Source organism: Stegodyphus dumicola, chromosome X2 (genome assembly GCF_044657685.1).
Source record: "Stegodyphus dumicola isolate Sdum_Otavi_A_Nest chromosome X2, ASM4465768v1".
In the NCBI taxonomy this organism is placed as follows: Eukaryota; Metazoa; Arthropoda; class Arachnida; order Araneae; family Eresidae; genus Stegodyphus; species Stegodyphus dumicola.
In genome coordinates, this window is record NC_140781.1 from 68,304,094 (window position 1) to 68,590,069 (window position 285,976).

At 34.3% G+C, this 285,976-nt stretch overlaps 1 protein-coding gene, 1 long non-coding RNA gene and 1 other non-coding gene across 4 annotated transcripts; 2 read left to right on the plus strand and 1 right to left on the minus strand.

Annotated features, from left to right (window-relative positions):
• The first annotated feature begins 2,335 nt into the window (after positions 1 to 2,335).
• LOC118180983 (protein Wnt-2b-like) lies at positions 2,336 to 202,633 on the plus strand. Of its 2 annotated transcripts, none has more exons than XM_035350061.2 (5): positions 2,336 to 2,566; positions 92,351 to 92,607; positions 192,981 to 193,249; positions 193,361 to 193,626; positions 196,333 to 202,633. In XM_035350061.2, the coding sequence occupies exons 1-5, from the start codon at positions 2,499 to 2,501 to the stop codon at positions 196,532 to 196,534; spliced, it is 1,062 nt and encodes a 353-aa protein (XP_035205952.1). In that variant the 5' UTR covers positions 2,336 to 2,498; the 3' UTR covers positions 196,535 to 202,633. The 2 variants fall into 2 exon arrangements, with proteins under 2 accessions (XP_035205952.1, XP_085666120.1); XM_085809994.1 differs by lacking the exon at positions 2,336 to 2,566 and adding an exon at positions 3,538 to 3,656.
• Positions 161,003 to 161,075, plus strand: TRNAS-CGA (transfer RNA serine (anticodon CGA)). The gene has a single exon. It is a non-coding gene; the product is annotated as a tRNA-Ser (tRNA).
• A 68,837-nt stretch (positions 202,634 to 271,470) lies between the features above and the next one.
• Positions 271,471 to 276,712, minus strand: LOC146992773 (uncharacterized). The gene is made up of 3 exons (XR_015039195.1): positions 276,602 to 276,712; positions 274,471 to 274,554; positions 271,471 to 271,619 (listed from the first exon to the last, which is right to left on the minus strand). It is a non-coding gene; the product is annotated as an uncharacterized LOC146992773 (long non-coding RNA).
• Between the last annotated feature and the right edge of the window lie 9,264 nt (positions 276,713 to 285,976).

Sequence of the window (285,976 nt, forward strand, 5' to 3'; positions counted from 1 at the left end):
TTTTGCTTGATATAAACTGATTAAAAAGTCCTTAAGACCTAAAAATAAGTATCTTGTTTTCAATAACAGTGTACTTGTCTAGAGAACAGCAACTAGATTAGAGAAGTAAATTTAGAGAATGTCATCGACGATTTTGCAAACGGTAAAACAAGCTCTTTAAATTATTGGAATTAAAGTTTTATATTCAAAAATTAACAAATAGCTTTTATTTACTTCCCTAGATGTCGTTATAATATTTTATAGATTTGAAATTATAGTCACTGTCTAACAGATTAATACATGAACCTTTTAATATAAAACCATCTAACAGCTCAAAATCGTAAAAACAACTTTGTATTTAGCGTAAGTATAATGAAACATTCAATCGATTTCGAGGGCAGCTAAAGGTCCCTCTTCTAACAGCTATTTAATATCTGAAAGTTTCTAGTATTAACTTACTATAACGCCTTTGTTAACGGACCTACATTTCTGATCAGAATGAAAATTAATAACGTTTTTATCTTAGATGATTATGTAATAAAACTCTAACATAACCGAAACTAGTCTGAATTGAAACGACGAAGAAAAATAATTTTGAATCAGATTCCTAAAAGTAGGTTATGATAAAAACAAATGATTTCAGTACAGTACATGCGGAAATGATGAACGGCGAAATTTCTGTTCAAAAGACGACTTTCATATTGCTTGTTCGTTTAATGGTTTACGACAAAAAACATAAGGATAATCAAACGACTTTCACGTCTGCTACTCATTAGATAGTGGAACGCTTTAGTTTTACTCGTAAAATGTGAGGGAAGGAAAAAAAGTATCTTTAAATAATATACGTTTGTTTAACTGACAATATGACAATAACTGCTAATATATATCATTGATAAAAGTTGCACACATTTTAACTGCCAAAAATTCTTAGAAGTGATACGAGACAAAGCGTTATCTAACATGGCTACATTCCCCTTAATTCTGATTAATGATAATCTACATTATAGTTAAATGTTAATGATTTAAGGGTAATCAGCAGTATGGTTAAATGCATATTTTGTTAGTGTAACCTAAAATGGTGTTAGTGCCATTTTTTTTACAACGATTCGTAATGGTAACGTATAAAATATTTTCTATTTCTAGAGTCGTTTATTGTTATTTTAATGTTAGATAGTAACATTAAATATAAATATTTAAAATTAACATAGATATGGCTTCTAAAGGTACCAGATTTCTTCGAAAGGGTAGTATGCAAAAAGTACCCCCGTCTAGGTCTAACCGTTTAATCTGTAGCAAACTTTAACTTCTGCCTCTCGAAGGCATATTGCATCCTTTTTTTTTATGCAAAGTTCGGTTTACAAAATTAGAAACCTAGGATTAAAAACCTGTTGAAGAAGCTCTCCTTCCATTTTTTGTCATTGTAACAGGGTTGGTCATTTACACATTGTTGGTGGAATGTGTAATTATATAAAGTGCTGCGCGAATTATATAAAGAACTGATAGGATGCTTATTGAATTACAAATCCTAATTAATTAAAATACGGATATAAGAACAAATTAATGCAATAAATTTATTTATCAATTTAATGAGATATATGAATAAAATGTAGAATTAAAAATTTTAGTTTCTTTCCATCAGTATATCACGAAATGATGCTTTATTAAAAGGCACGAAAAACTTAAATACGAAGTCTTAAACTTTGTTCCTGCCCCTAATTACATAATTCTAAAGCCAAGGACTGAAAAATTACTCCTCCCCTCCCCAACCAAGAAAAGCGTATATACTTTAAATACACTATAGAAGGACTTGAAGGGCCTCATGAAAGTGGAGGTCAGGGCCCGTTTGCCTCTGCGTAAAGGTTGTGTTTTGACATAATGGATTTGAATTAAAGATGATTTTTAACTAATCTTTCATCTAATTCGGCAGCTTTTAGAAAGCTTAAAAAAGATCTGTCAATGCTTTAAATAATTAATTGTATGTGTTAAAACACTTGTTTTGTTTTATCTCTCAGATTCTCTTTTTTATACTGAATAAAACAGAATTGTACAAATTACGACATTAAAATGATAAATAAATAACAAATAAAAGAACTCAATTTGATATTTAGTGCAGGAGCCAGAACTATGTGAACATTGTTTAATGACAGATTTTAATTGTAGTTTGCGCAGAAAGCGTCCATTATTTCTCCTTCGTGGAAACCGTTCCCTCCAAAACTACATATCTTTGATATGCCACCTACTTTGGCGGCTTGCGGGCATAAATGTGCTTAGTTTATCCGGCTGAAAGATTAAGGAGCCGCACATCCGGCCGCATGACTCTCTTGTAAAGACGTTAAGATCCGACGGCAGAAAGCCCGCGCGCCCCAATCGGCGAGTGGTCAGACAGGTGAAGTGGCGACGGAGCTACCCACTAGAGGGCCGGGCGCTGCTGAAGAGGCTGATTGGCGCATCCTGGGCGCATCCCTCAGACGATAGGCGGGATTCCGGTGGAGAAGCCGGATGAGAAGCTGAAGCCGAGGATGACGAAAGGACACACGGCCAGAGGCGGCTTTCTCTTGCTCTTGCCTCTGGTCCGAGCGAGCTGGTGGTGAGTACATATTTTGTTTCCCTTGAAGAGAAAAAACAACAAAAAAAATTAGTTTTGCTTGACAAGACCAGACTGTAAAATTTTCACTCCAGAAACAGACAAGCAAGGTATTCTTTCGAAAACAAAATAGTGTGGTAAGATTTTTGATCGAAAGAACATTTTCGAAGGATCAAAAATCATAAACATGTTTTAAGAATTTGGTGGCCTTTCCAGTAATAAATGTAATTTTATTTCATAAAAATTATTGTTAAAAGCATGTTTCTTAATAACATACAATTTTCTATGATATTATGATAGCAAACATCGTTTAGAAATGCTTTTTAACAATGATTACCAATATGTCACGTATATATTTTGATCCAGAGTGTGAGAAAAGCGATAAAATTCGATCGTTATGTAAGGTAATGACGTAATAGGCCCTCGAGCAAAGCGAATCGCAACGGCAGTTTGGCAGCGTAATAATTGACGCGAGACTTGAGTTTGAATTTCAGTTTGTAAGTGATCGAAACTGGGCTCGAGTGGTCATTTACATGGTTACTTGCAGTTCCCTGATCCCATGAGGACCCTCGTGTAGGGAGACGTGACCGAGTGGCCCTCTTAGAGTTACGATCAGGCCCTCTTGACCATAATTAACTCATTGAAAACTTTTTGTTGTTGTTACCCTACTCGACTCGTTTATGATACGTTCGAGCAGATAGAACCGCTGATAGAGCTCTGATACGAAGGAAAGTGTATTTTCGTTTTGCTACGGAACGTAAATAATTTTGCATCGCTCAAATGAAGACACTTGACCGAGAACGAACGTGTCACAGATGACTCAACGCGCTCGCCGCGGATTCTCCTACTCGTCATTGGTTGGCGCGGTTCTACGCTCGGATTCCCTTCAATATTGGATTCTGCTTGTCAACAGCTGAAACATCTGAAATCGTTCCTCTTATTATTTCCCTGATAAAACAAGTGATGAAACAAATATCTGAGAATTGTTGAGCCGTGGTTGTTGAGTTATTCATACGCTGCAATGTGGCTGTTTTTAAGATACCATTATTTCGCTTCAGAGATTACTCTGTTTCCTCCACAAATGCATACACGGGTGAGTATTAATAATCATGAAATATTTCGACAAGTACATTTTATCAACATCGGACTACCATATTTGTGATTCGAATAATGCTGAAAAACTTAGCCTGATAAGTTTGTCCTACGTTTAGCAATCTTTGTAGGTGGAGTAGGAATTTCATTTCACTTTGCTTTAATTCAATACTTTTTTATCAAAATTCATTGCAGTACACATGCGAAATAAATTTTTAATCTGAGCGAAAGTCCAAAATGATCTTACTCAAACTATTAAAAGAAATAGACAACTGAAGTTTCAACTTCAGGAATCCTAAATTTCAGCATTACAAAATTTAATTGACATTACCCGTGCGAATGTATTTAAAATTGGAATTAAAAAAAATATACTTATTATATAATTATTAGTTTTATATATTTCTAAAATGGATTTCACATATATTTTACTTAGCAGTAAACCTGATGTCAGTGGTAAAACCAACGTTGGCATGGAGTTTTCGTTCTAAAGTCACAAAATTTCTTCAAAAATACATTTAACTTTTAATTCTGTTCTTTGGTGCATTAATGTAAAATTTTAAACTGCAACATTGTTTAAAATCATAATGAGTAATGCCTTTCTGCCTTCTGGTGATAACTGATTTGTTGTAGATTTAAAATGTTAATTTAAGTATTCATATTATTTTTACATTGAATTATTTAGATACAGTAGCCACTCAAATTATTTTTATTGCATGACAGTGTAAGATATGTGGTTCTTTAAATGTAAATAAACGATTAAGGCATATGCTTACTGAGACTGATTATGAGTATTTCAGTTACATAAATCAAGTAAATTAGATCTACAAATTCATCGATTGCTATAATCAAAGCGTAGAACAACTGAAAATCAGCAGAAAATTACTAACACCCGCATTTTATGTATCTTTTTTAACTGTTTGTTAGTTTATATTTTGCCCTCCTGACGTGCCTGTTATCAACATCAATAGTTTTTTTTTTTTTTTTTTTTTAAAGCAAAAGCGTTTTCATTTCGTCTATCTGTGTTTGCTGCTCGTTTTTGCTTCATATGTTTCATTTCTTATGACTAAAAACCGCTGCTAGAAACACTATTCATGATCAATTCAGTTGTCATTGATTTCGCTAACCATTTTGGGTCAGAATTCGTGATTTAGAATAACATATATTTATAACGAAATTGCCTCTTTTATTCTACATCATTTTTATGTGTTTTGTCCATTAAAACAACGCAGGCCTTAGAATTTTATTAACTCATTCAGTTTTGCTACGGAAGATTTAAATTAATGTTTAGTAAGACTTAATATGATAGCTGCCAAGTTAAGCTAATGTAGCATTGCATTCAGCTGAATTCTGCAGCCATTTTTATACATTTGTCTCAAATTTGTAATTTAAATTTTGAATTCTACTCGATCATTGTATCAACTGAGGAACAAACCTCACTTTTTACATTTAAATATTTTAATGGACAACTTATTTATTAATGTTATCTAAAACTAACTTAATAGCATTTAAATTTCACAATTCTATGCCATCATCATTTCTTCATTAAAATATGAGAATTCTCTGGAAGTTAAAATAATAGAGTTACTAGTACATATATTTTAATTCTTTCCATTCTGATTTTCCTGGTTTCGAACCTCTTAGCTGTTACAGTCTTTCAATCAGATACTAAGTTCAATCTCCAGCTAGTGCTTATATCTTTATCAGTGTAAAGAATGCAGTGCATACTGTTCAGCTTTGGTTTTCTTCAAATATAATTTAGTAGATGATAACGCAAAATTGCTCTAATTCTCTGGAGGCTGAGTAGCTAAAGACATAAAACCACCTCAGGGTCTGTTCTCGGTTAGAATGGATTTGCTACATGAAGGTTTCATGAATATTTAAACCTGGAAGAGTTTCTTTTAGGAAATCTTCAACGAAGGCATCACGTCCCGTAGCAGCATTGTGCTTTGTTATAATCAAATCGTCCAATCTATTCAGAGTTTTCTGAGAAGTGAAGCATAGTCCAAAATGACTAACACTGTTTAAAATGACTTCATTTCTAAACTTTATGAATACATAAGATCGAGAAATACACAAAATGAAAGTAAAAGTGCCTGAACTTTACATTCAGTTATTTGACGAATAGCGAAAAGACGTTAATCATTCTGGAATGTGTAAAAGGATTGACCGTATTGAATGTGTAAAAGGATAAGCATAATTCGTTGCTTATTAACCGTGTATTAATTTGATGTATGTCAGATGATAAGGGAAATTTCACTTTTAGAAAATTAACAAAATCTTGAATACACTTTCGTAACGAAGTGCTCCTGCTGCGTTGAATCAATTGCGTGAAACCCAATAACTTGAATTTTTGCGCTTCTAGGTCTAGATTCATCATGTCATTCGCTCGTTAAAGTGTGTGTGTGATTATGGCAAAGCCTCGAGGGCTATCTGCCTAAGGGGAGGGATGCCTTCGTGGAGGACTTTGTAAGGGAAACTGGCTCGTATACACGTTACACATGGGGAAAACCACGAAAACGCCCATGCAGCCAGCCCGTCCGCGGGATTCGAACCTCGGACCGAACTACCAGTGTTCAGCGACTTTACCGCTCGGCCGCTGGTTGGCCCCATTCGCTCGTTAAAGAGCATGTTTCATGTGCTTTTTGCTCTCTGCTGCAACTGTTGATGAACGAAACTCCCATTACATTTTCTAAGGGCACAAGTATATAGGATGGGCTGGAGTACGGCAGAATCACAACTGTCGTTTTTTTGCTGTTCGCGCAATTAAAAGAATATCATACGAAAGGCTTGTAGTGTTTATTTTGGAGCAGAAGACGTAAAAATTGTGTAGTGTCCTAGCCAGGATTTGATCTCCTGACCTTCCGACTGCTAGCCGGACGTGCTTTCTAGTTATACCACGAAGACATATGGTAAGAAGGGAGAAAAACCTTATATTTTTTAAAGTTAAAATAGCTTTTTTATTAAATCTTTAAATTATACATACGACATCACTTTGCGTACAAATAACCTCCCCTTGAGGCATTTAAACCAACACAAGTTAAAATTCAAGTAATGTAGTCGGAGGCTACACAAAGTAGTCTACTTTAGTTGGCTCAAATATTTTAATGGCGGATTTTAACATCGGCTAGCGAAATGGCTAAAACCAAAATAATCACTGGCAGAGCTGGCGATAAGATGTAAACTGCAGGCGAGGCTGCCAAAAGCTCTAACACTAAATCATACAAAGCCCTCTACGTAAATACTCAAGCAACTAATTTGCAATCTAGAGAGGACTACGGAAAGAAGAAATTTTACTAAAGGTTTGAATCATAATAACTGATTAACATAAAATACCTTATACCCTTGTTCGTAAAAATTGGATAGGTTTCGGAAATAAAATCATCTGACAGTCATTTCGAAGAACCCTGTGCATTAGAACTTTTCTGTTATTAACAATGTATGCGAAAAAATTCAGATTATTTTTAGAAATAAGGATATTTAGATGCAATTTATCAATAAAACAGATATGAATTTTATCAGCTAAAGCAGGTTTAGCTTATTTTTTAAAAGAGAGGTGTTGTTAAAAATGGGCAGAATTAATCCATTAAAAGTCACCCTCATTTAAAAATTTTCAAAGGAATTCTTCAAAAGCTATTAGGTTGAGTGCAGGAATGCTTTATTTAATAGGTATTACTCATGATCGCATTACCTCAGTTTCACAATTAGTGGGGGTATCTGAGTTACCCATTTAATAATGACATCGTTAAAGACTTACAGCCATTTGATATATGTAGCGTGCAGATTTAAAACATTAGATAAAAGCTGTAAACACGCTGTCACTCGTTTTTCAGCCTTTCTTAAACAAACAGAAATAAAGAACATCGAGGTTAAATTTTAGCCCAAAACAGAGAACTTTTAATATTAAATTTAAAATCCGAAGTTTCACTGCCTATAAATTACAATATTTAGAGAACATTATTTTTTTTATAATTTTAACAAACATGTATATACGTAAAAAGCAAATTTAAAGTTAAAATAATTAAAAAATGTGCAAACATATAAAAGATTTAATTTTCGAACTAATCTACAATAACATTTAAATTCAGATAGAATAAGTAAATCAAAAGCAAAACCAAACCATGAAAATAAATTCACCAATTTATCAAATTAAAATTAATCTAAAATTAAAAAAAAAAAAAAAAAAAATGCATAAGTGAATGACTGTTGAGCAGGCAGGAGACAGATTTATCAAGGGGAAGTTGCCTCCAAACCTAACTCCACAATCATTCAATTCGTGTTTCGTCATTCATGCAGGCAAGGGTAAAAGTCAAAACCAAAAGTAAATACATAGTGAAGAATGTCCAAAAAAGAAATACCAATAAAGTGGTACCTTGAGAAATTAGCAATTAAAATAAAGGTCTAAATAATGAAGTATTTTGAGACTTAAGCAATGTAAAGTCTAGTATTAAATTAAATTAAAAAAAATTTAAATTAAATTTTTCAGAAAAATTAATTTAGAAACCAATGCATTTTAGAAACCCTTGTCTACAGAAACCTCTCCGACACGAATATGCATATCAATCAAAAAGAAACTATACATAATTTATATAAACCAATAAGAAACTAAAAAGAACTAATTCATAATTTATAAAAAAAAACAAATAAATACTTTAAAATATAATTACATATCTAGAAAATACTTAAATACTACATAAAATATACTTAAAAGCAAGTAAATAGTAAATTTTAATTCTAACTAACCCACCATATAGCGTTGGGGTCTGTAAAAGTATTTCCTAAGTGATGTAAGTGTGTTCTGCAAATTATATAGATGGCGCTTATGTAAGTAAAGTTGAGTGCCAAGCGGCTATCTTTGTTTTATTAAAAATTTTGTAAACTTTAATATTAAAAATTTAAATAATATAAATCTAGAAAAAATCAAAGAATATCCTAAAAGTATGTAATTCAAGTTTTAATTTTAACTGACCAACTATTTATGGTAGGGAGTTGAGTAGAGATGTAAGTTTGCTCTGCAAATATCATAAAAAGAGTACTCTAATTGAAGTAAAGTAGAGTTAAGTGGTTATTGTGTATTAATAAATGTAAACTGTTTGTAATGTTAAATGTGAGTTGCAAAATTGTGTAAATAATGCAAATAAAAACGTTAAGTGAAAAAATTATTTTTTAGTGAAAATTGCAAATTAAAAAGTAATAATTAAAAAGTAATTAAGTAAAACTGAAATGTTTAAAATTTAAAAATGTTTTAAAGTAAGTTATTTTTTCTGGAGTCATAGTCTCTCAACATTTACGACGGTGACGCAGCTCACAACGATGCAGTTATGGGGCAAGGAAAATTCTGTAGCATCTCCTATGCCTCCGAGCATCATGCCTGAATGTATTTGCGGTGGGGTTAGAATACGTGCTGAAGGTTATCTTTTTAATTATACTTACATATTTAACTATTCGAATTTCTAAGACCCTACAAAAAGCGATGGCTTGGTTTTTGTTAGATTTTAGTTGTGCTACACCTTTTGGTTAAACTTTTCAGTTAAAGGCTGCTTCTTCGCATGAAAAGATGCCTTTTGCCCCCTCTGCCATTTATAAATTCTGCCATCCTGTACTCATAAAGTTTTGCGGCCCAATGTGAGAGAAGACGTATAGAGTTTTGAAGCCCAAAGTGTGCCTAAAACGCTGATGCCGGAAACTGGATGCATCAGTATATCTGAAAGAATTTTTTTTTGTTTTGTTTTGTTGAAAAACCGCAATGAACTATTTATTTTTTAATTTAAGAGGGGTTCAGTCCCTTAAATTCATTCCAAGTACGTCTTCCCTGCATCATTCCAAGTACGTCTTTTTCTTTTTATGAGAAAATTACTGTGATGGAAACCTATGTCAGCGGTTTCACACTGGCGACTCTCGAAGCAATTTTACGCGAATCCATTTCCCATAAATTGATTAACGTTACTATGAGAAGAATTTAAAGGAAAAGTTTTATATTTTAATTATTTGGAGTCCAGTTTTACATTATTTTCATTATCTATTAAAAACAAACACGAGTAAATTGTACAAAATTACACTGTGCTATAAATCTTATTCAAAGATTTTAAATACAAATTTCATGAAATTTTTCCTTATTTATCAAAAGATAAATACCCTCAGTTACGAATAAGCTCTTTGTTTAGGAGTACATTTATATGTGAATAGTTTTTTTCGTAGCTGAAAATTGAAATTTCCCAGAAAAGAACAAGATAAACCGACGAGCATCTGCAATTTCGTGATGAAGATAATATCTATTAATTTTTGTCCAAGGTTATCAGATTTATCAAAATCGAAACTCCATAAGGAGCTAAAAGTTGTATTACGAAATCGAAAAATATTATATAATTATTTACGCACAAATATATGTACTTTTTCTGTTTGCACGAAAAAAGAACTTAAATACATAAAAGAATGAGAGTAGGTTTATGTTTAGTTTAAGTAAGTTACTTAGTAGTTAATTCAATTAAGTTTTAAAATTATTTGAACTAAATATCAGTCTGAAAACCTAATATTTAGCTGGAAATACGTTTGAATTACAAAGTGCAACCAACAGAAATTTCTTGCAGATGCCAACCTTTAGATTTCAGTGAGAAAATTGGAATTGCAATATTTTTCCTTTACACCATTATTATGCCGTTTATGTATGCTCTGATGAAAATTTAGTAAGTAAAATTTAAAATTTAATTAGAAATGTCTGTTTGGTTTAAACAAAGCATTCATTTTGTGGGAAAAAATTCGGCTGCTTTCAGATTGTACATTTGGCCCTTATGCAATTTGAGTTTGAAACCACTAATTTATATTATTACTCGTTCAAGTGCCATTAATTGCTTATTACATAATTTATCATGCATTAGGCAATTACCATTAATAAAAAGTTATATGTAACAGTTAATCAATGTTAATTTTTTTCAGTGCAATTTAAAATTAGCCTACACATTAAACTTTTAAGCATAAAGAGAAGAAATTGACACTTAATGTACTCAGATTGAATGTGTACAAACACAAAGATTAACTTAAAATAAAAAAAAAATATTAGAACGTAATATGTTCAAATTCAAAGCGTCCAAATCATTATATTAGGAGAAAGAGACAGAATAATCGGTTACAATTTACGATATGTTAGTATGGTTAACCTGTAAAAAATTTTTCTACTAGTCATATCAGTGTCCCTGAGTTTACATTCGCAGAGGAATCTCTCATTCAATTATATAATATGTTCAAAATGTTTTCTGTTGTGTAATATATATATATATATATGGTTAAAGATGAAATTCCACCTCTCTAGCACTTTATGAATTCCATTTGCAGAAATTTGCTAAAACGTTTACAAGATTCATTCTTTGAAATGGAAATATTCTGTCAGAATATTAAATTAATCTTTGTGATTTTATTTTACACTTCAAGTTAAACAAAAAAACTAAAGCATGTTGAACCAAAGCATTCGAGTGCAACTTTAATGCCCTTCTTCTCCTTTTTCCTACTTCAACACTAATAATAAACATATTTATTTTGTGAAGCATGAAACAAATTGGCCTGTTCTTGTTTCTTTTGAGTAAGGAAGAGAATGAAGTACTTTCTGGCAAAAACTGATGCTTAAGAAACTTGTTAAATAAAAAATATTGAAAATATTCATATGACGCAAATAAAATATATAAATTAGGGTAATTAACCAAGATTGCAGGCGTAGTTGATGTGCTTAAATGTTTTATTGCTGTAGTAGTTTTTAAGACCGTTATTTGTTGTAATATGAGGTGAATAAAAAATCGAATTAGAATGTTCTCAGTTTACCCCAGAATATGAACCCTTTCGCATTTCCGATGAAAAAAAAAAAGTTTGCTTGCTTTTAAATGTACTAATTTTCCTCAACTTACTTCTTATTAAAAGAATTAACTTCAATTAATAATGGAAAAATGCCCTAAAGGCTAAGAAGTGTCTGTTTCATTATTTTTTTATGAGTGAATTTTTCTATGTGAAATCGCATATTTAATTAAAACCAGTGCGTTGCTCATTTGACGTTCAAAGTTTTACTTAAAGAACCAATCAATTAATTCAATTGTAGCTTCTAGTTACACCTAAATTATCTTAAGACTTTTGCTCATAAAATAAAGAATAAAAATTACAAATGCAATTAATGCATCAGATAAATTTCAAAAGTATGTGAACACTGAAATTTTATGGAGTACTTTGCCTTTTATATTTGAGTTCAAAATGAATCTGAATAATAAAAAATACAATTATAATACAATTTGAGGACTTTAAATGAAGTGTAAGGAAAAACACAATCTAACCGACTTAATTTTATTGCATTAATCTATAATAACCAAGCTTTTATTCAAAATTTCTTATAGGTCTTTGTATAACAATTCCAACGCAAAACTCTGGCTAGGAAGTTTGAAATCATTTAAACGTTTAAAGATTGATGTGATAGTTACCAAAATTCATTTTTCCTTTAGTATTACGTTTCAGTAAAAAAAAAGGCATGCGGATGTCAAATGAGAGTGAGTTCTCCTAGTCTAGATACAGACATATTTTAAGATTTTTAATTTCTTTCAAGTAAGTAATTTTTAACACCTAAAGAAAATACTGCTGTTTCCGTTTCTAGAAGAGTGTGTGTGATAAGCCTCGAGGGCTATCTGCCTAAGGTGAGAGATACCTTTGTAGAGGACCTTTCTAAGGGAACTTGGCCCGTATACACGTTACACATGGGGAAAACCACGAAAACGCCCATGCAGCCAGCCCGTTCGCGGGATTCGAACCTCGGACCGAACTACCAGTGTTCAGCGACTTTACCGCTCGGCCGTTTCGAGAATAAAAGCGTGTCATTACGAAATAGAAAGTTATTATCAGTCGACTCGGAGTAAAACGAAAATTTAAAGTAATAGCAATAAAACTGGATCTTCATAATCTGGCTAAACTCTTGAAATAATGTTCACGTTTCAGGAAACAGATGCATAAAAATTCATATAACCTATTTCATGATTACTTTTGGCGGAAACCTAATAGTTCTGTATACTTTGAACAGGCTTTACCATTCGAAAACTTCTTGTTGTCATCGATGGAATCTTTTCGCTATTAAGATCTTGAGGCAAGTCATTACGAATATCAGGATCGCAGTAAGTCTCTGGTTCATCAGAAGAGCTGTTTGCCACATTTCTAAATCTAGTCTATTCATCTGATGATTTTATCTCCAAAGGATACAAACGCTTGGTTGGTCGCAAAACTTCTCTAAGCTTAGTCTTGACCTTAACTAAACGCACATGTCCATCCCGAGATTTGAAAATCTCGGTTACTTTCGCCAATAACTAGTCTGTTCGCTTCTTATTATCATCGGACACTAAAACAAGATCTCCTATTTTCAAAGGTTGTGAAGCTTTTACGTGTTCATAATTTTGACGTAACTGTCCGAGATATTCGATTCGAAATCTTTTACGTAGATCTTGTAAAAGTTTTTGTCGATAAATAAGCCTTTTGTTTAAAGATTTCGCATCTATATTATCCAGATCAGGAACTCCAATTTGTCGAATCTCATGGAGAAACATGGAAGGTGTGATCGGAGATAAATCTTCAACAAGTTCCGTCTTTGAAATGGTACATTAATCTTTTCTCTCTTGTTTGGCAAATATGTTGAGATATGTAAATATTTCAGTGATGAGACAACCTTTTAGTAAAGGGTTCCTGAAACTTTTCTCAGCAGAAGACCACATATTTAAATTTCAATATTTTGAGGTCCACCTTACTTTTATCCGCTTAAAAAGCAAGATCTTTAGCATATATTGCTATTAATATACATATATTTTTAAAATACCATTAATTAAACTTAATTAAATTTTATATTGATATTAAGTAATTAAGTAAATGGAAGCAAATTTACATTCTTTTTAATAATTCTAGGCTATTAGCATTTGGGTAATGTTTATCTTACTAACTAAAATAAATATTGGTATTAACATCTGCCCATTCTTGCATAATTGTTCTATGGTAGCATGTGTTCCGGTAAGAAGTAGCATCTCATTCATAGTGCTTTTTTTTGCTTAGACTTGAGTGGAAAGCCCGTAGGTAGGATAACTAGTAATAAATTTCATAAAATATCAATCTTGAGAGGAGAAGGTAGTGGATTATTGTTATGTGTAATTTTCTCTGAGATGTTTAGCTTCTCAAGCTAGCTATAATAGAAATTTCCTCTGGCTCTCTAACCACAACTTTATCGTTTGCATCAAAGATAAAAATTTAATGTTAGTCAAGAAATTTTCTAGCTACATACGACAATTAAAGTGATATGAAAGACACTTTTCCGAGATGATATATCCCATACAGAATTTACGATGAAAGCTATTTCTCAGATTTAACTTTTTCATTTGTTTTCGAAAGGAATTGGAACATACTGATAAGAAGTAAAGAACCTTGTTAGGGTTATATGAGTTTTTTGCATGTGTCAAATCTCATATTATTATATTGAGTACACATAAACAACATTATTGCTATTCAATTTATTTTGCCAGAAGCGCTTTCAGTGAATGTACACTATCGCCTTCTTCCTGAGACAAATGAAAGCTATAGATAGAAAGAGAGACCGACGAATTTTCGAGAACTTACTAATTAAACAAGAATGTCCTTTGCTTTGTTTCCTTCTGTTATTTTTATGTTTCCCTTCATTAGACAGGCCACCGTTGAACTACTAGTAAGTTCTCGAAAACTGCTTTGTTCCTTTTCGTTATTTTTCTCTATAAGAGGGAGTCAATTTCAGTTGCTTTTCTTCTCTTCATTATAGAGCATGTCTCTCTTTTTGTTTGTGTTACGTGTCTTTCCTTCAGTTGCAACCGAGAAAGATGATAGTGCTCAATTTCTGTAAGCGCTAATGCTAAGAGAAATCGGACGCCAACTAGCTATAATTATCTATACTCGGTTTTTGAAGTTTTGTGAAATTAGAGAAGAAATGGCATGGTAGAATAAGTAATAAAAAGAACACTGACTTCGAAAATGTGTGAGAAATACAAGATCTGAGGGTATAATGATCAGAAAATTTTAAAGAATTTCCTTCAACCGTATCTGTATTTTATTTCCCGACTTTTCCTAAAATCTTCATTGTTATCTGTCCAAATAAGTTTAGAATTATGATAATGGATCAATCAGATGATTTTTGTTAGGATTATCGACGTTTTACTGTACTTTCGTTTCATTATCTTACGGTGTTCTTATTCGATACAAGAAATAAACGCTGAAACAAATAATAGAATAATGTATCAGTAGCATATTTCAAAAGATAATTCTTGCTTATAATTTATGTAAGAAATGTATTAAAATTCTATAACAGGGTTTGCAATATAATAATTACAGCGAAAGGCACTGGAATCTTGCTTTAAGACATTAGCATTCGAAGACCATTGAATTGCCACCCCTGAATCTTATTCTTTCATGGTGCTATATTTTCAAATTTGTACTTTATTACAATGAACCTTTTGTAGTTAGGAGAAAAGATATAAGTTTTATAGCACAAATCTTATCCCTAAATCTAGATTATGAGCATTGTATTGTAAATTTCAGTTGCCTTATATTGTGTGTTGTGATTTATCTCACTTGTCTGAGTGTATCATCAGAACAAGCCCACGATTGCGCCTTTCGGTAGCAAGAGCCTTGAGCACTATACAGGTGACGTTACGACTTCGCTCAGATTCGCCTCCAATTTTGATGAAGAGCACACTAGGGGGGGCAGATTCGAGGGTCTCCCACTGTTCTTCCCTACCACCAACTTCTCAAGAGAACTTTCGGCTCGCCATATAGTTAGAGTGCCCCCATGCCGCAAAGACACTATACATTTACAAACATCCATGCCTTCTCCGGGAGTCGTACCTGACCCTTAGGTATCGCAGTTGGCTCCCCTAGCCATTATACCGTTTGAGCGGTAGATTTCAGCTGTGATATTTTTTACAAAAAACATTTTTCCAAAATTTTAATCATTGTATTTCTCTCATCATTGCTTTCAAAGTTCAGTAGCGTTTGAGTATAGTCTAGTACAGCCATATACAGCCTAGTGAAAGTTTCGAAAACGAGGAGCTTATTAAATAGGGAGCAAAGAAATTACGCGATATTATACCTACAACTGTAGAGATTTATTAGACGTTTCGCTGTAGAAAATGTAAGAAAGTCTACTCAACAACATTTGAACTCCTGATTTTCAATTGCCAACTGGACGTGACAACCACGTACTTCATAAGAGATACCCCTAACCTTAATACTCATAGGGCATTCCTTCTCTCAGTGTTTGTAGGGAAATTCACCGATTTCGTCATCATCTTCTTCAGAAAGTTTATCATATGATGTGGTTGTTACAGAAAGCAAGAAACAGATATCTTTTTCTGTCAAAGGGATGATGACCGCCGTGTTTCACCTTGATCTTCTGTCACTGAATCTGAAGCTTCAGGGTTTTCATCAATAACCCTTCAAGTGACAAATTCCTCTCAATTTATGTCAGTTGGAGACGTTTTTCATTCTTCACCTTCTTTTATTTTATCACTTATTAAAAGATTTGCAAGCTTAAAACAGTTCTTTATTGCGTTTTATGAGACTAGGTTTCATTACTTTGATGTTGTCTTAAATCAAAATCAAAATGCTTGATGGTTTAATCCCTTAATTGGCGACATACCTCTGTCATTTGGTGATTTTTTTTTTCTCTATTTTAACCTTATCTGGCTGCATTACTTTAGTTTAGAAACTTCATTTTAATATAGTATTTTGATAATATTAACCATCTTTTTGATATAATAATCACAATAAATGATGCATTTTCTATTTTATCGTATATAAGTGTGTGGGGTTTAGGCAATTAGATAGCAATATTCGGTGGTAACATTAACCTCGATCATAATAAACGGCGCCTACTATGCATTACTTAATAAAGAATAAATAGCATGTAGCTATCTACAGAATCTCATGATCATGCAATTTTACCTAATATATGTATGTTCATAGGTTCATAGTTTTCAGTTCCATTTTTTCCTTTCTCTCATTCTCTTTTTTTTTCTTCTTATTCCTCCTGGGATACCAAGTATAATAAAATGGTTGTACTGATATAAAGATACATCAGTACTTTACGACGATTAAGCTTCAAACCATGAGAATGCAGATCACTGTAAGTCAGTTTGTAGAGACATTAGGTATTTCTGGATGCGGGAGATGTGAAAATGAACAATGTCCTCGCCTATCAAACCTCGGACCTATCGAATACGCGACGAGCGGGCTGACCACTACACCACGTAGGCATGCTAAGAAGGCGGGAGAAATACCTTATATACTCCACCTTTTAAAAGGCCCCCAATCGTCAAATTCTGGTGGTGGAGAATTATCATTCACCACCTTTTTTAGTTTGGGCGCCACTGTAGAGACATTAGGTACTTCTGGATGCGGGAGATGTGAAAAATGAGCAATGCCCTCACCGGCACTCGAACCTCGGACCTCTCGAATACGCGCGAGCGTGCTGACCACTACACCACGAAGGCATGCTAAGAAGGCGAGACAAATACCTTATAAGTTAGTAATCGGAAATGGTCTACGCTTTCATGACAATCCAGAAAACTACTGTTTTAAAAAAGTTTCAAAAAGTTTACAAGTTTTCACAAAACGCCAGCCTACTTATGACAGGGCACTTAGTGTTCTTTTCACCTATGAAATTTATTGCAAACCTTGCATCCTAATCTGAGCTCGGAAAAAAATTATGTTGCATTATTACAAATTTTAACTGCAGTTAAAAAATACTGAAAAAATCTTTTTCTTGGTTAACTTGGCTACAGTAACATTCTCCTTAATATTGATGCGAGAAGTAAATCATTTTTCTCCCTCCTCCTCCGAGCTTACTTTTTTAGAGCTTTTCTCCCTGAAAAATTCACAAAATATGATTGAGTGGTTGTTACTATCAACCTACCACTGGTGTCTGGGTAGTAGGCTGTGAAGGACTTTAACCCTTACATGTGACTAGAGGCTCTCGAACTGTACTTTCACGACTAGCAAATGGACACATCAAATGCCTCTCTTTCTATGGAAGCAGGAAAGTCTTTGACACCTTCATCAAGTGCCACGAACATCAGGCTTCGGCCGAACACATGTTGGATTGTTTTAGGTCTTTCAAGAAAGGACCTGTTTTCCAATTCCTTTTTTGTTCTCGATTTTCTTAGGGTAAGCAGACTTTCGGATCTTGAAGGATAAGCAACAACAACAACAGCGACGCTGGCTGCCGTACCGAAAGCGCCGAGTTCGAATCCTGGACAAGCTATAGATGTTTGTAAATGTACAAGGGGTGATCAAAAGAAAAGGTACGAAACGACGTAAAAAGGTAACAGTTAAATATTTTCATATTCTGCCATGGGAGAACGTAGCGAGACATCTTGGGATGCGATTGGAATCTCTGACTGGGATCGGAGCATGCGCGGGCGCCCGCATGCGCAGGAGAGAGCAGAGTTCTTAACAAAAGCGGCGTCCAAATGATGCGGCAGTTCGTATGAGGCCAGGATGGCGTTCGCGTTGCAAAATTCAATGACTGAGGAGCAGCGAGGTGTTATCCGATTTATGACAGCGGAAGGTGAGAAACCGGCAGCTATTCATCGCCGGATGGTGACAGTTTACAGGGAGAAATGAGTCTCTGACAAGTCCGTCAGAAAATGGAGTGCCCGTTTTCGTGCAGGCCGTGAAAGTGTGGGTGATGACGCGAGACCAGCCAGGCAAACACTGTCATCACGAGCGATCCCGACAAGGTGGACGACCTAGTGAGAAGTGATCGGCGTGTCACATTGCGAATGTGACAAATGTGACATTGTGAATATGAAGGTGGATGTCAGGTATGGAACCGTGTGGACAATTGTTCACGACAGGTTGCGATATCGGAAGGTGTGTGCCGTTTGGGTTCCGAAGCAGCTCACCGACCAGCAAAAGGAACTGCGTATGGGGCTAGCACTGGAACATTTGTTTCGGTATCAGGAAGACCCTGCTTTCATGGAGCGGATCGTCACAGGTGATGAGACCTGGTGCCATCACTACGAACCAGAGACAAAGCGAGACAGCATGCAGTGGAAGCATGCGTCGTCACCTCCCCCTAAAAAGTTCAAAGAGGTGCCGACAGTAGGTAAGTTGTTGCTCACCGTCTTTTCCGACTTTCAAGGTCCGCTACTTGTGAAATTCCTCGAGCACAGAAAAGCCATTAACTCCGATGTGTACTGTGAGATACTTCGATGCCTACGCAGGTCCATCAAGAACAAAAGACCGGGGCTGCTCACGGAGGGTGTGGTTCTGCTCCGTGATAACGCGCGTTCCCACGTCTCCAGAGTCACACACATGGAACTGGCCATGTTCAAGTGGGAGATTTTGGACCATCCGCCCTACAGTCCGGACATGTCGCCCTGCGATTTCCATGTGTTTGGTCCACTGAAGAAACACCTGAAAGGGAAATGCTTCAACTCGGACGACGTATTCAAGGACGCTGTGAAGGACTGGGTCTCGTCACGGCCACAGGAATTTTGGGAACAAGGAATCCTGCGGCTTGTTCATCAGTGGGATCGTTGTGCTCAGGCTTATGGTGTATATTTCGAATAAAGTCTACATTTGTACCCACCGTGTCGTTTCGTACCTTTTCATTTGATCACCCCTTGTACAGTGTCTGTGCGAACTGGGGGAACTCTAAATATACTGTGAGCGGAAAGTCCTCTCGAGAGGCTGATGGTAGGGGAAGATGGATGGGAGATCCTCGGACTCGTCCCTCCGGGTAGCTGTCCATCAAAATTGGGAGGGGGAACTGAGAACTGAGCAAAGTCGTAGTTTCACCTATATACTGCTTAAGACTCTTGCCAACGACAGGCGCAATCTTGCATTACTTGCCACGATGGAATTTGTGGCTTTGTTCTGATGTTACTGCCAGACGATGGTGATAAGTCACAACAACAACGATAAAGATTTTATAGCTTATCCTAAGTATAATACTTCGGAAAAGTTTTCGAATGTTGAACCGTGTTCCTTCTATCTGTTAAGATCCTGTTATTAATCTTTACATCTAAAAATAAATTAGATAGTCAAAAGTGTCCTGAATAGTTAACAATTCAGATCTAAATGCCAAGCAGACTTCAGAGTTTATTCTTTTAAACGGAGCGAAATCGTTTGAAGTGATTTTCACCAACATACCGATATTCATGAAAACTATGTACAAAGATTCATTTATTTATTTTGCAATGTTTATTCTGGTTAGAAACGTATATAAATATTGCGCATTAATTTTAATTGATAATTGTTTGAAATGACTTGAGTTGAAATGAATCGAAGAACAGAACAACTAGAGAACCTGAGTCACCAAAAATAATTTTACTAAGAGTAAATTTTCGATCGTGTTCCGACTTATTGTCACTACACGTCCTAGACGCCTGTGAAAGACCTCCTTAATAGTAGGAGGCAGAATTCTGGCAGAAAAATCCACCTCAGAGATTGTACTTAGACTGCAGCCTCATTTGAAGCCTAGTCCTTCACATACCGGGCAACAGGCTTAGCAATCTCCTAAACCCACCTCCGGTCCAGGCCCGTGGGGTTACCACTCCCGGTTCTAGGACATCGTGGTGGGGTGCATCCTACCAGTACTACGCGGTCTAGGACTCAGCCCTGGGAGCCAGCCACATAAGACAGAGTACTTCTCTCCTCACCAAAGGTTCCACCGAGCCTCTGATGGGCCAACCGTCTGATGGAGTACATAATTATTACCTTTTCCTCATATTATTACCTTTCATAATTATAATTATTATCTTTCATAATTATTAGTTCGAGTCTTTGCCAATTTCCGTTGGTCCAAACGCATTAAAAGATCTTCCCATGGGGTTCTGGTACCTCCAGGTTCGTGTTTTTGTCCCCTAGAGTGCTACTGTCTTACTGGCAGTAAGCCATTTTAAATTACCCTTTCTTGCAACTGAATGCAACTAAGGAGACAATTCGTGATAATCCTCCGTATTAGGCAGGAGGGCAGGACTTTGTCCATAGATATCTCAAAATTATTAACCACGCGCTTGCTACGTCAGGAGCCCTCAAACCTACGGCGCAGAATTTTTAAATAAGCTCTCTCTTAAGCCCCCAAAGCTGAACCGGGTCACCTGGCGTTCTTTTCTCCTTGAGTTTCGGAGACTATCCCAGTGGGAGGCAAACTACAGACATCGTTGTTGACCTGGAGATTTGACTGGTCGTCAAAGTGCCCCATGCAGTACTACGCGGGCTGTCCGTGACCTAGGCCATTACACTCGAACGAGCCGAGCTACTAGTACCATCGGCTGTAGGACCTACGCTCATCCCTCTCATTCCGAGAGTACAGACGATTTTCCCTCAGGTTATCGAACCGACAGGCTCGTGTTTTTGTTCCCCCAGATTGCCACTGAAATAGTAAAATACTAAGTTAGTGTAGGGGTTGGTGCCTCCACCTATCAGTGTAAGATTGATGCCGTCCAACTATCATTGTAGGATGGTGCCCGCCTAATATCTAAACCTAGGGATTTACTGGAAATAAGAGAAACTAGAAATTCTAATATATATATAATTGTGGATAAAATGAAATCTTAGTGCACACAGAAACAAATTTTAAAGTAATTATGCAAAGCATTTTTCTGCCAAAACATGAAGTATACAACATCGCAGGCTATAGTTATATATCCATCCACTTAGAAATAGCAAAATTTCATTAAGGGGGCTCATACACCTTAAACCCCTTATGATCTTCTAATATGTGACTGTTGCAAGAATTGGGATAATTCATTTATTTTAAAAGCAATTACTTCCAACCTTTTACAGCTAACTACATAATATAGCTGCTTTAGAAACTAGTAACCAGAAAGTTTGTGTTGCCGCAAATATTTTTGTAATTTAATCCGCTTTGGGACAAAAGTTTTCGTCATGTTTCCAGCTTGCGCGCATGATATTTTAAAAATGGCTAATGGTACATACTTAAAATTCAATGGAAGTCTTTATATGGGCACTATTTTCTAACTGAACCAAAAATTTGTTGAATATCGTAGTATTAAAAAATTGTATGCACGAAAACATTACAGATTTTTTTAATAAAATACATTTTATAAACTCAACTCCAAATAAAATAAAAAATTAACATGAAATTCTTAGAATTTTAGGTTCACAGTAGTTTCCAAATGTTATAAAAGCTATATATTAAATATGAAATTAAATTATGCAACAGAATGTTTTAAACTGTGCGCGCAAGGTGGAAACTTGACGAAAAATTTTGTCACATAGCGGATTAAATTATAAAAATATTTGTGGCAACACAAACTTTCAGATTACTATTTCAGAAAGCAGCTATATTATGTAGTCAGCTGTAAAAATTTGGAAGTAATTGCTTTTAAAATAAATAAGTTAGCCCAATTCTTGCAACAGTCACCTATTCGAAGATCTTATGGATTTTAAGGTGTATGAGTCCCTTTAAAGTTAAAATTTTAACTCACTTCAGAGTGATTGTGGATAAAATAAAATCTTGCGTATAGAGAAACAAATTTTTAAATTAATTATGCAAAGCGTTTTTTTGCCCAAATCTATGAATTATAGAGTATTGCATGATACCGTTATATTTCCATAAAGTCCACAAGCGTATTCATCCCTTCTAGTGATACACTGCTACATCGAAACCGATTTTATTCAAAATAAGTTTCTAGATATACAAGTTAAATTTTCATTAGAAATAGGAAAATTTCATTTACGTTTCAGAATTTTAACTCACTTCAGAACAATAATAGTCTATGGAAGTGTGTCACTGGCGTAGTACAAAGTACTAGTTGGAAAATTGAACAACTGTACTTTCAGTGAAATGAGATATTCTGAACATTTTGCTCTCTCCTAAACCAAATTATAGTTACGATCATCATCAGCAATACATGAACAAGTTCTCGAGGGAAAATTGTCGAAATTGGCTAGGCAAAAAGGTGGCTGAGAGAAATTGCCTCCTTTGATAGAATTTTCCACCTGTGCTGTCAAACTCTTATTTCTCTTAAATGTATTCTTAGTTATAATTAATTTATTTAAGCTTAATACTTTAGAAATTGCGAAATAATACTATTACAATTTATTTTACCTCAATTAAGACAAAATGACTAAATGCATGAGAAATACCCTATAAACTTATGAATTTAATATTAAATAGAATGAAATAAAATAAAAAGAGCAGTTGAAATTAAAACATTCCTGCGCTTCAACTGCAAAGGATTGAATTTTAAGTAATTAATGAACTACTTTTAACAATTTTTTTAATATTACCCTATCGTAGGAAAAAAATTGAAGGGAATCAAAAGTGCTACTAGGCAAAGGCAATGAGAATGCGTATTATTTTATATTATTATTACAGCTGGAAACAAATTTTGCAAACTTTATTACAAAAATGGAGTGGGAAAAAGCACTTTTCAAATAGTACAGTAGGAGAAACATGAAAAATGATTAATTATCCTCTGCTTAATATTTCAAATAGAACTTTTCAGGGGGGAATTATATAAAACATTAAACCTGGATAATTAATGAGTGTCGAATACAGGTTTCGTTCTTCCTGCCACTTTGAGATCCAAACTGCTAGTAACTAATTGCTCAAAAATGTTACATAATATTCTCTATATCTCTAAATGACAATAAACCACCCCGATGTGTCTTCGGCTCTCGACTAGTCAAGTGCAAATATTTAAAAAATAATACAAAAAACAATCTCAATGGAAAGTAAAATTATACAAAAACACTCATACAAAGATAAAAACTTAAAAAAAAAATATTCAAAAGTGTTATTCAAATAAATAATTTATGAAAAACGTGCGAATTAGTCCTATAAACACATTGTCATTTATTACGTGCAGCTAAACTATAAGCATCATCAAATTCTCAGCTTGCTGTGAACACGTTCGCTGCCAACCACGAGTTATCTGGTAGGTCGCTTGGCAGCGAAAGTGTTAACGGAATAATAATATTTCGAAAACGATTACACACACACGCGCAGGTTGATTCAGAATTCATCATCAGTATTTGCTGGGGAGGTAGGGAATAGGAAAAGAATGGAGATTTTACATAGGAAAGAATGGGTGCAGACGAACGTATGGTGGTGTAGAGGACGCTGTGTGTACACAACTTCCATACATAAGCACAGCTGTTTGACGTGTGCAACCAGTAGTCATTCGAGTAGGTGACTTTGCAGAAGTAACATGAACCGGTATACGTGGAATGAACTTGCAGATATGCATGTGAATGCCAGGCATATTCCAGAAGGTGCGGTTGTCCATGCAACGCCGTTTTGAGTCATGCATTCTAGCACATGGTCAGCACTTCTTGTAAGTCTGCAAAACCGATGCAAAGAAATGTTACATGTAAGATAATAAATGTTTTTTTCCTTACTACTTTCTTTTTATGTGTTCTTTCCATCATTGAACTGGGGTCATTTTGCCCTACTACATGGCATATGCGCCTACGCATTCCTATGTGAAATCTCCTTCTTTTCCTATTCCCTGCCTCCCCAACCAATTATTGATGATGAATTCTGAATCACTCTTTATATATATATATATATATATATATATAATGCGCTGAAACAAGCATGATTAGTGCGCCAAGTTACTTGTGACCCCTAATGTCAATACAAATAAAAATGAATATTTAAAATCTGCCATAATTGCAATCTTCTACCATTTTATGCTTCAATTATTATCCACGAGAATTCGTAAATTATCACATATGTTTATTATTTACACAGTTTAAACAGCTTTATTTTGTGAATAAAACATTCAACAATCCTTATAGGAATATAAATTATTAAAACAAGAAAATATATAAAAGAACATAAAAACAACTTGAAATAACGCTTTCAAAAAAAAAAAAAAATGTTTTGTGGCAGTAACTATGATCAGTGTAGTGGTGTAATTAGTAGTGGAACTGGATGTCTGTTCTCCGGCAACTTTTGTCTCTCTGGATGGGTGGTTGTGGGTCATTTGAATTATCTTCTTGTTCTTGTTGTCAGCGGCATCTTACAAATATGTGTAGAGCAGATTGTATAGTCACATTTTGTCACCGTAGATGACCTTGTATTATAGTTAGGCATAACAGAATATATATGCAGCATTATTTTTAACATGTTAGCGTCATTCACATATCTCGTTCTATCACATACTGGCATTTCTATCACGTTGTATCATATTTAGTTATGGCTATCACTATCTTCTAATTAGTAGGTTTCATTTGAATGTTACCTCTTTAAAGTACTTATATAACACGAATTTTTTATAAATCGCGCATTACGTAAAGGACTTACCGGATGTATCCCTTTTCCAGGTGTTAGAGCTCACACATTCGAATTTTCAAATATTAATTCGAGTGACAAGACTCAATGTTATATTTTTCTTTTCTTTATAAAACGGTTTTGAATTAATCGTCTCTATTAAAGTTATCTAATTACTTGAATTTGACCGATTTATGTTTGCAAAATTCTTTCAATGGCAGTACTTCGATTTAAAAGCAAATTATTGCAAGTGATCGGCAACGTATTGTTCTCTGAATTAATGAATTATAAATGCAGTCTTAAGCAACCTAGAAATATTTTATAATTTTTACAGCGATTGAAATGTAAATAGATTGGGCGAAATTAATGTATGAAATTAATGTATGACTTCGATTTAAAAGCAAATTATTGCAAGTGATCGGCAACGTATTGTTCTCTGAATTAATGAATTATAAATGAGAAAAGTTTAAGAATTAAAGTGGCAGATGACAAAAAAAATAATCCCTCATCTACCCTCTTCCTCGAAAAATGAGGTCTTTAAATTAGTATACCCTTGCCAAACATCAAAAGCATTCTGAAAATAAAAAAAGGCCTAACAACATGCAGTCTTAAGCAACCTAGAAATATTTTATAATTTTTACAGCGATTGAAATGTAAATAGATTGGGCGAAATTAATGTATGAAATTAATGCAGCACATATAAGGAATTTGTCTCGTTTGATCATTACAAGTTAATTACTATTTATGACTGCCTGAAAAGTTTAAGGTTAAACGCTTTGAAGGTTAAATGTAAAATGGAAAAAAAAGTCCTGCTTGTTTAATATTTGCATGTAATTTGAATCTTACATTATCAACGCTGCAAATTTTAAATCAAATATTAAATGCGTCTGATCATTCTATATCACCTTTTTGTTTCCTGCCCATATACAACAAAAATTTCCTGGACTATGTCTTTCTAAATATTTCTTCCTGATGAACATAGATCCTCCTCTTCAGGACAAAAATGTAAAATGTGAGCAAAAGACCTAACATATTCTAGGAAGTTTTTATGAACGAATGCCCACAAGGTCAAAAATAAGAAAAGCAAAATGTAGGAACTCGGAGTGCAAATTCGTGTGTGGAAAAGCCATAACAACTTCACTTTACAATTCCTAGAACTAGCTGGGAGAATAATAGCTTAATGTGCAGCAGGTTCAAGGTTGCCCTTGTAAAGTAAAATATGACCATTTTAAATGGTACTCGTAAGGTTCAGGTTTACCAGGATCAGTTGGGAAGTAGTAGAAATGGTTACATTACTGCTTTGATTCCACTTATTTTGCTGCCTGAATTCTAAGTTTACGATGGTTGTGCCATAAAGTTCTTCACTGAGCGAACCCTCAGAAATTTTATTGCACTAGTCTTGGAAAAATTTGAGTTCTATGGTTAGCGTTTTGGATTAATTCTTATTTTTATATGAAAGTCCAGATGCTTTTCATTTTTGAAATATTTTCATATACATGTTGGAGTTTCTACTTCTTTCTACTCAGCAAGGTTTTTTAGTATTAGCATTTGTAAGTTTAGCCAAAGGAATACTGAAATACCGATTGTTTCTAAAAAAAAAAAACGTAACAATAAATTTTACTTTAAAGATTAAGTCTTAGAAATATAGCAAACAAAGGAAAGTTAAGGAGGAGAACAGAAATAATTTGATTATAGAAGAAAATGAAATTTGGATGGAATCTATTGTGGAATGTCTGGATGAACAAAACATTCGCGACTGGGCAATTTAGATCTTAATATGTCCGTATGCGTGCGTTTTGACGTATTTTCTCGGTTAACTGAAGCAGTAGAGTGCGATTCTGATCAACTTACTGGGAAGAGAAAGGGATATCGTTTAGTGCTGATGTGGTCTAAATTAAATTGCATTCATTTGAGAAAAGAAATGATGTAATGTGGACGTAGTATCTGAAAGTTTATGCAGTATTCCTTTTAAGTATTTCAGATACATTTGTAAGGAATTGCTGCATCCCACTCAAGCGTACTGTCGTAGGTTAAGTGTCCAATTAACTATTGGAACATCCGCGGTTAAAAGCCAGGTAAGGGTATAGCTAATTTTTTTATGTCTAAGGAAAAATGAAAAATTACCCGAACGTCCGAAATGTCTAATACTTTTCACAGGGGCATCCGACTTAAAATGCGGTGGTCAGTAAGTCTTCACCACCAGAATTTGGTCGACTAGGTCTTGTGTCGCTCCCCAGTCGAACTCTAAATAGGGTTGATTCTAAAGAACTTCCGCATCAATCTTTGCGTGCTGTCATAGTGTAACTGGTTAGCGCATCAACATAGGAATGCACGGCTCGGATCTCAGCTATGGCGCAAATGGATTTTTATGTTTCCTAATTCTGAAAAACATAAAATTCTCTACAAACTGATGGTGAGGTTGTTATTATGTTCAATGATAAAATTATGTGTTAAATTTTAGACTACTTTTGTATGCAAACCATGTTCCTGGAGCATGTTACAAAGTTTTAAGCATTTATACGACGAGTACTCTTAAAAGCCCAAATAAATATTCATTAAGAAACTGTTAATTTTGAGAGATTATTTTTGTATTTTTATACTTTTAGCTGGCCTAATATCTTATTTTCTTGCTAGATTAATTTATATTAATCTTTTACAAAGACAATTCTAATTACGGAAGCGCTGTGTCGCCAGATTTTACCACTTGAGTAAAACCTCAAAATTATGCATCCCAAATACATTTTCCCAATATTTTAAATTTCTGCTTTCTATCATTTAATCCCCCTCCGAAAATGTCTTTCGGCATGGTTTCCTTCAGCATACATTCGCAAAAAACGTAAATTTTAGACTTCAGATTTTGAACTGAGGTTTTTAACAGGAAAGTACCAATATAAATAAGCGAGCTGTGTTGCAAGACGAAGTAAAATCGCTTTGTAATAAAATTAAAGTAAGGCAATAAAAATACTTTGTTGATTAGTATTGAAATTCTGTTTATTGATTATGTCTTTTCTTAAACTTTTTTCAGTCGTGACCTCTTTTTATCATTGAGAATTTTTTTCGCGACCCCAGGACCTCATAATATTTACAAAAATTTTGCGGGACCCCATAAGTATTGAGCAAATCCGACACACGCGTGAGTGAAACTCATTTTTTTCATTTGTACTGTAATATACTATTGCAGTTTTAAGTCATTAACTTTAATTTCTAATTTTAAGACATAGAACAATGTGAAAATTTCAAATAAGTAACAGATGAAATGACAGCGTCACATGTAAAGCAAGGAAAATAGTTACAGCCGAAAACATCGCGGCAATAATATCGCGGACGAAAACGTCGCGGAGAAAACAACGCAAGGCGAAAACGTAGTGGCACAAAACATCGTCGGAGAAAGTAAAGCAAAGAAAAAACATCGCAGTTCTAAAATATCGTGGTACAAAATATCGTTGTCGAAAATAAAGCGGTTCAAAACCTCGCAGTGTAAAAACATCGTCGTCGAAAATATGGTGCTAAAAAATAAAGTACCTACAAATCACTGCAGGACGATAACATCGCAGACATGCGTTTTTCAGGCTTTAATAATTGTAAATGGATATTCGCATTATGATTTGTGAACACAAGATGGAAAGAAGGCTAACGTTTACTTTCATTTTTTTATTAACTAATAAATTTTAAAAGACAGAAAAAGAAATTTAAACAAAATAAGAAATAATTTTCACTATAAGAATATCGGATTAACAAAAGTAAAGAAAATATTCTCATAATTAACTTAGCAATTTCTTTTGTAGATAAAGGCATGTGGTTATTTATCTTCCTTTTTTTATTCTTTTTCAGATTATACTTTTCATGAAAAATTACCAGTAAAATTTTATAAAAATATAATTCATTAATGACCTTTGTTAGTTAAAAATGTCAGTTTAAAGTTCTATTAAGTGCTATAAGTTGCATTAATTTTCTAGGCTTAAGTTTCCATTTTATATTTTCAGCAAATATTTATTAATTAATAGAAAAACCATGAAAGTAAAAATTATCCTTATTTCCATCTTGCGCTCTCAAATCATTATGCGAGTATCCTTTTACAATTATTAAAACTTGAAAAATGCATGTCTGCGATGTTATCGGCATGCGGTGATTTGAAGTAACTTTATTTTTTACCATGACATTTACGACGACGATGTTTTCAAACTGCGAAGTTTTTTAACCGCTTTATTTTCGACGACAATGTTTTGTACCACAATGTTTTAGAACTGTAATATTTTCTCTTTGCTTTATTTTCTCCGGCGATGATTTGTTCCACGACGTTTCCGCCTTGCGTTGTTTTCTCCGACGTTTTTTGTCTGCGATGTTTCGACGGACACCAGGAAAATGAAAGTTTATATTATAAAAAGAATGCGTCGAAACGTTTTCTTTTTTCTTGTCTATATTATCTTCTTATCTTTAGCTATTTTCAGATACATTGTGTATTGGTAATAGTAAAATTATTATAATAACTTAAAGAAATATCAAAACTGCTAAAATTTTTGGCGAACCCTGCTGCAGGTCCCGCAATCCCCTTGGGGGTCGTGACCCACAGTTTAAGAAACCTTGCTTTAGAACTGTCAATTATCTTGTTCCCATTAGAATTCGAGTAATATATATTTTTTTAAAAAATCAAAGTAATTTTCAGCTAAATCGGGTTCTGCTGTGTGTATGTCTTCTTTGTCAAAGGTTACCCAAAAGTGCCCACCAGCGGGAGAGCGGTAAAGTCGCTGAACACTGGTATTTCCGACCTGGTTTCGATTCCAGGCAAACGAGCTGGCTGCATAGGCATGTTCGTGGATTTTTCAATGTGTAACATGTACACGAGCCAGTTTCCCTTAGAAAGGCCTCCCCGAAAGCATCCCTCTTCTTAGGCAGATAGCCCTCGCGTGCTTTGCCATAATTAAATAAGCCAAACCAAAATCAACTACCCAAAAGTTTGTGAAGTCAGAGGAAATATAGCATTGTCTACATCCTTTCTGAAAACATAATGCCAAAATATCCATCTTGCTTTCAAGAAAAGTGTTCTTGTGTTTTACACTTTTTAGTATTGGCGTCTTTTTGCTTTGTAATTTTACAAATGATAAAAATGGATGATTTGAGTGAGCAGTGAGTGTGCATTCAAATTTTTTTATGATCATAGAAGAAGTACTGCAAAAGCACGTAAGGTAATTGAAAAAGTTTGAACGTACAAATGGTTTTATTACTTCAAAAATGGTACCAAAAGACTTAAAATCTACGTCATGAAATAATGCAAACTTTTAAACTTCTCGCATACAGCAATTTTAAGCATCTAAAATATCGCAGTTCTCAATCATCTGTCATAGGAACCTAAACTTGGCAACATTACTGGCTAGTTTAACTCCCTGCGATTTCTTTTCCTTCCTTCTTATGAAAATGAAGCCAAAAGAAGCTTTAATGAAACCTATAAAAATTCGCGGGCATTACTAAGTGCTGTTGCAATAGATAGCTTAGTCAAGCGTTTCAAGTCGTCGATTTCGCGAGCTAGAATAAGTGCATGCTATTCAAGGGAATAATTAATCATTTCTAAACGGGAAGAGACAAAGAGTGAGGTGCACTAATCAATTTTTCTAAAATGATTTCGTTAACTTTTGTACAGCCCCTTCGCCAACGTTCAATAGCTGAAACAATATCTAAAGCTATTTTTAATCCTACTTAAGAGTAATTACTAGTTTTAAAGCAGGTTTAACCTTAGGCCTTAGCATTGTATTTAAATTTTTTATATACTAATCAATTTGCATACCTAACTATTTAAGTTTATGCTTTCAATTATTTATAAATTTCTCATTGCCTTTATAGCATTCATTTTGCGTGAGACAATTGTTTATACATTGATCGACATATATCGGAACATTTTGCAGAAAACATAATTCATTTCTTGAGAAGGAAGAAAACCTCTTGCCACCTGATCTGTCAAATTCTATCTGAGTACATTACCTCCTTTTAGTCTGACTTCCTTTTAGTATTCTTTTAGTCTCCCTTTAGGCCTCGTTTTAGTATTAGAAATGAGAGTCCGTCAAAAAATCGAAATAATCAATTGTTTCCTTTGTAGAGTCATTAGGTATTTTTTGGAAGCAGGAGTGATGAAAAAAGAGCAACGCCCTGGCCGGGGATCGAACCACGGACCTCTCAAATACGCGCTCAGCGTGCAGACCACTACACTACGAAGGCATGCTAAGAATGTGGGAGAAATATCTTATATACTCCCCTTTTTAAAGGACGACTGGGATTTTTAGGGGACCTCCATCGCCAAATCCTGGGTGTGGAGAATCATCATCCACCAACCTTTTAGTTCAGGCGCCACTGTAGAGACATTTGGTTAATTGGGAGCAGAAGTCGTGAAAAATGAGCAACACCCTCGCCGGAAATCAAACCACGGCCCACTGGAATACGCACCCAGCGTGCTGACCACTACACTACGAAGGCATGCTAAGAAGGCGGGAGAAATACCTTATACCTTAATGCGAAATATTTATTTATGCATATGTATGACATGTAATTTAAATCGGTAAAGTAAAAATTTCAGATTATATGCAAAAAATTGCTGAACCATGAAGCAGAGATAAATCATAAACATAATTCGCTTTTTTAAATAAAAAAAAATTACCCGGTGGTGCCATTTTATAAAAGTTACTGTTTTACTATTCAAATGAAACTGGCAAAAAAAAAAAAAAGAAACAAGTAGATAACAGCGACATATACGTTGATACAGAATTTTGTTTTTATGATTAGGCTTTATATTTCATACAGACAACACAGTATTAATATGATTGGTTTGGTTTGGTTTATTGAGATTACGGCAAAGCGCACTAGGGCTATCTGCCTAAGGGGAGTGATGCCTTTTTGGAAAACTTTCTAAGGGAAATTGGCTCCTATACATGTTACACATGGAGAAAACCACGAAAACGCCCATGCAGCCAGCCCGTTCGCGGGATTCGAACCTCGGACCGAACTACCAGTGTTCAGCGACTTTACCGCTCGGGCGTTGATGGGCGCCAGTATTAATATGGAAATTAAATACAAATTTTCAAGCAAGACACATAATATACTAACATTATAAATGTTAACAAAATGATTAACCTTAAAAAACGTAAACATGCTATTGGAAAAAACAATAAAATCAGTGTATGGAAGCTACGACACGTAACAGCAAGTAAAGTGTCATACTACATTTTCTGCAAGCTTCCGTTTTACGAAACTTCGGAACTGTGAATTCACCTTTTCAAATGTACATTTAAGCTAACAAAAGACCTGCTTTTTTTTTTTTTTTCCTTTTATAAAACCAATTTATTACTATCATTTCATAAGGCATTGTTGTCACTCCTACCAAGAAGGCAAAATTCAAATTAATACTTAATTTTACGAGCTTCCGCTGTGTGAACATCGAATCCAATCACACACGTAAACAAAACTTATCAGATTCACAATGCAGCGAACTGTATCAGCTTTAATACTATTACTTCTCTTAACAGAAATTACACATACAAATGAGAACCTATACATATCTTAGTTGGATGGACAATCTTGCCATATACACCTTAAAAAGTACTCAGTATAATTTCATTAGAATAGGACAACGAGAATATAAACACACACACGGAGGAAAAAATTGCGGCTAGCTTCCTCTCTCTTTTTTTTTAACTAGAAGCTGCCAGATTCTTCAAGTTAAACAAAACTTAAACATTAGATCTTGACTTACTTCTCTTCGGCGTTAACAAACCGCCCGTGTTGGGCATTTGTTACTTAGCTAACAAATGACCAAAATTAAACAAATTTAAAGCACCATATAGGTCAAATCATATATAATCATCATATAAAGCGGTCAAATCATATATAATCAATTATATATAATATCACAATAATTTAAACTGATACAAATTAATGAAATCAATAAGTACAATTAAACACACAAGCTGAGATCTACGAAAGAAAGTATAGATTCAGAAATAATACACAGCATTTTTAAAAATAAACTTAGCAAAATATGCATTAAACTTATGGAACATCATTGGGTAGTGCAGCTACTTTGGGGCCTTTTCAAAAGTTTAGGGGCCTTGGTTTTTCACAATACAAAATCTAACCGTTTTATCCCTACCATAAATTAGTTCTTCGATTTTTCCCAGCAACCAAATTGAAATGGGCATATTGTCCTCCTTTACTACAACTATAGTGTCCTTTTTTAATTTATCCTTAGCAAAATATCATTAAACCCTTTAACTGCTATGGGCATATATAAGCGTCCAGCAAAAAACATCGGTGTGGTCTATGGGCGCATTTGTACTTTCCGGCACAAGCTGTCGCTGTACACTATGGACACAAATGCGCGCTTGGAAAAAGTTTTGGCTGTTTTCTGCTGTCTCCTGTTCGGAAATTATTTCAATCGTATATGTCTAATACTCGCAGAAACATCATACCTCACTCGTAGCTTAGCGACGAGAAAAAATGATATCTACTTTAACTGGTCATCCATCGGCCGCACACCGCTTACGCGAAGCGCCTCGGCTTAGAGCAGTTAGCAGTCAAAGTGTTAAATCTTTGCTCTAAATAACTAATATAATGATTTTGCACTTTTTACAGTTGGGTTACTTTAGTAGTGTGCTGTCAGGGTTTCAAAGAGTTATCCAAAAAAATCAGTAAGATCAGACTCAGTTATAAACCTAAAGGGTCGTCCACCTAGAAAGTATGCAGGTATAAGTGCTTCTAAATCATTGGTCTAAATCATTCTTCGTTTGCTTCTAAATCATTGGTGTCATTGGACAAAGGAGATACTGGGCGCCAATTTAAAATTCTCTCAGTCTGGCTCAAAATTCTAAGAAAATCCTCAAATGTAAAAGTCAACTTCTAATCTGCACATTTAAGATAAAACTTAAACGACTTAAACCTGCCTCCCATATTCCTCCGATGTGAGAAGCTCTAGAAGGGATAAACTTCCAATGAATCCTTTCAGATATGAGATATTTAGTTATTTCATCTGAATATTTTCACCAAATTATATAGTCATTTCAGTTCATTGTTAGCCATAACGAAATTCGAACGTTATCGATAAATAAAGAAGCATATTATCCTCTTGAAGGATCTTGGCTCATACCACGACGTAGACTAACCGACAATTAAGTGTGCGGCCGTAAAGTAGCAAGCTTAACTAGTAGAGAGACAATGTGGCCGAAAGGCAGACACGATTTGCCTGAAGTAACTCAGACACTGGCTTAAATAGTAGCTTTCTACCCTTTTTGCATAATGCACGAAATTAAAATCTTATTCTGGAAAGAAAGCGTGGGCTGAAAAATGAGAGATATGGGAAAAGTTGCTTATGAAATAAAATTAACTGTAAATAAAATTAAATAAAACCCGACAACCTATGCATCATATATCAATCACCAAAATATTTCCTCTCATCCGCAATTTATATCCAAAATTGTAATATAACCTAATTGTTTCAAGCAATGTAATTAAACGAGTCAATTTATGATGTTTTCATAACATTGCAGGATGCTTTCTGTTAAAAGACAAGTTTGATTCCTATACCTACTACTTATTCTAATAACTTTGATTCATCTAAAAAAGGACGTAAAATTTTAACTGGCTATGTTTAAACGCTTCCCTTTCTAGGCTTAGCATCTTGATCTCCCAAGGAAAGTATTGTTGTTGCACTAAGGGAAGCAATTTCTTTTCATTTGACGAGATCTCATCAACCGTCAGATGACATAGCTGTTTCTCCTTGGATCTACAGTTCCTTATAAATCTTAAAATAAACAAAATTAACAAAACATCAATTAACATAAAATAAGAATTAGTAATATTGAAAAGAGAGTTCAAAAAAGAGCTGTTGACACTTACTGTTAAAGTTACACTAGATATATTTTTAACTTCGAGGTCATAAAATCTTCATTTGATCTTTCTAAGCTGTTGTTAACACTGTTTTAATTAATTACCTGTTGATGGAGGAAATTTGGTCATTGATACCATAAAGAGTTATTAACGATATGTCCCTGGCTCAGTATCGTATTTTTTCAAAGGATGCATTGAAGTTTGCGCTGTTCGGGACTTAAAAAAAAACCTGCCGATACATTTTGCATATATCAGCAGTAAAAGCCACCTTGTGATTTCTGAATCGTAGCAGAACATAGAACAGGTAATCTTGCACCACACTTCCATTCATCAAACAGTCATTTAATGAAAAACTAGCTTATGAAGGAGCCGAAGTGTTGAATACCACGCTTAACATAGTTGTACTGTTCTTTGCTCTATTAACACCACGGCTGAGCATTATATATATTGAGGAATTTCAGGCACAGTCTGCATTTTTTGCATATGCCCTAAGGTTTCATATTCATTCATGAATTTACAGTATATCTTAGATATGTCAGGAGTTTTGTCTAATCTCTTCCATAAATCATTTGACCCTTGTGTGGGTAATTGTAAAACCAATCACCCAGTTATACATTTAGCTTTATTGGAGAGTCACTACACATCTACTCTCGATATCCCGACGATGAGTTTTCACAAAATGGCGCTCACATTCTTCTAATTCTTTAAATTTTTTGAGAGATTCTGTAACAGCCTCAATTTTTAAAAAAGACTTCATTTAAAAAAGACTCTTTATGGTATCAATGACCAAATTTCCTCCATCAACAGGTCATTAATTAAAACAGTGTTAACAACAGCTTAGAAAGATCAAATGAAGATTTTATGACCTCGAAGTTAAAAATATATCTAGTGTAACTTTAACAGTAAGTGTCAACAGCTCTTTTTTGGACTCTCTTTTCAATATTACTAATTCTTATTTTATGTTAATTGATGTTTTGTCAATTTTGTTTATTTTAAGATTCGGCTTTCATAAATCCGCACTGAATCGTATTTTCTGAAACATAACAAAAATTTATGCCGCTCGCGGCTCCAGATGCGGAATTTTGGAAAGTTAAAATCGAATTTCGTAAATGAATGTGACCAGCTTACAACAGCTCATTAAAGAACTTGGCACCTAATAGGGCACCTACATTCTGTGGCTTATTGAAATGAAGACCAGCTAGGTTAATGTTTTGAGGAAGCTGTGAAAATGAAAAACTAAAATAATTCACTGGTATTAAATAATTGATTTTAGTTACAACAAAAAATTCAAGTCCACTTTTGTAATCACGCTTGTTTGATATCAAAGCAGAAGTCATTCCGCTTAAACATGAAACTGATATGTTAATTTTATTCTTTTTTACTTCAAGTTTATTAGTGAACTCACAGGTAAATATACAACACTGACTCCAGTGTCTAATAATGTTCTGCAAGCGATAAAATTCCCATAAGGATCACTTAGCATAAATAATGAGACTAGATAATAACACTTTCCTTGAAATGACATATGAACCAGTTACAGACGAACCAACGAATTCTGATCTGTTTATTTGGTTGCAGATACATAATACTTCAAAACATGTAGCATCTGCGTTTAGCTTCGAATTCTCAATTGAATTGGGAGTCAGAATTATCCACTGATATTTCTTCCCTCCTCACACAACTCACAAAGGCGACAGAAGAGGGCGAAATTTCTTATCTGAGAAAATATATCAAATTGCGTTGCTTTTCACACATTTTGAACAGCTAAATTTAGAACGAACATGTTTTGCAGAATGATCTGGATTAAAATCCAAGCAATTAAATATAATTTATGAAATTCAAGATGTTCACTTACAGTCATTTTAGCAGACAATTACATTTATATACAGATGGAGGACAAAATAATACGAAAACCTGTAAAATAATGGAAAATCTTATTAATAAGTGGTTGGACCACATTTTGATTGAAGTCCAGATTGAATGCGACGTGGAATAGATACATAAAGGTCATGGACAATATTTAAAGGAATATTAAGCCATTCCTCCTGCAGAGCGGTCTCCAATTCCGAAAATCGGGAACGAAGTTTGGACTCCAAATATGCCCATAAATGTTCAATAATATTAAAGTCCGGAGACTCAGGGGGCCAAGCGAGTTGTTCAATTGCATCGTCATGCTCTTCGAACCATTCTTGAATACACATAGCAGTGGGGCTAGAGGCGTTGTCGTCTTGAAAAAGCGGTCGCTCTTAGGGAATACAGTCTGGACAAAAGGATGGACATGATACCCTAAAATGCTTAGATAGCGATTGGATGTGATCCTCCCATGTAGAATAACAAGTGGCTCCAAAATATCGCACCACATACCATAATGGCGCCACCCCCATGCTTCACAGTCGGCAAGAGGCAGTCGGGATGAAACGCTTCTTTAGCGTTCTCCAGACATAAACGCGTCCAGTCGTCTGAAATAGGGTGAATGACGATTCACCTGACTATATTACCCGTTGCCACTGCTGAGGGGGGGGCAGCTTTTGTGATCTATGCACTATTGGCGTCGCTTAAAAGCATTAGTTGCAGTCACCAAGGGTTTACGAATTGCCTTACTGCCATAAATGTTCCCTTTTGACAGTTTTTGTTGAAACGGGGTCCTGGAGATGACTGTTCATTTCGGATGTTATCTCGGATAACGATTGCTTGTGCTTTCGGGCTACTATGCGCTTCAAGACCCGTCTATCCCTATCAGCCAGCTTTGACTTTCAGCCACTGTTGTGCTTTGAAGACGTCGTTTTACCCTCTTTCGTGTACACTGTCATAACGGCTGATATCATACTTGTTGCACACCCCACAAAGTTTGCTGTTTCCGTAACCGATGCTCCACTTAAACGCGCTCCAACTATCATTCCTCTTTGGAACTCTTATAAGGTATTTCTCCCACTTCCCTAGCGTGCCTTCGTCGTGTAACGGTAGCACGCTGGGCCGGTATTTCAGAGGTCCGTGGTTCGATTCCCGGCGAAGGCGGTTGCATATTTTTCATCTTTTCTGCTTCCAATTAACCTAATGACTCTACAAGTGGCGCCCGAACTAAAAAGGGTTGTGGGTGATGATTCTCCGCACCCAGGATTTGGCGACTAGGTAACACACTTATAAATACATATTGTGCTCAAGACGACTGCTGGGGGCAGTGCAAACAAATGCTGGACGAAGACGATAGTGCAGTAATGGAAGAAGGGTGCATTGCGGGTGAGAAGAACAATTTCAGTTACATATTTACAGAGTTATGGATAGGTGTTTACAAATACTAAAAGTAATAAGAAGTAAAATACTAGGATTTGGCGACTAGGTCCCCTAAAACCCTAGTCGCCCTTTAAAAAGGGAAGTATATAAGGTATTTCTCCCACTTCCCTAGCGTGCCTTCGGGGTGTAACTGTAGCACGCTGGGCCGGTATTCCAGAGGTCCGTGGTTCGACTCCCGGCGAAGGTGGTTGCATATTTTTCATCTTTTCTGCTTCCAATTAACCTAATGACTCTACACCCTGACAGGCCTGACATTTCAACTTCTCATAGACAGTTCGATCGAAGCATGCAACGCAGGTGACTGCTGTTAAGACACTGATACCTTCCTCTTCACGTTCACTAGGTGGCAGACTTCTGTTGCAGATGGCGCGGCTGTACTGCAGGTGTGAAATACGTCATACTTTTTCACAGGGGTTCGCATTTTTTTGTCCTCCATCTGTAAGTTTGGAAAATTGTTACTTTTACAACAAATTCATTTTAAGTCTTGATTTTTAACACGTGACACCAAAGGAGATACCCTTTGACTAGGTTGACCATTTTTGGCAACTAAACACATTAGATTACTTTGATGACTGCTAAGTTCGAGTATGATTTTTTTTAGATATAATAATCTCAGATAATCTAGGTAGTTCATTTGTTTTAGAATTTCTCTCCCACCAAACACAAGTGCAAACATCTTATTTTTATTGCAAAATATATGCAAGAAAGGTTTCTTAGAATCCATCCACTTTTTCTAGTAAAATTTCTAGAGACCATAACCTCTCATTCACTGCATTTACTAGCTTTAAAACAGAAGATACGCTTTCATTTTTTAGAGGAGAAAATGACATGAAACGCTTTATTTGAGAAAAGACCTGATCCCGTTTATTGTAATGTCTTTATTCTAAAAGATCCCAAGCAGCTTTATAGTTGCTGTCATATATTATGATTAACTGAATAATTTATAGCTGGTTCCCCATGAAGGGATAATTTCAAATAAGACAGCTTTTGTGAATGCGATAATGAAGCATTAGTATGAATAATTTGTAGAGACATTAGGTATTTTTGGAAGCAGGCAGGATGAAAAATTAGCAAATGCCTTCGCCGGGAATCGAACCACGGACCGCTGGAATACCGGCCCAGCGTGTAGAACCACTACACCACGAAGGCACGCTAGGAAGGTGGGAGAAATACCTTATAACTTGAAAGGAAAAGATCTCGAAACGCCTAACCAATCCTGCATGTTTCCATTAAACAATGAGAAGTTTAATTTAGGTAACTCTATAACTTCTGCTCTAATATTTTCAATCTCTAAATTTCTTGCATCTTTAACATTATGTTTCGACATTTAGCTGTTGTTTAACAGTTAATCAATAAAGCATCAATGTTCTTTTGAACGGTTTGCTGTTCAGTCACGTATTTATCACAGTCCTTCTCATCAATTAATTCAAATATTTTATTAAAAATATCGGAACACTCATTGCTAGTTTTTGTGCATTTATTTTCAAAAACCTCTAGCTGAAATACATAACAAATTATTAAAGTTAATTAATAATACAGGAAAGTATATAAGAAAAAACATTTGCCTCTTTAATGAGGTAATCCAAATGGAAAACGAAAATAACGATTTCAATCAATTCACAAATTTTCTATACATTAGTACAAGTCCGTAATAATCTGGCGCACTTTATCTTTTTTTTAAACGCTTCAAATTTAGCTCTTTTAAACAGTCATTTATCCACGCTACAAATTTTTCTCCTGGTCGCTCGGACCACAAATGTACGAATATCAAATCAAATCACACAGGTTAATCAATATCGTGAGAATCACAATGTAGCGGAATGCGTCATCTTTAACGTTACTGCTAACACACCCAAATGGGAACCTATATATATTTCACTCGGATGGATGCTTTTGCCATCTGCACCTTAAAATGTATAATTTTATTATAATAGCACAGAAAGAACACAAACACATACACACACACACACACACTCCAAATGGCGGATGGCTTCCTCCTTTTTTAAACTGGAAGTTGACAGTTTCCTCAAGTTAAACAAAATTCATGCATTAGATCTTGGCTTCACTTCTTTTCGGTGTTAACACCTACTTTACGAGTTACTTTCAGAAAAGGATTTATTCGTAAGACAAAGTATTCCTGTATGCTACTGATAACATACTTGCCATCTAAAGATAATAAGTATTGCTAAATGCATAGTGTTTCTAAATTCCTTATCAGTGTAACGAAGTGAGCTGTGTATTTCTACTTGGAAATGTATAAACTTCCTTATCCCTCATGGCTTTGCAATATTTTTCCTTTTGCCAACACGTGAGTTTTTTTTTTCAAAGCAAAAGTACTTAAAACATTTCGTTACATTTAAAGCAGCATTATGAAAAAGTAAAAAAATCTTCTGTTTTAAATACTCAATGATCATTTACCATATTAGTCAACGTTAATATATTTCTAAGCCACTTTTCCTTTATTCCTTTTCACTTACCTGTCGAAGTTGAAGAATATCAATAAAGCTGTTCTACTCTCAATAACTAACTGCAAATATGACAGAATATCTCGATCTCAAGAGTTAAAATTTTGCACCATCATTTTATATGTTACATTGAAAAGATATGTGTTACATCACCTGCATTAATGCCACTGAAAGAAAAGTCTTAGGAATAGCTAGTCAGGAGCCGTCTTTCTCGAACTGAAACAAAGCGCATACCGAATGCTTCAAATAGCTTGAATAAAGGAATTCGGATTGTTCAATAAAAAGGAGTTACTTATTTACTAGGAGGCGTGTCTAGAAGGGTTAAGCCCCGCCTCTACATGGTAGCGTCTGTGGAAAAGTATCGAAGATTTCGAAGAGAAAGAAAAATCCCCAATACTGTCAGTAATTTTTGCAACTTGTAATTAATTTTTTAGAAGGGAGGCCAAAAAAGGAAATTTTCACTAAAAGATGGTTTTATATGCTTTGATAAGAATAATTGCATCTTCCGCACTTCTTTGAAATTTCATGGATAGGCGCAGTCTATGAATTAAATGAAGCTTTCTTAACATTAACAAAATTTATTATTACAACAGATAGGATAATTTAATTCGTATTAAACATCAAGCTGTATTTATGATTTGAAAAAAGTGTGCTATGGTACACTTGTGTGAACTCAAGTACCTGTAAGGGATGCAAGGGATACGAGAGGTAGAAGTGAAACTATTCTGCTTTAAATGTTAGATCAGAAAGAAAACAGTAACAATTTAAACTACTTAAGAATCCCTAATATTTATAAAAATAAAGAAAAAGCACCCATAATATATGATTGTTAAGGAAATATAAAAGTTAATAATTTCCTAAATGAAAAATATACTATTATTTGTAGCTTTAGGGTGAAAAGTAAGCGGAAAAAGAGAGCTATTAAGTTTCACAAAAAAGCCGACATTCAGGGATGTCACATTAGGGGTGACATCCAAAAACATTCCCTAATTTATTAATATTTTTAATTCGGATTAATATATAAATGATATTGAATTAAACTATTTTTTTGATTTTGATTAAGCAGTTTCTGCAGTAAAGATAGCAATATATCACTACATGTTATGCAAAATAGCGTACATTTACATGCCCAGATAACAATGCGGCTGCAATTGCATTTATTACGTTGCCATCAGATTCATTACCTGTGTGTTTCGCGAAGCTGAGCCAGCTTCCGGTAGAACGCTCTCGATGATATCCTACCTCCCTTAAAAAGATAGTTTTTTCGTGTTTGCCACATACTGCTAAACAAACATTATTCTGTTTTATCAAAATTTCCACTTATTTCAGAGCCGTTATCGAATACATTATAATAATCTATCTCAAGTTTCCATCATCTGATTTTATAACGAGCACAAGAAGTGTAAACAACAATTTTTTTCTATGAATCGTACAGCTATTTCGCAAATATATCTTCGTGTCGCAGACAATAAGCTAAGATTTACTGTAATGATTATAAATAATATAGCCTCTGCCTTTTGCCTTTTTTTTATTATGGCGTCGCACACAATGGTATTCGCCAGATGGAGAAATGTCCCGTAAAGGGCTTTTAAGGGAAACTGGCTCGTACCCACGTTACCCATGGGAAAAATCACGAAAACGCTCATGCAGCCAGCTAATTCGCCGGGATTCGAATCCCGAACAGAACTACTCCTGCTCGGCCGCTGGTGGATCCCTTCTCGCTTTTTAAAAAATTTCACTAATTTTGCCATCTAATTTCTTAAAATATAAGAAATTCTCTGGTATCTAAATAAAATATATTCGTACTAACTCTATAAGTGATATCGCATTATGATTCAATGCTTCAGTGAAATAATATCACTGACGCAGGAAATATGAACCGGCATTAGCACTCATCGATACTAAAGAGAAAAAAATTCGCATGCTTTTTTAGAAGACGAAAGATATCTTTTGTACTGATTTTGATTTTCCAGGATGTACCTAATTATCATGGTGATTACGAACTAAGAAAATTATTATTGATCTGATATTACGTGTGTGCCATCGTTATTTACATATTCTCCAAGGTAATCGAGTCTTGCAAGAAGACGGTAAAACAATGAAGGCAGAGATAACAAGCGAAAAATATATATTTCCGTTGTCAGTTCATAGTAATTGGAAATGAAAAGCTAAGCAGAACTGATGAAACTTTGGTACTTGAAAAACTAAGTCAGAATACAAGAAATTGTGGAAATCATTCTTCCGCGGAAAGATGCATTCATACTTTAGATATTTTAGCGCGATATAGACAATGCACTCTTTAAATGATAATAAATATCCTGAATGCGGAGGAAATGTACTATACAGATGAGATGCAGTAGACATTGATCACATTATCATATATTTTACTCCAGTTTCACCTAGCGAAATAAATCGAATATTATAAATTTCAGCACTGTAGGCCGACCGGTGGCCGAGCTTTAAAAGTCGTGACCACGGACAGTTCGACGAATGGGTTCAAATCACGATGATTGGAGTGCCAGAAGAAAACATTTTCGTGTTTTTATGCATGGGTAACGTAAATGCAGTTTACCTTGAAAGGTTTATTTTTTTTAGTTTAATTTTAATTTTTTTATTTTTTAAAAGGTTAATTTTTGCTGGCATCTTTTGTGACTTTTTTCCCCGAATAAAAAATGTTGCAAATTTTTCACCTACCTAACTTTATTTTTGGCATATTTACAAGTTACAATTTTCTTTTTCGTCTTATACTGCACCAGAATTTTACCCCTTTTTTTCTCTTATTAATCCCGATCCCGTAATATATGATTAAAGCTTTGGTTTCTTTCCCCCAGATTCAATATTTGATTATACATTTTTCAATTTACTTTCAGATATGTTATCTATTTCATTTTTAAAATTCATGAGGCGAGGATTTTTGTCTGTTAATTTGTCATCAGTAATTTCCCTTGGACTTTTAAATTTCAGGAACAGATTTATCAGTTAAATATCTTCTGGTGTAAAATCTATTATTTCAGATGCTTAGCTGTATAATTTGTAAAATATCCAAAGTACAATGTATTATTTATACCTTCAAATGAAAGCATAGTTTAGGATTGACAATCTAATTCAATGTCTCCTTAATTTTTAGATGATAGTAATAAACTCGATTGGAAATACACTAGTAAATATTTATAAAATATTGACAGTTAATAAAAAACAGCTATCTGTAATGTTTTTCTTTTTTACAAATGGCGGTCACTTGCCTATAACGGCATTGGCCACTACCATGGCCAGAAGCGATGACCATTTTATTATGGAGGCACCTAATAGGCGGCCATCGTTACTTCCTATGAAGGGACAGACAATTCTACATCCATGCCTTCTCCAGGATTCGAACCCGGGCCCGTTGGTATCGCAGTCAGACTTCCCTAACCACTACACAGTCTGGGCGGCTAGTATCTGTAATGTAAAACAAATCAATCGTAAAGAGCTTGATTATTTAGATTTAATTTAGTCAACACTTTATGATTTGACTATAAAAACTTTGCTTCAAAGGATAGATTGCAATGTTCGCAAGGCGAAACTTGGGGCAAATATTATCCAAACCTATCGGTTTATTTGACTATGGCAAAGCACTCAAGGGTTATTTGCCTACGAAGCCTATCAAATGAAAATAATTCATAAAGCTGGAAACATTTCTAAAAAATGTTTGCTACTGGGCGACTAAAAACGTTTTGTTTATTTTATTTCATTTACAGAAATTTAGTTACTAACGTGAAAGCAACAGCTTTTTATCTGAACGCGTGAAGTCCATCGTATTTCTTTTCCCAACTCCGTTTAAAACTTCACTTTAAAAACAGAGTTTACAATTTTACTGGAAAACTAAGGAAGCGTTTTCGATAAAAACAACTAAATAATTGAATGAGTGGTTAGAAATAAAGCAATACACAAAATAGCTCCAAATGCTTTTCCTTATTTAGAAGTAATTTATTAAAGAATTTGACTGCTAAAGTAATGTGAATGGGAGAAAATGTACGAGGTCTAACTATATTTGGCAATGCAATGCTGTTTATGATATTTCCTGAAATTTTAAACTTTCGTTGGAAATTTCGCTGTTGGTGATCAGATTTGTCAGAAAGTTTGCCAATCGTGATCAAAAATCCCCCATTAAACAATCTATTTTGGACTTTTTATAGAATATTAGCAGCTAATTCTTTTACACATACATATATACATATGTATATATCTACTATATATAAATATGTGTGTGGGATAACTGCTCCATTATTGTAATAACATGACTTGGTGAAAGAAAGTTGCAACGGATTGACGATGATTCTCTGCATTATAAACTGTGTAGTTAGCAAGATGACACTCGAAAAACACACATAACGATACCACACGTAATTTTATTCTTTGATAATGCACGTCATCACTGTGGGTGCGCTGTGCACGCCCTCCCGCCCCAATTTTATACAGATTACATCTTAAACAATGGACGAAATTAGAGAAGTAAACTCTGCATGACTAGCGGCAAGGCGACACAAGCTTCTAGAAGTAGAAGGGAAGCAAAAGAAGGAGGAGTTGCGACGCAATTAACATTTTTATATCAGATCGCATGACAGATTAATGTCCAGAATGTCCAAATGTCGGGTTCAGATTTCATCGATAAGTGAGTAATACAGATTAGATGAGGGATCTTTTTCATTTAGTTCGAAAAAAATTATTGCTCGGTTATTTTTAGAATGAAAACAAGAGTTAAAGGGCCATTATTAATTTATTATTTAAAAGATTTTGAAAGATATATATTTGATATTTTACATATATATATATAAAAATTGAGAGTTCAGGGGTGGAAGACCTGTCTTGCAAGTAAAGATTTTTATTTCCATTCACTCTCTCCATTTTTTAAACTCTCTTTTATTTATACCCCATCACCTTTTTCTTTCATTTTATCTATCGTAAACTGACACAGGTTTGTAAGTTTCAGTGATAGACCCTTACATTTAAAATAAGACTTCCTTTATTTCATATTTTCATTATTTTTATGGGAGTAAAGATTTCTTTTTTTTATTTTTATGTAAATATTTTTTCCCTCATTTTCTTTACACATTTCCCCTTCTCTCTTCCTTGTTTATGTTGCAAAGAGAAAATTATGATAGAACTGCAACTATCAGTAACACATTCTTATGTTTAAAATCGAGTTCTTTTTTATTTCGTTATACAAAGATTGAAAAAGGAGAGGCAGAGGAAAATAGGGGTGAGGGGGAGTTTTAAAATTAATGAAATCCATCATAAGATTTTTTATATTAGTGAGTTTTTCCAAAGTTATCTTTTTTCATTCCTGGGTGTTTAATTTATAATTTACAAATAAATTTAAAGCAGATCAATCGAAATAAAAGATCAACATAATTCCGATGATGGACATGTTTCAATAGATGATAAAAATGTTCTTTTCATTACGTTACGCTACCCTACCAGCAGATTTTACTATCTAAGCGGCCTAGCAAGTTATGAGCTGTGGGAGGTGTTGATATTCTACCTTTCAGAAGATCTTTTATTAATTTTTGAATTAAAAATATTCATTGCTTGATAAGCTATGCGCTGTCAAAGTAATACATGAGCTTCTAAGAAAGTCATATATTTATTTTCATTGAGATGTCTAACTGATATTATTTGTACTGCATCTAACTGATGTAACCTTTGACATATAATAACGTTTGATAATATTTATAAGTAATATTTGTATCGTTACTGTAATTAATTAAAAAGCATCTAGCGCTACATATTATGTATCTTAGTGAATAATAATAATTTGGGCAGTTGGATAGAGGTTTTTTTTCTTTAATTTTGCTTTATTTACAATCTATTGGTTGACACTAACGGACTGCAGATTATAGTGCACACACGGTTAAGTTTGTTACTGATGTTACGAAGGTCCTTAGTAAGGAATGCAAATTTTTTGGAGCGCTCTGTTTCGTTACACTATCATACACTTACTTCCACCTTCACTGGCATATGTTGCCACTTTAAAAACCAGTGCAATGTCATGCTCCACAACGTTGTGACGCATAGCTATAGCATAGTTAATTTAGGTATATTTTAATATTTAAATTGAATCGCATGGGCTTGTGTCTGTGCTTCATAGCGGTGTCAAATGTTTTACCAACAACGACAGTCAAAATGTAAGTCACCAAGGGCAAGTTGTTACATTTGGCACCAATTCCTTTTGATTTGATTGCATTTTAAAAATGTATCTAAATTAAAATCTCTATCCATTACCACCAACGATCGACAGTCTTAACAGGCACTAGTGTACTTATAAATTTTATATATTTGTATTTAAAATTTATAACTTACAAATTTTAATATATAAATGTTATTTTAACTCATAAAAGATCCTGATTATTGATGCGGCCTCTAAAATAGCCATTCGGAAAATTATAAGATTTATAATTTACCTTCAACGATTTATAATTTAGCTTTGAAATTCTTTCATATAGTGGTCAGTAGTGCCGCCTGTATAATCTTTTACTTCATTTCGAATCCAGGAAGAAATACTGTAGTCCTCTAACCCCCTTCTTCACGAGTGTAATATCGGTCTACTTCCTGAGGTATATTTTGCATGACGTTGTCGGTGACAAGAAAGCTAAAAGGCCGGTGGGGTTCGGCCATTCTTGTCAAATGCTTAATGAATAAGTGTCTGGCTTTTGAGGGGAAAAATTATCTTCGAAATTCAGTCGCTGGCAAAGATGTACCGGGAGATAAAAAAATCAATGTCCCTGTATTATTTCTTTCTCTCTTTTTGAATTTTTGTGATGTTTTACGAGTTTTGGCTTTGCATAATGTTGGTTTCTCCAGAGATTTTGGAATAGTTTCCATTTTCTGGTTTGTTTTTTCCACTTGCAAAAAGAAACTATGTTTCAACTCTTTACTGCAGAACTGAATATGATATTTTAATCTGCCAAATTTATATTTTGAATTCAATAAGTATTGTCACTGAATTAATGCAGTGAACAATTTAGGTTTTAGTTTTGAACTTCATTTGGCCTTCTATTGAATTATTTAATTTATACATATATAAAAAAGTAATCAAACAAAAACTGTCTTTTTTTAAGTTGAGAACTTTGAGAAAGTTATGAAGTGTTGTACTAAAGGGGAGAGAACTGGAGTGTGAACCTGTAATTTATGACAGATAGAATAGAATGTTAAGAAAAGCATTCAGAAGCGCATTGCTCTCAAATGTATCTTGGTTATGCCACTGACAAAGGAGTCTTGTGCTGTTCTGTCGATATCAAATTTCCAGCGTGGGTTTTCAAGTTTAACTCTGTTCTAAATTACTGAAGTACATCGTCCTGGCGAAATCTTCTATCCTCGAGTGGGCTGTAAAGAAATTACTGCCTTGAACATTTCAGGAATTCTAGATGGCGTCTGTCTTAAAATACGAGTTTAATAACAGAGCATTTTTAGTAACGTATTCTATATTACAGTCTCAAACACCAAGACAAAATTAATTGCTCTCTTTCCTTTAAGACGGCTGCGCAGAAATAGCAGTTTGGTTTTCCATATTTAGAGTTTTATGAATAAAAGGTTTTTGCAATAAAAATGCTTGAAAATGAAAATAATTTAAAATTTGTATGTTACTTCTTATTTCCTTAAATAAACCCAGTTGAAGCAATTTATTGACCACTGGTTTAGACTAATGTAAACTGATGAAACAACTTCCAGTGATCAATATCTTTTTATACGTTACTTAACTAGCTTTTCATTCATAATGAGCCCGCCAGCGTCAGAGCGGTAAAATCGCTGAACACCGATAGTTCCGACCTGGGTTAGATTCCATGCGAACGGGCTGGCTGCACGGGCGTTTTCTTGGTTTTTCCCTATGTGTAAGGTATATACGAGCCAGTTTACCTTAGAAAGTCCTCCACGAAGGCGTTCCTACTCTTAGACAAGTAGCCCTAGAGTGCTTTGCCATAATCAACTAAACAAAAAAAAAAAACAAAAAACAAAAAAAAAAAAACATTCATAATGATAAGTAGAATTTAAAGCTTTAACCGAATACCATCGTTACGTAATTTTACAGACAAAAGTCTCAAATTAATTTAAAAGAACGACCAAATTGTGATATTAAAGGCATTTTACTTCTTTAAAATAATTTACTGAAATCACTTTACATAGTTAATCTTTGTCATAGAAGCTCGTTGAAAGAAAGCAATAAGTTTGTTGTTGTCTGTCATTTGTCTGACATAGTCAGCCCAAGCTTACAAAATTCCTCGTGGCAAGGTGCGCAAGATTACGCCTGTCGTTGGCAACAGCCTTGAGCACCTAACAGATGACAGTGCGATTTTGCTCAGTTCCGCCCCCAATTTTGATGGACAGCATCTTGGGAGAACGGTTTCGAGGATCTCCCACCCCTTTCCCCTTCTACCAAACCACACGAGAGGACTTTCGGCTGGGCACATATTTAGAGCGCCGCCATACTGCACCGACACTATGCATTTAAAAGCATCCATGCCTTCTCCAGAATTCGGATCCGGGCCCTTCTGCACTGCAGTTAGCGAAGCTAACCAATATACCGGTAGCGCGGCGCAATAAGTTTATTTGCTGCTAATGAGAAATCTTTGGCTATTAGTATTTGGTAAAAAAAATATTCGAAGCACCACATCGTGGTACTTAATATTCAACACTGTGTAACATACTTAAGTAGTTAATATTCTACGTCAATGTGCAACATAAAATTCTGATTTTAATTTGGGATAACCCCCTAAGTCTCTATTAATTTGGTTATTTCTTCTTTCTATCCTGAAAATTGTAAAACGTTTATAATAAATATTTTCGAAATGCGCCATTTCAAAATTAATCTCTGTCTCCGTCAAATTCCTCGCCATCACTATACCCACTGTTTCAGATTAATCTTAAAATTACCATTATGTATGGTTCATATAAAATGCTAATGACATGTACATCAGTATAATCGAAAAAGTGATAGTAAAATATTTTACCCAGTCCGAAACTTTAACTAAACCAGTAACAATAATGCGATTTTACTTACCTCCGTTGAGAAATTAACTAACTTCACCGTTCTTAATGTAATGCCTACAGCATAATATTCCCTGTCATTCCTACTTGCATTTATCTTGATAAGATTTTGTCTACTCTTTTCTGTCTCCGAATATAATGGAGTGAACAGGAGACTTGCAATTATCGAGCACCGGGGAAGGGGGGGTGTACACCGTTTTCTAAGTTTGCGCATTGCTCTACAGTGTTTTATTCAGCGAATTATGCAAAAAACAAAGAGGATTTGTAAATAACCATGACTATTGGAAAAAATAATCAACAAAAAAGCATAATCATCATAATATATGGGTTATAGCAATTCCATCTGTACATATGTATTTACAGAACCCAACCAAGTTACTTTGAGGAAGCTGCCTTTTCTGCATATTTTGTCTGTAATGAAATACAAATTTTATCTTTATGTGCAAAAAGTGAAGTATTTGTCGAGGGAAACGCCAGAGAAGTTGAGAAATTTGACGTGAGATTTTTATTTACCGGATCCTTTCGTTTCGCCTCTCTGAATAAGGAAAATGCCTTAAAAATTACTTGATTTTTGTGGTCATGTTTTCAAATCCCCTGTGCTCACATATGAATATACAACTAATATGCATTTTGCGACATTGACATGCATTTTGCATTTGTTTCTGAGTTAAAAATTCTTTACCTCGAAAATTAAGCCTAACGTATTAAAACTGCAGGTATGTGGTAAAAGTGAGAGTAGAATTTTACGGAGAACTGCACTAAGTAAATCATTTAGCGACTATGTCCTGCAGCCGTAAAGTGGCGTATATGGTTGGCGAGGCAGCAGGAGTATCTTAATAATTCAACATAAAAGGGGCGATACACTTGCCAAACTAAGATATAAATACTTGCCAAACTGGTACCAAACTAAGATTTTTTTTCCACTATCAAATATTCTGTTAAATGTGTTTAGCAGTGAAACATATTTATATTAACCACACGTGTAAAATTCTTAAGACTTTGAATCCAACTTTCCAACAAATCAGAAAACAGTCAGAAAAATGCGTCAAACTGAAAAACTGGTTTTAAAATGGGAAGGTGTAAGGAATTTAATGCTCTGAAGCTTCCTGTTAATTACTCTGACTTTTCTTAGTGAGTGATGAGAAGAAATTTTAAATATATTTCGAATATTTTAAAATTAGTTTTCACTGATATTTTGATTATTAGTTTTTAATAAATAGCGATTGAAATAAGATTAGCATGCGATACTCACATGATTTTTCCTTTTTAAGGCGAAAAAAGCGATGTATCACATATTATCCAGATTACTTAGCTCAGTAATTTAAAAGGTACAGTTTCCTGGCACACATAACTGATAGCAGAAAAACGAATTTTTAATCTGTACCTATAAGATCTTTACTAAACTATATTTAACTCACTATTTCACCTGGTGAACAAGTTGCATTCCATCGCTTTGGAACAAAAAACAACTTACGCAGCATGCTAATTTTATTACTTGGTTGTTAAAGTTTGCGAAATAACGAAGCAAACAACGTCATTTCGCAAACTTTAACAACCAAATTCTTTTACAACTTAAAATTTCCCCAACAGTTGCAAGACGCAAACTCGAAGTTGGAATGCCTTTGTTATCAACTCAAACTAGTAAAGTTTAAGACAATTCAGCACTAATTGTACTGTGTCACACTGCTCGATGTGAAATTCACTGGCAGACAGGTGCAAGCTCAGAACTAGTAAACCCTTCAATCGTCAGAATACTTGATTGCTAGCTTTTGTAAATCTTTATCTGTCGGCATCTCCTGCAATATTCGTCTCTTAAAAAAAATGAAGCTGAAAATGAGGAACAAAAGACTGCGAAAATTAAACTGGATTTAAGCTTAAATGATGGATCAAATTAAAGCAATATAAATACGAAACCTTCTCTAAAAATCAGAAGACAAGAATAGTAGGAATTTATTGGGTGAAAGATTAATTAATTAATCAGTACAATAGATAATACTGATCATATGACGACACTGATTATATACGGATCATATGGAGTGAATACTGATCACATAAAAGGCTAGGCAAAAGCCGGTCCTCGGGCGCGATCATTCTAAGTGCTTAATCCGACCCGTTATGCAACATTTTCATCTCTTTCCTATCTGATTCTGTACGCAAACTACCGAAGTCAGCAGCACGAATGCGTATCTATTTTTATACTTTACATGCGCATACATACGCATATATATATAATGGAATCACTGATGTAAGACCATTGAGACGCAGAAGAGTAGCAATGTTATTTAGCGCAGATACTTGATGCATAAATCCATTTTGAAGAAGAATAAGTTGAGCCGGATTAATTTCCTTTTTTATTTAGATTCGCATTTGTGGCCACAATTCACTTGGCACTCTACTCGTGCCTATTAAAGAACATTTACATTTTTTTATTACTGTTGCGATAGGAAGCAAGCAGAGCGAAATTACGTCCAAACAGTGCACAGAGAGAAGATGAAGTGAAAAGTGACGAACCAGTTTAGAGGAAGAAGGGAGGGAGTCAAAAGTTTCAGTTTTAAGTTTTGGTTTACAATTTGGTGATTGGTCAATAGGTATCTGCATTAAACGTTACGTAAGATCACATGATTAATTTGAATGACGCAGTTTAGACTTATAGTGCTATTTTTAAGATAGAGAGAGGAAGTCTCCAAATTGAATAGAAAATAAAAGAGGTTATAACCAATTAAAATTAGAAGTTTGCTTATATATTTTTATATATGTGTGTAATTTATTAAAAATTTCTACTTGGGAGGGACGTTTTTGTCCCTTCTCTCCCCAAATCGTATCCCGCAAACAGTAGGAACACTTCAAAAGATCGTCACGACCTTGCCCGAATGATACACAAGTCACGCGTTTAAAATTATCTGCCTACTTCTGTTATATGACCTAATGTTTAGGGAAAACAGGTAATGTTTAGTTCATCTCGATTTAATACCTCTAGTTGCTTTTGGTTTTATATTATACTTGACTGTATAAATATATGCACTCTATTCGAAATGTAATTTCTAATTTAAATATATTTTCTTAATTATATTATTAATTTCTTGCACTTTATTCCAAATATTACTTAAAACAGAATATCATATAAATTATATTACATAAATATATTATATTAAAGCAGAAAATCCAGATTTTTAGATAAATTTTTAAATTGTTTTCTCTTTGGCTCTAATGTTCTAGTTCCTCACTTTAAACTTTAAATAAAATCTCATTTAATTGACTGAATTAATTTATTTCATCTCAGATTAGTTTTTCCAGTCGACGGAGCTGTGCTATAATTTACTTTGAAGTAAAATCATCTTTCCTTTTTATCTTACGCTCTGATACTAATTTTTGGACAGAACTTATAATACAAGACTGTTTACTGCTAATCATTAAATTCTTTAAAAGAGAAAGTCAAATAATTACATTCCTTATATTGTCTTTTAACAAGATACTAGATTAATCGCAAAGTTGTCAAGAGTTGGAGATGATAAATATCAATGCAATAACATACTGTCACTTCTACTAATAATCAGAAAAAAAAACTGAATACTTTTAAATTAAAGATAAGAATTTCTTTAAACTCAAGTGGAAGAATAGGCTTCGTATCTGAAGCGTCAAACTCTGCGGCCTTTTGAAGAGGAGAGCGATATACATATGCGCGTATACTAGAAACCTTAACAAGAATTTAAGACGAAAATCTGCTCTGTTATTACATAAGACCATGTTTAAAAGTTATGCATTTTCTCTCGTTCCTCCATATTGCACATTTACGTATGCTCAGAAGCTTTTAGAAATAACAAAAATTTTTAAATGCGTCAGATTCATATAAAAACAGATGCTTTACGCTGAATATCATGCAACAGATATGATATACTAAAAAATACACCTTTTTTCAGATTGAATAGCATTAAATAAAGGAATTTGCAATTTTTGAAGTTTTTATGCCTTTCCTACTAATTATAATTACACAAAACTTGTACACAATTTATTTTTATACCACATTTAGAGTTATTTAAGCTTAGTTACTTAGTTTGGTTACGTTTAGAGTTTTTTTGTCTACTAAATAAAGTGCTTACAGTTTCGTATCTCTTTAATCGCCAACCTTTTTTGCAGTAACAGTTCCAGTATCAGAGTATTCAGTCTGTTTATAAACTCTTTTGGATAAAATGCATAATCATGCACATAGACAAAATGTACTTTTAACCAACTTCGCCTTTATTTGCCCGGGATTGTCAGTATCAAAGGAACTGAAACAGCAGATATTGTCGTTAATTCAGCTAAACTTATTTCCCATAATGATGTCTCCTTTTACAGACATCGACAAGGTCATCGAAAGGAAATTTCTAACAAAATAGCAGCAGTTTCGAGGATATGAAACTCAGGATATAAAATTTAGAGTTAAGTAGAATTTGGGTATTCTATTGACACTCCTGTGCATTTTTCACTCCCAGAGTCATTCATCAACATTTTATAAAAGGCAACAATAAGACCACCGTATATAAAACATGTCGCTATACTATCTGTTTATTATGTTATGTATTATAGTGATATATAGGAATCAAATATTTTAATAATCATACAACTTTACTGATTTAATAGGGAAATAAATCTCATGCGAATAATTATTTTAAGATATGCGAACATTAGTCAGTTTTATGAATTACTTCTACATATGTATATGATAACGCAACTTTTAATATGCTAATGTTGAAAACACGGTGAAAAAAATTATTTTCTAAAACCAAAGGATAAGAAGTAAATTAAAAGAGTTTTTTTCATAAACCGTTATCATACCCCACCTGTCAAAATATCTTCAGGAAGTTTCTTTGTCTCTTGCAAAATACGGAAATTATATCAACTGATAATTTTTATTTGATATAGGTTTTTAAATGTATATTTACAATTTAGTACTTCAGAAAACTACGTGACTTGACTAATGACTTTCCGTGAAGCACGATTTATAAATTAGTAATCAAACTTTAGGCTTCGCTTACTTTAATCATTGGTATTTGGGTCCATGTTTGAAGAGCACTCATACTAAGTGCTCTTTATATTGATGGATCAATTGTATCTCTTTCAGTTACACGATAGTCCTTCAAAAGTGATCAGTATCTGAGACTTCAATCAGTATGATTTTTTCCGAGCCATAAAATGCAGCCAGCGTTTTTTTTATGGCGGTAATTACCTCAAAATTCTTTCCAAACATTTCCTATCGAAGTATTATCATCCCCATTGTTTTGGTTACTGAACATAGTCATTAATTTTAACATTTCCTGCTTTATCATGAGGAATAAGGTTTTCAGTTGTAGCTGTCTTATTTTTGCACAAATTCGAAGATTATTATTCTGTATTTGAAATAAAACTACGTTGTGCATACAATTGTTCCATTTGTACAAAGCGGAAGTATTCGAATACAGTATATCCGTTTGCAAAACCTCTATTTAATGCTTAAAAGTAGAGCGGAGCTATGGCTTTAAAAACAATTAAAATAATTTTTAACTCTTCAGACACAGATATATTTAGCTAGTTGTTAAAAAAAGTGCGCCAAAATTTATTTTCAAAAATAATTTAATTTCACCTTAAATTAATTTTTAATGACTAATGTTTAGAAATAAACATTTTCATCCATATTATGCTCAGTCCTTATGTATTTATTCTTTAACATCATATCAAACAAATGCATCTGCTTTCACATTTTTAGGCCATAGAAATTTTGGATCGAACCATACCTTATAAATTTTGATTATGCATCAAATTTTACATAATTTCAGCTGAAGATCAAAGGAAGGAAAAGCAAGATTTTAAATAGTTTTATGTTTATTTTCCGAAAAAGAAAGATTTCCGTCTTTGCCTCCTTTAGTATTTTGATATTTAATCGATATTATTGGCAAAGGAAGGTTGTGACTTTATCAGGTTCAATGTTCCGTCTTACTTTCTTTGGGAACATGCAAGGACCTGACTCGGAACAGGGAGCTTACTAAAGCTATGTTCAATAACTGTAGGAAGTAGACAAGATACACAAGAAGGGTATACAAAACCCTTTATTTTTCACTCTTTACAATAATTTCCGTACTTCGGAATACAGAGACCAACTACTTGTGGTCTGAACGTAAGAATATAAAAAATATAACTAAACTCTAACTTAAATTTGGAATAATAAACGTGGAAGATTGGCCTTATATTAACAGGAAGCCGTATGTAGTACAGAGAACTGTTAACACTACAATACGTTTAAAATTATCAAGAGGATTAAACCTCTGGCCTGGAAGGCAACCAGCAACCGAGTAAAACTTCTAAGGCAAGCGGCCTGCTTCGACTAACTCCTTCCTCTCTCTCGCTTGGCAAAAAGCCACAACTTAAGTACTTGGCGTTCGCCAGACAAATTTTGTATAAATAAGTTAACGCTTTTAATTCTGGCCGGAAGTAGAAAATAAGAAGTGATAGTAAAGATTTAAAATAAAATAAACGTTAGTAAAACTTAAGATCCTTACATACTTCCCGCCAGAGTTAATTAGTTTGAAACTGAGGTCAAAACGACCTTGTTGAAAACTTTTAGCTCTAGAATCTAACGCGAGGCCAATCTTTTACAAACATTTCTTACTAGAAACTAGAAATTTAAAAAAAAAATTTGTTTTTACAATAGCAGCTCCATGGACACCCAATTTTTCATCTGTACTGCATCTAAACAGGAGCTTTTATTCAAATCTGGTTCCTTCCAGAGATCTGGAAGGAAAACTAGTTTAATGAAATGTTACACAATGAAATGGGAAGTAACATGCATATTTATATTTCTCCTAACATTCTTATTTCATTCATGACTTTTATTTAATTATCTCTCCCCGTGCTCTCTGACACGTGTTGTAAAAGAAAACACCGAACACGAATGTGTTTATGTACAAGTGTTCAACACTGCCTCCTACAATCAAAACACTAACGTGTTAAAATTCAACATAACAAGACCTCGTAACACACCCTATCTTCATCTCTAAACCCTGAGGTACTATTCTGAAAGTGGCTAACTCTGAAGTGTAGCGTCAGAGAGCCTAACTACATTCATTCAACCTTTAACACATATTCACAATACTTTTCTCTTTTTTTCAGTCACACGAATAAGTTTAAAATTTTTGGCATTACTTTCACTTTTACCATATCACAGTATTTCTTAACATTTAACATAACAGTTCACATTGTATATAAGGACATATTAACATGCCGTTAATTTCACGCAATTTAAAACATACATTAGTAGTACATTGTTAACTTCTATTCTTTTCCAAGCAAGTGCCAATTCTTCTACATTGAAATACTACATTTCAAAAGTCTTTCCGACTAAAACTTCTTTCTTGCCAGAATGTTTTAAATAAAATTTATACAATAACTTTTACAATATTCAAGTATTTACACATTCCTATTATACATCAACTTTAGTTTTACTCGCGAGTAATTGAAAAACATAATACCAAAATAGGTAACTACTCATTGCTCGCCCTTTTTGGCGATAAAGGTAGACCTCACATGAGGTAAAACGTCTTGAAATCTGCCACTTGCAGTAAGAATGAAAGATTAACTTAAGTTTGCAAAGTAACATAAAATTTTACTTATCTTTGTGATATTCGGACATTCTTTTCTCTGCCCAGTCCTGGAAGGTAGCGAAGATTCTTGTTTGATTTATCCTCCTTCTTGTGCGGGCTCGCCCTTCAGTGCCTTCCTCTAGGAGCTTTCTTTTCCCTCCAGTTCGGTCACCCTTGAATACCTTCTTTTTCGCCTCTGCCTGTGGTCTTGGCCGTTTGATGGCAGCTGGTCTTGGCGGAACCGGGACACTTCTTTCGCGTTCCTGCTTGGACCTCGTTGCTGGCCGTTCAAATTTTCCTTGTAACTTTTCCTCCGCCACGGGTGGCCCTTCCGCAGTTCGGCGACATTTGCTGCGAAGAGTCCTGTCCGATGAGTTGATCTTCCGTTTGGGAGCCGGGTTATAGTTGCCGTTATTTCTCCTAGCTTTCTTTGGATTCGTCGTACTTCTCCCTTCTTCATTCTGGGGGAGTTCGTGAGCTCTCTTTTCTGGACGGTGGAACGGCTTCTTTTTCTTGTTACCTTCAATTTTTCCGCGGGGCAATTTTCTTTTCACTTGCTTCTGTCTCTCATTGGCTTGCCCTTGTACTTGTCGTTTTTCCACCTCTGAAGCTTGTACCTGCGGTGTCTGCCGTGCCGGATCCTGCAAAAGATCTGAAAAGATTTGCATTTTATTACGATCGAATTGATTTGATCAATGTTTGCGGAACAGGTTTCACCATTTGTGGCTTTTAACACTACAACAGCGTGAGTTATTTTTTCTATAACATATGGTCCTTCAAATCGTGGAAAAAATTTGGCAGTTTTATCTTCTGGTGCTGAAGAAAGTGAATGCTTAATTTTTAAAACTTCATCCCCTACTTTATAAGTTACTCCCCGTCGTTTCAAATCATAATATAGCTTCTGTTTTCTCTGTGCTACTTAAGTATTCTTTTTTGCTTCTTTAATTAATTTTTCTATATCACCCATTTTAAATTCCGGGGCTCTTTGTTGCACATAAAGTAATTTATCTAACGGCGTTATAATCTTTCTGCCTAAAAATAACTCAGCAGGAGTTTTGCCCGTTGTATCATGTTTTGCGGTCCTAAGGGCGAAAGCAAATTCATTGACATAGTTATCCCAGCTTTTATGAAAATTTTTAACATAACTACGGATAATTTTCACTATATTTCTATTGACCCGTTCCGCTATATTTGATTGCGGCCGATACGGGACCATTTTTAAATGACGTATGCGCAGTTTTTGGCACATGTCTTCAAATACATTACTTACAAATTGAGGACCATTATCCGATATAACTTTTAGGGGCGCCCCGTATTTTAAAATATATTTATTTAAAATAGAATCAGTAACTACTTTCGCGGAGGCTCGTTTTAAGGGAACAATTTCGGTCCACTTACTAAAATGATCAACCATAACAAGGAGATAGCGACTTTTATTTAACTGACTTTTTGGGAAAGGGCCCAATAAATCGATGCCAATTATTTCATTTGGAAATTCGGATTTAATACTATTTAGAAACCCGGCCGGGCGGAAATTAATATAATTAACTGCTTGACATGTTGGGCAGGACTGGACATACGCCCTTGTTAACTTTTGCAGTTCAGGAAAATAGACTGCCTCGCGTACGCGTTGTATAGTTTTTCGAATACCAGCATGAGAATCTAAAGGGCTGTCATGCAACTCCTGCAGGATATTTAATCTAAGACTAGCTGGGATAACAGGTCGAAATTCGTTGTTGGAATTCGTAGTTTTTGTATAAAATAATAGACCATCTATTAGTTCGTAATGGGCCGCCTTATTCCTTATCGCCACAATATCTTGGTGGCTAAAATTTTCAGGATCCTTTAAATACTCATAAATGCTTCCAAACTCAGGATCCTTACCCAGTTCGGTTATTGCAGTTTCTCGGGAATTTATTGTACATGCTGTGAGCATTGCCACCTTTACAGTATTACCTTCTTCATCTATTTTAATTCTGGATTGGGCATCTGCTACGATATTTTCCTTTCCGGGGGTATGCTTGATTACCAGATTATATTCTTGTAGCTTGAGTGCCCATCTTATTAACCTTGGGGATAAGTTTTTCCCTGAGTACAATCTAGTTACCGCCGCATGGTCAGAGTACACTGTTATTGGCGCCTCTCCAAAATAGACTCGGAATTTTTGCACTGCTAACAGAACTGCAAGTGCCTCTCTCTCGGTCGCGGAATAATTTCTTTGTGTTTGATTTAAAGTTCGGCTAAAAAATGCCACGGGCTGCTGATTTTATGAAAGTACCGCTCCTACCGCATAATCCGAAGCATCCGCTGAAATTTCTAAATTCTCATCTTTTTCAGGAAATTTCAACACAGGGGCTTGCGCTAATGCTTGCTTTAATTTTTCGAACGCACTATTGGCTTCGGCCGTCCACGAGAATCTTGCCTTTTTCCTTTTCAATTTTAACAATGGTTCAGCAATAGCTGCAAAATCTTTTATAAAGGACCTATAATATGAACAAAGTCCTAGAAAAGAAGAGAGCTTCTTCGCCGTGTTTGGAGTCGGATACTTTTGTACAGCAATTATTTTTGATTCGTCTGTCTCGATTCCTTTCTGAGATATTTTGTAACCTAAATATTTTAATTCAGGGGCTGCAAATTTGCACTTTTCGACATTAACTTTTAGACCGGCCTCATTTAATAAAGAAAACACCTGTCTTAAATCCTGTATATATTGGTCGAGATTATCACTAGTAATAATGATATCATCTAAATAGATAAATGTGGACTTTCCAAGAACAGGCCTTAACACAATGTCCATACATCGCTGAAATGTTGCCGGTGCCCCTGAAAGGCCAAACGGCATACGCAGAAATGCATAAGTGCCAGACTTGGTTATAAAAGCAGTCTTAGGCACGTCCTCAGGCCTAAGCCCTATTTGAAAATAACCAGTCGTTAAGTCTAAAGTCGTCATATATTTGGTCGATGTTATGTTCCTTAGAATTTCTTCAATAATAGGTAACGGATATACCGGATATTTAGTTATGGAGTTTAATTTACGGTAGTCAATCGCAAATCTCCACCTTTTTGGATGTGTCAATGGATAGTCATTATTTTTCTTACATAAAACCACTGGGCTAGCATAACTACTTGAGATGGGCGTTATGATCTTTTTACGTAGCATATCGGTGATATGCCGTTCTCTAATTTTTTCCTTATTCTTATCATACTGGTATGCTTTGTGGCGAACTGGCATTGAATCTCCGGTGTCAATACTATGGTTAGTAACTTGAGTAAATCCTGGAATATCGCTAAATAATGAAGCGAATTCACTTACCACTTGTCGGATTCTTCGTTGGTCTTCATTAGGCAGGTGGTCAAGGTTTAACATCGGCGGTTCAGCCTTTTCTTCTCGAACTGGTTTCATCGTCAGCTTAAGGGACGCTTCATTAAAATCCAGCGTTGCTTGTGCCTCTGAAAGAAAATCTATTCCTAAGATAATATGTGCTTGCAAATTCTTTACTATAAAAAACATAACCTTTACTTGTTCGTCCTTGATACGGATGTATAGTGGTAATTTACCTATGCACTTACATCTTTCTCCTTGCGCCGCTAACACTGACGTATTATCCGAATTATATATGCGATATTTACGAAAATACTTCCTAAAAAAATCTTCTGCCACACAGGAACACTGCGCGCCTGTATCCAGGAGTGCGGTGGCTGGGATATTATTCACCAACACTTCAATCTTCGGAAGAGTCAAATTTTTCACCATTACTGTATTTAACTTGTAGGAAGAAGGGTTTTCTTGGCCTTCGGATTTCCGCACCCTCCCGTCAGCAGAAATCCGTTTTAGTTTAAATCCTTTTTTGTTTCCATGCTTTCCTTCTTTTTCCACTGGCCTTGAGACTTTTTTCCTGGGTTGCTATTGAACTGTCGACGTTCGCCGGCTGTTTTTGAATGCTCGGGTTTCCTTGCCCACTGATTTGCTTTGCTTCCGTAGCCGTGTGCTTGACTTTGCTGTGGTCTTAGCGCACCAAATAGGTTTCGTTGTTGATATTGGCGTCTTCTTTTAATGTCTGCCGTTATTCTACTTTCAAACTGGATTGCTAGCTCAAATAACGTTTCCAGTGTAGTCGGATTTCTTAATTCAATAAAGTCTTGCACTTGGGGAAGTAACCTCGGCAAAATCACTTGAATTATCTCAGGATCCGGACGGTTTCCATACAAGAGTTTGAAGACGTGAATTTTTCTTAAAATAAAGCTTGAGAGATTTTCGATTCTTTGCTGATATATGCTGAAAAGTTCCGTTTCTAATTTCGCACGATCCCTTACGACAGGGAAGGCTTTTACTAGGGCAGTCTTGAAATTCTCGTAAGTATAGGTGGGACTTCCTGCTTGACCCAAGAGACTTCTGCCTATACATTTGAACCAGTTAAGCGCTTGGCCCCTCAAAGCGCTGGTAGCTAAGGTAACTTTTTAAAACTCGTGCACGGGGTAGAGCATGAAGTGGTCATCCAATTTTTCCAAAAAACTGGTTACTGGTGAGTTTCCATTAAATGTTGCTTCTGGTTTCATCGAAGCGCGTATGGTCTGGACGATGTAACCAATCCTTCCAGGGCGGCAGCTGGCATTTCTGGATTCTGAGCCGCTTCTGCAGGCAGCACAGGTTCTTCTTGAAACTCGGCCATGGTTATTCTTCTTCGTTGGGCGCCACTATCAGGTTCAATGTTCCGTCTTACTTTCTTTGGGAACATGCAAGGACCTGACTCGGAACAGGGAGCTTACTAAAGCTATGTTCAATAACTGTGGGAAGTAGACAAGATACACAAGAAGGGTATACAAAACCCTTTATTTTTCACTCTTTACAATAATTTCCGTACTTCGGAATACAGAGACCAACTACTTGTGGTCTGAACGTAAGAATATAAAAAATATAACTAAACTCTAACTTAAATTTGGAATAATAAACGTGGAAGATTGGCCTTATATTAACAGGAAGCCGTATGTAGTACAGAGAACTGTTAACACTACAATACGTTTAAAATTATCAAGAGGATAAACTTCTGGCCTGGAAGGCAACCAGCAACCGAGTAAAACTTCTAAGGCAAGCGGCCTGCTTCGACTAACTCCTTCCTCTCTCTCGCTTGGCAAAAAGCCACAACTTAAGTACTTGGCTTTCGCCAGACAAATTTTGCATAAATAAGTTAACGCTTTTAATTCTGGCCGGCAGTAGAAAATAAGAAGTGATAGTAAAGATTTAAAATAAAATAAACGTTAGTAAAACTTAAGATCCTTACAACTTTGCTAATGATGGACGTTGCTAAGGAGGGCTGTGACTTCGCTAAGATTTAAATAAACTTTTACATCCTTACTTTTTTTTATACTACTTATTTAAATTTGAATTCTTGTGCTGCCTGGATGAGCCTTTTGGAATTAAACTAATGGCTTTTCAAATAAACAATTGGTGCAAGTAATTAATAACGACTATGCCATGTCAATTTTTTTTCTCTGAGTGGCACGCATGAACGGCAACTCATTGATTTTTCGGTAATTCGCAACTTTAATAAAAAAATAAGGAGCGTTATACTGACCTGTTTGGAATGTCAAGATTTTATCTTCTAGAATAAAAGAATTAAAAGGTTTAAATTAAAAATTATGTATATACATCTGTATTTGTGAGAGGTAGAGAGAGAGGAAAAGTTAACTACTGGCTTTATTCCCTTAAATATTGATCTTAAGCATGTATGTTTCTAAATAAAATCTCTCAAATAATTTTTTTGAGAACTGTTTCAGAACTAGGTATTGGATACTTTGGCATATTCAAAACTTATTTTTCATACGGTATACTGAGCAGAAAAAGCAGCTAGTAAAGTATTTCTTACGCTTTACTGAATTAAGTGCAAATGTTCTGCATTTGTACGTGTAAATTTCTCGGCTATTAGAAGTTCATATTTCTTCGTTACTAATTGCGAATATAACAACTGGTGCTGGTTTACACAATATGAGCTTGAAATCATTAAAATGAACATCTTCCGTTTTGTGGTCAAATTTTTAAAATTGTTCTTTATCACATTTTTGTGAACATTTCATTTTGCTGGAAAATATGCACTGAGAAGTGATCTAAATTAACAAATTCATTCTCTAATTATCTTCGTGAATTCTGCACGTAATGGAATAGAAAGTTTCATATATAACTTCTTAAAGCAAAATGATTACTTTACTAGGCAGAATTTCTGCTCTATAGCCACATATAGGAATTTATTTTGTTTCGTGAAAACTTCCCATGCACGGGGTGAAACTATTCTCATAAAGCGTTCTACCTTATTTTAAGAAACTTTGTAATTAGAAATACATGTGTAGTATCACCCATTATGGAACTACTTTTATGTTCATGAAGTTAGAGGAAAATTATGGATTATTAGAATACCTAGGTGCTGTCTGGGCACGACAGCACATTTCCATAGCGTTTGATTATATTTTGATTTCAGAACTAAAACACAATTTCAGCATTAAAAATTCGATTACTACTTATAAAGTACATAATATGTGCGTTACTAGGAGATCGTATTTTTTTCTGTACTAAGTTTATGAACTATGCCATGCATTTGGAAGGAGGTGATTATAATTGCTTTGTGTAAGCTAATTCCATAAATATATATTAATGATAAGTTAGTTGGCGATTATAATTGCTTTGTGTAGGCTAATTCCATAAATATACAATATATTAATGATAAGTTAGTGGAAGCTCATAGTAACAAAAAGTTTTCAATAAAAGAATTCTTACGGAATTAAAACCTTTCACATTAGAGGTTACGTCATTGTTCTTATATTATTTCATGCGCGTTGCTTAACTGCATATGTAATCAGACGATTAAAAGTTTATGATATACATAGTAAATTTATGATATGGGTTACTGAATGAATCTGCGTGCATTATTTATAGTCAGACCCCCCAAAATTAAATTTGATTTTAAAATTAAACTACTGCAAAATTGAGAGAGAAATAAACTTATATATGAATTAATTTTTTTTTATTTACTGTACCTATTTTGTTAATATGTAAGCTGCTTTCTACTTCTTACCCTGTGCTTTCGTGGTTTAATTGGAAGGTTTAATAACCCAACAACCGGCTGGCAATCGAAGGGTCCGGACTTCAAATCATGGCGAGGGCACAGCTCATTAAAAAAAATATTTCTAGAAATGGCACCCGAACTAAAATGGGGTGGACGATAGTTCGTAACAACTAGAATTTCGTGACTGTATCTCCGTTCCCCAGTTACCCTTTAAGTGGGGGGGGCATGTAAGGTATTTTCTCCCTTCCTGCCGCGTGTCTTAGTGGTCTAACTGGAAACACGTCCGTCTAGCGGTCGGGAGGTCCAGAGTTCGAATCTTCAAAGGACATTGGACATTTTTCACGTTTCTTGCTTCAATAAATCTAATGACACAACAAATATATGACGTGTCTCGTACAAAAATAGCAACTTTTTATCCGGGAAGAAAAACCTCTTTTTTGATACATTTGTATTAAATTCAGGAAACTATACTGATATGATGAGAACATTGAACACTTCCTTTTTCTTAAGATAGCTTAGTATTGGGAAGAATGGGCAAAGAGAACACACAATTAATGAATTTATTTTTAAATGTTTTAATGTTTGCTGATCTCGTTACAATCTACAAATGCAAATTTTTATATAAATCATTTATATATAAATAGAAATGAAAAATATGTAAATATGCAGTAGAGTTTGGAAAATTAAAGTACGCTATTAATATTTAATGAAAAAGTCATTTCACTGACAGATGTCACCTGTGTCTCAAGTGGATTTATTTGAGGAATTTTAATTATTACAATGAGCAATGTTTTGTAGAATAATAACTACTAATATTCAGTCACTTTTCATGTAAGCCATTAGTGAGTAATTACATGGAATAGTTATTGTTAGAGTCTGCGTGTCAGGTAACTCATGAAAGATGATAGTTGTTGCCTATTGTTTCTTTCTTTCTATTCTTCATCTTTCCCAGTTACCCGAGCTTTATTCTTCTGCACTAAATGTAATTGAGGGTAATTTGTCGTGACGTTTAGCAAGATATTTTGGGGGTAATATTCACTGCCTAAAGATAGACGTTTTTACACAGTAGAAACAAAACAACATTGGTAAGAAATTGCTTCAATTAAACTATGTTATAAATAGTGCAATTATGAGGCGGGAACTCCATGCATGTGTATTTTGCTTCTTACCCTAACTTAGCTTTCAGGCAAACAAAAAACTAGAAACAGGAAATAATAAGTACTGTAATAAACACATTAATGAAGTTAGAAAAAGTATCTATGCTACTTTAGTAACTGACATAATTATAGCATTAATCGAGAGTTAAAGGTATAGCATAAGAAAAGAACCCCATTCGCAGTTAAGTTTTTTCCAGGCTAAAAAAGACAAGAGATTATTTCTGAAAATAAAGCCAAACCATTCATAAATCTACTAAAGAAGATTTTTCATGTCAATCCACTGAACTACATTTTCTTTCTTTTGCGTTTAGAACCATGCGATGTATACATTGAGTTGCATTATTTGAATAACGTTTGTAAATTGATTACTTTACTTTAGTATACTTCAGGTATATTTTACCAAAGCCGTCCTGAGAGTGTAAAGCACTTCAGCATTCAAGGACAAGTTTTGAAATTTGTCTCAAATGTTAAAATCTGCCAACTCAGATATCTCATTTATGCCCTAACGTTATAAAGCAAGAGAAACAGTGTGCTGAACTGGGCCAGATTAATATATAAGCTGATTAAGCTGTAGTTTAGAGAACTGGATATCTAAATGACATTTTAAAATTTATGAAATGTAATCCTTAACATCAACATTTATCAACTTATATACGTGTATTTTATTTATTTTAAATAAATTAATTAAGTTCATGTACAGAAATAAATTACTCGATTCAAATGGAGTAAAACTTCAAATATTTCGAATATCTGAACTAAATAGGACTACAACCCATTGGACTACAACCAACTGAATAATTTAGTTGATTCTTTTCTGTAGCCCATACAAAGGGTTAGTCATAATTAAACGAAGTATTTTAAAAGTGTAGCATATAAAGTATGCAACCGATACCACATTTTATTATATTAGAGTGGAGGGGAAAAACTCTACGGTTTTTAAAATCATTTTTATTTTATTTTACTTAATTTTTACATATTATACAAAAGCACAGTATATCCATATTTGCTAATACGCCATGCATCTATGAGACAATCCATTTCATTCCACTGGAGCTTCATCAGAAGCAAATTAGTTAAGACTACTGAATGCTAGTAGTTCCATTAGGTTTGGGTTCGAGCTCAAGCGAGTGGGCTTCTTCAGTGGTTGGCTTCTGTGCTTTTCCCCATATATAACATGAATATTAGCCAGTTTCCTTTCAGAAAGCCTTTCTAAGGAGCATTTCTCCTATTAGACAAATAGAGTTTGTGGAAAAATTTAGAGTTTGTGGTATATGTTATCAGGTTCAATGTTCCTTCTAACCTTCTTCGGGAACATACAAGGACCTGACTCGGAACAGAAAGCTTACTAAAGCTATGTTCACTAATTGTGGTAAGTAGACAGGATACAGACGAAGGGTATACAAAACCCTTTATTTTTCTATATATATACAATAACTTCCGTACTTCGGAATACACGGACCCGCCACTCGGGGTCTAACGTAAAAGTATAAAAATAAAACTAAACTCTAATTTAACTTTAGAATAATACACGTGGGAGATTGGCCTTATAATAACAGGAAGCGTATGTAGCACAGAGACTGTGAACACTACAATACGTTTAATTTATCAAGAGGATTAAAATCTCTGGCCTGGAAGGCAAACAGCAACTGCGTAACTTCTAAGGTAAGCGGCCTGCTTCGACTAACTCCTTCCTCTCTCTCGCTTGGCAAAAAGCCACACTTAAATACTTGGCGTTCGCCAGACAAACTTTGCATAAAAACCTTCACGCTTATAATTCTGGCCGGAAGTAGAAAATAAGAAGTGATAGTAAAGATTTAAAATAAAATAAACGTTAGTAAAACTTAAGATCCTTACATACTTCCCGCCAGAGTTAATTAGTTTGAAACTGAGGTCTAAAACGACCTTGTTGAAAACTTTTAGCTCTAGAATCTAACGCGAGGCCAATCTTTTACAAACATAACTTCGCTAGAAACTAGAAATTTAAAAGAAAGAAATTTGTTACAATAGCAGCTCCCAGGATACAAAATTTTTTTTTTCATCTGTACTGCATCTAAACAGGAGCTTTTATTCAATTCTGGTTCCTTCCAGAGATCTGGAAGGAAAACTAGTTTAATGAAATGTTACACAATGAAATGGCAAGTAACATATACAATTATACTGCTCTTAACATTCTTATTTCATTCATGACTATTTTAATTATCTCTCCCCGTGCTCTCTGACATGTGTTGTAAAAGAACACCAAACACGAATGTGTTTCTGTCTACGTGTGCCACACTTCCTCCTACAATCAAAACACTAACGTGTTAAAATTCAACATAACGATACCTCTTAACACACCCTAATTTCAACTCTAAACCCTGAGGTACTATTCTAAAAGTGGCTAACTCTAAAGTGTAGCGTTAGAGAGCCTAACTACATCATTCAACCTTTAACACATATTCGCCATGATTTAGTCTTTACAGTCACACGAATAACAAATTTTTAACATTACTTTCACTTTTACCATATCACGGTATTTCTTAACATTTAAAATAACAGTTCACATTGTATATAAGAACATATCAACATGCTGTTAATTTTACACATTTGAAAACATACATTAGTAGTACATTGTTAACTTCTATTCTTTTCAAAGCAAGTGCCAATTCTTTCTACATTGAAATACTACATTTCAAAAAAAGTCTTTCAGACTAAAACTTCTCTCTTGCTAGAATGTTTTAAATAAAATTTATACAATAACTTTTTACAATATTTAAGTCTTTACACAACGCTATTATACATCAACTTTAGTTTTACGCGCGAGTAATTGAAAACATAATAAGAAAATCGGTCACAACTCATTTCTCGCCCTTTTGGCGATAAAGGTAGACCTCGCATGAGGTAAAACTTCTTGAAATCTGCCACTTGCAGTAAGAATGAAAGATTAACTTAAGTTTGCAAAGTAACATAAAATTTTACTTATCTTTGTAATATTCGGACATCCTTTTCTGGGCCCAGTCTTTAAAGGTACTGCAGATAGTAGTTTGATTTATCCTCCTTCTTGTACGGGCTCGCCCTTCAGTGCTTTCCTCTGGAAGCTTCCTTTTTTCGCCAGTTCGGCCACCCTTGAATACTTTCCTTTTCTCCTCTGCTTGTGGTCTTGGCCGTTTGATGGCAGCTGGTCTTGGCGGAACCGGGAAATTTCTTCCGTGTTCTTGCTTGGACCTCGTTGCTGGCCGTTCAAATTTTCCTTGTAACTTTTCCTCCGCCGCTGATGGCCCTTCCGCAGTTCGGCGACTTTTGCTGCGGAGAGTTCTGTCGGATGAGTAGACCTTCCGTTTTAAAGCCGGGTTATAGTTGCCGTCACTTCTCCTGGTTCTCTTCACATACGTCGCCCTTCTCCCTTCTTCATTCTGGAGGTGTTCATGAACTCTCTTTTCTGGACGGTGGAACGGCTTCTTTTTCTTGTTACCTTCAAATTTTCCGCGGGCCAATTTTCTTTTCACTTGCTTCTGTCTCTCATTGGCTTGCCCTTGTACTTGTCGTTTTTCCACCTCTGAAGCTTGTACCTGCGGTGTCTGCCGTGCCGGATCCTGCAAAAGATCTGAAAAGATTTGCATTTTATTACGATCGAATTGATTTGATCAATGTTTGCGGAACAGGTTTCACCATTTGTGGCTTTTAACACTACAACAGCGTGAGTTATTTTTTCTATAACATATGGTCCTTCAAATCGTGGAAAAAATTTGGCAGTTTTATCTTCTGGTGCTGAAGAAAGTGAATGCTTAATTTTTAAAACTTCATCCCCTACTTTATAAGTTACTCCCCGTCGTTTCAAATCATAATATAGCTTCTGTTTTCTTTGTGCTACTTCCGTATTCTTTTTTGCTTCTTTTATTAGTTTTTCTATATCACCCATTTTAAATTCTGGGGCTCTTTGTTGCACATAAAATAATTTATCTAACGGTGTTATAATCTTTCTGCCTAGAAATAACTCAGCAGGAGTTTTGTCCGTTGTATCATGTTTTGCGGTCCTAAGGGCGAAAGCAAATTCATTGACATAGTTATCCCAGCTTTTATGAAAATTTTTAACATAACTACGGATAATTTTCACTATATTTCTATTGACCCGTTCCGCTATATTTGATTGCGGCCGATACGGGACCATTTTTAAATGACGTATGCCCAGTTTTTGGCACATGTCTTCAAATATATTACTTACAAATTGAGGACCATTATCCGATATAACTTTTAGGGGCGCCCCGTATTTTAAAATATATTTATTTAAAATAGAATCAGTAGCTAATTTCGCGGAGGCTCGTTTTAAGGGAACAATTTCGGTCCATTTACTAAAATGATCAACCATAACAAGGAGATAGCGACTTTTATTTAACTGACTTTTTGGGAAAGGGCCCAATAAATCGATGCCAATTATTTCATTTGGAAATTCGGATTTAATACTATTTAGAAACCCGGCCGGGCGGAAATTAATATAATTAACTGCTTGACATGTTGGGCAGGACTGGACATACGCCCTTGTTAACTTTTGCAGTTCAGGAAAGTAGACTGCCTCGCGTACGCGTTGGATAGTTTTTCGAATACCAGCATGAGAAGCTAAAGGGCTGTCATGGAGCTCCTGCAGGATATTTAATCTAAGACTAGCTGGGATAACAGGTCGAAATTCGTTGTTGGAATTCGTAGTTTTTGTATAGAATAATAGACCATCTATTAGTTCGTAATGGGCCGCCCTATTTCTTATCGCCACAATATCTTGGTGGCTAAAATTTTCAGGATCCTTTAAATACTCATAAATACTTCCAATCTCAGGATCCTTACCCAGTTCGGTTATTACAGTTTCTCGGGAATTTATTGTACATGCTGTAAGCATTGCCATCTTTACGGTATTGCCTTGTTCGTCTATTTTAATCCTTGATAGGGCATCTGCTACAATATTTTCCTTTCCAGTGGTATGCTTGATTACCAGATTATATTCTTGCAGCTTGAGTGCCCGTCTTATTAACCTTGGGGATAAATTTTTCCTTGAGTACAATCTAGTTACCGCCGCATGATCAGAGTATATTGTTATCGGCGCCTTTCCAAAATAGACTCGGAACTTTTGCACTGCTAACAGAACTGCAAGTGCTTCTCTCTCGGTCGCGGAATAGTTTCTTTGTGTTTGATTTAAAGTTCGGCTAAAAAATGCCACGGGCTGCTGATTTTGCGAAAGTACCGCTCCTACCGCATAATCCGAAGCATCCGCTGAAATTTCTAAATTTTCATCCTTTTCAGGAAATTTCAACACAGGGGCTTGCGTTAATGCTTGTTTTAATTTTTCGAAAGCACTATTGGCTTCGGCCGTCCTCGAGAATCTTGCCTTTTTCCTTTTTAATTTTAACAATGGCTCAGCGATAGCCGCAAAATCTTTTATAAAGGACCTATAATATGAACAAAGTCCTAGAAAAGAAGAGAGCTTCTTTGCCGTGTTTGGAGTCGGATACTTTTGTACAGCGATTATTTTTGATTCATCTGTCTCGATCCCTTTTTGAGATATTTTGTAACCTAAATATTTTAATTCAGGGGCTGCAAATTTGCACTTTTCGACATTAACTTTTAGACCGGCCTCATTTAATAAAGAAAACACCTGTCTTAAATCCTGTACATGTTGGTCGAGATTATCACTAGTAATAATGATATCGTCTAAATAGATAAATGTGGACTTTCCAAGAACAGGTCTTAACACAATGTCCATGCATCGCTGAAATGTTGCTGGGGCACCTGAAAGGCCAAACGGCATACGCAAAAATGCATAAGTGCCAGACTTGGTCATAAAAGCAGTCTTAGGCACGTCCTCAGGCCTCACCCCTATTTGAAAATAACCAGTCGTTAATTCTAAAGTCGTCATAAATTTGGTTGATTTTATGTTCCTTAAAATTTCTTCTATGATCGGTAACGGATATACCGGATATTTCGTTATGGAATTTAATTTACGGTAATGAATAGCGAATCTCCACCTTTTTGGATGCTCCAAAGGATAATCATTATTTTTCTTACATAAAACCACCGGGCTAGCATAACTACTTGAGATGGGCGTTATGATTTTTTTACGTAGCATATCGGTAATATGCCATTCTATAATTTTTTCCTTATTCTTATCATACCGGTATGGTTTTTGACGAACTGGCAATGCATCTCCGGTGTCAATACTATGGTTAGTAACCTGAGTAAATCCTGGAATATCACTAAATAACGAAGCAAATTCACTTACCACTTGTCGGATTCTATCTTGCTCGTCATTAGGCAGGTGGTCAAGATTTACCATCGGCGGTTCAGCCTTTTCAGTACGAACTGCTCTCATTGTCAGCTTAAGGGACGCTTCATTAAAATCCAGTGTTGCTTGTCCGTCTGAAAGAAAATCTATCCCTAAGATTAAATGTGCTTGCAGATTCTTTACTATAAAAAACATCACCTTTATTTGTTCGTCCTCGATACGGATATACAAAGGTACTTTACCTACGCACTTACATTTTTCTCCTTGCGCCGCTAACACTGTTGTATTATCCGCATTATATATGCGGTATTTGCGAAAATACTTTCTAAAAAACTCTTCTGCCACACAGGAACACTGCGCGCCGGTATCCAGGAGTGCGGTGGCTGGGATATTATTCACCAAGGCTTCAATCTTCGGAAGAGTCAAATTTTTCACCATTACTGTATTTAACTTGTAGGAAGAGGGATTTTCGTGGCCTTCGGATTTCCGCACCCTCTCGTCAGCAGAAATCCGTTTTAGTTTAAATTATTTTTCCTTTCCGTGCTTTCCTTCTTTTTCCACTGACCTTGAGACTTTTTTCCTGGGTTGCTATTGAACTGTCGACGTTCACCGGCTGTTTTTGAATGCTTGGGTTTCCTTGCCCACTGATTCGCTTTTTCTCCGTAGTCATGTGCTTGAGTTTGCTGTAGTCTTGGCGTACCAAATTGGTTTCGCTGTTGATATTGGCGTCTTCTTTCGACGTCCGCCGTTCTTCTACTTTCAAACTGGATTGCTAGCTCAAATAACTTTTCCAGTGTAGTCGGATTTCTTAATTCAATAAAGTCTTGCACTTGGGGCAGTAACCTCGGCAAAATCACTTGAATTATTTCAGGATCCGGACGGTTTCCATACAAGAGCTTGAAAACGTGAATTTTTCTTAAAATAAAGCTCGAGAGGTTTTCGATTCTTTGTTGATATATACTGAAAAGTTCCGTTTCTAATTTCGCACGATCCCTTACAACAGGGAAGGCTTTTAGTAGGGCAGTCTTGAAATTTTCGTAAGTATAGGTGGGACTTCCTGCTTGACCCAAGAGACTTCTGCCTATACATTTGAACCAGTTAAGCGCTTGGCCCCTCAAAGCGCTGGTAGCTAAGGTAACTTTTTGAAACTCGTGCACGGGGTAGAGCATGAAGTGGTCATCCAATTTTTCCAAAAAACTGGTTACCGGTGAGTTTTCGTTAAACGTTGTTTCTGGTTTCATCGAAGCGCGCATGGTCTGGACGATGTAACCGAATCCTTCCAGGGCGGCAGCTGGCATTTTTGGATTCTGAGCCGTTTCTGCAGGCAGCATAGGTTCTTCTTGAAACTCGGCCATGGTTATTCTTCTTCGTTGGGCGCCACTATCAGGTTCAATGTTCCTTCTAACCTTCTTCGGGAACATACAAGGACCTGACTCGGAACAGAGAGCTTACTAAAGCTATGTTCACTAATTGTGGTAAGTAGACAGGATACAGACGAAGGGTATACAAAACCCTTTATTTTTCTATATATATACAATAACTTCCGTACTTCGGAATACACGGACCCGCCACTCGGGGTCTAACGTAAAAGTATAAAAATAAAACTAAACTCTAATTTAACTTTAGAATAATACACGTGGGAGATTGGCCTTATAATAACAGGAAGCGTATGTAGCACAGAGACTGTGAACACTACAATACGTTTAATTTATCAAGAGGATTAAAATCTCTGGCCTGAAGGCAAACAGCAACTGCGTAACTTCTAAGGTAAGCGGCCTGCTTCGACTAACTCCTTCCTCTCTCTCGCTTGGCAAAAAGCCACACTTAAATACTTGGCGTTCGCCAGACAAACTTTGCATAAAAACCTTCACGCTTATAATTCTGGCCGGAAGTAGAAAATAAGAAGTGATAGTAAAGATTTAAAATAAAATAAACGTTAGTAAAACTTAAGATCCTTACAATGTAAAAATAAAAAAGAATCACTGCAATAAAATTTGGTGTCGGTTGCAAAATTTATTTGTTATGATAAGCTTTTTTAATGGTTATAAAGTTTCACTGAATTGAGAACAGTAATAGTACCTCTAAGCAACTATAAAAAATCAAATTTAGTGATAAAATCCAAACTTTCTTAAAATGCGAGCGGTCTATTAAAATATAATGCAAGGATGAAACAACAGTATACTTTGAAAAAGTGGTTTTCTCTCAGTTTTTATGACATTCGATTCTAAGGCAATCTAAGAAAACTTTTTCTTCCCTTTTTTAATTGCCTCCCAGTATTCCATTACAGGTTTTACGCTTTTATGCTTTTTATTGACCTGGAAATCCCGCAGCAGCTATCCCTTGCTCAAGGTTATCTCCTTGATGAACTTATGAATATCACTAAATGAAATGAGAAGACTGCACAAATCACAGATGGATCTAGCTGTGATATCTGCTAGCTCATTTCCTTTTATTCATACATATCTAGGAACCAAGCAGTTCAAAATATGATATCCTCGCTTCTTTAAGTTCACATTTAGCTTATGTAACAACTACGGAAATATGGGTTCCGGGAAATGTTCCTAAAGCTTTCAACGCACTATATAAAGTTTGTACAGATTATAAACATTTTCGGCATGGCTTATATACGAACGATGTGCACAAAATATAGCAGTTAGTTTAGAGGACTGAGCTAGCATCGAGCAAATGTCTGCTTTCCGTGTGCTAATCAATTTCAAAAGCTGTCCAAACATTAGTAGTTGTTTTATATCCGTCTCTTTATATGGACAAGTAACTGTTATATTTATATGCATACATGAAAACGCTGTTTTATAATATTTCGCTATTGTTTCTTTTCTCGTGATGGTGGAAAATATTAAGAAGTTGGATATGTGACACTCCATTTGGCATTTCAAAATATTGTATTGCTTGGGTGGATACATCAAAGGCGGCGTGTTCTTCAGTCAAAGAGCGAACCCTTACAGAAAAAGGCGATGAACAAGATGGTCGTTCTTCACACAGAAGGTCACACGTATCATCAACGGAAAACATCTTACTAGAATAGTCAGATTGTGATAACATACTGAAGTAATGCAGGAGAGACAACTGCTCACATCTCAACTATAGTACGAGTCAACATACAGACTCGGTAGAGGAGACACTTTGAAGGTTTCAGAACGAATTCGCTGAGCCTGATGATGAACAGTATCTAGTTTTAACAACACTGAAGACTGCGTTGGATCCATAAATAACTGATCTACAATCCAGTCTAAAGTGGACAAATGCTCTGTAAATGAGAAGCAAAAACAACGTTTCGCACCAAAGGAGGTGTTGACCAACACTTTTAAAATATTTAATAATTTGGAACATTTTTTCCTAACACATAGAATATGAGGAAGGGCAGCTTTCGGTAGAACATCATCCCTAAAATATTTATTTCAGATTCAACTAGAATCAGTGATCCATGAAGATGTAACTCAGGCTCAGGATGGAATCTCTGCTTTCAACAAAAGTGCATGCAAGTAGCCTTCTGTCTCGAAAATATAAATCCTTGTTAATATTGTGATTTTTGAATCCAGTGAAGAGCAATCTGCATCTGCCTCTACACAAATCTCATTTCTGTACCTTCACATTTTATCCGGTGATCTTCAAAGTAGCAGGATCCTAAGACGATGGGGGGAAATTCTTCTAAAACAAAATTTATTTTTAAGCTGAGCAGTGTAAACTCCTGAACACAGCCCTGAGGCACAAGCGTGAACACAGACCTTTCTTGTTCAAAGACATCTGAAAATACAAAGTCAGAGCTTATGCGAAAACTGCTTGCCTTCAAAGCAATTTGTAAAAAATTTGGTAAGCCACTAGCGTGAAGGCCACACAAAATGCCTTATCTTGGTGATTTATCATATATCGTGTCAGAAAAAAAATGCAGATTAAATGGTTTTTCCCAACAAAGGCTTTGTAGTTGGAGGTTTCCAGAAACATGATATTATTCACTGCCGTTCTACCTTTATGGAAATCACACTGATGTGACGAATCTAACGAATTCGTTATTCGTTTCCAAGTGATAGCTAAGCGGCAATTTACCATTTTCTCACGAAACTTGCAGACTCAGATCTATAGTACAATGGACGATAGTTTAAGGGATTTTTCTGGTCTTTTACTGGTTTAGCTATAGGAATGACAACAGCTATCTTCCATGCACTGGGAAAGGTATTCTTTTTCCACTCTCAGTTTTAAATAGTGAGAAGGACACTCGATAACTTATAAGACAGATGTTTCAGCATTTCATAACTGAATCCATCTAGACCCAGGCTAGATTTATGTGCCTTTAATCAAGCTCTCCTTAGTTTATTCAAAGTGAATTTGCTGTTATAAGACTCTAAGTTGGCAGATTTGATTGCAATCAGAGCTTTCTCAGAGCATACCTTAACAGAAAGAACTGCCTGTGGGTTGTTGATGCCACTAGAAACAGCAATAAATATCTCACCAATTATATTCACAGTTTCTTCTGTTGTGTTAATCACTCGGCCATCTTTTTCCAGTAGGAAAGGTAGATGGTCTACATGCGTTCCGCATGCTTTCCTAACTATAGGATGTTTCATATTGAACGGGACGAAAGGAAAGCATACCTGTGAACGCTGCAATTATTTTAATTAGATAAATTAAAATTATAATGAAACTATAGTTATCTAAGTTTTTATAGATGTTCAATTTGTGCCCCTCCGGAGATAAGGCAAATATCTGTGTTGCTATTCCGTTTCCTTCCACACTCGCGATGGAATACCCTTTGTAAAGATTCGAGCACTTCAGTTACCGGCCGTTTCATTTGTTGTTAAATCCTGGGTAAATTAAGGCACGAAAACTTTGTCCTTAACAAAACCTTATAAGAAAAAATCCCAAGGAGTTATATCTGGGGATCTCAGTGGCCAACAAAGCAATGGTATATCGTTTGACTGAACACGGCCAATCCAGCAATGGGGTAGACTATCGTTCAGGTACTTGCGTACGTTTTTATGCCAATGTGGTGGAGCACCGTCTTGCTGCAGAATGAAGCCACTTCCTGCAACTGAGGGAACAACCACTGTGATAGCATATCTTGGAAATGCACCTGTTAATAGATTTTTCCATGAAGAAAAAGGGACCCAGAACACAACTCCTGGAAACAGCACAGAAAACTTTCACCTTTGGAGAATCACTGCTATGTTCCATTACAACATGTGGATTTTCTGTGCCCCCAAATCGTAAATTATAATGATTAATTTTGTCAGAAGCGTGAAAAATAGCTTCATGCATGAACACGAGTCTGTTTGCAAAACCATCCAGTTCATCTTGCACATTTTCACATAAAGCTTTACGCAACGGTTTGTTGGAAGGTTTTAACGCCTGCACCTGAAAGGTGTATGGCCGGAATTATAGACGTTTCCGTAACATGCGCCACACCGTTACATGAGGCACATTGAGTTCAGAACTCAGAAGACGCGTTAATTTAACGGAACGTTTCGTAAAAACGTTTCAAGTATTTTTTCAATCACTTCGACTTTGGCTGCTCTTCATCCTGGGCTGGTGTTCTTACATAAGCAGCTCGTGTCCTAAAACTGCTTTACCCACCGCTCGACGCTGTGACGATGGATGTTTATCAAATCTTTGAATGTCGATAAACGATGATGTTTTGGCGTAATAAAAACACAGAACGCTTTCTCCTGCATGAATGGCGCCATTTTGATAAAAAGTGCCTCTAGCTTCGATTTCTTAACCGGATGATTTTTCGCTGTTGCCAGATAAATCTTGTATAATTGCAGTTTCAGAATTAATTCGTTTCGGCTTAATAAGTCACTTATAGAGTTTGTACTATGCTATTCTTTTTGTTCTATTAAATATGAAACACTCTGTATTTCTCACACTCATTTGGCATAGGATGTCACATAGGATGCTTGTTGATACTATCAATTACCAGATTATCCTTCCAGATGAAAGAATGCATCTGAAGCTTATGCTGTTTTTCCGGTACAAACATAGTTTCCTGAGTTTCTAAGCTTACAGAACGATGTACATTGATCATATCTTTGGCATTCACGAGATTTTGCTTGAAGCCGCAGTGAATCCATGAAATGAGGGTGGGTATTCTATATTATGTTTGCTTTTCGGTGCTTTTTTCCTGTTGCGTGGAACTAGATGTTTCGAGATATCGAGTTTCTCACATCTATATCAGAAACTTGATGTTCTGAACCAAGTTCCCAAAAGAGCTTGCATTTGGATTTCTGAAAAATTTTGAAATTTTCTTTTGTTTCCTGTAATATTTTCAATTTTATTATCCTTTGTTTCTTTATTGGTATTTGGGTATAAATTTTGGATTGGTTGTTTACGTTGTTTGCATATTATTGTTTTGCGTGCCTATTGATTTGATAGATTTTACTGCATTGGCGTATGATAAATTTTTGCACGGCTGAGACTTTGCTACTAATCTTCTGGCCTTTGCGTTTTCGCAGAGGCGAGATGTTTCTTTAAACATATTCACAGAAGCAGCGTGCACATGTGAGCTTTCCACTATTAGGACATCTTCGAAAGGCCATCGCGCTTGTTCTGAAAGCATTCCAAAGTGTTTGGTATGTAAAACCTTACTTGGCAGTGTTAAGGGCCCTGCCTTGATACATTTCGGCAGGTCAGTCAACAAACCAAAAAAAAAAAAAAAAAACAGAATAACATGTTTTTTAACTTAAACTATTGTCTAACTCCAAACTCTAACTTAAATAAACTGAATAAAGCTCTAACTTGAATTTATAACCTAAGCTGCCATTTATAAACTGATAATACAATAAATAATTTACAGAAAATATTCACAAAATTAAAACCTGGGGAAATAACCTTCCAGGCTCTCAATCGTTTCTGCAAATGAAATTAATTTTTAAAACAAACTTATACTAGAAATATTTAATCCATCTGGGTAATTTAGCAACAACAACCAATCGCAAATCAAATAGTTTGGGGTGCAAATATCAGGAGTGCTTATAAGGTATTTCTCACACTTCCCTAGCGTCCTTCGGAGTGTAGTGTTTTTGCTCGCTGGGCCGGTATTCCAGAGGTCCGTGGTTCGATTCCCGGCGAAGGCGGTTGCTAATTTTTCATCTCTCTGGCTTCCAAAAAACCTAATGTCTCTAAAAGTGGTGCCCGAACTAAAAGGGTTGTGGATGATAATTCTCCGCACCCAGGATTTAGCGACTAGGTCCTCTAAAACCCTAATCGCCGTTTAAAAAGGGGGGTATATAAGGTATTTCTCCCACTTCCTTAGCGTCCTTCGTGGTGTAGTGGTTCTGCTCGCTGGGCCGGTAGTCCAGAGGTCCGTGGTTCGATTCCCGATGAAGGCGGTTGCTCATTTTTCATCTCTCTGGCTTCCAAAAAACCTAATGTCTCTACATGCTTTCGAGCAAACCAAGAATGTAAAAAATACTCTTTCTAGTCAACCCAATCCGAACTGCCTGCTTTCTTAAAGGATCTTATATTAATCTCTAAGTTTTATATTTGCTGACTGAATGAATGAAACAAACATGGAAAAGACAGAGCAGAAAAACAAGGGATTATATATAAACAAAAAAGTAACCCTTATAGAATAGTAAATCAAGAATTTACTAGGACAGTATACTCTCCCTATAGCAGCGGTTCTCAACCTTTTGACTAAGGCGTAGCATCTAAACAAAATTGAAAACCTATAGTAGCACCACTACAAAGTACTACTACCACCACCACTCTTGAACAAAGCTCAGATCGCATAAATTTACGAGTGTTAGAGAAAACCTCAATCAATATGTTAGGGTTTTAATTTTTGATTTTATTAGTTAAAAATACTTTGTTTCTTTGCGTACCACCTATTTTTCTCTTGCGTACCATCAGTGGTACGCGTACCACCGGTTGAGAATCCCTGCCCCATAGGAATCTTCAGTTATACTTGGTTTAATGCCAAGATGCTTTCAGCTGTTGATATTCATTCGTCGCTGGCATTAAACGCAACAAAGTTTTTCACATTTTGTATCCCCCAAAGCATTTTACATTACAATATTTAATACTGAGTTAATTTATATGCATATTTATTATAGTATATTTTATAAAACTGCATATTTCCTTAAGAATTGTTTCACTCTTTTTGTAGATTTCACTCAGTTTGCTTTCTCGTGTTACTTTAATACTGGATACAATTTATTCATCTAAACCTGACTGCAGTTCGTCAAAGTTTTTTTTTCTTTATTTAATCATCATACCAGATCGTTTTTTTCCTTTTGTAGCATTTATTAAAGATTAATATTTGATCTTAACATTGCATTAAATAATCGCTTCGACAACTGTCTCTGAATACTCAGTTTTATTACTTTATATATTACTTAGAATTCATTAGCTAAAACTGATATTATAGTACAAGCTTATCAGTATTGGATATGAACGATTTACAAAGCAACTTATTTAGTTCCTTAAACTTCTATTTTACAAGTATTGTAATCGTTTCTTACGTAATTTAAATTCCTTAAATAGCTTTTCAATAACTGTTGTAATGACGAGCTATGAATAACGTAGATAGGTACAACAAAAAGAACACTGAGAAAAATAAATTGATAATGAGTAACAATGATCAGCGTAACTTGGATAAATCAGCGTTATTTAACTTTTGTAACAGCAGTCCTGCGGACTTATTCTCTTACACCGAATCTTATTACTCATTATTAATTTCTTTAGCGTAGAATCATTCGTTTGTTTAATGTTTAAATTCACTTTTGAACAAGGCGAATTCGGTTGAGATGTAAATCAACAAAGAATCTAATAAGTATTTTGCTTTACCTTTTTTAATAAAAGCAAAGCCAAATGTTGACATCTAGTAAATTCGAGTCTTCGCCATTTGAATAACATAAAAAATAATAAAGATATAGACTATTGCAATGGGCAAGATGATGTGTACTTTTGTTTTATAACTAAGCGGGAACTAATCGAGCCCTGTTAAAAAAATCGATTTTGGTTATTGCCGAATGATGGAAAAGTTACTATCGCAAATCATTAGAGTAAAACAAAACTGTCCGTGGAAAGGAAACGAAAAATGTTTCTTACAAACAGCAGTGATTGCAGATGATGTCTTATTATATGTGAATTCTATTTGCAACTACATAAATTTAATTTTACGTAATCTGGGATACATTAACATTGCTAAATCATCAGTTAAAGATAAATTGCTTTAGTTACAGACACTTTGTTTCTCCATTTCTAATTATGTTTATTCTTCCCTTATTTACACTGTAAGCCTTTTGTTTTAAATTTAATTTGCAGTGACATTAGGTATTTTTTCGAAGCAGGCAAGATGAAAATAGGCAACGCCTTCGCCGGGAATCGAATCACGGACCTCTGGAATACGCGTCCAGCGTACAGACCACCACACCATGGAGGCATGCCAAAAACGCGGGAGAAATACTTTATATACTCCCCCTTCTTAAAGGGCGGCTGGGGTTTTTAGGGGATCTAATCGCAAATCCTGGGTGAGGAGAATCATCATCCAAAATTCTTTTAGTTTGGGCGCCACTGTAGAGACATTAGGTAAATTTTGGAAGCAGGCAAGATGGAAATATGCAACGCCGTCGCCGGGAATCGAACCACGGACCTCTGGAATACGCGCCCAGTGTGCAGACGACCACGCCACGAAGGTATGCCAAGAAGGCGGAAGAAATAAATTTACCAGGTCAAAAGAATTTACTCCAGATAAAAGTACTTGAAAATACAATTTTAAACTGTAGTAATGTTTTCCGGTTACTCATAATGTACCTTATTCGCTTTCCTGTACTTTTTTTAACTCTCTTCAGATAAACCGTGATCTAGAGGTAACCGAGAATGGTGTCCCAGATCTTACGCCCGTTTATCGAGAGTGATTGTACAGTATTGAGTGTGCGTGTGTGAGGGGGATAATGATGAATCAGCCGAGCTCTAACTCAGTTGCGTGGCACTATACAGTTTGAGTTTTATATTAAGATCTGTCAATATAATAGTGTCATTGAATGCTTCATCAGTCGAGAGGTATAGGAATAGTTGTCTTTATTTTGAGTTTATCGCATTTACTACCGCATTTTTCCTTTACGTATTATAAGCAAAGCACATTGTAGATCACCAGTGATTTTAATATACATTTGATTTGCAAAAGTACTGATGAATTTCCTTTTTAAATTTCTCATAAGATTTTTAAAGCAAAAAGAATATTAATAGTAATAGGACTGTTATTTTCCTTGGTTATTCCTTGGTTATCCCTTAAGGGTAAAGAAAGCCTTTTTCCTCGCTTACGCTTCTTTCATTTTATGGAGGAGGGGATAAATTGACACTTTGGTTCTGAACTACAGTTATAAAAGATACATGCGTTCTAATTACAAGGTTTTCATCCTTTTCGTTTCCTTTTTTTAACGTCAAAGTTTGGGACAGGACAGTTATGACATTTACCAAACTGAAGCAATTTGGCTGCAATAGGGGATAAAAGAAAGAGAGAGAGAGAGGGAGATGCGTATTTTCGGATCAGATATACATGTAAAGGTCAACTCCTTATTTACAGAAATAATGCACTGGGAGTAACGGTTATGATTAACTCAAAATTTCGGTTAATCAAAGGGCAATTAAAACACATGAAAAAGGTATTATATTTAAAAAGCACTATTAATGATTTACCTATATTTTCAACCAGTTTAATCTTGTTGATAGTTTTATTTAAAGCTGATTGTTTGCGAATTTTCCTCAGTCCAACATAAACAAAATTCATTTTTCTCAGACAAGCTCAAGTTAACTTGCTTCCGATTAATTGTATGTTGACTCTTATGTGCTATTAGTCTCTTAATTTATTTACATAAGTTAATTTTTTTTGCTGTGGTTGTATGTGTTTTAAATGATACAAGAAGTCATTATAAAACAGTACATATTTTAAAAAGCGTTGAAGTAATTTAGGGAATATATGCGGCATGTAAAATAGCTAATTTTTTGGTCAAATGTGTAAAAAATGAAAAAACAATCATGCAGACCTATAAGATATTTTCTCCCTCCTCCAGCATACCTTCATGGTGTGACGGTTAGCACACTTGGCACGTATTCGAGAGGTCCAGGTTCGAGACCCGTCGAGGGCATTGCTCATGTTTCACACTTCCTACTTCAAAATTACCTAATGTCTATACAGACCTTCTATCTCCGTTTGCTGTGTGAGTCATAGCATAAACATAACAATGGATCTTTGTCTAAAATGGACTAAACAAATGTGCTTACATAATTAATTCCTCTTCATAGGAGTAAGTGTTTTGCAATATTAATTTCACTGTTTTGTTTTAGATCCAATGGAAATGGGATGCGTGTTTCAGCACTTAGTCAAATAAAGGTGCATTTTGCTTAGTAAAATAAAGGTTAAGAAGCACTAATAATGGTTTGCTTTTTCAACTGCTTTGGAAATAAAATAAAATAAATTAAGTTCTCTCAAAAGCCTTACAATAAGCAAGTAATTTGGCCAACAGGAAGAAAGATAATATTGTTATATGGATTTTTTGAATATCTTCTTGTGATCTTACTTCGGATATTCGAATTTCTACAATACTAAAATGTAGCCACTCAGGCGGAAAAATGGTTAGTGACGCTGACTGTGCCGTACCGAAAGGCCCAGCTTCGAATTCCTGAGAAAGCATATATGTTTGTAAGCATATAGTGTCTGTGCGGGAAGCGGGTACTCAAAATACATGGTGAGCCGAAATCCTCTCGAGATGTTGTTGGTGAGGAAAGAGGAGTGGGAGACGCTCGGCTCGTATTCAGGTGTCATCCTCCGGAATTTCGGCCAGGACGAAAGCTTAGCGATAACCAATATGTTTGCTTCGACGCACACGGCTGTCGTCCTTGCAATGATGCCGTCCTTGGACGCACGGGTGCCATCCTAGTACAGGTACAGGTTTCACCCTGTACCTGCACTAAAATATAATATTATCTAAATATACACCATCACAGAATAAAGGAAACTCCTTAGCCTCAACATTGCTAATCATCTATTGTCGCACTAACACTTAGGTAGCACTTATGACAATAAAGAAATGAATTCCATTTATGCCGAAAGTCAAATGCTTTATGATTTTTTAAAAACAATTTAACTATTTCGATTTAAGCAATGTATGCAGTACATATTATGTTACGTTACCTTGCTCTACCATGATACTTTTTCATCCACGAGACTTGAAAATTGCCATTGGAATATCTTCAATTTATCTTGCACACGGCCTGGCAAATAGCCAGCTCTTAAAGAGCTGCAATTCATTCAGGCATTTCATCTGCAAGGTGTGGTGTGGTGTGGTGTATTTAATTATGACAAAGCACACTAGGGCTATCTGCCTAAGGTAAGGGATGTCTTCGTGGAGGACTTTCTAAGGGAAACTGGCTCGTGTACACGTAACACATGGGCAAAACCACGAAAACACCCATGCAGCCAGCCTGTTCGCGAGATTCGAACCTCGGACCGAACTACCAGTGTTCAGCGACTTTACCGCTCGGCCGCTGGTGGGCTTCATCTGCAAGGAATTATCACTTTTGTCTCCTACGTTGTTAGTGTACATTCAGCTGACAGAAGATTCGTGGTTCGAATCTCGGTGAGGGTTTTACGTTTCCCACTCCTCTAAAACTAATATTCTCTAAAGTCTTTCAAATTGTGACGATAATTGATTAAAAACTATTAGAATTAAAAACAAAGCAGGTATATTTTTAATAAATTTACCATGTTTGTTCATTTTAAATTGCGATCAAATGTTGAGTTCTTAAGTTTAATACTGGTTCGGTTTAGTTGATCATTTTTACAGCACGCGAGGGCTATATGTCTGAAAGGATGGATGACTTTGTGGAGGAGGTCTTAAAGGAAATTCGCTTCTATCCACATTACAATGCAAAAACCACAAAATCGCCCATCCAGCCAGCCCGTTTGCCTCGAATCGAACCCATAAATTCAGTAAACAGAAAAGAAAGATTCGGAATGTAAAGTAATAAATAAAATTTAAAAAATTAAATGCATCTAGTAAATATCTTTTGAATATGCGATTCATTTTAGGAAAATAATAGGAGTTAATTTTAAATTGATAACCCGGAAAAATTTATTGCAGAATAATTAGTAATTCTGAAAACACTGCAAGTCTGACGCCTTCCGTTTTTAGCGACACTTGCATACGAAAGGAGGCACGTCTTATAATCGAAAAAATATAGTATATCTTTATTTTATTTTTAACAATATATTTAATCGGTGTTATTTGATATAGTTGATTGCTACTTTTCCCTTTAACACATGTATTACGTATTTGGTGCTCAGTAATCGCTTGGTTTTCATTTCACATATTTTTCCGAAAATTATCCCTTCTAAAAATGCATTGGATTCAGCAACCAAATGAAGAAATATTTGCTTACTGAGCTAGGGATAGTAGTATGCGTTTGAATTCGCCACTACGTATAGTTTCGAAACATCTGCGTCAACTTAAAGCTATGTATGATTTATTGCTTCATATTTAGCTTGTTCTGATCATATAGTATTTTAGTTAAACCAGTTACTGAACACACAGTTTCCAGCGATTGGTGAAGAGGATTTCAGCACTGTGCTTATTAATAGTGAAAGGGATTAATAAGAAGGAATGACTTAGATTATTTGCAGTCATCTCCGAAAGCTGTCAACAAGTCTATCCAACATTTCAATGTCTAAAATTAGCAGCGCAATAGCAATGCGCGTCTGAAAGCTGCCATTCTGTTCGGTCTGTACTTACTTAACAATAGCATACTGCTCTGACTAAGTCAAATTAAGAAACTAATAATGTTTAAACTTTAGGACATTAGAAAATGCATAGGCAAACAGTTCTTTATCAAGTCAAATCAAGAAAAGAAAATCTTTAAATCTTTTAATCTGAAAATATACAAAAAAAAAAAAAAAAAAAAAAAAAAACTAAAGTTTTAAACGAAAGATAATTTCTTAACTCTCTGGCGTATAAAAATTAAAACAGTAATTTCATTACCAACAAATGAAAGCCGTACTGCACAACAAAAATAAAGAAATAAAAAAATACAAATTTTTAAAAAGAAAGACATAGTATGTATAAAAGTATACAGCCGAAATTCACTCTATTTTTATGTAACTGTGCTAAAAGAGGTTTCAGTAGGTTTTCAATTAAAAACAAATTAAGTTATGCTTACATGTTTTTGTAGCAATATAAAAAGTCATTGCCTCAAAATTTAGTCATTTTTTAAACTGCTTTTCACCGAAATACCTAAATCACGTGTGTAAATTAAATTAAAAAATTAGTCCCTTCTAGAGATAGCTTAAAGCAAGGAGTACAACAGGAACCATAAAAAAAGATAAAATAAAAAATATTATTAAAACAACAGTTTTTGATATGATCTACTGTTTAATAGCCATAGAATATATTAGAAGTGTTAAAGAAGATAAATGAATTATTGGATTTACTCCAACATTGACTACACTAGGTGGGGGAGGAAAATAACGAAAGATTTTGAGAAAATATAAAATTCTACATGATAGAAATAATCCTTATTTAGATTCAAATATCAGTAAGAACTTAGAAACTTTGAAAAGGTAGGCAATACGTCAGAAAGGGAAGTCCATTCTGTATGCCATTACTACAAAGAGTATTTGAGCTCTCTGATAAATAATCCATTCTCTTTGCCAGTTATGACTATTTAACTTTCCCTGGAAAACGAAATATTTCTCAGGCATAAGATGCAAAATTTTAAAATTATCTGCTAATTTTAGATAGTTGATGTGGTAGTTTATGTTGCTCGAAAAGTTGTAAAACGTTGTGACAGGATTTATTAATTGAACTTTATTTGCTAGTTTTAAGACAGTTAAAGTTTTAATACCTTCAAATTCTCTGTTTAAAATTTTAATGATATTATTATTATATACGAGCTTCAAAGTTATTTATGAATAAGAATCATCCTTTAATTTCAATGTGAGCAGTGCCCCAAAATTCACTACACAAGGTTTGAATGTTGCGTCATTTGTGCGATAAAATGTTGAGAAAAATAACAACTAAAAAAAAAAAAAAGACAGCTTCTTCACAGCTGACAGTTCAGGGTTACTGACAACGGAGCGCTACACGAAAGAACAGCACGTTTTCATTGTTGAGCAGTATTTAAAAAATAATGAAGGTTTGACAGCTACAGTTCGCAACTTTCCTACAAAATATGTAGTCGGAATAGTGATTTAACTTCATCAGTTGTGAAGAGATTAATTTTAAAAAGTAGGAAACTGGATTAATTATCTTAAACACTCTGGCCGTCCTTCAACAAATCGTTCAACACGAAACAGAGAAGCAGTTTGTGAAAGTGTTGATGAAAGTCCAAGAATATCAGTTCGGCACCGTGGTTAAGAATTGGACATTTATAGAACGAAGCGTATTCTCCCGAATGATTTGCTACTTCATTTTTACAAAGTTCAATTGACTCAAGAACTGAAGCCCACTGTTCACGCACAGCGAAGAGAATTTATTGAATGGATTGTAGAACAACAAGCGAATGCTGATTTTTCGAACAAAATCAAGTTCAGTAATGAGACTCATTTTTATATTGATGGTTTGGTTAATTGATAAATTTTTGACATTTGGGGTTCCAAAATTCCACACGGGATTGATAAATAAATGCATCCACAACGTGTCATCGTTTGGTGCAGATTTTGGACTGGATTTTGGGCATCGAACCATTCTTTTTCGAAAGTGCTACTGGTCAGGCAATAGCAGCTAATGGTGCCCGTTAACGAGACAATGGCAATCCAGTTTTGTGCGATTAAATTTCAAGATGGATGTGAAAGAGTTACAGCCGAAAACATCGCGGCATAAACATCACGGACGAAAACGTCGCGGAGAAAACAACGCAAGGGGAAAACGTCGGGGTACAAAACATCGTGGGAGAAAACATCGCAAACAGAAAAGATCGCAGTTCTAAAATATCGCGGTACAAAATATAGTGGTCGAAAACAAAGCGGTTCAAAAACTTCGCAGTTTAAAAACATCGTCGTCGAAAATATCGTGGTAAAAAATAAAGTACCTACAAATCATCGCATACATGCGTTCTTCAAATCGCATAGTGACATATTACGTAACTGACTTTCTAACTAACTAATCGATATCCAAACAATTGATTGCACGCTATACATGAAAATGTTAACGACACTTTACGAATAAACGGAAACAAAACAGTATGTAATTTTCATTAAAACAATATCAAATTAAGAAATGTCGAAGAAAATAATTTGATCATTAACTAAGCAATTTTTATACAGGTAACTTCATGCAGTTATTTATCTTCCTTTTTCTAAGCATTTTTAGACTGTATTTTTCATGAAAACTTATCAGTTAAACTTTAGAAAGCCTAGTTTATTAATGACCTTTGTTAATTAACTATATAAATGTAAGATTCTATTAAGCATTTTAAGTTGCATAAATTTTCCACTCATTTTCAATTTTTAAATGATTAATTTTCCTTCTTATTTTTTCAGCACAAATTTATTAGCTCAAATATTTCAAATATATCAAATATAGAAGTAAACGAATCCCTCTTTTCTTTTTGTGCTGTATGGTATTTATACGAACATGCATTTACAACTTTCAAAACCTGAAAACCACGTGTGCGATGTTATCGTCATGCGATGATTTGTAGGTTACTTTATTTTTTACCACAATATTTTTGACGATGATGTTTTTACACTGCAAAGTTTTTGAACCGCTTTATTTTTGACGACGATATTTTGTACCACGATGTTTTAGAACTGCGATATTTTCTCTTTGCGATGTTTTGTTCCACTACGTTTTTCTCCTTGCGTTGTTTTTTCCGCGACGTTTTCGTCCGCGATGTTTTCGGCGGACACCATGTGAAAGGCATGTAGTTTCAGCAAAACGGTGCCACATGCAATACAGTCCGAGAAACAATTCAATTACTGCATGAGTCATTTCCTGGTCGTGTAATTTCCTGTTCTGGTGATCAGAATTCGCAGTCCAGATCTGCGATTCAACGCCGCTGGACATTTTAGTTTGGTTTGTTTTAAAGTCTAAGGTTCATGCCAACAATCCCTTCAAGCCTTGGCTTGAAGGAGAAAATTCAACACTGAATAAAAGAAATTTTCGCATTCGAGTGTAATGGAACTAAAATGCATTCGTGAATTATTTTGAAAAGATCTTATAACTACTGTAGTGTCCTGAATTGTTGCAATTAAAGGCTTTAAAAACTAAGAGTTTCTGAAGAAATTGCAGCATTTATATCATTAAAATATTTAAGTTACGAGCTCCTTCAGTGGTAATCTAAATTTAATAGCATTATTTTTTTTCACTCAGTAGTTTAAAATGGGAAGTGCATACAGAAATTATTTGAGCACAGTAACTTATCAAATTAAGAAAAAAAAAAAGCACTGTGAAAAGAAATTGATAAAATGCAGAAATCGGAGAAAAAAATTTAGAATCAACCGTTTAATAATACTGTATAGTAGCTACATAAATACTATATAAAATTTAAAATTATGATATGATAAAGCACCTCTTGATTTAATTAATTTATTAATAGAAGTTTATTTGTTTTATCTGTTTTCTTGCTGCATCTAGTCGCAGAAGTTATGCAAAATGTTCGGCTCCGCAAGTATGAGACGTATTTTCGATTTAGTATTTAATACTCTGCAATTCGAACTATGAAAAAGAATTTCCATTTAGAACATTTATAAAATTGCGTTATTTGGTTGATTCGTGTAATGCAATGTGTTTTTAGTTTTCCTAAAATTATCCAAACATAGTTCTATTCGTTTGTTTAAATTCTGCAACAACAATGAATTTACACCTCCATAATTTTACAACTCTTCATTTCTAATATATATCAATAAATTAATTTTTTTTATCTTAGTGAAGGACCTTAGTTTCATCCAGTGGGAGTAGATGTCTCAAATGAATAGACTTCTTAATGGTAGATCGACAGAGTACATATCTCCATGAACGGGCTCGCTGCACACGCTTTTCGTGGCTTTATTCGTGTGCAGTGTAAATGAAAGGCAGGCGCCAGAGCCGGTGCAACCTGTGAAGATAGAATTTAAGAGCGGCAAATTTTTTATAAATTTGAAAAACACAGAGCAGATAAATTTAGAAATGGCATATTTCTTAAAATTTAGAGAAATAACAGCAGAATTTAGGAAGGGCAACATTTTTAGAATTTATAGAGGCAGCGGCAGCAGAGTATAGAGCCCATAAAGCCGCCCCGGGTGGCAAAATACTTAACATCTACTCTCCGTAAGTGTGAGTCAGTTTTCTTTTAAAGTTTTCCACAAAGATATCCCTCCTCTTAAGCAGATGTCATCTTCTGTTTTGTCATATTAAAAAAAAACGAAATTCCGAGATATATTTTTAATTTAGAAAGCAGTTCTTAGCAACTAGATATTCATTTCTATGATTCTGGTTTTACCGTTAATGTTTGTGATCTCTTATTACCGAGAAAGTCAGACCGGTCAGTAGCTTTTTCCACGTTCGAATTCCCATGACTGGGCTGGCTACATGTAGGTTTTCCCTATGCGTAACATGAATATGAGTCAGCATCTGTTAGAAATTTCTTCACGAATCGTCCTTCCTAAGTATTTGATCTTGAAGCAAATTTTGATCAGTGGAAGATATACTAACTAATATTTTCAACTACGGCTTTATTATTAATATGATATAATGTTGTCTTGTACTTTCTACCCACCACCCGTCATCGATTGCCTCATGTGTTTTAAAAAAATCAGATTATTTTAAAATATGTTATCTGTTTACTTTACAATCAGTGGAATGAAATTTTAAAATATGTTCTTTTGTATCAGTTACTTTAGAATTAGAGGAATCAAATTCAGCTTTTTAAAATATGATCTTTTATTATCATTTGACTTAGAATTAATGAGGACATTTTTCTATATTCTTCCACGACAAATTACAAAACTTGTTTTCTATTTTTCTTATGTTAAACATTTCTGTTGCTTTATATGAACAACAGAATAATTCAGAAAAAGGAAAAATCATGTCTTAACGTTGTTACTTCACATGTTAGTATTTAAATTGCTTCCATGCCAAGATATTTCTTTCTGCTATTTGTTGTTCTCCAGAAAACGTTTCTCGTAATTCTTCAAATGAAATTACCATTTACGTCAACCTTCACACATTTTTATTTTAAACTAACAAAAACAAAAATATTATTGGTTTGCAAAGCTCTATCTTAAAATTTAACTGTGTACATTCAAAAGATTGTCAATAGAACATCCTCTTCTGTCGCCATTCCGATGATGCAGAATATTTCCTTTATTCGTGAATCTGCGATTTATCGTCTGCATTTTAAAATCCATAAAACATTAATCTTTAGAGTAACTGAAACTAGATTGCGATTTGCTTAAAAATCAGCAATGATTTTCAATTTCCATAGTAACCATAATTGTGCAAGTTAAACAACGTTATTGGCATGTTCTGCTCTACATGACCTTTAATGGTCGGTAACTGTGCAAGTTAGAAAGCATATAAAGTACGGATGCAACAGGACAAAGACTCGAACCATGAGTCTCAATCAACAGCAAACATTATTCGAAAACAAGTCAGCGAGGAACTGATGAACGACACGTTTCGCCCTCAATCTTAAGCAGTCGTGCAAGATATTCATAAGATATTCATTATAAATTATCAGTCTATACCTAATTTTGCATTTATTTGATTAATTTAGGGCGATTAAAAGAAAAACTTAGAAATGGACTGAGAAGATGACTCGAAAAAATGATAAATAAAAGCTAAATTGTTGGTTGTATAACATTGGCAATGAAACGCAATGCCCAGCATATAGAGCGCTCGCAATTTATTGCTTGAATATATTTTAAATCCAAATGGTTTTATGGTCACTTTTTTGAAGTGCTTCAAGTTTAAAGTTGACGCTAATTTAACGTTTCTCGTACACCCTCACCTGAGGCCTTCCTTGCTTCACCCTTATCCCTGCGCTGTATATTAGCATTCAAGTAAAATATGCTGACTTTAATTTTTTTCAGTTATTCGATTAGAGACAAAAAGTGTTAGTTTTTGATTGAATCAAGTTTACACTCTGAGGTAATATAAAAATTAGGGGAAATAGCGCACTGTTTATTTTATATTTTACATTAGTATTTTCTCTTCTAACTCTGATGGAATTCTTGAAACAACAAAGGATTACTTGACATAACTGCTTTTAAATATTATGATCATTATTAAATTCTTCCTGTGTTAGACCGGTTTGCCAACTCGGAATATAGAAATATTATAAACGAACATTTAGTAATAAAACTTTTTATGAATAAAAACTCCTTTTCTAGGCCTTTTTCCCGCATAATGAAAATCGATTTTTTTCAAAGGCAGGCAGAGCTATTAAAATTTATTATATTTGATATCTGTTTTTCTTTTAAGCACTTTTTTTAAAAGAGATTTAATTTAAAGTATTATTTTGTAATTTTAAGCAAATTTCAAATATACAGCGCTATAATGATAGAGTAATGTTTGCAAGTGTCCGAGTTCAACAGATATGCTTATAGGATATATAGGTATCTTTACATCATATTTTGTATTGTTATTAAGCTTCTATCTGTGTAATCAGTTGCTACAAATGTCATACTTATTACTGTTACTATAAAAGTAAAATGATATTGCTTTAGGAAATATTATTCAAAGTCTGGTATAAAATATTCAGAATCTGGTATGACTGTTATTGCTCTTTTTCCTTTTTAGGCTTTTGGGTATGCCAGCAGCCTACCAAAGCAGCCTCGAATTAAAGCCAACGACCTATCAAAGCTATTGCAGAAAGTTGCAGTACTTAGTGGAGCGTCAGCGAGAACTGTGCGGTATGAATCCAAATGTCTTGCAGACAGTGGGCCGTGGGGCCAAGATGGGAATCGACGAATGCCAACATCAGTTCCGGATGAATCGGTGGAACTGCACAACGTTCAGCAATTCCAGTACCGTGTTTGGAGGAGTCATGGGAGTTCGTGAGTAATTAAAAATATCGATTAGCAGTTCACAAATTTCGTAATTTTTACGACTCGCTCTAGAAAAGCGTCGACTTAATTTTATACGTGGTGTAAAAGTTTTACGGCAGCACGCTCGACAGTTTATGCTCGCAGAGTGAGGTTTTTATCGCGTCGCATGAAGTCGTAAAAGATGGAGGGAAATGGCCATAAAGGCTGCGCGGAACGCTACACAAACAAAACGTTGTGACAATGGCAGATTATTTACAACCCTCTGACGAAGTCGGTAAAAGCTCTTTGCCATAAAACCCATCGAACGATATCAAATAGGTGTGCCGATAACGCCAAATGGTCTCTTCCACCCGCTACCCATCTCTCGTCCTCCCACAATATTGACCTTAATTGAGAAGTTTTCTTCCTCCTCCCGCTGCCTTCGACACTACGGAAAAGGCACATTTCTTCAGCGCTTAGGCCATTGTGTAATCCTGAGATGGCGACCCTTTTCAGTGGCTGTCATATTAATTCATGAGAGTTTTTAGAAGTACTTTGTGGGACAGACTGGGAAATTTCAGCTTTATTTTTCCCATTTCGATCTTCTCACACTAACTGTTACTGTTTGCTAATTGTTATGAGATATAACGCAAATTGTTTTCTTCCCCGAAGCCGTCGTTTCCTTAAATTCTGCTTTCTTTTTCTCTCTAAATATCATTTTTAGAGGGAAATTTAGAAACACATAAGGGATAATTATTGCTTAATAAAAATTGAATTTAACTGCCTTAAATGAAATTTTGATGATTAAAAATTATTTAAATGGAAATAATGTTTGCATAATAACTTATTAACACCGATGTAGAAGAAATCATATTTAAGTGCAATAATAATTATTTTAATTACTTTTTTTAACCTATTGCAAATAAACTTTAGCACTTTATATGCATAATAGTGTTTCCAAACATATGTGAATAAGAGTTACAATTAATTTCTTTGAGATTATTCAGATATATTTCTTTCATATCTAAACCAATTTATACTAAGCACTGAATGCAATGCATGCTAGACTATGAATTTTTAATGGAAATACATAACTGGAAAAAAAATTCTACTTGATAAATAAGCCTGAGACAAATGAATAAAGCAATATTCATATTGTATTTCAATTAAGATGTGATTTCAAAGTATTGGGCATTTTTAATCGATATATATGAGGAATGACTTCTAATTTGTTAGAAAATGTAAATATTTTTGTCAAAATGTATGAGGAATGCTTTGTGATTATGTTATCGATTTAAGATCAATATGCCACCCAGACGGTATAGTGGTTAGAGAAGCCTGACTGCGATACCGAAGGGCCTGGGTTCGAATCCCGAAGAAGGCATGGTTGTAACTGTCCGTCCCTTCATAGGAGGCGATGGTGGCTCGTCTATTAGGTGCCTCCATAATAAAGAGACATAATAAGAAACTGCAAAATTCATTAAAACAATAGGTATACTTTGATTATTTTGATATTTATTTAATATTACATAAATTTTTCAGAATATCTACTTAATTGAGTTGTCCAAACTGAAAAAAGTTACTTAAAGGATATTTCCTCCCCCCCCCGAATTATGTGAATAAAAAAAGGTGAGGCACGTTATAAAAGTTAGAAAAAGTTATAATGGTTCCCAGAGTGAGGTCCTTTAGTTTTCGTTAAGTTCCTTTAATGATGCACATTTTACGAGGTAAATGTAAGGAACTTTTATAATGATTCAACTGCATAAGGGATTTTAACTTTTACTAAGATTCTTTAAATATACTTGCATGCTCTTAAGTATGCAGTTCGACAATTTGTGATTTTTAGCACTAGTATTATCAAAAAAAAAAAATCACATAATAATTCTTTTGTGCAGTTTTATATCACCAGTGCTGCATCAGCCGCAGACAAAACAGTATACTGGCATTGTTGTATGTAAGTTTTGTGTATGTGCCTGTATAGTACATATGTCATCCTAACTTTTAATTTAGGAATTTAGTATATACAACATACATAAACTGGTATTCAATTCAAAAAAGTAAACAAGTTAGTAATCATCTAGCTAAGTGCCTGAACATAATAAGATAAATAAAACTACCGCTTTGTGAAAAAAGGTAAATGCTATAATTGAGTTATTAATCCACTGTAAGTAAATGGTTTGTGCAGAGTTAAACTACTAAATGAACAGTCTTGTATCCTTTTATTCGAGTTTCAGACTTGGTGCGTGAAGGTGCAGTTGCCTCTTGCTCCCTATTTTTTGACTTCGCTGATTTTCTTTGCGTTTTAGTCTATGTGTTAATTGTTTGATCAGATAGCCTGGCTCAGTAAAATTAGACGGCCAGTGCAACTCTGATTCAAAATCCGGTTACGACCACTGCATGACTGCCAACTGCATGACGGTGGATTGTACGCCCCATGATCTATGATTTGTGTTCCTTTGTTTCCATCACATGTCACAGCGGTGCTGAACTGGGCCTGTGAATATCGCAGTTGGACACTAGAACTGTGCGGCCACATACTCTCATCTGTAAGATGAGTATCTATTTAATATCCAGAAGAGTGCCCAAAGGAGAATGAAATGGCGAGAGCCAGGGATACGATATAGGGTGCCAAGCATCGTCGAAAGAGACCACTATAGAGAATGAGGTTTACTTATATGGGCTCTGATAGCAATGATCTTCTGCTCCCATCATTTCTAGTGGTTCCACGACAGCCGTCAGATATCACAACGAAATTCTACACCCTCCTATGCGTCTTTTTACCGCTGCAATGGATACGGACGCGATATTTATGGACGATAACGCCCGCCCGCAAAGAACTTGACTAGTATGGAGCTATCTGGAGAGTAAAACCATTCCACATCTGCCGTGGCCTGCTAGATCATCGGACCTGAGTCCCATATAGCATGTATGGGACATGTTGAAACGATGGATAGCAGGTCAGAGTGCGACGGCAGGAAATCTCCACGAACTCTGACATACATTATTACGGGAATGGGTATTACTGCCACCGCAAGCGATCAACGGCTTTATTATCAGCTTGCTTAGCCATTGTCAGGCATGCATTTCAGCTGTAGGGTATCATACCTATTACTAGTATGATTTTTCCATTATGTATTCTTCCGACCCATTTCTTTTTTCTCCAGGTGATGGTCGTATTACATGCGTTTTTCTATGTCTTTGCTTCATTGTTTGCTATGTTGTCACATCAACCTCTTGGATCAATTTCACGTATATCCATGAAACAGTTCTTATTTTGTTCCGTGTTTTGCCATTTTTTAGCAGCACTGTACATGTTTAGAGAAATGATGGGAAAATCTTTCCCTGGGCGACATACCTATAACAAAATCTACTTTGGGAAAACTCGAAAACTCAACTTTTTCCATCTGAAAGAAAGAAAGATGGAAAGCAGTTAATGCGTTCTAAAGTCGTTGGACACTCGAGGCCCGGATTCTCCGGTTGAACCATCCTAATTTTCCTTTTCATCATCACATTTCTACAGCACCAAAACTTCACAAAGTACCAGCACGACCGATGACCACGACTGCCGGTCGACGTCTGCCTCTTCTCTGGTGAGGGAAATCATCACTTTTCCTTCAAGTAAATCCAAAGGGCTCGTCGTCTTCACCAGTATATAAATAGTGCGATCTTAGTAAGAGGACCAGAAAGGAGGTGTCCCAGCGTTGGCAGAAATTGCTTCTTTTTCTTCTAAAACACCAAGTCTTTGAAAAATATCAAAACATCGGTGAATGCTCCGCACGTCACTTCAGCCCCAGGTTTTAGCCTAAACAATATGCTACACTTTAGCCTCGCCACCAGGCTCCCCTTTTCCATGATCACAACCTGGCATCCTCAAACGTCGGCTCCTATCCTTCAACAACTCTCAAGGTGACGCATTCTACTTGCTAGCCTCGCAGTCAGGTTTTTTTTTTTCAATAGTCATAAGATGTTCTAAATTCAGTTTTCTTGAAAATATCACCCAAGAAAAAAAGCCCCCCCCCACCGTAATGCCAAAACAAGAAATAGTGAAAATAGAGAAGTAAATTAGTTTCGAACAGATCAGATACAGCTTTCTATTAGCTACCAAATTACATAAAATTTTTATGAAGTTGTCGAAAATACCACAACGAGCCAGAAACTAAAAATCCATTAATTTTACGGGAAGGAGGAAGGAAAAATAAAGCAAATTAAAATTAACAAACAATTAAGCTTAAACATTATTAAGCGTAGCATAAAAATCTCAATTTAAAATTAGTAAACATTACGAGGAATAACCTCTTTTACCAAACTAATCAAACAAAAATTAATTTAAAAGAATAAATCGAACGAAACTTAATTTAAGAATTAAGTTTTAAAAAAGGAAATTAAATATAATAAGTTTTCCTCCTTGAAAGTTTTAAAAAGAATTAATCATTATCAATTACCAATTTAAGTAAAACAATTAGAAATTGTATCAATTAAATCCTTAGCTTAAAAATCATGAAAACAATCAATAAATTCGAAGTAATAAATTAATACCAATTTAAAATAGAAACCACGTTTAAATTAAAAGCTAATCAGTTAAAAAAATTAAATATCAGTTTAAATTAACTAACAAGTTGGACAACAGCGCGGGGAAGAAGATTAACAGAGCAATGATTTCTCTTCATTCTTCTTCTTCTTCTTAATGCTATCGTAATCGTTATTGTAACCAGAAGAGAGCACGATTGCTTTACTGCTGAATAAATGGGTGTTACCCTTCAACTGCAACTTTTTGTGAGTGTATTGATTTCTAGAGTGCAGTAGTTTATAGAATAAGTGCTTGAGAAAACTTTCAAGAACAAATAAGTTGTATATGTTGCATTCTGCCGCTGCAATGCTTATATTGAGTTACCTTGATGATTATAACGATTAACCAAAATATAGATTATAACGATTAACTAGTAGTATGGAATCTAATGACTTAATGCGGGTATTTGAGAGCAAAAAACTTGAAAAGAAGACAGGAAAGAAAACTATTGAGCGCATCTGAATTGAGTGTCGGATGAAGTTTTTTCATTAGGGATGACTGGTTTTCAGTCCCTTTGTGAGTGAAATACCACTAAAGAGCTGTTTTGTTATATAGAGGCAATTCTTCATCATGGTCTTTTGAAATGATATATTTATTTTTTTAGCAAATATTAATTATGAATAACATAATTACATGCAGCTAGAAATAGTTCGCAAGATTTATTAAGGAAAAGAAAACATTATCATTAAAATTAGAAAGTGCTCAAAACGTTTCATATTCCTAAATATAAAATTTAAACTTATATTTTGTTCCCGCATCTTTAATTTATACTATATTTTTCATACGTATATATGATCGTCACCCGAAGACCTTCTGATTTAGATCGCTTGCTGTGTTAGCTTAATGATGGTAAAATAAAGCAGATTCATGCTAGTAATACTGGTCGAAAAGAAAGTAAATTCGTGGGTATCCTAAACATATGCAATAATATTTATGCTAATATTTCATGAATCCAAAATGCGTAACAGAGGAAGTGGTATGCCTGTGTAGTTAGGTATTCCACGAAGAATAATATAAAGAAAACAAATAAATAGAATTTTATTATTAATTTATATTAATAACTTATATTATATTAATTTATATTAATAATTTATAATTATATTATATTAATAATTTTATTATTAATTTATATTAATAATAAAATTATTTAATTATAAATTTTCTATGAACATCAAACGTGAATTTAGGTCTTCCGAGGGGCTAGTGACTTATTTAAATTCATCTATACAGGAGCGTTATTAAAAGGTGTGATCACCTCTTAAGGCCATGCGAAGCTTTTTGGGCTTCAAAAGATTTTTTTTTATTTTCGCTGAAGTTAATCTTGAGTTGTGTGGACAAAATGACTCACTTCTGAAGTACAGCTGTTTTCAGTTTTGGAATAAGCCTTGGTGAATGCTGAAGGGATGCAGTTTTCCTATCGATTTTCTTTCCATGTGTCATGAACTGGTTTAATTGCGATCTTTATATCATTTGCCAGTTACAGAACATAGGTCGCGAGTGAAAAACTTTTGGTGCCTTTTCAACGTTACGTCCATCTATAATAACATATTACCATCTCCAAATTTCTCTCTTTAAGTGATAGGAAGAAGGTAGTAACGTATTTCTCTTCTTCTCCGTATACACTGATGCGATAAAAATAAGCTTACATTACCTCATAGATTCAGAGGGTTGTTTTCACGTTCCCAACTCCTTTGTAAATGTGCAAAATTGTGTATACAGTTCAATGGAAAACAAATTGCTGGACTTCTAGCACACAGTAAGTTTTCCTGAGCTTCCTGTAAAAAGTTTATCTGGAAACAGTTTATCATGTGACGTCTGTCAGCTCTCCAAGAGTTATTTTGCAGTGGCTTTCTGAGACGTAATGTAACCAAGTAATGTACCTGCTAAGTAAAGGTTTTGTTAAAAAGTTTCTGTTCTCCATATGACATACTAGTCGTCGTCTAATATCTGATATGTTTTAAAAATTCCCATGTTGCCTGGAGATTACACTGCAGAGTTATTCTCGGACAAGAGAACCTGTTACAGAAAGTAATTAAGAGAATACAAATAGTCGCAAGAAATTTCTCCAATTTATTTCCTGTTGCACCTCCGTCCAATACTGAAAAACTGCGGAAAGATATAAGGTGTAGAATGGGCGTAGTAAGAAAAATTCGCTTAAAAATTTTCACATTTTATTTGAACATATACCGTCCAATGATAAACTTTGAAAATGATAAGCACAGAAACTGATTTATAGATAATCAACGCATGTGGCCAAAACCCACTGGAGCCCAGCTCCTCTACTAAATGAGGGCCCACCAGCGGCAGAGCGGTAAGGTCGCTAAACACAGGTAGTTCGGCCTGAGGTTCGAATTCCGCGAACGTGCTGACAGCGTGGGCGCTTTCGCGGTTTCCCCCATGTGTGACGTATATACGAGCCAGTTTCCCATAAAAGTTTTTAACGAAGGCTTCCTTCCCCTTAGGCGGATAAGCCTAGAGGCTCTGCTGTAATCACATGAACCAACCAAACCTCTACTAAATCTTTACGTGGAAGTCCTAATTTCACGTGGAGTCCTTAACAGGATCAAGCTCCGATGCTTTAATTTATTATTTCACTATTTATTATTAGTTCAATTTATTACTTAATGATTTATTACTTTTTAACTTTATATAGTAAACTTTCTTAGCCTTTTTATATTTTAATTAATATTTAATTAGCTATCGTATATTATTCTTAACCTTATCTGACAGCCGTCCACTGAGCTCTGGTACTCCTAATTTTATAAATTAAGCCCTAAATCTCTATACATGTTACTGCGGTTATGTTTGCCCTAAACCTTGGCTTTGTAGGACTTAAAATGGTGCTTAATTTGGATACCAAAATATGCACGGGTACAGTTTGAAGCAAAGCCGGTACCTGTGCATCTAAATCGGCATATTACGTAACTCCTGATCTTGCTAAATGCTAAGTTTCCGGCCCGAATAGATTCCGAGGAAGGGCATGCGGAGTGTAGTCCGAGGGTCTCCCATCCCTCTTCAACAAACAACCAACTTCTCGAGAGGATTTCGGCTTACTGTGCATTTCGAATGCCCCTTTGCCGCACAGACTTACTATACGCTTACAAAAATCCATGCCCCATATATATATATAAATTATTTAATTAATTTCTCAGCTTACTGCGCGACTCTATTAATTAATAATAGTAATTTTGGAATTACTAAATGTTTATTTATATATATAATATATATCTTTACTCTGATGTCATTCTTGACAATAATGGATTTGCATTCTGCTTGGGCAGCCAGAATTCAGTCAATACTGTTATTCTTAAAATTTTCGCCTATTACGTACCTCAGCATTTCAGTTAATTCTCCCATTACTCTTCAGAATTAGTTCTGAGGTAGAATTAATTTTAATGTAAAAGTATAGGGTTTCACTCCTTAATTAACTTGATTTCATTAACCCTACTAAAACTATCGGGCGATGACTATCCCCGTCTGCGACAATAACAACTGAGTCCGAAGAAGGTTTAAACAACCAATTAATTTAAAACTTTAAACTCTTCGACTTTCTCTTGATTTCGGTTTAACAAATATTAAAGACCAATAACTAAAATTAGATCTGCTTTAGTGTGACTCTTAAGAACCGTAATAAATATTCACAACCTCATGGCTGTGTACCATTGCTCGAAATAAGTAGTAATTCGTACTAATTGAAATTATAATAACGAATTGACACAACAGAACCTTAATTTTATCTTACCTTATTTATATAGTGTAAGTTTCGCTTTCGGCATGACAATAATTTTTGGAAAGCAAATAATAAAAGAAGCGCCTATGAAATATTTTTCGTATAGCTAATATGCCATGCTACAAGCTTCATTAATAAGCCTGCCTAGTGAGCATTTATTTTATTTTATAATCAAACACATATATCCAAGTTTTCCATTAAAATATGCTAATGTAAGAAGAATGTCATCGTGTAAATAAATTTTTGGGGATAAAAAATGTGAAAAATGTACTGCAGCATTAGTTTGAGACCCGAACAACTATATCAATGCTTGAGCGAGAAGACAGCATAACTAGTTGGCCAAATTTTCGAGTACAGTTTGTCTTAGGAAGAAGTTATCGAAGATTTGGGTACACTTTATGGGGCTTTACATCCTGGTTTTCACAACCAAGGGGATAAACAAACCCTGTTCTTGATGAATATTCAAACTGACGTTTATCCAACTAAGCATTCCTCGATTCGTCGAAAAGTGTTTTGAAACTAATGTTAACATCGTAAACTATTTCCATTGCTTAACTATGCATTTTTGAGGCACTTCCCCAACAGTTAACGTTAGTTTTATGTAACAGGCGCACTTTTGCCCTCAGATTCAAACGATTATTTTTCGGCCAATCCAACATATTCGAAAAACGTTCCACTGGCAACATACTATGTAATAGGGTGGGTAGAAAATACTTTTTCTTATTTTTCTCTTGCTATACCTGTACCCAGGAAAAGTTGTATGTCGCCTAGCTATTCAAAATGGAATAAAAAGTTTTTCTATAAAAATATAGCATCGCATTCACACCTTTGAAAAATAGCGGAAATTTTCGTCAATTTTTATACATATTAAATTTACTACTAATCGAAAGGCAACTGCTCATAATATGAATTTGGGGACATGAGGAAGGCGAAAAAAGTTTAAAACCTACATTTTAAAAGTATTTTTTGTTTGTACAAAAGTTAAAAAAACACCTTTTTTTTTTTTTTTTTTTTTTTTTTTTTGTGTGTGTGTGTGTGTGTAAAAATAGCAATATTTCGAAATTTCTGATTATTTTACTACTTTTTAATTTTTAATAAAGAAATGGTGAAGATTGTTATCATTTTTATTTTATTATTCAGAAAAGTGCACTCTAAGGCTAGTAATTTTGGAAAAATTCTGGCACAATTCATCTGGATAGAAGGGTCGTCTCAATTAAGCTGTCTCTTGCGTCAGCGCCAGACACCTGTTTAGATGCTTCGGTCACACGTTTGACACACAGTCCTACAGCCTGGTTGACAACGGAAGTTCTGGTAATCCGGTTGCACCGATATGCCATTCTTTAGTAGATTTTTGATGTCCTCATCTGTTATGTTCTTTAATAGTGGAGGAGAAGAGATACTGCAGCTATCCTACCAAATCATGCTGACATATTCTGTTGCTTCGAAGTTGAGATTTGGCATAATGACGCTTCGCATAGTTTGTCCCTTAGAAAGTGGTCGAGCCTTCAACGATTAGAGCAGGCCTAGTTCTCTGATATGTCTTCCTTCATCCACAATCACTGCAAAGATAAAATTTTTGGGGATGAACAAAGAAAGAATAAATTACTGGGAAAGAAAGAATGAATTCCAAGGAATTACTGAGCTGATTACTTGCAGTAAATTTTGAGTTAGCTATCGTGATGTTCTAATGGTTTCAAAAATTATCTTTGGATAACCTTTTTGAAATTTTTGCTGGTTTTGATTTTGAACAATAGAAGCATGTAACAATTCAAAATAAAGTATACTAACTGCCTAATTTCATCAGTATGATTTTCTAAGCTCAAGTAAAGTCTAAACGTTCGATCTGCTGTCGTCTTGAGTGTTAAAGCGGACCGAGATCATGAGCTGCTAGATATTCTAAAATTGTACCTTATGAGAGTAGAAATATTAAGTAAGTTTAACTGATCCTTGTTCAACATCTTCCTATCAAATCTATGAAATAGCATATGAATCTATCACGTACGTAATACGCCCGAGCGTAGTGACAGCTTAGAGAGACGTAGCCCAAAGACAAACGCGCGCTACTCATGAAACCTTGTGGAAATATTATGTATTTTTTGGAAGCAGGCAAGATGAAAAATATGCAACGTCTCCGCCGGGAATCGAACCGCGGACCTCTGGAATACGCACCCAGCGTGGAGACCACCACACCACGTAGGCATGCCAAGAAGGCGAGTGAAGTACCTTATATACTCCCCCTTTTAAAAGGTGACTGGGGTTTCTAGGGGACCCCCATCGCCAAATCCTGGGTGAGGAGGATCATCATCCAACACCCTTTTAGTTCGTGAGCCACTGTAGAGACATTACGTATTTTTAAAGCAGGAGTGATGCAAAATGAGCAATGGCCTCGCCGGGAATCCAACCACAGACCTCTGGAATACGCACCAGCGTGCAGGCCCCCACACCACGAAGACATGCTAGAAAGGCGGGAGAAATACCTTATATACTCACTCTCTCTGTCGAAGTCAGTTGAATTTGAGTTAAATACTATTCTCCTTCGCATTTGCATTTAACGCAATTCTAAAACCTCATTCTGGTAGGAAGTTATAAGTTGAAGCTAGGTATGACAGGAAAGAAGCATTAACTTAAAATAACTGTAACAGAATTAAAATACACCTTACAAACTTGAGGATGAGAGAATTCAAAGCGTTCAGAGCGAACTAGAGGAAGTTTTTCATTCCCAGAGAGTCCTGATCGGTCTGTTGGAGGATTTGATCCTTGCAGTAACACCAAGTAATGAAAGGTGACGGAACTGCAGTTCACTGAAGTATAGGAACTATAGCCATTGCTGTGGTCTCGCGATGTGCCACTGGATTTGGCAGGTAACACCATTTTTCAAACCAGTATTAATTACTGTTCCGTTGTTCTCTGTTACATTAAATTCTTCAAAAGAGAATCTCGTGTAGAAATATGGGAAATTATGATAGAAGCCGTATCTTTAGCAAATCCATGTAGAGGGAGAAACGTAACCGATATACCTTGATTCTCGTTCTTATATTAGGAAGTAATGGCCCTGTTTTTCAATTCTTCGGAAACGCTTTGAATTAGGTTAAGTTACCATCAAGCCTTCTTTCTTTCTATCAAAGTACAGACCACTTAGTGTTTCCAAAATATATTGATTCTGCAAATCATTACTGTTACTACGAGATGATTTTCTTCTTATACTGTTTTTGTCAACGGCGTGAGAACTATCTGAAACAGTTATCACATACATAGTTACATACATTTATATATACACAAAATTTACAATTACATAACATAGTTACAAAATATTTGATAATTAATTACATAATATTTCACAGTCACCGTTTGAAAAGCTTTGTAGGGATAATTACGAAATATAGCTATTTTTCAAAAAAAAAAAAAAAAAGTTGTGTTTTTTGAACGTTTTGAGCAAATAATGAATAATTTAAAATTACTGACTTTAAACGTTTTTCGTGTTCCTCGTGCTCTTAAACTTCGTACTAGGACCTATAACATTTCGATCGAAGGGAGTTTAGTAACTATAAAAAATTGACGGAAAACGTCAAAATTTCGCCCTTTTTCAAAACTTTAAATGTAATGCGGAAATTAGAGATGTAATTAAATTTGAAAAATTTATTTTTCATTTTGCTTAGCTAAGCGGCAGTGAACTTTTCCTTAGTATAGATATAGAAAAACTAAGAAAAAATGTGTGTCTTCTACCCACCCTATAGTAAACGAGGTAATTTCATGGAGGTAATAGCGGCAAAACCTATGTCGAAAGTGGCAATTATTTTTCTTTTGGAAAATATAATCTAAAAAATGACAAAGGTTCGTATGACCTTTTTCAAAAAAAATTATTATCTTTTAGCTGTGTACATAGTGGTTAAAGTAAACGAGCTTTAGTGACTTTATCTGAAATTCGATTAGATTTCCATCGGAATGGAATGGTTGCTAAGAAGGGCACTTACATATTGTAGGAACCACCTTAGTAGAAGTCGCTAAACTCTGACAACTATACGCATAACAACTCTTTAGGTAACCGTATCCATTGTAAGTTGCAATCCGAAAATTCCCCAAATTTGTCGTTTTTCTGCCAAAAATTGAGAAATTGCGCCACGGTGGTTTGGGTAATATGTCAGTACTCGAAGAAGTTTTTATTTCATTCAATGAAACATTAATACGAGAAAATTTACCTTATTAAGTCCTTCAGAAAATCATTTCGTTCTTTAAGAAAGTAATTGTCGATAACAACATCTTAATTTAGAAGTCAAACAGCAAAAATCAGCGTTATATTTTCAAATTTTCACAGGACTAGTTTTGATGGTTTTACCGAACCATCATCCTCAGCTTCAAAAGCGCAAATGAACGAGATAAGAAAGCCTGGACAGGAGATAAGCCACTGACGCCATCTGTTGATGAAACCAGAAATAAAACATAATTTCTTTAAATGCTGAAAGCAAAGATGGATTGGAATTAAGAAATTATGTTTTAGTTCTGGTTTCATTAACAGATGGCGCTAGTGGCTTATCTCCTGGCCAGGCATTCTTATCTTATCTAATCATTATATCTTATCTCGCTCATTTGCGCTTTTGCAGCTGAGGATGATGGTTCGGTAAAACCATCGAAACTAGTCCTGTGAAAATTTGAAAATATAACGCTGATTTTTGTTGTTTGACTTCTAAATTAATATTTGTTCGGCGTGTTATTGTATCTTAATTAACAGAACGTCTGTTTTAATTATATATGGAATTACCTTATTCTCTTTTGCGTATGTGGTAAAATTGGAATAATTGGTAACATGTCCAGCTAGCAGCTAAAAATATGTGATTTGAATCCGGGAAAGGCATAGCTTAATTTTCGTTTCTCCTGCTCCGAAAAACCTAATGTGTTTAAAGCTGCGACCGAACTAAAATTTACTTGTCATCACCTATATTTGATTAGCCAGGACTTGTGCTTCTTCCTGATTGTTTTTTAATGGGGGAAAAGCTAAGCAATAATTACATGCCTCGGTTGTTGCTTTTGTAAACTGGAAGATCTATAATTTGAATACCCGCTAGGGAAGAGCTGAATTTTCGTATTTTCTTCTCCGAAAACCTAATATCTCTGCTTTCATATAAATCTTGGCCAAATTGATAATCTACTCAATGTTATCTCCAAAGTGTTCTGTTAGTGATTTTTGAGTCGTTTCCAAATCGCTAATGAAACTGAGGATTTTTGGATTTCTTTGACGATAGTCGTTTGAAGAAATATTCATGCATATTTACAAGTATTAAATCTGATGTTTATTTATTGTATGCGCGTACAAATTATAGCAATCAAAATTTCCTAAATTTCATTAAAATCTGCTCTTGAAAAATAAAAAAATTATCAATATTACAGCAAATGATCTTTATTATCTCCTTAAAAAAAGTTAATAAGGCGCAAAGAAAAATATTGCAAAAGAGTAATAAAGCAAATGAAAAACAACTTACAAAAGGTCAAAACTTTAAGTGCAACCAAAAGCAGAAAGAAACAATATTCAGTGAGAAAAGGGTATAAAATATACTGTATTTGTATTGAAATTAGTAAATAACGGAGCATAGAGCTAAGAAAAACTGTAGTAGAAAATTACTACTAATTTAATAAATTTGTAAAATATAGATGACTGATTTTTCGCGCTGCTTCAGGGAGTAGTCTCGAAGAAAAATGATAATAATAAAAGAATGGGGAACATTTTGCAAATAGAAGAGAAAGTAATGAAAGCCAGAATGTTTTAAAAATTAAGGATGACAAATTTTTTTCGCTGTAAAACTGTTTCATTGAACAATATATGAAAATGTTGTATATTATTCCGTAACATAAGAGTTTTTTTTTCAATAGGTGAGTCATAATAGAAATAAGCTTTAGGAATGGTAAACTCAAGCAACTTATTCGGAATGTTTTGATATCACTACATTCTTATTTCATTACAACAGCAACAGCATCGTGGGTATAAAGATTTATAATGTTGTAAATGTTCCGAGAAGACAGTTGAAATACTATAAAATTCGATACTATTTCAAAAATCAAATAATTTGAAGTGAATGAGCTGGCATTTTTAACTTCATATTAGAAAAACTAAAAATTTTACTGCTGCAGGTTACTGCAGATTTATAGGAAAGCGGCTGAAGATCTCTTAAAGATAATTTATGAAAAGAGGCATTCGAGTTACCGAATGACTACTTGAAATGGTGATCCAGGTCTTACGTCTGTTGACACAATTCACTCTTAATTATACGTCTTGAAGCAGCAAAAGCTAAAAATGGAAAATAGATCAGGTACCTTCCCTTTGACATAAAAATGTCCGTATACCTTTTCGATAATCTCTTGCAACGGTAAAGATGTAAATCTCTTTATCAACGATTAGCATTTGCTAACAGAAGGCAAAAAAAAAAAAAAAAAAAAAAAAAAAAAAAAAAAAATTCATGTTTCCTCGTCTGTTCATTGCTGTATTCTATAAATTGTACTGAGTAACGAGTAAAGGGTATAGGATGTTTTAAGACGTTTCCTCTCCGGTCAGACAGACTTATTTAAAGGGTGGTCTTGCAATGCCTCCGAATTTACCTGCGAAGTCAACCTTCTCCGAGTGAGTGAGTGAGAGACAGAAGAGAGTAATATGCGAAACCACGTGTGAGATGGGTGCAGGTGCCGCTCTTTTGTCACTCGGGAAGAAACAAAGGCGCTTTGAATGGCACTGTGCCAGGTGATAAGACTTCTTGTTTCTGAAGTAAACAGTTTAGTTTGCAGCAATGCTATAGCTGTCAGGACTCTTTAATATATGGTTCGCGCGGAGAAGCTGATGATCTTCCCCGAAAGCCAAATAAACAGCCGCGTTGGGAAAGTTTTTCTTCCTTTTTTTTCCCTTCTCTCTTTCTTCAAACCGTTTGACGTAAGACTGAATGTAAAGCTCATTCCAAATTTAGAGCTTCCTTATTAATTCCCAGTTTTCCGGTTCTCTTCCCCCATCGATTTGCTCCGATAAATCGTGAGTGTTTAACGACAGGCCCGGGCGTGGCTCTTTCGGGCCTTGCAATTAAGGAGCCAGTCTCGTTTACCGCAAATCGGTTATAATTACCCGGCGGCCTCGGCCGAAAAAATCAGCACCGGTAAATAGATGGCCAGGATGGGACATCTGGACTGTGCAACCTCTGCTCATCAAAAGGCGCGGGGTCATGCTGAAGAAATGGCACGTCAGCGCCACGTCAAATTAGCGTCGCCCTGTTTCATCACTGATTAATTCTTTTTATGAAATTTTAAGGACTGATTTATTTATTTGTCGACGGTGCCTGAACGTAAGACTCACAAATTACGACGCAGATATACTTTCTTTTCCTTGTATATTTCGATTCTTCATGCATAGTTAACGTAAACGGAATTGAGAACAAACGTAAGTAAGACTGATTTTCTTAGTTTGCCGAGATGTTAATAAGATTGAGATAAATATAATCGATTTAATTTAAAGAAAGGGATTTTTAGATAATGGTTTCTTCATTAAACAATTTATCAGTTGAAAAACAACTTCATTGGCACTTCATTATCTCATAAAACAGTTTCTGAAAATTGTAAATTCGAAAAATATTCTTTTAAACTTTCAATTTGGGAGTTACACTCTCTTTTTACAGGGTTATAGTTAGCGCGTCAGTGTTATTTTTTAAAGAAAAAGCATCTTTTGCGAAGAAATTTCTAGAGGAAATTAATTCGTATTTTTGTTGGACATTGAATTATATCTTTTATTATTCTTTTTTCTGAATTATCTGCTTTTACTCTGCATGCATTATCATTATAGCAAAATAGAATTATTTTCTTACTTTTTTACTCTTTTGCTGTTTATTTTTTAAGCCAAAAATATGATATAATAAATTCTTAACATGATGCCTGAAGAAATATGATGCCTAAAATTTACCTGCGGCAAATTAAAAAAATTTCTTATTTCCACTTTCCAATTTTTACAACTTCTTATTTTCTCAATAAAACTTTACTGATAAACTAAATTATTATAACATTTTACTATTGAGTAAATTTTGGTACTTAAGCATTATCCCGTCGACTAAGACAGCTCGACTCAACACCAGACAGCTCAAATCAACGCCAGTTATGGATAATCGCGACGACGTAACATATTCATAACATCTGCACTTTCATTTGATGTAATCCCGCGTGACTCTCAATAAGCCATCTTTGGCTTTTATGGCCAAGGCTATAAATTTATTGTTATTATTGTAATTTGCTCTTGTATTTTGAGAAAAATTTATTAAAAAGTTCTTTCTATAGAACAGGTTATTTTATGATGATATTATATTCATTTTAATTCGTTTCTTAGGTTTTAATTTTAATAAGCGGTTGGTTTTATAAAGCAGCGATTTTAATAAGCGGTAACCACTGTATTTGCAAGATAAAGATTGTTTACTTGAATTTTTCTCATTTGTATAATACATTCTTCTCAGGGGGAAAAAAATCTCGATTTGTTTACTGATAGAAAAAACATCCTAAAATTTCGTTTAATAAATAAATGCTTAAATTTTTGTTGTGAGAGCCATGCGTAATTCAGTCAATAAATGAAAGCGCACACCCGTAGAGTGAAGCATTAAAAGCACGGACAAAAAGGGTAAGAGCGGGGGGGGAATACCATTAAAACTTCGCGGTAAAATAAACTTACTATTGAGGTTTAAAACCCGTATCATTTCTCCATGCCAGTTTCTTATTCTACGCACACTTCCTTATCACTCTTACGAAATAGAATGAGTTTTTATCCTAGATCCAAAAGGTAACGCAAATGGCATATTAGGAAACCAGTAAAAGGGAAGGCATTTTTTTGGTGTGTGTGTGTATGTGCGTTACCCTTGAGCTAAAATATGCAAGTATCTTCGTGTGGATTGTGAATACGAGAGGGGGGAGGGCAGACGAGAATTCGTCCGTAACGTCCTTGTCTTTTGTTTCTAGCCGCTAGGCAAGCTGTGAAGGAAAGATCGAGAGAGGAAAGAAAATGTAAAAGAAATAGATAAAAAGATGAGGTTAAAAGTTTATTGATGTCACTCTAATGTTTCCACTTATTTGCTACACATGCTTATTTAACGTGGCCCGATGTTTCTTCTAGTAACCTCACATTCATATATAATCATCTGAACGGTTAGTATTTCCCAACTTTATTGCGAACTTCTTTCGACTTTCATAACACCAGTGGGGAATTTTAAATAGATATGGTGTGATACCAAATTATATGTCTATTTGCTAGAAAATAAAAAAATGAATGAACAAGCAAATAAAAAATACTAACAGAAATCTTTTACTTTGCAAAACACGTTGCAGTTTTTGAATAAATATAAAATTTGATATCTTTCTAATAAAAACGTTTTTTTCTTCTAAGAGATTTTTGATGAATTATTCAAATTTAGTTTTGTGTTGCGCAATTAAATTTGGTAATGTTTGATTTGAAAAGCTAAATTTATATAGAAAGAGTGACCTAACTGTTCGATTTCTGCATTTAGTTGATGTATCTGTGTAAGGAATATTCACTTCGGAATGAATATGCTTTTCTAGATAAATGAAAGCATCGACAATTAATCAGTTTATTCTTACCTAATCATCTATACTTATTTTTTTCTGTAACTGGAAACCCTAACTAAATTTACTAGGTTTTTCGTACAGTGCCTGAAACAATTCAGTTGATTTTTCTTTCATTAAGAATGGATTGCAAATCCTAAAGAAAATGCAGTCTGTTTTTGAGGTAATGCATTCATGAATATTCGCTGCTTAAATCTTGAAAAGAACTTAAACTTCATTGCGAATGTCGCCCAAACACAATGGAAGAAGTCCTTTAGAGCCGGGAGTGTGCCAAATTGATTTAGTCTCTTCACGAAATTCCAAATTAATAATGATGAGTACTGCTACATAAATGAATATAGTAATATGTAAAAAAAAAAGGTGTTTAAGTCTCACTTACAGAAAAATTATAAAATATTGTAGAGCTGGGTATCACTCTCACTCTAGCATAAAATGCAAATTTTAAAGAGTTTTAAGGCTCGAAAAATTTATATTAATACACATTTTGAGCCAAGCGAATGATGTTTTACATGTTTTATATCAAGATGGCTATTGATTTGCACTTTAATAATATTATTATTATTACTGTTATTAGTTTGCATTTCGATACTGCATGAGTTAATTTCGTCTCCGTGATCCGAGAGCTTCAAGAACGGGTTGACATGTTTGAGACTTTAAACTATTTATAAAAATGAATATTTTGCACGCATCAAAAAAGGCAGAAGAAATCTTATATTATAATATTTACAAAATTTACTTTATAAATCTTAATCCTTCCTTAATTACTTTCCGCAAACAGCGAGCTACTAGGTGGCATTGTAAATGGTATATAAAAAGAGTTGATCTTCGCACCCAACGGCATTTTCTACCGCAAATTGCTGAGACTGTGGCTGGTTATACGAACCACGAAATCTCCAAAGCCATGGACTGGTCGAGTTGGTTCCATAGCTTGGCCACCAAGATCACCGGATCTCTCGTGTTTGGACTTTTTCCTGTGGGGCGATATGAAAATCCTAATATACGAATGCACAGTTGAAACGAATATGGGTGTAGTCGTCAGGTTCGCCGTTCCTGCCGGCAATACTCGGGAAATGGTGTCTTCGAAAATGTGCGTCAATTCCTATCGGGCAAGTGTGAAGCCTGCATTACAGCTGGCAAAAGGTCTTTTGAGCCCTTTCTTTGAACATGCCCATCAATTACATTCCTTTTCATAAAATGTTTTCTAAAGTATCTACTTTCATTCTTGTGTTAATTATTTAAATGTTTCAGTAAAAATCTACCTTTAACTTCTCACAGTTTGCGTTCTGACCATACATTGCATGACGAATATTGCTCGTATAGCTGCGTTCTATCGCCTCGTAAAGTTTTGCCCTCTTGTTTAGATTCACCCTGTATATGTGACTTTTTTGAAGAGCAATTCCATTTATTAAGTATTTGTAGAATTACATAATAGATATTCGTCTTTTAAGACACGGGAATATTACTTCTAGAATCTAAAAGACACAAATCGAATAGCTTTGTCAAACGTATAAGCCATTATCTTTACAAACTTACCAAGACCACCCTCCATACACAATTTTATTATTCGGTGATGTAAAATAGCAGATGAATTTTGCAAAGACAATTATTTAATCTTTTGTTCCTAGAAAGAATTTTTTCCTTATCATTCATAAATTATTTAAAAATTTTGTATTTTTTATTAATAACGGAAATAAGAAAAGGTGCCTTTAATAAAATATTAATACTGGCAGTGAACGCTCATAACAACTAATGCGTTGCCAAGAGCATGTAGGTTATATACAAGATGAAAAATATTCAGAAAGATCAAAATCAATGAGCTAAGTGATATCATTCATTATAGTCGAAGTTTAAATGTATATTAATTCCTTTATATGTTTTCAAACAAACATGATAATATGGGACATAACGAGCTTATAATAACTGCCATGCGAAAGCACAGCAACAATTATTTTCCATTAGATCGTAAACCTGCAATAGGCATAGTTTCATAAAGCCAGTATAAAACGGACGGGAAACACACTAAAGTGAAACATAAAATTTTCAAAGCAAGAAGCTTGTGTTTGGCGTAGATTTAGTCAAATAGCTTGATGAAGACGGACTTGCACGTGTTTGCCTTCAAAATCGATTGAGTCCTTGACTAAATGTGCGCCGAAAACGAGGTTGTTGCTTTGATAATTTTAAGCTAATATAAGCATGTAATAATACTTTTGATACATAATGACACAAACAATCCTTCCCCATCTCTTGTTTCACAGAATTTTGATTTCACTGTATTTCTCTGCAGCCTTTGAAGTGCCTGTGTTCCTCTTTAGACTCAGATAAGAATTTGACATTTCGGTCATTCGCTATAATCTAGTTTTTCATTTCATCATTATTTTTTTCTTATAGATAACTACTGTCACTTTTTGTCCATATAGATAACTTCTGTCATTTTTTTCGCAGACATTTCTTCAGCGCTTCATGCACAGTTGGTCATTAATTTGTTTACTGCGGTGCATTAAAGACACTACTGATATCTGAGTAAAAGGTCTAATTTTCCAGATATATGCGACAACAGTTCAGAATCAATCATCATGTCGACAGTAGCGTAAAAAAAAGAGAAGTACATTTTTTAGAAGGATCTGTAATCTTTGGTTCATCGGTTTTATTTCAACAATATTAGTGTATCTTTTTACTTTCACTATCTGCCAGTCTTCTGATCATCTTTATTACAATTAACTCCGAGATTATCAAGAATACACAAATAAATATTTATTATTTTTTTTGATGTTATGTCATTATATCAGCTTTAAATTTACTTTCACTTGCTTATTTAAATTAAAACCCAAAATTTAATAAGTTGCTATAAAAGTTTGCATAGCAATTAATGAATTGTTTTTTACTCAGTCGTTTCTTTCTCACATATTTCCCACCTCTCATATTCCCCCGAGCTCTTTCAGCTTATGATTTGGGAACGTCTGATTTAATTGTAACAATGTGCATTGTGTGAATAAAACAAATGAAATTTATATTAATAACGTTAACAGAGGGCATTGAAATGGAGAATATAACAACATTAGTACGTCTCTTAATATGTGCTTTTTAAACTATGTGTTCTAGAATAACTTTTGTAGAGCCCTTAAATGAATACATGTAAAAGCATCTGGAAATATGTCTAACAATTAAGACAGTATATTAAAAAAAGACTCCACGTATAAAGTACGAGGGACACTTGGTATTGCATTCAAGAAGCTAACTACTTTATTGGGGGAAGGTTTTGGGAAATTTGGTGTTACAAAGTCAGATTCTTGACTGGTTGCAGGGTTTTAAAGTTATTCATTTAAGCTGTTCTCTCTGAAATGATACACGTTCCATCATTTTCCCATATCGATTTTCGAAAGATAAAATTATTTAAAAAAGAGGAGCATTCGCTTGTTTAAACTTAGAAATAAAGTAATCAAGGGAGCGGGAATCTATAACATAAACAGAACATTTGTTAAGCTTATCAATATAGTAATGTAAGGTAAAGCAAAAGAATCAAAAGGAGTGGTAGACCGCAGCTCTGTGCGACCTACAGTAAAGCCAGTACTAAGTTATCCGGAACTGTAGCAATACAGCCATAACAGCATAACTATTTGTAATAGCAGAAAGCCGCTTAACTATGCGGCCTGGAATTAGCTGCAACGAGAAATCCAGGCACCGCTTCTAGGAGGGATTCCACTATCAGGTGCAACTCTCATGAAGCGCTGTCCCATCAAGAACCTTCCCACCCTCAAAAATTGAATTTTCGACACTTAGGCAAGAAGACCAACTTGTTTATCAGCCGTTGGAACGCAATATGAAAAGTTCGAATTTTATCCTCACGGACAAATCCATCTGGTCCTGGATATACTTCTACTACTCTTTCGACACCCGGAGAAGTTTCACCGTTTGGCTGGGAAATGTCACCAGCTTCCAGATTCGGCCTATCCTTTGTCCATTTTGAACACGTCTGCAAGGTATATACATATTCACTCCACCACCTCTTCCAGAATCCCTCTTTATTTTTGTATCAGATTCCACCTGGAACGAAGGTCTTGAAAGCTGGTACAGCTGTATTCAGGAATAATTGTAATAGTTTCTTCTACAAGGAAATGAGAACTTAGTGCATCTAAACTTCATAGGCGAATTAATCATGGTCAAGAGGAGAAAATAAGCACTTCTGTCAGTACCTAGTACTCTGAGCACCCGACTGACTTTGCTCCAGTGCCTGCCTAGCATTAGCTGAGCATTAATTGAATGGCTTTCACGCCTAGTGTGGCCCTTCAACATCCTGATTACTTAAGACAAGTTACTCTCGAACTGATTAATAGAATACCTGTTGAGGCGGTTCCGATATATACAGGCGACAGTAAGAATGAATATAAACAGATTGGTAGTGGGACTTTTGTTAAATTTGGAGTGGAAGAAATATCTTTCAAGCGCAGAAATGCCGATTTCGGTTCCGTTTTAAGCTCTGAATTGATTGCTACTAATATGGCTTTGAACTTTGTTTCAGATCAATGTTTATACAAGAAAACCTAGATCTTTACGGACAGCCGAAGTATAGTTCAATACCTAGACAACTGAAAGGAATTAAAGTTATTGAAAAACTCAAGATCTTGTCCCATTCTTCTGTCCTCCCTCTATAATGGATACCGTCTCATATAAATCTAAAATATAGTAATATAGCTGATAGACTAGCAAAGGAGGATAACTTACATTCCTCTGGGTAATGCTGAACCTTAAGCTGTATTTGAGAAGAAATACTTTAATTAACAATTTTTGGAGGCAGTTACCGACGCACTCTACGAAGTCGTAGTACAGGTCCTGATACTGCTATTGCTTTTAAGGGTGATAGGAAGAACTTCGGAATATTTAAAGACCCTCAGATATTCCCGTAGTACTAAAAGTTTTCCCAGTTGCGCCAAATATAAAAATATGAAGCTACTTGGCAACATCTACTTAATTGTGTTGCCTTGGTGCGTGATGATCTGCTGAAGAGAACTAATCTCATGTTGGAATTTATGAAAGCAAATGAACTTATGGATCCGATCTGATATCAGAGGGATTAGTAAGGAGAAGAAGAAACTTGATATAACTGAAGTAACAGGAATTAGGTGACTAGAATTTAATGTAGTCTCTACTTCTGCAAGTAAAGTGACCAACTCTTTAATTATGAATACGTTCTCTCCTATCACTCTTTTAAGAAGAAACTTTATAGATTCAATTCTGCGAAGTGTGGAGAGATAGGAGAAATCGTATGCAATTAAGTGGAAAAGTGGCCCAAAACTCATTCAGTTCTTCGGAATTACTTAATTCCCTTAAAGCTTCATACAGCTTTCTCTTCGCTGTAATAAAATTAGTGGCATTATCACTGAAAATATGTTGCGGTACACCTCTGCGCGTAGCAAATCTCTGCAAAGCAGCAGTAAAAGAAGTGATCTGGTAAAGCTTCTTGGTGAATAGTTTTTGTTGCCATGAAAACGAGCAATGCAACAGAACCCTTAGTAGTTCTTGTGTAGAGACATTAGGATTTTTTTGCAAGCAGGCAAGATGAAAGATTAACAACCGCCTTTAGCCGGGAATCGAACCACGGATCTCTGGAATACAGGCCCAGCGTGCAGAACCATTACACCACGAAGGACGCTAGGAAAGTGGGAGAAATACCTTATATACTTCCCTTTTTAAAGGGCGACTAGGGTTTTAGGAGACCTAGTTGCCAAATCCTGGGTGTGGAGAATCATCATCCACAACCCTTTTAGTTCGGGCGCCACTGTAGAGACATTAGGATTTTTTTGGAAGCAGGCAAGATGAAAGATTAACAACCGCCTTTAGCCGGGAATCGAACCACGGACCTCTGGAATACCGGCCCAGCGTGCAGAACCACTACACCACGAAGGACGCTAGGAAAGTGGGAGAAATACCCTATACTTGTACCACGCCTTTTGGAAAATTTCGGAGGTATTGGTCCCGCTTAGTAATTATCACAGGTGAATAATTGTCTTTTTAATTGTATTCTGGAAAGTTACCCTTTATTTGAGAAGTCATCGTTTTATATCTAATACAAACTATAAAACTTTTAATGAGTACCTTTGCTCCGAAGATCCAATAATTTTGCTTTAAAATGTCATCAAACATTGTGGGTCGTGCATTAAGTGCGTAATATGATACTGCTTAATCAAACGTTCACTCTGCCTACTAGAAGATGGAAGAATGCTTAGCATTACAATTTAGCGCAGAAAGCTAAATATGACCTCTCACCGTGAGAGATCGTCTTCAGTGAAAGGCTTCAGTGTCGATAATGCACCATTTTTAAAAGGCTTCTTGAACTTTAATAAATATATGCCGTCTTTAAACTAACCATGTAATAAATTTCAACTAACCATGATATTAAACTAAGCATGATTGTGTGCTGAAACGTGTAAGCACGGACACTACATCACGCTGGATAGTTGAACCTACACGGAATTCAGAGACTTTTCGCTAGTAAACTTACAACGAAGCATCGAACACCAGGCACAATTTTGTCGTAGCGCTCTCCGGCTTAAATATGGAATGGTGTGGATGGTAATAGGTATTTTTAGCAAAAAACGGTTTGCGATGTAACTAGACTCTTATTACTCAACTCGTCATATTCAGCTACAAATTTCTTATAACCCTTTTCCAAGCTAGGTGTTTGCTTAAATTTGCGTTAGACTGCAAGTGCAAATAAACGTGAGATTACTGCCTCTCTTGTGTTTTCCAGTTTTTTAGCAGAATCTTGAAACGGAAGTGTGACGACAAATGACACTTCACATATGCTATGGTAATTATCTTGAAAATGCTTTTCCTCTTCAACAGTTAATCCAGTAAACTTTCGAAGCAATTCTTCAGTTTCACCAAACCGCTTCACGATTTCATCAGCACGAAAGCTATGTAATGCAACTACCGCTTGATTATCATGAACTGAATTTTCAATTTTTCCTGAGAGAATCCAGCTAAAATACGTATTTTGAGCTGTCACTGAATCTTGAATTATGCCTGGCAACAAAAGTGAAAAGAAATAATCACCTCCAACAATATAAGAATGTCAATTCATTTTCTCTTATAAAACTCAGGATCAGCTAACGTCTGTGGGAGGCACAGCTTACTTTAATACTGCTAGATGGAAGTGTGAAGGTTAACTTATTTAACACATACATTTCAGTTACAAATTATTTCTCAGAAATGGCCCACCAGAGACCGAACGGTAGAATCGCTGAATATTGGTAGTTTCGACGTGAGTTTGAATTCAGGCGAACGGGCTGGCTGCATGGGCGTTTTCATGGTTTTTCCCATATGTAATGTGCATACAAGCCAGTTTCTCTTAAAAAGTCCTCCACGAAGGCATCCCTTCCCTTAGGCAGACAGCCTGAGTGTGCTTTGCCATAATAAGTTAAATAAAACCAAACTAAACCTTAAAAAACTTAAATTTTGGAACTATGAACAGTTTGACCAACCATGCCTGGATGCTAAACACTTAACATGAAATTAAGATTTAGGTGCACAAGATTGATATGGAACTACATTTACTGCCGTTATGTAAAAGAATAGAACAACTATGTTGTTTGCCAAATGATTTGAGTACGGAATGTTTGCCGTAAGAAACAATACCACTTTCTGATTCTTTTCAGCAGAATAACATGTTATATAAGAATTTAAATTAATAGAATTCGATATCGCCACTGGATTATCTTTAGCTGCAGTAAAAATTGATTTGGTATTTTGTAAAGTAATGTATTAGGTTGTTGAGAGCAAATATCACACTTAAATTTAGAAAAACGTCTACCAATAAGATGAGTATCACTAAGGCAATTAAAGCAAAAATTATATTTTTTTACTAGATTTTTTCTTGATATTACGCCTAATTCTTTAAATTTTATACCCTTGTTTAAAGGATGGATACCGTTACAGCATTTGCACTTAATTTCTTTATATTGGTAAGAAATAATTTTAGCTCTTGCTTTCGTTATATTTGGATTAGAAACAGCTTTATAACTACTTTGGTCTTTCCATAAAGGTTTTCTTTCTCAGTCAGAATTAAAAATCTTCAATGAAGCACTATATTATTCAACAATCATAGAAAAGTATTTTATTTTAAGGTTTGGTATGGTATGGTTTGTTTGATTATGGCAAAGCACTGGAGGGTTATCTGCCAAAAGGAAAGGATGCCTTCATAGAGGACTTTCTAAGGGAACCCGGCTCATATACGCTACATATGGGACCACGAAAATCCTATTCAGCCAGACCGTTCGCGGGATTTGAACCTCGGACCGAACTATCAGTGTTTAGCGACTTTACCGCTCAGCCGCTGGTGAAAGCCTAAATTAGGAAAGTCACTGTTAATTAACTTTTGAGACCATTAGTAACGAATATCAGGATTAAGCCTTTGTAGTAACATAAATATTTAACCACTAATCTCTTTTTGAAGCGTTTGCATGCAGGGAATCTAAACCGCGAATTGCCTCGTCAGAAATGTCAGTCAACCGGCTTAAATGGTTAACATGCATTTTGGACGTTTGATTCAAGAAGGTTTCTGATAACGATTTGACTATTTGCTTTTTGTCATCGTATCGCTTACACAACTTAGTCCAAGCTTCCTCATAGGTTTTTTTTTGAAACAGGAATTATTTAATTGATCTCACTGCATCTTCAAGCAGCAAACGCTTAAGATAATGAAATTTCTGAATTTTATACAGTGGTTTATTATTATGAACTGTTGATAAAACCAAATCTTAAAACGAAAGCCATTCTTGAAAACGGAATTCTTGAAATTACGGAAGCTTTACATTAGTTAACAAGAACATTCTGCTAATTTATATAATGCGTTTTGGTAAAGCGCTTTAACTAGGTAACAGTTTTCTGCAAATGCCATTATCCCAGTGTTTTAACAGGTAATCATATTTTTCAAACTCAGTTAAACCATTATCAATTCTATGAACCCTAAGCATTAAACTATTTTTAGGCAAGTTTTCATTACATGCACTAGCGGGTCACGAAACCTTTTGACATTTGTTTCCTCCATTTTATTGTTGATGTTGGCGGCTCTTCCATTTTATACAAAAAGAAAATAATCACAAAACTGTAAAAAATGTTCAAACTTATCTGTAATCCTATTTGATATCATAACTGTGGCACTGCCTTATGTTCGTATGCTTGAACGAGACTCTAAAACATAAACAAAGCATATTTTAAATTTAATAGCAGAGTAATGTAACGTTATGTAAACAAAAGAAAAAAAATATGATGTGTACACCACATGACTTCCTTGTACGGAATATTAAATTATACGCATTTTTTCTGGCATTTTATTTAAACTTATTAGATTGAATTAAACCTACTTCGCCGACAGCGCATAAACCACAATAGAATAAATGCATTCTTTAAAATTCATTTTGTTTACCATAGCGACACTCTGGCGCTAGGTTTACTTAACAGTATTATATTTCATGCATATTATAACTCAGAATGCACAAAATGTATATCATTTAAAGAATTATCTAATCGTTGCCACATGTTTTATTCAAATACTGTAATAAAGCTAGAACTATGTATAAAAGAAATTAAGCAAACAAAACAAAACAGAAACAGTTTTTCATAGACGATTGAGTATTTCTCATTTAATTAATTCAGTTCTCACTTCGCGAGAAGGCAAAAATACATAAAAACTCAAAATATCTATATTAAAAATTACGAAGTAAATCTCAAACGCTTATTTCCTCGAAAAAATTCCAGAAAGAATTAAGCATGATTTAATTGGCAATAATAAATGAATGCGTTATCTTTGTTATTGCGAAGCTAAGTTTCTCTAGATTGGCAACAAATCCACTAGTCTCCTGTTTCAAATGTAAACATCAATGGCCGCCATTAAAAACAGGCTTAGCGGAAATTAAACAACTTTAAAATTGCTGATAATTCTAAAAATATTGCACACAGATTTACTAAAGGCATAAAATCCTTAAACAGAAGATAAAAACAACAAAATTCAATCATTTTTAAAGCAAAAAATGGGCAATTTACAAACATATAAGAGTAAAGAAACTGAGATCACTGAGCCGGATAATAGAGTGGATATATATATAAATATATTTATATACGTTTAGTTCTGCCGATTGCAACCAAAATACGAGGTGCACATCTACATGTTATAGCAGTCCTATATACAAAATTTCAACGTTCTGAGGCTACTCGTTTTTGAGTTATGCGAGATACGTACGTACATACGTTCGTACAGACGCCACGAAAAATTCTCTTCAGAATTAATTTAAAGCAGTTTTATAATTTTTTTTTTTTTTGAAGGAAAAGAGTATTTTATTCTGTCCTTACTTACAGATATGACGCAAAAACATCGTTAAATTGCATTCGATAGCGGTCAAAATGGACATTTTCGTTGAAATATGCTGCCTGAAACTTTTCGCGATTACAATACTTCCTTTTTACTTCGTACAAGGAAGTAAAGAGGGGCGGTGATCCGCAGCTCTAATACGACTTACAGTAAAGCCAGTACTGAACTTTCTGGAACCGTAGTAATGAAACCATCACAGGAGTGGTTATTTGTAATAACAGCAAGCAGCCTGGAATTAGCTGGAACGAGAAATCCAAGCACCATTCTCAAGTGGTATTTCACTATCAAGTGCGACTCCCATGCGGCTTTCCACCAGGAAGGAAAACAGGCGAATACATGTAGTATCTTGTTATATGGAACTACCCTGTGAAGGAAAAAGTGTTTTTTTTATTAATTTTATTCTATAGAGTAGACCGAGAATATTTATGTTGTTTCGTAACAGCCTAATTTGAAAACTAATTATAAATGGCTATCATTTTCGCAGATTCATTGGTTATTTATGTTATGTTTATTTACGTGTATCAGCATGTTTTTACTTAATAAATAAAGCCAGACTTTACTTTAACCTGCTTTTGTTTTCCAACAATGGGGTGATAAACTGAATCACGTAAAGGGATTCTTCTTGCAATGTGGATAAGAGAATTCTTTACAGATGCCCCAAATGTATTGTATTATGTAATTAAACCATGTTATTAGCATTTATTTAATTAATCCATGTTGATATAATATTTTTAAGACGAAAATTAATGTAAAATTATGTTTGCTTTTCTGAAACGGATATAAACCTGTAAATATAACTAAATTATTAATAACATTCGTATTCGAAGGAGGACATAGTTTAAAGTGCCCCATTGCGTGGGTGATATTCAAAAGAACAGGTGAATTTGATTTTGCTGGGATCACTATGGATTACTGAGAGTCATTTTAGGAAGAAGCTTAGACTTGACCATGTTTTGATTAAATGATATCTTATGATAAGAGACTGTAAATCGGAGACTGACTGCATATGTTAAAACTGCAGAACGCAGCGCTAGCAGTTTGAATGAATAGAATTCATATTCATAGTAAATCAAAACTAAATTATGAAGAGGGATATGAGTCTAACGTCAACTCTATTGATTATTTTCTCAAACATTCGTCTGAACATCGGTAGACGACGGAGTATTCGCTGAAAGCGTTCAACATCGGTTACAACAAGTACCAGACAGAAAAAAATTCTTTATTATAACCAGTCTGTATGCGAAATATGAATACTTTAAAATTCTCATCGGTTTCTGTTCCTTTTAACTGTGTTCTTGTTTGAACTAGATTAGGGACGAACTTCGATATTTCCTTTTCAAGATAATGAATAATGAATACATAGAAAATGATCGGACAATTATTTTCTGTGTACTCTGTTTTGCAATGCATCGTGTTTTATTAATTTAGTTTTTCATTTATTATGAAATACTGTTATTTAAACTAATTTTATTATTAAGAGCTAATTTTATTATTAAAAATGCTTTATGCGGTTTTTAAAATATTTAAAAAGTGAGCTAGCTTAAAAGAAACTCGTTAATGTATCAGTAAAGGAGATTTTATGTAACCTTTCAGGAGTTATTTAAACCTACCTAAAATTTACTCTACGGTGAAAAGTAGTCCTTAGATTCCTAAATAGTTACTAGTTTTCATTGTAAGTAAATATTTCGGGTTCCGATAATGTCCATACTTTAAGTATTTTAGTTGTAATTCCTTTAACTTGCGTGAATGTGGGTTTTAGTTTCCAGTGATATTTTTGATTCTGCCAGTATTCTGGCTATAGCGAAAACTCTTCCTAAACTGCGAAGTCTAGCAGCATAATGTAGCTAGCACTAACAGAAGTAAAGTTTTGTTTAGATTTGGAAAGGTTTGTAAATAGTCTTCAAAAATAAGGATTAGAGTTAAAATTACTTGCTAAAACTGGCAGGTTCTCTTATTGTTTGAATGAAAAGTGATTCGCAACTGAAGAAGAATTTTAGATAATTTTCTGAGAAAAATAAATAAGCCCAAGTTTTGTGTAGGTTTGGTTTATTTAATTATGATAAGACCCTCAAGAGCTATCTGTCTAAGGGGACGGTTGTGTTCGGGGAGGAATTTCTAAGGGAAACTGGCTCGTATACACGTTACCAGAGCTTAAATTGCGCGGGAGCCCAACGGAGACAGCTCTGGTACTTCTCACTTTCTGAGGTAAATCGTCATTCTAGCTGGAGCACTAAAAAGGGCTACGGCACTTCTTTTATGTAAATGAAACACAGTTTCAGCGGACAAATTTTATTTATAAAATAAATATGCTTTAAAAATAAATTTAATCACAACTTCCTGCATGCCTGTCTTTCTCCATCACTTTGACGGAGTTTAAAGACTTTTAAGGAAAGAAAAGTTCTTAATCCACATGTGAAAGGCTTATTCTTCAGGAAGTGCAATAAATTTGTAAGACCGGGTAAAATGTTTTGTTTTCGAAAGTACTAAAAGTGATTACTTTGGTCATTCACATTCAGCGCTAATGATCTTTCACTGCAGAGCTTCTGCAGACTTCAACTATGTAACCAAATACGGGGGGACAAAAATTTTCACGTAAGCAGACCTTTCGTTTATTCTCCTGTTGTTATAGAATAGAATTCGGGAGAAATTTTTCGCTCAATCGCTTTCTGCTTGACAGCTAGAATTATATCGGCAGGGCATCGCGATCAGAAAGCGTTGGACTCTTCTCTTCTTGTTTTCGAAGCTACACTTCTCCATTAAAATTTCTTTCAATACTCTCACAGTTTTTCTAGCATTTTCTCTATTCTCATTAGTGACGGTTTTTTCGTTTTACTTTTTTCCGGTTTTGTGTTTGAAAAAGAATGGTTTGGCTTAAATTCAGCCTTAGGCCAGCTGAGCTATTCCTTAATTTTGAATGAAATTGCAAGTCTAGCCGGAACCCCAAATAAGACGAGGTCTCATATTTTACTTTTTTTTTATTTAACTATTTATAATGAATTTAATTAATTTATCAAATGTTTATTTAAGTCTTTACGTTTTATCTAATTTAAATTTAAATTTAACTATTTAAATTCATAGTTATTTTCTTAGTTATTAATCCAAAGGCATTTGAGTTCCCGAAGGACTGTTACTTTCGTTTTGGCATTTTGCGTCGGACTCCTATAAATGTTCGTTCACTTTTCAAACTGTTGCCAAAAAATGTTAGAGTTGCATTATATTTGAAGAATTTAATTTATGAAAAATCTGCATAAATGTATTTATATTTCTCGCAATGTGATAAAACAACGGTATCTAGAGCCATCCAATTTTGAATGACGTAATCTTACTGCGAATATGGGTATCTGAAATCCCAAATTTGAAATTTGGAATTTTTTTATTAACAATTTCATATTTTGTAAAACTTTAACGAATTTTTGAGTAACAAACTCAACGATTTAAAAGCGAGCAGTGGCAACACTCTACGGGGAGGGGAACATCTTTTCATCTCCAGCGCGTCGAACTGTGTATCGGAAATTCTCAAGATATGCTCATTTTAAAATTATTTTGTGACATTTCCATTGAACTAAATTTTATGGCTTAAGTGCAAAGAACAGGATATTTAATAAATAAAGGTAACACGCAAAACGTTAAAAAACGAACCTCTAGACGTAATTTAAAATCTGAAACATTTCAGATTTTTTTTTTAAATTTTATTTATTTGTTTCTCCCTTTTTCCTGATGACTTTCCATATTACTCCGGCATTTCTGATTTTAGAAATTAATCCCTGCACGTTACATATGAGGAAAGCCACGGAAATGTCGCCCTTCTGCCTAGTATCGAACCCAGGTCGGAACTACCAGCGTTTAGCGACTTCACCGCTCGGCCGCTGGTGAGCCCAAATACTTGTGCAAAGTTTATTTAAGTTAACACATTATTTCTTACATTAAATGTTTTCTATAGTTATACAGTTTCGTCTATTCCGCTAGAACCTGTAAATGAGATGAGTTTTAAAGTTTTAAATAGGAGCAAGTTTAAGTGGGAGAGCCCGCAGTGGTCAATTCATCTGTTACGTTCTGCCCTTAATGGTGTTACTAACAGCTGGTTTAGTTTGTCTGTGACTCAAAATTAAGTTAGTAGTTGTTTAATAGAGAAGCCGGGCTGTTAGGCTTTAAATTTGAACTTGTAAATACTTCATTGCGCCTGTCTAGCCGCAAACAGCAGTAGTAAATTTTATTAATTATTTTAGGTCTGTATCTTCAAGTCGACGTTCAAATAAATCCCTAAGTTTCTTTCCCCTTCTGTTATATTTATTTAGTATTATGGTATTGAAAGGTAAAGCTAGGATGAAATTCATGAGCCAATCTAGAAGATATGAATAGTGTTTACATTAAGCTAAACTTTTTTTGAAACTGTTAGAAAATCGAAAATAATTAGCAGTAGACGATTTACTAATTTCTTCGCCTCTTAATTGTTTTAGACTTGTAACTTCAGGTCGAAGTAGGAAAGATCGACAATGACTAGGAACGGAAAATTTGCTAATTTAATTCTCTTCTGGCATGAGACAAGACTTTCCAATACGACTTCATTAAGAAGCACAAATTTTTCGTGACAAAAAGGAAATTAATAATATTCTCAATACATGTCATTGTTGCGTTTTTGCTCAGTTTTCCTCCTAAAATTTTTCGAAGAGCTAAGTTCAGACCTGTGAATATATTATTTGAAATTCTCAACAGTCATCTGACTTTATGTATGATTAATACTTACATTTCAAGCTAGTTTACAAACCTGATTTTAAATACCCCTTTTGCTAATTGGTCTTTGTTTTGTTAACTTAGGAGAGCAGTAACTTGAAGAAAGAACTCGTCAAAGAACTTTTTTTATTTTTGAAGTTAAGTTTTGGTTTGGTTTGGCTTATTTGATTTCGGTAAAGCACTCAAGGGCTATCTGCCTATAAGGAAGCCTTCGTGGAAAAGTTTCTAGGTAAACTGACTCTTATACGTGTTACACTTGGAGAAAACCACGAAAACGCCGATGCAATCAGCCCGTTTATGGGATTCAAACCTCGGACCGAACTACCAGTGATCAGAAACTTTAAAGCTCTGCCGGTGGTGGACTCGAAATATAAGGAGTCATTTCATTTCTATCAAACTAGACAGAAACTTTATTTTCCTTTAAAACTTGAGTTAATGTATTTTTTTAGAAATATTTTTATAATGGTGATGTACATAATTAAATGTTCCTTATTAAATAAAATTAATTCAATATCTCAGATTCTTTTGTATCTTGGCTTTCGCGCACAGCATTTCGCCACGCGCTATGTTTCTCATTTTCATTGCTACCATTGTTGCACCATAGGCAAAAACGCATGCGCAAATTCTAGATTTCAGATGTTTCTTTTTTCTATCAGTTTTTTTCAATGATTAATCACAAAATTTGTAGATTTTATAAGCTCCACGAAGCATTAAGATAAACTGTCATTACCAGATATGGAGAGAAGAATTCTTATTAAATATTAAAAGAAAAAATCTAAGACGAATTAGACTTGAGTCTTCAAAAATATTATAAGAAGTAGTCTTTTACTTACAAAAAGACTCTTTAGGAGAAGGTTACTTAAAAAAAGAAGCTTACTTAGAGAATATATGACATTTTACATAATGAAATGTGAAAGCTCTTTCCACAACCATTTGAGAAAACTTCCGGTTTTCAAAGGGATTATTCTGTCATAATAGTTTCTAAGTAATATATTTTTAGTATTATTGCGTAAAGGAGCTTGAAATCCTCATTTGAACATTAATTGTTGCATAAATCGTTGAGAAAACAAAAGAAACAAATAAACAATAGAAAATTAATTCAGCTTACTATATTCAAGGCAACTGAATGCAAATGAAATTCAATGTTTAGATTGGCGTTTGATTTATAGAAAAGTTTTACAAATTTTGGGGACGACAGATCGGGTTTGTCGTCTTCAAGGAGCTAAAATAAGCTAGCCAAGCCTAATCGTCTTGTCCATTCAATCGCGGAATGTCTAGAATTCAATCAGTCATTAAATAACTTAATTAATATCTGTTTCTTTTTATCCAAAGCAACTTGAAAGCGAGAGTGATGTTTGTGTCATCGATTAAGGACACGCTTCAGGAAAACATCACAATATTTTTAAAGCGTTTATGTTTTAATATCATATTTAATCGATACAGGCACCATAAGAATTTGCTTTTCATTTCTTATCATTATTTACATGCAAGATTTTACAACAGCTTTATTAGCCTGGAAAATATCGCTTCAGAATTTCGATTTTAGAAAAGTCTGAAACCAATGTCGTTATGTCTAAGCGAATGATAATCCCACTCTCCGGCCAATTAAAAAAGCACTTGAATTGTGCTCAAATATTTAACAGGTCAAGTAGGTTTTAAAATTCTTGAACTTCCGATTATGACACTTCACAAAAAAGGGATATATAACAATTTCATTGCCTTTTCTATCACAATAATTAGTTTAAAATTTTAAAAGTCAAGTAAGTATAAAAAGATTTAATTCACAAATAAAGTAGTAATAAGGTATTTAATTTTTGCTTCCGAACTACAGAAAAATTATACGTAAAGTCAGTAACTTACGTTATTTTCTTTACGTTAAACAGCATTTTCAAACCCTCTTTTACGTTTGGGTCTCTAGGTGAAAAATAATGAAAATCCGCACACTACATTGTCAATATTACAATCATTTACAAAGCATTAACAACTCAATAAAACTGTCACACTCCATAAAACATGCATTAATAACTAACAAACTTTTGGCAGAATTTCCTACTTCGTCCGTTTCCAAAAACATCCATTTAGCAATACATATACTAAGCTGAAAATTAGGTCGTAATTTACAGACGAAAACCATTTAGTGCACTGAATTTATTGATAAAATCACAAATGACAAAATGATTTTGGGTCGATTGTGAGAGCGGCAGTATTTTTCAGAAATTAGTATGAAATGTTAGATTTGGAAAGATGTTTACAGAATGTGTTTCATTTTGAAAAGTATTTGTCTGCCACTTTATTGAATTTTTCTAAACTTTTAAAAATAATTTGCTAAAAAGAAACCTTTAGCTGTGCAAAACAATGAATACAGAGGAATAGACATTTCTAACGAAAATAATTGTATCATGCATAACTGAATGATAACTGATTCTTCAAAGTAAATTGGCTTGCGGTTAAGCAACGAAAATGAAGGTATATGGGAAAAAATTCATATTTTTTAAATTTGTAAGCTGGAGTGACGTCATTATAATAACTTAACAGAATGAAATGCCAATTGGGAAGTATACAACTATTACTTAATCTGTTCTCTGTCGAAATCTTTGATATTCTCCTTTCCATAAATTAAAATTTTCTCGTTTTTTTAGAGCCACTGAACACATAATTTTTTTTCTGAGTTCTATATATGTGGTCTAAATTTCATGAAAAGTATTCTTTGATTTAGAACGATCCATCAGTGGCCAAGCGGTAAAATAACTGAATACTAATAGCTCAAAGAACAAGTTGGCTGCATGGGAGTTTTCGTAGTTTGCGTCGCGTGTACCGTGAATATGAGCCAGTTCCCTTGAAATGTTCTTATTTCGTTCTTGTTATTGTTCTTCGCAAAAGAAATATTTCGGTTTCCAAATCGATACGGACTTATGGTTTATCTCATTCGCTTTCTTACAATATCGGCGTTCCCTCTTGTATTCTATCCTCTAGTGTATCGGTTCTCAAAGTGTGGTACACGTACCACTGCGGGTACATTACAATATTTTTAGTGGTACAATTTTTACAGAAAAAAAATTAAATGAATGCTCAAAATGAATGTAACATTGCGCCCCTTTTAACATTTTGTTTTAATCTTTATTATTCAGAAACACATATATTTTTTATAATTCTATTTTTTGGTTCGTTTAGGATTATGTTGCTTATACTTGTTAACAATACGAGTAGTTTTATAGTTAAATATCATTGTTAAGGTACGCTGTTGCATTTTATGTTCTTGACTTAATTAAATAATTTATTTTACTCCTTAACCACAAAACTTGGTAAGTACGTTTAATCACGTTCTTCAATTAAAAGGAAACTGACTAAATTTCACAACATTCACCATTTTTTTAAACCTTGTAGTATCTTAGATATCTTGCGTGCGTACTGGTTCGTTATGAATTGAATGCACAAGTCCGATGAAAAAGGAACAAAATTTATTATTATCACAACAAATAAAACAAAATGCTTAAATTTCCTCAGATATTCGTACAGTATTACTGTATCTCTCAGTAGTTATCTTTTAACTACTCAAACGTTCAACAGAACTTAAATCAAAACAGCTAGAGAAAGCTAATCCGCGAATTCGCTACAGTCAAGAAGAGCAGTTTTCTAAACAAACTCTTAAAACAACTAACTGAATTGAGAGGTTTTTCTCCTTTTTATAAGCTTTTTAAATCGCGCGCGAGATTGTTACAGCAGTTTCTCGAAATCAAAAAGAGATATTTATTTATTAAATGTTAAATGCCCGTGCTCTTGTAGTTTTAGTTTTCTGGTTTAGCTTTCTTTTAATATTATTCGTCACGCTCTGCACTGCACGGGGAATAAAACAATTTAATTTATAATTCTACTAACATTAGCTATTTAAATACGAATCCGTAACAGTATCTTGTCAATGCTAGCCTTGTGACTCAGGTGTCTTTTTTGCTTTTGTACAACTATATTATTTGCTTAATATATGTATTATTACTCACTATTTAACACAACCGTTTTGTATATATACTCGTAGTATACTTATTTATATTTTATTGTAATGTAAAAGTTCCATTTACCAATATAATAAAATAATATATATTTAAAGAGTTTTATTTTTTGATTATACACACTCCATTTAGGAAGCATTGGTTTTTAATGGCGAAATGCTTTTATGCTGGTACATATATTTTTGTTTCCTATTTATGTGGTACGAAATTTGAAAAGTTTGAGAACATCTGCTCTAGAGTGCTGTCGTTTGCAGATTACGTATTAACAGAGTACGGCCCTCCATGTATAAGTCCGAATTATGTACACAGCATTAACTGTTCCAGTGAACGGTATAACTGTTCCAGTATTGCTGACTAACTATTTAATCTCCACTGCACACGAAAACAACGTGCTACAAACTTATACTTGCAGATGTAGTGAAAGATAGCTCATCTTTTTTCCGGGCAGACAGCAAATACACCCCCCCCCCGCCTGAACTGTCATCCATGCTTTCGACTGGGGCTTGATAAAAGTTTTCTGTCGGTGGCATGTCCACCAATATGTTTAATCGCAAGTAAAAATAAGTTTCTAGGAAAAGTTGCTCAACATTTCGCCTCCTTCAATTTCAGAGCTTTCAGGTTTCAGGAGCAATGAAAGAAATTGATTACTTTCGCCTCTTCCATCGTCCCATTTCAGTTTTCCTAATTATTCTTTAAAGTTTTCCAAGTTATCAGGTTAAAAACGTATTTAAAATACATTTTTAACCTGATATAACAGTAAACAGTAGGAAGAAGGAAACTGAGAATACTTGTCTTGAAGAAAAAAAGAAACAATATGGCTTTAGATTGTAATCTGAAACTAATCGGTGGCTCACTCATTATTCCGATTATTATCTTTCTAGATAAGTGCTACTATAAAGTATTTGTTTTGAATATACATTGAACCCAGAAATTTTTAATCAAATTTTTTGAAATTTTTTTGAATTTTTAAAAGTAAAATAAAGTCATAATTATGGGCTCTCTTTTTGGAATGAACAAAACAAACTATTTTGAAATAAAGTAATGATTTTAAGGAGAACGGACGCTAACCACTGACATGGCGATAAAATACCTGAGCATTGGTAGTTGGACCCGATTTCAAATCCTGTCTGAACGGGCTGGCTGCATGAGAGTCTTAGTGGTTTTTCAGATGTGTTACATGAATAATACTCAGTTTTCCCTAGAACATCCTCAATGAAGTGTTCATCATTTTTCTTCGGTCATTAGCCCTCGAGGGCCTTGTCGTAATATAAATATCCCCAGAAAGACGGCCATATAGCTTTGTTTGTTGTAAGACTGACTTTTATTCAGTAATGTTGAATATCTTTTGAAATTAAACTTATTTAAGAAGTCGTGAGTATTATTCATGAGTCGTGAGTCGTGAGAATATATACATATATTGTTTAACTATACATAAATTAATTCATTTAATTTTTTAATGATGTTTAAATTAAAAATTCAGTTCGAAAACAAAAAAAATTATATTGTATTGCTTAATATGGTCTAAGGTACATTGAGATAAAACAAAAGCACTGTTCTGTATCTCTGAATCTTTCGTTCTACATGAACGATTGACGAAATCTTGCATTTTTCATGTCTTGAAAGTGTGACTTGGGATATATATTAGATTTATATACAACTTTGTTTTAATACATGTATTCTGACACAAAATCTGACTTTTTCTGAAATGCCATGTCAAGTTTTTTTTTCCGTACTTCAGTTTTACGACTCAAATTACGCCTAAAATCCAAATTATCTCAAATCTGATGAGGAACTTATCAAGTAATTCGAGATCGTAGTTTGACGTACTTTTTTCACTTTCCGCGAAGAGTAATTTACTTATCGAACATCTCAGTTTATGTTAACCTTTACACTTTCCCTTTCATTCAGGAACGTGCGAAAAATGTTAAAAATTCATTCCTTCTTAATTAAAAACATTTTTATTTTAAGTAATATCATTGAATTACAGTTGTTAATTTTAAATATTTTCTTTTTAGAATATTATTTTAATTATCTGAGTTGCGAGGTTGAATGATATTTCTTCAAATAATTATTTTAAGAATTTCTATTTATTATTCACATTGCATAACTTTAAAGCACCGTTAATACATCTTTCAATGGGCCGTTCAGAAAGGGTATACAAATAAAAAGAACGTATAATCTACATTTTTAATTTAGAATGTTATGCGTATACATAATTTTCCTTTCCTTTACGTAGTTTTACCATTATGCCATTTCTTTATACAATTTTATCGCGGAACGTTTAGTTATAAAAATATCATGAATATTTCTGAATAAGTTCAAGTTATTCATTTTTTAAGTCGCAAAAATCAAATTGCATAACCTTAAAATTTTATATCTTATTAATGCGTTGAATTCTCATTTTTAATGCCTCAACGAAATCTTAATGCTTTAATGAGTCTTCTTGAGGCATTCTGCAATTATTCTCCATTTTTTACTCTCTCTGTACTATAATAACTTTTGAAACAGCTTGATTTCTGTGACATACTTATGAGCAGAAGTATCGCTTTCAGCTTTATCAGTATTTGGTCTGAGTAAAATAATGAAGCGATTTTGTCCTTAAAACTGAAAGTCTTTAGAGTTGATTTGATTTAGTTTATTATGGAAAAGAACACTAGGGCTATCTGAATGAGGGGAGAGATGCTTTCGTGGAGGGCTCTCTAAGGGAAACTGGCTCGTATACACCTTACACATGGAGAAAACCACGAAAACGCCTATGCAGTCAGCTCTTTCGCCTGGATTTCAACCCAGGTCGGAACTACTACGGTGTTCAGCGATTTTAGAGCTCGGCCGTTGGTGGACCCAAATGGTTTTAGAGGCTAGGCATTTTGAAGGCAGGAGATGAAAGAAAAATCTGGTTTCATGAAAACTGACAATCTTTTAAGCTAATATCCCTACACTTTGTTGAACAAATTCTTGATATTTTTTGGAAATTCGGTTGAAACATCTTTGAATCCTCTTTTTTATATGATATAACATTCTATGGAGTAGTTTAAATTTATTCGGCCATTCAATGGGGAAAAAAAAACAGTCGCCCTTCAAGATGTTATTTCCTATGTCTTTTCCGCTAGTATAGACTCATTCTCTGGAGTATTTGACGCGCTGTACTTTAGCGAAATATGGTTCGATCCTTCTGATATTTCACTTTGTACACGCAATTTCTTTGAAGATGGTTTCTGCTAACTGTTGACAAACTGTTTCAGGAATATGTAGTTTTTCAACAGTTCCTTAAATTTTGTATTTTTATCAAATTTTTTAAAACTTTAGTTGTGATAGATGGCTCATTTTCCAGACATTTAGCTGGAAATGAAGCTTAAAGTAAAATGTAGAGGACAAATCGTTGAGTTATTATGTGCTTAGAAAATGACAGAAGAATAAAGCATCTCCCAAACTTTTTTTGTCAACAGAATTTTCCGTTTATTCTGTTCCAGCTAGTGTTCACACCTTAATATGGGATGCAAATATTCTAAATCAGATAATTTTGGCAATTTAAAGATTAGTATCTGACATATTAGGAGCATTTTAAACCAATATCTGACACACAATTTTTTTTCAAATTATCTGTAATAGCATAAGGAAAAATTAGGTATTGGAAACATTTTTTGTAAGAGGATTAATATAAACTTTTATATTTTCTATATACTGTTAATAAAAAATGGAATATGGCAAAAACTGTCTGACTCTTAAAGCTAAGCTTTATATTGCTAAATTCTTAGTTTGAAACTACGCGCTACGATATTGTGCGCAGGATTTTCGCTTGTATGGAAAAAAGAGAAGAATCAGTTCAAAAATAGTCAAGTTTAAAAAATCAAAACTGAAGGGATACACCCCTTAGGAAACGAATATTAAAAGTTGGACTTAATATAATTTATTGTAGTATTAATATGGTATTAATTTCGAATTGTATGTTTCGATATTCACTTTGAATCATCTTAGAATTTCTAGTTCCGACAGTAAAAATTTCGACTGACTAAAATTCAAGTAATCTTAGTGTATATTAACAGTATAGCAATTAATTAATTTAGAATGAATTAAAAAATAAAAACGTTTTAGTATTTATATTTATGTAACTTCCTGCCTTAATACAAATACGATTTTTAATTAAAAAGAAGACACATAGAAGTCTGTTTTTGTTACGGCTATAAGACTAGAGTGCCGCATATGTTAGTAAATTTTCTTTCGAAAGAAGACTAGTTTTGGGGAATCGAAAATAACCGAAAGGAGACAAATCTGGTGAACTCGCTGAATGACTAAGTACACATACTTATTTTTAGGACAGAGTGGCTCTGCGAAGTGGTTACTGACCAGTGGGAAGATGCATTATCATGCCATGCAACACATTTGAAATAATGGCTGAATTAACGTAAGATTAAAAGTCGTCTGCTTAATTCTCAGCTATACGTAGCTAAACAATTAAAATTCGCAGCACTGTTTTGGCATCTCAGCTTGTAAGATGTTCTTGCTTGTAAGATTCGTGCTTTGTAAAATATTTACATCTGTTTAATCTTCTCACTGTGAATAATACCCAATCTTCAACTTAGATTTCAAGAACACTAAGAGAATAGCATATGTAACTGAAGATTCATTTGCGCTATGTCTTAAAACTAACACATTAACAAAACTCTGTTTTTTGTGCTTCAAAATAAAATAAAAATTTAAATATTTACCAATAATATAGTAAATTAAGAACTAATCGTTATCGTAATGATGTATTTGAACTCTAAAATAGAATTGTTTTCATCTTAATTCTTTACCAACAGCCCAAAGGATGTTGATTATTTTTACTTCGTTTGCAGAATATCGTTGCTATATTTTCTTTTTCTAGAAGTGGTTGAAAAATTTTGGAAAATCACATTCAAATATTAATCGTTCTTTATGATATAGATTTATCACATGATTAATTTTTTCCTGACCCCAGAAATTTATTACAATACAGCACTTCCATTACTGCCCATATTAAATAATAAATATCAAAAAATATTTTTACATGTATGTTGCGAAACTGCTTGGATTGCAAACGGAGAATCGGAGCTCTGACATTTGGTAGTGTTGTAAAGAGTCTCAGTTGCATGCATTAGGTATTCATTGTTAAAATCGCCCTTTATCAATTAATGACTACTAACTGAAACGCAATTAAAATGGTCAAACCTGAAAGACAGTCGAAACGCAATAATTCAAACAAATCAAAATTTTTTAAACGATTCGATTTTGCAGTATTAATTGATTGCAGATTGCTGTCTGAATCATTGAAGGCCAAAGAGAAATATCATTTATGCCATCCCTATGTATATTTTTTTCCCAGAGTAAATCTGCTTTTTCATATTGTAAAACATTGGAAGATCCCTTGTTCGAATGACGGAGAATGCACAGTTAATACTTCACATTTCCATGCTCTGAGAGATTTAAAATTCTCTGCCTGAACTAAAGAATATGGTTGACGATAACTCATCACTGTTTGGTCGACTGAATTTTCGTAGTTGTCCTTTGCAGTGGAGGAAGAATGTAAGAAATTATCTCACTCTCTGACGTGGTGTAAGTGGATAACATGTCCAACTATCATACTAAGATTCGTTATTCTAATCCTGGTGAGAACACGGTTGATTTTTCATGTTTCCTTGTTCCGAAAGACCTGCTAGTCTCTATAGGCTATGTAATGAACACAATTACTCACCCATTTCAGGACCTCTGAGTTCATATTAGCAGCAATAATATCTGTTCAAAGATCGGAACTTAACGCGTGTTAGTTGTTGTTGCAATCTATTTTGCTGTTTTCTGAGATGTAGAGTTTCACATATTCTTAACTTCGTCTAAATAACTTGAGCTGCCCGAAGAAATAGAGCACAGATGAAATGAGGTGCAAAACAAGTTTAACGGAAATATCTAATTGTTAGCAAAATAAAAATATACCTTACAATGTCAGAATTTTGGCCGTGAAGTAACTGAGATATCTTGGCTGTTGTTGCACAAAAGCAATTTTTATATTCAAATCCTATGTTACCACATCTGAAAAGAAGCACTATTCTTATTGACTTTTTTCTTTTTTCTCTTTTCTTCTCTGCATTTATAATTGTATTTTTATAAGGGATTAATCTGTGGCGCGAAGACTTCTATGCAGAACTAATACAAATCTGGTATGTCACTATCAGTAAGTACTTCAGGTCTTACCTGTTATTTGCATGGCTTACTGCTTCAGATCTTGAACTCAAAAAGGTCTGAAATATTCAAGCAGTAAATTATATTAGTAACGCAAAGATATATGGATATGATCCCTTAACATTTGTAAAGATAAAAGACGACGTTAACAGCAGGACGGCGTATTTACATCTGACTGATCCGACAAGATTATGAGTCGCCAAGACAGATGACTATCTTCCAACACTTTCAGATCGTTTCGTTTATTTTAGTAGTCAAAGGGAGGAAGAGATCTATTTGCAGAATATCTGACTTGTAAATCTCGTAGTTTCTGTTCATTTGGCTCATAAGGGAACACTTTATCTATGTATCTTTTGAAATAACTGTGAAGTATAGAGTGTGTAAAGATATAGATTTTCATTTCCTTTTCTTGGAAGATGCGCTCCCTGTTTTCTAGTTCTAAGAAATATCTGATCGTTTACAGTCACATTTGACATCGCTGAATCCGCCTTCTGAATTCTTTCTCTAGTTCTTAATTTTCAGCCTTAAATGAGGTAATAACTAAGGGGCTTTCAATATGGGGTTTATAGAAAAATATAAGATTAGCCATCCATTTATTTAATCTTCTTAATTACAGGCAATGAAATCCATCAAATATAAAAACTTCTTTTTTGGTGAGGCGAAAAATTTAGTTGGTTAATTTTAGGTCTTAGTCAATCTTAGGATAATAACTCTTAGTTAACCCATTATTAGTGTAATTTTAAAATATCCTTTTATAGCTATGTTAATTCATTTAAAAGAGAATAGCAACGATTAATAGTACTTTTATGAATATGGGGATGAACTGAATTCTTTTATGGCTATTAGCACTGAAATGTGTCAGATGCAGTTTTTTAAAATTCAATAGATATGCAAAGAATGATGGAATTTGATGAAATTTAATATATATTTAGTACTGACTGCGATTTAATCACGCAGAAATATCGATTTTATGATACTGATTTACATTTATGAAGAGTGAGTGAAACGGGTGTTTTTTTTTTTCAAAAAATTCCTGCTGTAGGTAACATATCGTCTACTTCTCATGTACCAAAATGTCAGTTACCTTTTAGGAGAAAATACTACGTGACTAAGAATTGAATTGCAAGTAAGTGACTGTAGCTTTCAATGCTAAAGCTGCTTTCTGGAAGTAGAGACTAGATTGTAATTTTGACTGAAAATTATGCACTTCTTACTGAAATTCAATATTTAAGAAAATAAGAATATAACAGTGCAATAAACTTGCTACTGGAGAGATTTCAAGTTCTCTCTTTAGAGTCTCAAAGTGGCTCTAAAGTGAAAGGAGATTGAAAATCTAAAGTGTGAAGATTTTAGTTGAACATGATGTGCTGGAAGTAAAATAATGTGATGTATTTTAAACATATAAATGGGGTATTAAGATTTTACGAGGAAAATATTGTCCTAGCAAAACAACGAATTGTTTCCTATTTTTATCCTCTAATTTTGCAATAAATTTGGTCCTAAAGAAAAAGGACTCTAACGAATGATCGCTGCAACGAAACCGGATTTAAAACACATTTCCATTAGTTAGGAGATTTTAGCATCGGTCACTGTAATGGAATGATCGCTATATTGAGCTGTCGTAATAATGAACATAGAATGTATAGTAATTTAAAATATAATGAAAGATCTTGGATACACTAATAAAAAGTTACACGTAAACTGCTTATGTAAAAGAGGACGCCACTTGAAATCGTCATGTTTCTGTTAATAATATTTTTATTCTCTTAATATTTTTTCTATGACAATAAAGAATATTTATTAATAGGAGATTTGGTATTCACGTGCTAGGTTTTCCATATGCTAACACCAAATTATACAATTAACTGGTTTTTTTTAAATTTAGAGCTAAGCTCTAGTAAAATGTGTGTACCGTTAAAAGTTGTGATCATGAGCTTTCATTTCATTAAGAGATCTTACTGGATAGAATAGAATTTAGGGATTCTGCTTTAATTTCTGATTTTTCGTTAATCTTAATAAACTCATACGCGTAACGCTGACAAATGCATTATTTTCTGTTACATTGCATCTAAGAACAGAGCAATGGTTTCGTAATTCTAAAATCATGCCGTTACTGTGCGTCGTGGGTGAAATTGGTGTGCAAATCATTTTCTTCTACCAAGGTTTTCCAGAAATTTAGGTTCATCTGAAGGTAATGTGACAGGAAAAACAAAGCAGCTCTGCTGGATCTGCATATGCGAGCAAGCACGATTGGCAAAGACTAAACCCAATTCAGGTCAGTTCAGAAACTGCAGTTGCTGTCAAATGTCTTTCTTAACTTAAGAATTATATTCTTACCATGTTGCAAATTTTCATTCTAGCGGGAGCCGACGAAAGTAGAAGTTATAGTACAGAAAAATAATAAGATAATAGCTTCATAAACATAAACCCAGCAAGATTTAAATTTCAGATTAACCTACACCAATAAACTGAGCTAGACTTGCTTTCTGTTTCATTGAAAATAAGTGAGTGACAAGGAAGTGAACAAATGAACAAGAGAACAATTGCATGGAAAACGGTGCAGTAAAAATGGAGTCTTAAATCCTGTTTGCATTCTTCTTGAAATATTTATTTTATTATGATTGGAAAAGTTGTCAGTCTATATATAAATATGTTTCTCAAACTCATTTTCTAATTCAATGCAATGGGGGATGAACGTTGTATTCATCTGAGAAAAATTCTGTTATCTTCATGTTGAAATAATAAGTAACTCTTAGTATAACCTTAAATAACTATAAGTGTAGGAAGATAGTAAATAATACGTATGATTAAACAGTAAATCGGAGGAAATCTCAGATTATATTACATACAGTTGCTAATTTTGGTACCAAAGCTGTAGGTATTTTTAATTTGCAAAAGAATGTAACATTGGGTTAGATTATTAAATCTAGGCAAAGCACACTATAGTTTTTGCATAAGTTCCAGTCCAGTTTACACAACGGCTACCAAATGACAGAGTATCATATCGCAGATTTATAGCTGCTTTATAGGGTATGGGGAAGTTAAGCTATTCACTTGTCCTCACTTAAATAAATAGGTTTTGTTTCTCCTTATTTATATGAATGGCAAATATATCTTATGTAGACGTGAGTTAGAAGTATTATGGTTTCCTTTTTCATTTTCTTAAAACAGTATAAAAATATTCTTTAAGAACGTGTAATTTTCTCGCAGTACTTCGACACAATAATAAGCACTCGACAGAAAACTAGGTTCATTTGATTCGGAAGTGAAATTAATGATTCATGTAGAGTTCCTTATGTTACGAAATTAAAGCACTTTGACAAGAATGACATCTCTGAATAAAAAGCATTTTGACAGAAATGCTGTCCTGAATATAAAGCACTTTTAAAGCGAAGAACGTAAGCGAGAGAGATCATCCTCCACGTTAAGCCATGACCGAACTGTCACACTTCCCGTTAAGTACTGCCGAGGACGTATTAGATTGCGTAACGATACGAAACAACGTGGAACCACTGAAAGGAAAAATTTCATAAATGAGCTTTCTGAAATGAAGTTTCATTTTGGAAAACATTTCTTTTAGCTTAATTAGTTACAATGTTTTAATTTTTCATGTCAAAATATTTTTGAGAAAGCTGCCTTCTTTAGAAGGCTAAGACTAGATATTTTCTTTTTTAAGATAGCTTTCCCTGAGGGGCAGGAAGAAAAAAAAAACAAAGTATTTATTTCCGAAGAAGAGGAAAATTATTGACTGTAATCATAATAAGTATTAATAAAGAACATTTAGTTTTTGCAATGGAAGCAAAATGGCTTCACAGTAACTTAGTTTAACCGATTCAAAGCCGATGACTTACTAGGTGCGTCATCCAAGTTTGTCTAAAACAACTCCGTGAACACACACACTAAATGTTAATGTTGGCTGGCACATTAGCTCTTCGTATCAAATATGCGCTGAGAAGCCAACGTTCATGCTGTGTTATGATATGTTTAAAATCCAAAAAAAATTTTTAGTATATTTCGCACTTTCCAAAAGCACTTTCTGGATTACTTAATATACCTATCACGTTTTCTAGTACAAAAATTTAAAAAATGCAGCTTCCATGTTTAATCTTATAAGACACTAGCTTAGTAAAGGCTAAAGTTTTCCGAATTTTACAGCAAGTACCATTTCATCTGTAACTAAAAATATCCTTTTAGTTACTTTTCAGTTCTCTTAATTTTATGCAAATAATTTAGTGCAATTCGATTTTTAAACTTCATAATTGCACTGAGTTACTTATTTACCATCCAATCAAAAAGTAATCGTTTGCTATCCTTTTGCAACAAACGGTAAATAGCTCAATTCGAAGCTTGAGTCGGATTTATCAAGGGAAAAGCAGCTCAAAACTCGAGTCAAGTTAATACCTATAGCGCATTTCAATCAAACGATAATAATTGAGACTATAAACGCAATTTCACTAATAGAAAATTCCAGTATTCTTTATATATAGTCAAATTATATGTAAAATTGTAGTATTGTAGTATCTATTGAATAGCGTAACAGGAAATGGTGTCCGCCGAAAACATCGCGGACGAAAATTTCGAGGAGAAAACGTCGCAGTTCTAAAACATCGTGGCACAAGACATCGTCGTCGAAAATAAAGCGGTTCAAATTTAATTCACAATTTAAAAACATCGTTGACGAAAATATCGTGGTAAAAATAAAGTACCTACAAATCATCGCATGACAATAGCATCCCAGACATGCGTTTTCAGGCTTTAATAATTGTAAAATTTAATAATTGTTTAATAATTATAAAAACTCGCATAATGATTTGTTAGCGCAAGATGTAAAGAAGGATAATTTTTACTTTCATATTTTTTATTAACTAAAAAATATTTGCTGAAAATGTAAAATGGAAATTTAAGCATTGAAAATTAATACAACTTATAGCTCTTAATAGAATTTTAAACTAACATAGTTAATTAACAAACGTCCTTAATAAATTATTTTTTATAAAGTTTTACTGGTCATTTTTCATGAAATGTATAATCTAAAAAAGAATAGAAAAAGAAAGATAAGTAACTACATGATCTTATTCTACAGAAAAATTGCTAATTATGAGATTATTTTCTTCACTTTTGTTAATCTGCTAATCTTATAGTGAACATTATTTCTTGTTTTTTTAAATTTTATTTTTTAAAAACAATTATTAGTTAATAAAAAATATGAATTTGAAAATTATCCTTCTTTCCATTCTACGCTCACAAATCATTATGCGAATATTCATTTACAGTTATTAAAGCCTTGAAAACGCATGTCTGCAATGATTTGTAGGTACTTTATTTTACCACGATATTTTCGACGACGATGTTTTTAAACTTGAACCGCTTTATTTTAGACGAGATATTCCTTACCACAATGTTTTAGAACTGCGGTGTTTTCTCTTTGCTTTATTTTCACGCACGATGTTTCGCACTACAACATTTTTTCCTTGCGTTGTTTTCTCCGGGAAGTTCTCGTCCGCGATATTTTTGCCGCGATGTTTTCGGCTCTAACACATGAAATGCCTCAACTGCAACCGTAGTCGGTCCTAATATGTAAATTTAATCGCATTCAAGTAATTTCGAGGAAGGGAAGATGCTGGTAATCTCTTATCAGCTGGAGGAACTATGTAAGGCAGGTGAGAGCATCAGCTCCCAGATTTTAGTTCATTGTTAGACCTCCGGGCAAGCTTTGCTCTTTACATGCGCTCACTGTTTTCTGTTTAACGCTATTACTAGTATAAAGTGGTAACTACTGATTGTGCTTTGCCATAATGAGAAGGGCTGTTCGAGTACTTTTGTAGAAATAAATTTTATTAAGCAATCATTTGTTCTATGTGCATGCAACCTATTACGAACCCATACACAAGCAACAAATTTTAGTGCTAGAAGTGGGACTGAATACCGGTCACAAGAGAGATTAATGAACAACTAAAAAAAAAAAAAAAAAAAAAAACGACAATTGTTAACAGCCTTTGCTGCATTTAAAGCAGAGATGAAAGTGGGCTAAGAATCCGTTAAAGAAGGTGTAAAAGCGATACAAGAACCGGTTAAAGAAGAGATGAACGCGTTCAAGAAAAGATGGCCGTCAAATCAATTTAAGAAACGATTGAAGCAGGTCAAGCGGAAATGAAAAGAGAAAGTACCTTCGTAACAGGAGGCAAATTCAAGGCTATGTAAGGTAGAACAGATACGATTGAAAGCCATGTTGGGGAAACTGAAGAAAGAGTTTATGCCGAAAAAGAAATCAAAGAAAGAGTTACTGATGTCAGACAGCAAATTGGAGAAAGAGTTGCTGCTGTAGAACAACAAATCGACGACATAGTATCTGCGGTCCCGAAGGAAGATGAGAGCTTAAGGAAATCCATAGCGAGAGTGGAAAGCAATTCTTATAGTTATAAATTTCTATTCATTCCTTCTCGACCTTCCCTAAAGCTATCCTTTTATCTCGCCGATTTTCTGAGAGCCGGCTCCGCCCGAAAAACCAGAGGCTAGACTTTGAAGATCTCTCCAGCGTATTGCAGCTGCGATTTGGAGATAAGTGGTTAAAGCAGGCTTCATTTAAAATCTCCTCAACACAAGCTCACGGAAACACTTCAGGAGCTCGCTTGTCTGATCTCGCCTTTTAGGACTGTCCAACAGAAACAAGGGAAATTTTGTCCCTGCAGTACTTCTTCGATGGCATCCACGATCCTGAGGTACAGAAAGCCCTGTCAATGGCGGTTGGATGTCAGGGTTGGATGTCAGGGATGTCAGGGATTTAGTGTATGCCATGAAATTCGAGGCAGCTCAGCAAGCAAGCCGTAGAGATCGGCAGCCAATCAGAGTTGCTGATGTCCAAATGCCAGTGAGTCGATCAACTGACTGCCCGTCTAGAAGATTTAAGCAGGTAAGTCAATGCCTTGGGGCTAATAGGAGTGGCAAGAAACCGACCCGAGAGTGTTGGGACTTCATTAGTGCAGGGCACGTGCGAAGAAAATACAGAACACCCTAACGCACGAAAGCTACGACAGCTCCCTAGTAAGGAGGTAGCAAACAAATTAGTGACCATCTCCGTACAGTGGAGGTTACCGGATAATGAAAAGCCCCATTCCAAAGCGCTACAGATTTCAGCAATGAGTGGTGCCAGTAACGGACATATAAATGAATATGTCATCATGTAACATGTAAATGGACTTCCTTGCAACACGACCATCAATACACGAGCCGATATTACAGTCATCCAAAAAGATCTTGTTCAACAATTGTAAGGCAAACTCATCTGAACGCCACCCTGCGTTACCCTTCAGACTGAATCTGATGATAAAATTAACATTGAAAGTAAGTTAAGTGTTAACATCACATTTGAAAATGTCGCCTACTAATGCACGGCTTGTGTGGAAGATATTACAGACCATGGCAAACTCGGATTAGACTTTTTAAAAAATTCATTTTTTTCTTTGGACTTTAAAAATAACAAACAGCATTCTTCCTCTCAGAGTATAATCCTGTTCGGAATTAAAGATGAAGGAGTTAAATCCGTTTACTGAACCGAAGCTCAAGACGATATCACAGTAGCAGCAAGAACATAATTTTCAATTGCTGGATTTATACCTCAAATAGAAGTTTTCGATATGGTATAATGGAGTATCTTAAGGTAACAGCCCAAAAGAAGTACTAACAGCTTCGGCACTCGTCGACCTATCGAGGACCGTCTTCCCGATCAAAGTTGCCAACGTAAGTGATAAAGAGAAAAATCTTAGTAAATCGAAATGGTTGCAGCACGTACTCCAGTGGCCTGCGTTAAATGAACTAGTAATCCTGTAAATTTTGTGTGTTCAGAAAGCCTGTCGTCAGAGTTATTACAGAATGCACACTTAAGCGATGAAGATAGGAGTGCTGCAGACCGTGCATTTCAAGAATTTCAAGATGGTTTCACCAGCTCATCTTCTGACGTAGGTCGAACCATTCTGTTACAGCATTAAATTGATAAGGGGAATTATCCACGAAACACGCAATATCCAAGATATCTATCTATTTTTAAACAGTAATAGGTTGGAAAACTTCTAAAGAACATGCAAGAAAGCGACATTATACAGCCTTCAGCAAGTCTTTGGGTCTCTCCCATTGTTCTGATGAGAAAGAAAGTTGGCTCGATTAGATTTTGCGCTGACTACCGACAAGCATGTGCTTTTCGATACTTGATTTAATGAGTGGATATTGGCAGGTAGAGATACTCATGATGACCGAGGAAAGTTGGCATTTTCTACTGATCAAGGACTTTGTTAGTTCAAGGTGATATCGCTTGGATTACGTAATACCTTGGTCCCATTCAAACGCTTCATGGGGACCGTGCTGAGAGGTCTTCTTTACGAAGCCTGTCTGATATACTTGGATGACATCATCATCGGAAAAAGATTTGAAGAGCATTTAGCAAGTATTTATACAGTTGCTTCTAAAATTGAAGGAAGCCAGTCTAAAGTTAAATCCTGCCAGATATAAATTGTTCAGGCAGGAAGTGACTTATTTCGGACATGTTATGTCGGCCAAAGGTTTCTGTACCTATCCAGAGGATTGGAGAAACCTCGAAAATGTCCTGCAGCTGAGAATTTTCCTGGGGCTTTGAAGCTACTATAGAAGATTTGTGAAGGAATTTTCTTCCATCGCAAGGTCCCTTCACAAACTGATAGAGAGAACAAAAGTTCTTATGGGCAAAAGAATGTGAGTATGCATTTGAAAACCTGAAGGATGCTTTTATATCTGCAACAATCCTGACGTACCCTTAGCTTGCCAAATTGTTTATTCTTGACACGGATGCAAGCAATGAGTGTGTTCGTGCTATTTTATCCTAAGAAAAAAAGGATCGTGTCGGTGTATACTGGAGCAATTGTCTATCTAAACCGAAGAGGAATTACTGTGCCACAAGAAAAGAGTTTCTTGGCATAATTAAAGCCTAAGAATATTACCACCATTACCTCTACGGCATAAAATTCCTATTACTCACAGATCATGCATCGTTCACCTGGCTCTTAAATTTTAAGAATATTGAAAGGCAAATAGCCATTTGATAGCGAGACTCCAGGAATGTGACATAACTATCCGTCATAGGAAAGGGTTATCACACGAAAACGCCGATTCCCTGATTAGAAGGCACAGCCCAGAAAGCTGCCATTATTTTTCCAGGTTCAAAGAGAAATATGAGCTGGTTTATCCGGTCACGCAATCAAGCTACAACTTCAACGTCGGCTGATCGACAGCTATGGAACGATAACGAAGTCAGGAGAAAAGGCGAGATTAAGTTTGAAGAAGGTGATGACAGCTGGAAGAAGGCGACATTAAACTCATAATTATCTTACTGGAGACTTCACATAGGATACTTGCCTGGCAGGATATCTCGACCTGTAGTCATAATACAAAACAATACTGAGCTGTGTTGGACTCATTCCATATTCGAAACGGCGTTTTTCTACCGGAAGTTCGCTGTAGTTCTCGTTTGCGCACGTGTGAACTGTTGCGTATGTACGGGTTAGTAATATATTGAACGCACACTAAATTCATGCTAGCTTGGTAAAATTTGTTTTACCAAGAAAAACACTTCACAGTTCTGGAACTTTCCACAACATTCATACAGATGATCACAATATCACAAATTACAGTCAGTTTAGATTTTTTATGGAGCTGGAGCTTTTACCTTGACGATCCCTTTCGTGATGGGCCAGTAACGAGATGAGTTATCTGGTTCAATTCCCTACTGTTCTGATTAATTGCCTGTCTCTGTTCTGATTAAATTTCTGCCCCTTTTCTAATCAGGTGCATTCTTCATAAATATTTGAATAAAGGAGATTATTACTATCTTTGCTGAATAAGAATTGGATTATGATTTTAGCGGTCACTAATTAATTACAAGTAAATTAGAGGAAAGAAAATCTTAAACGCATGTAATAAATATAATTCCTTTTCTCCATTAAGTAAAATGTAACAACATGACTATAAATGGGTTTTAGAAATTAAATTTCTTCTCCTCGTCAATGCAGTTTGTATTTATTATAGCATATCCAGTTCATACATTGAAATGGTTTTGTATATGATTTGATGTATGCGCGTTTTGGTAAATTTTATTTATTTAACACAATATTTGCCACTTAAATATCTTCAGACAAGCGTTTTAAGCACAATGAACTGATACATTGCTATTAATAATCTATTTTTGATTTTACCTTCACGATATTCTGAGACCCCAAACTTATGATTTCGTTGCTTAGTTAAGATTCATTAAAAGTTAGAATATATTTTGAAAGCAAAAATCATAAACTAAAACTTTAGCCTTGAATTTAACTTGCAGATTTGTCTAACTCATTTTACCAGAAGCTTTCAAACACCAATTTAAACTTCTTAGCATACACGTGGAAATTGTTTTTCTGATCCATAGTGATTTAACAAAATTAGCTACAACGAAAAAGCTTCATGGATAAACCCAGACAGTATAAAAAATTAGAAAGCAATTGCTGTTCAAAGAGGGCATTCTAACATTTGTCAAAAATAACGGATTCCTATCTGAGAAAATGTGAAAACGTCTATATCTGCTTTTCACTATTTGGAGAAAACAAATTGCATCTTTTATGTGCTTCTAAGTCTTTTTAAATATCTTCTTGCCTTATTCTTCATTCAACTTGTATAAACATTAAGTATTTGAGTGGAGATTTTGATGCAATTTTACTGGTACCCGGACAGATTTAAAACGCATTTTTAATTTAGAGATGGTTCTCTTTGTAGGTATTTCATACTCTTTATGTATTATTTCTGTACGTTAATTTTTAATATTCATTTATTTTTGCATATAAATATAAATGACTCTTCATATTTTATGCGTAGCAATTTTAGCCGTATTATGCTCTGTTAGGCGATGCTTTTAGGTGATGCTGGCTAAATTATTTCCTACGGCAGATTCTCAAAGACCTTTAAGAGAAGCTTCTTCGTAGAGGGTTCACGAAGAGCAACTGGGTGCCATGCACTTCATATTGGAGTTAACCCTGAAAATGCCATGCACTTACCTTTTTAGTTTTGCTCCTCCTATCTAGTCCCAGAGGCTAGTGAAAATTATTTAAGTTGGAAGAACAAGTTCAATTCATTATTTGCCATAGATTTTTTTTTAAAATAATGATATGGGATCTAGGGGCTAGTGCCTAAGATTCTAGTGCTCCCTCCCCCCGGTATATCATCCTCTTGGGATTGTTTATACCAATGGATTTTAAGTGGCTTTATTCTCCATAGAACGATAACAGCAAATATGTGAACCCTACTGATGATTTGAAACACAAAACATAGACATTGATTTTCTAAACATTATTTCAAAGGAGTAACCAGTCCATACTTTCAGCGATCAAATTCAAACCGACGGGGAACTACTTTTTGGAGTCTTCCCTGCTTCGCTACTAGTAACTTTCGTTTGTTTCATTACGGAAAAACATTCGAGGGCTATCTACCTAAAGGAAGGGATGCCTTCATGGAGATGTTTTTTAAGAAAAAAAATGGCTCTTATTCTCATATCCCCAAGGAAAATCACAAAAACGCCCATGCAGTCGGCTTGCACCCTGAAATTGCTCCTCTGGTGGGCTCGCAAATTTAGATAACGTATAACTTATTCTAAGTTCAATCCATTTTAAAATTCTTAATTTTATTTGGTTATTAAAACAAAGGGAAATGTAATTTTCAGACCAAGTCAATGCTTTGAATTAAATTTTGCTGAAAATTTTTATTCTTCAATATTTCGTTTTTATTATTATTAATTTATTTATAATGTGAGTAGTATAAGTATATTAATAAAAAAGTATATATCGGCTAAAGATAAATGCTAAGTTTTTTGTTTAATTATATTAAAGCACTCGAGAGCTATCTGTCTAAGGGGAGTGATGCCTTCATGGAAAACCTTTTAAGTGAACTGGCTCATATTCACGTTACACATGAGGAAAACCAGGAAAACGCGAAAGCAGCCAGCCCGTTTTTCCCGGCTCTTTAACCCCGGATCGAACAATCACTGCAACGTTACCGCTGGTGGGCGAATGCAAAGGATCAGATTAAAAATATTTGAATACTTCTCTCAGAGTCAGCTTGTCAAAGTATGATAGCTTTCCGTTAAACTGCATTAACTCTTCTGTCAGATGATGAAAACTGATTAAAAAGTGGACATTGGAAATTAAAGAATAATCCAAGACCTTTATTAGTTCAAATTTTCTACAATTTCTATAATAACTTCAGAAAAACCTGAATCTTCTTAAAGTCTGAACCCATTCCTTCCTGTTCTAATTTGTTTCATTCCTTAGAAATGCTTCAGCAGATGGGATTTGATTTGAGTAAGGACGGGAATGTGATCTTAGTTGTTTAATCTCTAATTAAATTAAAGATAAAGAAACTCTTAAAATGCATGTAATATAATACTTTTTTTATGTCTGTAAAATGTAACAATGGCAATGATTTAGAAACAGCTTATTTTTTCTGACCTTCAAAATCTTGTAATTTAAAGGACTTAACGTGATAGACTGGATTAAATGATTCGAAGATGGCAATTCTTTTTCTTTTCCTCTATGAACCAATTGTGCAGCTTTCCAAATATACGAGTAAAAGTCTGACATGATTAGTGAATTTTCTCTAAGTACTAGAAATCTCCTTTAACTTTGAAATATTATGAATTTCTGTAGTACCCAGAAATTTTAAATAGGAAATTAAACAAAGGGAAATTAAATTTTTTTTATTGGTGTATTGATTTTATGTTAGCCTTTAATTTATTTAAGATCTTTTTTCCGTTCACGAAGGTTAATCATTAAACACTACTCCTCAATAATAAGTCCATAGAGAAATGAATAATATCTAAACTGTAGACTTCGTTTGGTGTGAAATTCTTTGCAAATATTATTAAAGCATAAATTTAAAAGCTTGATTCAGTTGGGCTCTTAGTTTTTTAATCTCTTTAAACTACATTCCCATTATATTGTTCTTTAACAAAATAAGTGTTAAATATTTCAATGGTAATACATTTTTCTAAAACTAAGCAAACAAACAGATTTGAGAACTTGATGAAAACTCAATTAAATCAAAATCATTCTTTAAAATAAATGTGATGAGCTAGAGAAGATTTGCTGATTTCCTGATTTCATGCATCTTGCCTTGTGTACACATGCCTTTCACAGAAAACCTATAATCAAGTTCCTTTTGTCCACAGATTTATAATCATCATACCGCAAAATAATCATCTTCTAATGATCCCCTTTAGGGGCTTTTGTGAACAGGCCACCGGGAAAGCGGAAATACGCGCTGACTGCAAAAACTGACGGCAATCTTGGAGGACGATAGTAAGTGGCCTGGGACAGTAGCCATTGCGGCTGCTTTACTTTCTCGGAAGCCTTAATGAAAATTTCATACATTTCCTTTTGTTATAACTTAACATCAACTTCGTATTGCTTAGCCTGTGAGCAGTCAAACTAGTTTTATTACTAGTAGTACTTGACTACAGAAAGACTCATTTATTAGTGGGGAAAAGAATTGAGCAAAATTATGTTGATTCAAAAGTAAAGAAAAATAATAAAAAGGAATAACAGAGCCAGTAATTATGGGGTCATCAGCTAGAGATGGCTTGGAATTATCTTATCGCCTGCCAAGTACCTCTCGCATTTCCCGACAACACCTGGTAGTATCTGTGGTATGAGGTATCTAACATTGTCATTTCCTCATATAATAAAACTTGGGATAGAAGTCCATAATATCCTAAACGGAAAGAAAAAAGGAATCTGTACCGCTACTGAAAAAAATTCATTATAACTGGACTACTACGAATTTCTCAAATAAGACATACTCACGCTTAATGATTAAACTTAGTACAGTTTATAAACTTGCTTTAAATGCAGTATTTGTTTAGATCTGTTTTATTAGGGTAGTAATGCAACTATACAACTGAATAATTACTATAAGAGAAACAAATATCTGCAATTTTTTTCGACTATTACTGTGTATAATGGCTTGCATAAGTAAAAGTTATTGTCAGTAAGTCGATAGGAGCTGCTTTCATAAAGAAGACTAATTTTGACTAATTTAATTAATTTTATTTTTAATAGTACCTACATCACGAATGAAAGTGTTCACAGGTTTTCAGTGTTCAATAGTAGGTTATTTAAAAGGGCAATAAATTTAATTTTACTTTCTAGAACTACATATAAATGTAATACGGAGAATATAAATACAATTCAAAGCATTTTTTTGTAAAAAATTAAATTTAAATAATTATTAATAGTAATGAAGTGTTTTAAAGACGGTCAACTTCACTTTAAACTTGAGAAAGCTCACAAATTATCTCACATGCAAATACATGATACGTTTAGAGTGATGTTGCTTTCTCTGAAGTTAATCACTAATCCGATCTCAGGAGTGCAATATTACAAAATGATACTCTGTTGCAGGTGCAAGATTTCATGAGCAGCATAATCTACACTTATTTGATTTCACTTCAGCTAAAAAGCTCTTTCAGCAACTCATTTCCATTTTCCTTTTCCTTCGGATTTGCCTGTAAATTTCAACGTTTCTTTTCATTGTACATCTTAATCTGTTTCGGAAGAAAAATTTTAATACGTATTGACGAGATTTTGTTTAGCTTACAAATTATTTTAATTAAAGTGCCATTTCTAATGTCGAATTTATTTAATTTATCACATAGCATCTGATGTTGAATCTTTTCTAGTTAATGAAAAAAAAGCCGAAGAGTTGTCAAACCTACTCTTCTGCTTTTTCATCTACTCAACCAAACATGAAAATTAAGTGAGTTTAAATAGTGAAGGGGAATCGAAGTTAAAAGGCTTTGACAATTTGCTCTGGAAGTGCTTTAATAATGGTTCAACTTGCTGGAATACTGTACTGCTTGTTGGTAATACGTCAAAAGGCGTATTAGCATAGGAGCCAAATTCTTAGTTTTAATATCTGTATTATAATGTAATTGTTTAAAGTTATACATTCAGGTCGCAAGCAGCGGAAGCTCAACTTTTGCTGTCTCTTTAGCTGTCTAATTCTAAGCTGAAATGCTAATGAACGTTCAATTACTTTTATACGACTATTGTTAACACTTTCGTGTTTTTTAATTCTAGTTAGAGACAAGACAAACATTTGTTTGTGTATCCAGCAGGAATAACCAGAGCTTATATTTAGTTAAATTAGATTGTAACCTTATAATTCTTAACTCCATAAATACTTGCCTAAATTTATTCCATCTGAAAACCATCATTTTAGCGAGTTGATAATTCTATGGTATTAAAGAAGATACGTGTTGTTAAAATATATCAAATGAAGTAAATATGTTCTCGAAATCCATCTTTATCATAATGGTTAAATATTAATGATGAGGTAAAAATGAATGCCATGTGTTGCTTATAAATATCTGGGTATAAATTTCTGAACAAATTACGCTTGTTCGAAAGGAAGTTGCTTAATATCCGAAATTGAGCGACTACATTCATTTGCAGGTTGCTTCAGTATGAACTATGATTTATAAAGCGCAATGTTATTAAGAGTTTTCTTTTGTGCGAATGTAATTAAAGATATCTTAAATTCCAAGCATCACTTCACCGCTGTTTGGAAATTCCTTAGCCAGACACTCTCTGTCTCCAAATTTTTCATTTCATTGGAAATCCAAGTTTAAATTTAATTTTACAATAACATAGATGAAAATTAAAATATATCTTTTTCAGATTGTTGCCACAGAATATTATAACACAGTATAATATTTGAAGAAATTAAATAATTAGGAATCTGCATAAATATATATATGTTTCTCGCATTGCGATAAAACAACGGTACCTAGAGCCATCAAATTTTTAATAACATACGTCTCCATCCGAATAGGGGCATCTGGAAGCCAAATTTGGAATTTGGAATATGCTTTATTATCTATTTCATATTTTGTAAAGCATTTATGAGTTTTTGATTAAGATACTCAAAGATTTCAAAGCGAGAAATGGCAACACTGTACGTAAAAAAATATCTCCAGCACGAGAGACTGTCTATCGGAAATTCTAAAGATATCTCGTTTTAAATTATTTTGTGATGTTTCTCTTGAATTGAATTTTATAGTTTAAGTGCGAAAAAAATTATATTTAATAAATAAAGGTAACACACAAAACGCTAAAAAAAGCTTCTTTGGGTGTAATATAAAATCTGAAAATAAATAAAATTTGAAACTTTCAGATTTTATTTTTTTTTATTTATTTGCAACCAGCCTCGGGTTATACAAAAGAAAGTCGGGGTAAATAAAAAATTACCACAGAGGCTGCCGAAGTTACAACATTATACTTACACTACTATATTATATTATTATTACTATTCAGTAACTTTTACAGTTACAAAAATATTTCTTTTCTAGAACGATTTCTTTCCAACTCTTAGATTCTTAATCAAAAGCAGGTAACGTGATACTCACGAATCAGAAACTTCATAATTAGATAATGATAATTATCTAATCATGAAATTACTGATACTCTGTGTTTCTAATTCAAAAGTCAGTGACAGCAAGACAATAGACAATATTATATCTTCTTTTGAGAATTCTCGGTAACATAAGTAACGATTTTAATCAATTACTATCTCATCTAATGCGTTTCTTCTTCGTTTGTATTAAGTAGTGCACATCTTCGGACAGAAAAGAGGCGTATCTTTGAAAAATAGGAGAGAGGAGAACAACATAACTGAAATGTTAAATATTAATTATAAGTAAATATTGTAGTTGTTGAAAAATCGAATTTTTGTTCCTTTTCGTACATCACATGGATTGAATTTTTCTGCAAGATAGTAATAAAAACGTTTCAGTGTACGAAAGTTAAGAAAGTTATTACAAATTATTCTTGTATTTTAGTAAAGCTTTCTAAAGATCTATTTACTTATTCTTGATCTTCCGTATCAGACAAGATTTATTTGATATATTTCCTAGTTCGAAAAGCACTTTTGAGTCCGCCTCATTACTTTTAACAGAAGAACTAATTCAAAAAATGCCTCAAGTTCAAAGAAATCTTGAATATTTCCCGATTTAGGAAATAAAATAAGCAAACAATAGTTTCGGAGAGAAAGGTAACATTTCAGTGAACGTAAGTGAGTTTCATAGACTGCTTTTTCATGAATTAAAATCATCAAACACATTGAAATAAATGTACACTTTGACTAAAAAAGTTGAAATCTGAAATAAAAATAAAATTTTTAAATATTTTTCATGCTCCGAGGCGATAAGACTCGTAAAACTCTTCGCAAGAAAATATACTTTAGAATCCAAAAGTTGCTTTAGATGCCTATGATGGCTGATATATATATTAATAAAATCTTTTAACTTTATAATATAAGCAATATACATTTACGCTGTGCGTAAGTATGCTTTTCGTATTTACAACTCTAAAATTCTGCTATTCAGCTAGAATTTGAATCTAGGACTTCTTGCTCCACACCCAAAACTGCTCTTTATTTCTGCTTCACAACGAGATGCGAATGATTTCTATCTCGATCTTTAATAATCAGAAAAAGTTTTCCATTCATTTTTCTATTTTCAAAATTTAAATTATTCTTTTTTTCCTCAAAGAAAAACTTGTACTGAATCGTAAATGAAAGGTATTATTTCCTTACTCCAGGTTTGCAATTTCAGACCTAGGTTATCAGCCTAGTATATTTAGCTGCAGTAATGCAAACACAAAATGTGAATGAATTAGATTTTACTTGCTTTAGGTTCTTACTATAAGATATTTTTTACTATAAGATAGATTTTATGTAATTATGATAATGCATTAATTTATCTAAGGCTGGAATTCAGGACATCCATAACAAGATGGAAACTTGACAACCACCAACTAATCTAACAGATTTAAAGCTAGATTGCTCGCCATTTTATTTTACAGTATATTTCTTTTATTGTATTCTCGAAGCCAGTAAATAGTATAAATTAAATGTGTCCTCTACGGGATTCGAAACACGAATCTTCAGGTTATTAAGTGGACGTGCTAACCACGAGATCTTGCACGGCAAAATGAGATAATTCTCTACATTCTTCCCTATTTCAAACGACTGGGTGGAGACACGAAACCCAGCCGACCAAATCCAGATGGCGACGAATTGTCATCTAGCACATTTTAGTTCCAGTGTCGCAGTAGAGACTGCCGGGTTTAGAGGAGCCGAGAAACGAGGGAGTGGTGTAATTCCATTTCAAATTATCAACACATACACATACACATACTATGTCATAAAAACTTAGACTAAGCTGCAACTGATTGACGATGTTTCTCTGCATTATAACTTGCAGAGACTTACTACATTACTAGAAAGATAGCACTCGAAGGAGAGACTTGTAGACAGACGTAGCTGAAAAGAAGATACTCTTTATTGCTAGACACGAACTAATTATCGAAAACATATTTTGTATTATACATGATCATGAGCGTAATACGCACACCATAATTTTATACAGAGTATCACATTTTAAATAACAGCGTAGTTAGCAGCACGATAATGCTCAGCAATATGAAACAGCGTTCAAAAAACGGCAATAAAGCTGCAAGCTAATTGCGCATTTAAATCCAATATGGCAGTCTATTAAGAGAAAGGTTTTGGTTTGAATTAGAAAGATTTCAGTTCTCAGAGTTTAGATTCCCAATTACTACTTCAGCGTAATTATTACGTACTATCAGCGTTACCCAATTATTATCGTTTACCCAATTATTGAGTGCTATCAGCGTTACGCAATCTTCGTGGTGTAGATAAATCTAGAAATGACGCAGTCCAGAAATGTTATTATTATTTTTAGAATAGAGAGGGATAAGTAAGGGGTTACCGTTAGTTATAATTATTTTTGCGTAAGTTATAATTTTGATTTACATATTTTTTAATCTTACATATATATATGTTTTTGATTAAATTATTTATAACTTAGTGATTCGTCTTTAATATTCAAATACTATTTTTTTCAAAAATAAAACGAAAATAGTAACAGTGGGATGCATATTCGCAACAGTAGTAGTATATAGCTAAGATTAAGAATCACATATTCGTAAAATTTATCTTGTAACTCTGTTAAATAAATTTGTTCAAAATTATCTTCAAATAAGCATTTAAATCTTCTTTTACTATTCTAATTATCTGAAGGGTTAATTTTATTTCAGTTCCATACACTATTAAAGTAGGCTTCCTAAATATCAGTAAAGAAATTCCACTTACGCTAAACAGTAAAACAGTAAAACTCTGGAAACAGTAAACAGTAAAACTCTGGAATCATGTTTGAAGAATTATTTCAAAACATCTAAAATATTGTTAGTTAATTAGATCACTTCTATATAATTTGAATTTCCAGTTTATTTAATGTAAGATACAAAAACTTTATTTATTTATTTTTCCAGTTTCGACGTTATTTTTTTATTTCAATTTTTTCGCCGCGTAGTTGCGGTAATACATCTATTTTACAAATGATCGAAATAGAAATTAAAAAGCTAACAAGTAATGAGACGTAAGACCTATTTTATATAGAAAAACTTCCCATTTCTGCTTCATAACTACTGCTGTAAAATATTATTAATTAATAGCTACTGCCCAATGCAAATTTTTGTATAGCTTGTTAATACACTAATTTATTTTCAATAAGCTTGAAAGATAGTATCGTACAGACTTTTCAATACGGGTCTTATTTCCAGAAGGCTCAATTTTTTATGACTCATCATATACCTCTCTACCCTAAATGTTAAATCCAAGCCGAAGATTGGGTCCTATACCAAGCTATCTGCTGGCTCTTTTTTTTTTTTTTAATTTACCCTGTTTTTACTATGCTTTTAGCAATTACATTTTTTCTTAAGTAATCTTTGGAAAGCACAATGGCGAAGAGAAATTGTAAAGAAAGCGCCGGGAAAAGAATGATTACAAATCAAATACTCAGTCAGTCTACAAAGTTTTAGAACTGAATTTTTCAACAAATTCAGGTGAAATTGCAAAAGATAAGATAACTCATATGGATGGTTACTAACACATTTCAACTTGCATGCATTATAATATCGTCCGTTTACTGAAAGAAACCGGAATGCAATTATTTATTTGACCTACTATTATGGAATCAGCGACTGAACAGACGGAAACAAAATATTTTCTCTCATAATGCAAGTGTTGCTCAGCAATTTAATGTAAAAGGAAGCGTCGTCGTACACCTGCAGGCAATTTCCTGCTCTCTGAAATGTAATGTCACTTAATGGAATTTAAAAACTGTAATGTTGAGACTAAAGAAGGTTTCAAAAGTTGACTTTTATGAAGCAATCTAGAAGCTTTACGAACTTGCCAAGAGATGTATAACATAGAAGGAAGTTATGCAAAAGGTTTACTTGTTGCTTCACAACTGGTTTCTTCACATTAAGGTTTTTTAGAAATTCAAATCTAAAACGTTTTAGACGCACGTTTTAGACCAATTAGAAGAAGGTGTTAGGATAGATAGTCTGAACTTCGAATTGTTTCGGAATTATTCTTGCATCGAATTTTGTGTTAATCTTGCGAATTCTTGCTTTAATAACTAACTTTTCAAAACTCCATCGAGTTCATGCAAAGATTCAAAATCCGCAGGTGAAATAAGCTGGCTGCATGTGAAGCTTCGTATTTTTCAGAATGCGTTGCATAAATAAGGACCAGCTTTCCTTAAAACATTCTACCAGTATAAATATGGTGGTTTGAAGAAGTTGACTGCACTTTGATGGTCTCAAATAAGGCTGAAATAGGTAAGGACATTTTCGTCGGATTTGTCTGCTCGGAATGGGACACCCTCCAGAGGTTCGTTTGATAGGAGAAAAGTTGTTATCCGATGCTTAGACCCCATCTCCTGGGGACTCTCTCAGTCAAAAGGAACTCAGGAAGGAAGCTCGGATAGCAATCCTAGTATGATTAGAAGATGATCCTCCGTTAAATAATCCAAACTCTAGAAAGCCTTCCTCGAACGCATACATTCTTAGGAAGATAAATCTCACTTACTTCGCATGATAAGTAACGTAAATTAATTTAACTAGTTGAATAAGCCGAATAAGCTAATTAACTCCAGTTATCATTGTCATATCCCGCATTAATCACAGACGTTACCCGCTCTTCATTAACTGACTCTAGCTGCGGATGATAAGCTGTAAATGTTTCTAATTTCAAAACACTGGTATAGCATATCGTGGTTTCCGGTTTTCAAAAATCTTTAGCCATTTTAACATTTCGAATAACGAGGAACGCTTATATTTACGCTTAAAGAGTATTTTCCCTTGTAGAAGTGGATGAATAAATTTAAACAATTTATACTTAGAGTCATTAGGTTATATAGATGCTGGAACGTAAAACATGTGCATTACCCTTGCCGGATTCGAACTCCGGAACTCTCCAATGTGCGTCTAGTGTGCTATTAGTTACAGCACAAAGGCTTGCGGAAAGGAAGAAGAAAAGACCTTATATTTCAGCTTTAAGGATGAATTACACATATTTTAGAAAAAATTTTAATATTCCTTCCCCTTCTCCTTTTTTCCCTAGCCTTATTTCTGACTTTTAAATGTGTTTGTAACATATCCACTGAAATAAAGGTTTTGAATGTAAATAAATTTTGTAAGAGAAAAGCAACAAGAAAAACAGGAAGGGACAAAATATCACAGTCAGCGCACAAGAAGTGAATAGTAAGTAACATGATCGTACTCACGTATGGCAGCGTAATTTAAAATTATGTTGTATAGGCAAGTTTTATAAAAATATTTCTAAATAATCATTTATGAAATTTTATGCTGTCTAATAAGCAGTTATTAAACACTGTCCGGACGTCATTAAATGTCTTCCGTCAAAATCCAGTAAAACAAGGTTGTATTAAAGACAACCACAGGGAATGTCTAGACCTGCAGCTGCTCCATCTCGTTATTTCAATTATAAATCAATCAGCCACATTTATTCAAATGCATGGATTGGATTGGATTATAGCAAAGCACACTAAGGTTAACTGTCTAAGAAAAGAGATGTTTGCCTGGAGTTTTTTTTAATGGAAACTGGCTCGTATTCACGTTACACATAAAGCGTGTCCCAAAATCCACGCAAGATTTGAATTTTGCTCTATTTGTGCAATAAAATGTTGCCAGGGGGGGGGAAAGACAGTATGGCAGCAGACAGTTTAGGGTTATTAAGAATAGAGCGGCGCTGCATGAAAGAACATGTTTTCATTATTGAGCAATATTTTAAAAGCAATGAAGGTTTGGTAGCTACAGTTCGCAATTTTCGTACAAAATATGGTCGGAATAGTGATTTAACTTCATCAACCGTGAAAAGCTTCATTAAAAATTTGGGGAGATTGGATTAATTAGTGATCTTAAATACTTTGGCCGTCATTCAACAAAATGTTCAACAAAAAGCAGTGATGTAGTTTGTGAGAGTGTCGCTGAGAGTACAGGAACATCAATTCGACACCAAGATCAAGAACTGGACGTTTCGAGAAGCTCTCTACAGCGCATTCATACAATAGATTTGCATCTCCATGATTACAAAGAACTGAAGCCTATTGACCACACATAGCGAGGAGACTTAATTGAATGGCTTCTGGAAGTGGATGCTGATTTTTCGAACAAAATCATCTTCAGCAATGAATCTCATTTTCATCTTGATGGCTTAGAAATAGGCAAATTGTCGCATTTGGGGTTAAAATCTACAAGTGTTTGTTGACAAACAAATGTCACTATATGGTCAGGATTTGGGGCTGGAGGCATCATCGGACCATTCTTCTTCGAAAATTTAAAATACGGATGGTCAGGCAATAGCAGTTGTTGCTCGCTCTTGTAACATATTAAGCCAGCTATGGTTTCAACAAGACAGTGCCACATGCCATACACCCCGAGAAACAATTCATTTACCATTTTGTTGTTCAGAATTGGCTGCCTAGATCATGCGATTTAACGCACGGAGTGGTTTGAAGTCTAAGGTTTATGGAAATAAGCCCATGACCATCCACGTCTTGAAGGAGGAAACATGGGCGCTGTATTAATGAAATTCAGCCACATTTTTTGCAAAGCGGCCGTGTAAATTTTCAACAAAGAGTGCGTATGTATCTGCAAAGCCGTGGAGGCTTTTTTCCCCGATATGCTATTCCATACATAACCCTTTACTATATGCTTAATGAATCAATAAAAAAATTTTTAATTTCAGTTACAAACCTGTATCGTCTATCAAAATTACTTCTTGCGCAAATTTTGGACACCCTTTAGAAAACAAAAACACAAAACATCCCATAAAACTAGCCCCGTAGAATCATTAGAGTATTTCTTTTTTTGAAGCAGGAGATGTGAAAAATGGGCAATGCTCTGGCCGGGACTCGAACCTCGGAGCTCTCGATTGCGCGCCGAGTCTGGAGTATCAGTATAAACTGATGGGTGTCTAACACCGACCAGAGAGCTAATTTTAAACAAGCAGTATAAACTTGGAACTAACTCCGCTACTATAAATGTTAAGCATGTATTGTCAAGTGTAGTAATACATTAAGCAAATAATGTCAATGCAGTTGTAATATGAATTACAAAATGTATCTCTAGATATAGGTGGACGTGGCGCTATACCAATTAACCTCAATGGTAGAGGCATGGTGCCCACGCCCTCCGTCGCATATCGCATATCGCATAACTCCGCTACTCTCTTTTCGAACTCTTGAAACGCAGCTTAAATACTACTTCTGAAACGCGTTTACATTTGCATACTACGTCATAACAAATTTACATTCCGGCAGGAAATTGAAATCAGAAGGGAAAAGGAAGTAAAACTAAAAATAATTGGTTAGAATAAACTAAGATCTTTACAACCCATTTGCCAGGATTGGATTCCATCGGACTGCTGTCACTGTTTTGCTGTTTTATCCACTTGGCCCACCACCAGTGGGTGCTTAATGTTTTAGCACTCTAGTTGCTTTCAACACTTTTTCGTCCTCATGGTTTTTTTTTTTTTTTTATTTTTTTATTATTATTATTATTTATTTCCGTTTACGGTAAAAGTTTCAGAAATACGAACTGAATGTATTGTCTCGAACTAAATGCATATTGTAAATGTTTGATATAATTGCATAGCAATGAGAAAATAAAATATAATCTATACTGGATTTTATTTCGCGAAAGCCAAACCAGTTGCAAAAAATAATGAGGATATTGTTTCGCTGAAAACTCAATGTTTTGGTAGATTAACATTCCGTGAAACTAAATTTATCTAGTAAAAATAAATATAAACTTAGAATAAGCTAAAGTAAGGAGGGATGAATTCATAAATCATCAGTTATCAATGATTATAGCTCTCCTCACTCCCTATGTTACGAATATAGGAAAATGATTATTTGTCGAAAGGTTGTGTTGAATGTTCTTGAAGCGGTTGAAGCTAATGAGATAGATTTGATTTTTAGACCTGAGCTCTCCCTGACAGCTGTCACAAAAAGCAAATAATAAGATTAATAAAAGCTTGCCTGGCTGGATGCCAGATTGCTGACTTAATTAAAATGTTATTCGTCTTTCTTCCTTCTTTATGTTTTCCTCTTTAATGATTTACTACTGTAATTATTCTGATAAGTATGCTTTTTGTATGAAAATATAAGTATAAGACGTCTAAACAGGTCTCTTGACAGTGAACTAAATGCAGATTAAATATGCACGCTTACCTAATGATGGCGCTTTATTTTTGAGTTAATACTAATCATCCTCCATTCGAAGAGAAATTAATGTCGTCGGTAAAACTCTGGTTGCATTGGGTAATACCAGATGATTGTTAGAAAGGATATCATAAGCAAAATTTGGCATGCCCTTTTTTGCTTATTCTAATTCATTCTGATTATGACGCCTTCTAACTTTCTGATAAGCAGGAATATTTGCTGATTGAGAAGAATGTGGCTAGGTTTTTTTTTTTTTTTTTTTTTTTTAAATTCAGCGCTGTGCAACTATTGTTTTCTCTTTTCCTTTCCCAAACGTGAATTAGCTACGGAAATTCAGCTTTTCATGTACATTTCAAACAGATCTTAAATTTTTCTAGACCCTAATTCCCACCTCCAGTATGTCTAATTTCAAGCGGAGAGGCTGAGGAGCCCTAAATAAGGCAAACCCAGATGCTTTCTTGTGTAAGTGAATGGTAATATTAAAATAAAATTCTGGTAATATTGTAATAGTTTATTAAGCAATTATTAAAACTGCTATATTAGATACTGATGTTATGTCTCACTTTATAAGGTATTTCTCCCGCCTTCTTAGCATGCCTTCGTGGTGTAGTGGTCAGCACTCTCGACGCGAATTCGAGAGGTCTGTGGTTCGAATCCCGGTGAAGGCGCTGCTCATTTCTCATCTCTCTTTCTTTGAAATAACCTTATGTGTCTACAATGACGCCCAAACTAAAAACGGTGGTGTATGATGATGCTCCTCCACCAGGATTTGGCGAATGGGTCCCCTAATCCCCAGTCGTTCTTTAAAACAAGGGGGAATATATAAGGTATTTCTCTCGCCTTCTTAGCATCACTTCGTGGTGGAGTGATCAACACGCTCGATTTGTATTCGAGAGGTCTGTGATTCGAGTCCCGGCGAAAACGTTGCTCATTTTTAATATCTACTGCTTCGAAATAACCTAATATCTCTGAAACGTTACCTTGGGAGAAGCAAACAAAAGCAGGGAAACTGAACAGCTAAGAAAGAAAACTCCTACATCAAAATACGATCTCGAGAAGAGGTTTTATGTGCTTATTCATCTAGCCCTAAAAAAAAAGTTAGAGAAAAAAAAAAAAAGAAGAAGTAATTTTATCTGATTGCGAAAATTATTCTTTAAAATACTTACCTCTGTTTTAGCCTTAGTACTTGTTTACTTATTTTATATTTGTTTACCTATTAATTTATTAATTTTACGTTGGTTTCATTATTTCGCTTGATTTTGATACTTTTCTTAATTTCTTATTTACTCATTTTTTACTTGTTTCATTAATTATTTCATTTTTATTCCCTATATACTTACACCTGAGATATAAAATATTTCAGATTTTAAAATAAAATTTCTCTACGTTTTAACATCATCAGCTGCCTCTACCTGTTTTACAAGATTTTTAATGCAGAGGATGAAATATCCATGAAGAAAATACGTTTGCTAAGTATTTAAGAATGTCTACTACGTTCTTTAATCAGTTGTAACTCTCAAATAAAATTCTATAACTCCAAATTCATGAAGTTTTTCCTGAAATGGGTCTCAGAAGTAGGATAGGAATATTTTTTTTTAAATTTCTGAACGTATTTTCTAGCAATTATTTGAAACTGATTGGTTAGAGGAGGTGTGATTACGGGAAACATGTAGAGTCTCACTCATTTTGGTAATATACACTAAGTCAGGACTCTGATTAGAACTAACCCACTTACCGCTATGTCTAGAAGCGTATGAAAAGTGTGAAAAAGCTTTTATTAAGAACTCAACTAATTGAACAGAAAGCAGCATTTGTGACGTAAACTCAAAAAGTAGAATTTAAAATTAAAACTAAATTTTAGGTAGCCAAAGGCTATACAGAAACAATAACGCGCAAGTTGACCCTAACCTACACTGGCGTGACAGCACTATTTGCAAGATTAAAGCAACGCCACAGACAGGAATTATATCAACTAGTAACTTGGCCTTCAACAGGCGGAACACGCACTGACTAATGCAATCTCAAATCCACTCTTAAATACGAGGGAGCTAAAACTTGTACTCTGGCAAGAAAATGGAAAGGGAGAAATGGCAGTAAAATTTCGTAGCATAAAATAACTGTTAATTTAGAAGTCAAACAACAAAAATCAGCGTAATATTTTTCAAATTTTCACAGGACTAGTTTCGATGGTTTTACCGAACCATCATCCTCAGCTGCAGAAGAGCAAATGGATAACTTCTAAATTAATATTTGCTCGGCATGTTATTGTATCTTAATTATAAAATAACGTTAATTAAAGTAAATACCTTACATGTTTCCCTGCCAGAATTTAAATAATTGCAATAAAGGTCTTTAACAACCTTGTTAAGATCTTAAATTTTTAACTAACCACGAACCAACTTCTTACAAGCAAGAGAACTTAGGAGTTACATCTTGAACCTTTGTACATACAATTCTTCAAATCTCAACAGCAACTGATTTTCTCCCAATCATCTGGAAGGAAAAAATATTTTTGCAAAAATGATTACAAAAAGCACATTATTTTCTTTTCAAATTACTTGACCCGAATTTTCCATTTAAAATTTATCAGACCTTTCATACATTTTTGTTTATTCTATTCCCCACTGCTATCCAGTAAAATGTACTGAGATGTATGAGCAAGTGTCATTTGTATAAGTGGTACAACACTACTAGCTAACCCACATCCTACATGTAAGAAACTCGGGCATACTAGACCTCAAAACACCTTAATTTTAAAACTGCACTTTATATGCTAAAAAAAAGGTAACTAAACTTTTGTGTTGGCCGGAGAGACTAACCTTTTTAATTTCATGCATGCCGCTAGCTTTTGCTTTTAATTTAATTTTCTTTTATCTTCCTAGTTTACATTTAAACATTTCATTCAAGCTGCAAGATTTCATTTTTTACAATTATGCAAGTATTTACACATATATTAAGATAACTTTTAACGTTTGCAATACTAAACTATTAAACATGCTACATGAAACATTTACAATACATTATATTAAGAAAATTCCTTTTAAATTTTACATCATATGTACATAAGTTTGCTAAACGTTATTTTACAATTTCAAAAAAATTTCTTCGACATAAGTATTTTGGACTAAAATAGGTTTTCTGTCTCTAACTAACTTAAAATCAGTGCAAATAAATGCATACTTAAATTCAGAGATTTTTTGCTACTTAACAACAACTGAAATGACCTCGCTTGAGGCAAAGTTTAAAATAAACAACAACTGTTGCAATTTTTTATATAAAATAGAAACCGAGTCAACGAAGAAAATAAATTTCTCTTAAAATCAGTAAAGAAATAACCTTGTATTTGGCACAGATTTAGAACATCGATTTCGAAAGCAAAGAGGTCCCTCTTCCTCAGGGAAAAAAATTTGCATGACTGAAAAAAAGCTGGCGTAACTGTCCTAGTTTCAGTTCGCCTACTGTAGTAAAGCGAACAGAAAGGTAGCGCCCTCTGTCAGCAAAATAAGCAACGAAAATTGAAAAATTAAGTTAATAGAATTTTAAAAGGTATATTTTAAAGGTAATAGATCGGACTTAAAATCATTAACTAAACAAGTTAAATCTTTGTGAATGTCAAAAGCGTTAAGAAAATCTAATTCGCCGATGGAACAAGCTTTTTCGATAATTTTTGCAGGCTGAAAGTCAAAATTATGATTAAATTCCCAACCATGATTAACTGCCGAAGACTTGTTCATTTCATCTTTAAACATAAGAAAGTTTCTACAAAGTTGTTTCTTTAAAATTTTTAAGTTTCACTTTGGCGCGTTTCTCTTCTGATTTAAATTTCACTTACCTTTTGCTTTTTTCTGCGCTTCTCCATTCGCTTGGCAACGAAGTGCTCCCACGAGGTATACACGTTCGCTTGCTGAACCCTCAGTTTTCTCCGGGGATGTGTCTCATCATTTGACTGAATTTGCCGTCTTTCTTCTGGGCTCGTTCCCGGAAAAGCTTCCAATTTTCCCTCGTGATTAAAGAAACTCAAACTTGAATCCGCGGCCCGTTTTGTAGCCAGTGAATTTTCCCTTTGAACTGCTGTCTCCACTTGACCTTTTGTCAAGAATTTAGACGGGAAATTTCGCGTCTTCCTCAGTTTAAGTGAATCCTACTCCTCTGGCGGTTTCCGCAGTATGGTTTGTCATAGAGGACCGTTGTTGAATTTTGTAGTCTAAACTTGAATTCTTGCTCAATCTCTGAGCATGCGCCGGCTGTCCATCACTTGCTTGCTGTATCACCTGGAAAGTCGAGTTTTCCTCTGCCGTCTTGGAATTTTGTAACTTTAGAATCCTAGCACTTTTTGCCTATTGGAGCTCCTGTCCTTTTGGAGATTCCGCCCTTGAATTTCTTGCCTTCCTATTCATAACTTGCAGTTACTCTTTTCTTTCCAGGGACTTGTGCTTGTTGCAGCTGAAACATTGCCGCTAGAACTTCTTGGCACTGCCTTACTGGTATCCAGTGGCTCCCGTAAAATATGTTTAAGAATAGGCATGTCGGCACGTTCCTAGTAGCGCTTCACTTGTTCTGTGGTAGCCATTACCTGATCCCTTTTTTTTATTCTTTAACTGACTTCTTCCAGTATTTGTTCAATTACAGATGGTCCCTCAAGTTTTGGATAGAACTTTCCCATTTTATCTTCCGTTGCACATGATAACGAATGTTTTCTTTGTAAAACCTTAGTTCCCATCTTGAAATCATAGTCTGTTCGTTTTTTTACCATAATATAGTTTCTGTTTACTTCTTGCCATATCGGAATTTTTAATAGCCTTGACTACTAATTTTTTGGATATCAGCCATTTTAAATTCTGGTGTCCTTTTCTGGATAAAACATATTTTATCATGTGGCCAAGATTGTCCTGCTGAAAAACTGAATTTGGACGATCTGCTAGAATAGGCAATAAGATAGGCTGCAAAATGTCATCAACGTAGCTGCGACAAGTCAGAGTACCTCGCAGCACGACAAATGGTGAACGGCTGTCCCAGTTGATCAATCCCCAGACTGTCACACCTTGTGTTTTGTCGGTTTGTCGCTCGTTAACAAATGGTACATTGGACCGCTCTCCTCTCCGACTTCAGACACGTATGCGGTGATCATCAACACTGAGAGAAAAGCATGATTCGTCACTAAAGATCACCGTTCTCTAATCAGACACTGTCTAGTTTTAGCGAGAGCGGCACCCTGCAAGACGACACTGCTTATGGTGGAGTGTCAATGGCAAGCGTCTTAATGGACGTCGAGATCTGAGCCAAGCTTCATCTACTCTTCTTCTAGTCGCACCTCCCTTTCACTTTCTACTAGCTTCAGACGCGCTTTTTATTGCTCCACAATACTGAATTGTCTTGCCAGTTTAATCAATTACATAACTTGCTAAGCCACATTTGCAGGTCGTGTATTTTTTGGCAGCAGAATGTATTTGACTAACAATTTGTTTAGCGTTGCTCGAAATTAGCTTTAATGGAGTTCCATGTTTTGGAATATATGTATTTAGAAAATAATCTGAAGCGATTTTACCGAAAGCTCTTTTTAGGACTGTTTCTACCTACTTGGAAACATGATCCACGATAACGAGTAAATATCTACTTTTTTTCGTTTCACTGCGTAGGTAAGGCCCTAATAAGTCAATTCATATTACTTGATTTGGAAAAGTACCTTTTATACTATTTAGACAACAGGTCGGGCTATAATTAACAGCGTTAACTAGCTAGCAAATATCACATGACTTGACATACTGACTAACAAGCTGTTGTAACTGTGGAAAATAAGCAAACTCGCGAGCTCGTTGTACCGTTTTCCATATTCCAAGGTGGCTTGAAATTGACGAAATCAATTCTTGTAAAACACTTAAACTAGATCGGATAACACTTGTAACACGGCTTAACTAGCGTTTTCATTCGTACCTTTTGCATAAAGTAAGAGATATCTACTACTTAATAATTCGAGTCTCTCTTACTATTTGCCGTAATGCCTTGATGCTCAAAATGGTCAGGATTTTTAGATAAGCATAAACGTCTTTAAATTCGGGTTCCATTTGTAATTCAGCAATAACAGTTTCACGAGAGTCAAGGTTTTTTTACCGTAAGCCTAACAGATTTTATTGTGTTCACCTCCTCATCTACCTTTATTCCTGATGTTGCATCCGCCACTAAATTTTTCTTCCCAGGTATATGTTTACTGATTAGGTTGAATTCTTGAAGTTTAAGGGCCCATCTAATCAGCTTTGGGGATAAATTCTTTTGTGAGTATAAACGACCCACAATCTACATGGTCGGAATAAATCGTAACAAGAGCTTTCCCAACATTTTCTTTAAATTTTTGCATTGCTAACAAAACTGCGTTTCTCTTTCTGTCGCCGTATAATTTATCTGTGTTTACTAAAGTATGCAACTAGTTTACCTTTTTAAGTGAAAATGGGATCCACTGCTTAATTAATGAATCTAAAAATCATGTCCATGGCCCTTTGAAAAGTCGCGGGAAGTCCTCGTAAGCCTAACGGCATTTTTAGAAATATATAAACCCCTGACTTTGTAATAAATGCGGTTTTCGGGGTTTACACTAATTTGAAATTATCCTGAAGTCAGACCTAAAGTAATCATGTATTTCGTAGATTAAATTTTGAGAATATTTCTTCAATTGTGGGAAGGGGATAGGCAGGTTATTTTGTTGCACTGTTAAGTTCCTTATAATCAATTGCGAATCGCCACACTTTAAAATCTGTATGTGAGAGATTATTTTCCTTCCAGCAAAGAATCACTGGGGTAGCATAAAAAACTACGTATCGGAATTATAATTTTATTTCTTAACTCCTGATGTATATGAGCTCTTATACTTTGTTCTTTAACTTTATGATACTTTATGATACAGGACTTTGCTGTTACAGGGGAAGCTCTTCCAGTGTCGATACTATGGCTCACAGTTTGCATACGACCTGGTTTATCATCAAACAAGATAGAAAATTCACGTACCAGTTTTTTTCAATTTCAGTCTCTCTCTTGTGAATAGATGCTTGACGATCTCTCGGAGATGTGCTTCCTCATCCTCTACCTTTTTCATGTCCAGCTGCAATATGACCTCCTGAAAATTTATTTTCGTGTCCCACCAATTTAAAAATTCCGTTCCTAGAATTTTTTGGTTTTGGAGATTTTTTGCAACGAAGAAAACCAAGTTTTTCTGCTCAGTTTTAATTTCAAAATGTAACGCAGTTTCCCTAAGCATGCACAGTGCTTGTCTTGAGCCGCAATAAATTTTTCTCTAGCAGCTCAAAACAAATTTCGACTTCTAAAGTACTTGGGGAGAAAAATTTCCGATAGAAAATTGCACTGAGCCCCAGTGCCTAACAATGCATTCCGCAAGGAAATAATTCAGCAATAGTTGTACTATTGGCTATACCAGATTTTTTACCACTGTCGTATTTAATTGAATTTTATTATTCTTTCTCATCTTAACTCTCTTTCAATTCATTTTGGCTGCCGCCATTTGAGGTTCAATAATTTTGCCTATTTCCAAAATGCTTATTCTCGTCAAACTGTGGCCTTCGCCGTAGTCAGGTCTAAAATCTGGCGCAATCGGCCTCTGGTCATATCCTACCTTAATGTATTTTCCGCTACCCGTCTGCGTTTGTATTTCAGAGCGAATTCAAACACCTTCTCGAATGCCGTTGGATTTCTTAGTTCAGAGAAATCTTGTATTTGATTCAGCAACCTAGGTAAAATGACTTATGTTATTCTTTCGTCAGGCCTTTTGCCATACAACAAATTAAGAATTTGATTTTTACGCAACATGAAATAAGTCAATTCTTCGACTTTAGACTGGTATTTACCAAAACGTTGTGCCTCTAATTTGGCTTCTAATCTCTCTTTTGAAACGCGGAACCCTTTGGCGAGTGCATGTTTAAATGTTTGGAATTTGGAGGGTCGCTTCCTAGATCACCCAACAGAAATTTGCCAATGCAATAACACCAGCTTAAAGCCTGTCCTCTTAAAGCGGCAGTTGCTATTGTGACTTTCTGAACTTCTGGTTCTGTATATAGTACAAATTGCGAATTTAACTGTTCAAGAGAATTGGTTACTGAGGTTTTCCCATCGAAAGACACTGCGGGTTTTACAGAACAAACAGGAAAGTATGAAGGATTTAAAAGGCCGTTTCATTAAGAACTCAAATAGTTGAACAGGAAGACACACGAGATGCTTACAGACCAGCCAGCATTTATGGCGTAACTCAAAAAGGGGGATTTTAAATTAAAATTTAGTTAACCAAAGGCTACACAGAAATATTAAACGCGCAAGTTGACTCTAACCTATACTGGCGTGGCAGCATAATTTGCAAGATTAAAGCAACGTCCTAAATAAAAGTGTTATCGTAGAATATCAACTAATAACGTGGCCTTCAGCAGGAGTAACACGCTCTAACCAAAACAATATCAAACCCTCAGTGAAATATGCGATAGCTAAAATTCGCCTTCTGGCAGGAAAACAGAAAGGAAGATGAGAATCAAACTTGTACTTTCTTACGTGAAATCATTCTCTCTCTGTAATGAAAAACTGGTTATATTAATAACTTGTTAATTAAAATAAGCACCTTACAAACTTATGCGAATAACTATCGTGTTCAGTTAGCGGTAATGCACACGAATGTTAAAAAATAAGATAAAGCGATGTATTACTCTGCTTTTTCTACAGTTTTCTGCACATGAAAGTAGACAGAGGTCAAAGGAAAGTTAATACGCGAATCAAACTTATACTTTCTGACGTGAAAGGATTCTCTCTCTGTAATGAAAGAAAGTGATGAAGCATCCTAAAGCTACACATGTTCTTAGCTATATCTTCCACTTGCGTATTTTGCGCATTTTGGTAAATTTCTATTTTGACAATACAATAAATAATGTAATAGTTGAGTTATTTATAGAAAAGCTGTCTCATAAATATAGTAAAGTTGACTCGTATTCATTTTGTACGGGGAAAATGCCCACGAAACCGTCCATGCAGCCCACTCCTCGAAATTAAGCAAAGGTTCGGCGATCTTACCAGTCAGGGATTAATGGGCCAACAAATGATTCGCTTTAAAAAATTCATCTAATTAATAAAAGTATTTGAGTTTCGGTACCCAAATTTGTGTTAATTCGAAACTTAAAAGTTGCAGTAATTCCTCTTTTTCTCTAATCCAACGCCTGAAAACTTTCTGGACAAAGGTAGTAAGCAACCGTCCTCATCCGGCGGATGTGACGTCACAGAAAAGAGGCGCGGTTTACGTCATCTTGAAACATGTGACAACCGAAAGCCACGTAGACGTCTTCGAATGACATCCTGCATGACAGTTTTACTTCTTTGCGACAACAACAATATTTTTTCAAAGATTTATTTTGTGGCAAAGACGATTTCTTTTCGTTTTTTGATGACAACGACCTTTTGAATCACGTGTTTAGGATAATATCAAATTTAACTTATTTTCTTTTAGTATTTTTAATTATTTAATATATCATTATTTTAATAACTTAATCCGTAATAATTTTTAATTATTTAATCTGTAATTATTTTAATTGATTCCATTAGCTATTTTAATAACAATACCTTTTTCCATGAATTTTGAAAAACTGGGAATCGAAACTTCAGCTTCTTACATGGGAGAAGCGCAGCAGCGAAAAGAACAATGGCGTCACTAAGCTGGAGGATTGCGCATGCACAAGCGTTTTTCAACGTGCTCAAACCATTTCATAACTTTATGCTTCTGCGATGGCGAACGGATCATTTCATAAGGACTAATCCATCTCGCTAATAATATAATTTTTCTGTTTCAGCCAGTCATTGTGTTTGTTTCTTGAGGTGGACATAGAATTATTTTGGCTTTCTAAATCATTACTTTAAGTTTATTCTGTGCTGTTTTAAATGCCGGATTTGGCCCAACAGTGGCCAAGCACTAAAGCTATTATTGATGCCAATATGCAACAAGTACTCAAGATACTTGATATAAAGATCTGACGAGTGCTCTAGCGTCTGTGAGTAAAGTAAAGACCTCACATGAAGCCAATAAAAAAGACCATCGGCCTGTAAGGATATCAGCAGCACGGAGGACACTGTGCTGAAAGCGAAGGCAGAGTTGTCGAAACAACTGGAGGAGATGGAAGTGTCAAGATGAAATGGAACAGTAATAATAAAAAAGTGAAATACTAGGAATGGTAATAGAGAAAGACATTTCCGGAAACAATGCCATACGCCTATAGCTCAAATGATTCAAAGGAGCCGTAATAATGGAATAAAGTGCTGGAGCTGTGGTAATAAGAAGTATTTACGAAGGCAGTGTCCTGTACTTAAGGGGTTGCAAAAATATCATTAAGCAGCAAAAATAACTGAAAGTAGAGGCCTCAGCTATCGATCTCCCACAGATATTTTCAGTTCCTGATGGAAATTAAGGACTCTATGTTGAAGGAGAAATAAAGGGATCACTCTGCCGGATAATTGTAGACAGCGAAGTCAACATGACTATTCTCAGAGCTGGTATAGGGCACTTGCTGCATATGGTTCCATCCTTAAATTTATAGTCCATATAAGAAGAGAAAATGTCAGTACGTGGCAAAATAAATGTCACATAAAGTTTCTATCCTATTTATATGACGAAACTTGTAATTTATTCTATTTGGCCAGTCTATTTGGCTGATATAACAGATCCACGCATCCTCGGGATTAACATTTTAAAGAAATATAGATTTTGCTTAGACGTCAAAAATAATGAATTGCGTGCATCTAATAAAGCAATATCAATGTTTGAAGTGAAGGAAACTGGCATGAGCTGCTATAGATCAGTATCTCACAAGCGGCATAGTGAAACCTCGCGAGAAACTGCGTGTGGAAATTACAGAAATTTCTAAGAAAAATGCACCATTCGAGGAAACTTTTAACTGCGGCTTCTCTAGTGGATTAATAAATAAAAATGTGAGAGTCAGCATAAGTGACAGACCATGTACATTTACGAAAGCAGAGGACATAGCTTTATATCGCTTGTGACAAGTATTGTGCGAAGTTCCGTCGGTCAGAAACAGAGGCCATATCAACTAAATCATTCAACTGAAACTACAGAGTTAGACGCTTATAATATTAAACCTGCAAGTCATTTAAGAAAAGAATATAAAGATGCCTTCTCAATCCCATCTAATAACGTTGATCACATAAATGTGACGCGACACCAGATCGACTACTCAACAATCAGACAAGATCCTCGGCGTCTTCCTTTCGCAAATCAGACGGAAAATTGAAAAGCTTCTGAAGATAATTTAGGACAATGACGTTATTGAGCCTTCGTCTAGTCCTTTAACATCACCTATCTATCGTCTTAATTAGGAAAAAAACGACTAAAATAACTGTCTTACAAAGAACGACATTACCTTTTCCCTAGAATGGACAACAACTCAGACACGTTAGCGGGAAATAAATTGTTTTCCTGCTTGGAACTGAAGTGTAAATACTAGCAAGTGGAAATATATCCTAAGGATTGGAAGAAGACTATATTTACTACCGGTCAAAGACTCTGGCAGTTTAAAGTAATCCTCTTGGCAGAAGCTAATTCAGAACTCATTCCTTTAAAATGTAAATTATTTCGCCCAAATGTTAGCTATATTGTTATATTTTCTTCGCCAAAAGCGTACCCACCTATTCTGAAAAAAAAAATCAAAGCTGCTCGTGACTGGTGTTGCTCTCAAGACATTCATTACTTAAGTAGATTTCTTGGTCTTGCACTTATTATCAAAAATTTATTAAAAGGCTTTCTATAGGCAGGCGAAAGGCTTTACACCTATTACCTTTTCTAAGGCTTTACCTTTTCTATAGGCGAAAGACTTTGCACCATCTAATAGATCCAAAGCAAACATTTACATGGACTGAAGAATGCGAAGACGCATTTAAAGTCATGAAGGACGCCTTGACTTTCTCTCCTGTGTTAGCTTATTCTCAATCTGAATACAAATTTATTCTCGGAACAGATGCCAGAAATGTAGGAATTAGAGCTGTTTTTTACAAGAAATTGAGCGCCAAGAGCATTTTATTGCCTGTTTAAGTAAAAGCCCACAAAGCCGGAAAGAAATTACTTGTCACCAGAAAAAAGCTATTAGCTATCCTGAAGGCAGCAGAACACTTCAATCGCCATTTCTGTGGGATTGACCATGCCTCTATAAATTAGCTGCTTGATTTCAAAAATCCGGCAGATTAAGTTGCTGAACGAATACAGCGGCTACAGAAATATGACATGGAAATTTGACATTATAAAGGAACTTCGAGTGAGAATGCCAATGAATTTTGAAGAAGGCATTGTGCAGAAAAGTGCAGACACCGTTCGAATTTATGGGAAAATGCGGCTTTGAAGTCCCAGTGGTCAGATAATTTCACACAAATTCCATAATATCCAAATCCGCCCCAATGGAAGATCCTGAACTGAGACTGTTAAAAGAATTAATGTAAAATGGAAGCGAAAAATTCAGCTGATATGAAATGGCACCTTTGAATTCCTCAACGGAAACATATTGGGCTTTTGGGGGGAAATAGCAGTTCATCTTACTGAGATCTTGAGTCTCTAGTGATCTGTCAGTGCTTTACAAGAGCCTTAATGGAGGTCATTTTGGTGTAAAAAAGACACTCCACAAAGTTTCCGAACGTTTCTTCTGGTACATGGCCTAAGCAAATAAAAAAATGCTGCAGATCCTGTGATGCGTGTGGTGCTTGAAACCATTCTTGATCAAGAAGCTCCAACTGTTGCAGAATTCTTAGTAGAAAACTCGATTTAACGATTTAGAGTGCCTCTACTTATTCACTCTGACTAAGGGGCAAACACATCAAAAACATATTTAATGGACGATGTAGAAATTTCGGTATGGAAAATACTCAAGACCACACTTTTATATGCCCAGTCGGAGGGTATGGTGGAGAGATTTAGTCAAATAATATCGAGTCTTCTCTCCCTATTTGTACCTCGAATCCAGAAGGACTGGGACCAAAAACTGCCATTATTCCTGATAGCGCACAGGAGAGCCATTCGTGAAAGCACTAGGTTTTCTCCATCGCAAATAATTTTGGCTGTGATCTTCATCTGCCATGTGACGTGTTCTTCAGACGACCGTTGGGGTAGCCTTCTTCACCTGAGAAGTACCTAAAAACTCTAGACACTTTTAAGAAAGCGTTCCTGAGACACATAATAACCGAGAGAATCGTAGAGTGTGTATTTCTCGCGTGCTGAGGAGGAATAGCTTTAATACTCACCTTCTCCTTGAGCTACTTGCAATTAAATATCGTGCTCTGTGTAGTTAATTTTTATAATAAATTGTTACCTTCTTCCCGTTTACCTAGAGGAATCACTTAGAGAGATACCAATGAACCCGTAGCACGGTGCAATATTAAATAAGCTAACAAATTTGTTTTTTGAAAGTTCTCATATGTGATAAAAATGAAAGAATTTCTTGGTTTGAGTCATCATTTCATTCTATTATTTTGAAATTTCTTTATGTTCTCCTATTTAAAATTAACTGTGCAAAACCTAAATTAATTTTCCATGGAGTACATCAGTAAGTACACGCTAATATTCATTAAGCGACGTACTGACTATATAATGTTAATTAAATAATAACAAAAAAAGTAATTTTGTTAAACTAAATCAAATTTGTTTTGTAACTGATTTAGCTAAGATTAAGATAACTCTGATTTAATGTTGGAGAATTAAAATGTCTTTTCCAATAATATTGGAAAATAAAGTACAGAATTAAATAATTGTGAATAAAGTGCCAGAAACTGAATTAGGAATGAAAACAAATCAACATATCATAACCCAGTATACAGTATGATGAATAAATTGGAAAGTTTCTCTTGTTACTTGCAGGGCAATGGCATTTGTTCGGCTTTAGAAGTAGGTAAATGAAAGAAATATCAAAAGTTTTAAATAAGAGAAGAAAATACAGATATCAAAATAAGGAATTTATGCTGCTTACGTTAAATATGGAATGTCTTGGAGAGCTACTCATCATACCTTTTTACTTGGTTACGAAAACAGGACTTGAGTTTGCAGTCCTTTTAACGGAATTGTTATTTAAATACGAGAAAGTACCCAAGAGCTATCTATTGAGTTTTATCTTGGTTTCAACTGAGAACTTGTTTCGTTAAGTCTATTCACGATCTAGATTTCTTTTATCGGTAACAAATACCAAATAAAGAAGCTACCAAATAAATTTCTGTTTGATACATCAGAACAGTAAGCAGATCAACATCTCGACGACACTCAGAAAATAATATAATTAATTGGATTTTGCAAAATTTTCTTACGTTAAACAGACTTCCTTCAAAAGTTAAAAATTTCATAGTATATAATTTTCAACTTAAGAAAGGAAGCACTGTATCAAGAATATATAAATGAATAATATGCATTCTATTAATAAATAATTATATAAAAACCTATGCGTTTTAGACAAAGAGTGAAAAATGACCTGCAGCATTCCTTCAGTAGGAGGAGATTAAAAGCATTTTCCATGCATTAAAAGTTCTGTAACAGTGAATACGATGTTTCAGCGAGATGACTTAAGTGAATCTGCTGCCTGGAGGGCCACTGATCGTTTAAGAGGCGGGTCAAATGCAATCCGTTGTAACGAAAGCATTAGGAGTTTCTCAAAGTGTCATTTCCAGACTACGGAATCGATTTTCGGAAACTGGAAATGTTCACCCAAGGATCGGGCCAAAGTCGTACGCCAGCAACAATGCAAAACGAGGATCGGTATTTAACACTAACGGTCAGATGAAATCGCATAATGAATGCCACTATGCAACAGCACATTCAGAGGGCTACTAGTACCGAATTTTCGACTCAAACTGTTCGAAACCGACTCCATCATGTGGGTTTGTATGCTCGAATGTGTTTCGTTAACACAGCACTACCGTGCTGCCCGAAGAAGATGGGCACAGAAGCATCTCAGATGGAAATGACATGGGGGAGCAACGTGCCTTTCATGCACGACTCCTGCTTTAGTGTACAACCTGACAACAGGCGGATTCTCCTCGGGACAGAATCTGGTATACGGAATACGCTTGCACTTATTCATGAAAGTGTTCGATTTGGCGGAGGCGGAGTGATGGTCTGGGCTGGTGTTTCTATCAATGGTTGCACCGACCTATACATTGTCAGGAGCAATCGATGATAAATTCATTCTCATGGATGATAACACCAGGCCACATAGTGCTCAGCTAGTGAACAATTTCCTTTTTGACGAAGGAATCCTTCGAGTAGATTGTCCAGCATGTTCTCCAGATATAAACCCAATAAAACATGTTTCGGACATTCTAGAGATATGGTTTGCTAATTACTTATCATCCTCAGAAATAATTCATCAATTTGAAAGCTCTCTTCTACAGAAGTGGGAAAGGAGACCCCAGTTCTTCATTTATTCCATGCCTTGTAGATGTGCAACACTGTTTTCGGTCAAGGAGAATAATACTCCTTATTGAAACTCGTTTGTCTTTGAGTTATCTCATTTTTGTTTGTTTGCAAAATTTGGACAAAGCTTGCATTTTTGATTTACCAACAAATACCGTCAATAAAATGTTCTTTGCTTCTTTTTCGTTTCTCATATCTTACAGCACCTACACATCATATATTAGTCACCAAAAAACTTCCGCAGTTTATATTCTAAATCATAATATCCCCTAACTGTTTAAAGCAGTGCAGTTTTTCTCGTTAGGTTGACGAAATGTTTGGAAGGTATCAACAAATGCTTCAACATATTCTATGAGAAAGTGTTGCGAACTAATGCTAATTCACAGAATTCGTTCTGTTTGGGAAAAAGCTCATCGCCATCTTTAAAACAACTTTTAAAGATAACAGCATAAACTTCAAATAAAATTTCAAGTGATATTGTAGAGTCATTAGGTTACTTGGAAGCAGAAAAGATGAAAAAATATGCAACCGCCTTCGCCGGGAATCGAACCACGGACCTCTGGAATACCGGCCCAGCGTGCTACCGTTACACCACGAAGGCACGCTAGGGAAGTGGGAGAAATACCTTATAATATATTGTTTCAACAGTTTAAGGGCGTCATTCACTGAAATGATTTGCTGTTCATATCTATTTTGGAATTTCCATAGTTTTGAAAATTGGTATGCGAGAGTTTTGGTCACCTGCTAGTTGGACATTTTGATGATGACTCTGAAATTACAGCAGGAAACGTATAACTATAGCTGATAATTTAAACGCTACTTTGAAATAATATTTCATTAACAAACGTTTCAAAGTAAGGATTTTTTTCCCTGAGTTTCGGATATGGAAACCAATAAACACCAGAGCTTAATTTGTGCCGGAGCCCACCTGAGCCCGGCTCCGGAGCTTCTCAGTTTTCGAGATAAATTATAATTTCAGCCGGAGCACACCGGAGCCTTAAATAAAAAGGCTCCAGCACTTCTTTTATGTAAGTGAACCTCAATTTTATTACATGCCTTAAAAATCAATTCTAACTTCTAAATGCAGGCCTGTCTTTCTCTCGCACTCAAATTTTGCACAGAGGTTGCAACTTTTAAGGAAAGAAAAGTCTCCAATCATATGTCAAAGGCGTATTCTCCAGGAAATGCAATGAATTTATGAGAGCGGGTAAATTTTGTATTTCCCAAAGAACTAAAAGTGATATCCTGTTCGTGCACGTTTCACACTAGTGACTTCCTATTGCAGAGCTCCTGCAGACTTTCTGAATGATGTAACTAAACTGGGGGAACCACTGCTATCACTTGTACAGAGACGTCTTAGGTTTATTCTCACGTTGTAGTCAGGAAAATGTATTCATAAAAAGTATACAGGGAAAATTTCTGCTTGACTACTAGAATTATATCGAGAGGGCATCGCGATCAGAAAGTCTTGAATTTTTGCCTCTTTATTTTCAAAGCTACACTTTTCCGTTACATTTCTTTCCATATGCTTATATTGTTTCAAGAATCCCCACTATTCTCCTTAGTGAAGCTTTAATCATTTTATCGGCTGAGCTGCTTCTTAGCATCTAAGTGGAATTGTAATTCCAGCCGAGACCACAAATAAGATAAGGTCCAATACTTTTTATTTCTATTTAGCTATTTAAAATTAATTTAATAATTTATTAGATTTCCCTTTATCTCTTTATATTTTTCTTAATTAAATTTATTATTTAATTATTTTAATTTTCAGCTATTTTATTTATTTATTCTTTCCTCCCTCACAGTCTTCCATAGGGCTCTGGCACTTCTAATTTTATAAATTAAGCCCTGATAAACACACAAATTTCCAGAAGATTCAATAGGTAGAGATTTTAAATGAAATTAAAATAGGAAATAAACTTTAAACAACTGGATTTCTCATTTCATAGTTATCAAGATCCGTACGGCAAATTTCATTATCTGAAAGCACAAAATTTCTTTGTCTTATAAACTTTTACTTATTTCATTTTTTTAGCAATTCAGAGCAAGCATTTTCTCATTTAATTAATGTTTAAAACAAAAATATTGTTGCTTGTATATGAAGTAACGGCGGCTTTGTAACAATTTAGATCAATTTCGCTTTGGAGAAGATGAATTATACAATCATTGAGATAAGAAATAAAAAATTACCTTTTTTGTAAAAATAATAATCAGGAAAATTATTTCCCGCTATATATTGTTAATACAGGATGCATATTATTAAACTACATTTTATCACAAAAAATTTCATAGAAATACGAAGAATGCATTTTTGCTCCCAGCCTAGTTGAAAATGAAGATTTCATGAAAAGCTTATGATAATTTTAAATTATGTTACTATCTCTGCATTATGATTGGCATTAATGGTCAATGCTTAGTGCAAAGGTTTGGTTTATTTAATTATGACAAAGCACTCGAGGGCGATCCGCGTAAGGGGAGGGATGCCTTCATAGAGGACTTTCTAAGGAAAACTGTCTCGTATACACGTTACGAAAACACCCATACAGCCAGCCCGTTCTCCAGAATTCGAACTCCGCACCGAACTAACAGTGTTCAGCGGCTTTACCGCTCATCCGCTGGTGGGCCGCTTAGTTCAAAGAACTATATTTAACTTGTGATGCATATGCTTAAGTCTTCACGTACGATTACATGTTAACAAGAATGCTCATGTGTTGGGCAGATAGCCCTACAATCTTTTGTTAAAATTGTTCTAATCAAAATAGAATTTTATTGGTAGCTCCCTCCCATAGCTTTGAATTCTGGAATAAAATTTCGTTAATAGGGTAGGTTTCACCTCTTTGCATTAGATACTGGATTTATTGATAACGTATGCCTGTTTGATGTCATAAAATAAAGTTTCGTTAACTTTTTTAACCTTTTTTTTCCCTTAATTTTTCCATTGGGATGCGAGCCATAAAAAGTGGAGTTACCTGGTAATAATAATGTCATAAGAGAGTTCGTACAAAGATTTTGGCAAACGGAATAAATAAGTAATTTTGCGAAACTGTTTCTTTCAGATGTGTTTCATAATAATTTCAGATGTGTGTTATTCATAATAATAACACACATCTGAAAGAAATCAGATGATTTCTTTTCATATAACAGGCATTTTAAGCCTGTATGCTAATTAGCACATTCTTCTTCCGGTTGGGAAAAATGTACAATCTTCCTACTTTGGGATATGGGATGATATGCCAATTTCTCCTCTGTACGAAAGATAAGCATTCCAGGAAAAACTTTCACACGCTGAAATGGTTTAAAGTCAAAGAGCGTCTCCAAATAATTTATGTCAGAAAGGTTTTGAGCATTCGCAAGCGAAAGAGCGTCTCCAAATAATTTGTGTCGTGAAAGTTCTAAGCATTCCCAGATCTGATAAAAGTATCTATTAAACCATGCCAAACACGTCTTAAAGTCTATAAATAGATGTATATCATAATTGGAATGGAAATAGCATATGTAAAGTTTAGTTTCATTTCCTAAAGTTAAAAAGACAGCAAGCAAGTGAAAGCCATAAAGACATTGGAAGTGATGATAATGTTTTCAATCACTGGAAATCTGAAAGCGAAAGATACAAAACCTACGTTAAAAAAGAAGAGATATAGAACTAGAAATCTCTGTTAATATCTTATCGTCGTTTGTGTCCACAATCACTATATCTACAACTTCTATGATCAAGTGACCCATTATCGAAAAGTCGATATTTGTGGCTGATGTGACAGAACCTTGAAGAATGATATTATGCTTCATTACCATGATTGATGCTCTTTCTATCTACGTGCTGTTCTTTGTAAGTGCTCACAACATCTAGCAAAAGCCGCTTTAAGCCTGTATGCTAATTAGCCATACATTTTTGCTGCCACAACAAGACTAAACTAAGCTTTTCGCTTTTCACAGCTTTTCGTAAAAGCGAAAATTACCTTTGGATCGCTTTTGGTAATCGAAAAAGCAATAGCTTAACTTTTTCATGAAAGAGAGAGTTCGTACCACTATCATAAAGCATAAGTCACTTTTATTAAGATATGTGTCTGAAAGAATCACAAAACAGAAAAGACAACTCTTCCGTTATAAGGTATTTCTCCCACTTCCCTAGCGTGCCTTCGTGGTGTAACGGTAGCACGCTGGGCCGGTATTCCAGAGGTCCGTGGTTCGATTCCCGGCGAAGGCGGTTGCATATTTTTCATCTTTTCTGTTTCCAATTAACCTAATGACTCTACACCGTCATTGATTGACAAAGATCTCTTTTTCTGCTCCTTTGTCACTTCTTACGGATGCTCCACTTAGCAATATCCAGGCAGAATAACATTGAAGTTAACTTATTTAAGCTTTCACCTTTGATTTTTTATGTATGCTTTTTCTATGCAGTGTGGAAGTGACTTAGTAAGTTATATTGTTTAGCAAAAGATGTGCATTTAGTTTCCTCAGGAATAATGCCATTGAGTCAACAGACACGTATAACTGTAGAAAAGCGAAAAATTTCTTTCCTTGTTTTCACTTTGTAATTCGCATTTTCGTTATTTTTTTAATGTAACTGCTATTTCTTGTATTTAGTTTTAGTAAAGTTTGCATGTTAATTTAACACACAAAATGCTTCTTCTAATTTGAACCTAAAATGTAGCTTAGGCCATCGATGATAAAATCGCTCTTCTACATTTTCCCACATTTATTTGCACAGTTTCTTCTGTTTTTAACTCAGATAGGACTTGAAATATGAAATTTATTTTCAGTCAGAAGTTATTAACTGTTACATCATAAAATGGATTTTTTTAAATTAAGATCCTGAAAACTTACTTTTTTCTCTTTAAACTGAGAATGTGTACTGTACATTAATACGACATACTTAATTTCCTTAATTCTACCCTTTTAGAGGGTTTACCTTTTCCACAATTCAAATTTAGAATCTTGTGTATTTTAGGCGGGTACTGTTTAGCTTTTTGGATATTTGTTAACTAACCGCTAAATAGAAGTCCTTGAATTAATTACGGCTTTTGAGCCACCTCCCGTTGCTGCTAGTCTACATTATTATGTCGACTAGCGGCATTTATTCGAGAAAGATTACAACTCAGTTTTATTACTTCAGGGAGATATTAATAGCTAGCTTTGGAAAGCAGTTACATTTTTAGGTCTTGTTGTGGCTAAGCTCTCGTTTTCAACATAATCAGGACAAGCCCACGAATTTTATCCTGGCAAGGAGGGCAAGCATGCCTCTGTTGTTGGCATGAGACTTCAGCACGGCATAGGTTACAGTACAGCTTTGCCCACTTCCACGCTAATTTTTCAATAAGACCACCCCAGGGGACGGGGTCGAGGGTCTCTTACCCTTTTACTCTACAACCAACTATTCAAGAGGACTTTTGGCTCACCGTATATTTTAAGTGTCCCCGTGTCGCTCAGACACTACACATTTACAAACATCCGTGCTTTCTCCAGGATTCGAACCCGGGACCATCGGTACGGCTGTCAGCGCCACTACACCGTCTGGGAGGCTTATCAGACGGTGTAGTCAGTTTAATATTGTTTAATATAGTTGATTAAATCAGTTTTATATGGAATTTACTTTAATTAATAAGCCTTTATCAAACATTTTTAGTTAGATATTACGACTCAGATTTAGTTAGAGATTAATACCTTGCTTAGACATTGAATTTACTTTAATTCAGCTTCTCCTAAGAATTTTTAGAGAGGCATTACAACTTAGATCTAGTAGCTTAGTGAGAGATTAATATCTATCTTAGAATTAATTGATATTTACTAGGCATAAATCAGTTTAATACAGAATTTACTTTAACTCAGCTTTATCAAAGATCTGTTAGAAGAAATACTCAGATTTAGAAGGTTAGTGAGATTAATGTTTTGCTTAGAACTATGCGGTACTTAGTGGAAATCAATGAATTTTGTATTGAATTTACTTTAACTCAGCTTTATTTAAGGAAATAATAAGGAGCTGTTTCCGTCAGGGTGTTTCGTTAGCTTACCGATCGATACTGTATATTGATTAATTTTTTTGAACGATTTACTTTTTTCTCTCTGAGCGTAAGTCGCAGTAATTTATAACTTGTAAAAAACAAAGAGCAAGTTTAAAATAAATTTAACTTGTAAAAAACTAACTTTTTATAACTTGTAAAAAAACAAAGAGCAAGTTTAAAGTAAATTTAACTTGTAAAAAACTAACTTTTTATAACTTGTAACTTTTTTTAACTTGTAAAAAAACAAAGAGCAAGTTTAAAGTAAATTTAACTTGTAAAAAACTAACTTTTTATAACTTGTAAAAAACAAAGAGCAAGTTTAAAATAAATTTAACTTGTAAAAAACTAACTTTTTATAACTTGTAAAAAAACAAAGAGCAAGTTTAAAGTAAATTTAACTTGTAAAAAACTAACTTTTTATAACTTGTAACTTTTTTTAACTTGTAAAAAAACAAAGAGCAAGTTTAAAGTAAATTTAACTTGTAAAAAACTAACTTTTTATAACTTGTAAAAAACAAAGAGCAAGTTTAAAATAAATTTAAGTTGTTTTCCCTCTCTCATAATCTTTTTGCACTTACATTCAGAACTTGATTTGCAAAAATGGAAGCTCAGCGCCAAACCTGCAGTTCGTAAAATGACATAATTTAAGATTTTACATTTTGAGGTAATTTAAATGAAAATGCACATTTCCTCTTTTCATGATTTCAGCTCAGCGCATGTTTCATAAATGTAAACTTACACATTTAAAGCCATAATCTTGCGTTTTCTTTTCTTTCCTCCCCCCTCCAGAAAAAAGAAATTGAAAAAGTGAAAGAACTTCGAAAATTCTTATTTTTACTAAAAACCTGCATTAAGTTGCAGAAATAGAACTACAGTAAGGCAGTTACATTTCTTTTATATTCAGTAATCAAGTACATAAAAAAATGTAAAATTTACAAATTCAGTTTCTTTTGTGTAATTCTTCATATCATTCATCAAGAAATCATTTCTTCTGATGTTTTCTTCTTCTACTACTATATTTTTTAAGTTTATAATATAAAAAAAATACGTAAAAGTTCATATATTTTTAATATTGTAGGAGGATTTGGAGGCCTCCTTAAAAGTAGAAGCTCGGGGCAAGAGATCCGTTTGCTCTGCGGAAATCAAGTCCTGTTTATAATCAACCATAATCGAGTTAATAACGGGAGTGATTTCCATAGTTAAGCCGAATAGAGTTAAAAGGAATGACTTATATTAAAATTAACGAGAAATACTGTTAAAAGTTTATCTCTATTTTCACGCAGATTTAGTCGGAGAATAAATTCATTTTATTATGAAAGTTAAATCAGTTTTCAAAACGAGAAGTACATACATTACATAACGCAAGAATAAAAATCATTAAAAATGAAGAAATTGAGCTACAAATAAGATTAAAGAAAAATATCACAAGAGAACTGGAATTATACTTGGAGTTCAACCTCGCGTAAAATATCAGTTAGAATTTTTTGTTGTATAATGATTATATAATCTACATTATGCACAATTAAATTCCGCATTGTTGCGAAAGAAAACAACTTACAAAAGCTATGATATCATCTGCTATCACTGCTGTAATCCCACGCATTTTCGTTTCTTTTCTGTTCTTTCCGTGGAGAGTTTTGTTTTATTATGATGGTTTATGATAGTACTTTTTTCATCCGCAATAAACATACTTAACTTTGCTTCAGATGGGACCCAGTTTATCCGCCCTCCTCCCCTCTAAACCTGGGCCTACTGTATTGAAATTTAGGTCAGTTGATTGAATAAGGCCTGAAAGGTTTTTAATGACAGTGACTTCTGCTTTTACAATAAAGATTTATTACTTTTCGCGTTTAATCTAAAATTGTATCTATATTTCACAGTATACACTATATCTTCTTTTCTCTTGTTTCATCTTCCATGCTGATTCATTTTTCCATTTCATTCATTTTGAGGTATGAACATGAAATTGTATATTCAAGAAAAGTTTTTCTGCTTGTGCTTCAGATGGAACATAAAACGAATATTTTCCCCGACGTGATTCTCCATTAACATTCATTTCTTCATGAACATAAATTTCGTCTATGTACATGTACGTTTTAGAGAACATAAAGAAGCAAAAAAAAGTGCAATTGTTATTTTTTTTTGTACATCCGGTTCAATGTACACATCTTTCATATCATAAATTTTATTCCCTTCTGAGATATTAGCACATTGCTGTATGTTTTGAGCCTACGACATTTTCTTTCTTGAATGTAGAAGTAAGTGAATAAATAAGACATTAATGTGCTGAAAGAATTATTCGCTTTTACGTTGCTCTAGTTTTGCTTCTTGCCCTCTGTACACCTCGTATTCTAACACTTGTGATTTTCTACATGTTTCTTTTCTTTTTTCATTCACATAAAAAGATCCGTTTTATGAATAATTGTAACACTGAAACTGAAATAATTTATTGCTGTGACTGTTTTTTAAAACTTCCGTTTCTTTTCTTTCTCTTTTCAGTGAATGTATGTTTTTACGATGTTGACGTGTGTGGCATGCCTTCTGCATTTGCTAAGGAATTAAAAGAATGCTTGTTGCAAGCTGTTCGAAATACCATTTTTTCCCCGCTAACCTTTCTCAGAACCGAACTTTTCTTTTGTAAGATTTATAAATAATTCTTTCAGTTTTAGCACGCGATTAACTCTATTCTGTGAATTACACAAATGCAGATAAATTAAAATAGAAATGTGGGGTAGAAGTCTAATCATACTCGCCTTGTTGCTACACAACAACTTGTATTCATTAATTACATCTTTTTTTAAAATATTTAAGTGTTGAAAATTGCTGAAAATCAATTTGAAACGTATGTGATCGCAATTCAGACATTAAAAAATATTTCAGTGGATTATTTACTAAATTCCATGCAATATAAAACATACACCTATATACAAATTAATAAACTGCATTATAACAAAGCGTTGTAATGACGTAATAATTTACGCTTTTTATTTTTTTAATTAATTTATTTATTTATTTATTTTATTTTATTTTATTTATTTATTTATTTATTTTGCTTGATGCTACTGTTGAAATTATACTAGCATTTCGTCGTTCCTTCTAATAGTTATAAGGCAACGGTTCTCAACCTTTCGACTAACGCGTACCATCTAAACAAAAATTGAAAACCTTTATTACCACCAACCACTACAAAGTACTACTATCAACACTACTCTTGAACAAAGCTCAGATCGCATAAATTTACGAGTGTTAGACAAAAAACTCAATCAGGATTATGGGATTTTAATTTTTGAATTTAATAGTTAAAAATACGTTGCTTCTTTGCGTACCACCTATTTTTCCTTTGCGTACCACCAGTAGTTCGCGTACCACCGATTGAGAACCCCTGTTATAAGGTATTTTCTTTTTCCTTTCTGTATGCCTTCGCAAGGGCACTGTTATTTTTTCACGTCTCCAGTATCAAAATAACCTATTGACTCTACGGTGGCTCCCGAACAAAAAGAGGATGGATGATGGTTCCCTACCAGGATTTGGCGAATGCGTCCTCTAATTCCCAGTCGCATTTTAAAAGGGGGGGGGAATATATAAGGTATTTTCTTCTTCCTTTCTGCACGCCTTCGTGGTGTAACGGTAGCAAACTCGACACGTATTCTAGAGTCCAGGTTTGAGTCCCGGCGAGGGCATTGCTTATTTTTCATGTCAGCCTGCTTCAAAAAATTATAATGACTCTACATAGTGTTATTTTACTTATATTTTCACAAGTTAGTCCTTTGAGGATACATGTTTGCAAGAGAAATCTGCTACAGTCACTACGTTCATTCATATGAAATGATACAAAATAAAATAAAATACATATTGTGAAACATAACTCATTTTGAACTCGCATAAATTTGCAGAAATGTAATAGTTAATACAGATTTAAGTTTTCTTACATTATATTAAAGGAGAAATTTAATATTATGCGTTTCCCTCGCACAAGTCTGTTGTCAATTTATAAAAATGATCAAACATAAGAATAATAGCAGTAATAATGTAAACCTGGCGAATCAAAAGTAAAATACGGAACATATTGGAATAAATCGCAAGTAAACTGTTGCTATGTGACTGCTGAAACTCAAACAATTATCAGTAAGGAGTAAACCAAAAAAGTCCATTTGCTTTCCCTAATTTAAAATCCCAGTACCAGACATAATGTGGCGAAAAAAATAGACATAATCAATAGATGATGAATTTATACATTAGGATTTTAAAATGAGAGCAAATATGTGGGTGCTTATTTTTATTTATATTATTTTATTAGTTATTAAAAGTTTGTTTAACTTCACAATTTTTAAATCAAAAAATTTATTTTCAATTAATTAATTAATTTTACGAATGCAAAAGTCTATTCAAAATATTTCATTGTTTTGAAATCATTGCTACATTATTGGTCTCTTCTACAAATTGATACAAGCTTCAGCGGTCATGGAGTGGTTAAGACCGCTGAACACTGGTAGTTCGACCTGGGCTCGATCCCAGGATAAAGGGCTGGCTACATGATTGCTTTGGCGGTTTTCCTCTTATACAACGTAAATAAGAACAAGTTTTCCTTAAATCTCCTCGACGAAAGCATTCTTTCCTTTAGATAAATCTCGTATGCTTTGGCTTATTCGAATAACCTAACCTAACCCAACAAATGGATGCGAAGTAAAAAGTAGCTATTTAATATAAATGATAAAGCACATTGTTTGTCCTTGACATTGTATAATTAAATAAATATTTAAAGCAATGAACTCCATATAAATTCATCAACCTTTAATTTATAATGGATCATTTTTCCATTGAGCCGTTACACCAAAAGCCATTTATTCTCTTAATAACGGCCTCTTTTCCACTAAACAAACTCTTCGGATGAGTCAGTTACAGTAATTTTATATACACGTCGTTGAAAGTGGAATTCAAAAAACATAATTATACACTCACGTGCTCTTCACTATAAAGACTAATTAAGCTCTATATTCAAAAGGGAATGCTTGATAAACTTATCTTCTCTAGTATATGTATATAAATCCAAATATAACATCCTCTTGTGGATGTTCACTTTATGAATAAAAGCTACCACGAATTTGATGTTTCATGTTAAAAGTATAATTATTATCAACCTCTGTTACAGACACTTCACACGTTTTGAAGTTTTGAAGGTGGATATCGATGTTGTTTCGATATAACGAAACAGGTTTTAAAATGTGAAAAATAATTTTGATTAAAATTTTTGTAACGATTTTGCGAAAATTTATATACAAACAAATCTCAAAAATTTATTTTATAATATATTCAATCTGATAACCCTTTTGTTGAACTATAATATTACAACTTCATTTCCAAGATAAAACTTCTTTTCTTAAAACATCAAGATTGATTTTATTCCACTCCTCCTTCACAATCTTCCAGAGTGCATCCAGTGTTTTGGGATGCCGCTTATAAAGAGCTTGTTTTAAAAGTCCAAAGGCGCAGTAATCCATAGGTGACACATCAGGGAACTTGGGTGGGATGCATTTAAAGGGACTAGTTTCAATTCCGGTTTCATTTCTCATTTTTGTTTTCAAAAAAAAATAGAGCAGTATATGAAGAGGTATGACTTGGAGCCATATCCTGATGGAATTTATTATAGTGAAAATTGCTTGAATAAAGAGATACAATTTCTTCTTTAAAATTAGGTATTAAAATATATTTCTGATAGTAATAGGAATTAATTTTGACATTTGTTGTCCACTTTCCTTATTTTATATTTTCCGTTATAAGAGTATCCAGTAATAACCAAAAAACCTTTAGAAAAATTTTCCTTGTTTTCTCTGAACCAACATATTTAGTCTTTTTCTCCTCTTTTTCGGTATTAAATCGATATTTTTCTATTCCAATCAGATAAATATATCCAAGCCTAATCAGTTGTAACCATATAGTTCCATTTTTTTTACCTGCCAAATGATTTTCGTACAGCATAGTCTTAGCCGAGAAGCATGTTTCGGCGTTAGGCAATGAACATCATGTTTTTTTTTTCGGGGGGGATTAGCTTTAAATTATATTTTATAATTTTGTTCATTGTGCCTACAGAGATACATAAAAATTTTGCAATAGTTCTTTGGGGGGGCTGTATTTTCCTTTAAAACATGAGATGCGACTTGAGATTTAATAAGAGCGGTACGTACCTTTGTTGGGTATGTATTTTTTGCCTTTTTCCCAGTCAGAATTAAACTATGACTTTTCTTTCCTTTCATATTAATTATGTCTCTTATTTTACACGTAGAAGTATTAAAAGCATGCTTTTCGCATCTTTTTTTTTAATTAATTGAATACAAATATTTCTCTTCGGACGGCGCAAAAATGTAGCCTTCGATCCATTGTTTATTTTTCAGCGACATTAAAGAAAAGAATATTTTTAACGCTGCAGACGATAAACCTTATTCCAATTTGTTGCCAGTCACATTTGTATTTTAAAATTAATATTTTAAATTCATGGAGAAAATCAAATTCGATACAAAAATGTGTGAACACCTTCTATATATAAAATAAAATTATGTGATATCATGTAAATTTCACAAATTCATATTAACAACACAAATCTTATATTAAGTTAAAGATTCCTGAATAAATTCGGTTAAATGTTAGTACCGCAAGAATATAAATGTAATAGTATCTGTGTTTGCTCTAGCTAAAATAATCTGTATTAGTTTAAGGTTGATAATGATGTTGGGGATTCATTAGGTAATTTTGAAGCAGGAGATGTTAAAAACGAGCAATGCTTTCACCGGGACTCGAACGTACACCTCTCGAATACAATCAGAGTTGGGCTGCCATTACACCACGAAGGCTAGAAAGAGGGAGAAAATACCTTATATATGTCCCCTTTTTAAAAGATGACTGGGCTTTAGAGAACCCAGTCACCAAATTCTGGTGGTTACCAATTAGTTTCCACCACCTTTTAGTTCGGGAGTCACTGTAGAGTGATTTAAATTTTTTTCAATGTCAGGAAACAGAAGAAATGTATAAGGCCCTCACCGGGATTCGAACGTGGACCTCTAGAATATGCGCCGGTGCTACTATTGCACCACGAAGGCATGCTGGAAGGAGGGGGAAATACCTTATAATGTTACTTAAATTGCTGACGGACTACACTTCAGGTATTACAAAATGTTGAATGATTCCTAATTGTGATTGTTGATAATAAGCATTCAGGTTATAATAATTTCGAATTTGTTAAGATGCATCCACAGACAAATACAGTTGCTTTCTGTAGGCGAACGGGCTGGATTTCGTGATTTTCCCCATGTGTAACGTACATACGAAGCAGTTTCACTTACCTTCCTCCAGGAAGGCATTCCTTCTCCTGAGCAGATAATCCTGATGCGCTTTGCCCTATTCAAATAATCTAACCTTCTGTAATGTATTTTCTATGACTGGAAAGAGATTTTGATATATAAAAAATTTGGTAAAATTTCTCTCCTCATTTTGATAAAATTAAAATTTTGATAATATTCTAACATTCTGCAGTGAACATGATTATTTCGCATTTAAATCTTGTCTAAGATTGGTATTCTGAACCAACAGTATGTAGGAATCAGGTAGTCTTTGCAGTTTTCCTTTAGGAAAAAGTAAATGATGATCAATAATTAAATTGCTGTCGTCGAAAAGTACATAGAAGATGCCTATGCGGAACTTATTTTATACTGAAAAGATGTTGTTCCTTGTCAAAAAAATATAACCAAGAGATATTTAGTAGGCATGATAAAGATTTTGTTTCAATTCTATATTTGGGTTCCAAGAAAATTAAAATATTCGAAATTGTAATTGTGGTTTGCGATAAAATGTCACTTACCGTTTCCCGTTTCTTTCTCTGTTTCGTTGGGTAACTTTATATAAACGAGCTTTTTTTCGTAACAAAATGCATTATTAATCGAAAGGAAATAAAAATAAACATTGAAGTTACTAATGAAAATGGGCATTTTGAAAAAAATATGTTGATGGAAAATGAAATCCCAACACCAAGAAGGAGTTGTGCTAAATAAATTAAATTTGGGAGGCGTTTTTTCACATTTGAAAGATGATATATATTCAAATTTACTGAAAGAGAAATATGAACATGCAAAATCGAATTAGCTTTAAATACGCGATATGAACTTTATTTATCTTCCAGACTGGGCGCTGTGAGCGAGGCTTGAGACAAGAATGCCTATAAAAAGACATAGAAAGCAGTATTAGCAACTTACAGAATTTGAACGAGGGATACGATAAGGTGAATTTTCTTTTCGCGATATTGCAGAAAGACTTAACACGAATGTATCCACTGTGCATGCAATGTTACGCGCAGTGGTTACATGTTGGGAAGGTACTGTCTCAAGAAGAGCGGGGTACTTCCGCACAACTTGTCACCATTCGGAAAGAAAGACCGCTGTAATCGCAGCATGTCCGCGGCGCATCGTACTGCATCCGAGCTTCTGCTGACACCAGAATGACACTGCAAACTGTAACAAATCGAATCGTTTACTTGACAGAACACTCTGAGCAAGAAGCCATATAGCGGTCATAATGCTAATTCAAAATAACTGCCATCTGCGACTTCGGTGGTGTCAAACTAGAGCTCAGTGGAGGGCGGTGTGGAGGTCTGTCGTATTCTCAGAAGACAGCCGATTCTGTCTTGATGATAATGATTTCCGTATGCTAGTTAAAAGGAGGCCAGCTTGGAACTAAGTTGTCTGAGGCGCATATATATTGGACCTACATGGTCTGAGGAGTAATTTCTATGACAGCATGAGCACTGTAATCGTTTTTCCGCACATTCTTGCCAGAAAATTTGTACATCAGACTTGTGATTGCACTAGTTGTGCTGCCATTCTTGAGCAATATTCCAAGATGCATTTTCCAACAAGGTAAATCTCGTCTCCATACCACTGCTATCACTCAGCGTGCTCTACGAAATGTCGATATGTTGCTCTGGCCAGCGAGATTTGGGTGAACGTTCATCCATCGAGCACGTATGTGATTTAATTTCAGACAATAAATCCAGCGCCATACACACTCAGCAAGGACCATTGCTGATTTGACCGGCCAAGTGCAACAGGCATGGAACTCCATCCCGCAAAATGACATACGGGGCTGCTACGGCGGTTATTAATGTACCACCAATTTCAGATTTGAGATGGCTGTTCTGGCACACACTTGTAACCTTAAAACCTTAATCAAATAAATATATTACCAAGACAAATGCTTTTTCTACATTGCATTCCTCTAAATTAATTTCTTTTTGGTGCTGGGATTTTAATTTCCATCAGAGTGCGTACGTATATGCGTATAAATGCAGTGGAAAAAATACCTTCAGAGCAAGCAATGGCCGGTTTATTGCTACAGTTCTTCAATAATAGTCCTTTTGAATGTGAAGTAATTTGAATCTTGTAGGTTTTTCATTCGTTTATACCACAGTTTTGAAACAGTTATTGTTTCTCCTAGAAGGGCAATACAAGCTGCTACCTATCGCGTCGTTTTCTGCAGAATGTTTTCTAGAATGCAATGAAATTACATGCTTAAATGGGGGAATATTTCATTGTGCATCAGCCAGGCAGAATTGTACCGAAGTCGCAAATGGCAGTGATTTTGAATTAGTATTATGACCGCTATAGGGCGTCTGGCTCAGAGTGTTCCGTCAAGTAAACGATTCTGTGTATCTGCCCACATGGGATTTCAAGTCATTTGTGCGAGCAGTTCATGTCAAATTGTACCACTGTCTAGGTGGAGAGCAATTGTGCCCCTCGTCAGATTATACGGCACTTAGATTAATATTCCAATTGTGAAGTGAGTCAATAACGACTAAACAATTTAATAAAATGAGTCCGAATGTGCAGGAAATTTAAGAAAAAGTAAAAGTCTGAATTGAAACTAAAAATTTGCTTCTAGAAATAAACAATATAATAAAAATCGTGTGTTTAAAATAAATAATTCCCATAGGGAAATAAGTTACAATTAAAAGAAATTAAAAAACTATAAAAATACGAAATAAGTTAAAATTACGTCTGTGATAGGTAAAAAAGAAATAAAATAAAGTCGAGAAAATGAAAGAGAAAGAAATTGCTTAGCTTAGCTGATGTGAAGATAAGTACAGGAATAAGCGCTTTGAGGGTAACGTAGTCAAAACGTGAACACAAAAATGTACCTTGCAAAAGTTAAAATTCCTAATATAAATTAAGATACTATTTAAGAAAGTCGAAATTTGAAAAATTAGTAAAAGATTTTCTAACATCTATTTTTTATTAAATTGAGATGTTATCCAAGCAATTTCACTCTATCCCGTTCATGACGCTGTCTTTCCCTCATATCATATCATATCATTTCGCTCCACGCTCCCTGAAGGTCCTCCCTCTGTGAGCCTCAGTTCTCTAATACCTCTAGCTTCGCAGAACACCCACTTTCTAGCTTCTAACGTTTATATATAAAATTTTATATATTATTCAAAATTGTAAATGAATAAGGGAAAATTTCCCTTTCAGCTTCCTTTTGATATTAAAAAACATGCGATATTATATATATTAATAACTTGTATTTTCCCGTTTTATTCCCTTATATGCATTTTGTTTATATATTACATACATAAAAATATATTTATTTACAAATAATATTTAGTTATTTTTAGTCAGAAGGGTTTATATATATATATATATAGTCTCAAATGTTTAATCTTATGCTTCAAAGAAAGCGATCTCTCTTTTCCTTCACTACCTTTGCGAGCTAATTGTTTGTAATATTTTGTGGGAAAAGAAAAAAATACCAAAAAATTTCATTGTAAAATCTGTTATACATTACCTTTCTTAAATAATAAAACCTAGTCAAATACTGAAACCTGTATCCAAAAAATTTCCGGCATGTTTTCTCTCTCCCTTCCCCCCTTTACCTTTTAAGGTAGCATCCCTCCATACTTTCAGAACAGTGCTTGTCAATCATATATTTTCTTTTGAGTTAAGCTTTTGATAATACTCTACTAAACTGTTTTCCATTTCTCTTGATATTTTATAAAATATTTTAATACATTTATGTGTGATATGTAATACAGGTTGTTCAATATTTACGTATACCTGGACCTCGAAAAAAGGTTCTTTGTTTGTAAATATTTGTAATTATGTTTTCAGGCAGCCGTGAGAAGGCCTATGTATACGCAATTTCGTCAGCCGGGGTTGCGTACAGCGTGACAAGGGCATGTAGCAAGGGAGAACTGGGAGAATGCCGCTGCGACGAACTGGTCCGGAAGCGGGACAACGGCGGCCGATGGAAATGGGGCGGCTGCTCGGACGACATCAAATTTGGCGCCCGGTTCTGCAAGGACTTCGTCGACTCTGGCGAGGATCAGCGCTCCCCGGAAGGCCTCATGAACATACACAACAATGAAGCCGGACGTCGGGTAGGCCACGTCATTCCATCATTAATTTCGAGTTTATAAAGGCCGTGACTTAATGGCCGCGACGCAGGTGGGTTTTTATGAGTCGTGATTCAGCCCTCCGATTGATTTCAGGGCCTGCGTTCCAAGATGGAACTGGTGTGCAAGTGCCACGGAGTGTCGGGTTCATGTTCTATGCGGGTCTGTTGGCGCCGGCTCAAGCCTTTCAGAGAGATTGGGGACTTGCTGACGTTCAAATTCGACGGGGCCACCCTGGTGAAGGCGGTCGAGAGGCGACACAAGACAAAGCTTCGGCCTGTCCGTAAGAACATCAAGAGACCCAGCAAAAAAGATCTCGTTTACCTTGACGAGTCGCCAGATTACTGTCTTCGCAACGAAACGTAAATTTTCATTTTAATTGCTAACACTCCCTTATTACGAAAAAAAATCGAAGGTTATATGGATATTAAATGTCACTTGGTCAAATCATAAATGAATATTTGGAAGGGGAAAAGCAGGGATTAAAGATTCTTAACTGATAACAGCACACTTGCCAACAATAATAAAATTAAATAAATTTGCAGTGGTATCATAAGCAAGATAGGTGTTATATTACTTGCAGCTGAGATCTATGAGTGTTAAATGATTTTTCCAGCTTCTTTATGCTTATATTTAAATCAGGACCTGCGAAATGATACATGCTGAGGTAAATCCGATAATAAATGCTTTAATTACTTCAAAAATGTAGTTCTTAGATTTAAGGACTAAGAAAAAAATAACATAAATTCCTTTTAAAGGAAATTATTTTAGGGAACATATAGGAATAATATATGTGCAGGATGAATTGAATGAATGTAAGCCTCATTTACATTCATTTAATTCAAAGTTAAAGAGCAAATGAATGTTTTTATATTTTTAAATATAAAAAATATGTATGGTTTATCTTCAAAATATTCCAGTCTTATTTTATTTTTAAATTGAAGTTATTAAAACGTAACTTACTACCAGTCTATTTATCTACCAAATTAACACTTTTTTTGAAGATGAATACGAGACACTTTCCCTGAGAAAGTCCTCCCTAAACGTATCCCTTCTCTTGACAAAATTGAATAAATTAGGCTTTGTAATATAAAAATAATTCTAATCGTATTTCTCCCCCCCCCCTCACATTTGTTAAATTGTTTAGACACGAAATCACTCGTGAGAAAATTTCTTGAAGCTTCTTCCATTCTCCACGGATGGAGAAAAAGGGAAAAACATTTTAAGTGGTAAAACAAGAAGAGTTAATAGATATACCTCTCTCTTAATTTTACAATAGCAAGCTACGAGTGTAATTTCCCAAAAAACATGTGAGGTTTGCTGACTAAAATTTAAGTTAAAATTTGCACTGTCCCAAATTATTAAAATAGTTTAAAATGCTTTTGAACAATGAATGTAACTTATTTGCTGATAAATTTTAAACTTAATTAGATTTTTTTTATTTCTTGTTTGATTTTTTATCAGTTTTATTCAAGAAAAGGTATTTTAAACTATGGAGGAGCTGTGCCCACCGAAGTCCACAGTTGTATGCACTGTTGAATTTTTCTAAAAACGTAGAAACGAAGCAACTTGAGTATTTAATACAATCCAATGCAATTAACTTAAAGTCTGTTGAAATCAGAGGCTTCTTTTGTGCTAAATTAGAAAAATACATTCAAATATTAAATAATTAAAATATTTATTCTAAAAAATCTGTAGAAATTAAAAATCTGAAGATGTTTTGAGTAGTGTTCTTCAAGAAAGCAGTATTCTCAATTTTTCTGCTATTTTCTAAATAGTAAATGAAGTTATAAATGCTCATAGTTAATAAGTAAGGAGAATTCATGTTAAATAATTTCATTTCCCTCTTCTCAAAGTTTACGTTTATCTAATATCGAAGTTCTACTTGGCTCTTAATATAGAGCTTCTCAACTAGCTTTCTGCGGAACTCTAAAACTTCACGACGCTTGGAGTTAAGCAAAACCTCGCGGTGAAAAACAAAATTAATTGAATAAAATGACCTTATGAGAAAAATCAGATTCCTTAGCTCAATTATTTAACAATAGCTTACTGATTTAGAACTGCTTAAAATGTGTGAAAAAGGAACAGAGAAACTAAATTCAACTAAATTAACCCTTTTTGCCCTGTTGGTGGCGTTTGCCGCCTACTATATGTAGAAGTCTATTTTATTGGTAGTAGAGACCGTTTTACTAGTCATCACCAAAAGTTCCATGTGGCGGCTTGTCCTCATCTGTTGTGGTGGCTTGTCCTCATCTGTTGTGGTGGCTTGTCCGCATCTGTTTTCCCACTCATCTTGTGGATATAAGCTTTTGAACAATGTTTATGGAACGATCTGGCAGCAGGAACAACTCAAGTAGGAACTTCTTAGTACATTGTAAGGGAGTTCTTCTAGCACCTGTAAACAGCCTTCTGTAGACTATTTTTTTCCAGGGAGGCGCGTCTTAAAAATCTAGTGCTGAAAGGGTTAAATCTAACTATTTGCTTTCTGCCCACGAAAAGTTACGTAACGGAGCATTTTGCGATGGATGAACAGCATTAAACATTTTGATGACTTTCGGAAAAGAAGAGCTATATAACTATGCAAAAACTTTCAATTGCGGCAGAACAAACTCAATGCAGAGATTCAAACAGTTAACTATGGGCAGTTACTTCATGCAGTTTCTTTGAAATTACTAATATATCGGTTAACTATTAAAGCAGTTTTTCCGGAAGTTTTGCGAAAAATGAAAATGATTAGGTGTTTCGCCCGGTTAAAATAAAGTTGCACTGTAGTGATTTTATTTTAAAATCATATTACTGAGTTACAGTTTAAATTTTAAATGAATGTGCATTATTTTTTCTTTCCCGAGGAACATATAAAAATAAACAAAATAATCTGCGTGTTCGATCTTTACTGAAAATGTTATCTCTTAACTGATAGTTTTAGCTATTCCTAATTTTAGGTGATAATTTTTTAATTAAATCGTCTGATTATCATTTTGTTTTAAATTAGTTTATGATGTGCAGTTTTCAATTTAAATAATGCTCTATAGTGAATATGATTGTCTAATTCAATCTTTTCTTAACAGGATCGGTGTTTTGGGAACTCGAGGTCGATTATGCAACAGCACCAGTTACGGAATGGATGGCTGCAGATTGTTGTGCTGCGGCAGGGGCTACCAAACTGTGATTCGTGAAGTGGAAGAAAAGTGTCAGTGCAAATTCGTTTGGTGCTGCAGAGTCCACTGCGAAATGTGCAGTTTTAAAAGGGAGGAACATTATTGTAACTGAAATGATGAAATCTGGTTTAAACGAGGTGTTCTGCACAAAAAATAAAAAAATATATAAAAAAGAAGAAGAAAAAGAAGAAAAGAGTCAAAAAAAAAAAAAAAAAAAAAAAAAACAATTGTGCTAAGTTTAAGGGTGTCCAAAAACTATGCTGAGAAACAGCACACGAGTGATAAAATGCTTTTGGTAGGAAGGAGCTCTTGTGTTTCGACATCAGCTGTTCGACAATCGTAGGGACTTTCTTCTCCTTCATTCGAAGCACGCACATGCATTCTAAGGCGGAAGGAATCAACTACTGTCTCATTAGTCGAAATTCTAAAATTAAAGATTGTAACCTGAACACCGGCTATCCATTTAAACGATTCATGCCTGAAATGAGTGGATGGCAGAGTTATCAGGGTATTGAAAAAGACACGCTTGATTATCCTGAAAGCCAGAAAGGTAGTGAAGAACATTGTAAGATTTCTTTGGCTAAGTACTTAATCATGTAATGCACTACAGATACGTATCTAAGAGTTTTCTTAGGGATGGGATCTGAAGTATAAATCCTTCGTAAGAGATATTAGTTTAGCTTCTTAAAAATAGTTTATCCTTAATCTTCTGAAGATTTTTTTAAGAAAGTTTAACTCCTTAGGAAAATGATACAAAACTTACAATAAAAGTTAAAAATATTAATCAGAAGTAAAAGAAAGTAATATGTTGGCCTAAAGTTTCCATGTAACTTCTTTAAGGTTCAAAAGACGCGATCAGAATTGTACTTATTCATGCTGTGACTCAGCTTTTATTTAGGAATAACATGCTTGATACTAAAGGGATTAATTTATCGCATCTTGTACTTTCTGATCTATTTTTCTTTTTTTGCCTACAAACACTGTTTGAGAAGGTTAAGAAAAATAATATTACTGTTGTTTAAAACTACTTTCTAGGAAATATATAGAGCTGTTGATTTTGAGAATAAATATTTATCCATTTGACTTTGGATACGTGTCTGAAGTGTAACATACAAAATAGTAAATTCCTAATCAAAATACAGATTCAAAACTCAGTTACTTCCTGCAGACTTCCAGTATTGAATTCAAGATAAAACTCTTAGCACATGAAGCGTTGTCTTTGGAAAGATTAAGAAACAAGCGTGCCGAGCGCAGAGGCTTCCACGGCATGTAATGTGGTTGAAACCTGATGAACAAGGAATGTGTTTTGCAGGATATGCATTTTCAAACAATAAATGTTTAAAATGAAACACAAAATAAAAGTCCCATCACAAAGTAAAAATCCCATCCATTGTGTCATGTTGCGATTAGACAAAACAGCTGATTTGACATGATATATTTTTAACAAGGAATATATCCTGTAAAAACAGATATTTTTTCCTTATGTCTTAGTAGGGGAGTTTCTTGCATGATGATGTTGTAAATTATTCTTTAAACGTACCATATTTTTCATTCAAATAATTATGTGCATTTTGTTTAATAATATATCTCTGTAGACTTTAAACATTCAAAAGCTGAAGGATCACATTTGAAGTTGTTCTACAGGAAGTAATAATTTCCTTGAAAATATTTAAGTTTTCATTCAGTTTTAATATTAGAATCGTTGTTGTAAATAACTAAAGAACATAGTTAAATTCAAGTTTAAAATATGTGAAGCTTGGGGTATGTAATATTTTTTGGTAAGTAAACTATTGCGAATTCAAACACTTTAAGTATTTGATTTCAAATGTTATATTTAGAAATATTGCTTAAACGTATTAATACTTTTTTAGAAATATTCAAGAGTACCTTAAAGTGGGCAGATTAACAATATATGTCAGCAAATTAGAATTCTTTCGTGAAATAATTGGCGCGGCATAACATTTTAATATGTAAATAAAAATCATTCAGATTCTGTAAACTTCATTGTTTTCACTCCTCTAAACATCAAGTAATTCGATTTGTATTGCATCTGAATTTTTTTAAATTTAATTAATCTAATAATCTAATAATTAAAGTATTTTAATTATTATCATTAATCTGAAAGTATTTTGTAGTTCGGGTATTGTTCGTAACCAGACAAACTGCTAGGGAAAAAAAGTTACTAACTCCTTTTTAAAACATAATCATATTTTTTTTTTTTTTTTTTTTTTTTTTTTTTTTTTTTTTTTGCTTTATAAACTCATAAGCTCAATTTAATATGCTACAGCCTTATTAACCTGATTTTTTTCTTTAGACTTTTTTTAGCAGCGCCGCTAAATTTGACTAATAATTGTTTTCCTTACGAAGATATTCTCAAGAAGAATTTCTATATTATATTCTCGAGACTAAACTAATTCTCTTTCTAATCTTACAAGATTCATTTAAATTGATATAGCAGTCAAATGCAGTCGCGAATTATTAAGAAGAAAGTTACAATGCTTGATTAGAGATTTATTAAATGAAAAATTTAAATTAAAAATGTAAAACATAATTACAGTATTTAATTGAATCTGGGAAAATTAAGTAAACTTAGAGTTAAATGAATTTAGAGATCGGAAGAAAACTATTATATTACATAAAAACTATAAACTGGGGAGGGGAGAAATCAGTCAGTAGGAGGAAAATTTATAGTATTAAAAGACACATAAAGAAATTACTTTAAGTTAATTAATTAATAAGCGTTTCTAAAACAGGAATGAAATCTGCTAATGTTTCTCGATATATATTAATATAATAAAACGTAAATTGTAACTTAGAGATATATACTAATGCTGAAGAAAACAACAAATGTAAATGCCGTAACGAAGTGAAACCCAATATTAAGTTTTCTGGTTACGATGAATGAAGCATTAAGATTGGAAAATAAATTAGCTTGTATATTAAGATTAGTAATAAATTATTAATAAAATGAAAGTGAAACTTCCAGCTTTTTGCAAAAATTAAACGAGTATTAGAATTATACAATGAGAATTTAAAAATTCTAAAATTTTCTTCACAAGAAATTTACACACGCTCATAAAATTTAATAAAGCTTCTTATTTTGACGATTAAAAATTAATTAAAACAAGCTTGTATATTTATTTGAAACGTGTTCATTATTTCCTTCATCAGAAAACCGTATCATGAAATGTAATTTGTTATATAATTAGATTGTGGTCTTTGACTGTATGGCACTTCTTGCAGCTAAAATTCTTCATAAAACATTCTACAAGAGTAAAGATGTATTTCTTTGCAGCTTTCTTTAAGTATGTCTGTTTTCTTAATTGATTTGATAAGCATTGTAGAATAAAAAATACTTCAAGATGACACTGGTTAACAGTTTCTTGCATTTTTATTTTGCTTAAACATTTCTTTTAGTATATATTCCTCTTTCTGAATCTTATTCTTTCATATGAGTCAAAAAAAATTATGTAACAGAATCATAAGGCACTTAAGCAATTTCTATATTAGGTGCACTAATTCGATATAAATAACAAAAAAAACTTTCAAAGCTTTTGCACTTTTTTATTGCTTGTTTGGATAATTTTAGCAGCATAAAAGACATTTTCTGCTCACAATTGTTTACATCCACAGAAATGAAAAAAAAAAACAATTTCTTTCTTGTTTATATATATGAGAAGCCTTTCTTCTTGAATGCAGTTACGAAAAACATTACATTCTACTTTTGAATACAAGAAAGAGATACAGTTTTCTGACCAAAAATAAAACAAGTTTTCATTAAAATTTTCGGAGCCAGTTTCCCTTAGAAAGTCCTCCACGAAGGCATCCCCGCTTAGGCAGATAGCCCTAGTGTGCTTTGCCATAATTAAATACATTAAAATGTGCAACGCGCTAATAATCTTATAAAGGGCCAGATGATTCAAAAGAAATCAGAGACTTTATACGTCGCCTAAAATAAATATATCTTCTGTTTTACCCTTGCAAAAGATAGCAACTAATAGTTTTCACCTTAAAAAAGGCAGAATGCGTAAATGAATGCACCGGAAAAAAAGTACCGTCAGAGAAAATGTACTCGTGTTTAAGCACCGCTTATTTTGCGACAGCGGAAATAATCGTATCATCAAATAATCTTACCAAGTAATGTCATCAATAACCAGGATCATGTCATCAAACATAGATGAAAATGCGCAGCAAGTGAATATGAGTCAGTTTCCCTTAAAAGGTCTTCTGTGAAAATAACTATGTTCTTATAACCCCTTTGGGTTCTTAATCCCTTTTTGCTCTTAACTAATTAACTAAAAAAAATGAATAAACACTGTATGCAGCATTGGTTGAAGCAGGATAGATTCATTATTGTAGGTGAGTGATTAAATATTAAAACAAAGCACTCCAGTGCTATTTAACGAATGACTTTCTAGGGGGTACTGGTTCCCAAGTAAATTGCAAAAACAGAATTACAACTACTTTTTGTGGAAAAAAAATGACAGAAATTAAATGAAATTAAGTCAATTAACAGCCGGAAAGAAATGTTAGATTTCAGAAATAACTACTCAGCGGCTACTAGGCCTAGAACAACTGGATACATCGAACTACTGTTTGTCATTTATTAGATCATTTTGTCAATTTGACAAAAAATTCCGAACATTGTCTTACAGATTTTGACTTTTCACTGCGTCTGTCTTTTTTCATTTGTCATAGGTGAATATAAAATTAAAATCTGCTATTTTACAAAGTGTTTTTAGGATAAATTTTGCTTCTAATGAAGCAAATGAAATTTTTATTCTGCTCATATCATATTATACATATTATATTATACATTTTACATTATTTTATTTGTTGAGTCAAAGCACCCAGCGGCTGTCTTGTTTTCAAAAGATTCTTTCATAAAACTACTATATTATACTTTCATACTATTCACGTGAAATTTCGAAAAAAATACTCGAAATCCCATCCATCCAGCTCCTTCGGTTGCTGAAGTAGGAAGTAAATGAAATGTCAAAGCTCAGTTGCTAACCTATTCGGTCAGCGATAATATACTTATTTTGGATTATTTGCATATATATTGTTATAGGTCTTTGTTCTAAGGTGTTTTATTCATTATGTAAGTATTAATACTAAAAGTATTTGAAACACAGTGATCGATTTTAAATTGAAATTTTGAATAACTAATGCAAATTATTAATTTCATTTAATATCCTTTTTGAAATGAATTTCCGAGCTTGAAAATCTGCCTCGTTTCACTTTGATGCTCCTTAATCTGCCCAAACAACAATACTCATAAAGATTTTTAAGCTTTACGTTTAAACACAGCTGATATGACTTCATATGTATTACTTGTAATATACAGCACATATAAACTAAATTATTTTTAAGATCTAATCTAATTATGTTTTAACAAGTTATGATTTCTTCAAAATAATCTTCATAATTTTTACCGTTTGGAGTTCTCTTGTTTTCCTAAGTTCAGTAATGATAATTATAAACATTTCTTTATTGTACTAAAAATATGCTGCTTTCAATTAAAATAAAATGAAAAATTATTTAAGCCAAATTTAAATATGCGAATAATGATAATAATATATTATTATTACAACTGTGACTCTAACACAATGCGTTTTATTTTATTAACACGGCTTCAAGCCTAGAGTCAGGGGAACTGAATTACGTTACAAGCAGCTTTTTACATAGCCACATACTAAGGCGCAGAGTCTAGGAAAGCCCTATTCTGATGGTCTTGACAACGACGTAACTCGACATCCTTTCTGCTGCTGGATAGAACTGCAGATGGATTAGCTGTTTGCGATCAACGCCACAAGCGATATATTTATTTATTAAGTTTTTGATAAAACAGTTTTCTGTCTTAATTTTGCAATATTTCCAAACATTTGCATGAAAATGTGATTACTTTTTGCTTCTAAAAAATAAAATGTTATAAATTTTCCTTTTTTCTAAATTCTACCTGTAAATGTGCCATACATACATTTGTGTTAAATTTATCAACAATTTTATGTTATTGAAAATGTGAAAGCATTCATCTATGTTTACCTTTTGTGAAAAGCAGTATATTGCATGTCGTCTCTTTTTCTGGAGGTATTTAGTAGCATCATTAATGTAATTTTTCCTTTTGTAAAAAGATTTGTGATTTCATGTTTAACACGTATGTTTGTATACTTCGTCATAGACCAGCGAATGAATAAACGTGTGATCGGAAGTGTGCTGTGTCTTTCCTTACAAGAGATCATTATCAGCAAGGAATGTAGTTGTGGGAGGTCGTAAGATCAACCGATAATGCCAGCCTCTCCGTTTCAGTTTATTCTTAGACACATTACTATCAGCGGGAAAGCACTACATTTAGAAAGGGTAATTGCTGTCTTTCTACTCGTGTTTGCAGGAATCCCTTAAACACAATTTCCCTTCGCATTGCTCGCATTTTCTAGTGACGGTAACAGGAAAAACTTCATGTTGATTTGCCACAATTACAGAAGTTTCTCACTCATTTACACAGAAATTGTCGAAGACAAGTTAAAATGCGCTTCAGGTATTTGGACATTTGCAAGTTGATGTTTCACAAATAATAGTTTTTCTGAAAATTTTTTATGCGCAAGAAAGATATATATATATATGTATAAAAACTCTCTCTTCTTAGCAAAGATAGTAAGTTTCTTATTAACTCAGTTCCTGCTCGGTAGTATTCATGTTTTTTCCAGATCTAATTAACCTCCGAGTCAGTTTTTCTTTTCCACTTTCCCCCTTCACTCTGCAGCAGCAGCTGTCTCGTCCTGCGAGTTTTTTGAACTGAAGAGATGCAGACAAAGTTTTACGAGCTCCTAAATCAGTCGGTTTTAAGACTCTTAGAATACAGTGTCACTAAAAGAAGAGTAAAAAATATATATATATTTATCAGCACATGCATCATCATCTTAAAACTAAAGTTTTCGCTTTTCTGGAGCTCACAAAGCACTCATTTCAGAGAAGTTTAGCACTCAAGTTTTTAGTGATTTAATTTTTTTGATAAACGTATGACAGTTCATCTCAGGAGCTATAATATAATATTTCATGACGATGGGCATAATTGTTAATCTCTAAAAGCTTAAACAAAAGGATTTCTTTCTCCAGTAAAACTATAATTGGATTTGCTTCCGTAGTTAAGTGAGCTCTAAAAGTAAATTCTTAAGTAATGATTCTAAATTAAAATTATTGCTCTACTATCTTTTAAATAAGGAATGATAAATTTGATTTGATAGATTTTCAATCCAACTCGAACTTCTTTAAGCAAAATTTTAATAATTTTAGTGAGAATTTATTTAAATTCTCTTTCCAGTTCTGTTTCATGAAACTGAACCAAGTAAATAATGAGCAGTTTTTCATATTAGCAGACTGGAATTTTAGAAAAATCCTGTAGTCAAGAGGATTTCTGAATGAAATAATATTTATTAAACAAAAAGCAAAATTCTTAGTTTTACTAAATTCTTTCATTTTGAGACAAAAGTTTTATTTCTGCAGTTAACAAAATAATTAGCAAATAAACCGTCGTTTTTAGCATGTGCAGCATATCGTAATGCGAATCACATTATCGTTCGAGTCTGAAATTGTAGTTAACTTCCAGAGTTTTCTTTTCTTTGGTAAAGTAGTATCAAACTCCTAATAGACTTAGAGAGAATTACGTCGTGTTTTGCAGTAACAATAGAGTCTTGAAAAGGTTTAAAACAACCTTTTTATTATATTAGAACTTGAACATAAAATGCCCGTTTCATGCTTACAAATAAATCAGATTTGTGGCAATGTTACAAAAAAAAAAGGATCAGGTTCGAAAATTAAACATAAAAAATCGTAAGTCTAGTAGTCCATGACTACACAGCTGGTTTAACGTGAGGTTGGCTCACATTTTCTCACCGGAGTTACAATTTAAATGTCGGCAGCAATAACATAAAGCCAAAGAATTACAGTTTTATCAGAGCTAGCGAAACCTGGTAACGTGGCTTTGAGAAGCAGAAAACGCTCTGTTTTACAATCCCAAAACCCCCGACTTAAATACTCTCAAAATGGTGGGAAAACAGAAAGGCATAATGAAGAAAAGTCTAAATCACAGTAACTGGTTAATTAAGATAATAACAACAGCCTTACAAATGTGAAGGATTACGCAAACGGAGTTTTTCACATGACTTTAATTTTAAAATTTACTAATGTATGAAATGAGAGGAAAACTATTTTAATTTACCAAGTCTCAAATGTTGCTTTTCTTAATTTTATTTTATTATATGAATAACATAGAATAACAGTGAAATTCTTGTCTTATTTGCTTCATTATATCAATTTTTAAAAATTTTTGCAGCAGCAGCAAAGCCCTTTTTGCGATTTTTTGAGCTTGTGGAAAGTAATTGCTCCAACACACTATTTTGAAGATACTTCTAGAAAGCAAATGTTGCGTGGCATATGCTCTAATTGCCCAGAAGGCCAGCTTTGACATATAGAGTCATCAAAACCACTGTCAAGGTGATCAGCCACGTCTTTCGAGTTACATGACATTCTGCATCATAGTTTCGCAACCATAGTTGTTCGCCGACATAGTTTTTGAGAGTGTTTTTTTTTTTTTTTTTTTTTTTCATTAGTAATCGTTCATAGTAATAAGATGACTAAAGGGTTTGTCCATCCACGACTTATTTCTTTCGCCTTGCTGTTAAAGGTGGGGAGAAACTTCTGAATGCCCCTTTAATTACTTTTAGTTTGTAAAAAATTATGAATAATTTTAAAGGACAATTTAACAATTATCATGTTTAAGACGATACACACATTAGATTATTATATACAAGGTTAAATTATTTGGACATGAATAACTAATTATGACATAAACTAGGTATGTGCAAAGAAAACACTTTTACAATTTTAAATAACAGTATGTTATTTGACAAAATAGCAATACAAAATACAAAAACAAAATACAATTTGACAAAATATTTGTCAAAGCAATATATTGTAAGAGCAAAATATATAGGATGAAATATAGTTATGTACATTTTTGAAACTTTAATCTATCTCCTGACATGAAAGTAAAGCTGCTGGTTGAGGGATAAAAAGACATACCATTTTGAAATTTCTTAAAATGATTAGAATTTTGTTCAACAATCACCATGTTTAAGCTCTTTATAATTCGAAGCCATAAAAAAATCGTAAGTCCTATATATTTATAATTAAATAAAATCAGAATTACGTTATAAAGAAAATGTAAAAGAATAAATAGAAAAAACTGCGTTGCTGATGAGTCTTTTCTCTTTCTAACCCAAATTCTGTGTTAACCAACTTTGTATGATAGAAAAACCAGGTCTGCCACCTATTGATGATCTCTTTTCTCCATCAAGCCAGCTTGCGAGAAATAACTTCTATTCTTTCAGAATTCGCAAAAGTTTTGACAATTATGCCAACTTTATGTTCTGAGAAAATGATGTTCGCCGAAAACATCACCGCAAATACATCATGGACGAAAACTTCTGGAAAAAAAACAACGCAAAGCGAAAATACCGTCGTACAAAACATCATGGGGGAAAAAGAAAGCAAGGAGAAAACACAGCAGTTCTAAAATATTGTGGTACAAAAAATCGTCTTCGTTTCGTCAAAAATATTGTGGTAAAAAAATAAAGCACCTACAAAACATCTCATGACGATAGCATCTCTGACATACTTCTTCGGGCTTTAAAAATTCGGATAATAATTTGTGAGTAGACGAAAGAATGAATTATGTTTCATAGTTTTGAATTAAGTAATAAATATTTGCTAAGAAAATAAAAAGGAAACGTACGCATTCTAAGAGTGAAAATTATTAGAAAAATAATGGCTTGGCATAGCAGTTAATAGAATTAACTTATTAGAAACTTATATAGCTAACTAATAAAGGTTATTAATTAAAATAATAATAGTCAAAAATAATGGTCATTAATTAATCCCTTTTATAAAGTTTTAATGGCAATTTTTCATGAAAAATACAGTCTAAAAGTGATTAGAAAAAGGAAGATGTGTAGCTGCATGTAGCTGCTGCTATTAACATTTTTAATTACTTATCAAGCTATAAAACTATGTTAACTGCTATAAGTGGTACTACTGTTCAACTCATTTTCAGTTTTTAGATGCTTAAATTTCTTTCTTACATTTTTCAGCAAAAATTTATTAGTTAATTCAAAAAAATAAAAATAAAAATATTCTTTATTCCTTCTTTCACTCACAAATCATTACTCGAGTATGCATTTACAACATTAAAATCCTGAAAAACGCTTTTCTGCGATGCTATCGTCACGCGATGCTTTGTGGATGCTTTACTTTTTACACGGATATTTTTAGTACGATGTTTTTAAAGTGCGAAGTTTTTAAACAGCTTATAAGGTATTTCTCCTACTTTCTTAGCGTGCCTTCGTGGTGTAGTGATTTTGCACGCACGTTCTGTATTCCAGAGATCCGTGGTTTGATTCCCGGCGAAGACAGTTGCTAATTTTTCAATCTCTCCAGCTTCCAAAAATACCTAATGTCTCTACAGTGGCGCCCAAACTAAAAGGGTGTTGGATGAGGATTTTCCACACCCAGGATTTGGCGATTGGGTCCCCTAAAAACCCCAGTCGACCTTTAAAAAGGGCAGTATATAAGGCATTTCTCCCACTTTCCTAGCGTGCCTTCATGGTGTAGTGGTTCTGCACGCTGGGCCGGTATTTCAGAGATCCGTGGTTCGATTCCCGGCAAAGGCGGTTGCTAATTTTTCAATCTCTCAGGCTTCCAAAAATACCTAATGTCTCTATAAGCTTTATTTTCGATCACGATGTTTTTTTCCACGAAATTTAGGAACTGCAATGCTTTCTCCTTGCCTTCTTTTCTCCCTCGATATTTTGCGTGACGGCGTTTTCGTTTTCGTTTTCGTTGTTTCATCCGCGTCGTTCTCGTCCGCGATGTTTTCGCCTGTAACCGAGAAGATTACCTGGCAAATATTCTATCCTGAGGGGGAAAAAGTGCTAAAAACTTGCAACTAAAATCTAATATGTGTCAAATCTGCAGCTAAAGCGAAGAACATGTTTTTTTTTTCATCCGGGGGGTCATCCCGTCATATTCAAGTAATTTCACGAAACTCTTATTTGCAAGGCTCAAGCAGTTATTTATTTATTTTTTTTTTCCCTCAAACACAGAGCCCAGATTCTGAAAAGAAATAAATAGAAAAATAAAAAGACCAGCAATTTTTTTATTTAGTTATTTCACCTCCATGGGACATTAAAAGTAAAATATGCAATAATTTTTTTAATATAAACGTAAATCCTTATGAAAAAAAACATATCTTCTATAAGTTGAAATATTATTTTATGGTTCATAACACAGTGATGATGTTTATGTTACAAATTGTTCTATCTAAACTGCAATGTAGTTCTTAATTCTTAGTTCGTTCATTGCGTTGTATATTGTAATGTAATGATTAGTTACTTCTGATGATATCAGTAAATTAATGTTCATTCGGGAACATTGCTATTCTGACTCTATGTCTGAATATAACAGATGTTACACTTTAAAAATACATTTTAAGACTTTGTAGATGAACAACTCCATACAGCAACTACGTTCAAAGTGTTAGAAACACAAATGCAGTCGAACTTGAACATAGCTGGAATTAACTTTTAATAATAAACTAGAAGCCGTAATGATTAAATCTTACTGATATTCTCACGGAGTTATTACCTAGAAATCTCAGTTAACTATGCAAATGTACAAGCATTATTTGCTCAGTAAGTGTAAAATAAAAATTGTTGGCTTTTTTCGAAGCATTGCACTGATCTTGAAAGAGATGTGGAGAGGTAAAGAGAGGTTAATTAAATGTGGCAATGGATTTCAGAGCTGTCTGCTATGAGAGGAGCGTTCCGTAGAGGAATTTCTAATGAAGACATACTGTTTGACGTAATATGCATGTAAAACGTTACAGTGCTGCCTCAGTTAGTTTCCGGTAAAAATCAATACAGTTACTTGACGGAAAGAAAATCTTATTCAAAATTAAGATTAATTTTTTTTTTTTTTTTTTTTTTTTTTTTTTTTTTCGTCGACAAAATATATTTGTTTGCAAAAAGGTACTTGTAAAATTAAAGGAAACTGACTGGCTGAAATAAACACATGAACTATCATTCAAAAATGAGACTCACGCGAAATATCTGAAAAGGGGAAAGAAATTATTAAAGAATTAATCAACTAGATGAAATAATTTCCCGAACGATTTCTAAAACGTACACATCATGCTGTCAAAAGAAAAGCTTACGTAATTCATAAAATCCATTTTTCTTAAATAAATTTGTTGTTAATGTCATTTTAATTAAATAAACTTAAATAAAAAAGCAGGATAATATTTCACAAGAATGGAAGAAAAGATGCAGAAAACAAAAATAATAAATAATAGAAGATATGTACAGTAAATTTCATTGTACGTATCTCCTATTCTACCTTCGGACGGCTCTTAACCGAGGCCACAAGAATGGCCATCTGGCCTATGGATCTAGCCAGCATGCTTGCTAGAATTTAATACAACCTGATGAAAGGTTGGGAAAACATGATACGCCAAGCAGTATAGGAGTACGGTGCAGGAAGTAATGAGGACGGTGTACTGGTTATGTAATTTAATGCACTATAGTACGTGAATGGTAATACCTATTTAAATCTTTACCACTGCTGTTAAAGGATGAAGACCATTTAGAAGGGGTTGGCTTTTTTAAATGGAAGTGGCATATACTCCGACATTCGAATACGTACTGATCAGCCGGAGAAGCACTGATCTGTAGTTCTTCGGGTCTCATCGCCTGCGTTATTTAATGAGAAGTCCAGATCACTAGAAATACTGTATCGATGGTAGGCTTGGTCCTCTAAAACCCAATGAAATGGTTGGACAGTATATCGGTCTGTATACTACAGTTTTTCCATACATTGAACAACTGGCTTTTTATCATCTTTTTTAAGATGCGAGATTCTAAAAGGGTTACTGAATGTTTCTCTGCCTGTTTGTTCCTGACTGCACTTTTTTCTCTGTTGGGTGATTACTTTCTTGTTAGCGTCCAACACAATACTGATCTATTTTCTAAGTGATAGTGAGCAGCAGTTCCCTAATATCTTAAACAGGTTACTTTGAAGTAGGAGACGTGAAAAATATGTCATGCTCTCACCGGGACTCAAACCTAGACATCTCGAATCCTCGCCGAAAACATGCAGAAAACAGGGAGAAAATAACCTTATATACTCCCCCTTTTTAAAAAACGACTGGGGATTAGGGGACCTAATCGCCAAGTCCCGGTGCTGACGAATTATCGACCACTATCCTTTAGTTCGGGCCCCACTGTAGAGTCATTAGGATTATTTTGAAGTAGGAGACGTGAAAAATGTGCAATGCCCTCGTCGGGACTCGAACCTGAGTCTCTAGAATACGCGCCGAGTGTGCTACCATTACACCATGAAAGCATGTGGAAAGTAGGAAGAAAATAAGCTTATAAGGTATTCCTGGTGTACCCTGAATATATCATTTTACTCTGTTTTCAATCTATTTCCTTCATACTTGCAGCCGATTTGCTTTAGACTTTAGTGTTCAGGCGTTAGACTTCAGTACTCAGGCCACACTTTATTGCTTCTTTTAAGCCGGAAGAATTCCGCCTGAAAAACGTAATTCTGCCACCATAACTAGCGTCACCATTTGTAAGTCATTGTACTATTTTCTTAAGATGGCAAAGGTCGCTCCCACCTAGAGCCGTCAGCATATATCGCTTCTTCACCTATGCATCTATGCTTCAGGTGAATACTATCAGAGAGGTTTTCAATGTCACTAACAGGCCGTATTAATTTATGATTTAAATATTAAAAAAGTACCATATAAATGATTTTAATTACTTCAGTTTTTGCAAAAAGCTTTGCGTAAAAAATTTTCTTAACATGGATGAAAAATTTTCTTAACATATTTAAGAAGTTTTGAATGCCCTTTTATTTATCTCTTTTTATAACATGCAATTTTAATTTATGATTTAAATGTTAAAGAAGGCATAAAACGAACTCTAATATTGTTTATTTTAATTCTTTCATTATATGCCAAATATTTCGTCTGTAAAATTTTCACAACATTTGAAAAATAAAAGCAGAGATTTCAATTTTGTACTAAATGTCACATTTAGAACAAGAGACCATTAGTAACGAGCGTTTCTTATTTGAATATTTAACTTTCATAAATGAGCTCCATCAGTGTCCGAGGGGTTAAGACCGTTGAGTACTGGTAGTTCGATCTGGTTTGTGTTCGAACCTAGGAGAGCAGGCTGATTGCATGGTAAGCTTCCGTGGCTTTTTGCACGTGTAACAAGAATACGAGCCTGCCTTACCCAGAAAAATCTTCACGAAGGCATCCATTCATTCTCTTAGGCAGATAGCTCCCGTGGCAGATAGCCGTATTTAAATAACCTAACCTTTATAAAGAACGTGGGAATACAATAAAAAGTCTTAATGTATCAGTAAATATGCTTTCCTGTTGGGTGATTTGCAAATGTTAACGGGGAAAAAGCTGTATTGTCTCTAGAAGTTTTTAGTAAATGTGTGTGTGGTTATGGCAAAGTCTCGAGAGCTATCTGCCTAAAGGGAGGGATGCTTTCCTGGAGGACTTTCTAAGGTAAACTGGCTCGTATACACGTTACACATGGGGAAAACCACGAAAACGCCTATGCAGACTGCTCGTTCACGGGATTCGAACCTCGAACCGAACTACCAGTGTTCAGCGACTTTACCGCTCGGCCGCTGGTGGGCCTGTTTTTAGTAAATTCTTTTGCTGTTTGGCGTAGAAACATCCAAAATCAACATATATAATGCATCTCTCATTGCTTTATATTCATTCAGATAGGCAAAAAACTTGTCTGAATATAGGTATTAGTAGTCAAGTGAAAAATAATAATTTGTACTGCTTCGGAGGCAAAATAACATATTTAATCAGATACCAAGAAACACCAATAAGTCAAAACGATTTGCAGCAAGCAAGGTACAATTGTTTAAAGTTTGGAGAATGTCCTGATCGACTGAAGAGAACAAAGTATTAAAACCAAAGCAAAATATGGATCATAAGACATAATTGCTCAAACGAAACGAGTTGTTTTTGTTTTGCACCTGATATTGAAATTGAAATCTATGCCAATAATGGCATTCAGACTAGTGCAGAATGCACTAAAACTCATAAAAATGAAATAAATCAGGATTATCAAAAAAATGTTAATTTTTTCTAGAATCAAAGTTTATTAACGTCTCTTCTAATGGTATATGATGTGTGTTTAAAATCTAAATTGACAATGTATTTTGTCAGAAATTAAAAATGATGGACTTGAAGTAGTTCAGTTGTGCTATCCTTGCAGTGAATTTGGGCAGTAAATCAGAGTAATGATGGCATGGATTGATTTCAATAGACAGGCATTCTAAGATTTGCGATGTTGTCAAACGCATAGCTGACCAGCGGTCGAGCTGTAAAATCATTGAACACTGGTAGTTCGACCCGTGTTGAAATCGTGGCAAGCGGACTTACTGCATGAGAATTTTCGTGGGGTTTCTAATTTGTAAAGTAAATACATACCAGTTTCCTTTAAAAGTCATTCACGAAGTCACCTCATTCCCTGGGTAGATAATTCCATTTTCCTAAATAATAATGACCTGAAGCATACCATTCGAGTTGTAAAAATGTTTTTGCAGGAAGAAAATATTACCTTATTACTGTGTCGTTGCAATTACTTGGCTTAAACCTAGCAAAATAAAAGATGTATTACAAAATTGTAAACCAAAACATTCAGAACTTCTTGCAAAAATAGAAACAACAGAGAGCACTTTAAAGGTTCAGAACGGAAAATTAATAAACTATATGCATAAAAGATGTGATCATGTTACAAAAAATAAGGGACTAAGGGACTCTAAACGAAATTTTTTTTTTTTTTTTTTTTTTTTTTTTGTTACAAACACTCATTTTCTGTAACTATTAAACATTTGCGAGGAAAAGATATAATATAAATTTACTTTCGTTGTGCATATTTTACAATTAACATATTCAAAAGCAAATACCAGTTCTTTAAATGGTAAAAATAAATAACAAATTCTTTATTAATTTCGAAAACTATACATAGTATATATGTTTTCGTAAAAAAAATTAATAAATCTATTCTTTATTTCTTTCCCACTTAAAGTTTTAATATCTGCTGCAGTTGAACAGTCGTATAATTTGGAGATGATTACGATGAATAAGGTGTAAGGATCGCAGATATCTTTGAAACTTGGACTGTGGAACTTTCTTCGAACACTTTAAAAGCAAAAGGTTTTTTTAAAATATGTGGATGTCATGTATGCTGAGATTTTTAAATTTATCGAACGCAGGGAATGTGATAAATCAACCTTGCCCTCGCCGGGACTCGAGTCTGGATCTTCCACTTCGTCGTGCAGGTTGGATCTGCACGACAGCATCACGACACTTGCATCACTTACATCACGACAGCAAGCAATGGGGAGTGAAGATTATCTTAATTACTTACGTTTATATTTATTAATGTATATACTAAAAGTAACACATATTTCTTCAACTGATATTACCTTTTGTAAAGAAGCTGATTAATTCATCAAAAGTAATAAACTCTCAGATTTTTCTTCGTGAAAGGATAATAGATCCTTTTTCTCTAATCCTAATTTTTTTTCTAGTTTTCAAGCAATTTTGAACTGAATGATTACCATACTGATCGTCATGTTCAAATATTTTCACAGCTTTCTATAAACTTCTGCTTCTTGGACCAACATAGTTAATTTGATTTTTGAAGTTGACACAGCTGAAGGCAAATAAATACCTGCAGTATTTGTAACGACAAGCATATTTGTTACTACTAAAAGCAGGAAAATCGAAAAAACGTCAATCTATTTTATGCAGTGACATATGTTGCAGCTCACTTTCCGCATCTGTTTCATTGTAAAAATAAAATAGCCCTTCCAGCTGATGTTAAACTAACGAGATATGAAGAATATACACTGCAATATAAAATAGATAAAAAATAAATTTAATTACAAGCCTTTTTCGTTCTGATGTGTAAATGAACCTTGTAAATATCTGACGTGAAGAAGCTCAGAACGAGACTAATTTTTTGATTAGAATGCGTCCAGGTTTTAACTTCTTTGCTGAGGTCTTCATAAGAAAATTTGATTTAGAGATTGAACAATCAAGTTAGATTATCTGACGCTAGAGGAACACTTTTGAACGCTTAGCACAAAAGTGATTGTTTTAGCTCTGCACTTTTCCTTCTTCTGCTGAATGTTTTCATATAAATTTTGGCAGAATTTTTACGCTTTTTAAACAACTACTTCTAGATTATTTTCAGACTATTTGATTCAAAGTTTTATTCACGCTCATTGCTTTATAAAGATGTACTTGTCTTCTACATCTCAAGACAAAAATTATCTCGAATTAATAGAAGTAACATAAAGATAAGGCAATAAAATTTACTATGTTCCAGCTAGCTATATCTCTGTAGACCAACAAAAAATCTGAAGAAAGACTATTTATTTTTCACAGCACAAAAATCGTTATATTTCCACTAGGAGGAAAGAAAATCTAGAAATTTGAAAACAAAGAAAACCTGTTACAAAAACTGCAATTTTTTGCTTATTAGATTACATCAATATCACGAAGTAGTTAAAATATTCAAAAGGAAATCAGCAGTAAGAAGGAATGACTCATAATCATGTGCCGATTCATTATTTAACACAAAATTTTAATTTTAATCAATATTCCCTTTTCGGTCTAAGAAGAAGTTAGTTACGTGGCAATCAACCTTATTACCCTTAAAATGATATGAACTAAATTCGCAGTATAATGTAATATATTCCAGTTAAAATTCTTAAGCTTGGCTCATATCCTCCTTGTTTAATATTCGTGATTTTGTCTTTGCTTTTTAATTAATAAATTGTAATAAAACGGTACTTAAATTTATCGCAATTTTATCCTCAGATTTTAATTTCATATACGACAATAAAAGATCATTTCATCAAAAGTAACTAAAAAAATTCATAATGAAATAATAGTAAAAAATGAAACTGAGCATAATTTTAAATAGTTATTAGAGTGTTAGGTATAAAAAAGAGCACACTAAATAAATAGTGTTAACATACTGTATTAGGTTTAATAAGTAATAATAACTTATTGTTTTGACTGTTAATTTATTATGACGTTTTGTTGTTCCGCCGCAAGGAATCAAACATGTGGTTTCATCTTAATGTTTGATTTAATCAAATTGCGCTTTCCTCGCTAATCAGTCTTCAACTTGTAATTTATAAAAATATTCTTTTTTTATAAATTAAAAAAAAGCTTAGTCTATTTATCGCCACAGGCGCATTCTTAATATAGCTTCCTTCACAGTAATATAGCAAATTAGGTGGTAAAGACCAAACAATTGTTATTTTCGGTGTACACTTTGTAAAGACCTTCACAAGAATTATTCCTTTATAAGAAAAAAATCATTATTTTTTTTTTTTTTTTTACGAAATTTACTAAAATGAGGCGAAGTAACAGAAAATACTGACGTCTTGACAAGAGAAAAAGTTAAAAAAAGATAAAATGAAAGTCTGAGTTTTATTAATAATTATTGTCTTTTATTCCAGAACTAGTCTCTTTAATTCCAAAAACACTAATTTTGAATCACAGTAGGATAAACAATAGTTATCAGTTACTTTTACGAAAGCTAAGGTATTTGTATACAAGTAAGTAAAGGATTTCTTTAACAGATTACCATGTGTGTATCACATGAGAAACCCAAACGTTTTACTCTTTACTGCTAGAAGCAGAGCAAGCCAAATAACTGGCGCCCATCATCCTTGAAGCTGACATCCATCTTAGCACATATGTTTTTTATGGAATCATAACAGGGGCACCGACCCCTATAAGGAATGGTGCAACCTAATAAAAGTTTTTCCCGTTACAAAGGTCTGAATTCTTTTCAAACGAAAAGGCGTTTCAGTTTACGTTTTGCTAATAACGAAGGCATTTGTAGTTTGCAAGGACAGCTCGCAAAAATGTTTTTTCTTTAACTTCAACACAGATAAGCTTGATTTTCTAAGCAGAAATGAATCAAACTGCTTACGGTTTATCGAGTTAATAAAAAAAAATACACCGATAAGTATTTGAAGAATTAAATCAAGTTTTAATAATTGTCGACAATCACGTAGTTTCAGAAAATTTCTTCCCCCCCCCCAGGAGAAGTAAATTTTTTTCTCTTATGATTACTCTTTGTGATGATTTATTAATCACTCTTTAATAATTAATTTTCAGAACTTTAGAAGTATTCATCATTATCCTGTTAAATGTTGCAGCATTAAACAAGTGTTTAATAAATAAATTAGAAAATTAGCAATGCATTTTGTCCCAATAATTTCAGGATTTGATGAAACTTTGATTTCTTTGGTAATAGCAAAATAATAGTAGTAATATCCTTATGCCTAAACTGAAACATAGTCCTGTCCGCGGTTACGTATAAATCAGTGTAAAGAGATTATTTTCAAAAGTTATACATAATTTTGTGAGAACATTATTTGATCAATAATAAAAGGAATGCAAGCCAGAGTAAAATATAAAATTACTCAAATAGTAATCTCATATAGATTTCATACAAAACTCCCGGGGGGGGAACTTAGATTGTTGTAGATTTTATATAAAGCACTAAACGTATAAGCACATATTTCTTATTCAAAACCCATGCCAAATGAACGAGTTCCTCCCCCTTTACTCTTAATATCTGCTGTTTCCTAAAAAGAATCTAACAAAACTTAGGAAAGTTTCTAATCAAAAAGTATTACAAGCATAAATTCAATCAAATCTTAGCATAGATTTCTATTTTGTGTATAACTTTTTTTCCCTTAGTATCTCAACTTTATTAGCGTTATTTATTACAAAGCACAATATGAAATATCTTACCAGGTTTTTAACAGAATGAATAAGAACAGAATGTTTATTTGAAGTACAGTTTGTAATAAAGCTTAAAATCATTTGTGTTATGATGACAGCTCAGTTCGCAGACATAAATTTATGAACACTCCAGTGGACTGTATGCATTCGCTGTATTTAAATTCACATCTTTATATTAATTCACATTTAAATTATGACTACGAGAAATTACGTTCGAGGATCCTCGATTTTGTTTAACATGCACTCTCGGTCGTTTCTCATCATGCTCTTACACTTTTCAGAAAAACTCTGAGCCGAGAGGTGAACGCGCATCTTTCAACCATGCAAGTTATCCCCAAAAATGCTCCCGGACCTTTCAGTGATTGCAAAACATTCAAGTTACAGTTACAGTTTTTGTTTATGTAATTAATCACTTTAAATTTTCCCAGATTCTAAATGTTTTAAGAAATAACAAAAAAAAACTGGTTATACGATAAACTTCATAATGATGATGAATGCCATACACAACTATAAGCATAAGCATAATACACTCATGTCCATAAATTAAGGATAATTCGGAGTCACGCGGAAATCGAACTCTAAAATAAATATATCACCTGTAAAATCACTACACACATCTTCAAGAATCATATGCAAATTTCAGGAAGTAACCAGATGACACCGATGGTACGTCACAATGACGAGAGTGTAAAAGAGTGATATATAAAGAATACAGGCAAAGAAGTAAAATTGTTCTCAGGCGCTTTATAAGCATTTCAGTGCAATAACCGAATAGTTATGACACAAAGGACGCATTTGGATGATTTTTTACGTGGTACAATTATCGGCCGTCTGGAATGTGAGGGTACCCAACTGGAAGTATCAGACGAACTTGAAATTGCCCAGAGTGTCATCTCCAGGCTTTGCAACGATTCCAAGATGATGGTAATGTGAGTAGACGTGACAGCACAGGTCGCCTCAGAGTTACAACGCCGAATGAGGACCGGTATTTGGCAGTTACTGCCAAAAGAAACAGGCGGAGCTCAGCCTCAGACCTGTCTCGTCAGCTCTCTTCAGCCACTGGTACGACAATTTGAAGGCAGACCGTGTACAGACGCTTAGGGCAGATTGGTCTATATGCTCGTAGACCTGTCAGATGCGTTCCACTTACTGCAACTCACTGTCGCCTGCGGTTAGCCTGGAGTAGAGAGCATGCATTGTGGACACCGCAACAGTGGGCTTGTGTGATGTTTTCCGACGAGTCCAGGTTTAGCATTCTCGCCTGACTTTCATACGGAGAGCTCCAGGTACCCGTTACCACCAAGAAAACATCATTGAACGACACTGTTGCGGTGGTGCAGGAGTGCTCGTTTGGGGTGGAATTTTCTGGGTTCCAGAACTGACCTGCATGTTCAAATTGGAACCATGACAAGCCAAATCTATGGGGACGTCATTCTGGAACAACATGTACGTTGTTTGTTTCAGGCGCCATGGGCGCACAATTTGTGTTTATGGATGACAACGCCCGTCCTCACCGTGCAAACATCGTAAACGAATGCCTTCAATCGGAGGATATCACCCGTATGGACTGGCCAGCATTCTCACCGGACTTGAAACCAGTAGAGAACGTGTGGAACATGCTTGGCCGACGAGTTGCAGCCCGTCAACCTCCTCCTACATGTCTACCGGAACTTCGGAGAGCATTGCTTTTTGAGTGGTGTAATATCCCCCACGATCAGATCGATAATTTGATGCTCAGCATGCCTAGGCGTTGTACGGACTGTGTTGCATCGTCTGGGAGACATACAATGCATTAACAATCATACCAACCATGTAATATTGGTTTTTTGTAAATAGATTTTATTTTGTAATTTGCTCCAGGGAGAAAAAATCGCTAATTTTTTTAATAATATCAAACATATAGCATCTTTTTTTTTTTTTTTTTTTGCTCTTTACCTTATGTTTAATAAATAAACTTTACAAATAAGTCAAATTTGTTTTGCTTCTAACTTTTCCTTTGCCTGATTTTGCATTATCTTTAATTTATGGACATGAGTGTAAAATAACTACATTAATCATTAAAAGTTAAGATGCATGATTTGGTTACAAGTCTCATGAATTTACCTGTAGAAGTTTTTACTTCCACAGCTCGTACTTTTTATCAGTTATTTTCCCCAATGACCATTCACACGGAGGCAGATTATTCTCTTTTAAAACGACCGTGTCTTCTATTTTAACGTTTTCTTTCTTTAATTTCCAACGCGATCTTTGTTGTAAATGCCTTAGGTAACCCAAATGCCATTTTTGCCAAATGTTCTGACATAATTTAATTGTTTTCTGCTACTGGCCAAGCCTATTCTCGTTAATGCTTGTTAAATCTGGCTCAATTATAGAAGTAATTGACTTCCCAATGAGGAGGTGGGCAGGGGTTAGTGCCTTTAGATCCACCATGTCAGCATTCAATGAAACCAGAAGTCTAGAATTTAACATTCCCTCTTTTTTGTACAGTTAAAGCTAACAGCTCTTCATACGTTAATTTTTGGCTACCTGGGACTCTTTTCCAATAGTATTTAAAGGATTTAGCACCAGTCTCCCAGAGGCCTCCAAAATTTGAAACTTGGGGGAGAGTAATGTCAGTCAAAATTCTCTGAGCTCATATATTTTGACAAGGGGTTATCTTCTACAAAGTTTTACATGTTTTCTGAGTGCAGCTTACTGCATTTCCCTCATCTAGACATAAACCATTTAAGTGCAGCTGAAGTCAAATACGTGAACAATTGCAAATGTGTGGCTTTGGTTACAAAACAGATAAAAATATATACATAAATTTTGTTATATATCCCCTTTCTGTGATTTTTATATTTTATATATAGAAAGGACCACAGAAATCTACTCCAGTAATATTGAATTGATAGTTTTGAACAATTCGGTCCCTTGGTAAATTACCCATGAACTGTTGTGTTGACCTAGTTGACTAGCTTTAAGGCAAGTTACACACGCATGCAGAATTTTTCTGAAAAAATTTTCCCTTTTCACTATCTAAACTATTTCTACATAATAATAAAGAACATTTTATATAAAATATTTTATATAGATCATAGAGTATTTTACATGATAATATTCAACTATAATTTCAGTTAACTTATGATTAGATAGATGGTAGACGAACTGGGATTTTTTTTATTATAATTTAAATCAATCTGTTTAAGTCTTCCACCTGCTCTTAACAATCCATCTTCATCAATGAATGGATGCAAACTACTTACCTGACTCTTTGAGTCGCATTATTTAGAATACAGTTGAACTAAGAAACGATTGTTTCTGTATTAATTTGGTATTTTCTCAACTTTACCAATTTCTTCTGTTGATAAGACGCCTGTTAACCATTTGTTTGTTTTCTACAATTTATCAGAAATATGAAAATAAAGCTTAAAACTCGAACAAGTTTAGAATAACTATTACTTATAGCAAGAAGGTCAGATAAAATGTATTACTAATATCACTAAATATTTTCAAGTAAGAGTCAGTATTACTGAGTTTTTAAGTTCACTAGAACAGTCCTATGGGATCACAGCATCCTTATATTCTTGCACAGAAAGAAACTCAGGTCCACAAAACCACAGACTGCAGTGAACAAGTTTGTCAGGTTCTACTCCACGTGAGATCAAATCTGTAGGATTACTTTCCGACGGAACACGTCTCCACTGTTGAACATATGACATCTCTTAAATGGTTGTTACTCTGTTGGCCACAAATGTTTTTAACTGGTGAGCATCTTTGTTTGACCGTCATAGCACAATCATTGGACTCACTCCAATAATAGAGAGAAGTTATGTCCAATTTTAATGCTACTTGCATTTTTTTCATCAGTTTCTTTAGAAGAACCTCTGCAGGCGCAGCGACTTTCTTTACGGGTGGAACTCTGAATTTGCTTGCAATCATCCTTATCTTCATTTCTCCGTTCGCATTGACTGATTTCATATATATTACTGTCCCATAAGCCAACTCAGATTTGTCCGCGAACCCATGCAACTCAATTGTCCAATTGTTACAGCATCTTTTATTATAACTGATCTCTCAATCTCCATAGTATTAATTGCTTGTAGACTTCATAAATCTTTGCCACCCCTTTTGAGTTTCTTCTGGTAAAACATCATTTCAGTCTATCTTCAGTAGCCACAACGTTTGCATAAATGTCTTTGCTTTATATAAAAACGTAGCAATTCCAATGGGTCAAATAAATTGCGCTATTGTTTGACAAGATAAATCTCTTAGTGTGTACAATTACATCCTAGTGTTTCATCTTAAATGAAGAACGATCTTCCGAGGGATTCCAATAAAACTCCTAATGTTTTGGTGTCTTCAGGTTTTAAATACGCGTTTGCGTCGCTGCTGTTGTTAAGTTCATTATTATTGCTACACAATATGTGAAGGCTCATGCCTCACTTTTTGAAAATTTCAATTAATTGATATCATACTTCTGTAGCCTCCTTTAATGTCTCAGCTCCTGATAAAATGTCATGCATATAGACAATAGACATCCGACATTATTATTGGAGAAGATAATGAAAATTTATTGGAGTCTTCTATGCCTAATTGTCGTAACGTGCGCATTGCTAAGCATACAGCGCTTAACGATTCCATCTGTCACAGTCGCTAATTCAAAGGCTTTTACTGATTTATCAATTTCTTCTTTCCAAAGCATTCTCTGAAATTTTCTCTGTTCTGGAATTATCCAGAATGTTTTCTCTACATCGGCAGTAAATGCAAAGAGATGTTTACTAAACCTAAGTATTACAGCAAAAACATCGTCTTGAATCACACCTCCCCGTTATACTGTAGTGAGTTTAATGAGTATCCTTTAGTTGCAGGGCATGAAGTGTTGAATACCACCCTAAGCTTAGAGGAATTTCATTCATGTCTATACACACCTAAATGAGGTATTAAAATATGAACCAGTTTCATTTTCTTTTTCTATTACTTCATACATGTGTCCCATTTGTTCATACTCTGCTAAAAACACTTTGTGTAATTTTAAATAATCATAATCTAAACTCAATCGTTTTAACAAGGCTGTTAATTTTCTCAAAGCAATGAATGCCCTTTGACTGTCCTAGACATGAGGGATCTTCCTTTAAAAGCATAGTTACAACGTATCTATCCGATTTGTCCCTTTTATGAGATTTCTTAAATGCTCTTCACATATTAAGGTTTCTTTATTTTTTTAAAGTCTCCTTTTCAGCAGTTTCTACCTCCCAAAACGTTCTCATTGTTTGTTTTAAGTCAATTCTTGTCTTCACTAACCCACAATTTACGTGATTTCGTTCGTCTGATATAACGATTCGGTTACAGTAAATCCAAATCAATATTTTGCAAAATAAGACTCCAGTTTTCATAATGAATCTGTTCCGGTTTTAATACTTCAAAGAAAGCCTCTAGCTCCTAAAAACATCTCTATACGTTCTGGTACAATAAAATTTATCAGTTAATTTTATGTTACAAAAATGGTGCATTTTAATAGCAATTTTCCTTGAAGGAATCGAATCTTGCGTAATTTTTGGTACTACTAAAAGGTGTAAATTTCTCATATAACTTTTATCTTTATTACTAATACATGCCGAAACTCTCGTTCGAATTGTAAGTATGGAGTCATGTAATCCAGAAATTACGATGTTTACTGTCTTTCAGTTGGAATCTATGCTTATAAAAGAGGAAGTGATGCCGACGTCGAGCAATGTTTTGACTAGATGAAACTTTTCCATACCATCATTAATAAAGCAGATCGCGGGACTTTAAGAGAACACTTCTTGTTTTGTTTACACTTGTCACTGCAAACAGGCCATTACCGCTTTTTGGCAGAAAGTCTGGCGCTAGGAAGGAGAGTACACTGTAACCACTTTTTCACCGCTGTTCCTCTTTTTTTTTTTTTTTTTTTTTTTATTTTTCATTCTCTTTCGATGATTTATTTTTTACCGAAAAATGGAGCGTCACGCGGTGTCTTTTCCTAAATACAGAACATGAAATTTTTGATTTGCAGTTTTTAACAACTTAAAAACATGAAATTTTTTATTTGCAGTATGGCTTAATGCTAAGCAAATAAAACACAAATTAAGCTTCTTAATTATGTCTACTCTATTATTTACAGGTAACTTCTTGTAATTGAAGCGCTGATTCAAAGCATGATTTTGATTGCAAATAACACATTTTTCAACTTTTGGTACTATTTTCTCTAGCCTTTACGATGTGGACTGGAATTGTTTTTAAGAAATTTTCCGCACGAAGTATAATAAAGGTCTATTTCTTTTGCTAACTTAGATGGACAAAATCATTTCTGTGCTTGTCGAATACTAATGTACGACGCTACTTCTTTATCAAGAGTCATCCGATACAATAAGATCATTTAATGTCTCAAAATCCCTCGCCGGGACTCGAACAACGGACTTCTCGAAATCCCGTCGAGCGTGCTGACCACTACACTACGAAGGCAAGGCGACTGGAGTTTTAGGGGAAATTCTGGTGGTGAAGAATCATCATTCACCACCTTTTATTTCGGGCGCCACTGTAAAGACATTAGGTTATTTCGAAGCAGGAAATATGAAAAATGAGCAATACTCTTGCCGGAACTCGAACCATGGACCTCTCGAATTCGCGTCAAGCGTGCTGACCAGTACACTACGAAGACATGGTAAGAAGGCGGGAGAAATACTTTATAGTCTTAAATTTAAATAATGATTCCGACTCGTGATGAAACGTGAAGCAAATTGTGTCTAAGATTCGGTTTCTGGCGTGTTATTATTTCGGTTTCTAAATTGTTCTTAACATGTTCAAAGGGTGGGCTGAAATTCTGTTAATATAATAGATTTCACTTTTTCATAATTATTCAACTCGTCATCTTTAATATAAGTGATTACGTTAAAGGCTCTTTCGCCTAATAAATTAGTTAGAATATCCAATTTATATTTATCAAACACAGATGTTGAGACAAAAATCCTTTCTAACGAAAAAAATATAAAAAAGCCCAAACTTCTGGCCTAGCAGGCAGATTTATAGTTAAAGTTCTTACACTTTTCACTCAAGGATCTAAGGAATTACGAATTTCTAGAATCACTCTCACTTTGGTGTTCTACTTTTGTTTCAGCTCGTAATTTTGCAAGCTCTGTTTCCGCGTTTATTCTAAATTAATCTGCTCTTTAAGTAAACTCTGCTCTTTACTTTTACGGTCTTCGATCGTTGTATTTATTAATTCTTTCACAAGTTCAGTATCTGTTGATAATATTTATTATTTATGATCAAATCAGTTAATTCACCAACTGTTGCTTTTTCAGATACAGTTTATCTTAACTCGAAGTCTATAAGCTTAAAATCTTCTTTTTTACAATTCTTTAACATTTTACTCAAACAAAACAATCAGAATTCGTAAAAGTTTCACTTACTTCAGATATTCTGTCCTGGTCCTCCGGCTCGGCGGAGCAATGATGTCATGATGGCAGCTCAGTTCACACACATAAATTAATAAATACTCCAGTGGACTGTATACATTCTCTTTATTTAAATTCACATGTTTACATTAATTCCCATTTAAATTATAACTACGAGGAATCACGCTTGAGGATCCTAGATTTTATTTAGCACACACTCTTGGTCGTTGTTCATCATGCTCTCACCCTTTTCACAAAAACTGTGATCCGAAAGGTGCCCGAGCATCTTTCAGCCACGCAGCTATGCCCGAACAATTCGTAATTTTAAAAACTACGAACAAATTTCAGGTGTCTAATACGTTATAATTCTAATTGTCTAAGAGACTGATACCTGAATGTATTTGATTATAACTACAAAGATTCTAATTTAAACTTTCACTTTGGCAAAAGACTTTCAGTTCGCGGTCAGTAAACAGCTCAGGAACAACCTTCCAAAACGACAAGTGCCTCTTGAGGTAGGAATGACTCTTACTAGGCTTGAGCATAAGTTTAACTTAACATGCAAGAAACTATGGCATCTCTCCTTTGACTGCCTTTGGGGATTGATCATGAAATGTACTAAAAATAGCGAGCTTCCATTGCAAGCACTTTGCAATTAACTAAAACTAAGAAAAGTAAGGTAACTTAACAGCTGAACAATTAGAGTAACGCGCAAGTTGGCTCTGACCTACGGTCGGAGTAACAAGCCTAACGGCGAGAATAACGAAACGCCGCAGAATTCTACTAGCAATATCAATTTAGCAACGTGATCTTCAGCAAGCAGAACACGCTCTGATTCTACTCTCTAAAACTCTCCTTTAAATAATACTCTGTTCTTTCTACCTCATTTTATTCTGACAGGAAAATGGAAATGTGCGGGCTACGAAAGCTGATTAACAAAAAATAACTGGTCAAGGAACCAAAACGTCACCTTACAGATAACTTAATTGATATAATGCATACATTAATACTGTTTCAAGCAAGTAAACAAAAGACGTTATTACGCGCATAAATGATAAAGACCAACCGATAAAATACACAAATTTAGGATTGTTGCATGTGAGTAAGCATCACTTGTTTTCAGTTAACAATAGGATCAAAGTACGAAACTAGATGAAATGCAAGATGACAAAATAAAGGTTACTAAATATACTGTACAATATTTATGATTATTAATAAGATTGAAATACGTTGTTCAATACATGTATATATGTAATACATTACTAAATAATATTTACACCTTACTGGGCATGTACATTAAAACTCTTTCCGTCCCAGTGCATGCATTTCACACTATTACAAGCAAAATAGTAGCACGTATTACTGTGTGGATAGATGACAAAGATTAACTGACACGATACATTCATTTAGTACTATTACAGTCAAGTAAATAAAGCATAGTATTATGCAGATAAATGATAAATACTAATTGATACCATACATAAATTTAGGACTGTTGCAAGTGAGTAATCAAGACTTTTTATCAATTAATAATAAGAAATATACGTTTAAAAATAATTGAAATGCAAGTAGGCAATGTAGACGCTACTATAATATTATACAATATTTGTTAATAACAAAGTTGAAATCCTTGCTCAGTACATATACATATGTAATATATTGGGTAAAAATACACATTGGATAGATACTTATCAAATACACATTTGGAATTAAAGTTTGCAAGGATTATGTTAATTTTATTAACAGTTAAACTTCTTTTCTTATCGCTTCTTAATTTCAACTTACCACTTCGACCAGAACGTAGTTCTAGAATCACGTCTGAATGCTAATGAGGAAGAGCGGTATTTAACCGCGAAGTTCTACTGTATTAGTGAGAGAGATACCAAATATTCTGTCTGCACGCGTTTGCATTTTTAGGCTACTCTCTCGTAAGCTATTATAACGCTCGGCCGTATTTTAGGCCCTTGATAGCATCGCAATCAATTAGCGTTAAGGGGCCAACTCCGTTAGAATTTTGATAGCTTCGGCTATATCTTTTTAGTTACGATTAAGTTTTAATTCTTAGTTTCCTAAGTTGAAGCCCGAGTGTCGGCTTTATTCTGCAACTCCAAGGCGGAGTTCTGTTAAATCTTATTTGAATAATAAAGGGTCTTTTAATCCATTCCAAGTTTATTCACTGTCTCACGAACTCAAGCGATTATTAGCTTACTAGTTCTTAAGATTCTTCACTTTTAACTGTAACTTAGAATTCCACAAGGGGGAATCCTACAAGTTGCTAGGTCTAAAAACTCCAGTACTATTATTTCAGTTACCAATATCATTCTCTACACGGTAACTACAAGAGACAAGTGATGTGTCCGTGATTGTTGCATCGTTGAAGTTTACTATAGCTACGTGATTTTACATATTTTATTAATATTTTGCTCATTAAATGTTAGGTTCTGTGTTGGAAAACTAACTACTAACGAACATTCTGCTGATGTGACACCGCAAGGCAGTATATAAGCGTCTTGACAAACTTAGCTAGTATAATTTTGTTTTTTAGGGTGACACTGAGACGGGCTGACCATTCTGCATCAGCTTTTTTTGTTAAGTGGAATTCTTTAGTTTCCGAGCTTTCAGAGGCATAGTGCTCTGAATCTCCCAACCTGCCACAGTCACAGAGATCTGTTTCATTAAGTTGAAAACAATGAAGATAGGCTAGAAAAGGACCATGTCTAGTGGCGGATTGTGTATGCAACTCGTTTTGCCCAGCAAATTAGTTGATACTTTTGGAACCATTTCTTTCTCCAATCAATGCCGTTTCCAGGCTCAATTGCCATTATTGCATCAAGGATTGCTATCCGGAGGCTTTGAGGTGCGAAATCGGAAGTGGGACCTGTGTCGCTTATGCAAGTGTGGATATAGCGGCTTGTTTGGCTAGCGAGGACGGACTGAGGGATGAAAATTATACACCTGTTATTGTACTTTCCGAACCAAGATGTTTCTGGTCTTAAACTTACACAGCTGCGAGAGGCAGAGTCGAAAAGATTGAGATTGAATGCTGATTAGCATGTAAAATAGCAGCTAATTTTGTTGCTTTTCTTAATAGCACCAATTTCGGCTTGGTAGGTTGAATTACCTCCTCTCAACCTTCTTCGTCAGGTATTTATCAAATGACTATCTTCCATTAGGGCAAAGCCCACTTTATCTTTTTTATCTTTTATTTATATATTTTCTTGATTCGTAGTTCTATTTTTTTTTTTTTTTTTTTTTTTTTTGTGCTGAAGGGATAGTTTTATGATCCCTTATATTTTCAAGATCTTCTCTCACATCCCAATCCTTTATTAATTGCGCTGCAAATTGTTGGGGTTTAGAATGTAGGATGAAATTCACTAGGGTTTAGGATGCAAAGGCCATGTGAGGTTGCAAAATCTTGTACAAGTTTGCCTCTGTCATTTTCAGTACTCCACCCCAGAGGGAACTTGAAGCATTGAAGTTGCCAGCTATGATACTAATATTGTTGCTAGCTATGTTACGTTGAACTACTGGCTCAGTTTATTACGTATTGGATCAATGTCCTGACTTAGAGAGAAATGCATTGAAGAAAGAAGAAAGGAATTGTTAATTGTGCTTAATTTAACAATTTCCGAGTGTTGTGTTGGCTAGGGATAAAGACAGTGGTAATGTAACATACGTGTGTGCTGCAACCCTCTTGGCCGATAATAATCGGCCTCATGGTTAAAGCAGCACACCCAACACATACAAACAAAAATACACTTAAAAGATGAAAACAAAAAATTAAAACACAGATTATAAAAAAAAAATTCCTGGTATTGTTCTATCGCCATTTATGAAGTTCATCAAATCCTTTACGAATCTAAACTCTTTACTGCAGCAGTAGAATTCTTTTATGTTACCATTTTTTCCCTAGCTTGTCGCAATAATCCCCATCTTCGACAAAATGCCGTGAATTGTTTTTCGGCATTACAAAAGATAGTGGTATAGAACTTTTAGAAAGTATAGCAGCTAGTCCATTTGCGGAGAGAAAAAAGTTGACAAAAACCTCCGATGTCAAATATTTTGTTGTGATGAATATAAGGTTCTTGGATAAAACCGATATGCAGATCATTTTCTTGAAACATCTAGAAAAAATGACTTGTAGCAGATCTTGAATTTTGAAGATACAATTTATGGTTCTATATTTCAACGCTTCTCAACTGATGTGCACATCATGATGCTGTGCCGCGAAACATTTATTCGCAAAGTTTTGATTTGGCTAATATCGAATACTTGATAATACGGAAGGTTAGTTGAAAGTTAACAATGATTACTTTAATGCAAACAAAATTTCATGTAAAAACTGCTTTACTCATAGAGAAGCCCTGAGGTGAAATTCACCTCTTAGAATCAAAGTCCATAATTAATGATATTATAAAAATGTTAAATGTGAACAAATGTTGACCATTTTAGTTGCTTTATTTTTCAATTTTATCTGATGGAATGGGATCATAGCATTAGTGTTTATTATTCCATACTAAAGTTCGTTGGCTGTTGAGAGGAAAAGTTCTATCCAAAGTCTCTGAGTTGAAAGGAGAATTAAAAGTATTTTTTTAGGATAACTCTCTGTTTACGCCTAAATTAGAAGATAATTAAACAAAAATAATTAGTTGGCGTACATATTTGAACACCTAAACGAATTTATTCATATTTCGCAGGAAGTCGAACTCAAAGATATGCCACTTTTTTGTATTTAACTTATTAGGGCACATTTGGCTTACTACAGGGACCGCTTAAAATATTAAGCTTCGTCTCCAGCACTGAAACTGCTTCAAAATGCTGTATTTGATTTTGCAACATTTTGTGACTGAATTTATATAACTGAGATTAGCATTTAAGGAAGTAAACCTTGAAACAGCTTTTACTGAATTCATTTTTGAAGGCGTTCTACTGTCTTAAAGAAAATGTGTTTGCTTATAATACGGGCTCTTATACATGAGCCTGATACATTGAGAATATTCTATAAGGTAATTACGTAGTCTAAATACGCACAGGAAGTATGAGTATCCTATTTTTGGACTATAGCAAATTTTTTTTATTGCGTACCTTTGCGGTGAAGCTGGAAGCAGGTTCAACTAGAATCCGAAGGCTCGGTTTCCGAATCCCGGGGAAGACATGGCTGATTTTCCATATTTTTTGCTCCGAAATAAACATAATGACTCTTCAAGTATGTCATTATAGTATTAAGAAAATTTAAAGTCCCGCCTTTCAAACGCGAAAGAACTGACCGGAACATAAATTAAATTTACTACATCCCGTGCCTATTTTTTTTATAAAGACGTACTTAATACATCCTTTCACTCCTGCATCTTCTCTGCATCATTTGCATCATCAAATTTCAATACAACATACCATAAAATGCAGCAGTATTTTTGACTTAAAAAAAGAAAGTTTTAGTTTTGAAAATGATGCTTATTCATATAACCTGCGGATTTAAACACCCTGAAAATCAAGTTTACACCTGCTGATTTAAAGATCCTATTTCAAGAGAAAAATTTCCTTATGTGATAATTAGAAATAAAAAGTCGTAAACCCTAAAAATATAATAGAAAAATGGAAATTAGAGATTACTTCAGGCAGAACTGGAGTATCTAATTTCGAAAGAATGCCGGAATTAAGGGTACTTTTTTCTATGTAAGAGTTTACTGCAATTAATCTTCATAACATTGAATAAATGTTTCGCCTTAAATATTAGAAATGTTACTTCGGTTTAATTTTTCGGTTACTTCGGTTAAAATTACTTATTGCTTAAGCAACCGAAGTAATATGAAGAGCATTAATGCGCAGAAAAATAAATTTAGATTAGAGCTTAGATTTACAGCAACAACTTCAATTTTTAGTCATTCTGATTACAATCTCGACTCTTCCGAAATATGTTATTTTTTATAGCCGTTTTTTGTTTGAAAAAATGCAGAAACTTTAGCCATGACATAGATGTCTAAGAAAATGTGAAATGGATGTGTTTTTTCGTAATTCGATGCGTTGCATACTAGCCATGTTCAAGAAAATAAAGATCCACATTACACTTTATGAAATAGCAAGTCATACATCAATAGTATAACTCAGCTTCAAACAAAGGTTTTAAATCAATTACATTTTATACGTTAATTCTTTTAAAATACAAAAACTGCTGAAATTTTACCATTTCCTATAAAGTTAGGATTCTCTTGAATCTAGAAGCTTGTGTCACAGTCCTGGAGACCCTACTAGGCTGACAGTGAGTTATCGCTTAGTCTGAAATAAGTCGCAGTCTAAAAGAAGGTTGTAAGGTATTTCTCCCTCCGTCCTAGCGTGCCTTTGTGGTGTAGTGGTTCTACACGCTGGGCCAGTATTCCAGAGGTCCGCGGTTCGATTCCCGGCGAAGGCGATATCTCATTTTTCGTCTTGCCTGCTTCCAAAAAATACCTAATGTCTCTACAAAGTCTATAAATAAACTTTTTATTTATGTCTTAAATCAAGAGTCGACAAATTATTGTAGACCGCGGGCAAAATGCTACCAGCCTGCGAGATGATATTGTTTTTAACATGAAAAACTCTCTCACATTTCGCTCTATTACGCAATGGCTGATAGCTGAGTTCAAAAGTTACGAATGATGACCACGTGTCGTCATTATCAAACTAACATGTAACACTGTATTCAGATCTCACAAAAACTGAACGATTATTAAAACTGGAAAGTTTAAAACAAAATGTGTCAACACAACGCAATTTATTCATAAAAATGAAAATGAAGAAGTATATAAAATCAGCTTACGAGAACCTCATTTATTAGCTACGAAAAGCAAACCATTTACAAATGGTGAAATAATTTAACCACGTTTCCTTGTGGCAGCCGAAGAAATGTGCCCTGAAAAACAGGTATGTTTCTATTTGTCTGTCTTTCTGTGACAGCAATTCTATAGGAGGCTTGAAGACATCGGGAGCCACATCAGGAGCCAATAAAAAGACAAGGCAAAAAGTTTAAAATGATTTGATTCTTGATGACTAGATAGATATTACTGATACTGCCCAGTTGCTGCTCTTTATTCGAGGGGTAAGTGCTGAATTTGAGGTGATTGAAAAATTAGCTTCTATGAATTCTGCGTGCGAGGAATAACTGCAGTAAGATATCTTCAAGGAAATCGAGAAAACGCTAACGCAATACAAGTTGTAACAAAATAAGTTAAAATGTGTAAAAACCTGATGCTGGAAAAGTATGCGTGGAACTGCGAAAGGATTAGTTGGACAAATTTTTAAGATATGCAAAATGTTTAAAACCTTTGGTAATTCATTGTATTATTCACTAGCAAGTCTTTGTGGGAAACACCTCAGTGTGTCATGCATTACTGTACCAGTTGTATCTGTAGTAAACTTCATTAGCTCTCGTGGACTTAACCATCAACAGTTTCGTGAATTTTTATTAGATCGAAACAGAATATCCTGACTTGCTTTACCATATAGCTGTTCGGTGGCTCAGAAAAGGGGAGTTTTGTTGAGATTCTTCGCACTGAGAGAAGTCACAGATATTTTTTAATGAGAAAACTTTTCCACAACCCCTATTATTGAATGGCTAAGGAAATTAACATTTCCCACAGACATCGTAGGATATCTCTAAGAATTAATTTTAAAATTACAGAGGAATACTGCAATCTTATGTGAAATGTATTCTATCGTGAAGACATAACGCAAAAAATTTACATTGGCTGAAGCACAAATAGCATTAAACAAATTTGATCATTTTCCATGCTGTAAGGAATTTTAAATATTGGCGAAATGTCTATTCCCTAAAACAGTGGTGCCCAACCTTGTGCTCGCCGATCGTTTTCTACGTGCTCGCCAGCTCGATTAGGTACTACGCACAAAAAATATTTTTAAAATAACCATTCATTTATATTTCTTAATTGTTAAAATATGGTAAGCATTTATAGTCATAAGAGATATCTTGCAAGACTTTATCAAATAATTGATTGCTGACTGATGAACGTGATAGCGAACATGGAATCTTATTGCTTCATTCCGATGTTAGATGGCTCAGCAGGGGAAAAGTATTTCAGTGATTTGTAGAACTTCTTTCGCCAATAAAGCAGTTTTGGGAATCCGGAAACAAAAGTTATAAAGAATTGGTTATCCGATCAGTATTTTCTCACGGATATAACAGATAAACTGAACAAACTGAACGAAGATCTCCAGGGGATCTGAACGAAACCCTTTTTCAACTGACTGGAACTGTAACTGCTTTTCAGATAAAGTTAAATTTGTGGATAAATCAGATGAAAGAAAATGATTTCACCCACTTTCAGAGTTTAATCAAGCCATATTAATAACCACAAGGTAATTGAAACAGGGAAATACTCGGAAAACCTAAATGCACTGAAAAATAATTTTGAACTCCTCTTCTCTGATTTCCATATAGTTCAACCAATATTATTATTCATCTCAAACCCATTTGCCGAAATTAATATTTCAGATGTACCACATACGATTGGAAATATGTTTAATAAAAATGTTGATGTTTTGGAAATGTGCTCGCGATAGGCCAAATGTTGGACACCACTGCCCTAAAACATTCGGCCATGATATATTTTCTGAATCTATATACAGTCACAATAAGGATTTTTGGATCTTGATGCAAGTGCAAAAGAAATTTCCATGTTTCATATCCATTTGACTGTATTATTGAAGAGCTTCCATCAGACCTTCAGCTGGAAATGACTGATTTGCGAAATGTTATTTTAAAAATCGTGTTTAAAGAAAGGGTTCCAACTCAGTTTTATAAATATCTTTCGCAGATGAATACGCTGAGTTAAAATCACATGTACGAGGGTGGATATTCCCGTTTGGAAGTACCTACGAATGCAAAAGACATTTTTGAAAATAAAGTATGTAAAATTGCAGTTCTGATCATTATTAGCAGATGACCACTTGCAAACAACTTTAATGGTTGGAAATATTAACCTTGAACTCCAGTATGATGAAATATTATCTCAGAAAAAACTATTACATTATTTGTATTAGAAATTTTAATCTATTTAATAATAACTTATTTTAATATGCGAATCTTTCACCCGACATTTCTTGTAAGGGTTAGTAAAATAGGTGTAAATATTACATAAGAGAATCACATCATAATAAAAAAATGAACTTTCTTTGCTCTACGAGAAAATTACCCTTTCATTCTTCATGTTTTCTACCTGGGCCACCGAACCTAAAATTTTACAATCTGGTTGTTCCTAAAAAATTTCTTTTGAACTTGATCTAAGTCTTACCAAGGTATGCGGTGTTGGTTGGCCAAGAAATAGTTTCTTCAAAAAGACTGGGGTTTTTAATTGTTTCATTAGTTTCCTTTTTTGAAGGTGTGGATTTGTTGAATTTTGACCGCCATCTTACATTTAGCATACCGATGTTCAAGTTTTCTTAGATAATTTTAAAGCTGTTTTAATAACTTTGATGTTAGCCGCCTGAGTCAGTGTTGCCGTATCATCTAGGAACTGTGCAAGTTGGATTTGGGGATCACGTGGTAAATCAGAAGTAATGTCTATATGTTAAACAGACTAGGAGTCAAGCACAATTCCTTGTGGAACTTCTGCTTAAATAGATCTGGTGGTAGAATAGATGTTTCTCACACGTAGCTTAAAGGAGCGATTTTCAAGGAAGGAGGCTGTAAGTTTAATGATTAAGTCCGGCAAGCCCAAGTTAATATTAGTCTACGACACCCCAAACGGTCACACGCTTGAGCTATCTCCAAAATGACCTTTTGGAGTTCATACCTTCTGTAGTAGTATCGATAAAACTGAGCAGTTGATGAGGGTTTGGCACAAAGGCCAAACTGTTCAGGGGGAAAGGAAGGTGAGAAATGATATAATAATTCTTGATGCGAATATTAAGTAGGATTCTTTCTGCTATTTTTTAAAAAGCGTATGGTAAGTTGATAGGTCTACGGCAGGTAAGCTGTTAGGTCCACGAAAATCATTTCAGGATAATCCAAAAAGTTCCCTACAACTAAATAATCTGCTTTCAGAAACTCTGCGTGTGGCTGTAAGGATATCATATTAAACCAAAATCAAATAGTTTGACTGTTTTCTAACTTATATTTTGTCCACGTAGTTTTTAATTTATATTATATTTTTTAGTATTTTTGAAAAACTTTGATGCATTCATAACATTTTACAGAAACACATCAGAAGAGATGGCATATTTAAAAGATAATCCAAATCCTTCTGTATAATCACTGTATTTTTTCCTCTTATCACGCCGCTGGCTTTTATTATATAATAAATAGCATAAAATAAGCTTTTTAGGCTATAATATTTAATTACTGCAAGTTTAAAATATATGAGTACCATATTTAAAATTCTTTTCGCACTGTAGATGTAATAATCAAAACTACAAAACACGACTGCATTCAACAAACTTTCCGCCGAAAACGATATGCATTTTTTTTTTCATAAAAATTTGTGCAGATAATGTTTTTTATATTACCTCAAATCATTATCTGAATGTTCGAAAACTTATAAGAAGTCCTCCTGAATAACTATTATAGGTACATCTTCGCAAAAATACACTCACACCATCAATGTATGTTCAATGTATGTTCAAATGTCAATGTATGTTCGAATCTCAATTCGACCATTTTCTAATCATATGCGAGTCTACCGCTGCGCGAAAAGCTAGAAACCTTCATAAAATACCCCGGGCATAAGAGAGCAAGCACGAACTGAAGATTAACTTCCAGCTTTAAGCAGGAATCGGACTTAATTAACAGTGTCCGTATAAGGCTCCCCTCACCCTTAAGAAGGTTGCTTTTTTCAACCTAGAAAGTGATCTTTAGTTTGTGTGCCTTCCTTTATGCGAAACACCCTTATTATCCTAAAGCATCGTAAATGTCAGAATGTAATTCGATGCCTTAACATCCAAGTAATTGGAAGCAGCTCTGTTTTAAACGAGTAAGCTTTACGGGGCAGCACTACACTTGTTGCAGATCCCATTAAATGAAATTCTGAGAATTTCATGAGTTCCTATTTTGGAATGCAACTAATTCTACACGTGTGTGCTTTCCTTTGTCAGATAAATTACATAAATATTTTTAATGAAAATTTGAAAGGACCTGCAAGAAAAACTTGGAATGCAAATTACTTCAGCTCTGTCACGAATGCAAAGTTCTATCAGGATAATAATCCGAAACATGAATGTTTGCTTGCGGTTATCGTACAATTGTCCTAAAGTTATCAGAACTCCTCCATATTCTTCGGACTTAAATGCTGTCGAGCATCTTTGGAGTGAGTTGTAAAAAATAATGAAGAAAACGATATTGCTTCGAAAGCCCTATTAAATGTAAATCTTAATGGAGAAATGAAACAAAATAGAGCATTCTTACATGAAAATAATTGTGTCATCCCTGTCAAAATGCATGAGAATAATTTTAGGTAAATGATATTCAAAGAAATATTGAATGACCGTTATTTTCATGTTTTTATCTAAAGAAAACTGTTTATTCAAAGTGTCCGGATACTTATGTGAGTTCATTTTCAGAAAGTTTTGAATAAATTACCAAAAACATTTTGAATATCTTTTCCGAAAACAATGATCAAAAGTATGTGTCAAAGAAAAAAAGTCATTTCGCTAATACTTAATTACTAACCAGTATTTTGCAAATAGAACTGAAAAACAAATGTGAGCCATTGTATATGCATCTAGGATCAATATGTAAGGAAATAAACTCGTAGAGCTTTTTTTAACACCCTTTGTTATACAGTAAGCAAATTAAAATATGGAAAGAAGACGCAAATTTTAACAAAGATTTAAAAAAATATATATGATAACGTTCGAGAAAAATCAGAAAACTAGGGAGAACATTACATGTACATTTAAAAACGGTATAAATCTATGTTTAAAGATAAGACTATTGCTAACAAGAAGGACTTATATTTATCATTTGCAAATTTTTGAGGAGTAGTTCATATTTGTGACCTTAGTAAACCATGGTAAATTATTATTTCTTTTATTATATTTACTTATTGGCCTCTCTGTCTATTCTTCTATTACTTTAACAATTATACAATCGCTTATTAAAATTAAGCGGGGAAGGGAGGCTTAGGCTCTCATAGATTTATATAAAACTTAAAATATAATTGTATATAAAATTACTGCCAATATAAGGTCCCCATCCTAATATTCTATATTTTACATGGCATTTTTTTACTGCGTAGATTTATTTATTGTCACCCTATAAGGTATTTCTCCCACTTCTGTAGCGTGCCTTCGTGGTGTAACGGTAGCACGCTGGGCTGGTATTGCAGAGGTCCGTGATTCGATTCCCAGCGAAGGCGGTTGCATATTTTTCATCTTTTCTGCTTCCAATTAACCTAATGATTCTACAAGTGGCGCCCGACTTAAAAGGGTTGTGGATGATGATTCTCCGCACCCAGGATTTAGCGACTAGGTCCCTTAAAACCCTAGTCGCCCATTAAAAAGGGGAGTATATAAGGTATTTCTCCCACTTCCCTAACGTCCTTCGTGGTGTAGTGGTTCTGCTCGCTGGGCCATTAGTCCCGAGGTCCGTGGTTCGATTCCCGGAGAAGGCGGTTGCATATTTTTCATCTTTTCTGCTTCTAATTAACTTTATGACTCTACAACCCCTGTGAAAAAAAGAATTTCATGAAAAACTTATGCCTAAAAGCAAAGCTCCACTAAGACCAACTGATACAAAAACCTGAGTAAAAGATTTCATTAAAGAAGTCGGCACTTAGAACTCATTAATTCTCCCCCCCCCCCTGTTAATGAAGGGAAGAAGCACATGCACAGTGGTCTTGACCAAGAGCAGTCAAAAAGGCTGTTTAAACTCCTTAAATATTTATGCTCCAGATCTGAAACACTCATCACCACTAAATTATCTCTGATCCGTCAAAAAACATCAAGACGAGCAGTAGCCAGTCACGTGTCACATATAAGTTCTGTTAAAAGGTTCAAGTTATCCTTTCACCACTAGACTAATAACAAGGAGGGTTCTTTATAGATTACAGTAAGATTGCCACAGAGTAATTTTAGAACAGCCACATAAATACTGCTCAAAATGAAACTTGCTGTAAAAAATTTTGTGTAATGTGGCGACATCTGTCCACAATTGCTGAAGTTAAAACAAATTATTTAAATTAAAATTAGAATTTTAGTTCTTATATTTTTTCCATGATTATCAATCCTATAAATTTCTATGGAAACAAGAGTGTATCCGATCAGAGATTGAATACATTTTCCCGAACTCTTGAATTCCTCTGAGAGTGTATCTAAACATGAAGAAGTAATGCTTCAAAAGCGTCAGCTTGAAATTATTTTATTTGTTTGATATGAGATATGTTTCACTCAAGTCAACTCCATTATATCATTTAAATCAGTTTGATCGAAAAGGGGAAAACGAACAGCATTCACTAATCATTCATTAAAGAACATGAAATTGTGTTCTTTAAATGAATAAATGAATTATCAGTGAATAATTCCGCCCGCCCCCGAGATTCCTTTGAATGCTGTAATGAAATTTACTTGTGTGAAAAATCATATCATCTTACAATAATATAGCTCATGGTATTAGATATATTATCGTAAGATGATACAATTTTTGAATAAGAAAGAAAAAAATGTAGAAAATCTGTTTATATGTTGCAGAAGCTGGATCTTAGCCCGAAACAAAATAAATGTTTTCCTTAATAAGAACAGAAAATTTAATTTTCAGATTCGATACCAGTACTAAAATGAGATGGCAGTTTAAAAGCTCTTTCGAATGTTTTTGAGCCAATACTCTTTTCATTACTGTTATTTTTCAATTAAAATTGAAATTAAACTAATCATTTTCTGGCATGGTCTTAACGCAATGATTTCTGCTTTAACTTATCAAACAAATACAGACGTTCAAGGATTTGAACAGATAATACTTTTTGAATACACTTTTTGTTTAAGTTTACCTAAATGCAGACCCAGAGCAAAATCTGTTATGGAGGTTCTTACCGCCTAATTTTCTCGATGTTATATCTGCCATAGATGTAAATTATATTTCAGGTAAAATACACTTTATATGAAGTATATTGCGAAATAATGTTATAAATTTTTCTTTCAAAGTTATTTAAAATATGATTTCACCTTTTTATATGGAGCGATTACCTGGTTTCAGTGAAGTACGAGTTATATAAAATATAAATTAACACATTTTTTAACCAAAATCCTTTCCCCCTTCCCTAAAATAAATAAAAATATAAGTAAAAAGGAACATAATCAGGAATTTTTATTGATTTTACTATAAGTTTATTAAGGTATAAAGATATGGCCAAATTAAAAAGACTTTTTTTTTTTCATTTTATTTTTCAGTAATTCAGTAGCTCTCAACTAAAGTAAATCAGAAAATGCTTCAGTAAGTTACATATTGTAATAGGAAAAATTTCATTTGGAAACAGGTATTCAATAACATTAAATTTTCTACTATTCTCCGCAATAGTTTGTTTTGATTTTATATTACATTAATTTCTGTAAAAATACTCGCTTTTTTATTAACTTATCTTGTACTAAAATCTGTGTTAAAAATTAAAATCTGTAATATTCTTTGAATTTTTAAATAAGAAAAAAAAAAATGATTGAAAATCTCCACTGCATAATAAACTGGTTATTATGAAATGGTCTTGTTGATTTCTTCTATCATTGGAAGAAAAACTTGCCTTGTCTAAATTAAACATAACAAAAAGGCACAGTAATTTAAAGAAAACAACTAAAGAGATTTTTGAATTGAGCCTTAACTAATACTATTTCACTTACCAATGAAAGTGTGAGACAAAGACCTGATGTCTTATTTTTAAAAGAAAGGAATATACTATTTGGAATTATACTATTTGGAAAAATTCAAATAATTTGACAAATTTATAAAGATAAGGTGTCTGCTATTCACTGAACTTTCTAAGTCCTTATTTCTTAGCTTCATTTATATCCGTATGTTACCTTTGATCTTATTTCTTGACTTCCCCTTTTTTATCCGACGAGATGCTTTCAGATACGTTTGCTTTCAGATGTTAGCTGCACATTTGATACCGCAAAATAACGTGCTTAGAAGATTGGTATCTTTTATGTTTAGGAGTTTTTAAAACATGAAAACAAACTAAAAAGTGAAAAAATGGGAAATGCAAAAAACAAAAGTGTACAAATGAATCCAACTATTGGCCATGTATTTTTACTGCAGAAATTTCTGTTGGAGAAAGTCAGACTTTCTTGTATTTATTTTTTTAACCTTTTAATAAAAACAATATTTATTAATTAATAATTAATTATCATTACAAGTAGATAAACAGAGAAAGTCACGAAACATTTGTAAAATTTATTACATTTAACAACTCTTAAAAATAATAAATTAGGCATATCGAGTTAATGTAATTTCTTTCTCCAAAACTCAATATTTATTTGTAATACATGTGAGTAATTAGACGCAAAATATATTCTGTAAAATTGAAATAAACTGAAACGAAACAGGAGACCGATTCTTTTATTTATCTCAGAGCTATTGCATATAATGTAACATAATCATTTGCTCTGAATTTAAAAGTACTTGTTTCATTTTAACTGTAAACTCTTTTTATGGTAACAAATCGTTCAGAAACTGAAGCTAATGCAAATCCAAGAAAATTTATTAAATACTTTCCAAATGAGATATCTTCGCATAATTCTAAAGATTTTCTACAAGCACGATTTTCTATTTATGTGCAAAAACAAAGATAAATCCTATGGCAAACACAGCTAAATTAAAAAGGTTGAAGATTATAAATAAGATGAAGAAAGCACTTATTAAGAACACTGCCACCGGAACAATCAAGAATGGAACTAACAATGCTTTCCCGATGGGAAAAGGCCCAACATGCAGACTGAAGTTGGATGGAAGAAGGAAGGATGATAGAAATAAAGCTGGAAGGTATGGACTGAGGCAAGTTAAAGAAATGCATCTCATCAAATAATGGCTGACAGTGAAAGAATACACCCTTGATCTTCAGAAAAATCTCAAAAAACTAAATCCAATGATGTAAGATTTTAAATCAGAGTAAACGATGTATTTATTTTGCAATAATGAAAGTCGCCATTTGTCAAAGTGCGTTGAACTTCCATATTTTATGAAGGACTTGATCCATTTCATAACATTATGATATGCACTCAGCTTCTGTATATCTACCAAGTAAGTTTCTGCTCCCCGATCCCTCCAAAAAAAATTATACATTCTTTTTCAAAAATAATTTGTAAAGAGGATTTCACTTTTCACCACTTCGTCCAGAAAGTTGGTCTTTCAGTACATGAGAATAAGCATTAGTAACTTTTGACAGGAAACCTATGGCTTATGATAGCCTATCATAAACCACAGGGTGAAAGAAACGATCACAGAATTCAACTAACATTTTCTCCTCTATGCTTCCTGTACGAACACCGAATCAAACCATACACGTAAAAAAAATATCATGAAACTATCACCTTTAATGTTGCTTCTGTTAACATAAATTACACACACAAATTAGAACCTGACATATATTTTAATCAGATGGACACTCTTGCCATCTGCACCTTAAAAATCACTCAGTTTAATTTCATTAGAATAGGACAACAGAACACACCATAATAGCGGTCAGCTTACTACTTTTTTTTAACTAGAAGTTGCCAGATTCTGCAAGTTAAACAAAACTCAAACATTAGACCTTCTATCCCTTCCTTTCGGCGTTAACATACCGCCCAGGTTGGGCATTTGTTACACAGTTAATAAAAGGCAAAATTAAACAAATTAAAAACAACCGTATAAGTCAAATCATATATCACAAGAATTTAATTGATAATCATGAATGAAAGCAATAACATAGAATTTCAAATGAGCCAAAATAAATAAATAAATAAGCTAAAATTTAAAAAATGTCAATTCAAAAACACTGCATAGTATATTTTTAATCCAACTTATCAAAATATGTACTAAATTTATGTACCATCTACGGTTAGTACAGCTAGTTTAATTACTAGCCTTTTCAAAAGCCCAGACTTTGTTTTCACGATACGAAATATAACCCTTTTATCCTTACCATGAATTAGTCATTTTGCAACCTTTTCCACAAATGTTGGGTCACTTTAGTGGTGCGCTGCCAGTGTTTCAAAGAGTATCCAAAAAATCACCGAGATCAGGCTTAGTTCTAGATGTTAAGGGTCGCTCAACTAGAAAGTGTGCGAGTGTAAATGCTTCTAAATCATTGGTGTCATTGAACAAAGGGGATACTGGGTGAGAATTTAAAATTCCTTCAGTCTTTTCAAAATTCTAATAAACTCCTCAAATGTAAAAATCAACTTCCCAAATACACGTTTAAAATAAAATTTAAACGACTTAATACCTTCCTCTCAGATTCCTCCAAGTCAGGAGCTCTATGAGGGATAACTTCCAGTCAATCTGTTCCGTTTGAATAGACACTTTTATTTGCATCTAAGCGGAACGCGAAAATCAGTAGTACATTGATTTAGAGAACGCTATGTGGCAACATTGTATAGCTTAGAATTTGTTTTCGATTGATTTGATGCAGCTCGAATGCTGCTGATGATAGGTTAAATGGATTCCAGATTGGATTTATTTGTTTCGTATTCCAATAAATTTCTTTATACAGAAATTTAGATTTATTGTAGAACTTTATTAGATACGCCGTAAATGAAAGCCATTCATCCAACACCGAGTAATGAAAATACGAGAGGAAACATCATCTGACACCTGGAATTACTGCTCTAAAGATGAAACTCCGGCTGATATGCTGACCAGAGAAACGAAGACAATATCCATGAAAGGAATAACGTTAGCTGAACTAGCAAATAGTAATATGTGATGGCATAGGCATAAGTGGTTATTACACAGCATCGTTTCATCGCCTACATTCTCAGAATCAGTGAAAGAGTTCTGAGATAAAGAAAAGCTTGAATTTCAAAAAAGGAGCTCTGGTAAACTCAAAAATTACACGTGAAATTTCTGTTGAGAATGAACTCATCAAAAAGTATTCATCATTTAGTAAATTGATAAGACTTACTGCGTGGTGTTTAAGGTTTGTGAACAATAGCAAAATTAATCCTAAATCTGCGTGGTGCTTAAGAAAAGAAAATTGTGTTTGAATGCTTCTGAACTGCAGAACGCAACAAAAGTGCTTGTCAAATGTGTACTAGATTCTGAGTTTCAGTCTGAAATTAGTTACCTGCTGTTGTCCCGTATAGCAAGGTTTTGTCTTTAAAATGTATTTCTTGATAGAAATGAACTTTTACGAGTTCGTGAAAGACTGAGTCTCTCCAGTCTTTTAGGAGTTGAAGAACATCAACCACACTTTCTCTTACTAGATGATTATACTGCAAAAGTTCTGTAAGAAACAGAGTTAGACGTATTATAAATAAATGCATGACTTGCTTTTGGAGAAGAAACCAAACTATAAATGAGATAATGGGAGACTTACCTAGAGATAGAGCAGTAATAACTAGACTATTCCAAAAAATAGGACTATCAAGCAGCACTCTGAAATAACTCCCATCGCATTCAACTCTTCCAAATCTGAGGCTTATAATAGAGACTTTACTATGCTCGAATTAAGGAGAGCTTTGTTGCAGACACATAGGTCTTCTCCAGGTTTTGATGGGGTGAATTACGAAATGCTAAAGCACCTATCCTTAAGTCACTGGATTCCCTTCTCACTCTTTACAATAGAGTGTGGAAGTAGCGTACTTTTCCCAGTGCATGGAGGCGAGCTGTTGTAATTCCTATTGCTAAGTCAGGGAAAGATCGAAGGAATCCCTCCAACTATCGGCCAATTGACCTTACCAGTTGCGTATGCAAGCTTTTTGAAAAAATGGTAAACAGCCGCCTAGTCTACTCCTTGGAAAAGAATAATATTATATCGCCTTATCAAAGCGGTTTTCGAAAGGGGAGAACTATAGATAACATGCTCCTCTTAGAGACATCCATTCGAAAAGCTTTTGTAAGAAGAAGTCACCTTGTCTCGGTATTCTTTGATACTGAGAAAGCTTATGATAAGGCAGGGAGATGCGGTATACTTCGGGATCTTCGCGAGAGTGGCTTGCGAAGCAACCTATCAATTTTCATTCCCAATTTCTTGAACACTAGAACTTTTCAAGTAAGAATTGGCTCTGTTTTTGAATTGGATGTTTTTGAACAGAAAGAAGTTGTGCCTCAAGGCTGTGTGCTTAGCGTAACTCTGTTCAGTTCAAAAATAAACTCTGTATTAAAAGAACTTCCTCCCACCATCTTGGGATCTCTTTATGTTGATGATCTACAGATTAGCTGTTGAGGGGCAGACATGAAATACGTAGAGGGAATTGCAGATGGCTCTGAATAAGACCCAAGAATCGTCAGACAAACAAGAGTTTACATTTTCGAAACAGAAAACTTTGTGCGTGCACTTTTGTAGGAAACGACGTCTCCATCCTGAGTCTGATTATATCTGAATGGTACAATTATTCCAGTTGCTCCTGAAGTAAAATTTTTAGGAGTGACGTTCGACCGAAAATTGACTTTCCTTTCTCATGTTTTAAACCTGAGAAAGAAGTGTTTAAAAACACTAAATATTTTAAAAGTGTTGGCGAACACCTCCTGGGGTGCAGAGCGTTGCTCAATGCTTCGCATTTACAGAGCGCTTGTCCGCTCTAGACTAGACTATGGCTCAGTTGTTTAAGGATTCGCTCGGTCATCAGTATTGTTGAAACTAGATCCTGTTCACCATCAAGCTCTGCGGATTTGTTCAGGAGCTTTCAGGTCTTCTCCTGTCCAGAGCCCATATGTTGACTCTAACGAACCATCACTTTATCTGAGGCGTGAGAAATTGTCTCTTTTGCAATATTTTAATATTCTATCTCTTTTGCAATATTTTAATATCTATTTAATATTCTATCCTGAACATCCTAATAAGCTGTGCTTACTTGATAATGTGTGTAACACTTTATTTGAAACACGTCCATCCTGTGTTCGTACCTTTCCTTTAAGAGTTCGCCCTGTTATTGACGAACTTTCCCTTTCTGATATGCGCTTCCAAGCAGTGCAGAATTTTGAAATTCCACCTTGGGAAAATGCACGAATTCAGCTTCTTGATGTTTTCAAGCATCACGTGAAGGCAAGCACTAACGAGATCATTTACAGACAACTCTTCGCTGAGCACAGGCACAAATATCGATATATACAGATGGATCTAAGTCAAATGATCATGTCGGGATGGCATTTGTATTTGAAGATTACATAGAGGGCAGATGCCTGCACCATGCTTTCTCAGTCCTAACATCTGAACTAACTGCAATATATTATGATCTTTTGTACATCTCAAAGATCTGCCACAGAAAGTTCACGGTTTACACAGATTCATATAGTGCTCTTAAATCGTTGGAAGTTTTTCCCAACTCTCAGAATCCTGTGGTAGTAGATGTTCTCCGAATTCATATAAACTTAACGATTCGAGGATATGAAGTCCTGTGCTGCTGGGTTCCTGGGCATGCGGGAATAAAGGGAAATGAGCTTGTAGATATAGCAGCAAAATCTGCTGTTGAACTGTCCAGTCGCCTCAGCTTTTTTAGAGATATCTGCTGTGTCGTCAAGGGAAAGATATGTAAAAAATGGCAGCAAATTTGGGACGCTCAGCTTCACAACAAGTTAAAAAATGTAAAGCCTAGAATCGAGCATTGGGATTTTGCTGGAAATCGTAAGGAGGAAGTTCTTTTGACGCGCCTTAGAATTTGTCACACTAGAGTGACACTTGACTATCTTCTGAAAGCTGAAAATGAGTCTATTTGTTTAAATTGTAATGCTTGTGTATCTGTTCGTCATATTTTAATTGAGTGTCAATGTTTTAATAGTCTTCGTCAGAAATATTTTAATAGCTGTGACTTACCTCTCGACCGTTTAATCGGAAGAGAGGCAAACTGTAATTTATTTTATTATTTAAAAGAGACTGCCTTTTATTACCTAATGTAATTTGTTTTGAAGCTTGTGTCTTGGATTTTAATGTGTGCTTTTACCTTGTTTTTATATGACTTCATCCTCTGGATTTGGTACATTTGTCCACTTGTTTTTATTTATTGTATTTTAATTTAATCAATTGTAATCATCCCATCTCGTGTTTGGCGCTTTATAACCATCTTTGGTTTTGCGCCAATAACCTCTCACTCACTCACCCAGAACCAAATGATGCTGTAGATTCTCCGTCCTTGTGTTATAGGTGGACACCACAAGGATACCAGCAATACACATATGACTCCCTTTACCCCACTCTGCATTTTTTTAAAGTATTTATTACTCTTGTATTACTCTCGTATCTTACATATGTGTCTTTCTTCATATTTATCCTAATATCAATGCATCCTTATGTTCATTTCTGTTAGTATTCGTTTGTTTTTGCCTGTACATGTATCTATTCTTGTATTTGTTTTGTATATTTTTTATGTATCTGTGTTATTCCAACACCCACAAAATTATTGTCACGCAACCATTATCAAACGATAATTTTCAGCCCCTGTTTGGCCATGTATTGATCTTTAGATCTGTATTATAAACTCCCGAGGCAGCCTCACGGGCCCTCAGGGAGTTGCTATTCCTAGATAGGCGAGGGCGTGGGATACACGCCTGTTTACCTATGTTAAACACCAGGCGTCCCCGTCCTCCGTCAGCTGTCACCTGTTATAGGTGGACCTTAATTCAAAAACTTAGAGTTAATTTCTTGAACCTATGGAGTGTATAATATCACAACCATTTGCAGAACCTTTCAAAATGGAATCAATTGAAATCCAACCTTAAAGTAGGAAAACTAATTTTCATGAAGAATAAAAACAAGACTTCCCTGAAGTGGAAATTCGCTCTATCTTGTCTACGAGATCTTTCCTGGTTCGGATGGACTAGTACGAGTCGCGGACGCCATAATATCAGATGGAATCTTTCGTTGAGCCATCTCCAAAATCTGTCCACTTCCATTTCCAAATTATGTTAGACAACCGTCCAACGGGGGCCGCAATGTTCCGGTTTCAATAGACACTTTTCTTTGCCTCTGAGTGGCAAGGCAAAAATCAACAGAAGCGCATTGATTTAAAGATCACTAAATGGCAACAGTGTATGCTTCGAAACTTGCTTTCGATCTGTTTGATGTAGCTCGAGTGCTGCTGATGAGAAGTCAGATAGATTCTAGATTGGATTTATTTGTTTGATACGCTAATAAATTTCTTTTCAAACTAGACTGAATATGGAATTAGATAGAAATATCGCTAAACCACACATATGGAAACTAAGATGCGTCATTATTAGATACGTTGAGCAATTATTGTCGCAATTATTTAACAGAAAACTTTCAGATGTCAGATATTTAAGACTTGTAATCATGTGCGCAAAGATGTTTTGGCAAAAGCCGTGGGTTTTATATCTAGAATGGGATGATCCAAACCAATAAAAATCAATCAGAATATTTCCTCAAATTATACAGTTGGTTCAATTCATTGTATTAGCCCCAATGAAATTTCGAGCATTCTCGTTAAATATAAATGCCCATTTCCCTCATCCAGAACTGAATCGCTTAAAGCCAAATAAATGATTCTGTAGACGAATTTGAAACGATTTCTAGATGAACAGCACGCATCAAGGGGCAAACAAAAATTGATACATAAAATCTTGTGTAATATACCCTTCCTCTAATTTGTATGTTTTATAAAAAAGTACGCACAAAAGTCAATACCAGTAATACTGGTTTTACCTTAGCTTACGTTACGTATTTTCTAGTGATCATTCTAGCAAGATTAAGTCCCCTTATCGTCCAAGCATTTTGTCTAAAACTTTGCAAGAGCGCTTCTTCTACGGTATGGAAGTTTCGAATATGGTGGCCTAACATAGTTAAACGATGCAGTGTATGAAATTTTGATAAGACAGCAATATGCTTTGTGTTAAAGGATAAATGTGACTCCTGTAGCCTGCCACCTACTCTAATAACTTGAAATTGATCTAAGAAAGGGCGTAAAATTTCAACTGGCTGTATTTAGGTACTTTCCTTTCTAGGCTTAGGCTTTTGAACTCTTCAGGCAAACGTTGTTATTATACGAGTACTAAGGACAATGGAGCTGCAATAAGGAGAGGTAACAAATGGAAGTGTGTGTTTATTTTCAAAGTCATATCTCCGCTGTTAATTACTTTAGCGCCTCCAAGCTAATTTTCCCATAAACAGCATATAGAGTGGAACCAAAGTTTCTAAAATTGAAGAAATTCGGACTGTTAGTTCGAAAACTCCAATTCTAGCTATTTATACAGTTTCGTTCGAAATTTTTACACAGCGAAGGACACCACCAACTCAAAATTCAAATTTGACGGAATAGTAAGTTAATTGGTTTCAGTGATTTAAGCAAATTTTTCAATGACAAGCAATTATTTTTCAACGCTTCTAAATTTACGTTTACATCTGTGCGGGAAGAGTGTTCTAGTCTGAATTTTGCAAGCCGATCTATGCATACAACTAATTAACTTCAGTTAAATTAGTGACTGCATCTGTGTGTACAGCGTTATAGAGTGAATTTAGGCAAGGCCACCCCGTGTTCCGCTACTAGATAATACCCAGTCGATTCGGGTAATTACATTAGTGTCTGTGTTTTCAGTGTTAACATTTGTATCTGCGTGTTTTATCTGTGGATTCTTATGAAGAGAAGAATAGATGTATAATATCATAAGGTAGGATTTTAAAATTGTTTTATTGCATTGGAGCATTTTTGAGTTTTCATCTTGCATGCCATAGTTTACTATCTCTCTGCTAAAATCTACAGTGTCGCAAATTTTGCAATAACTCCGCAACGTACGTTCAGTGGTCTCGTCCGTCTCGTATTATTGTACCTTTATTATTCTACATTACATAGTCATTTTAATTCTCAAACATTGTACTTATCGAATATTATAATTTTAATTATTGTATTCTTTGAATATTCCTAGTATATGTTGCACTTATCATAATTTAAACATATTAATTCTCAAATATTGTGCTTATCGGTCATCGTAATTTTAATTTCTGTGTTATTTGAATATGCCTAGTATATGCTGAAACCATCATAATTTAAACATTTCAATTCTCAAACATTGTGCCTATCGGATATTATAATTTTAATTTCTGTATTATTTGAATATTCCTAGCATATGTTGCCCATCATAATTTTAACATACTCGTGTAAATAACACGAGTTGAGTAAGTGTTGAGTGTAAATTGTGTATCTCAGTTCTCCGTAGTTTTCTCTCATTTCCTTGTACTTTGTATAATTGAATTAATTCTTTGGTTTGATATTTGTTTGGTATTGGGTTATCTTATATGTAGCTGTTTAATAATTTATTAACGCTGTGCATTTGCCCTATGTTTTGTTCTGAGCTATTAGCTCATACTTATTATGCAATTTTTTTTAATAGTATTTAGTGTGTTCAGTTAAGTTACTTCTAACTGTTTAATTCTTAGATTACCTGTATATGCTTATTTAAAGGGGCTGGCGGTCGAGGCTCTGTACCCTACTGAGAGGATCTCTCAGTGCGACGGTGCATATAATTCTACGCAATTACCATCCTAGTGCTGAGTTATACCTACTTGTATTATATTACTTGCTGAGTTAAACCTACTTGTATTGTTTATGCAAGATAATATCTAGTCACTAGAATGAGTTCGCAAACTCCAAAATCCCAAGCAAACTCAGATGGTGCTATGATTAATGTGAACGCTTCCCCTCCAGCTGAGACGCGTACCACTACTATCAATTCACCAGCTTCTAGAATCGAGACCATCAATCATCTTAGCGACCAGCTACATTCATTTTTAATGCAAACAAGAGATAGCCGCAAATTCAGCCTGAGCGAGAAAAAACTGCTTGGTTCATTAATTACCTCTATCAGCAATACTTTTGCAGAACAAGAAGTGTACTGTGCAAGTCTACAAGGAAAAATTCAGCTGCTGCAACAGCAACTCAGTGTGAATGATAATCGCTCTTTAACAGTTCCGGCCACACCAGAAGACCTTCCAGAACAGACGAAAACAGAAGAAACCCCATTTAACGAAGTCAAAAAGAGAAAAAGAAAAGCACGAACTTCGAAACTTAACAAACAGTTATCAGACCACGTCCTCCTATTAAAAGCAAAAGAAACAGATAGAACTCCAGAACAAGTCAGATCACAACTGACTACTGAACTTAGCGCCAGGGAACTGGGTATTACTGTTGAAGAAGTGCGGCCCACACGCTCTAACGAACTTTTAATTAGGTGCAGCCACAGACAAAATATAGAAACACTCAGGAAAGCGATTGAGGAAAAGCCCTCACTCTCAGCAGCAGTCACGCTCAGAGAGCCCTCTTTCAGGAAGTCCACAATAATCGTCTTTGGTACCCCCACATCCGCAACAGCAGACGACATACGTGAAGCTTTTGCGAGCCTGGTGCCCTCAGCAAGTGAAGAACAAATACATTCAAGAAATCCTATTCGCACAACTATCGGCCTCACCTGGATCGTCGACCTACAGCAGAATCTGTAGGAGGATATTAAGGACCTTAGAAGAGTTCTTATAGGATTCAGCTCTTGTGCTTTCAGAAAATACTTTCAAGTCGCAAGGTGTTTTAATTGTCAGCGGCTGGGACACTTGAGTCATTCTTGTAAAGCAGCGTTGGCCTGTGTAAACTGTGGAAAAGCTCATAGCCAGGATAACTGCAAAGCAAAGACTCCACACTGCGTCAATTGCGCAACTCACAATAAATCCAAAGGCACTAGCTTCGACACCACACACCCGTCTAGTGCAAGAGAATGTCAAGCCTACAAGGCAGAACTGTTCAGAATGAAATCCACGGCGCAGTGGTAGATGAACAGCAGGCTATTGCATATCCAAGAACAGTACATGGTTTTGCAGTTCTTCAAAGCAACTTGCAACGCAGCCAAGCCGCAACTGTCCATGCAGCCCAGGTTATTCTAGAAAACAATGTAGATCTAGCCGCACTACAAGAGTTTCATTCCCTTAATAACAGGATCACAAGATTCAGCAACTTCAAAACTTACCATTCAGTAGGCAATCAAGCAGCAATCGCCTACAATGGTCCACTCACGCCCCTGCTAATGCATAAAGGATATTACACAGTTACTGTACAACTGGAAGGGCCTTATGGTCAGATTGCCATCACCAGCGTGTATTTTCCTCCTTCGCACGACATTGTCACTGCACTCCAGGAGCTGGAACAAGTCATGATGATTCCGACTAGGAATAAGATAATCGCTGGAGACTTTAACGCTGCTAGCCCTCTATGGGGTGCGCCAGAGGAAAACAGGCGTGCTTGCCCTGTCCTTGACTGCATCACTTCTCATAACCTTGCAGTCGTCAACGACACCGACAGCCCTCCTACATACTGGACGACCAGGGCTCAGGGGTGGCCTGATATCACTTTAGCCACCACTGGTATTCTTAATAATATTCACAATTGGAAGGTTAGCGAAACTCCCTTGTTCAGTGACCATCGCTACATTGAGTTCAGAATTGATTCGGAGCACCAATTTATAACAAAGAACAGATGGAAAACGAAGTATATAAACCTGAACAAATTTAAAGATGCACTCTCAACCCATATTGAAAGTCTCATGGCACAATGTAACAATTGCAACAGTAGTAAAGACATCGACGCCATGCATGAAGATCTTATGCAAACACTGCTCTCAGTGTGCGAAAAAGTCTTGAAAAGGAAACATTACGCAGCCCCAAAATGCACTCTTTGGTGGAGCACCACGCTGACTGCTGAACGCAGCAAAGTCCGTGCCCTAAGGCGCAAAATGCAAGCATGCAAGGATCCCTTAGAAAGAGAGACACACTCGCTAATTTTTCGAAAGCACAGAGCTGCTTACAAAAGACAGATTGCAAAAGCGAAGTTTTCATCCTGGAAAGAGTACTGTACCAACACTGCGAATAAGTTCGGAACTGACTTCCGTATTGCACATGACAAGATGTTTACACCTACTAATCTTACTGCCACAATAAGCCACGGAACAGCAACTAGCACAGAAGTAGTTGCGCACATTCTGGACAATATCTTTAGACCTGATAACGCAGACACAGATAATCCCACACAAAGAAATATCAGAGCCAGTGTTGAGCAATATTACAATACCAAGAAAACAGATTTTGAACCACTGGCAAACGCCAAAGAAATGAGCGACATTGTTAAAGCGTTAAACACCAATAAAGCACCAGGTCCTGATGGGATAGATAATGGCATTCTTCAAGCCATTAACAGTACGCATCCGGAATTACTGCATGCCTACATTACTGCGTGTTGGCGCAGCAGATATTTCCCAGCCGGCACGAAACTTGGTGAGGTGGTGCTCTTCCTCAAAGCGAAAAAAGACCCTAATGTACCAACGTCTTACCGGCCTATTTGCCTTCTTCCTGCCTTGGGTAAAGTACTAGAAAGAGTCGTCATTCAAAGACTTAAACACTATATCCTGTCTGGACAAAGCATAAATGACAAACAATACGGCTTCATTCCTGGCAGATCGGTGGATCACGCGCTGCAGCACCTACGAAAATTAATAGCAAATAACAGAATAAATAACCAACATAGTCTCATTATCTCTGTGGACATACAGGGCGCTTTCGACTCGTTGTGGTGGCCCGATGTACTGAAGAGATTACAGGACATGGGTAGCCCTAAGATTCTCTTTGACTTTATTTACAGCTACCTAAGTGATCGCCGCTTACAAGCCACTAGGACGCAGGAGTGCACTCACGTTCCATCAATAGAGGCTGTCCTCAAGGATCCTGTCTGGGTCCACTGCTCTGGAATCTTGTAGCGGACACCGCGCTGACTCTCTTTAACACAGATCCTCACACGGAAATACTGGCTTATGCCGATGACTTTTTGCTGGTAACCAAAGGGCACAGCCGCAACGCATATGAGACTAGGGCGCAACAAGCAATGGACAAGATAGCCAAATGGGCCAATGACCATAAGTTAACTATTGCCAACTCAAAAACCCAAGGTATGCTTATCTGTCCAGGTAAGCGCCATCGAAGAACCCCGTGCATAAACCTTCATGGGAAAAATATTAAAATAGTCAGAAACTTGAGGTACCTTGGAGTTATAATTGCAGACACATTGACTTGGATGCCACATTTAAAGGAGGTCAAGGCACGACTTCACAGGATATTTCATTCCATGCTCAGAACAGCAGCACCAACATGGGGAGTTTCTTCGAGGATGCTTAAGACGTGGTACTCTGTAGTTGCTGAACGTATTGCACTATATGGGGCCTCCATGTGGGGCATAACGATCACTACTAAAATGGAGAATCTGCTACGCTCAGCACAAAGACCATTCCTCCTGAGCATTACCCGAGGATATAAAACCTCGCCCACTAATGCTCTAAACGTGATTTCAGGACTACCGCCTCTGCATCTCTTAGCTCAGCGCGAGAGTGCAATAGTGCGAGTGCTCCGACTCAAAGAGACAATAAGTTTATGGGACAGGACTTATGTTTATACTAACTATGAGCAAAGCATTCCCGAGCCACCTTGCCACCCGGCCGAATTCAATATCTCGATTAATTGCAGGTCACCAACGTGGTTCAACGCCACTGCAATCTACACCGATGGTTCTAAAGGAGAATGTGGCACCGGTAGCGGATACTGTGTTCTTCTTGGGAACCAGATCTTAAAGACCTGGGAAAGAAAGCTTAAGCACCACAACTCAGTTTTTCAGGCTGAACTGATTGCATTAAAAGCTGCCCTTGTCTACGCACTGGAAAATAACTATTCCAGTATATATTCAGACTCAGCCTCTAGCCTCCAGGTAATCCAAGGCACATGTAGTAAAAATCCACTCGTCAGGGCCATACAAAAACTCTTACTAAGAACACCTAAATACTATAGGCCTGAATTCCAGTGGGTACCTGCCCACACTGGAATACTGGGTAATGAAATTGCAGATGCAATAGCCAAAAGAGCAGCAACTGACCCCCACGTTCGCACACTTGACGTGCCTCTCCCGGGTTCGTTCTTAAAATCTGAGCTCGAGAGAGAATTACTCAAACGTTGGCAAGATCTGTGGGAGACAGAAACCACCGGCAGAAGAGTTTACAGATATTTTCCAAAAGTCTGCCGGCTTCTAAAATCTGGGCTCGTCTCACTTCACTCAGTATCTAACAGGACATGGTCCCTTCATGACTTACCTGCATCGCTTCAGACGACGCGAAAACGAGCATTGCTCATGCGGGATGGTAGGAGATCCGACCACTATCTGTTCGCTTGCAGAGAGACCGCCAAATATCATCTTAGGCAACCAGTAGCAAACCACGTCCATGCATGTGCCGAGGCTACTTCAAAAAATCGCAATGCATTGAAACGCATATGCGATTGCATAAACATTGCACGCAAAATCTCAGACAGGCTGGAGTAATTCTCAGCCACCATCCTCGTCGCCAGCACAGCCCCTGTATGCTCTGTACCTGTAGTGAACTAATTTTATCTTAAGTTAGCTTATTCGGCTTTTCTTATTCCCTGTATATATTTATCTCCTTGAACTGTAAACCTTGAATTATGAACCTTGAACTATGTATTTTGCCTTATTTTATGTATTGTTTCCACTGTTTTGCCTTTTTTTATTTTATGTATTGTTTTACTTTCTAGTATTTTACTTCTTATTACTTTTAGTATTTGTAACCACCTATCCATTACTCTGTAAATATGTAACTGGAATTGTTCTTCACGCCCGCAATGCACCCTTCTTCCATCTTGCACTATCGTCTTCGTCCAGCATTTGTTTGCACTGCTCCCAGCAGTCGTCTTGAGCACAATATGTATTTATAAGTGTGTCTTTTGTTCAAGTTATTTCCGTCAGCGGGGATCGGCTGCCTCGCTGTCGGTGGAAAGAAAGAAAGTACTAAGGACAGTAATTTCTATTCTCTTGACGAGACCTCCATCAAATGTCAGACTGCATAGCTGTTTCTCCTTGGATCTACAATTCCTGATAAATCTTAAAGTATAAGCAAAAACATTAATTAATTTAACATAACAATTAGTAATGCTAAAACGAGAGTACAAAAAGGAGCTATTAACAGTTGCTAAGTTACATTAGATACACTTTAAACTCGAGCACATAGTTTTAATTTGAGCTTTCCATACTTTTGTTAACACTGTTGTAATTAATGACCTGTTTAAGAACAAAATATGGTTCTTCATACAATAAAGAGTTATAAACAAAATTTCCCGGGCACAAATCACGAGAAATTAGGTCGGCAGGATTGTTTGCTGTTCTTACATGTTGCCAGGAGAAGGCCTTATTTAGTTCTTGAATGCACGCTATTCTATTCGACACGAATACTTTTACAATATGATGAGCTGTATCAATCTAGGCTATCCCTATTGTTAAACCTGTATACAGGTACAGGTAAAAGTGTTAGGTGCACCAGAACATCATTAAAGGTTGCACAAGTATAGCTCCCAATCACTAACCGAATAGAGAAAGGAGGGAAAGAATAATAATAAAGCTGATGATAGTTCTTTAGAGGAAGATTATTATTAAGTTTATTATTAAGAGAGGAGAACAGAAAGGGAGAAAGGTTATTAGAAGGAAAAGAAGAAAACTAGGAAAAGGGTCATTAGAAGGGTTACTGTGTAGTGGGTAAATTAATTATTAGCCAATTATTAGTATCAATTACAGAATAACGTTATCAATCTTTAAACACAAAGATGTCGTTACTTTCGACCCAAGCTTGGAAATGAGCTCAGTGGCACATAACTCCAGCCGAGGAATGGATATTGCTCTAAGAGGTGATACTCGAGATTGGCTGCAAACAAAGCCACTTTAATTTTGCCAGTTTCAGAGACACAATGCAAATAAATAACTCCACCATATCCAACTTTCGGAGCACCAAAAGTGTGGCTCTTAATTTCTGTAACTGATTCTATAAGAGAGAAACAAGGAACTTTGATTTGTCTCAAATCTGTTAAGGCACCTTGAAATGTCTCCCACTCTTTTTGTGCCTTGAAAGGAAGAATATCATCCCGGTTTACGTATAAAATCACCTTTGCACACACGATCACAAGTCCTAGATAACCTAAAGAACCAAATAGTTTAGAAGTTTCTGTCATATAGGAAATTAAAAAAGTTTTCATCTGCATTCGCTCTTCAGACCTAGAATCTTTATGGTGATTCATGAAGGTTTTTCATAATGATACTCTTTTTTCAAATGAATCTTGTTCTAAAGTCTTTCGTTTGATAACTATTTGTGCAGTTCCATTTTTGCAGATAGTAGGATAGCTATTAACTGTCGTTGGAATTCTACAACAGATGTAACATCCTTAGTACCAGACAAGTGTTATCAACATAAAAATCGCTGAGTGTTGTTTAAGAAGCCAATGGAGTATTGTTTCAGAAGCCAATCCCTTTTCATCTATGGCTAATTGCTTCAGAACTCTTGTTGCTAAGAAAGGCTCTGATTTTTGTTGTGTGTTACGGTAATTAATTGATAAAGTTTAGACATATCATTCATCATACTTTTTCCAAAGGACGCATTGAAGTTTGCGCTGCTTGGAATTTATACGAAACATTTTGCATATATCCCAGCACTGAAAGCCACCTTGTGATCTCTGAATTATAGCAGGGTAGAGAACACGTCGTTTTGTACCACACCTCCATTCATCAGAGTCTTTTAATGAAAAACCACATGATAAAGGAACCGAAGCGTCGAATAATAGTAACATAGTTGTAATGCTCTCTGCTCTATAAACACCATGATTGAGCATTATATATTTCGGAATTTCAGGCACCGTCTGTATTTTTTGCATATGCTCTAAGGCTTCATATTCATTCATGAATTCACAATACATCTTAGACATGTCTGAGTTTTGCCTAGTCTGTTCCATAAATTATTTAACCGTTGTGCGCCTAATTGCGAAGAATCACCCAACTGTAAATCTTGTTTAATTGACAGAGTCACTACATATCCACACTCGATATTCTGACGATGAGTTTTCATAAAATGTTCCTCACATTCTACTTCTTAATTTTTTATTTTGAGAGTTTCTGTGACAGCCTCAATTTCTCAAAAAGACTTAGTTGTCTTCGACTTTCACAAATCCGCATTGAATTGTATTGTCTGAATTTGAGCCAAAATTTATACCGCTAGCGATGTATCCAAATACGGTATTTTGAAAAGTTAAATTTGAATTTCGTAGATGAATTTGATCAGCTCTCGACAGCTCATAAAAACATTCGACACCTAGCAAAGCATCTATTTTATCTGGTTTATTGAAATTAGGATCCGCTCGATTAATGTTTTGAGGAAGCTTTAATCGTTAATTTTAGTTACACAAAAACTTCAAGTGCTCCATTGTAATCACGTTTATATCATATCACATTAAGCTTGGATTTTACCGATAAAGTCATTCCCCTTAAACTAGAAATCGATATATTAATCTTATTCTTTTTATTCCAAGCTTATTAGCGTACTCACGGATAAATGCACAACATTGACTATCACTGTCTAATAAGGTTCTGCAAGTGATAAAATTCCCCCAAAAATTTTTACATAAATAATAACAGTAGGTAATAACACTTCCTTTGAAATCTCTTTTGAACCAGTTACAGACAAACCAAGAAAATTTGATTTGTTTATTTGGTTGCAAATAGATAACACCTCCAAATATATGTCATCTGCATTTAGCGGTGTCCGCCGAAAACGTCGCGGCAAAAACATCGCGGAGAAAGCAATGCAAGGAGAAAACGTCGTGGTACAAAACATGGTGGGAGAAAACATCGTAGTTCAAAATATCGTGGTCGAAAATAAAGCGGCTCGAAAACTTCGCAATTTAAAAACAATTAGTCGTCAAAAATATCGTGATAAAAAATAAAGTACCTTACAAATCATCGCATGACGATAGCATCGCGCACATGCGTTTTCAGGTTTTGAAAGTTGTAAATGCATGTTCGTATAAAAATCATAGGGCACAAGAAGAACAGAGGGATTCTTTTACTTCTGTATTTCATATATTTGAAAGAACTAATAAACTTTTGCTGAAAAAATAAGAAGGAAACTTAAACATTTAAAAATTGAAGATGAGAAGAAAATTAATGCAACTTAAAAAGCTTAATAGAATTTTTAATTTATATAGTTAATTGACAAAGGTAATAAATAAAGTTTTTTTATAAAATTTAACTGATAATTTTTCATGAAAAATACAGTTCTTAGAAAAAAAAAGATAAATAACTGCATGAGGTTACCTCTATAAAAATTGCTTAGTTAATGATCAACTTATTTTCTTTCACATTTGTTGATTAGATATTGAAAATTACGGATTGCTTTGTTTCCGTTTATTCTTAAAGTGTCGTTAACATTTTCATGTATAGAGTGCAATCAATTTTTTGGATGTCGATTTGTGAGTCATGATGAAAATCAGTTATATAATATGTCACTATGCAGTTTGAAAAACACATGTATGCTATGTTATCATCATGCGATGATTTGTAAGTATTTTATTTTTTACCACATTTTCGCTACGATATTTTTAAACTGAGAAGGTTTTTGAAAAGCTTTATATTTTTCGACCACGATATTTTAGAATTGCGATGTTTTCTCCGCAACGTTTTCGCCCGCAATGCTTTTGCCGCGATGTTTTCGGCTGTAACCGCATTTAAATTGTAAACATTTAAACTGTAGTAACCGTTCGAATTCTCAACTGACTGGGAGTAAGAACTATCCACCCCCTCCTCACACAACTCGCAAAGGCAGCAGAAGAGTGCGAAATATCTTGTTTGAGAAAATGCAGCAAACTGGGATGCTTTTTCATAATTAAAAGCCAGGCAATTAAAACATATTTTATGTTTCTTAACAAAATCAAGAAGTTCACTTACAGTTATTTTTAACAAAGAATTACATTTATATAACTTGTGAAATTTGCTACTTTTAGAAGAAATACATTTTAAGTCTTGATTTTTAACACTTGACACCAAAGTAAATGCCCTTTGAAGAGGTTGACCCTTTTCTGTATTACGCACATTAGATGATTTTGGTGACTATAAAGTTCGAGCATGATTTTTTTTAAATATAATAAGCTCATATAATTTAGGTAGTTAATTTGTTTTATACTTTCATTCTCACCAAAAACGTAGGAAAACATCTAATTTTTGTATCAAAATATATGCAAGAAAAGTTTCTGAAAATCCAGCTGTTTTTTGCTCTAATATTTTTAGAGATCTCACACTCTCATTCACTGTATCTACTAATTTTAAAATAGAAGATGGACTTGCATTTTGTAAAGGAGAAATTCACATTTATTTGAGAAAAGTCTTTATCACGTTTATTAAATATCTTCCTTCTAAAAGATCCCAAGCAGTTTAATAGTTACTATCACAAACTGTGATTGACTGTGTAGAGACATTAGTATTATTTTTGAAAGCCGGAGAGATGAAAAATGAGCAACCGCCTTCATCGGGAATCGAACCACGGACCTCTGGAATACCGGCCCAGCGTGCAGAACCACTACACCACGAAGGCATGCTAGGAAGGAGTTAGAAATACCTTATATACTCCCCCTTTTAAAGGGCGACTGGGTTTTTTAAGGAAACCAATCGCCAAATCCTGGGTGTGGAGAATCATCATCCAACACCCTTTTTTTAGTTCAGGCGCCACTGCAGAGACATTAGGGATTTTTTTGGAAGCAGGCAAGATGAAAAATTAACAACGCCTTCGCCGAAAATCGAACCACGGACCTCTATAATACCGGCCTAGCGTGCAGAACCACTACATCACGAAGACACGCTAGGAAGGCGAGAGAAATACCGTATAACTAAATAATTCTAACTACTTCCCAATAAAGGGGTAGTTTCAAATACGATAGTTGTTGTGAATCCGATAATAGAACTATTATTACGAATATTTGAAATGAAAGGATCCCGAAAGCCTAACCAATCCTGCATATTTCCATTAAACGGCGGCGGTAATTTTGTATCTTCTGCAGTAATATTTTCAATCTTTAAATAATTTGCATCTTTAACATTAGGTTTTGGCATTTGTCGTTTAACTTCAACCCATAACGCATCAATGTTCTCTTGAACGGTCTGTTGTTCAGTCACGTATGTATCACAATCCTTCTCATAAATTAATTCAAATATTTTAATAGAAATATTTTAGCCCTGGTCCTTAATTTTTTTACATTTATTTTCAAAACGCTCTAGCTAAAATGCATCACAACTGGTTTTTCTAAATCAGAATTTCCTTTCGTTACATTAGATTTCAGAGTTCTTTTTTTTTAATTAAGAACGAACGCATCGATTCTTAAAGTTAATTAGTAATGCAGGAAAGCATGTAAGAAAAAGCACTTACCTCTTTTTGAAGTAATCTAAGTGGAAAACGGAAATAGCAAGTTAAATCAAATCACAAATTATTCTAAACATTAAATAAAGTCCATAAAAATCTGTCACAATTTATCTCTTTTTAGTAAACACTTCACATTTAGCTTTTTAAACTGCCTTCTGTCCACGGGTACTAATTTTTCTCTTGGTCGCTCGGACCACAAATGCACGAATAACGAGTTAAATCACTCACGTAAGGCAAAATTCATGATATTCACAAATACAGCCGACTGTATCATCTTTAATATTACTTCTGTTAACAGAAATTACACACAAAAATAAGAGCTTATATGCATTTTAATACATTGGAGCTTATATACGTACATTGGACACTCTAGCCATCTGCAAATGAAAAAACACTCAGCATAATTTCATTAGAATAGCACAACAGAACACAAAAAAATGGCGGCCAGCTTACTACTTTTTCTAAATACAAAGAAGTTGCTGGATTTCTCAAGATAAACAAAACTCAAACATTAGATTTAACGTCACTTCTTTTCTGCGTTAACACTACCCATATATTTTCTAAATATAACTTAGCTTAAATTTTCCTGGAAATTTTAGCAGATCATTGGCAGTTTCTCATGTTCAAAACAATCAAAACATCAATCAGGGGCGTAGCTAGAGTTTCCAGCGCCCGGGGACAACTGAAGAATTTGCGCCCCTTTCTGTGTGCCACGAATGAAAAACAGTTCATTAAAAAATTTCCAAGCATCAATTTGGCGCCGCTTGGATGCTGCGCCCGAGGTTAGATGTCCCCCCTTGCCCCACCCTAGCTACGCCACTGACATCAATTAAAAACAATCAGAATACAATATGTTTTGATTGTTTTATGCCTAAAACGACATTATTACCAAAAAATGAAATACGTGGTTAAGTGCATATTGTGTTGCTATATATTAATTTATAAGATCTTAAAATACCTTTCTAAAATCTGCAATTTAGGAAGTTGCTTCATTTCTCCATGTTATTTTTATTGTACTAATAACTAATAAATTTGAAAGCAATTTTTATTCAAAGTGTAGTTAAATAATTTATGTATGCAGACTTGCAGGTAATGAAATCTGTCTGCTCTTCCCCACGCCACAAAGCAGAACTTTACTACTGTCTTAATGCATTTTTAACAAGTTTGTTAAAACCTATTTTACTGTTTAATTATTGTTTTCCAAGTAGTACTTGCAATGAAAATTAGCATTAAAAAGGAAGCTTGTTACAGAAACTAAATATTTTCGTTACTAGGAATTAAAAATTAAAGAATGACATTTGCGTTTATTTAGCGTATAAAATCTGAAAATTGTGATTAATAATAATAATTTTAAAATTCAATAAATATTTATTTCTTCCCATATCAATGCATAATCATTTCTGACATTTCATCATTTTCCCTAATTCTCTTTCAGAAAACTGCAGGCCGCAAAAAATAAGAAAGTTGCTGAAATGAAACAATAAAAATAAAAAGACAAATTAAGCTTTATTTTACAATTTAGTAATTGAAAAGTCTTTCAAGTCCGACGTTTCTTACCTTTGTTAGGGTAGGCAGGCTTTCAAAGATAAGATTTCCGATCTAGCCTGTCACTAAAATGTCCCTTTCGTTCAGAATCTTAATAATATCCTGATTTATTACAGACCGCATAGGTGAAACTTTTGATGAAAGTTTAGTGAACGTTTACTTGGGAGCTGCGAAATTTCTTATCTGTACATAGGCAATATGTGACTGAAAAATGGCCTTTCCTAGTTTCGTCTTTATTTTGCTATTAGAAATGCATAAAATGCTCACTAAATATCATTTTCATTTAAAACAATTCTAGATTTTGGAAGAAAGCAATCCCTTAAACTGTTTTAGATGTCTAGCCTTTTAAATAAATATAACTTCTTGACACATTTGTAAATTTATTTCCGAAGATTCGTCACATTAAATATGAATGAGTTTAGTAAAATTCGACGCCTATAACGGAATCTTTGCAGAAGTAGTAATAGAATCACTATGTTTATTTTGGAGAAGGAAACATGAAAAATCTGTGTGGGATGCGAATTCCGGACTTCCTGACTGCCTGCTTTCAATTGTATCACGAAGGCAGGCAGCAATGTAGGAGAAAATTCAATTAATATTAAACCTGATGAATATACTTAATCAAAGCTTTAGAAAGCTTCAGACATCATGGTGGTCAACTATAGAAATTTATAGGTCCTAAAAATAATAAGGTTATTCGCGAGCGAGGTTATTCTTGACAATCAAAAATTACCGCAGAGGGCTTTGAAATTAGTAGAAACGGTGCATGTAGAGAAAGAATTAAAAAAATAACAAGCGATTTTTTTTTTTCTTCTTCATCTGAATAGTATTTAAATTTACAGATCGGATAGTACATCCACACATGACTACGGCTCCAGTTTAAGGCTGAACCAGTTAGGTCACCGATCCTTCAGTTTAAATTATACAACGAGAGCAAAAGGACCCGAAGATGACCTTGACGAAACATGTCAAACAGGTAAGGGGATTCAAATACTGGAAACTCAAAGAAAGAGAATGCAAAATATTACGTTTTCAAATTAAAATTCACAGTTTGTTTGTCTATCATACTGCATTGCATCCGGGTCGGTGACAGAAGGCAGTGCAAACAGCCGTACAGCCACAGAAAGCGAACAACAGAATTAAAAGCAGCAAAATTTTTAGAATTCAGAAAGTCACCGGGAGGCAGAATTTTGTAGCCACTGGAAAAGTGGAAAAGAAGAATAGAAAATAACCTAGCTTCTCCGCCAATGGAAAAGAACCCAGCTTTGACCCTGCACTGCACAAATTGGAAGAAGCGTTAAAAGGAAAGCTATACCCATTACATAATCTAATAAATTCGTTTTCTTAAACGGGAAATATTTTGTGTTAAGGTAGCAGGAAAAGTCATCAGGTTAATGTCATTTAAATACGCTGAATATTAAATGTACTCGCACAATGAACATTTAAAGTATTTACAAAAAGGTAGCATATGTTTCGTCTGTTATTTAGGTACCTTACTTTGAGTTGGATTAAATTATTAACTAATCATTCTAAATCTCTTGAATTCCATCGCAGGGTCATTAATAAAAATCAGGGAATGAAATATTAAAATTTTCCTTTTTGATTTTCTGTTCCTTCAGTTTTCGGTTCAAGTCGCAGACAGCGATAATTTATCCTCTTCACATGATTGTCGAACTCATAATCTCCGAATTCTATCAAATTCATAACTTCTCAGTCCTACCGAATTCATAACATCTGATTTAAAGACGCAACAGAAAAGTACAGTTATGTACTCCAATAGCTTCTATTCTCGTTTTCAAACAGTACAGCAATTTCTGCTCTCGCGCTCTGTCTGTTTCGAACTCACCAGCGGCCGAATTGTAAAGTCACTGAATACTGGTAGTTCGGTTCGGGGTTCCAGTTCCGAGAAACGGGCTGGCTGCATGGGCGTTTCCGTGGGTTTCCCCATGTGTATACGAGCCAATTTTTCTCAAAAAGTCTTCCACGAAGTCATTTTTTCCATTAGGCAGATAGCCCTTGAGTGCTTTACCGTAATCAAATAAACCAAACCAAACAGTGTGTCTTTGCTTTAGAGCACATAGAAAAAATCGCCATAAAAAGTACATAAGTTAATTTTAAAAAACCAGCATACGGTGCTTATTTTGATAATCAGCATGCAGTAATTTCTAATTGCTAAGCCGAATTATAAATTTTCAACAATTTCATGACTTAATTACTGGTTTCTTTATTAAACGATATTAAATTCAATTGGTCATTATGTTTATACTCTGCTGTGATTGGGTTCGAGCCCTGAACACGGCAGATAATTTTGAGAATGGGGACTGAGGGCATTACAGATAACAACGCCATTTCGAGATGTTAGTGAGAGTAAAAGAAGAACGATACTAGATATTCGAATTTTATCCCATGAGATACTGTCACGCAAAATTCAAATGGGGGTAGATAGCTCTCTTGTACGTTGCTTAATAACGTAGATAATTATAATTCTCCGCCTTAATAACGCATAAAACTCCTTCGAGTAGGTAATTCTCCTGTGCTTAGATCAAAGCTAATTCTCCTGTGCTTAGATCAAAACTAATTCTCATTTGATATAGAATACAAAATCAGGAAATATAGAACAGAAAGCGATATATATATAAAAAATGTGAATATTCTCTTGTGTGAGATAATTCTCATATGATTAAAATAAAGATAACTCTCATGAAAGATGACTTTTATGTGCTAAGATGTGCATTTATTCTTTCTCTGTTTTATTGTTAATTTGTTGTTGTTATTTGCTTGATTTTGACTTTAATTTTCCAGTTTTCTACAATCTTACATGACACATTTTATTTTGTTATTAATATTTTTTAATCAGTATTCGTCCTTCTTTCCTGTTACGCTGTTATACTTTTCATTTTAAGTATTAAGCCTTGTTATAGGTATTCCTGAGTAACTCCCGCATATCTAAGTCACAAATTTCGCTGATATTTATACCAAAGTCTCAAACTTATTATTAAATAGATTGCTACACTATTATATGCATGGATTAACAGCAAAATATTTCCTAATTATTTAAATAATTTCCATCTATATGAACTTTATATAGAATATTTTCCACAGCGCTCCATACAGACGGAAGTTTAGGAGAATACTATTAACGCAGTGAAAATGAGCTTGAGCACAATATATCAGTAAGTTTCAGCACCGAGGATAAAAATGTCTTTAATTTATATCCATAAATTATTTCACCTTGTTTTTTTTCATTGCTGTTTTTCCCATCTTTGTATGCACGTCCAACCTGCATGGCTCTAGCCTTAGTAAAAGCGATGCTTATTTAAAATTTTGACCTTCAAACTAGCAATCATTTCCCGCAGAGGACTTCTGATTCGTAAAATGCAAATACATTAATTCGCCAATGAATAACTCATGAAGGGAAAGAGGAAGGAAAAGTGCCATTAAATTAAGTCGTCTCTTACTTGCCAAGAATAATGATAAGAATCAAGGTAAAGTTATATTCCAAAAACAATTCTGCCGCAGTAGAAAACAGGGAGGCCTTTTTTTAATATTATAATAAGGGATGTGCCAAAAACTGCAAAGCAATTTAAAAGTTCATAAAGTTTCTCAATCACTGATATTTAATTACTTTGTGTCTTTTATTAAAATTAAAAAATAATTCATTTTATTGCAGAAAAATTCATAAGCAAACAGAGATATTAAACCCTTCTAAGATTGGCAAGTGAGTTACCGCTCCGTCTGTGAAATTACAACAGAGTGAAAGTGACAGGTTTTTATAAAACTTTTTTATTGAAAGTTGAAGTTAACAAATGGCAGAACTAGCGTTTACGGGTAATAGATAACAGAACGTTGAATTCACCAATTGAAGTAGTTCATAGCTGCAGACTACAATCTAAATCGCCTAAGTAATGGCTCAAATTCTGCATAGGTAATTTAACTTCTGCTAACAAAATGGCTAATACTGACTAACTAACTTAGTAGATCTCGGCTAGAGAAAGATACTACGGCGAGCGCCGCTGCCGAAAACTCTATCTTTAAAACTTTCAAAAACTCAGATTTAACTATACTTAGCTCATTTGCATCCTGGTAAGAGCAAACGAAAATGTGAAGTGGTAGTGTAGATAAGTGAAGGCAAGCTTTTTTGACAAGTGGGCCAAATTTAGCTCATTAATTTTGTATTATTATCCCATAGTCCAGTAAGTTAGTGACGTCACTTGTTGAGCGGGAAGGGTGGGGTAAAAAAGATACCAATAATTTGGAAACATCGAAAATGTTTTAATAGAAAAATTTAAGTTTCAACTTTTTTCCTATCCTCTCCGTTTTAAAATCTTCTAAAAATGTTTACGTTTTCTTTTTTTTTAATAATTTTTATTTTATAAGTGAAAAGGAAAATGTAAATTTGGAGGTCAAAAAAATTTATATGAATGGGCAGATGCCATGAATTACTGCATCAGCTGATACCGTGCCCAGTGGCGCCAGTGCACTGAATATTTCAATGAACAAGGAATAAAAGAAAAGCACATATCCAAGTAGCACCGGAATGTTCAGAGCATGTTGTTCATTCTATGACGGTGTTACGTGCATTTAGAACATTCTACAAGACGAGCTGAAGTGGTGCGTCTTACAACCGCGTTCGTGCAACATTGGTACTTTTCGAAACGTTGCCAACATGTGCTATAAAGTTTTGCGCCACTTATTAAAGTGATGCGTGTTACAACCGTGTTCATAGAACGCATATTAAAACGTACAACAGTAGTACTTTTCGAAACTTTCCCAGCATGTGCTATAAAGTGCGTCCTACAGGACTTGTCAAAGTGCTGAGTGCTACAACTATGTTCTTAAAGAAGGTACACAACAACACCGATACATTTTGACTAGCATGTGTAATAGAGTACTTTCTAGACTACGTGTTAAAATGGTGCATTATAATGGTAGGTCTTAGAAGATACATTAAAACGCAAACTGGTATTTTTCATTCTATTTCATTTCATTTACAATTCTGCGAAATTCATTCATTCATTTCATTTTCTATTCTTCGCAAAACATTAAAACTGGTACTTTTCGAAGAATTCCAAGTGTGTACTATAAAAAGAACATTCTACGTGACGTGTTAAAAGTTTTGCGTGTTACAGCCGTCTTCGTAGGAGGTATATTTCAACGTACATCACTGATTGATTTCGATAAGTAAAACATTTTTCTAAACATTCTCATCACGTGCTATAAAGTGCGTATTTATAAACCATATTATTTTATAAATTTATAAGTTATTTATCCTGTTTTCTTAGCATGCCTTCGTGGTGTAGTGATCAGCACGCTCGAAGCGTATTCGAATAGTCCGTGGTTCGAGTCCAGGCGAGAGTAGTGCTCATTTCTCACATCTTCTGCTTCGAAATAACCTAATGTCTCTACAGTGGCGCCTGAATTAAAAGGTAGTGAATGATGATTCTTCACCACCAGTATTTGTCTACTCGGTCCCCTAAAACCCCAGTCGCCCTTTAAAAGGGGGGGGAAGTATATAAGATATTTCTACCGCTTTCTTAGCATGCCCTCGTGGTGTAGTGGTCAGTATGCTCGGCGTGTAATCGAGAAGTTCGTGGTTCGAGTCCCGGCGAGGGTATTGCTCATTTTTCACATCTCCTGCTTCGAAATAACCTAATGTCTCGACCAAACTAATATATTGAAACTTTATTTTGTTCATAGCGTAAACATTCTCGTTGAGAAATATTATTGAAATAATATTCAGAAAAGTAAATTTTTATTATTATAAATAGCAATTTATACTAAAAACAAGGTCCAGTACATTCGTTATAATGTATATATCATTTGTACTATGTATTATTAAGGTGCAATTTCCAAACTTGGCCAATAAAGAATACTGAGTACTCCCTCTCTTCAGTTTTGAGAGAATTTGCACCATTCGAATTCATGTTTTAATAAGACTCCTATTTTTGTTATTTTGGATGATTTTCTTTATGAAGGTAAAAGCTTTCATTCATTAACATATTCTTCTTTTTTTTCTGATATTACATAGATAGATTTTAAATTATAGTTTACAAGTTCTTCTAGCATTAAGGGGAATGTTCTTATGCCTTATGTTAGAATTCCTGATAATGTTTCCATTTTAACATGAGCTGAAATTATTATTCCAGCTGATATTTTAATAAAAAATGTGCTGCAATGTTTTAATGAAAAATTATTTCTAACAATATTTTATAATGATCTTATTTAAATTGCATTTTTATTAAGTACAGCCTGAATAAAATATACACTTAAAAATATTCAATTAAACGATTTCACTACCTGCGGTGCCAAACAAGTTTAATCTTATGGAGCCCTTAGAGAATTTGAATACCATTCACATATCAATTTATTTTCTAAGAAATGCCGGCCAATTTCAGAAATGATCATAAAGGAGATGGTTTATGTGAATAGACTTGACTGTACGTAAATACCAGTTAAATACGTGTTTTGCTTAACAAACAGCGAAAAATGGATTTCCAGCAGATGTTTATATGGAGCGATTGTATTTAACCATAAAGCTCAGTATTATTTAGGGAAGACGAAATTTTTGGAATTTGGGTAAGCACCGATCGGCAAAATTAAGTGATGAGAAGGTTTTATGATTTAGGGAAAGCACTGGAATCCAAAGTTTAGGCACGGTGAAAATTTAGAACTTAGGAAAGCGCTTTGTTTTCTTATTAATAATTTATTTAACTTTTTATTAACGGTAAATTTAGTTTTTCTCAATATATGCTCCGCGGATTCCCAAGGGTTCTCCGTTTCAGGAAAATAAAGTGAATAAAAGCTGGATGAAACTGAAGTATAAGAAATAAAAATTGAAAAATTATATTTTGAAGTTAAAAATTCTGTAAGCTGAATTTCATGCTTCCTTCGCCACACAATACTTAGTAATTACTTGGAACTGCGCATAAGAATCCTCCAAAAATTATTAAGATCCACTTGAAGCTTCACAAAACTTAGTCCCATATAAATACAGGTATTTTGTGTTTAAATTTGTGTTTGAACTGAAGTGTATGCGATGATTATCTGGCTGAAACTGAATTTATCGTAAAGGCTTTAATAATGTTCTCAGGATTAATGCAACATTTCTGGTGTAACACAAACTTGTATGTGTTATTGAACGTTAGAAGAACCTTTATATATGACTAACTTTTAAAAATATCGTATTGAGAATAAATTGAGATGCGATAAAGTTAAAAATGTTGAAATATAATTTCATTTCATGGACACTGCATGACTGTTTAAATATCGCATTACCTTATATTCTTTTACTATCTATATATTTTTCTGAGCCCATATGTGCTTTGGCCTATTCCTAACCTAACCCACCTATGTAATACAATTTTTAAACGTCATTAGCTTATAAGCTATAGAATAGTCTCTGGGGCTGTGGTAGAGAACTGATTTCAAGAAGCACTTTGTGAGTTGAAGGTTTGGAAATTGCTTCTGTATATCCTTTTGTTAAATTTGATTAATTTATGTATTATGAAACTTTAATTTATGTATTATGAAACTTTTTCAGGAATTCCAGCTGATTAGGAAGTAATTCTCTCTCATGTGAATAAGAATCTGAATTCAGGATTACGTATATGGCTCGAAGGACTTTTCGAATCGTCAGTCAAGAGTTTGTATGCAATCTAATTTATCTTTGAATGAAATATTCTGAATAAAAAACATTCTAAATTTAATTCCACTTATTTTCTAATTTTAAATTTATTCATCTCTTATTTCGGGAATCTTTTTTTACTTTTTGTGTATTTCTTTTCCCACATAGCACAAAAACATCCTTGGGATATCCCGAGGATGTTGCTCGCGGGATATGCGCACATCCTCAGGACATCCCGCAAACCTCCTAAACACCTCCTCCCGAGTGCTTAATGTCACATCCCGGGATATCCTCAGGACATCCTAAGTCCCATCGACAGCGTGCGGGATGTTATTAGGATATGAACTCCTACCTACTACATCCTCAGGACATCCCACTAACCTCCTAAACACATCCCATCATATCCTAAAAACATCCTTTCTATCTCCCATCGACAGCTCATGGGATGTTATTAGGACTTAACGTCCTACTTACTACATCCTCAGGACATCCCGTAATATTCCAGTTTCCTCCTAAACTCATCCTCCTGAGTGTTTAATGTCACATCCCAGTATATCCTTAGGACATCCTATCTAGGTCCCACCGACAGCGTATGGGATGTTATCAGGATTTCAAATTTTTACTAGTTACAATATCACTTTAACCTTTAAAATACATACTCTCCACTGCTTAATACCCGGTATATATACAAAGAAACTTCCAGTGAAAATATGTGAAAGTGTCGTAGTGATCTAAAACCTACTTATTTTACAGACAGTCTCAAATGCTTCTCCTAGTTACTCAGGAAAAATCAGAAATGTTGAGAATATTTATACAACTTATTTTGTTTTTAAAACTAAATTTGTGAATATATTAAAACTGAGCAAGGAAATTAAAATGAATTATTAATACAAAATATTATAACAGAAAATTTTGCTTTTATTTTTAAGATATTAAAAATCTTTCGAACATTTTTAAACATCCAATAGCCCCCAAATTGAAGTATTCACAATTAAACTATTTTACAAAATCAGTTTCTAATTTCAGTTAATTTGTATTAAAAATTCAATAATAAAATTAGCCATTTAATAATCTTTACATAAATGAATCATCTTTCTTTAAAACATGTAAAGAAATTTTAGTGTTTTGATGAGACTGTTGGGAAATTGTTAAAAGGAATAAATTGTATTTTTAAAACTAAATCAATTCCTAGCCACAGAATAAATCAATATGTTTTCGTAACATGAAAATGCTGCAGGCTGTTTCATATATTTAATATTTAGTTGTAAAAATTATGTTCTTGACATTATGTTAACAATTCTTTACATCATTCAAAAGGTAACTCAAGCTCTTCTAAAATTCTATCTTTCTACTCACACACACACACACAAAAAAAAAAAAAAAAAAAAAAAAAAAAAAAAAAAATCTGAAAGGCCTCAGATTTTAGCAGTCACTTAAAAGGGCTCAAAGTTTATGAGCGCATAGATTATCAATACAGACGGGGCAGTGGAAATAGCAAAACATTTTATAAGATACTGACACCAGAAATTTAAATATCTTCTGTATATTTGAAAAGTGAAGAACTATATCATGTAATTATATAAAAATATTAAATGTTTTCAATTAGATATATGATGAATTAAATGCATTTTAAATCAATCAGATTAAAAAGTAAAAAAAAAAAAAATACATTGTTAAGAACTGTGTGTATTGCTTTTAAATAGCTTGGCTTGTTAATCAATAAGAGATTAGATTTTAATATGTTAAATTTTGCCAAATGACAAAACTTGAATGAAAAGCGAAACAAGTTTACGATTGACGACATGAAGTCACATTTTGAGACTAATAGCCCTTTTGGACTAAAAAAAAAAGTTCTGAAAATAATTTGCACTTGTGCTTATGCAAATTTCAGTACAATGAAATTTACCAGTTGAAATCAGCACCAAATTAAACTTCGTAAATTCTAGCACGTTAAAGGTTATCTCATCCAGAATTTTATTACTAACCATTCATTTCAGAGCAAAATAACACAGTAATTGCCATTTATATGACAATCAATATCGAAAATTTAAACCTGCATTTTACACAACAGAGAAAAATTCCAAAAGAAGATCTACTGTTTACCATGCAATTAAGGCATTTTATTCTGCAATCAGCTTTACCAATTATTAATACTTCTAAGTATATTCAGTTTATTCTTTCTGTTTAATATACGTTGTGTAAAATTTTCCATAAATTTATTAATTCATTTTATTTTGAGGTGAGCTGTTGTTCAATTCTCAATGTCAACGAAAATGTTTAGTTCATTTTTTATTCGGTCTCAAAAGAGAAATGAAAACATGTGGATTTATGTACGTGTTATAAATACATGTATTTATGAATCAAAATACATGAGAAATCAGAGTGAGAAAAGCACTACTACCTTAATCTGTGATTATAATATAACAAATGCAGTGAATTATAGTTAATAAATAGTGAAAATATTTATATTTCTGAAATATTTCATATATAACATTTTAAGTTTCGCATATGTGGCAATTTGAGAATTTTTTACGTATACCAATTTTTTTTAAATGTCTAAAAATTTTTGTATTTTCAAGGAAAGCTTATTCTTTCACCTTTAGTATACAAGTAATGGTGTAACCAATCCCTTAACATAAACTGCTGGACTAACTGTGACAACAAGGCTGCCCTCTGGTGAGTAGCCAGTACTTGCCTTTTACTGAAGTACTTCAGTAAAAGGCAAGGCGCCTTTTACTGAAGTACTTCAGTAAAAGGCAAGGCTCCCACTAGATAGGTTGTACCAGACTGTTGCGCTGTAACTTTTCTTAAAGTTAAATGTAATGTCCGTGTGTAACTTAAACCTGTTAATAAATATTTGTTACACTATACCGGACTCTTCTATGACCCTATCTAAAATGACCCTTTTACAACGGTAATTTACCAGATAAAATTACTTATTAGGGAATACAGAAAAATATCTAACCACTTACCTTTGTGACTTCATCTGCAGAGAGACTAAAAATGCAGTTCAGCTAAATCTGTTATAATAAATATTTATAATAATGCTAAATCCTGCAATAACTATTAATATGACAAATTTTGTAAACCTATTTATTTGGATGAAAAATAAACACTTTCAGAAATTTATGGCACTATATTATGATTAACAGAGGAAAAACACTTTTCAAAATTCAAAATAGTTTTTATTAATCCAATTTATGACATTTTCTTTTAATTCCTGAAAAATAATCTTAGATCCATGTAAAAAAAATATGTATTCTTATGTATATAAGAACTCTTGATAAACTGGATCTCTGCCATTGCCTTTCACAGCACCTAAAATAAAAAACACTCACAATTACTATATGTGAATATAATTTATAATTAAATTTAAACAAATGACTATTAGAATGCAAATTAAAAGAAGCATTTAAATTTTTTAACATTTAGTACCTATAAACAGAGTAGCAATTATTTGATTATAGTAAAATAAATATGGGGGATGCCTTTTAAAATTTTTTATGCCAGAAACTAAACTTAAACCACCAGCTGAACATATGAGGAGTTTTATCAATCAGCCATTGGTAGGTGACCTGGATACTGAATTAACATATAAAGTTGCCAAGATAAAGAGAGAAACAAAATTATGATAATCACATCTTACCTAATCATAAAACTATTTTAAATTTAATGTGTAAGCAAGTCCAAAAAGAATGAGAATGAATTTATTTTGTAACACAAAGTAAAGTTATCTTGCAGGAGCAAAAAAAAACTTGTCTCATGAGATTGGCAAGTAAAAAATAATTAACTGCATCTGATAACACATAAGTGGTTGTTAACCATGCGCAGAAAATAAAATCTGATCACGATACAGATTTTATTTTCTGCACAGATTAGATTTTATTCATTTTAAACTTTTGAATTTAACTGCAGAAATCTACCAAAGAAGTATATATTTTATGTTGTAACAGTAATAAACGAAGATGTGGCTAATCTTTGCTGTATGGTACACCTTGGTTTCTGTCTGAGAAAAATCGCAAAGTGGTATTGGTTGTTCATGAAATCTGGAAGCCCATTGTGTCAAATAAGTTTTTTGGTAACCCTAATATTGATAATGTTAGCGAAAGTATTCTTGGGAGGGAAATTAAGTTTTTGTCAATAAAAAAGGGTTACTTCTGCAAATATTGTCAATGTGTTGTGATAAACTTAGTTTTGGGCTCTTTTTTTGTAATAGTAACTCTTTTGTATGGACCCGGGTTTTTGGTTATTACCATTCTTTTCAATTGCAGTGTTTGGTTTCATGTAAGTGGTATGGTCTTGTATTTTGAACTTGCTATTATTTTGGTGTGGGTATCATCATTTGAGTATGTCTGAGGTGACTAAGAGACGAAAACTTTAATTGAATTGCTTACCTGGAAGATGGAAGAGATGGTGGTGGGAAGCCTAAATGTATGCATTTGGAAAAAAGGTATGTTAAAAAATGACGTTTCATTTATTTATTCGTCTCTGTGTGTTAATTTTTGTTAAAAGATTTGTTGTTTAATGTTTTTATGTTAGGAAATATGTATTTTTTGTAACTTATTCTGCTCTGTTTGTGCATTTTTGGTTGTCTCTATGTTTTAAGACAGCGGCAAATTTTTTCTGGTTAACATGATAGTTTTAACCTTCTGATTTTCTTAAAGTGAAAATAGATCGATGTGTACATGGGCAAAGTTAAGGCAGTGCACAATGCCTAGTTTGTGCAGTTCTCTCTCTCTCTCTCTTTTTTTTTTTTTTTTTTTTTAAAGTTAAAATAGGTCGATGTGTACATGGACACCAAGTTTGTGTATGTCTTTGACTTCTTATTTTGGTTTTGTGTAGTGCCCATCTTGAAATCGGTGCCGATCTTGGTATCAAAAAAGAAACAATTCGCCAAGGGTTACTGTAGAGTAAATTTTTACCAAAGATGTTCTACCATAATCACCATTTCAGTGGTTTAAACACTAGTGGAGCAGTATGCAGAGATGAAGATTTGAGTTTTGTTTACACAGCACGATGGTTTAGGCACTCCAGCTATTACGGTGAACAAGATTATAATAAACATAGCCACAACAATTGTCTATAAATATTGATGTATAACACTGTATGAACTAATAGATTTCTTATGTTAGTATATAGAGAATCCTTAATCGAAGTGAAAATGAGAAGACTGTGCATGCATTTCCTTTAATTGAAACATGGGTTTGACCATACAAATCTCAGTCTTATGGGACATGCCACACTATGCAGATAGACAGTAAATAGTGCTCATGCTGTTTTTGTTTCTTAGAGCTATGAAATAAATATACTACATTTTTCTTTTCTTGTTTCACATTTGGATTACCTATCAAAAAGTAAGGAATTTTGATATTATTACAATATCTGAGTTAAAATAACATTCCAAATAACAATTATTAGTCATGTTAATATAATGAAAATTATAAACTAGGTTAAAAAGTAACCCTTAATGTGGCATATTTTTGAATTAAACTCTATTGACTTTAAAAACAACAAAACATCCCTCTTTATTAGAGAATTTAATAAACTAATTTTAAAGAGCTATGTATGAATTCTTTCCCTTCCATGTTATAATAACTGAAACAAAATTCCACTGATACAGTCAAAATTCCTAAATGCAAGTACATAAAATTTACTTTAGCAATTTTAAGAGATGAGACAGACTGAACACATGAATAAATTTCTATCAAAGAATAATTTATTAAATTTGGCCCGTTCCATAGTAAACTTTAACCATTAGATTACATTATTACACCATGTCATCAATTTGAAAAGCAAGTCATATGCCAGACCTTGATTGTAAAAGAAATACACAGAATAATATATAGATTATTGAAAAATGATCTGTACCAGTGTTTATAGATATGATTAAATGTAACAGAAAATTTACTGTCACAACCACATTTTTAAGTGAAATGTATAATTTTAACATTTTATAATATTTAAGATATAGCATTAAATGCAAAACTATGTGCATGGACTAAGTTAGTAAATTAAAAAAAAAATAATAATAATTAAAGAATGAATGTCATGAAAAATTTCAAAACAAGCAGAATTTAATTTAGAAGGCTTTTAGACACTTATGATAAATAAATTTGAGACTTCTTCACCCAAAATTAAATTATAATTAACTAAAACCAGTGTGACTGACCTTCCACAAAATCCTTCAGCTGCGATTTTTTTAAGCTTGAAAACCAAATTCTTCTGGTAATAACAGCTTAACCAGTTGAAATCCCTACAGAAAGTTTGATAACACAATAATAGAATTAATAGAATAGAAAAATTAACACAAAATTATTAGAAAAATTAACACAAAATTATAGAACATCATTTAAACTTAACATTATTACAAATTTTGGTGCTTTCTGACTATCTGCAAAGCTATGAAAATTGGCAAAATGTTTGGTTAGTTTCTGGTTCATATCTACTGCTCTGTTCACAAGTAGTAATTCAAATAAGCACTTTAATTTTAGGATGCACACACACAAAAATATATATATTGGGTCAACATTCACATATTTTTCATCCAACGGAATACTATTTGGAAATAAAGATTAAATATAAAGCATGTAAATACATGTGTGTGGTATGCATATTCATATTTTGCTGTTATTGTGTACATACTCTTGCAGTTTTAACATAAGTTGAAGCTGTGAGGGCAGATGATCAGAAAGTATCAGAATTTTTCATGTACAAGAAAAAATTGCCCTGACAATAAACAATGACAATAGTATCTCAATTGTTTAGCACTGACATTTACATAGTGCATTAGAAATATATAGTAATATATGTATAATAAAAAGATAATTGTGATAATTGCATACTATTAAATCCTTTTTTTAAATGACAAACTTATAACAATTCTTTCACATATAATTAAACAGAATTCTTTCACATGAACATCCAAAATCCATTCTTAACTAAAAAATAAATAATAAAACCATGTAAATTTCTTATGAAGCTCATCATTTCCAAAATGTCCATTTCTGAAAGTTCCCAGCATTTCTCAGTATATTATTAAATTACTAAACTAAGCATCAATGATTGTCATGTTCACTAATGTGACAATATCTTTCACACTTCTTTGTTACCACAAGTAACAAGTAAGCTTTGATAAATCTTTAACTGATACATGCTACATTTGTCTAAAATTTGTACAAATAATAAAATTAAATGAGCTTTATAATATACTCAAAGAAATAATTTTGCATGAAAATTTGTATGTTATGTAGCAGAATATTGGCCTGATTAATGATTCAGGAAATAATTCAAATTTCAGCTTGTGTTAAAATAAAAACTATAACACAAAGATAAGCAAATTTCCTTATGAACAATGCATATTAACAATATTATACACTGGCGATCACACAGTACTGATTGCTTCAATAAACATTACTGTAATGGTGTTATTTAAAAGACTAATATTTTAATTACTTTCTTAATTAAAACATTAGTCTTTTTCTCTTCCTCTTTCTAATACCAAAAGAAAACCCAGATAAGAAATATAAAAATATCAGTAAAAATAAATTATATTACTGAATGACACTTTACATTAATTACACTTATGCATATATTATTTTATTATAAATTATTTCAAAATAAAAGAAGAGAAGGAGGAGAAACTTTATTATTAGCATTTCTAAAATAATATAAACATTAATAATTTAGTACAGTTTATTATTTCAGGCAAAAAGAATTCCCTTTTCTGGATAGCATTTATATTTCCCTCTCAACTTCAATAAAACATTACAGAAATGTATTTATGTATACTTGCATATTTGTAAATGTATGTGTGTGTGTGTATATATATGCACATACTTACAAACCCAGGTTCATACATTTCCGAATCCGGTCCCGATAACAGAACAGTACCCTCCAAAAAAACTTAAAACTTCCAATTCTCCATGTTTTAAAATTGAATTACAAACTAGATTAAGATAATGTTTCAACCATACGTATTTTGAACAAAACAATGCAAACTCTTATTTTTATACAATCGTTCAAACTATTTAATATAAATTTATTGCTGCAATAAAATAATAATCTGATCACACATAATATTTTGAAACAGAATGCATAAACTGAACTAAAAAGAATTCAGTCATAAACATTTGGATAGCAGGACAAATCAGATATTTGAAGACAGCCATTGAGATATACATGTAATTCACGACAGAACGGTAACAATTCATAAAGCTGTGATAGCTAGCACATTTAACTGTCAAAATAACATAAATCGAAAAGCAAAAAAGTAAACATACAAGTATTGCAAATGAACTTACCTTTCATGCAACAAAAAATATCCATAGAAAAAGTAAACCTCATGGCGCAGCCATCTTGGATTTCGTTTCAAATCAGACGGACGCGTGACGTTTACGGATTTGCGGAAGAATACAAGGAACTAGTAGTTTGCCGGATGCAATGTGCAATGACGCGTAAGAATATAGTTCTGCAGAACTTCCTACATTATTCCGTAATAAACAGTACTATGTCATATTTTTTTTCTTTACCTCATTAATTAATTAATAGGGAAATAGTTAAGTAAAGCTGAATTAATTTTCAATGAAATGTAAAAATTTGCATGTATGTGACGACCACCTTCTGTCCAATATATTTCTGAGAATATAAACATATTTTTGGAATCTGAGAGTATTAGTAAATAAATGTATAGAATATCGCCTCTCAAACGACCACTCCTGAAAGTGACCAATAGTTCTGAGATTATAAATAAATATTGATATTAAGCATTATTTCTATAAGACGACCATCTCTATATAAGACCAAAGTTTCTAGAATCTTGGATAGTCATCAAAGAATTATTTTTACTGCGAAATTATCGCACGACTGTAATTCAATATCAATAACAGATCGCGCGATTGAAAAACATTTTCTGTCCTGTAATTAGGGGAAAAAATTTTTCCTTATGAGGTATTTCTCCCGCTTTCCTAGCGTGCCTTCGTGGTGTAATGGTTCTGCACTCTGGGCCAGTATTTCAGAGGTCCGTGGTTCGATTCCCGGCGAAGGCGGTTGCTAATATTTCATCTCTACGGCTTTCCAAAAAATCCTAATGTCTCTACAGTGGCGCCCGAACTACAAAAGTGTTGGATGAGGTATATCCACACCTAGGATTTAGTGATTGGGTACCCTTAAAAAAAAGTCGCCCTTTAAAAAGGCTAGTAATATAAGGTATTTCTCCCGCTTTCCTAGCGTGTATTCGTGGTGTAGTGGTTCTGCACACTGGGCCGGTATTCCAGAGGCCCGTCGTTCGATTCCCGGCGAAGACAGTTGCTAATTTTTCATCTTTCCTGCTTCCAAAAAAATACCTAATGTCTCTATACCCAAATTTTAAAAAGAAATTCGTTTCAGAATTAATATATATATATATATATAATTTTACCTATACTTAGTAGGATTAGTAATCTGTAAGTTATTATACATGTAATTTATACATTTTTTTATAAAAAAAATATATGTTATTTAGAATTTTGCAAATATTCTAGAAAATGCTAATCCATTGAAAAAAACTTTTCCATGACTAAATAAATTTTGAAAAACGTCAGAAAAAATAGCAGTTAAAATTAATAACAAAATAACAAGAATAAATCATCAATCATATCAATATTTTTAATGTACAGCATTTAGAAACAATTTAGTAAAATATATATGAAAATTAAATAATGTGCAAGTTTCCAGATGTGCAATGTCAAAAAATTAAAACTGGTAAATTGAACAAATATCCTCAAAATGTTTGACAACGGAAGTCCTCCGGACAATGCAGAATGAATGTCCTCAGGATGTGAAATTGGTGAAGTCCTCAGGACATCTGAGAATCAACATCTTCAGGACGTCCTGTCATGTCCCGGGATATAGCGACTTAAATAAGACATCCTCAGGATGTTAAATTACGATCTCCTCAGGACATCTGATAATCAACATCCTTAGGACATCCTAAGTATGTCCCGGGATATTACGACTTAAATAGGACATCCTGAGGATGTTTTGTGCTATGGGGGTTGTAACTAAGCCCTCTACATCCCAACATGTAACTTGGCTTTTTTTTAACTACCTAATATCCTCACGCTTTCTAAATGGAAACTGAAAATTTTGCTTTATTATCGTATATTTATGCATGTAAAATATGTTATGTGTGCTTTGCAAGTTTTATCTAGCATTATTTACTTTCAGACTGAAAAAGACTGGGTTCCTTTTTAGCGATTTCCATTGTTTAACAGTTCTATGGTGCCTAAACATTGCAAGCAGACAGGAAAAACCTGTTCAAAAGAGTTACTGCAAAATATATAATATTTACTATTCTTTTCATTTTTATTATACTATTGTAGTAATGATAAATACAAGTTGAAGGATAATGTTTTACAGAAGTAAGCAGTGTAGATCAACCTAGTAACATTTAAAACGTCTTATTGATCGGTGTTCTGAGTATCGTTTACAAGAAATTAAAATCTTTTGTAGTAGATGTATCTGTAGTAGCATTTAATCCGTGTGATAAACCTTGCTTATTACCTTTCAGTCAGATTTTCCATTTAAGCTGATTATTCTTGACTTCTTCAATAATGAAATCTAATAGTGTAAACTCGTTCAGAAAGGGGCCAAATTTAGTAAATTATTTTCCAACAGTAAATTTTTCATAACGTGATTACTGTGTTTCATCGCCTAAGATCACTTAAACAAATTATATTAAACAAATGTATAACAACATTCAGGAATCCTGACTACCTGAAAGCAATTTTATTTCAGTTACTATAACATGGGGAAGATAGGAATGCATTGGTATAATTTAAAATTACTGAAAAGCATATCATATATGATAAACACTTTTGCTCATTAAAAATCCTAGAAATTTTTTATATTGATTCACACCCAGCTTGCCTATAAACGGCTAAGTGAAAATCTCTGAACTTGAGTTCATTTCTTGATGGAAGGGATGACTGGCTGGGTTTTATAGGAATTTTTCCATGTGTAATGTAAATGTAAGCTTGAGTCAGACGATTTTAAAATTTTAGCTTGACGCACGATGGATAGTTATGTCATATTCCTGGAGTCTCTGTAGTCATCTGGCTATTTGACCTTTGGGACTCTTAAAATTTAATAGCCAGGTCAATGAGGCATGATCTATGTCGAGCAGGAATTTTCTGCCGTATAGGTAGTAATAGAAGTGTTCTACAGCTTTAAATATGACGAGCAACTCTTTTCTACTGACACAGTAATTCCTCTCCGGTTTAGATAGGCAATTGCTCCAGTGCGCCCGCACACGTTCTTGAGCGTTTATTTCTTGGAAGAAAACAACATCGACACTCTCATTAGTCGCATCCGTGTCAAGAATAAATGGTTTGCCGACATGAGGATTCGTCACGATTGTTACGGATGTTAAACCCTCTTTAAGTTTGTTAAATGCGTTCTCACATTCTTTTCTTCACAGGAACGTTTGCATGTCTCTCTAAATTTGTTAAGGGGTTACGATGGAACAAAAGTCCTTCACATAATCTCCTATAGTAGTCTCAAAGACCCAGAAAACTTCTCAGCTGATGGATTTTCTGGGGGCATCTTCAGTCTTTAACATCCAACACATTTTATGGACCCACACACACCTTCGGAAGAGATCACATGTGCCTGGTAAGTCACTCCCTGTCTGAACAATTTGCATTTGGCAAGACTTAACTTTAGACTGGCTTCTTTCAATTTCTGAACCACCTTCCCAATATTTTCTAATTGCTATTCAAAACGTTTTCCGACGATGGTGATATCATCCAAATATATCAGAAAGGCTTCGTAGGAAAGAACTCTCAGTATGGTCTCGATAAGGCTTTCGAATGTGGCCGGCGCATTTATAATCCAAACGTCATCACGCTGATGAAAGATCCATTACTTGCTCCACTCAAAATGCAGAAATGTGAAGTATTTAAAACTGGGTATCTCATTATCTGGCAACCTCTGCTCTGCCAGATGGCCACTAATTTGTTTCCTGCTTCCTTGCTAGGGAGCAGTCTAATTTTTTGCGCCTTGTGGTGATTCGCAGTTCCTTCGTATGTGACCTTCACCTCCTCGGTTCTAGCACGTTAGGATCTGTTTTTTGTCACTCCTGTTCCGCCTCAAGGTATTGACTCGCCTTGTTAAATTGTCTATACTGGTTAAATTGCCTACTTAAACTGAGACATGGTGGACATAATACTATTTAAAAATTTTAATGATAAAATTCCCTTAAGAAAAAATCCGGTGATTTTAGAATTTCTAGGCTATTTATACTAAAAATTTCAATGTGTCATTCATCTCGCTGTAAATTTATGAAAACGCAAACTTTACTCTTTTGTTAACTTTTATGACTGTTTGTTGTCATTTAATTTTATTTTGACTAGAAAATAATCAGTTCCTTTTTTTTAGAATAACAAGATATAATATTTGTCTTTCAACATGCAAGAATGTAATACGAAAGTGCATGGGGCCTATAAAAATTTTGATGGGGGCTCTACAGACTATTTCAATAAAGACGCTAAGATATAAGATATAATAGAATGGTATTTCCATTATTCTTCCTAAATACCTGTGTTTATAAATTACAGATATAAACATATATACACACACTGGTTATCATTAATTAAGGAAACATCACAAAAAAAGGTGATTACTCAAAAAGTTATACGCAGAATTTAATGAATTTGACCCACAGAATACAGCACATAGTAAGGTATAAAATAACAGGAAAAGAAATTACCAGACAATTATGGTGTTATAGAAATTAGCATATGTATAATATGAGCAAATCGGATGTGTCAGTTTGGTACAGGAAAATTACCTTCAGTGTGGAATATGAGCCCTCCTAGAAGCAATACAACACATACAGCGATGTTCGATGCTGTCAATTATGCGGTCTAGGATTCAGGTCCAGTGATCGAGCTAGCCATTTTACGTACAGAATTCTTTGCTGTTGAAGATTATCTATCATCCACGATGCGAACCCTGTGTGTCGTCTTGTGGTAAAAAATCATCACATATTGCCCCGGCAAAAGGGCGCACATAAGCGTCAATGATGTCATCTGTATAGGCCCGAGCATTCACGGTTCCACGTGGAAAGACATGGAAGTTTGTGTGTCCAACCCAAAGATATACCACCCCAAACACAGACACTGCCTTCTCCGTATGCATCTCTTTTACAGATGCTTGATGGATAATTACAGACTCCAGGTTCTCTCCAAATCAAATAACACTTGCTATCGCTTTCGAGGCTGAACCTGGACTCATCTACAAGAAGAACAGCCCTTCATTGATCAGCCGTCCACTGGACATGTTGACGTGCCCACCTGAAATGTTCCGTTCTACGACGTAGCTTGAAAGCATGAAGCAAGCAAATAGCTAGTCGCTTCGCGTACAGACCTCCTTCGTGAGATCTTCTACGCGCGGTTGACGTCGACACCGACCTTTCGGTGGCTACAACAAGGGAGGATCTGAGAGCCGGAGTTCTGGTTCTATTTTCGTGAGCGTAACAACAAATATTTGTCATCAGCACTCGTTATAGCAGTTGACCAGCCTTGGCTGAACCTCCTGGATTCTGCCTCCAGCCTTGACGCAATCAAAGGTTACAAAAGCAGAAGCCAGTCCAAGAACTTAGAAAAATCCTCCTCAGTCTTCTATCATCAGAAAGGCCATGCCTCACGTGGGTTCTGGCTCACGTGGGCATTAAAGGCAAAGAGGAAGCAGACACCCTGGCAAAAGAAGCGGCAAAGGAGGTCTCAAGAACAGAACTGCCGGATAAATTACCTAGGTCACATCTTAAAAAGATCACTCTAAAACAACTGATAGACAGATGGCAAGCCAGATGGGACACAGCAGATACAGGAAGGAGAACATATATGTTCTTCCCCAAAACAACGCTAGAGTTAAATTGCAATAGTGGTAGTCAGACACAGTTTTATACAGGTCATGGCCCATTCCTGACCTATCTGCATAGATTCAGCCTGAGTGACACAGAAAGATGTCAATGTGGAGAGGTGGGGGATCCAGACCACTACGTCTTCCACTTATAACGTTGCGCGCCTCTAACTAGCACGCAACCTAGAGGTGACTGTGAAAGCTTGTATAAACCACAGAGTCTTATAAAGGGTTTAAGTCCCTTTTTATTCAACGTACTAATTTACAATTGCGTCCTCTTGACGCTTACAAACTTTGCCAACTAGGCAGTCAAAATAAAATAATAACCTGAAAAGAAAATAAAGACAAGATTCTAACTACGAGGCTCTCTAAAATAACTAACTCACCGCGTTTTACAAAAGCCGCAGCTAATTCAGCAGACTTGAAGCTCACTGGAACAATTGCAACTACTTCCCGCCAAGCACATAGGCCGCAACGCGGGGTTCTTTAATTCTCGATTTCTACCTCCGCGCTCGCGAAGTAAGAATAACTCTCTCACCGACCTTGTTTCCTTCTATTTAAATCATACTACTTCCGCTGATAATTTGAATGCTTGCGCGTTCTACTCAAATTTACATATTCTGGCATTGGCAGTTCCAGGGGAAAGTAAGGCTTGACAGGAAAGATAGTTTAAACTTAAAATAAATGTTAGTTAAAATAAATATAAACCCTACACACTGCACAAACACAGCACAGTACCATATAAGAAAGCCAAGTCAAGCTTACTGGCCACAATGGGCGGCAAATATGAGAACAAACAAAACAGCAAATAAAAAGCTACAAGCTGTAATCAGCCATTGTCAGAGAAAGTATTCTCTGATACGACGATAAGTGTCCCCAAATAGAAATAATCAAGTGCTTAGCGCTCTGAATCATAAAATGTATAAATCACACTAAATCAATCTGATAAGTATGCGGGGCACACACCTCGGACCTCTCAACCCAAGACTAACTTAGATAATTAGGACTATGGCAACAACCTGCCTATATTCTTTAAAATGTTTACTTTTGCAATTAATATACAGGTTTAGGACTCGCAAGACCAGATTGAGCCAGTAAAATCTTCAACAGCAATGAGTTTTTCCTACACTTACTAATCTTGTATTTAAATTGCAAGTTTGTGATAAATAGGTTCAAGAAGGGCAAGGTCAACTTATGTTATCACATCAACTTAATTTTGTGAATAATATTATTATTGGTATGGCATTTTTGCCTTCTTAATTTTAATAAATATTCAACTTTTTATGTAAATTTTAGGGAAGAGATATCTGTATTTATGTGATCAATTGCATGTTTGAATCTCTTCCCTAGTGATCAGCATTACGTGCTTAATTATGTTTTTTATAAATTATGTGCATGTTCTAAGGTGATAAAAGTAACTATGGAATTAATGTAGGTAAGGTTCTCTTTGTAATTATGTATCAGCATTATGTATTCAAGTGTTTGGAATCAGATATCAGTATTACTGAGTATGGTGCTGTACTTTTCTGTTTATGTTCACTTTAAAGTACTCAAGTCTGTATTTATTCCTTCTCTGCATGTACTATGAAGGTCAATTCGTACTTGGCTAGGATTTAGACTACATAGCATTACTTAATGATCAGTTTTATGTATTATGTTTATCAGTTTTAGTTTTAGTTTTCATGTATTATGTATGCATTTTTAAGTGTTATGTATGCAGGCATTAGGGATCAGCTTTCTGTATTTTTGTACTCAGTATCATGTGAGTTTTTCACTTTAATATTCAGTTTTGTACTTATGTATGTATTATCCTGTCTGCTAGTACTACGAAAGAAAATGTAGGAGAATGGTTCAATTTGTAAAACAACTACAGTTTAAGTATGCGCAAAGAACTAAATTATGTAGGAATTTGTTATCTTAGTGATAACAGGTATACAATCTTTTAAATGTTCTTACATAAGAGTCAGGCACATAGGAAAGTAATCTGAATCTGCGTTAAATTGCGTTAATAGGTTGCACCTTTCCTCCATGCAGGACCAACGATTTTACAAAAGCCCCATAAATATATGACAGTTGTGTCAGGATTAGCACCCGCATGTAGACATTTAGCAAGTCTAGAAAATCCACGGCAGTTAATTTTTCAGGCAGAGTCCTTATGTCTTTACTTTATCTAACACAAGTTTCTGTCTAATTCTAACAGCGATTCTTAAGAGTTTTTTTGATTGCTTCTTTGCATAATTTTAAGTGCACATGTCGAAAATGTCAAGCCATTAATGCATATTTTCCTTTTTTTAAATATATTTCTTCCTTGTAGCTGGTCTAGTAGCTAGCTTTGTTTAACGTATACACTCAAAACTCCACATTCATTCGTCGATGATTATTTATCAATTAGAAAATTTTCATGTTTTCAAAATTTGACTACCAAGTAATTCTCAGAATTAATCATTCAGTTAAATTTTGTGTTCAAAGGAGAGAATGCCGTTTGATTAAGGAGTTATAGGGAAACAAGGAAAATTAATCTGCATCACCCTGATCATTTAAAAAGACGCTGCTTCTCTCTACTATATGTTAAGGATGTATATAGTCCTCAACCGTGTTGGTCGCTCACTGTTAAGAAATCTATGTTATTTTTATAAATGGACGTAACTGTAGTTGAAAAATTCACAGTAAGGAAAAAATCCGAGATTTTACTCATTTCTGTTTTAAATATACTATTCATTTGATTGTGTGCAGTTATAAGTTAAAATTCACAAAAAAGCAAATTTATTAAAATTTTATGGATATCTGGATCATCTTATATTCTCATACGTATAAAAACAAAAAATTAAAATTTCTTACTATGTTTTTAACATTTAGAAGGAAGTTAATAATAAATTTAATACTGCATAATGTTATTGTGATTGTTCGTATAGAGATAATTAGAATAACCTGTAAGAAAAACTTCTTATTTCAATTAAACTGGAAGTAAGAAATGTTGCAGATAGGTAACAGTACTATATGTTATTGCTACTTTTTTATGCATGTGAAGCCAAACAGAAAACACTCAGAGTTTTTTAAATGAAAAAATAGACACATCTCCAATTATTGAAATTTAAAGACGTCTGAGGATCTATCAAAAAGGATATTTATTTTATTAGCCAGAATATAGGACAATTATTTTTCCTTTAAAGTATCTTTATTGTAAATTATATGCACAGTGCAATGTTTAAAAATATGTTGAGATAATTTAAAACTTGAGCCTTAATTTTATTCTGAGGTATCCATTTACTTAGCTTCATCTCAAGGTATGGTTCACAAACCATTTATTTATTTTTCTTGTGCACTTCATTGAACATATTTAACTATAAATGTGAAACTGTTTTATGTGCAATTTCCATTTCTTTTGTAAAGCCATTTTCAAAATGGATAGGTCGGCTTTTATGTGAAGCCATATTCTAGCAATTAAAATATATTGAATAGCCCTCATTTAACTTTAGAGCTTATATTTTTAAAAGACATGTATTTTAAGTAGTCTATTTTAGATTATACGTTATTGCTAGTTTCGATTTCAGAAGCTGAAGCTATAGTTTATAGCCTATCCAAGGTAAAATTTCCTTCTTTTTACTTCCAACGCTGCATAGCAGAATTTCTAAATCAACAAGTATCCTTGTATGAACATTTATTTAATGCCACAGCCTCTTAAGTGTAGGATGTTATATGATTCTATAGGTATGTTAACGAAATTTTAAATTTTCTGTTTTTTATCGTCGGCGTGTTTTTTATTATATTCGGTCGTT

Coding starts and splice junctions, on each gene's coding strand:
- LOC118180983 (XM_035350061.2), top strand. CDS start 2,499: ATGACGAAAGGACACACGGCCAGAGGCGGCTTTCTCTTGCTCTTGCCT. Junction 2,567..92,350: donor CTGGTCCGAGCGAGCTGGTG/GTGAGTACATAT, acceptor TTTCCTTTTTAG/GCTTTTGGGTATGCCAGCAG. Junction 193,627..196,332: donor TACTGTCTTCGCAACGAAAC/GTAAATTTTCAT, acceptor TTTTCTTAACAG/GATCGGTGTTTTGGGAACTC.